Source organism: Chelonoidis abingdonii, chromosome 18, assembly GCF_003597395.2.
Source record: "Chelonoidis abingdonii isolate Lonesome George chromosome 18, CheloAbing_2.0, whole genome shotgun sequence".
Classification (NCBI taxonomy): Eukaryota; Metazoa; Chordata; order Testudines; family Testudinidae; genus Chelonoidis; species Chelonoidis abingdonii.
The window spans coordinates 16,376,017-16,664,374 of NC_133786.1; the positions used below are offsets into that span (position 1 = coordinate 16,376,017).

The 288,358-nt window shown below is 43.4% G+C and overlaps 4 protein-coding genes, 1 long non-coding RNA gene and 2 pseudogenes across 7 annotated transcripts in view; 4 read left to right on the forward strand and 3 right to left on the reverse strand.

Annotated features, from left to right (window-relative positions):
* Window positions 1-2,193: 2,193 nt before the first annotated feature.
* ZBTB16 (zinc finger and BTB domain containing 16) lies at window positions 2,194-179,364 on the reverse strand. Of its 3 annotated transcripts, none has more exons than XM_032796119.2 (7): window positions 179,202-179,364; window positions 175,068-176,386; window positions 95,528-95,625; window positions 71,510-71,596; window positions 21,599-21,769; window positions 12,039-12,206; window positions 2,194-8,639 (listed from the first exon to the last, which is right to left on the reverse strand). In XM_032796119.2, exons 2-7 carry the CDS (start codon window positions 176,312-176,314, stop codon window positions 8,410-8,412), a joined length of 2,001 nt encoding a protein of 666 aa, XP_032652010.1. In that variant the 5' UTR covers window positions 176,315-176,386; window positions 179,202-179,364; the 3' UTR covers window positions 2,194-8,409. The 3 variants fall into 3 exon arrangements, with proteins under 3 accessions (XP_032652010.1, XP_032652011.1, XP_074929567.1); XM_032796120.2 differs by lacking the exon at window positions 179,202-179,364 and adding an exon at window positions 177,826-177,977; XM_075073466.1 differs by lacking the exon at window positions 21,599-21,769 and having other exon boundaries at window positions 7,274-8,639; window positions 179,202-179,352.
* A 57,151-nt stretch (window positions 179,365-236,515) lies between these two features.
* On the forward strand, window positions 236,516-239,422 carry LOC116834158 (nicotinamide N-methyltransferase-like). The gene is made up of 3 exons (XM_032796072.2): window positions 236,516-236,681; window positions 238,201-238,408; window positions 238,968-239,422. The coding sequence occupies exons 1-3, from the start codon at window positions 236,516-236,518 to the stop codon at window positions 239,401-239,403; spliced, it is 810 nt and encodes a 269-aa protein (XP_032651963.2). The 3' UTR covers window positions 239,404-239,422.
* Window positions 239,423-246,994: 7,572 nt separating this feature from the next.
* On the forward strand, window positions 246,995-249,940 carry LOC116834157 (nicotinamide N-methyltransferase-like). The gene is made up of 3 exons (XM_032796071.2): window positions 246,995-247,163; window positions 248,610-248,817; window positions 249,508-249,940. Exons 1-3 carry the CDS (start codon window positions 246,995-246,997, stop codon window positions 249,938-249,940), a joined length of 810 nt encoding a protein of 269 aa, XP_032651962.1.
* A 7,093-nt stretch (window positions 249,941-257,033) lies between these two features.
* Window positions 257,034-258,584, reverse strand: LOC116834189 (nicotinamide N-methyltransferase-like; annotated as a pseudogene).
* A 1,883-nt stretch (window positions 258,585-260,467) lies between these two features.
* Window positions 260,468-263,979, forward strand: LOC116834181 (nicotinamide N-methyltransferase-like; annotated as a pseudogene).
* Window positions 263,980-268,068: 4,089 nt separating this feature from the next.
* LOC116834180 (nicotinamide N-methyltransferase-like) lies at window positions 268,069-276,027 on the forward strand. The gene is made up of 3 exons (XM_032796118.2): window positions 268,069-268,246; window positions 270,389-270,596; window positions 274,649-276,027. The coding sequence occupies exons 1-3, from the start codon at window positions 268,087-268,089 to the stop codon at window positions 275,073-275,075; spliced, it is 795 nt and encodes a 264-aa protein (XP_032652009.1). The 5' UTR covers window positions 268,069-268,086; the 3' UTR covers window positions 275,076-276,027.
* Window positions 276,028-279,554: 3,527 nt separating this feature from the next.
* Window positions 279,555-288,358, reverse strand: part of LOC142047906 (uncharacterized) — a 12,577-nt gene continuing 3,773 nt past the window's right edge. The window contains exons 2-3 of the long non-coding RNA XR_012657223.1: window positions 286,162-288,178; window positions 279,555-281,946 (exon numbers count right to left, since the gene is read on the reverse strand). This is a non-coding gene — a long non-coding RNA (uncharacterized LOC142047906). The remainder of the gene's footprint in view (window positions 281,947-286,161; window positions 288,179-288,358) is intronic.

A 288,358-nucleotide genomic window follows, 5' to 3' on the forward strand; every position in this document is an offset into this window, starting at 1 on the left:
TCCAGCCCGAGCTGTGCACAGCCACTGGCTGCTCAGCCGCTGAGGCTGTATCAATATGGTTTGAGGGATTTAATGAAGGGTACAAAGCTTTTTCATGCTCGCGCTGTCAGGGCCCCTTTTTATCCATTAGATCATATCTGGGTCAAAGAGCACATAAGGATGTGAAGCCCTCACTGTCACACAAAGCCTATTCAGCAGGGTCGCTATTCACTCACCTCTTCTCACCCATATCCATGGGGCACATGACCCACCCAGAGCACCTAAGCCTCTGCTTTGATGTCATTTGGCAGAAAACTGCTATTAAATGTTGTTTTAAAGATGGAAATCTTGCTGCCCTCCCATCTGTCAAGAGAAAGCTTAGAGGAGGCCTGCTCAGGCCGGGAGCGTGCATTGGAGATACACACTCAGCATGTTGCGCGGGGCAGCAGAGAAAGCTGAGCAATGGCTGGGGGGGGATTGCGAAAGAAAAACATTCCCCGCTCCCTCCCCCTATATAAGCAGGTGCTTGCCCTTTCAGAGAGATGAACAAGTTTGCTTTGCCCAACTTCTAGCACTAGTGAGACCACGAAGGGGCCACAATATCAGAGGCAACGAGGTATCAGCAGTGACAGCTCCCAGGGACATAGCCACTCAAACGAGAAGCAGCAATTCTAGCTCGTGGACCCAGGACGCAAGCTGTGTTAGGAGGGTAGGAGCCTTGTTTGTGATGAAACTCCCTGGCTTCCCCTGCACAACCCTGGCCTACAAAGCTGAGCTCCCAGGGACCAGATGAAGAAGGAATATCTATTTTGTAATGGCTCTTCACCTTCATTTGCAAGGGAGGAAGGACAGTATTTCTTGAGGTGCAGAAGTTTAGCAGGTTCTTATTCTCCTCCTCACCAACATTTCCCGCAATGCAGCCGGCCTTCCGTCGCGGAGACAGGACGGAACCACCCCACTGCCTTTGAGCCCTGTGGAAGGCTGATATGGAGCAAAAGGAGAGGGAAGTCAAGTCAGACTGTGAGCTTGTTGGGGCAGGAGCCATCAGTTATCTGTTTGGTCAGTGCCTGGCCCAATGGAAGCTGGAGCTGGTTGAGGCTTCTAGCTGCACATGATACATAAGTGATGATCAAGAACATTAGAGCAGAAGGCCTCTATTGTTTCAGTGCATTGCCAAGGGCCAGTGCACTATGCAATAAGCACGGCAGTGCTCCAATCTTAATTGCCATTATAATGTAACCGTCTAGTTACAGGGAAGGCATTTGATGAGAGAATAACCCGCCAACTCTGTTTTACTTTAAGATAAAACCATAGTGATTTCAATCACAATTTGATTCTCGTTGTGACCTGGATGGATGGTCAAGGTATCCCAGTCCCCTGTGGTTTGAACAGTAGCCTCCTCTGTGGTAAGCAATCTTATCTCCAACTGCGGGCCTGTTTCCATAGCAATGGGGACAAGACTTTCAACAGTGACCAGCGCTTTATGGTACCCATCTTGAAACACAAGGGCGAGTGCTCAGAACATTGGCAAAAATCAGGCCCTTTTAAAGGTCTCTCTCATTAGGCAGAAAAAAAAAGAAAAAAAAAGAAATGGAGGTTCCCAAAATCATTAGCAGCTCTGGAAAATCTGTGGCCTTATGCTGTGTGAGAGACTCAGTTTCTCCACCCATGAAATGGGAGGAAGAGATACGAAGTGGCCATGTGCACGGCAGTGCAGAGAGCATATTAGTGATGAGACCTAAGTATTATTTCTCTAATTGAGCTGTCTTGAAATGATTCATGGTGATTATTATGTTTGAAACACTTGTGTCAGGGAAGAGCGGTTGAGGTCAGTCACGTATTATCTCACAGCTATTTCAAGGCCGTCCCTCACCCCCAAACCACCAGAGAAAAGAAAGGGAACTGAAAACCATCCTCGTTTATTTTAGAAGCCACAGAGCCTGTTCAAATGGGAGCCAGCAGTAGTCCAGCTGCCAACTTCAGCTCTGTTTGAGGCTGACATCTGCTGGTATCAAGAAAAAAGCAAAAATCTCTCCGGTGCTCTCTGAAAGGTGAAGGCCATTTGTATGGAAATAGCATAAACCCTCCAATCCAGTCCCCTTATTTCAGTCCTGTTCAACGAGGATCAGGTAAGATTTTAGCTCATTCAACGGATTTCTCCTCTTCCTGGCCAGAGAAACATCTGAGCAAAGAATAGAAGGAAGGAGGCGGCAGGCAGAGACGACTGAATTAACTTTATTATTTTTTTTCCTAACTGCAGATTCAAGGTATACAACTGAACATTGCTATTTTTCTTATGAGACTTATAAATAAAAATACAAAAAATGTTCACTACAAAAAAATCTACTGTTAGTAGGATGTAAAAAATATTCTCTTTGCTATAGAAGGCACGAACTTCACTTAGTGACACATGGAGAGAAAAAAAACCTGCAGCAGTAAATTCTTTTTTTTTCTTTTTTTCTTTTCCTCTGTCAGAAACACTGAAGTTTTACAAAGAAATGCATCTGAATCTACACAGAACAAAGGCAGATGCGGAGAGCTGCAACTAGGAGACATCACAATTTGGGAATTTTTTTTTCCTTTTTAAATTTTTAGCTAACTGCATCTGTGGCTAGAGAATGGACTCACAAGCAGTGCTGCAAAAGAAATGAACAGAACAAGAAAACAAACAGAAGATTTGTACAAAAAATAGTAACCAATAATCTGAAAAAAAACAAACAAAAATTGGGCACCTTCTAAAATTAGGCTAACAGGAGGTGCTGAGGTAGACAGAACTATAACATCAATTAATTAAAAACACTATTTTTAATACAGAGCGATCAGACTGGCACTTGTGCTGTCACGACATAAAAGACAAGCAATGAAAACAAGCCTTCGTTTGCTTGGTCCAGCAGGGCAGTTGGTCCTCAGTGCTATAATATACATATATATAATTATATATATATGGATAGATGTCATGGAGCTTTACCACGGCTTCTTAGCCTTAAAAGATCATGCATACATAACACTATGTGAAACAAATACTATGATGCACACCAAAAGGTTGGTACTCAGCGTGGAAGGATGTCATGGGACCAGAGACTTCTCATCAGCCACATTCATTGGAATGATATTTCAAAACTAATTTGCCGCTTTTTTGTCAACCCTTTTTTCTGTCCTATGGATTAAAGCAGTCTTGGAATGACACCCACAGAAGCAGATGTCCCAATGAGGGGGATGGTGGGGGGAGGGACAAGGGGAGACCAATGAGACGTAAGTGGAGCGAAAAGTAATCAAGTCTTTTCATCTTGTCTGATGAGTTTTCACTCAACAAAAGTTCTTGTCTTTAAATTTAGAACCCCCCAGTGACCTGATTTTGAAATGTGTGTGTCTGGTAGGAAACAAACTTCAGTTTGCACAGTTCCAGGTGGTGCAGCCAAAAATTTGCCAACACCTGGGGGCAGGGGGAGAGAAGGGAGGAAGAGTCTTCCAATGGAAAATAAATTATGTTGGAAAATTAGTTGTTTGTTCCATTGTACCATGACATCCCCCCAGCCAGCAGTACCAATTTACTGCAAAAAGGTACCATATACTTGTGAGAAATTGCAGCAATTTTTTTTTCTTTTAAACGTGAAAAAACTGTTCTCAGGCACAAAGATTAAACAAGCCATTCTCCAGAGTTACATCCTGGATTGTACTAAATCAGCATCTGTTCTGCTTCCCATTCCCAACACAAAGCAGCAAAGATATTATCCATCCTCTGTGTGTGTGCGTGCGCACATACGTGTATGCTTTAATATATATGTATTGTATATATAATGCATAAAAAGGATCTTAATGGTGTGAATTGAGACACAACACTACTTTTATTCCCAAAACACCACCAGATACAGACAGGTATAATTTCAAAATGGATGACATGAACAGAGTAAGGTGTGCGCATATAGCCAGCTTTCTGCTTTGCATCTGGAGAAGTTTTGGAAGAACTGTTTAAGGAAGTTGCAATTCTAATTCACAAAGAGTACTATATACTATGCTAAGCTGTGCTCAAAATGTTAACTGACTATCTAAAACGGAAATTACTGACCTGGCCAACAGAGCAAAGAAGTGATGCTGCTCTGAAGATAAAACTGCACACAATATATTCCCCTGTTCCCCCTGCCCGCCCCGTAAGATTGTGCTCTCTAATGGAAGGGAGGAGCATGCAGCTAGATTCATCCTAAATTCCAGACCTGTTCATGTTTGCCTGAACTCCATGTGAAGTCTGTCACCCTGTCTACTTCTGTACATGTTGGTGCTCTGCCCCTGACGCATCCGAACTGCCTCCACATATCCTCTTACATTCAACAGCAAATAATATTTTTTAGATTGGCGGGTTGAGGAAGAATTTGCTTCTCTGCAGATAACAGTAAATATAAATGATGGCTGTTGAGGAGTAATGTAACTCCAAACAATAAAAAGAAATTATTGTTAAGTCACCAATACCTACAGTACTGCCTGTTCCCCATCTACCTCAAGCCTCTGTTAGCAGATGTAGGAAATCTGTATTTGATATGCATATTTGCATACGTTTCCTGCATGTGATTTTGAAGTTGCAATATTTTGATTTAGTACCATCCAAGACTGCAACACTGGATTACAACAATACTGCATGATTTAATACACAACCACACGCACAAAAAGCATACACACACACACACGCATACGCGCACACACACACACACACACAAATTCCTGTTCACATTACAAAAAGGGCAAGGTCCTGTGGAAACTGACACAGAGACTAACAAATATTACAAAAATATTACACTTTGTAAATATCAGTTCAACCCTTTCAGCTTGGTGAATGGGGGACGGGGTGGATGTGAAGAATGGATTCATTTTGTGGAATACCTTAAACATTTTTGACATCAGGTTTAGTTTTGAGACGAAGATTATCTCATGGCCATCGGTGGCTAACGCAAAATTGATGCGTTAGTGCATATTTATTTATCCAAGTTCTGCCCTAAGTGATTTTATACTCACATTTTTCACATTATAAACAAGACTCTACTGTTCTATTCACATATTCAAGTTTAACTCTTTCCTTTTCAAAGCACTAAATCTTTACTAAACTGTAAGTTACCCTGCTCCACTGTCAAATGAAGTTATTTCCCCCAGTTTTAAGGCCTTCAAATTTTTCCCGACAGTTGAGACAAGGTTGGGGGTAGGGTGGGCACAGCAGTATAACACCCCTCTTTTTTTCCCTTTACTTCCATCTACAAAACGCTCCCTAACTTTTTTTTTGTTTAATATAAATGCAGCTAAGTTACAAAATAATATACAATTGCAAGTAAAGCATGAGATGAAAATTGAAATGACAACACAAAGCGAACACAAATATTGCAAAATGTGCTTTCATAACTGCAAAATAAAAACAAAAACCCAACGTAAGAGGTAGCTTTCAGAATCAACGACCCCAGCTCTGTCAAGGCAGGCCGTTAAAAAAATACCAATTTTGGTAATGATAATGCACAAAAACCACTGTAAAATTACTTCTGCGGCTGTCGTGGCACTTTTGCACTCTCACCGAGCATGCGATTCTTACATCGCATGTCACCGATCTGCAGCATGGCCTTTTAAACAACCTATCCATTTAACAAAACAAAAACCTCCAACCCAACAATAAAAGCTCATGAGGTCACAAAAAACCGAGGTAATTTCAAGTAAAATGTGCTAAACAGAAATATCCAAATTAAAACAAAAACGAAAACCCCCAAAGCCAGACAAAGAAAAGCCGTCTTTTACCATTCACTCCTATATAGTTTCCTGGACAGAGGGCTGAACAAAAAAAATAATTGGTATGTTTCTGTTATGAAACGTGGAAAACAAAACTAAAACCAAACGCATCTCCCCATTCAGAGCAAAGCTCTTGCAGCCAGACGGGATGGTTTCTGAAGGACTCTTACTTAAAAAAGAAGAGCACTGTTGAATTGCAAGGCGTGGCATAAACGGAGAAGCAAAAGTAAGCTACTGAGCAGCATGATACATACAAAATCCATCACCTGAACTTGTGAATTACTCCCCAATCCTCAAATCTCTGACAAATTTAGGTCAAACTGACAGGTTAGCATTTAACCAGCCTGAGTCACTGTAACGCATTGCAAGCCAGGGGGATATATTGCATGTGTTTGCAGGAGAAGGGAATACGAGCTCACCCATCATTCCTTCAGACCCCTGACAATGCCCAGGCACCAGGGGGCAGTTTAAGAGCATCTTGAACTGTGACTCCCTCATCTGAAGACACACTTGTCCAACCGCTGCGATTTGACAAACAGGCTGAACGTTTTTGCCCTTTCCATCTGGTTCTAATTCCCTGCCCTAAAAATAAAATAAAATAAAAAATGCATAGAAAGGTCTTTGGTCAGGAGAGAGGGTTGCAGCCTAGAGACAATTTTTGCAGCCACGTTCTAAGCTCTTGAACAGACTGGGTTTAGCCCAAAATACCCAAGTAGCTTTTATTATAGTGGGACAATCACCAGCATCAGCGGACTTGGCCATAAGAAGAGTAGTAACATTGATCAAAATATCTAGGGCAACTTTCTGTGCATGAATGAGAGGCTCAACAGCTGTCAGTTTCTGATCATTACAAGTGGTAACGTAAGAAGAACTTTGCTAGCTGAGGAGTCTGACTGAGGGGGCACTCTGAAGGCATGCTCCATACTAAGTTGAGAAGCCACCCTACCTGTCCTATACAGCAGGATAATTACTATCTTCCTTCAAATTGAATTTTTATTCAAATTCATTTTCTCCAAAACCGTTTTTTGTTTTCAGATTTTATTAATACATTGAAAATGTTTTCAGGAAATTATCTGCCATCTGAAACACAGCAGCCCAGGGGCGAAGGGGGAAAGGGAGGGGGGAAACTGTAGCAAAGTTCAGGTTTATTTTACTTATGCTCAAGCGGGCGCAACATGGGCCAGGGGGACAGCTTTCCCTTGGCTGGATCTGAACTGAGATCCAGCTGTGGCCACCCATGCTCCAGATAGCAGTGCAGGGTGGCCCTGCAACCAGGGACTTGCCACGCACCCAGGAGGTAATGGGTGGGGTGCCCAATGGGGGAAACCCCGGCCAGAGTCCTGGTACTGCTGGCTGGGAGGGGAGGCCCCGGCACTTTCCGAGTGGGGGTGTGTGTGCAGCCTTGATGCCAGGGCATTTCACGGGGAATGGGGGCACTGGATGCCCACAGGGCTGCATGGTATCTCCCCGTGCAGCCTGGGATGCACCCTGCCCTGGCACATCCCAATACTTCCTCCCCTGGCTGCAGCGCCACAAACTTGCCTGTCGCTGGCTCTGCACTCCGAGACACAAAGCTGTGCCTATGGGCACTATAGCCCACCATCTTCTCCATCTGGGACAGATGCCGGCTCCAAAGGGGTTGTCTCCCTGGGCCCCCTCCTGAGGAAAATTCTGGTTGTGCCTTTAATTACGCCAAGCTGTGCCAGACTGACTAGTGATCCCAGCTGCCCAGCTGGAGTCACCGACGAGGCTGATCAGCATGTTCTGAAATTCAGGGTGTCTCAAGTCCGGCAAGCAAAAAAACCAAGGCTCCCCAAATCACTAGTTACTTGGGGAAATCTGGACTGCATTGTAACCTGCCACATTATTAGCACAACTAACTAACTGCAGATCATCCAGCCCGTCATGCTGCTCATCATCTGCCCTGGTATTTCTGGGTACCCCCAAAACAGGGTCGTTCGATCTGATTTGGGGGGAATCCTCTGAGGGGGATTTTAACAATAGGCATTACACTGCCACCTACTGGTGAGGCTGCACAAGAGGCAGCTGAATAAAGTTGGTGACTGACGGCATGTCTGACATTACAGCGGCTACAGCCACAGAAGGGGTTCTTCTGTTGCCGTAGTTAATCCATCTCTCCGACAGGCGGGTTGATGGAAGAATTCGGTCAGCCTAGCCACATCCACACCAGGGGCTAGGTCACCCTAACGACAACATTCAGGGTGCAAAATTTTTCACAGCCCTAAGCAATGTAGCTAGGATGCCTCGTTTTTAAATGTAGATGAGGCCTGAATAAACTAAACAAATGTGGCAAAAACAGGACAAAAAATTCAAACTCCAAAATCTCAGACCCCAAAGCTTGCGCTGGGACTGCCCCTTCCCCCCCCCCACAGTGACATTTCACCTGCTCTTTCCAAAGCCCTTGACATGCATTGTCACAAAACACGAGCAGATATTTGGCTATGGCTCGATTCTGATGAGTTTTCTCATCGACTGCACAGAGAACCCCCAAATTAAAAAGGGAATTACTCCCCCTCCCCCACACAAACACCTCACGAGCCAGGAACAAAAAAGGAGAACCCCTTTAGTAAACAACAACAGAATAAAAGGCCATGGATGATGCATTTTTTTTGCCCAGTCCTTCATGACTTCAATCTTGCCCCTCCATGTCCCTTAAACATAGCAAAGGTAGAGATAGGTCTTCTCTATCCTCCAGTCAGTGGGGATCTCCTCTGGCTTGTGGCCCTTCATGTGTTTCTGCATGGCAGACAGGCTGGGGCAGTACTCCAGGCAGATAGTGCACTGGTAGGGGGAAGCGCCGTTGTGGGTCCTGAGATGTTTGATCATGGCAGAGTAATCTCGGGACCTCTGGTGACACAGCTTGCATTCAAAAGGCTTTTCACCTGCAGGGGCAAGAGGGGGAGAGAGACAAAAGAAGGGTGAGGCGGCGACCATGCTGACTTGTCTGTGGTACTTATGCAGCTGCCCAGCCCTGCAATATCTGGGCGCCTCTTGGCCTTCAAGGTGTTCATCGTCACCATGTCCCTGTGAGGTGGCGACCCATTGTGCAGCCAGAGAACTGACGCACGAAGAGGTTAAATAACTTGCCCCAGGTCACAGACAGTTTGCTGTAAGGCAGAGAATCAAACCTGGGTCTCCCACATTTCAGGCTTGTGCCCTAAATGCTGGGCCCTCCTTTCTCATTGTGACCTGGGAATGTGGGGAGGGAAGGAAAGGTAAGCTAAGCTGATTTTCAGGGCATTAAGAGGCTGTTGCCTAGAGGACAGGACACTTGATTCGAGACTCAAGAGAGCAGGGTTTTAGTCCCAGGTCTTCCACTGGTTTGCTGCATGACTTTCCCTTCTCCATGCCTCAGCCCCCTTCTGTGTAGTGGGGATAACGATGTCCATCTCCTTTGTGAAGCACTTTGAGATCTTTGGGTGAAAAATTTTATATAACCTCTACTTGTTATATATTTTGTAGCGGTCTCACTGAATATTTTTAAACCAACCTGAGTGTGGTGGGCATTATGATCCAGTGCACTATTAGCCTGGGGAATCCATTGCCACAAGATATCATATTTAGCAGGATCAAAAAAAGATTGGGCCTTTAATTGAAAAAAAAAAATCAAGACTATGCAGAGTTACAACAGTGAAGACAGCAAAAGTTTTGGGAGAGCTAAACCCCCTGCCTGCTTCAGGGCATGAGCCCAACTCTGACTAATAGGAGTCAGGTGGAAACTTCCCCCAGGGGCAAGTTACCCATCACTGCAGTATATCTTGCACCTTCCTCTCAAGTAGCTGGAGCCGGACACTGTTGGGGACAGGATGCTGGCTAGATGGACCTGAGTCTGATCGAGTCTGGTAACTGCTATGTTCCCCGATGCTACCCAGAAGCTGGGTCCCTGATCTCTGCTCCCGCTCAGTTGCCTTTTTTTTGGGTTATTGAATCTCAGCAGAAGCCTTTGAAACATTTTGATAACATATGAGGCTGGAGCTGAGATTTCAGAGACTCGTTTCAATGCAGTAATTAACTGCCTGGCCTTTCTGATATTGATACTTGCTCTGTGCACAGACACAGCGAATAATGAAGTAATGAACAGCAAAAGTGATCTAAATATTGATCCATTATTTACAATAGTTACATGCTGACGCATGCAGTGATTCATTATCCCCAGCAACAAGCCTGGATTCTGAAGGAACTGCAGCAGCCTTACTACAGCAAGCACCCATGATGTGGGAAATAAAGTATTTAATGGACAAATAGGAGAAGAAAACACTCTAGTGCCTCCCAGACTTGCAGCTGCCCCCACACAACAGGGTAGCAATGAGCTACACAGGGAACCTGGACACCATGGTAGGCGTGACATGCACCAGAGAATGGCTGGGTGCTTCGGCTCCCACTTGGAGCTATCATTAGACCTAGTAATAGGGACCTCGTTTTAGCCACTCCTAGCACCTAGCCAGCATAGGGCAGAAGAGCCACATCCTTGTGTAGGAATGGAAGTGAGGATGGCTCTGCTGAAGATGGGGGTCTCTTCCAGTTGCATCTCCCTGCATCTTCCAGTGACTCGAGAGTTGGAGGCATTGTAAATCTATGGCTGGATTTCCAAGGTGCTGAACTCCTGCTTATGTGGGCAAGGGACTGGGACCCTGGGACTTTTATTGCAATAAAGCAGCTTGTGCATGTGAGCAGCAGGAGTTGGGGGATAAATGATCCCAAATGTCCTGCCAGGATCCTTCAAGCAAGAGCTGGGGAAAGCAGAGCAAGAACTGGAAGTGGAGTAGCTGTCCAGCCACAGTCACCACACGCTGCAATGACCGAGGAAAGGTCTGCAGTCCCTCTTCAACTCTTTTTGAGCCTGCCACGCAGAAGGCAGATGGTAGGTGGGCATGCACCATTTGATGGCTTGGGTATTTCAGCCAGGTCAGCTCCCGCATCTAGTAAAAGCAGGAAGAGGGAGCAGCACTGCTTAGCTTTCTATTATCTCTCCAGAGAGAGAGGAGTGCAATTGTTACTAATCGGCCCAATCATTTCAGTATGACCAGGAGCCTGGCCTATTCCTTCCCAGCCTGCTCATGATGCATGCAGGCGCCTTGCACAGCTTTCGTTTGGCTGGCAAAGGGGAAGGATTAATTTTGAAAAGGGGCTGGTGGCTTAGGGCGTGAGGGGATGGAGATGGGAGAGGCAGCCATGAAGTAAAAGTAAAGTGGAAAGTCTCAAGTGTATTTTCATTTGTCCCAACTTTATACTGCTCTCATGCCCAGGGCCGGTGCAACCATTTAGGCAGACTAGGTGGTTGCCTAGGGCATGGAGATTTGGAGGCACCAAAAAGCACCCCCCAATTTTTTTTTAAATGGTTGAGCAGCCCTGCTGCTAGGACAGACAAGGAGTCCCCTGGGTCAGGGCGCCGCCGCGGAGGCCGGCAGCCCAGGGTGTCCCCTGGGTCAGGGAGCCTCCACGGCAGCCGGCAGCCCGGGGTTTCCCTGGGCCAGGGCACCGCCACGGCAGCCAGCAGCCCAAGGGGTCCCCTGGGTGCCCGCGGGCGGTCTGCTGGTCCGCGGCTCGGATGGAGCTGCCGCAGTCGTACCTGCGGACGGTCGGCTGCTCATGTGGCTCCGGTGGTCTGCCCACAGGCACACCGGACTCTCTGCAGGTACCACTGCGGCAGCTCCAGCGGAGCCGTGGGACGAGCACACGGGGTGGCGAAATTGCCATCCGCCTAGGGCGCTCAAAACCCTAGCACCGGTCCTGCTCACGCCCCTCCACTGTCAAATGCCCAGGCAAGATGTAGTTCTTTCCACAGCACCTTTTATCCCAAAGAATCCTGAATTGATACCTAAACTAGACCCAGGCATCCCATCATCCTGTCCTGGGCTGGGGCCCCGCAGCTGTTTAACAGCGCACATGGCAGGACAGGAAGCGAAGATACTGTATTCGTCAAACTGCAGGAGGAGCTTAGGGAAATAGTGCAATTACCAGCCTAGAACTTGCTGAGGAATTAATGCCTCGAATCTTGGGCAGAAAACTGTGCTTAAATAACTGGTTTGAAAGCTGGGTGCTTTCAGCAGCATGACATCCCATCCCACCACTTGTGGGCAGCAGTTCAATACTGGCTCAAGGGAGGAATGCTCCCTAACAAACCCCTCACTGTGACCCTGGCTCTGTGACTTCCATCCAAGAGCTGAATCAGCCCAACCCTGTTTAGCTTGTGAAGTCCACGGTAGCGTGGCTGCAGGAGCGGCTCACTCACGTGCTGCTAAGGCAGCTGCAGATACAGATACGTGGCAGCAGGACGGTACCTGTGTGCACCCTGTAATGGGTCTCCAGCTGGTGCTTGAGACTGAATTTCTTGCCGCAGCCGTTGCACTCATACGGTTTCTCTCCAGTGTGGATACGCTTGTGGCCTTTCAACGTGCTCTCATCCCGGAAGCAGCTGCCACAGAATTCACACTCGTAGGGGTGGTCACCTGGAACAACACGAGCACACGGTTAGATACAATGGGGAATACAGCACAGCATTATGCAGACCCCACAGCCTGCACCAGCACAACCCTCTCCTCACCGCCTCACCTCTCGAAAAGCCATCTGCAAGATCTTAATTCCCCACCACCACCACCACAGAAGGTCAAGGGGAAGGAATAGATAGTGGTCACTTCACACATCCATGACATGCAGCTGGCTCTGTGGTGGAACACAATAGATCCCTAGCAATGTACAGCAATGCTGCACAGCACCTTCGGACTAGAAGTGAAGAAGAATCCTCCTCCCAAGTGGAAATTCAGGAGGAGTAAGCATCCAAGCTGCAATTTATCCAGAGCAGTGGAGTTACACACATTCTTTTCTAAGCTCAACACCCAGAAGCGATGGAGATACTCAGGATAAGAGGCCACCTAATGAAACTTCAGCACCACCTCCTGCTGTATGTTGTTATTATTTGGCATTCGTTTAGACTCTTTTTGTTCTGTTTGTCTAGTGCCTCGCTCCTGGAGTCCTGGTCCATGACGATGGCTCCTAAATCCAACAATAATACAAATAATAATACCACCACCATCCTAAGGTCCCAGGACCCCATAGTGCGGGGTGCTGCACAAACGCAGCAGGGAGAGACAGTTCTTGCCGGGGGCGGGGGAGGCGGAGAGTAATGATAATATCTGGCTGTTACTTAGGCTAACTATGGGAAGGATGATTTAATAGTTATTTACTGCCCCTGCTCTGGCTGACTGATTCTGTGCAGGTACTGTGGATTTAGGGGGCAGAGGAGGACCAGTTCAGGGAGCAGACCAACGGGCTGTCCAGTACAGCAGTCTTCCTCTAATCAAACCATGCCCTAACTCTTCCCCTCCCGTCCCCATGTCTGTTCCTCTCATTCCCCCACCCCCAGAAATGGCCTGTCCAACGGGAATGACAGAATGACAGCCATTCTTCCTACAGTTCAGCAGAGTGGGAAGGACCTGCTGCCCCACTGCACACAAGAGACCCTCGACCTCACTGATTGGGTTGGAGAGGTGCTAACAAGGCAACCTGCTTCACCATCTCAGCACAGCGGGGGCGGGGGAAGCTTCGCAGAGTGAACTGCTTCTGACTTGCTGCGGGGAATAGTGCCATGGCAGAGAAGGTAAAGGCTCTCATTCACATACAAGCTTGCGAAGAGGTTCAGCTGCTTCATCAGGCATTGTGCCCATCAGCAGAGAAGGGAAGCAAATTGGGGAGACAGCCCGCCTCACCTCAACAAGACTCACTGAGGCATAAGAATTCCAACAACAGAGAGGTGTAACTGAAGGCCCACCACTCCCCTGCAACAGAAGGGTTTGTGAGCTCATTTGTCTGCCAAAGAGAGGATCTTACACATACTTATATTGGGGAGCAATCACAAGCCACTTCTGTCTCGCTCTCCAGACAAATGCGATGCCACCCTGGGCCAGAAACTTTGGGAGCCAGAGAGGTGTTTAAATATTCCAGATTGAGTGGCTGATAAATGTACTTCAGTTTAGCACCAAACTCAGAATTATTTGAATGAAAGGTGAGGGCTCCAGCTACTCATTTATTACAGAAGTGAAGGGAAGGACAATAAAGATAGATTGATTGCCCAAGACTTTGTTCATGAATATTTAAATATCACTGATTTGTCTTGTCACTGTAATTACAATTTCTCTGTGCTGCATATCCTACAACCACAGTTTATGGTAAAGAATGGCCAACTGTATTTCACTTGTCCTACTGCAGATGTGCAGAGCTGCCAAGCGTGTAATGTTCCTCGCATTTCATACATTTTCTTCAGCTGCTGAAGGCTTAAGTCATCCACAATGACCTACGTTTTTTCATTATCCCCATGTCAAACTGCACTCGTGCTTGGGCATAAATTGTCCTTCTAGTTATATACTCAGATGCCTGTGCTTTCACTTCCTCTTTAAAATGATATTTCACTCTCTTTTCTCTTTAGACCCTCCAACAAAATCCGCCCCTCCCAAATGAAGACCTTCCTCACATAAATTCTGATTTTATATTAGCGTTTCCAAATCTTTCAGGCAGCACTAAATGGTTTTTTAAAGCATTGTGTATAACAACTCTGATATTTCACATTATTTTCTGATTGCAGGAGACTAGCAGAGAGCTCACAAGGTTCAAATGCATTTGATCCTTGAAAACCACTACGTACACACAGCTCACGAGAGTGGTTTGAGGCATGGATGGCAGTTTCCCCAGTGACAAGAAAGAAGGGAGAGGGTTTCCCTCTTTGGATGCTTTTTAAACTTTCATTTGTACACAAAAGCTGAGCCCAATCTGGTATAAATCGGGGTAGCTCCACTGAAGTCAAGCTGCATTTATTCTTTGTTCTATGTTGAGTCAGAGCGCTCACTGGTATCAGTGAACCTGGTTCTATCAAAGTCCGTCCATCAACTGAAAATCTGACAATTCCTGAATTCCTAACACGGAATCAATATGTTTAACTATGATCACCATCTCTATATGCACTGGCACTATGGCTATGGGTTCCGTATATGAATCTATCTAGTAATATAGACTCTTTCTGAAGGCGGAAGAACGGTACAACAATGGTAAATTTTGAAGTTAAAAAAATCCATTTATAAAGATGGGGCTCAGCTCTGAAAACATGCAGCCAGAACCTCTGTTGGTGGAAAACATACATAATTTGCAGATTTACACCAGCTGAGCATCTGACCCATGAGTTTTCTGTGACAGAAGTGGGAAGTATGGGGGGTATTTAAATTTCAGAATTACCATTTCAGTATTCCATTCAGCGCCTTGTTCAAAAATAAAAGACCCTGGAGTGCTGGATGTGTGAATAGAAACCAGGTGAATAATTCACATTAAGACCCAGCCACTGGCCTGAGTAGATTTGTTCCACCCCCACCACAGCTGTTTCTTCAGAGCGCCCTGGTACTTTAAATGAAGTGTTAAACTCAGGAGCTAGTTTGACAGGATCTTAGTGACTTTCATTATCAACCCGATCACATGTTCAAGGAGCTTAAATATGGAATCTTGAGAATCAGACCAAATGAAAGGAAGAAGGGAAATGTGCAGCACCTGGCCTGTAATTCTGACACAGGGAGTTGATCAGCCTTGTAGCATGCGCAGAACTGGCAGCAGAACTCAAAAAATCCAATTTGTGGCATGTTGATTAACTTCGTAGGGCCCCTTAATGAGCTTGACATTAAGTGCAGGACAAACGGGACTAATTACAGCCCCCTCTGGCCAGCCTTCTGCACCTGTGACCCTGGTTTTATAACGTTACCTGGTGCATTTGTTAGTCTACTGAACAACCAATCGCAAGGCCATAAAATGCCTTTTCTACACAGCTGAGAGTTTATTATATGATCAGCCGTGTAAATCAGGGATCCATCAATGCCAAGGACTCTGCTGGCCTGCACTGCCAAACACAGCTGCTGATACTAAACATGCAGCATTGGTGGCAAACGGGCTAGGAACAACGGAATATTAATGAGGCAAGCCACTGTGCGTGTGTGTACACATATATACACGAGAAGGAGAGAGAACACACACGTACACGCCAGGCTTATGGCAATTCAAGCATTAAATTATTTATTTTTTGCTCATCTTTAGAAAATAAGAGGTCTGATTTAAAGACAAAAAACCTCTGGGCCAGACACTCAGCTGGTGAAATTGGCATTGTGCTGTTGAAGTTGATGGAATTATGCTGATTGGCACCAGCTAAGGATCTTGCCTTCACCTTTTCCATCTGGAGTGATGAAGGGAGATTATAGGGACATTTTTAAAGGGAAAGAAGTTGGGTTTCCTGATGTTCACAATAGATGAAGAAAGGGAAGGCAAGCAGCAAAAGACACCAATGGCAAAAAGACACTGACATAATTCACACTGTATCTGGAAAATATTGTAAAAAAGAGTTCCTAATAAGAGATGTAACAGAAGCTGGAGGCAAAAGACCTCCTGCATCATTATTTCACAAGCATTAAACATCAAGATTGCAACCCATTGAGTAGGTGCTGTACATACACATTGTAAGAGAGTCCCTGTGCCAAAGAATTGACATTCAAAGTACCTTAGACAAAGGGTAGCAGAGAGAGTGTATTAATTATCTCCATTTTACAGGTAGGGAACTGAGGCACCAAGGGATTAGGTCACTTGCATATGACGACATGGGGAGCCTGAGGAGGAACTGGTAACAGAATGCAGGTCTCCTGAGTCCCAATCCAGAGCATTAACCAAAAAAACTCCACCATTCCTCCTCCATCATCTAGCCCTATTTTCCCATCTCAGTACAGGATTATTCACTGAAAAAGTAGGTCTGCCTCAATGGGACACTGCAGAGATGCTGCTAGATATAGTAAGGGTTGTGTCTATTTGGTTTTGTTTAATTTAGAGTGGGAACCCCACTTTCCTATTATTCTCTGTGGCACAGCCATCTATGTATCTCATGGAGGTTCCAAACCATTGCATGGATTTTCCCCAGCACTCCATGGTTTGGGTGCTAGGGATAAAGTAAGATTGGTATGCTGTTGCTTGATCTTCAACTTTTAAAAAGATGTGTGAACACACTCACATAAAAAGTGGCCACATTTTACATCAGAAGTACAATTTAAGCACAGAAGAGATTAATACATGATTAATAGATGTTTTAATCAATGGATAATTAATTATAGATGGTAAGTCCAACAAGTCAGCAGATTGCTTGCTATACCCACGTCTTATAACTGTCTAAACACTTTCTACTAACATGCTTATAACCATCTATAGGCTGTACTAATGTCTAACACGCTTATATCATCTACCAACCATCCTTTATTAACGTACTCCATTTAAATGTGACCAAAAACCTTATGCCAAGCTTTCCTACTGGTAAAAGAGATCATCTTCAGAGAGGTCTTTACTGCTAATCTCTCTTTCCCAAAGTGAATGTGCATCCCTGAGCACTATAAAATCAGGAAGAACCAAATGAAATTTCCTTGCATCCTTAATTTGTCCTCAACAAAAGCCAAAAGGTCATCAAGGAGACTCTGTGAGGGGGTGAGGGAGGGTTCCAGAGCCCAAGCTCTTGCCAGAGCCCAAATACCTATACTGCAATTTTATAGCCCCACAGCCCAAGCCACAGGCCAGCCATGGTGTTTTACTGCAGCGCAGGCATATCCAGAGTATTGATGGAGTAGTCAGGGAGCCGTTGCTGCCTCTCAGCATTTTTCCTCCTCGGGCCCATAACTGTGCTGACTTTGCTATGAGCAAGGCTTGGGATTTTGCAGGGGCCAACAGTTTTCAGGCTGACTGCGGGGCTGGGTTCTGCTAGACTTGCCACAGGGAGAGCTCTTTACTTCCACCTCGTGGAGAGTGGGTTGTGACAAGGATTTGTCATTCTTGTTTTTCTCATATTCACATCATCAAGACTGAGGGGCCACCCAGGGTTTGGCCGGGTTCATCTGTGGGTCTGGGAATCAGCTATGAGCAAAGCTAAGGTGGAGAATTTGGATAGGATATTGTCCACGTAGATATTTGAGTCTCCCCAAGACAACGAGTCTCAAGAACTTTATCCCCAACTTAGGTAGGGTCTCTGTCTGCTGCTCTGGGAAGCTCTGGTGCCAGGAGGGTTACATATTAGCAGAATGGCCAAGTTAATGGACCCAGATTAAATGAACAGGCTCAAAGGAGTGTGATTTGAGTAAGCTTTTCCTGAATGAGAACCCAAAGGGAACAGACTAGGTCAGCCTCTCTGGGATGTGGGAAATGGTAGATTCTGAGGCGAGCCCACCTCACACCATACACCAGCAGCACCAGTCTGCCAGGATTTGGTGTCACAGCCTAGGTCAGATGATGGACTCATTGAACTGACAGGAGGAGGCGGAAGTCCTGAGATGTGCCTGCAAGGTAGCTGCCTGCACTGGATTGGACAGAGCTGCCCAAAGACTCTTTCCTGGCACTGACTGGCATTTACTCTGTTCGTTTCTTCCTGTCACGATCCTGTCAGGAGGGTGACAATTAAAATAGGTGGAAACGGAAACCTTCCTGTTTGTGGGCAGCCTTGTTGTGAGCAGTATATCACGCACCACTCCCACCAACCCGCTCTTTCTTGTGGCTCCAAACTCCACAGGCATCTCAATGCTGGTAAGGAAACATGAGACCTTCAGGGAAATATCCTGAGCAGGGGACCATCATGCAATTACCCTGGTTAAATTAATCCCAAGAGGGGCTGACCAGCCACATCTCCCACTGATCTCAAGGGAGTGGTCAGTGCTCAGCACCTCGCAGGATTTGTCCCTGCATTTGCACACTGAGATTTTTTATTTTCTGATTTCTGAATATACTTTGCTGACTTTCCCAACTCTAAAACTTAGCTAAGCAGAAGGGTTTTGTCAGGAACCTCTTCATCCTGAGATGCACAAAGTACTCTCCACTCCCACTGGCATCAGGCCTGGGACTCTGCCCTTTCCACTCTGAAAACACACCTGGCCTGGCACATTAAGGAGACAATCTTCTCTCTCAACAGTGCCTGAATGAAAACACTGAACCACAATTCGCATTGGCCTGAGGCTGGCCACCCTGGGGAGAGGTGTGTGAAATCCCACTAAAACTCACCCCCTGCTGGCACCAGGAAATTTCATTTTCCAGCTGAGAGAGGAACATCCCCTGGCTAAAGCAAGAAATGCATCTGACCCCAGATCAATAGCAAGGAAGGAAAGGGAAATCTAGAGGCCAAATTCACCTGCTACCACACCCAGAAATGAAACTGCAAACAGATCAAGTAAAGAACAAAATTATTTACCTGGAAAATGATGGGAAGAAAACATTTTCCCCACACATCTGCAAACAATTCCCCCATTCCCAGACAAGGTCATTTCAATCCCCATGATTCAGAACAAGCCTGAAAACTACACATCAGCCACTATACCATATGGAGTGGTACAGTCCAGCTAATTAGTGAGCCCAAACATAAGTCACTGTTCTCCTGTGATTCATGACATAGTATTTTTACACATTCATGGAGCGGGTGAGGGTTAGTGCTTTGATCCTCACTGGGACACATGTGACAGGAAAGATCATAGCTCAGAGAAAACCTCCTTCCCTTTTACACCATGTTGTTCATCTCTTGCAAGAGAACAAGCCAAGCCATGAGCAACAATCAACCACCACCTGTTCCATATTTGCACATGAATGGTTTATGGTACAGCAAACTGCTCCAATAAATTGAAGGCAGTGTTGTCCATGAGAGACTGGGAATCAGGATGCTTTGGATTTATACCAAACTATGTTAATAGCTTGTTCTGTGGCCTGGGGTCAAGTTAATTCATTTCTCTGTGCCCCATTTTCCCCAGATGTAAAATGGGTGTAACAACACTTGACCCAGAGCTGGGAAGTGCTTTGAGGTGTTCCAATGAAAGGTCTTAACGCAAGCGCTAAGAACTTATTTGAAAAGGAGCTTTTGATTTACACCTCTGGGAATGCTGCCCTGTTTAAAGAGATGTCTACGACATTGCGTTCAGGTTTTCCACAAGGGGACAACAGTCACAGTGGGCAGGTGTCATCTTTAATGTGTTCCTGTCCAAAGTCTGGTGCAAACTACCTGGTGTATATATGCTGCTTGCTGGGTAGGGGCGAGGAGCTGCTGCAGCAGATTTTGAACAGGTATCCGTTTCCCACGTTTGGGTCTCAAAGACTGTCTGAATCCACCACACAGCCTACCCATGTCAGTGCTTTGACTGCCCCATTGCTCTTCCAAGCAACGAGAACTTGACTGGAACATTTCCCGATGTAGTTTAAATACCACGTACACATAGCAGAGGTCACTATAATCCCATTAAGGCAGGACACCAGGCCGATTACGTGCATCGAGTGCTTTAAGCTGATGAGGCACATTCACACCTCCACTATTAAGGTCACATGCCACGTTACACAGGAAAACAAACTTACTGCACACCGCTTAAAAAGCCCAGATGAGTTCTACTGAGGAATGACATTGGCTTTAATTTATATTTAAAGGAAATCAGAAAGAAAACCCAACCCCTGAACCTCCCCCGTTCTCTTTATCACTAAATTTCCACTAGAAATCCTTGATTAGAATTAGATTAGAACCCATCAAGTCTTGGAAGGGTTGTATCCACTACTATGAAAGACTGTACTTAACGGGGTGAGAGCCATGCCCCACGCTTGGTGTATCCAGCTAGGATTGTTTTGCTGGTGTCTTCCTCTACTCCTCCTCCTTCCTTCCTCAATTTGTTTCTTGCATCCTCTCTAGCAGTGCAGGTAGGCCCCCAGTATGCTCCGGTACGCCGTACCAGCAAGCTATAGCCAGTACAGCGTATTGCAATGACGCAGCAGCAGCCCCGCTGGAGAAGAGGGCTGCGGGACAGGGCTGGGAGCTTTGCTCCTTTCCCCACTGGGAGGGGCAGCAGTGGGGAAAAGAAGCAGAATGCTGGCGGCTCCTCGCCCCCCAGCCTTGCCTCCGGTGCAGCCCCCCTGCCCCAGGTAATATGAGATGGATGTGGGGAGGAGAAAAGGAGAGCAAGGGGGCCCTGGGGCAGTGAGAAGTCACATGGAGGGTCATGTGCCCCTCTAGCTGGTGCCCACCTGCCCCTGGTAAGACATGGATTTTACTTGCACCACTGGCTGTAACTTTCAGGATGTCCAGGCTACAGTAGTTCAGTGATAGTCCTGTGGCTCTGATGCTGTAGCGTACATACATCCTACGTTGACAGGAGGGGGTTTCCCATCGGTATAGCTAATCCATCTCTCAGAGGCGGTAGCTAGGTTGACAGAAGAATTCTTCCATTGCCCTAGCTGCATCTCCATTGGGAGTTAGTTGAGCTAACTATGTCAAAGAGGATGCAACATTTTTCACAGCCCTGCGCAACGTAACTGGGTCAACCAAATTTTTAAGTCTAGACCCAGTCCACAGCTCCTTGGGACAGGGATTGTCATTTAATAAGAATTTGCACCATGTCTAGCACAACAGGATCCTAATTCCTAACTGAGATCCTCAGGCACCATCCTATAATAATGACTGCCCAGCCATTACACTAATTTACCTAAGGGAGGAAACTGGGAAAGTTGATACTAAAGAGCAGCAAAACCAAACACCTAATGGAAAGTTATTAGGCTCACTAAGGGAAGTGACAGAACCCTCGCCGCTGGACACACGTAGGTCTACACAAGACAATGAACTGGGGAGGTACTGTAGCAAACAATCCCATAAGTGATCCACTAGAGGGGTCCTACTGGGGTTGTTCCACAGATCCCTATGCAATGGCTCATGAATGCAGGGTTCCCTGTCTTGAGGCCCAGGGCTTGCATTAAGCCCCACTCCCTATCCCCTCACAAGGACAAGCAGCCAGCTCATGGAGTGTCCCAGTGGCAGCTAGTCATTACCACAGTTTACCTGTATGTGAGCGCAGGTGCCGCTTGAGGGCGGTATGGCTGGGGAAGGTGCGGTTGCACTCGCTGCAGATGTAGCTACGCACTCCTGCATGCACTTCCATGTGCTGCTGCAGGGCAGTCTGCGTCTGGAACCGCTTTCCGCACAGCAGGCAGAAGACGGCCATGTCAGTACCTGAGGAGAAAGGGAGACATTCTCGTCAGCAACCTTTGCAGCAGATTCCTCCGACAACTGCCGCTTCTGCGGACAGGATGCCGGGCTAGATGGACCACTGCTCTGAAGAATTTTGACCATTCTTTCTTACTTGCAATTGTCCTGTCAAGGCAACATGCGCTCGAACGCAGCACCATTCAACTCAAGGAAACTGTCATAGGAAGAGACAGACCTGAGCGAGCCAGTAAAACAGACTAGTGAGAGAGCATCAACTCACAAGCACTTTGGCACAACCAAAGAGGAGTTACTGGCACTGATCGCGTCAGGTCAATGCTTCCTGAAGTGCTTGCCAGTCATATTGCATGTTAGCTCATAACCGCTCAATAGCCAAAGCTGTCTTTGTTTATTCCCTATAATGACTCTTCCATTCAGGAGAAGTAGATGAAACGGCTCAGGTGGATTGACAGAAAACTGGTGTGTTGGTTTAGTACTCTCAAATGGAAAACCCATCACTACCCAGTCCCCAAGAAAAACGTAGAACAGGTTAAAGGTCGATTTGAAACTCTCTCTATTTTTATTTCCCCGACACACACTCAGTGGAAACTAGACATCTACACTTGTATCGGGCACTGGAAACTTGTAGCACATGGTAAAGCAAATGGCAAGAATTTTCCGTTGCTGGGTTGCAGAACAATACATGGCAACATTTCCATTCTAGTCCTAGAGCAGTGTGGCCAAAAACAAAAGGGAGACTAACTCCTTCATATCTAAGCAGATACCCAACTGCACAGTGTAGCAACTATAAGATAGCTATCAAATGCAATATCAAGAATGTATTATGACAGTATCCCCTACCTGATTAAACTGGCTTAGAAGCAAATTAAAAAATAAAGGTTATGAATGTATATATGATGGCTTTCAGATTGAACCAGTTTCAGTTGGAAGAAAATAACTTTGTAATGTGCATATAGAATATGGAGCACAAAAAGTAATTTTGGGGAAAAAAATAAAAAGCACTTAACTATTCTGAAAGCGCCTCATTGGTGATCATGGATGAAGCCGGAAAAGTGCTTTTGGTTCATCTTTGTCTGACACTAACAACAACAAAATCTTTACACGAAGATAAAATCCTTCATACTAAAGAACTCGACCAGAGCTTCATGTGCTACAGAGGAATAGTAGCAGCTACCTAGAAGGCAGCTGGGGCAGTACAGTTAAGTGGAGGGGAAATTTTGGCCAAATCAGCACACCACTGCAAGCTCGGATTCTTTCCTCCTAAGCTGATGTAATAAGTCTTAGAACGTTCACCAGAAACCTTTTATGGAAACATATCCTCAGGATGATAAACGCAAATGGTGTTGTATATAGCAGTTTTTACATTGCAAAGTGATTTTCACAGGGCGGGTCAGTGAAATTGTCCTGATTTTATCGATGGAGGAGAGCAAGCAACATGCCCATGGTCACATGTCAGCAGCAGAGTCAGAAGTTGAACCCAGGACTCCTGTTCTATCCACTGGACCACACATTACGTAGAACAAATGCAGGCTTGGGGACCAGCGCAATTAGTTCAGGTGTTTTATAGTGCACTCGATACAGCGAGAAAGACTTCCATCTAAAGCCCAGCCCTGTAACTACAGGCTCTGCAATCTCTCACGTCAGACGCCTCCTTTCCCCCTAACTACAAAGTAGCTGTTTTTAATAGTTTTCTGCATTCCCTCTCAAACGACGATCATGCTTTAAACACTAGGCCTAAGCACCTCTATGAGATCTAAACAGGAAGTTCTCCCAAGACACTGAGTATCTCTGCCCCCTTAAACCCTGATATAAGTGGGACCTAGAAACAGTGCTAATGGGGATAGCTCAGAATTCTGCCCTAGACGCTAGAGGGTTGAATGTAATAGAATAACATCTCTGTTATTGCCTGGGATACTTAAGAGAAATACAAACCAAAACTTAATCCTATGAACCACACATAATTATAAAGTTGGCTGCACCCATAGAAGAAAAAAAAAACCCAGAAATTTATACACAGCCAGTAAAAATAAGACTTTTGTGTTATTAAACATTTTTTTTAGTTTATGCATAGCTGATTGTTCAGAACCTATGAGTCAGTGCAAATTGTATTATGCTGGAAGATTAAGCCAATAAATGCTACCTTAAAATGTGGGGACAATGGAGATAAAATTATCTAGAAAACTGTATTAGCAATTCATTAGCAGGAGCAAGATGTGCAAGGTAACCACTGAATGTGCATTGCTCTTAAAAATAAAAAAGTCCATTTTGCTTATTGTGCCAGAAATTAACTCTGCAGGAATACTGTTGCAAGGCAAGAAGCGACAGGCAAGCCTTCTTGGGCAAAAAAGCCACCATGGCTGCCTGTTAAAAAGTTAACCTGAGGGCTGGGTCAGTATACTAGAGCGTGCCTAGGCCAAAGCAGCAAATCTGTTCTGATTGCTGATACAGATGGCTGGGTAGAGGCAATCGAGATGGTAACAAAGCACCAGGTTTCCATGCCAGGCATCAGACAGGACTGGCTCTGCATGCTTAGAGGGAAGCTGCTGGCAAGGGAGGCCCAAGAAAGCAGGATATCTGAAAAGACTAAGCAGGATGCGCCATTGCTAGGACAGGAGCTGTTGTCCTTGACAGACTGTTCATAAAGCAGCTCACCCAAGTGGTAAGGGTTGTCTGTGGGTGTTAGAGTCAGGTCCCCAATCTCTTAGGAGACCAAGGTAGGTAGTAACTACAACTGCTGGCCAAGGAATGAGGGCAGCAGCGATTAATGCATTGTGAAACAGATACCAGACAGCTGTCCTGGTTTGTAAAACTGGGACAATATTAATGATAAATCAGACTGCACCATGCATGTTTCTAGCACCTTTCACCTGTGGATCGCAAAGTACTTAGCTAACATTCAATAGGCCACACCTCTGTGAGGGTGGCAGGAACGCTTATTTTGCAAATGGGGAAACTTGAGGCCCAGATATTCCCATATGACCACAGTCAAGATGTGAGTAATTGGCTGCGATGGAAACAAATAGTGAGTTCTGAATCCCAGTCCTTTGCTTCAATCACTAGGGAACACTCCCCCTCCCAGAGCCAGGAACAGAATCCAGGGGCCTCGTCTCCTGTTCCTTGTTCTAAACAGACACTGCGTTCAGTTAGTTGTTTAAAAAAAACATCTGAAGGAAATGAAAACTTCCAAGTTATATCACTAACAACAACATACAATTTTACCAATGGCCCCTGGCAACAGGAGCAGTGCACTGTACAGGCCTCTAAGCTCCACTTGGATGGCAGTGAAGGCAACAGAAATGCTAATTACTGGTGGAAAGCTGTGATTTCATTAAAGAGAAGTCATCCTGTGCTCACTTAAGGAAACTGTGCTTAAATCGAATGCATTTTTAAAAATCAAACTACAGGATGACAGGTAGAAGGAACTGTAGGGACATAAATTTAGCTGTTAACATTTTGGTGCTCGTTTATCCTCAGTTTCCCCTTTGAGCACCCAGCAAATACATGGAAATTACCTTGCACTGTACTGTCAACTCCCTTGGTTGTACTCAGAAATTTCTGGGGTCTCCCACTAGTGGTTGATTTTCAGCACCCTGGGAGAAATCCTGGCCCCACTGAAATCAATGGCAAAGTTTCTATTTAAAACAACAGCGTTGGGATTTCACCCCTTGTATTTAAATCCTAAATATTTTTTGGTCTATAATTTTTGGTAGGTCATCTGGTGTCCCCCTTGGTTGCAAACATGTTGTTCCCTAGAGTACGTGTGATTACTTTCTTAATTCTTTCCTACTGTATCACACAAGGAAACCTTAACTCAGAAATCTTTTACTGCTGTGGATTAAATTTAGGCAATTACTCCTCAACATGAAACGTAATTTTGCACAGGGGAAGGGGAATGTGTGCACACTGAATTGCCAGGCCTCAGGACATGGGGACCTCTCTTTCTGGAACATGCCTCTCGCCTCTGATCTCCATGGGGAGAGGGGGAAAAAGAATGGTTTCCTACTTGTTATCCATTGAGCTTGTCACAATGCCCCCCTCCCGCCCCCCCCTCCCATATCCCACTGATCCAAGAGAGACCTGGGACTCTTTAACAGTGCCTGCCTGTGCTCTGTGTGTTGCTAGCCTCAGATTCTCAGAGAAAGGCACTAAATTCGCCCTCAGAAAATACTTAAGATAAAAAAAGAAAGATGTTTAGTTTGAGGTGAAGCCAGGGGGCTGTCAAAAAGGCAGAGGAGATTTCAGTGAACCCAGGTGACTTTCTGGATCATGAATCACAACAAAATTGATATGTTTATACCTGTGCTGCTTCCATACCAATTAGATCTTTAAGAGAAATAACAGAGAGTGTGAGAGAGCTGAACACAGCTGGAGAAGATTTCAGGTGCAGCACCTTTCCCAACACAAGGCTCTTATTATCTTGAGCTATAAGCGTTTCTCTAATCAAAGGAGCAGAGCCTCTAAATATACAGTGTCTTTTTTGGTAACAGTAAAGAAGTTAGCACAGGCATTAGAGCGCCACAGAAGGTGTCGGCCGACCACTGAATAATCGTAAGATCATGGTTACATGACTCTGACCTTCCAATCATAGCTGGTGTCCTATCCAAACTCCCTACCGTAGGGCTGGTTCCCCTATTCATCAGTGAAACAGGTCCCCTCTGACAGCCTGCATTCATGCTCATAGGATACAGCCCTCATAAATATGAGTCATCACCACATTCATCAACAACAGTCACCACTTTCATTCAAGGATGGGCTGGATACGATATACAGGTGCACGCTGACTCACAGGGAGACAGGTTTTTGTCTGCATCTTAAGAGGATGTAAAAGCAGTCGAGGGAGGATAGTGGACATGCAGTTCCCCTTCCTACCATCTATATGTGGCAATATTGCCCTTAACTTCTGATTTAGAACCTTGATGAATTCTGTCCTCTCCCTCTTTCCAGCCATTCCGAATGAATTGCAGCAGGACATTTTGACATATTTTAATAGTTTTCTGCCATGTATTAATACGAAATAGTCTCTCTCTAACACACACTATACACATTTGGTAAGCTCTCCACATTAACAAAGTTACTTTCTTAATGCTAGGTTGTTAGAGATGGCCTTTCTTTCTAAGATTAAAAGTCTTCAAAGAACTTTACAGCTGTATAATCTTTAATGTGAGCTTGGGCAAGGAGAAGGTATGATATGATCTCATATTCATTAGTCAGGAGACCCGTGAATCTTCAAGAAAAAGGCTTCCTGTATTATAGATTAAATGAAGTGCAAATAGAATGATTACATTTTAAAACTCTAAATGCAAATGAATATGCCAAACTTCTGTGAGCACGTTCCAAGGAAGACAAGCTCACCACTGCTGCCTCCTGTATTTGTTCTGCAGTGAGCAGACACAAGTGCATTTCATTATACAGCACCTCCAGCTACAGTAAACAAATTTGTCAGCTCACTAGCTCATTAAGGTGCGTGCCCCAGTACATGTGGGATTTATTGGTACTCGTACAATAAAAGTAACATGAATAGATTTACTAATTTTGTCAATCACTTCAAGGGAGGAGGGGGAAAAAAATGTTCCAGGGAAAGGACTTTGGAAGCAGAGACTAAAACAAACAAAAGCATGAAACGAAACGTTCTTGGAACATTTGGACATTGTAAGTATTTTCAGCACAAAGGACTGATATGACAGTGTGCCTTTTTGGATCTCTGCCACAAGCTCAAGTTACAAGGTGGCACGTGTGTTTGTGTGTATTAAAGTCTCAGTTATTCTGCCTTTGACGGAGCATATGCAAGGCAGGCAAAGGCTACGTTTTGAATCCGATGAGGGAAGACTTTACGAAGCAAAGAATTAACACGCACAAAGTGACGCAACCATTCTACCACTCAACAGTAAGCAAAGCCCATTTCACCCTCTCCGTTGCTTTTTTCCCGGGGGACCGGTGAATGCCAATTGGGCCACTGACAAAACTCTCCCAAGTGTCCAAAAAAACCAAAACAAAATGGGTTGCACAAAGTAAATCCCGAGAGGTATGCAGCCTTCTGGTCTGTAACTTTCAAAATGACAGCAGGATTGGGTCAGAGGTCACTGGGTCTGAGGCCTTAAGTACCACAGCCAGCTGTGGAGTGGAGGCCCTGAGCCGGCAGGACGCCTGCCCATATAAATCTGCAATAAGCAGCACCCGCTGAGAGAGAGAACAATGGTCTCCAGCAGGGGTGGAAGGGAGGACAAAGCAGCCAGGCCAGTGCGCAGGCCCGTAACAAATCCTCGATGGCACCACAGGACCCTCATTTGTGAAACTAATTGGCCCCCGATTGAAAAATTGGACTAACTTCAACAGCAAGAGTGTTAGAGATGAGCTGCCTTTTGGAAGCAGGGAAAAAAAAAACCCACTCAACACTGCGTACGCTCAAGGATGCACCCACAAAATCAGGGAGGTTGTTTACACCTAAAGGGTACATTGGCTCACAACACATGGCTTGTTAAAGGGGAAATGCACCCACATTCCAAGTGTACCTGATGTCCGTAATTAAGCCATGAATTAAAATTAATTTATATCTGGGGGAAAGGAGACTGACGTGCATGCGCGCGCACACACGCACGGCACAGCATTCCCAGTGAGTGGGACTGTGTGGACTAGATGATCAAAGGAGGTTCCTTATATGCTGGTGGAGGGGTGACTTTCTGGAAAGAGATAGTGCTGGCAAAATATAGTTTTAAATTACACCCCCTTCCGCCTCTGAACTCCTCCACCTCTGTGTTGCGATTTTTAAAAGTTAACAGTAACGTCTCAGCTGCCTTTTAACAATACTGAAGTTGGGGGAGGCATTAATGAAAACAGTGAAAGGAGACTATAAATTAGGAACAGAGCAGCCTGAAAACAGAAGTAGGGAGAATTTTAAGTTCAGCATAAGGAAAGAAGTAGTGTTTCTAACTAGAAGGTCACTTAAGCAATGGAATAGTTTGCAGAGAGAGGTCAAGGAGGCTCCTCATCACTAGAGGTCTTCAAAGAGGCAGCTAGATATGACAATCCAAAGGGTTTAAGTGCAGAAGACAATCCAGCACTAAAGCAGAAAGACACAAGAGAAGACCCAGGAGGTCCTGTCCAGACCTACTGAATATAATTCTAACAGGCAGGAGGCACTCAATGTTTGGAGCAGGGGGAAAACAAACAACTTGTTTTCAGTCCTGAGGCAGAACTGAGACATTTTCAAATGGCTAAGGACAGTGCAATACTTAAGAGGGCTTGCGTGGCTCTGCGGGGCACTTTCCGCTGTCACTTGGCAAAAGTTTGTAAAATGAAGAGTTTTTAATAAGGAGGAAAGTTTGTTGAACCATCAGTAAATCAGGAGGATGCTTTCACAGGATTAGTGAATGAGGAGCTGGCAAAAATACAGACTCCTGTAAATACATTGCTGCGTCTTCTCAAACCCACCTGACTTTTGGATCAGAGTCTGAGCTTCAAGGCTTGGGCCATCTGATTTGATCATTTACTTATCATGCAAAAGTCTTCACTTTAGGGGTGATTAGCATTCTACTTTTGTATTACAGCAGGGCTGGAAGCCTCAGCAGAGATCAGGGCCCCATTGTGCTTGGAGATGTACATACATATACTGAGAGAGAGTCCTTGCCCCAAGTAGTTTACAGCATACCAAACACATAAGACAAAGGGTGGGAGAAAGGAAGCATTATTATTCCCGTTGTACAGGTGAGGCATGGAGAGGCAAACTGACTGGGCCACAGTGTGTGTCAGTCTGTGGCAGAGCAGAAATTGCACCCAGATCTCCAGAGTTCCATTCTTCCCCCCTGGTTCACCTTAACAAGTCTCGATACATCAAGCTCCACATTTCTTCATATTATTTCCTCCATATTATCTTCTCCATATTATTTCCATAGCATCAGCAGTGCGCGAAGGGCTTTAGACAAGGCCGACGAGGCTTCTGATGCAAGGAATTTACAATCCACAGAGACATAGGATGAGGGATGGGATAGAACAAAAGTAAGTGACGATGCAGTAATGGTTTGCACATCTCCCAACCCAGGTTCCTGCCCCACGTGGAATGATTTTTAGACTCTTAGGCCATGTCTACACTACGGGATAATATCGAATTAGCTAAAATCGGTTTTATGAAACTGATATTATAAATTCGATTTTATGCGGCCACACTAGGCACAGTAATTCGGCGTTGTGAATCCATGGTCCGGTCTAACGTGATCGGAACGGCATTGGTGGGTAGTTTCCGTAGCTATCCCAAATTCCCGCAGTCCCCCGCCCCTGGAATTCTGGTGAATCATATTGTCGCGGATGGTTCTGGGTATATGTCATCAGTCTTCCTCCTGGAAAACATCAGCTGAATCTTTCGCGCCTTTCCTTGATATGCCCTGGCAGACGCCAAGCACGGCATCTGGAGCCGTTCAGCTTTTTTTTTCCGCACGTATGTGACTGATGCGCAGAGAGAGAGCGAACTCCAGCGCTACACAGCACATTCACTGCTTGCATGTAGCGAGAGGTTACCATCGTTCAACGTCTACTGCCGGAGTAACTGCAATGAAAGACGGTTATCTCTCCCTCTGTAGTCCGCTGCTATCATGAGCCCTGGCTGAAATCGGCCGCGGGCGCAACCAAAAGCAAATTGGGATTGACTCCTCGAGTCAATCCTCCCTACTGGTTTCTAAAATAGAGTCATCCTGCCTAGAATAAACCAAGTGTATTGGAGACCATGTATCAGAGAGCACAGCTGCTCCGTGCAGATTCACAGGGTGTGCCCCTGCAACAACCCCACCCGTTGCTCCTCTTCCCCCAACGTTCCTGGGCTACGCGGCAGTGTCCTCCACATTTGTGCCATGAAGTAATCAAAATGCAGGTAAAACACACGATTACATAAAATGAGGGAGGCACCTCCCGGCGCGATGATGTCCAGGCAGACATAAGCGTGTGGGAAAGCCGCATGCTGCGCATACAGTCAGGCAGTACAGATCTTTCTTACACACAAAAGGGAGGGGGATGATGAAGTCCACCCCCAGTGCTATGAGGAAGATGTTACCAGCCGTCTGTCCATCTACTGGGAATAACTGGAGTCATTCTCATTTTACCAGGCGCCCCGGCCACCACCTAGAAGCCAGCCAGGAGCTCACGGTCTTGGATGAGATGATATCAGTCATATTCTACCGTCTATCACGGGGGGGGAGCGACGGAGCGGATACTGCTTCTCACTGCTGCAGCAATTCCAGCGCACAGACATTAGTAACTAAAGGTGACACGAAAGAACAAACTGATTTCTTCCTTTCTTCAGGCTGCTGGAGAGGGAAGAAACTGAGGCTTTCCCGAATCACGCGCACGTGTTGAACCAAGACATGGAGCCAGCGCAAGAATATGGCAAAACTTTCGAGACTGCTGATTGGGATAGCGGATCCGGCAGTCCCCTCCTCCTCCATGGTGCCATTTGATTTTGCTTCCGTACTTCTCTGCCAGCACTGTGAGCGGAGCTTTTTTCAACGCTTGGCATTTCGTCTCTGTCAACTGAGTCTGATACAAACGATATGTCTCCCACGAACAGGCAGAATCCAAGCATCTCCCGTACGGTCCATGCTGGAGCTCTTTTGGCATTTGGACGCGCACCCGTGCTGATCAGAGCTCCACGCTGGGCAAACAGGAAATGTAATTCAAAAGTTCGCGGGGTTTTTCCTGTTTACCTGCCCGCTGCATCCGAGTTCAGATTGCTGTACAGAGCGGTCAGTGGTGCACTGTGGGATACCGCCCGGAGGCCAAGAACGTTGATTTCCGTCCACACTAACTATAATCCGATATGTTAATATCGAATTTAGCGCTACTCCTCTCGTCGGGGAGGAGTACAGAAATCGATTTAAAGAGCCCTTTATATCGATATAAAGGGCGTTGAGTTGTGGACGGGTACAGCGTTAAATCTATTTAACGCTCTTTAAATCGATTTAAACACGTAGTGTAGACCAGGCCTTACATTCCTCTGACCTCCCTACTCCCCTGCCCGCCATTCTCTCTGTGGCCTGTTGGGTTGACAGCTATTTGAAGGGAGAGAACCACATTTTACAGGCCTCATGAAATCAATGTGTTTTCAGGAGAAGTGGGTGGAGGCCTGGTAGATTGGAGAAAGGGCTTCAGGGGTAGGGGTTATGTGGTGGAAGGAGCAGAGATCATAGTGATACAAGAGATAGAAATAAATAGCTTCCTCTCCCTCCATCCCTGCCCAACTGTGGCAGATGCTCAGGAGAGAGAAAGAGTGGATGAGTAAAGGCTAGCTGGCGTCCCTCCAAGGAATAACAAGCTTTCTGTAAGTAAAGCTGTGCAGAGGTGACACAGGGACTCGACCCAACTGATGGCAATTGCCAAGGGATATGTCTAGACTCCCAAGCCACCAGAGACTGCCAGCTCCAGTCCCTTCACCAGGCACACAGCAAGGTTGGTGTAATTTTATCCATGAGGCTGAGACCCATCTTAGCAATATGCCGCCGTCCCCTTGTGAACAAAATGTGAAGATGGCACACAGTGCTGGAACCCAGCCAGCACTCCGACAGGTCACATCAAGACAGCTCAGACACCTAAATAAGGGCCAGATTTTCAGAAGTGCTGATCACTCAGTAGCTCCCACCTTGGCACTTATGACCAGATTTCGAGAAGAGCTCAGAATGCAACGTACTGCCCTCTTTGGAAAAAACAGGCTACTTGCTTTGCTGCTTAACTGGGAGCTGAGCTCATTTGAAAATTTGGCCCCGATGACTGGAACATCTGGCCACAGACAGACAGTGAACTTGCTGAGCAGCACAAGCAGCAAAACACCAAAAGGCTGAGGAGGGAGGAAAACAAACCACGGACAAACAGAGCCAAGTTATTTAAAAAGCACCTATGCCCACAAACTACACTGAAGTCTCTGCCTGTCATTGTTAGAAAGCTAGAGGACAACAGGAGTTAGGAACCAAAATGCAACTGATGCACGTAAGTTGCCAGTGCTAATACGCACAGGAGAAAGACTGGTTCAGCAATACTCCCTCAACTGTAAAACAAGAACCATTGGGGACTGAGCCAGTGCACGAGGACAGAGAATGCTGTTTATACTTGCTTTTCAGACCCCAAACATATTGCTGGCGGTGTTCTCCCTGACCTCCTTGTCCGGGATGACTTCAAACACACATAAAACCAAAATCTCAAACAAAACGCAGTGCTATTGTTTCCAAGCCACTTACACATTTGAACGTTCCAGCGTTGAAAGAAAAATCACCCACAGATAAATAAACCACCACCACACAGACACATACAAATAAAAGAGGGAGACGAATTTATTCATTTCACTGACATTAATGGTGTTTCTCTCCTTTTTTCCAGGAAGATGATTACAAATTAAGCAGCATTTAAATGCTTTTTACTGTCAACAATTAAAAAGAGAGAATATGGAACAGAAAGTATAGTGGCCATTCATTTCCACGGTAACGGTGCTATCAGAGAACACCAAGGGGTCCTTCCTGTACTGTACACTGCACAATGGCAAAAAGTATACCATTAATTTTGTAGAACATTCAAAAGCAAATTAAAATATAAAAAGCTCTAGGCACAAAGATAGATACCAAGAGAGAGGGCAGAATAGGTCAAGCTTGTGGAATTAAAGTCTTAGCAACAGTAGAGATTTAAGCATAGCCTACACTACATTCAATAGCCATCTTCTCTTTTTTTTTTTTTTTTTTTTTTTTTTTTTTTTTTTTTTGAGAGAGAGAGAGAGACTATGTGCTGTTTTCTCAAAGCTTGCTGTAGTAAACAATTAATACAATGTGTATAAGTGATGAAGACTTCAAAGACAAGCTATAGCCTGCCATTTAGATTAGATTTTGGATGCAACAAACTGTTTGAAGAGGGAGGTATCCGATATGTGCAAGACGCTTAAATAACAGATTATTTGAAAGCTGATTTTTACTGGCTTGATACATAGTCAAGGGAGGAAAAAACTATAAACTAGTGGCCGTAAATGGAGAGATTTGCGGGGCGTAAAGTTAAAACTATTCTTTAAATCTCTGGTGATAGGTAAATGAAAAATGCTGCTTTTGGGAGAGTAATGACAAACTAGGTATTTTTCAAATACACTTACAAATATTTCTCCCTTTTCAGACTCCTGGTGAAAAACGTTCAATTTTTTACAAGGTTAGTGAAAACTAGTAATCCTCCCCCCTCCCTCTGAGTCTGCAGAGAATGGAATAAAAATAAGATTCGTTTGGATACAAGCACATGGGAGGATGCAGGATTAAAAAAAAAACAAACAGGAGCCACGTACATTTCTGTACCGTAAAGTTTAATATGCAGGAGGTACGTCAAAGAAATGAAAGAGACACGTCCCCTTTAAAAGGAAATATAATTTACAGTGTGCAGCCAGGCGGTCCATAGTTTCAATCTCGTTTACTATAGAGAAAACTCTGCTAGCTGTTCTCTATCCCACAAATCCGATTTAATCAGACAAGCCAGCCAGCGTGGCATGAAGTAAAAATGGATAATTAGTAAACAGAGAGCTACTTCAGTGCTTCATTGGCATTCGAGCCGGGCTAGTGTGTCGCATTTAAAATGCAGTCTGATGAAGTTTACAAAATCAAACCATTTGTTACTCCTATTGAAGAGGCTTCAGGCCACTTGCAATTAAATTGGAATTAGTGCTCAGAATGAGATACAGCAAATTCATACTAAAAAGGGATCTGACTTTGAGACATTTGACTTCAAGTCCCCTCCACCCCATGTGTGTGTTTTATAGAAGCACTTCTTCCTCACCCCTATCATAGCTCCCCTACCCCAATTCTCACCCTCCTTCTCCATTTGCCTGACGTGGGCCTTTAAATTGACACGGGGAACACAGCTGATACCAAAAGCAAGCCAGATGAAGTGTGCATCATTACCATGTCGGAATGGCTGGATCTACCACAGTACTTTGGACCCTCATTGGGTTTTCCTAACTGCATGGTTTAAAGTGATCAAAACGGCCAACTACAGCTACTCCAGTTGCAGAAGGGATGGATGGGAGAGGAAGGGTGGGAATAAGCAATGGTTCTGAGCGGATTATGGTTTTGGGAAGCGATATCATCTCTTTAGGGTCTCTGCCAAGCTCCCATCAACACCACAATTGCGTCGCCATTGTCTTCTGCAATCTGGCTGTCTCAGTACAACCCGTGACTATGCCTACTGCTTCCCCCAGCAGACCATGCAAGAAATGGGCACACGAGGGGAAGGGGTGTGAAATTTACACACCTGCCTAAAAGCAGAGAAGTGAAATGGTAGCATGAACCCTACTGGGAAAAATGAGCATTTTATGGGCGGGGAAGCACATTGGATTTTTAGGCCACATGGAGTCTCCTTGCTGATCAGGCACCATCTTTAGGGGAGGGATGTAGGAAGACAACATTACTATGAATACAGCAAAGCATGTTGTCTCCCAGGCTCAGCCGAAGTCAGGAATAAACAAGAAGATGCTCCCAACATTAGATCACTCGGAGATCAAGTATACCCTATAGCAAGAGAATGCCTGATGCATGCTGAGCCGGCCCCTTGCAGAGCAGGGTAAACATCTCCAGCTATACAATGTGTGGGGCTTTAATCATTGAGCGGCTTTTATCTCCTTATTAAATATTCATTCTTACATTTTTAAGCAGGTTTCACTCCATAGCCCTGGCACTACTGTAGGGGCCAGAGGACAGCACATGTATTCTCTCTCTCTTCTCCTCCGTTCCCCAGAAAAACCAGGCTCAGCCTCTCTTTGAAGGGGCTTCCTTGCTTTCAGGTTCACAAATTGCCTTAACTCCCTGCGTCTCCCAAGCAGCAGGAAGCTCCCAAGTGTGTGGATTGAAGGGTGCAAACAGCGTGGGAATATCGTGCTGTGCTTTGGATATCCTGATGCAATTTTTCTAGGGCAAATTACAGGCCATTTAACTCTCAATTGTCCTCTGCATGCAACTTCAAGTCTAAATTAATATTAGCAGTTTTTGTCTGTACTAGCTGCCAATGTTTCCTTTTTAAAAACACTCTGTTCACCTTTTTAAGAACCCTGCCTGTCCCAAACTCCAGCAAATCACTACATAGCATCAGAGTCCTTACTCAGCAATTTACAAGGATGAAAAACCAGAAACATTCTACGTATCAACATTTAAAAACCAAGGACACTAAGCCCAATAATACACAGTAAGCATGAGTGGCACTAAAATCCATACAAAGTCATGGGTGGGGCTGCTACTCAGCTACTAGACCGTATACCTTTAAACACTTCTTTGGCTGTAGAACATGTTCGGAGGGTTCTACACAAAGAAAAGGAGATTCTGGCCTATGCTAGGAGCATGCTGTTTGAAGAGTGACATTTAAAAAAAAGCTCACAGCAGTTTGAGACACTGTTACCAATATGTTATGTACATGGCTCTTGCCGAAAAACCGCAAAGCATTTTACCCATCTTCTAACAGAAGTATTGGAGCATACGCTTTTGTGGGTGAATACCCACTTCGTCAGACGCATGTGTCTGACATATGCACCCATGAAAGCTTATGCTCCAGTACTTCTGTTAGTCCATAAGGTGCCACAGGACTCTGTCGCTTTTTACAGATCCAGGCTACCCCTCTGATACCCATCTTCTGTAACGATCATTTGCCCCATTTTACAGATGGGGAAACTGAGGCACAAAGAGGCAAGGTGACTTGCCCAAGGTCAACAGCAACTTTGCTGGTAGAATTTGGAATAGAATCCACAGCTTTTGAGTCTTAGTCCTGTTTTCTACCACCACATTATGCCACCTCTTGTACATAGAGATTAACTTTTTCCTGCCACACTAATAACCTAAACATAGTGAAACTGATTAAACCATAACTCTCTCTCTCGATTTTTATATCTACACACATACATATACACACACACTCCCTTTGGGTCAGGAGCCTTGTACAACAAGTTTCAGTGTTCGTTCAGTTTGTATGTTTAAACAAACTTTATAAAACACGTGATTTCATAACAGAAATGCCAAATATGTACTCACTAAAGTAGGCAAAGAAGATAAAGATTCCAATATAATCCTGCTACGAAAATAGACAAGATGCCTGGTTCTGGCAATGCTAGATTTCAGAGTGGTTTAATTAATTTATTTTCATGTGGACTACTACTTTATAGAAAGCATCTCATGGACAACTCTGCTACTGTTTGCAACTGCACGACTTCCCAGTGGTTGCTTACACAGAGAAGAGATATTAGGAAAGGAAATGTATTTTTAGCAGTCTTAATGCAATGCAACAGCTGGAAACAAGTAGCAAGAGTCAGCACCATGTGTTCAGCCAGATGTCCATGGACTAGCAGTGGTCCACGGACCACAGTCTGGGAACCACTCAGCTACAAAATAGCCCTTATTTCACACTGAACCTGCAGCAGCTTATAGATGGTGAGAATGCTTATTGAGGGACAGATATTTTGCTTGAGGAGTCTACATAACAGATTCTCTTAGGTCTTAAAATGACCTAAGTTTAGGTTTCTCCTGGTCTTATGCTACCTCCAAGCTTATCTTGCCCCCACCCCCATTCTTATGATCACTTTTCAATGTCATAATAGTTGTAGTGCTCAGTAGGCTACTGGTAGTGGGCTTTTTATTTCTAGCTTGTCCATCTGATGCTGGCCTACAATGACCTGATCCAAAGCCTGCTAAAGCCAGGAGAAGTTTTTCCTGCCAACTTCAACGGACACTTGACTGGGCCCAAGTCATTACCATTTGACTGCAACCCAGTGTCCTAGATGAAATGATTTGCTGTGTCACAGCCCAGTGACTAAGGGGCAGATGAGTGTCGCCCATATTTAACAAAGCACTTACATACATCTTAAATCCCATCAAAATAAAGGGGAACCTCAGCACTTGCTGAAGTGCATTGCTGAATCAGGGCCTTGATCTGTAAAAATCTATTTGCATTGTATGTTCCGCTTGGTACCAAGGACTATCTGAGCACCTGAGACAACTCCAACTCTTAGAGGTTACCCTCCAAGAGACGCCTGAAGCAGCAAGGAGAGAGGTGTACTTCCACCGCCCATGCGCCGATTGTTCCATGGAAAAAATGTGGGTACTCAGCCCCCTACTCTGCATCTTCACACAGCATGGAGTTAAAAGCAATACAAAAGGGCCTTGGTGCATTTTCTACCCTGTTGCCATTACAGGAGAAATAAGTGTCTATCCAACAAAGAGCAGCAATAAAGCAAAAGGTGCCAAAACCAGTCGTAGCCATGTAGTGTATGCCTTTTGAAACAGTACCTGGGCTGTCTACTGGGATGATCATTCCCAGTCAGTGGCCCTTTAAAGCTGCTCCTGGGCATCATAGGGAAGATTGTCCTTTGCCCCAGAACTTCGGTAGATCTGCATTGCTAAGGCTAAGAAGATTAACCTGATTTCAATGTCTGTTTCTGCGATTCTGTGAACTATGATGAAGACGACAAGAACGAGATCTATTAGTTGGCAACACCAAAGTGAGCCCGAACGGAATATGTGAAAGAGACCTACACTAATTGCAGGTTTTCTGAAAACTCTTTTATTGAAAAAAACAAGAGAAAAAAAGTGCGTCATCCCAGCACTCAGCAAACCCATCCTTTTACAATTCTCCCCTCTCATGTCACTCCCGTGCAACACTTCTGCATGAAACAATGACCCTGTTGAGAGACGATTGCTGTTTTCCATTAATACTGTAGCAGTGCTGGAATGCTAAAAACACATTCTTTAAAAAAAGGATACTGTATTTGAAGAATCTTTCAAAGGCAACGCAACAGCATGGTTTTGGAGCTGCTGAAAAAACACAGGATTGTGCTGCACACGGAATAAGAGAACGACGCAGAGCACAGGGTTGAAAGTCAGGAATTCCTGAGTTCTAATTCTGCCTCAGCCACTGACTTGCTGTGGGATCGTGGACACACCACTTAGCCGGCCTGGTTCAGCTTCCCCACCCATAAAACGAGGATAAATAATACGTATCTATGATGTTGTGAGGAGGATGTCTGTACAATGCTTTGAACATTACAAAGCATGACCTAACTGCTAAGTAGTAGTCTATGTTAACATTTGGACAAACCATCCAAGTGCATTTCTTGTCATGTCTTACTTTATTGCAGTCTAACAGACGCAGAATTGAACTATGGACTTCTAAAAGTAATTGTAATGCACTGCTGCCGGTCTCAGTCACCTAGCCTCCAAGGACTGCAACGTGCTTTACAAACAGTGAGTCCAGCCTTCCAACGCAATTCACTCATTTGGGCACTATCTCCATTCGCAGAATAGGAAACCGAAGCAGAGAGCTCAAAGTTACTCGATGAAGGCCAGAGTACGAGCCTCCAACAGAGCCAGAGCTGGAATCCATATTTCAGTGGAGTGTGCCTGGACTAGAAAAACCATCCTTCAGTTCTCTCTTTGCAGATATATTTTGGTCTTGGTCATCAGTGAAAATGGAATTTTGTCCAGAAAAATGTATATAATATGTGACCAAGCAGAGAGACAGCTAATTTCCCCAGAGGGGGAAACCCAACCAAACAAAAAAACATGCTCAAAGAGATGGGAAAAGAACACACAATAAACCACCAAAGATACAATTTCTTATATGCTAGAATCACCATTCATCCAAAACCAGTTTCAAAGCCTGCCTCTGGATTCAAGGACTGAGCTTTCGTACTAATTAACATCTTTATAGAAGGGACATTCTCTCAAGGGGGCATTTGCTCGATTATTATTATTTACTCAGATACCACAACTTTCTTCTTAAGTTTAACGGACTACAGAAAATTATTTCTTAAAAAACAGCACAAGCCACCTCCTATTCGGCTGCTGATTTTCCTTCCTTTCGTGCCTGTTTAATGCTGTAGCTACTGGGGGAAAAGAGCCCTTCTCTGTAATGGAAACTTCCAGAGTGGAAACCTCTCTCTCTTTAAACAGTAGGTGCTTCGTTGTCTTTTTTCACCCAAATTAGGTGCAACTTCCCTACAGAAATATGAGCAGAGCTGGCTGGAAAACAGTCAAAATTTTGATAATGAAAAATAGAGAGGGGAGAATTGCTAGGATTTATTTTTTGTAGGGTGAAATTCTCCCCCCTACACCCAATGTTTTGACTAGTTCTTGTCAGAAGCAACCTCCATTAGAAACCAGTGAAGATGCCATTTGGGAGATTTGTATTCAAGAACATCATCAGGGTTCTTGTGTCTTTGGCTGGCCAGCACTGTGAATGCCGCAGCCGTGGTGCATGCACGTAACAGAGTCTCTGATTTTATTTTTAATCTCAATTGTCTTTTTCTACAGCACTGACTGAAGGAGAGAGCAGGATAAGGAGACATCAAACTCTTCCTCCTCCCCCTGCCCATGGCTGCACACGTGTGAAGCTATAACCAGATGCCCTAGCTGCTGGTAGGGTACGGCCCCCACTTGAAGGCTGAAATGGGTGAGTTAGACACAGCCAGGATAAAAACAGGACAGTTGGTAGACATGAGCACCTTAGAATCCACGTGGGAGACCAAATCCATTCTCAAATCTCAAGACTCCCAGCACAGAAAATAGAGGGGGGGGAGGAATGATGTCTTTGTTAGAAGACTTTACAGCATATATTCTGGAATCTGAATGGCTATTATTCAAGGGTGGGTACTTGGTTATGTCATTATGTTATACTAGGCAAGCAGTTGAACAAACATTCTTGTACTGGAAGTTTGCTTATGCCTGAGCTGATTAATTCCAAGGACCATCTGGACATTGGGAACAATGTGGTCCCATATCTGAATGACCGGGCACATTAGTCACACCCTCTTCACTCGACCTCTCAGTCCCTAATCTTCACACTTTCTCTCATTCTCTTTTAGTGAGGCAAAATGACCGGATCCGTTTCTCACCTCTCCTTTGGCTGGCGAAGTTCACAGGAGACAAAAGGCCCTGAGCCTCAGTGCATGTTGGTGCAGTAGTCAAAAACGACAGGCTGCATAAAAATGACATATGTGGCTTCCCTCCCACCTCCCATCCTCCACCTCAAAGTCTGGCTTCAAGATTCCCAGCAAAAATATTCCTTCTCATACAACCGGTGTACGGAGCCCAAGCAGCTGCTGTCCATCCTTCCACCTTCTCATACTGCAGGGAAGAGAAACCCACCCCAGAGGAGATATTTTACCACTACTCTCAGTCGCATCACACTGCTGAACTTGGGTGTTAAAAAATGCCTTGCTTCCTGTATTACTGGGTGTGTGTGTGTGTGTCTATTGTTGGTAATCGCTGCTCTGCTTGCTTTTAAACAGGACAAATGGAGTCGCAAGTGCTTGCAAAAATAGCCAGATCCAAATAGGAGGCTGCATATAATTTTATGGTTTCAGAAAACTTGATTGGCCCTTCCGGACAGAGCGTCTCCAATTTTAAATCCTTTGTTAGTCTGACACGCATTAGAAAGTCACTATTCCAAGTAGCTCTGCGCCCCTCTGCTGCCCTTCATCATCATCATCAGTTTACTTCTACTTTATTACACTTTTCGGTAATTGCTCAGTGAAGAATTATTACGAGGGAGCGGGAGAAAAATCAAGTGACTATTAGCAGCGGTAGCTTTATTGCAACAGGCACAGAACTCATTCATTTCATGTTTTGTAGAATACAAAAGCACTGAAACATTTTAATTTTAAATTCTTATCATTGAATTTACTGCTTTTCTCTCACAATGATTTGTGTTGCTTTTTAATTTTTACAGTCTCTACAGAAGCCAGATGCTACCGCCTAGGGCCAAAATAATAAAAACTCACTGCAGTCATGAGTTACAGAACAAAAAAGAAACGCACAGTTGACAGAAGTTAATATCTCAATTTAACAGTGCTGCTTTGCTAATGATCCTTTGATATTTGTTTATTTAGAAAGGTCTGATCTTGACCTTGAAGGCAAACTAAACCACAAAGTCTTTATGAGAAAGAAAAAAAGACTACTTATAGAATGGCTCTGTGTCAATCATTGAAACAGCTGGATTCAAGGTGAAAAATCACTAAGGAGGGTCCGGGTTCATACTCAAAGTGTTAATTTACGGATATGATTTTTGGGGAAAAAAATTACATTCCAAATAAGGATAGGGTGCATGTGTTTAGCAGCCTTGTGAGCTAGGTTAGGACATAAGACCTTAGGTTAGAAATGAGCTGCAATTTCTATTTGCCAATGAAAATAGAGATTTGGTTCAAAAACATTATTCCAGATAAGCATTAAACCACTTCTGTTGTTACTGCACATAGCGCTGCCTGCTTTTGAAGACAACAGCCTGTAAAAGATGGCCCAAGGGATATAAATGTTAGAGACTGATTTTGATGCCCAAAGCTGAAGGCTGCAAAGGATGGTCACTCTTCAGTCCCAAAGGGGTTGTCTGTAAGAACACTTTCCACTCAATAGAATAGCCACTGCAGGCCAGACTTTGCCCTCAGAAATGCTTGTAGCGCTAAAGCCAACCACACACTTGGAGCTGTACACACATGTCCAACAGCACAAAAGCATGCAAATCTTCTGTGCATGCATGCACCTGCTGTATCGGCCACCTTGGCGCTTTCTGAAAGCACAGTACATCTAAGCATAAGATAATCCACTGCACTATCTTCTATGTCAGAACAAGAGTCTACCCTCCAATCAACCTATTTGTTCTCTGTGATAATTGTACAATCTCTCAGGTTTTTGAACTGGTGCCCATCTCTGTATCTGAGCACCAGATTGCAAGAGGTCTTCATTAATGGGAAATCATATATATAGTGCCCAAAACACCCACCCAAAATATGCTAGGCACTTGATGCCATGTTTATTGGTGATAATATCAAAGGATGCCTTTTGGAAGAAGATGCAGAGCTAAGTGAACTATGCTGGACTGAAAAACCATGGAGCTTCCTAGCATTATAGTAAAGACTGGGAAACTGTTTTACAGTGTGGGTTTCCCTTATCAGATACTCAGAGAAACACGTGTGCACAGTATACAGGAGGGGCTTGGGGAAGGAATTCACCCACTTGTGTCATACTGCACGCTTCCACCACCAAAGTGAGTACCCAACTCCCCTTGTGGAAATCCTCTCTATAGATTATACTGTGCACACGTTGACAGGTCCAATTCTCAGTGTGAGTGGAACCCAAGCATCAGAGGATAGAACTGGACCCACTGGGATAAAATGGGGACAGGGAGATGTACTCTCTCCTCTCTGAGACACCTAAGACCTTGAGCTGGATGCGAGGTTCAGCCCGGCAGAAGGCTGGCAGTGTTTTCACTGCTGCCTTTGCTTCCATCACAGCTCCACTGGTAGGAGCTGCTCAAGGGTAGGTGCTGGATAAAAGCCTCCTAGCACACCTCCATCTCTGCTAGTGACACCTGCTTTCCTTGCTAAGATGTCCCACACTGCTACACACAACAAAATAAGAGGGACTGCTCTCCACTACCTCAACCCCAGCAGATCAGCTGATAGAGTTTAATCCTAGGTTAATCTAGGTCTGTAATTTGGAGGCAAGGAACTTATTTAATATGTATTTTCAATAGTATGCACATCTACACAAACCGTAAGAACAAGTTTCTCTTTCCAAGGAAACCAACAATCACACAAACCTTATGTTTTGAAATGAAAATAAGATCAAACGTTTTTATGGACCAGTTACATTTTACTGCACCTTCAACATTCGGTCGGGAAATCAGAGTTTCCCAAATTCCAAATGGCATGGAAAGTCTAAAAACCACACATTGCACCAAAGAGATTTATACATTTAAAGACGTTTGAGTGTCCAAATTCCATTTATAGGTTAGGTCAAATGCACTTATTTCAATAAATGACTTTTAGAAAAATTTAACTAGAGCCAGTCCCTCTCTCCCCCTCCCTTTGCTATTTTGTTTTAGGAAGCTTAGCAAAGGCTCATATCTACTCACGTTTTTACCAAGCAAAGGTCAAACAGTGAAAATGTTCAGAAGCCCAGGAATGCAGAAGCAGGGTTATGGGGGAAAAACCTTCACATCTTAGCATTGGCCCTAATTAAAAAAAATCTAGTCCCATTTAGTTTAGAACCACCAAAAGAATTGTAGCAACAGAAATACAATTTGCCTGTAGAGATTGGACTGTTCTTTTCTGGGCAATGATAAATGTCAGAAAGAGGTTTGTACTCTGGCACTGCTAACTAATGCAAACTCTGAACTGAGTCAGTTATAAAAGACCTCTTTAAAAGTTGACTAGAGAGTTTTCAACTGAAATAAATGTAGTTGAAGAGTCCCATCTGGTCAAGCAACTCAATAGGAAAAGCTTAGTGATATTACCCAATACACTCAAACTCATCTAAATTTAGATACATGTAAGACAGCAATGATATTTCAACTTAAAACAGGTATGAAAGATTGATTGATTGATGGATCATAGGTTTAAGAAGAAAGTTTTTATCTCAGAGGAAGGACAATTCTATGTGTGTCGTTCACTGAAACACAACGGTGGCGCAGAATTATTCCTGTTATTTGAGTACGGCAATTCTTTGTCCAATATTAATGCAGAAGCAATCGTCACACTATGCCTATCTAGGTCTGTGTGTCCACAACTTAACAGGATAGTGACGAATCTCTCCTCTAAAATCCTGTTCCCAGTCTAGATAAAACAAAATGTGAGGTGGGAACTAATGTAAACCAAAGCCATTATCACCTCTTATCAGATTCCAGATCTAGACTCTGGCTCAGTAAAGTGTGACTTGGTGCACACCCCACAGTTTAGTTACAGGCCCATTCATAAATTCAGCTTTCGCACTGTCAGGATGTGAAACTTTGCTAGTGATCCATACTGGTCTGGAATTACAAGTTGTTTATTCAATAACCAGCATTCTCCTCAATGGAATTTCTAGTTTTAAAACAAAATGTGCTCGTAGTTAAAGTATTAATATAAACACAAACTCTGCATGAAACTACTCAGGAAATAAATTTTTACCACTCACAAGTGGGAGAGAGAATATTTGTTTGTCTTATTTCTCAGGATCACCTACTCATACTTTCAGTTAAGGCAAGGAAGCAGGTTGTGGGAAAGTAATGTTGGCCTCACTTGGAAATTGCACGTTTCTAAACTGCTTTGGATCTGGTGTTTCTCCTAGGCAACATGTGGACATTGCTCCAGTTTCGTTGTTCTTAATCTCCTGGCAGTGGAGATAGGACAGTGTCCATGCTGATCCCATTCCATCTGTTAGCAGCGTTTGGTACTGCATGAGGTGTTGCTTGCCTATGAACCCTAGCTGGGGATGGGGAGAATGGTGTAGCATTTTAACAGCTATGCAACTTCTGGTGAAGTTCCCAAAGATGCTGATGGGCAATTGCTCATCAGTATATAGTGTCTCCCCTTCACATATGTTCTCACACAGTTCTATTCTCTCATTCCTCCTACTCAAAGCATTTGAGACATGCGTGTTGAGAGCAGCTGGCTTGGGCTGCAGTGTCATCAATATGACGGAGATCTAGGACTTTCTCCCCCCAGCTTCCCCCTGAACAAGCGACTGGAGAATTTGGGTTCACAAGTTTTTGGATTCTCAGCTAAGGACATCTCGATGGGGTCTGGTTTACAGGAGGTGTGTGTAGGGAGATAGGGATAGTGCGCAAAATCACTTTTGATAATCATGACTCTAGTCTCTAATGGAAAAATATGAAGATGGACATGTGCTTTTATGGAAGTGGCTTGAGTGTGGGTAAAATGGAAGGAAAAGTCCATCCTGGGTCATCCATGGCACCAGAACTGCTCATTTTTAATTTAGAGCAAGAGTCCTTTGATTTAAAACAAAATATCACAGCTGAAGGCTTGGAATTTATTTGGGTCTTGTGCTGGCGATCAGGTGAAGTCAAAGTATTATTCTTAAAATTACCACGTCTTTATAGCACTCAAAGAGCATAAAAGGTTATGCTTTCAAGAATGTCTGTGCTGAAATATAAAGGATCAGCATTCACATTGCATTCCCCATCAGTACCTGGCTCAAGCCAGAGAAAAGCCAATGATCCAACCAGTGGATCAAATTCCGTGATGAATCCTGGTCACATATCACTCGAGCCATGTTGCACATATGCTAAGAAGTAGTAGTGATGCTAATTGGACTGCACTTCCAAATTCTCCAAAAAATCCCAAGTATTTTATAACTTTAAGGCCTACAGAGCAACAAGAAATGGTTCAATAAATGTAATGCATGCCAACTGCATTATTAAAAAACAAAAAAAACCTCTTCCTTTTCAACTAATTATTGTAGGCAAGAACAGGATTTGATTCCCTGAACTACTTTGAGCTGAATAAGAGGAGAACCAGAAAAAAGTACACACAGAAAAAGGACTATAAAGACATCTAATCCATGCTTCTGCCAATGCACAATTGTTCCAGATGGTATAGTTCTCAAAAAGATTACCTTTGTCTGCTTCTGAATAACTCAAACAATGGAGTTCCATACCTTCCCTTGAGAGATTATTCTTTGGTAGAATGGGCATTTCTGCTAGGAAGTGCTCCTGGTAGTGAGCTAAGAAAACTTGGTTATGTATAGTTCAACTTGAAGGAGAGAGCAGTATATACGCAAGTATACAGAGAAAATAACCATCAATGTCTCTACTAGCCTCTACCTCCTGGCAAAAGTTATTTGGTCAAGCTACAACTATTTACATCTTTCAATATCTCACCACAAATTGGTCCTTCCAGCTTCAATTTCTGTTGCGCTTTCCGGTACAGAGATGCCCTGAACTGAACATCACTAGTATTTTAGGTTATATCAAAGTTTCATAAAGAGGAAACATCACTTCCCCTTCCACGGAACATGTATTCTTCCCTGCTCAACCAAAAGCAAACTGCTGTGTCATTTTGGGCCAACAAGTCACACTGGATGCACTCATCTAGTTAATTGCACACATTACGGCTTCCCAGGTATCTTCTTCCAGTTCAGTATTTCAGGTAGAACAGGTTGGGAAAAAAACATCTTCTGTGAAAAATTTCAAACAATTTTTTAAAAAATGTTTTATTGGACTGATATTTTCAGATTTTTGATGACAAAGTTTTTTCAGTTTTCAAGTTGTCAATTTTTTCAAAAAAATTTGTTTTCAATGAAAAAAACAACAAAACACAGTCCCAACAATTTCTGTTTAGTCAAAAGGATATTTTTTTAGTCAAAAATATCAACCAGCTCTTATGTCTAGTTATACTTTCCTCAGAGAGCTTTGAAAAATCACAGTCTGTTCTTCCTTGCTCATTTCTAACTTGTCTAGATTTCTTTGTATTCACTCCCTTTTAATGGGGTTTGGAACTCCTCCTTGATTTAATACTTTCAGCCAACTCCATGTGGTGTTAACCCTCCTATTTGAAGTTACATAAAACGAGGCTCAATTTCCAGGCCTTCGGCCCCTCACCGCACAATCAGCACGGTTTAATTCATTGCCATTTATTTGCAGTTCAGCAGCAGTCGGCATTCAGCACACATGACAGCAGTCATATCAGCGCTAGCTTCAAATTTTCCTTTCAAGAATGATTTTGTGAGACACGGTATTAAAGGCTTTACTCTAGTCAAGCTGCATTACATCGGCTGCATTCCTGACACATCAGGGAAGAGAGGAAGAGCCCTCACAGGGATGGTTTTGATGCTGCGCCAAAACAATCCATTTCATTTATTAGCACCTACCTTTAGCTTGTACGTTTGAGTTTCCCATTGAAAGTCAATGCTAATGCAAAGCACTGAAGTTGAACTAAGGTTTGTAATGCACTTTAAGGTCTTCAAATGAAAGGCGTTTATAACTGCAAAGCCTCACACAGTGCCTCTCTCACTGGGCTTCCACGTTAGTCCCATTCCAGTTGGAGATGCCCACCTAGTTTTGCCCCTTGTTCGCATGTCCCTATTGCAGCCACTTGAGCTAACCAAGTGGGTAGACAGGTCATGTAGCCAGGTGAATTCAATGCAACAACTTCCTGTTCATACCAGACACAAGAGCTGCCAGCGCAACACTTTCACCATCATCAATTTGCAGAATCAGAATATTTTCCTCATGTTCCAGTTGGGGGTGGGAGGGTCTTAGTTCTCCTTCTAAGTAGTCCAGTACACTAGGTTTAAGACACCACGAGAACAAATTACACATGGCCAGCCACATTAAATGAGACATTCTGACACATTTTCTTCCACATCTTACACATAATGAAACTGACAGCAAGAAATGAAAATTTAAAAACCTAATATTGCCACTTCTTTGTGGATTCAAAAACCAAACAAACCCTGCCCCTCAACATCCATTCAACAGAAATTGATTAACGTAGACAACAGGTATAGTTGGTTTTCCTTTTGTGCTCTTGGAAAATAACTCAGGACATCAGGACAGACAAGAGGAATATTGACAATGTGGCAAAGCTGATTTTTTAAGAACAGGTTATTCAAAACCTTTCACCCTTAATTGCTAAATCTTCTCCACTGTACCAAGCCACAAATCTACTATCAAGTGAAATGAAGTTACTGGAGAGCTACGTGCAGTCCCGTCACCTTATGCAATGACCGTTTTAGCACTCACGTTAAGAAGAAACTGGTACAGTATGTTTCGGGTTTGGCTGAGAGACCTCCAAAGGTGATTTGTTAGGTGGTACTCTTCTGTGTCTGTAGGGAGCGAATGCCCCAACATGGGTTTAGGGAAACTGTGTGGTTGACATTTGGCTAAGCTCCTGACCTCCACTGGGCATTAGTATTCCAAGCTCTGTCTCTTTGTATGGACGTACAGTGCCTAGCACACTGTAGGACCTAATGTAATACAAATGAAACAAACAAAAAAAAAACATGGATTTTTTTTTTTTTGGAAGAGTAGTGTGCAAACCTGGTAATCTGAACAAACTCCAATCTGTGTAATCTCATTCAGTCCATCACAAATTTCCTCTTGGTTTTCATTGGGTATAGAAGTTATTTCCTGCCCTAAACTGTGTCACTATGTGCTGTTAAACAACTGCTGCATCTCACCCCAGAGATAACAGCATATCAACATTGAGTCAAGCAATCCTTATATATAGTTCATCAACTTAATAAAGCACTTTGGGAGCCTTTGGGGAGAGAGTAATAATAACTTTTGTTTAAATCTATTATCTAGCTGCAATGAAGAAACACTGGGGGTGTCTGCTTTACACATCAGTAAATAAGGTTATGCTTTGAAAATTTAAAGCACATTAAATTTGTTAGTGCGAAAATACTGAGCAGACTAATAGTATCAAAATTACCAATAACTTTTAGACAGATTATTAATTCTTTCTTCCACTCCAACCCTTGTATTTTGAAGGGATTAAAAAAGACCTTTCAGAAAAATCATAAAGACATTAATTAGTAATGGAGGGAAAAATCTCTCTCTTTTTTTTTTTTTTTATTTAAAGTAGAGAGGCAAGAATCTGAGGACACAAAAGTAACTGTTAAGGTAAGTTAAACCTTGTCAAGATGAACTTTCCTGCTACTTTTAATTAAAAGTTCTTTAGAAAATAAAAAGGACACTATTCAGAAAAAGCTGAAAAAAAATTTCATTGACACCAACCCGTCCCCCTCCCCTTTTTCCCAAGGAAAAGAAAAAAGCTGGTTTTGTGTGTCTGCTCACCCAGCCCTCACTGTACAAAAGGAAGCGGATTTGCAGCAAGACACATGAGATGACCCTTTGACCCTAAACTGCTGAAAAGTCCTCAATGGCATAAATACCAGATAATCAATCACATACCAGGAGGGCTGGTCTCACTGCCCTTACCCCAGTGGCCGAGTTTATGAGAGATGCACTGTAAATGGACACCAGCTTCTTAAGGGAGGCCCCTTTCGGCATTCCAAGATCAAGCTGGAATATTTTACTGTGGACTGAGAGACCCTTGACCATCTAGTTTTACACATTTCATCGCTAATTTATAAAGGGCTTGCTGGGAACAGCTGTGTTTCAGGCACACTAGACAGTGTCTACCATCTAGTGACCACTGTGGCTTGCAGGGGAAATGTAAAGCTGTAGTTAACAGCCAACGGAGATTGTTAAAAATGAGTTGTTAAAGTCACTGAGGGCTTGGTTAACTGAAGGTGGATGGCGTAACAATCATGCACTCAAAATAAAACGCATACTTAGATGCTCACTAATATTTCAGGCTGCTAGTGCTCTGACTCCATGCCTTGGAAAGCTGAAATCAATGAACACTTTTTACCATCAGAGGAAAATGCAGTGTAATTACCGCTGGCAAACAAAATCAAGACATGGGCAGTTGTTCTCTTTGCTCGAGCAAATGCTATGGAATGATGACAAACTATTTAAATCCTCCAAGCAGGCTGGTGCATCACCACATGAAGTAAAATATAATAAAAAGAAGGTTAAAAAACCAACTAGTCTAAATCTTTCCAGACCACCAAAACTTTTGTTTGTTTGGAGTGTTTTTGTTTGTTTTTTGAACCCTAGGCAAGTTCTAACACCAACTGTACAGAAGTTGGTTCTCTTATCTGTGCTCTGACAGCCATCTCAAATCTAAATAGAAGAGAGTACTGCTAAATCTCTGAATGTTTCTAAGGTAACAATAGATTTTAAAGCTTTGCTCTGCAAAAAAAAAAAAAAAAAAAAAAAAAAAGTTTGCTGAGATACTAAACTAGTTCAGCTAAATGGGGAACCACTTGGCAACTAAATTTGATAATGCTTTTGTCTGAAGGTCAGAGGTTAAATATGTTCACACTAATCCCCTTCATCTAGAATTAAAGGACAAGAAAGATTTTTCTGTAGCTTAGCAAGAGGGGTTCTCTCATCAGAGTTTAAATAGTATTCGCACAGGAAAATTAAATGTAGACCGTTGGCCATTTAAGTACTGGTTCATGGATCTTGTATATTTTTATTTATTTGCTTATAAGCACGTCTGATCAGGTGAGCCTCAGTCTTGTTACAGTTCCTGACAACTTGATCTTTACAAACAAACTTGCTTTGAAGTTTATTAGCTTTTTTTAATTAAAATGTTTTTTTTAAAAATGGTTTAAAAGCCAGAGAGATTCCCAGTTTTAGGAATGTGTGTTCAGACTCAAATTTCAAGCAGTCACAGAACATTACTGTCAGACAAAGACGCTCTGTGTTAGATACTGAAGAACGAAAAAACTCGCAAAACCCAAGAAATTCTGAGTTAAAGGAAGAATAAAATTGTAACCTTACTTCACCCTGGTGTGAGTGCAGCACGTGATACTCAATAAAAGTGTGCTATGAACTCAGACACCTGCAATACCTAAGACTAATGACAAATGGCTGAAATTCCCAGTTCTCCCCTGCTGATCAACAGGAGACCAAAGATTTCCACTCCATAGCACCCTGCTAACATTGCTACAGTCACCCCTGGGTGGAGAATATTAAGCCAAACAGCGAGGTGAAGTAGAGGAGTAAATATTTCAAGTGTGGGGATATTATAGCCATGTGACTCCTGATGATCTTAATAGGATATGGCAGAGTGCAATTCTTTGAAAGTTTAACCCTTCATTCCTGGTTTGGGCAGTCTCTATGTACCGTAAGTTTTAGTATAGTTACATATTTCAGGCAACTTCAGCAGTTTATGCAACCATCTGAGTGGATGTAATCAGCCTGCTTAGTGTGGAAACACTGAAGGCCATTACATAAGGCCATATGTAATACGTTAAGTTACATACTTTTCCCAAATTGGTCCACTGTATTCAGCACAAGAATCAGGTTTCAGAAGTTAGGGGAATGACAAAGTGTGACTCTAATACAGGCAAGTTGTTAACATTATATCATCGGCTGTTGGTATGTAGCTTAAACCCCACTAGAAACCCAAGTTCAGGTGAGATAATCATTGCCTGTAAAATCACATGTTGGGAAAGAGAGATATATTTGGATTAGAGAAAATATGTTCCAAACCAATTAGGGGTGGGTTCTGGTGTGTTTTTTTTTTTTTTTTTAAATAACACACACTTTTTTTTGGTATCTTTCCCACAGTTAAAATGCCCAAAGCATCTTTCAGAAATGTGTATTTAATAGCAAAAATGCATCTGAATCAAATCAAGAACATGCACTCATTCTCAACCTGTTGAAAGCTTTAAGGACTGAATTTCACAGAGAGGGAAGGGAGAAAGAGAGGCTAACAGAAATGCTGATATCATTTGCTATGACACTGTTGGCCAGTGCCGGACATCACTAGAACATTTCTCTTTTATGTACTCATTTTGATCACTTAAAGGCATAGGGGTGTGTTAGGGCAGAAATGCTGGCCCCTCACAATTACAAGCTTCAAATTCTCTCCTTGGAAGTGTCATATCAATGTCTACATTTGCATTTCGTTTTGCTTTTTTGGGGATGTGTGGAGCTGATTAAAGGCTGACCGAGGTTTAATTTAGGATTCTTTGTGGCAGCTCAGTTTGTATGAATAATTAACGGATGAATCTACCCAAAACATATACGGTAACCAAACTGGGAAATGGGCTTTTCCCGTCAGATGCATCACATGACAGGCCTATGTTCGGTAGGAACACATGTACCATACAGCAGTCACAGAAAGCATGGTTGAGCTGAGACAACATGATGTTACTCCAAAATAAACCTGTTTAAACAGTAAGCTTTGCAGGGCAGGGACTCAGTATATGTCTGGACAGTGCCTACCACAACTGGGTCCCACTCTCAGATGGAGCTTTTAAGTACTACTGTAATTAATATAATTCAGGACAGAATTAAATTGAATGCATCCCTATGGAAACAAGTCACTAACATTAATAATTAGTGCTTCTATTTCTGCAAGTCCTTCACAAGAATCTTTCGCTATAAACAGATACAAATCCTTCAACTCTACAACATTAAGACAACACATACTATATTTAAAACTAAGATTGTGCTTGCTGGGACAGCCTCAGGAGGTGTAGGTCTTGTTTTAGGCATTTCATTTTTAAAACAAAGCCAAAATACACACCAAAACATTTGGGTTGTACATCATAGGGCTCTGATTACGTACTGATCCTTTCAAGAGAGGCTAGCTTTGGTACTTTCTGTTCTTCTGTAAACACATGAATGGCATAGTTCCAAGTACGTTATGAAGATTCTGTTACACTAAGCAACACTCAGACCTGACCTGTTTAAACGTAACGCTGAATACAGCAAGTCCATGATTTAAAGGTAGTTCCTGTGTCCGTACTTAGGCACTTAAGTAAATGGCATGATTTTCATAAGTGCTGAGCACTCACTGTCCTCAATATGAGATGCTGGATGCTTAGCCTTCAACAACAAACAACAACAACGCCACATATTTAGGTGCCTAAATATGCATTTAGGCTCCTGCTTTTTAAAACGTCAGGCCAGTTGCTTACGAAACAGGCTGTGTGTCTGAAACAAAATGTTCTAACAAAAAAGGGTCCCTTTAGTTCTGTTGCAGCCCCTCTGCCTATAGATGTTCACATAAAGCACACCAAGATTACAGGCTCACAAAGGTACATTTCAGTCAGGGAGTTCAAAAATGTCAATGAAAGAACTGCCATCCCATGCTCATTTTTATCTTTAAAGGCTGCCCGTTTGTTAAACTGTCATTGTGAATTATGCTCCCAAATTAAGGCGGCTTCCGATGGGAAGTTTAGCTGTCGCAGGCATCGTTTTTATAGAAATAAACGTTTATCCTCAAAAAAGCATCCCTTTGAAGAAGTCAGCTTACATATAAAGAGTGCTCGGGTGAAGGGAGAGGAAAAGGAGAAGACATTCTCTAGTAAAATAAGTATACTGTTATTTCTCTCACGTGCGCTGCTTTCGGTCCCTTCGATTGATAAACTTTGTTCAAAAATCTTTTGCTACCTCCTGCTGCAACTTTACGTTGCTAGCAAACAGATCAGTGCATAACTGTTGGAATCTGAGATTGCAGTGCGCAGCTCAGACTTGTGCAAAGCATTTTCACATGGAAAGTAATACTGGTGAACTTAGAGGGGGTTGTGTGTGCAAACAGACCATACATTTGCACAAGAACAATTCTGCAAAACTCAAAAGTGGAATGGAAAGAGCAGGGGGTGAGGGGAGGGGAATTACTCTGTAGGGTACAAATCTGCACAGCCAAGAGGTTTCCAAAGCATGATCTGTGTGTCACCAATGGTTTGCAGAACACTGCTTGATCACATTGTTTGGTCTCCTCTTTGCTCTCAGCTGTAGAATCCACTTACTGAATGCAAGGTCTGTGGTTAATAAAATATCACTCAGCCATGATCAGGTTGAGGCCTCTTGCTTTCTGTATGTACATAGAGCTGGCTTTTGTCTGGAAGTTTTTTTAGAAGAAAAATTGCCTGTTAAAAAATTAGTGGAAATTATTTTTTCAAAATCTTTTTTTTTTTTTAATGAAAAATATCAGTTTTCAACCTTTGTTTTTTCTTTCCTTCTCCTTTCCTCCTCTCTTTTCCATTGGGTTCCTAGTAGATGTTGGGTTTTAGGATATTTTCTGAAGGGAGGAAAAAGTTTCAGAAAAAAACAACCTATTGTAGTTTTTGTTTAACATGCTTATTATTATGAACCAGCTCTGCCTGCAAGAGACTGGCTGTTGGGCGTAGTAGGACCAGTACAATTGGCTCCAGCTGACTGCTTGAGGCAGAGGGTAAACTTTGGGTGATATTGTTTGTCATTTGAACTGAAGTGCTGGTAGAGGTCTCCTGCACAAACTCAGTTTGAAAGAGTCTCTATTCGGTGAGCAAGAAGAAACTTGGGTAGAGATCATGTCTGCTGTGCTATGAAATCCCTGCCTGAGCTGATAAAGCTCCTCTGCTGTGGTGATAGAGGCACTGAAGCAGAGAGACATGAAAGCTACTGAGCACTATATCCCCAGCGGTTCTTCTGAGATGGCTCAGGATTTGATGGCCACCATGAGATCCATGGTAACCCAAGCCACACTGTGGATCTGGTGTTTACATTTGATAATTACAGTCATGTCACAGCCATCCCAGTTGGGCTGCCTTTGGATGGTCTGACTTCCGATGTTGGTGGAACCGGATTGAGGCTCTGTCCAGTATTGTTCACAGGACAGACCATTCTATCATGACTAGGTTTGCAAACTAACTGCTTTATCCTTGAGATAGTATCTGACTTTTGATGCTACGTAATATATTTTAATGCACTACAGGGGAATTTAGGATAGCATATTTTATTTTTAAAATTTTAAGTCAATAAAGTCACACTAAAGAAAGCGAAAATGAATTAATATTGCTTCCCTAAAAGGACTTTTCTGTGCGAGAAACTGTGGGCATTGCCAGAGGGATATTATCTGATTGCTAATAGTAGATGGTCCAATATGCATAAGCAAGCTGGGCAGTAGCTGAGAACTCCTAGACAAGCTGATTTAGAAAGGTCCTTCCCACCTCCAATTTCTAGGATTCTGTACGTTTTTGCCATGAGCAAACGGCAGTTTTCACCAGTGAAAAATGCTACAAGCAACATTTCATAAGTTTTTCACAATAGAGACTGTCCAGTTTAAGGTAAATTAAGTGAAGGACTGACGACTTTGTGCACTGAAATACTTTATGAACATTCGGAAATCCAACCGTCAGTTTGGCAGCAAAAATTTCAGACACTGGATGCTCTGTTGATTCTCCTCAGCTCATGAGAAGTTATTTTCTGCCTATTCTAGTGTATGTTTTGTAGGAGGGAGTGTGGAAGTACAACTCAATATTACACACACCCGTGTGCATGTACAAAGGCACAAACACATACACAACTACCTATTTATTCCCCGTCCCCCCAAGAAACCACAAAAGCAACTTCACAATTACCTGTTCTTATTTTTAGAGATCCCTGTTTTACTGAAATGGAACAAATCCCAGGATGAATCCTCTGTGCCAAATGTAAAAGGTTTCTCTTTTCTTTTCTCTAACCTGGTAAACAACTCCTGGGCAATATGTATGATTCAAGACATCAGGAAAGATGTCCTTTGTACCTTCACAAGAGGTGCTTAAAATTTCCTTATTGATGGTGGCATCCCACCTGATACCAGATGTGTGGTTCATCTGCTAGAGATTACCAATTCTTTCTAACCCCAGGCTCCCACAATGGGAAGTCAGTTTTTTCCTCACTCTAATTCATTGTGATCCACATACAACTTCTACTTAGAAACCAACACCAGGATCAAATCATTTAGGCCCTGGATGCGGCAAACTAGGCTGGGATGATTTAGTTGGGATTGGTCCTGATTTGAGCAGGGGATTGGACTAGATGACTTCCTGAAGTCTCTTCCAACCCTAATCTTCTATGATTCTATGAAAATTCTTTACTCTCGTGTGGAAGTGCTGGAAGGATCAGGATCTTGGTGTATTAAACTAGCACAGCAGCAATATTTTCAATGTTGTCTACCGCCAAGTGTTTAAAGATGAGTCAGGCCCCAAATCTTCATAAGATTGGCTTACAAATCATTACACTTCAAAAACAACAATGTTGAGGTTCTTATTTGACTGATGGCTTTTGCATGTTTAGTCTTCATGCTTTCCAGATTTTTTTTCTGCAGCCCTATGGGGTGGAAATATACTTTGTTGCTTGCCCCTATCCTTCTTTTTAATGATAACTGGGATTCTGGTGTATCCACAGGACTCCAGCTTTTTGGACTTTTAGAAAATTCCCAGATTTTCAAGATTTGCAGTAGAATTGCAAGAGTTGGCAACACTATTTTAAACTTTCTTCATTGGCACACAAAAAATGAGAAGAACATGGTTGTTACCTTTGTACAAAACCTGAGACTTTTTTTTTATCATCATCATCATCCAATTGATCCACTCAGGCCACAATGTTATCTTTACCATCATTATTATTAAGTCCCCACAATGACACTTACAAAATTAGTAATAATAATAAATTAGGACTAGTTAAAACAGTAAAGGATTTTCATGAAAAATTTCATGGGAAAAATTGTCACTTTGTCAACATTTCTACCAGCTCCAATAGTTCTTAACTCTGCCGTTCCTGCTTTGCAGGCTTCCTAGTGTCTGCAGCTGTGTCAGAACGTTGCAGCACTTCCACAGACTCACGGAAGTGTAGGACTAGGAGGGACCTCGAGAGGTCTTCTAGTCCAGTCCCCTGCAGCCATGGCAGGATTACGTATTATCTAGACCATCCCTGACAGGTGTTTGTCCAACCTGCTCTTAAAAATCTCCAATAATGGAGATTCCTCAACCTCCCTAGGCAATTTATTCCAGTGGTTAACCATCTAACAATTAGGAAGTTTTCTTAACATCCAACCTAAACTGCCTTTGCTACAGTTTAAGCCCATTGCCTCTTGTCCTATCCTCAGAGGTTAAGAACAACAATTTGGTGAAAACCAAAACACAAAAGTTACTTAACTCTTCTGTCACTTCCACTTTGCAACTTGGAAAACAAATAAGCAAAGAATGCCCTGCCTGGAAAGGCCAAAAAGAAATGGAGTAAGGCTTTTCTCAACCAAAGCCAAAAGCAAAAATCTAGAGTGTGGCTCATTGCAGCCTCGTAGAAGAGGGAGGCACGTCTTGATTCGCCTCTTAGCTCTTTGGAAATCCTGCTTTCATTGCAGAACCCAGGTTCTACCTTCCCCAAGCATCACCATCCCTCTTATGATGAGTGAGGTGAATTAAATAATTTTCCACAGCTGGCTCAATTCTGCTACCAGCATTCACTCATGACAGGCATCAGTGCTCCAGCCAAAAAAAGATGGCTGATCTCTTTTCCTGTTGACCGCTGGGCTGGTCCTATACATCATCACACCCCCATGCCTGATGGAAGAACGATTAAGGAACATTGCTGTTGAACTCAGGGGTTCATATGGAATAGAACAGACATCTGATTGAGGGAAGAATTCTGTCCAGTGGTTTGAATTGCTCCTAAATTCATGGAAAGTTTTCTGTTCTTACTGAAAAGCAAAAAACAGTGTTTATTGTTCCCTTGACCATATTTCCATCTGAAATTGGAGCAATTACAGGGCAGACGTGCCAATTCCTCACGCAGCCAGGCAAAGTGCACCAAAGCCTTCAAGTACAATCTCAAAAGTAACTGTTTCTGCTGTAACTAGCACAGTTTAATGATGATCGAAACAGTGAAATAGGAAAGTCCTATTCTAATTCAATCAGCCTGTGGTTAACAGGGGAGAAACTGATGTGCAGCATATTTAAATATCAGAAAAGTTGCTACCAGAACAACCTGGTGACAAAAGAGCTTGGTGTATAGACTCGAAGGGCTGGATATTTGCCTCCCGTACCAACACAAATCAAAAGGAATTCCACTGAAGTCTATGAAGTTTACACCACAGTCGGGGAGCCAGAATGAGACCCCAAAAGCCTACCTCTGTTACTGCTCATAGTCAACATACATATGCCTGGTTACCATATCCACCTACATTCTATTCTGCACCTGCTGAGCCTTCCCTCCTTCCCTTTTTTGTTCATGTAACTAAAATAACTACTGGAAAGATAATTACCCTGAAACATACTTAATGCTACAGTACATTATCTCTATCTGTGGAGAAGAATGTTATCTGATAGTATTTTTCCTCATATGCTTAATCAAGCTGTTATCTTAAAACTCTCCAGAGTACTGTGAAACAGTAATAGAAGTCATAGGCAGTCTGGGAAGATTTTATATTTGTTTTGTTGAGGAAAACGTGCTGACTCTTTGCTTTACATGTGTAATGGTGCTATTCTATAGAGTTTTACTTCCAGTGGGCTAACTGATGCTGAGAACATATGGATCAGCCCAAACCATAAAGTGATCTTTGAAGTTCCTGATATATTTTATAATATGAAGTCTCTCTCTTCATTTTTGCACACACTTGCATTTTCAGGGGACTGATCTAAAACCTACTGAAGTCAATGGGTAGATGGAATGACTCCCATTGGGTTCACTAGGCTTTGGATCAAGCCTTGAAAGAGGAAAAACCAAGATGAGTCAAGAAAGGTAATTCACGCTTCCAACTGGTGTGGACTAAAGCTGGGAAATGGAAGGTGGCTTTTGGTAATATCACAGGACCCACCTCAGAAACCTAGGAAAAGTAGACAAGAAAATTTATCATCCAGAGCTTTCCAGCCTCACTTTGCAGATCTCACAGAGCTTCAGAGAAGCATTCAAAGGGTTGGGTGCTTAACTGAATATCTCAAGGTTTCTCACCTCCCTTCCATTCCATCCCCAAGCCTCCTTCCATAGGTGCCGGGGAGGGGGGGGGGGTTAAGGGCCTTTCATTGCCCCTCTATTTTTCAGATGAGGGACCATGCATCCAACTTTAAGAACCTGAACTCATAGGGGACACATAAATGATGGGTAGAGAACCGCCTCTGGCCCCTGACCAGAGCTGGGTGGTGTAAGGTAGAGCCCTTTCCCTGCTGCCATGATTGGGCCAAATCTGTTGTCATCTGGCACAGAGGGTCACAATGCCAGTTGCCTCCCCACACAATTTAGCTGTCCTTCCAGCATCCCGACTCCTTCCTTTAAAATAACCAGACCAATCTGCCACTGAACAGCCCTTGAGATGGGTCAGCTGTCAAACAGGTTTTAAACAGAAGCTACCGTAGACTTGCTCCTGTATAAGAATAGAATGAATAACTTCAGAGAAAAACTGCCCAACAGAACCAGTTCATCTCATTGACAGAAGAGCCAATAGATAACTGATAGTGTGCCATGCAACAGCGAGGATAAATATCTCTGCACAAAATACACTGATAGTACAGTTGATTTGGACAGGTGTTAAGATGAAGACCCGGCAGGAAGGACCGTAACATCCCATTCACCCCCAACAGCTTGTCTGTTTGGGTTTTTTTTTTAATTTTTTAAAAACTGAGATGCTCAGCTTTATGATTTGTAATCCTAACTCATTTAGACAGCTTCCATCTATCAAGATGTCGACTGAATAGACCGTGAATGGGTATACCTGAAGGAAGGCAAAAGGGGTTTCTCTTTTTTCACAGGAGAACACAGCTTTATATTACTTTGCTATATTTACCCTTCTAACCCCTCAATAGCTAGATGCAGAGGTGGTTGGGAATTTTCTGGCAAAATGGGGGTTTTTTGAGTCAGAAAGTGGAGATTTGATTAAACTGAACTTGTTTGTAGAAAAGCATCAGTTTTGATGAATCTCCTAATTTGAACTTTTTTTTTTTTTAAAGTTATTAAACTGTCAGAAGGTCCTGTTTTGATATTTCTAAAACAAAAAGGATTTGGTTTCAAACAACTTAATTTTTTTACATAAAATTTAAAAAACGTCCTAAATCAAAATGCACCTCCTCCGATTTTTGGTTCTTCTAAATTTGAGATCTTAATTTTTTGTCCTGATTCAGGATAGGAAAAATTGTGTCATCTCAAAAGCTCTTATTGGACCAAACAAGCAAACCATTTCTGGCCCAGCTCTTGTTTGATGTCAGTTTACGGCATCAGCAAAAAATTTTCATGCAAACACATACACGCTTCCTCCCTAGAATTCTGCCAGTGCTTTTCAGGGCTCAACTGCAGCTCCCTCTCATATTCCAGAGATTAGGCTTTGTCCTGGTACTAATGGGTATATGAAATTTAAAGCAACAAAGGAATTTTTTAAAAGGCTAATTTTATCTTAAGATTTTTAGTGCAACGTATCATTAGGTCTAAAAAACATGGATGTTAGGTTTCAATTGTTTTCACCCATCAGATTTATTTTGATTGCTGCAAAATAGCTCAACAAATGTTAAAAAAAAAAAAAAACAACCAAAAACAAACCCACAACAACCCACCAACAAGCCTGATTTTGAGATTAACCTTTAATGGAGGGGGATAGAGGGGAAAAAAAACCCACAAATATCAAGATTAAGTTCAAATTTCCTGGGCTCATGGAGCAAAATTGTACATGACACCGAGAAAACAAGGGCAAAGTTATAAATAAATGGGAGCCCATTTACCATTTGACCCCCAAATCAGTATTTAGGAGTCTAAATAGCACCTTGATTTGTCAGGAACACTGTGCACCCAGCAGCTTCTATGGACTTCAGGGGGAACTGGCTTGTGCTCAGCACTTTTGAAAAACAAAAACAGGCCACTTACATAGGTACCTAAAAACGGACTTAGAAGCCTAACTTTAGGACCCCAGCTCCAAAAAGGCTTGGACAAAATCCGCATGCATACCAAGAAGATGGGCGGCCATTCCCACTCCTTGTGCTATTCCATCCTGTATAAAACGGACACTCAAACACTAGAGCAGGGGTTCCCAACGCGGTGCCCACGGGGGCATCTAAATGCACCCGCGTCCTGGCCAGCAGTCGAACATCTGCTGAAATGCCGCCGTATTTCGGTGGCATTTTGGCATATGCTCGACTGCCGCCATGGTCCTTCGTCTGGCGCCTGCCAGACGAAAAGGTTGGGGACCACTGCACTAGAGCCTTCTGCAGCTTACCAGTAACTGGCTACAACACATATACCTTTCCCGAATACATTGTAAGGATCTCCAGAGTGAAAGCCATATGCATTGTCAACTTCTCCTTTCCCCATTTGTGCGCATGTAGGATCTACCCCCCCTTCTACCGCCACTTACCACAGTACTGTTTTGAATTTCTAAAATAATGTGACAAGTTAATGATGGCACAATTATCTAAATGTTTAACAGACATGTTATCTAAGTGAATCAGATTGAGATTCCATCCCGCTAACAATAAACATCAATGGCAGAGCAGAAAGTGATAGGCAAATTATCGCAAACCCTGCAATTTCAATGCTATTAAATTTGGAGGAATAACAGCCCTGAGGCCTGTAAACTCTGAATAAAATAGATCCTTGTGTTTGTCCAACTATTAAATCAAAATGCTACCAACATCCCGTGAACACCACCAAAGTGATTTATAGCTTTTCTAGTTTCACTTACACATTGGTTTTATTAAATCCATTCTACTGTGTGTGCACTGATGTTTGGATGTCATAAAGGAGTTTTTTTTCTAGCTAAAGGATGTAATGGGGCAGCAATCAAAGATCAGTAGTCAGGTTTATATAAAGAGAGGGCAGGTTTAAAGCAGACAACAACTTCCTCTTAGAAGGGACGGAGTAAGTGCATTCACTGTTAGGACCAGTGACATTTAATGTCTTCATCGGTGCTCTGACTTGGGCCAGGTGAACGGCAAGGTTGCAAAATTTATAGGCCAAATCATTTTGGTAAAATTATAAAGGTAAAATATCGAAAGAACCTAAGTGACTGACGCTTCAGAGTCATTTTTAAGTGTGATTTTAGCACCTACGAGGCTAACTCCCATTGATTTTCAATGAGACTTAGGCTCTTGAGTGTTTCATTCACTTTTCACAATGAGACTTGGGCTTTAAGGCTGGATGCTTTTGAAAATTTTACCCTTCATCTAAAGCACAGAAGACTATGGGTCTATCTATATCTGAACTGTGAGGTATGATTCCCAGCTTGCCTGCATATACCTGTGCTCGCTCTGCTCAAGGTAGCACCTAAAAATAGCTCTGTTGGGCTAGATGCCTGAGCACATGTCCATTTTATACAGGATGGAATAGCACAAGGAGTGGGAATGGCCGCCCATCTTCTTGGTATGCATGCGGATTTTGTCCAAGCCTTTTTGGAGCTGGGGTCCTAAAGTTAGGCTTCTAAGTCCGTTTTTAGGTACCTATGTAAGTGGCCTGTTTTTGTTTTTCAAAAGTGCTGAGCACAAGCCAGTTCCCCCTGAAGTCCATAGAAGCTGCTGGGTGCTCAGTGTTCCTGACAAATCAAGGTGCTATTTAGACTCCTAAATACTGATTTGGGGGTCAAATGGTAAATGGGCTCCCATTTATTTATAACTTTGCCCTTGTTTTCTCGGTGTCATGTACAATTTTGCTCCATTAGCCCAGGAAATTTGAACTTAATCTTGATATTTGTGGGTTTTTTCCCCCTCTAACCCCCTCCATAAAAGGGGGTCAGGTGGGACTGTACGTGGGGTGGCCGTCCATGCCACCATGGACACAGCGCTATCTTTAGCCACTAGCTCCAAGCATCCAGCTCAGAGGTAGATATACTCTGTGAGGAAGTTCACAGAGTCCTAACCAGTTTAGGGCCACGAGAAGCATAATAGCTGATGAAACTCAGTGTTGACAAATGCGAGGTAATGCATTCTGGAAAGAATCATTTCAATTACTCATACACCTTACCAGGTTTTAAATTAAATGTAACTACTCTGGGAAAGAGATCTGGTTGTCACTGTGGACAGCTCCATGAAAATCACGCCTCCTTTCAAGTGGCAGTTGAGAAAGCATGCAAAATCTTAAGATGCATGAGGAATACATGGAAAGTATAACACCATTGTAGAAATCAGGCGGCTGTCCTCACCTGGAATGCTGTGTTCAGGTCTCTGCACCCTTTCTGAAAAAGGATATAGCAAAAATAGAAGGGGGCAGAGGATTAAAGTGATTAGAGTCATGGAAAGATTTCTGTATGAGTTACTGAAAATATTGGCATTTAGTTTAGAGGAAATGAATGACATGGAACATGGCAGAACTACACACAATACAGAAGGCAGATCCAAGCAGGTGTTCTGTTCTGTTCATCTCCAACCTGCAAGCAACCATTCCACTGAATGGAACTGAGCTGAGGCATGAAGTTATGCCTGGGAACGGTGGGTGGACCCTTGCCACGCAGGAACAGGACAGAGAGAACTCCCACACATTGTGCCTGTTTTCTTGGCCGTTCTTCACTGAACCAGCCATATGTTGCAGTATTGTTGTAGCCATGCAGAAAGACAAGGTGGTTGAGGTACTACCTGAAAGCTCTGTGTAGCTTAAAAGCTTGTATTTCACTCACAAAGTTGGTCCAATAAAAGATATTACCTCATCCACCCTTGTGTCTCAAACTGTTCATTTCATTTTTTTAAGTGAATTTCTCCCTTCCCATCCTCCCTCTTTCACTGGGACAATATGATCGTTCATCATTGTGAAAGGGTTCTCATTAGAAGTTCAAATGCAGGTTTCCTCTTAGTTCAGTTCTTGCCACTATGGACAGAATACACTCTGGGCGGCCAGTAATGAGGAGCAGCCCTGGCCCATATCGAATATGCCATAAGAATGAAGTGCCTTGCTGAGGCTTCTTACACCTGACAGGGAACAGTAGCGCTGACCCCACAAATCAAAAAGTGGGCTGCTTGCCATGGTGGAGGTGAGGGCATATGCTATGAAAATAAATTCTATATTTGGCATAAAACATGCCTCTGTAATATCAGTGTGAAATTAGGTCAAAAGTAATCCTATGCTAGCATACTGACAGTCCAAACATATGCACATGACACTGGTTACACAGCACTTCTGAATCTGAAGATTTCTCACGTTAAACATCTTGGCACATTCATGGAAATACTATACAATTCACCTCTGATATTTATAAAAGTGAACAGCTATTATATTTTAGAGTCAGCAGCTCACATGAACCCACAGAATGAGTTCCCATACCCCTACGCATGGGAATATGTGTGCAGTTTTTATTTTTGTTTTAATTTTTAGAAAAATGCTGCCTAGTTTTCTACACTTTCCCAGAGGCATGGCACTATGGTTCCACTGCTCTGAAGACAAGCCAAAACAGTTGCTGCTTTTTCTGTTACTGTAGGATTCAGGCCAAGTAAACTGAACACCCAGAAAGAACTTTTCAGTCCTGAATCAACTGAGCTATGCAGAACATACACAAGTCTCTATACGTATGGTGGAAAACATTAAAGAAAGAAAAAATTCTCACTGTATCCAAAACAGAAATTTCATTTTTCTATCATAAAACTGAGAGGGTCAGTTTCAAAGTAGTCAACATAGTCTTAAATTTAAGACAAGTTAGGATGCAGCATGATAACCTCTCTCTAGGAAGCAGGGAGCAATGTGAATGTACGTTAGATAAGGTGGCTTTCCCATGTTTTTAAATTGTTCCATCCCAGAGCTGTCTACACACTTAAATGGAAATTTAAGAGATTCCTTTCTTATCTATACCCTTTGTAAAATCATCTTCTTCTGATCTAGGAAAAATGTTATGCATCATCAATACTTTGTACACTTCGTTAAAAGATGTAAAAAGTAACTGTTGTATAGTTGACTCAGTCTGTGGCCCTTCTCAAAAAATTGCATTCGTGAACAAGTCAGGTCAGCCAACCCTGGACACTGCCTCTTTTTCTCATTTCTCTCTAGAAAGAATCATAGCAGCATGCTTGCAATGATCTGCCAGAGCAGCTTCAAGAAGTAATATAAACTTGTTGCACCTCTGCAAAAGGAAGGTCTTTCACCACGCTTGTCAAACAACCAGCTGACAAGGACAAAGGAGGGATATAAGAAATCTTTTCTGCAAGAGAGAGTTATTTGCAAATCAAGTTTCTTTAATACAGCCTCTATAATTAATGTTTTTGTACCAGAGGCAGCACTATTTAAGAGCTGCTCAACAACAGGAAGCTATCAATTTCTTGGTGAGTGTGGGTTCCTTTTGCCATAAAGCCCATTTCTGATGTGTAACTGAGAAGCACATGTTTACATCTTGAGGAGGTGATGATAAACCTGTTTAATTTGGGTCCCTGTGACCCAGGAGTCCTATTTTTGTTCCACCAAGCTAAGTTTTCATGTCACCATTTCACAGTTTTGGCATAAGCGTAGCTCTCTTTGGCAGTCTTGAACATTCCAGTCCCAAGGCTTTAAATCAAATACACTTAATCGGCTCACATTTTTCAAGGTTATTAGTGAAACCTAGCAGCTGCCCTGTTTTAACTTTATTTTCATGGGACATGTTGAGCTTCAGTTATCATTAAATGCCTTCTTAAGAACACACATTCCTAATGCTGCACCTTCTCGTCAGATGTCATGAACAATCTGATTTTCAAAAGGTGCTGACCAGCCATAGAGTCCCATTTATTTCACTGGGAGTGCAGAGTGCTCAACAGTTCTAAAAACAAAACAAAAAAATATTAAGCCATGAACTGGTTGCTACAAGACCTTTAATCAAGTACTAGTGTAAGTTTATTTCTTCGACTCCCTAATCTCCCTTCTATCTGAGAAAGTTTTGGATCCATCCAAGCTATCCTAGGCAGAGCGAGAGGAGAGGCTCATATTTTAGCCCAACAGAACTGTCATTTCAAGCCACAACTCTATCCCATCAGTTAGCTGAGCAGGTTAAGGATACAGACAAAAACGTGACATGTTCGACCAGGATTCCAGATTATACACGGCACAATTCTAGCACAGAAACACAGGAATCATCAGATCAGATCAAAGGCATGGTTTGTCTAGTCCAGCATCCTGCCTAACAGTGGTCAGTATCAGCTGCTTTAAAGGAAGGTGCAAGAAATCCCACAAACCACACTAAATTTCTTTCCATTCCCTGTCCGTTGGAGCCTAGTTTATGCCCGGATTCCCATGGAACTGGCAAACTACGTTTGCATGTGAAAACTGGTTATATCAAATTCTACCTACAATTACAATATGATGTTTGGGGTTTGAGGAGAATATTTGAATAGATTATTAACATACGCCTTCTGTCCTATCCAGAAGCAATCTTCATCGTCCCCAAACTAGCAGCCACCACCAAACTCGTGGAGTAGGTACAAATTTTCAGGTGTTGCTAAATGAAAAGTCAACTCTGTACAGCATGCAATGGTCAGATACGCCATACATTACTATTAAATATTTATGCTGTAGTCATTTCCAATAACCAAGCAGGTCAAGATCTCATTGCGTCAGGTGCTGTACAAACATGTAGTAACAGCACTGAATATAAAGTACTGTCAGTATTTAATTCCTCCTGCTTTGGTAGCCCATACATTCCAAATTCTCCCCCACCCTCTTCCTAATCCAGTATATACAGTTGTTTAAACAATATTATTTGTAAAAAACAATCCTAATTAGTTTGACTTTGAATAAGGAGGGTAATTATTTGAAAATTTATTAACTGCTGCTTGGCCAGTGAAGTTTCCAGATCAAATGACACAGTGAACCTACTCCTGTTCAGTGATGCAGCAATTTATATTACTGATTGGTCTTTAAAACCTCTGGCACAAAACCGGTTGTGTTTTCCAAGCCAACATAGTGTCCAGGTGTCAAATTTCAACCTCTGAGTATAAATTAAGACATTAATGGTATTTATCAGTTTCAGTAATAAAAGACTTGCTTGTACTATATTAGGAACAGCTTAATTTAGTACAAAAAGAAGTCAGCTCCTTCCCCACACATTGCTTTTAGTTATACTTTAGAGAACTGGGTAAAGACTCTGAACTATAAATGAAATACATGCTCCCATTGAAGCTGCCTAGCTGTTAACTCTTCAATGCTCTTTAACAGAAGCATGCTAGAAACTACAGCGTTTGCACTATGCATTCGTCTCAATATACAACGCACAAGGAGTTCCCCGCATTTACCTATTATTGTACCCAAACAAAACACGAACCTGCAAAAGCACAACAAAAAAAGGCAACATGATAAAAACCGTTTGCTCTTTGGTAGAGCTACCACCATTTTAACCACCACTAAATTATTTTGATAGGAAATAAATGGTCAAGTTAGCTTATGTATGAATCGGAAATACCATACTCTACATCCCCTTCCTTTGTGCTGAGCAATGCATGCAACAAAGCCTTAACCACACATGGCATGTATCACTGCATGCCACCACTGTTTGTTTTGATAGATTCTTTTGGTGTATTGTGCATTTACAAACCAAACTGAACTGGAAGGGAATTAAGACAACACTGCCATATACATATTACTGTTTGTTCATTTAGCGTACCCTTCAATGGTTCAAAAAATGACTCAATATGCATAAGTTGTTCTTTCCTTGCCTTTGCTTGAACGTCGTGTGCTAGTTAGAATCACTGCGTACTCAGCTTGTGCTTTGAGACAGCAGATGGATTCTGGTTTTGAATATACAAATTTGCCAGAGCCATCAAAGCTTCATATTAAAACAGGCAATTTATTAACAATAAAAACTAAAGCACTCTGACAAACAAAAAAAGAGTTCAGAGTTATTAATACAGTTTCACCGAGAGGCAGGCTCAGTATACCTTGCAATAAAAGTACCAAGTATCTGTTGGTAGCAACAAGAGTTCAGGGCATATAGCCAAACAAGTCAATGGCTGAACTTCCAGATCACTAAGCAATCACCACCTACAGCCACGCACAGCTCCCAGAAATGCCTGCATCTCATCATGTTCCCCCATCTCCACTAGGAGTCATCATTCAACGGCAGGCTGTAATTTTGTCTTGCAGCCACTCTGTTTCCAAATGTTTCAGAGCAAAAAGCAAAAGAAACAACTCCAAGGGACTCATCTCCCACATCAGCCACCGATCAAGCCTGCTGTCAATCTGGTAGGAAAAGGAAGTATAGACGCAAGAGGGAGATACAGTGGCTGGCCACTGTGAGGAAAGGAAAGGGAAGAGAAAAGCCAATAGCTTTTTGACTCACTCTGGGTTTATAAGCCTGTATGTGTGGGGAACAGCACCTCAGCAAAGAGTCCCACATGACTCACTCACACGGGGGAAAGAATTAGGAGCTCCCATCTAGGAGCCACTCAGAGCAGCTTTCATCTCAAGGACCACTGCACTCAAAGGCACAAAGAGCCCCAGCTTTGCTCGTCAGATCTTCAGCCACAGACCAAGCCCTCTAAGAACCTGGTTCTCTCTCTTTTGGATATATTCTTAAGTCAGACATCAAAGAGTCTCTCTTCTGCAATGCAGGACTAGGCACTCTGTCTATGGTGACGATCCAGTCAACACCTTGACATCAACTACACGTGTCCTATGCCAATGAAACATGACCTCTATAGTGTCAAGATAAAGGACAATTAATTATTCACACACATAGGATGAAAAAGGGCACCGATATGTCAATTAAGAGTGAGAATCTTCTTAAGTGCCTAAATGATTTAGGAGCATAAGTCCCACTGACTTGGAGTCAGACTCCTAAAACACTTTTGAAAATAGCACATAAGTATTTTTGAAAAAACTTTACTCCTCTTATTATGGAGATGGTCAGATTTCCTCCAAATCTTCTTGCTGAATATTTCATCTGAATTTTGGATTTATAATCATGATAAAACACAGTGAACCAACCACTGAAAGGAAAAAAATCTCAACAAACTGGTCAACGTCCAATTTCAACAAAAACAGAAATAAATTTTTTGTTAAACAGAGAGAGCGACCAGTGACTAAGAAATGTAACTGAGCAACAGCATTTATTTCAACCCCTGTATTCGAAGCCCTGACATGATAAGGGCATTACTAGCCATCACGCAACAGGAAAAAATAATGGTGTCTTTTCTCATGAGTTACTGCAACACCCTCAACACCTCTTGGTTTGTTTTTTTGCTAGCAAGTGAGAAAGTTCTGCAAGACAAATGTTGACGCAGTTAATAAGTGCTTCCTGTCAGTTTCCACTTCTCTGGTGGTGGTAACGCCTCTCAGCAGCACAAGCCCAGACAAGCCCTAAATGAGAATGTCTCCATCCTTTGTTAGGGACAACGTAGGTGAGATAACAACCTTTTATTGGACCAACTTTGGTTTTGAAAGAGACAAGCTTCACAGAGCTCTTCTCCAGCTACTGTGACACTTTGAGTACCTTTCCCAGACCTGGAGAAGAGCTCTGTGTAAGCATATAGCTGGTATACATGACCCTATAATGGATTTATCAACATGTTCTTCATGGAATAGGACAACAGCTCTGAGGCAGGATATGCTATCATGTAAAAGACTGAAAGCTCCCCAACTCAGCTTCTGTAATGTAAGAGGTTTTAACTCCCTGGCAACAACATCCCGAGACTCCTTCTCTTAGATTCCAATCAAACCATCTTAGATTTTTGAAAACCTTGCACCGAGTAACATTTTGACAGATCATTTCATGTCCAGCGTGTGTAGCCACCAACACTTTTCTACACTAAAGGTTTCAGGTCACAGCTGATAATACAATCTGATCTTTCAGAACACATTTAGCTTAGCAGAGAGACAGGAAATATTAGTCCTTCAGTAGATTTTTCTATTTCGTCTAAAAAACCCTCTGAGCTTTCTGCTTTCAACTGCTGTACGTGGAATTTAGTACAAGCAGAAAGAGGTTTCAAAGTGAGGAATGGAGAGGGAAAAAAACATTTAGCCTTGGAAAATTCATTTTTGTAGATTTTGTATGAAATAGGAGGTCTCACTGCAAGTCTCAGCCAAATCCCACAAGTCAGACAGCTGGTTCTTCTCCTAAGTGTTTCCCAGAATGGCCATGATGATGAAAATGCAGGTGCAATGTCATACTACACAAATATTCAGAAATATTCAGCAGAACCATACTGTCCCCCCACCATCAGAGGGCAATGAGAAAAGAAACGTTGGGTAAGAACTCCTAAAGAACTGTCAGTGGCTTATATAAACTGGAGATGCTAGAAAGCCCCATATAGTCAATCCACTTCCCTGCCTTAGCCAATGTTTGATTGTCCCGTGGAGCATGATGTCTAGTGTTTCATTCGGCTTAGTTTTAAATCTTCTCAGGTAACAAGACTTCAGCTAAATGCCTTGTTATCAAACTGACTTTAGTTAAAGGAAGCCAAAATAATTAAGAGCAATTGTTCGTTAAAACCTTGTCCTTTCAACGCCTCACCTCTTTAGAGCCAAACAGGACCCTAGGAGCAGAAACGAAATCCAAAGCAGAGAGGGCTATGCCTAGAAAGCAAAGCTCTGCATGCAAGGGGAAGACAACACTCAGACAACAGGAGTTATCAGAAGGGAGTGAAACCACTTGCTGGTAATAGATAGAGGCAATCCCACACACCCCCACTGCCCTGCTCTGACCTGGGTAACTAAACAAAAAGAAGCAGCCTGTATTGTCCTGGAAAAACATTTCTCAGTGTTCCAGAACAGTATCTGAATGATACACAAGACACTTGGACAATATTTCCCAATAGGGACCAAGAGTAAACTTGTAGTTCCTCTGTTGAGCCATTTAACAGAAGATAGTTAGGACATTTCATCTCCACCTCCTGACTAGCGGAACCAGGGCAGACCTAGCTCCTGTTTATTCTTTGGTTTGGCAGAACTCAATTGTTTTTCATAATATTGATAGATAATAGCAATGTTTATTTTAAATATTTAGCCTATTTAAATTTCAACAATTTTGGGAAATTATGGGGGATCAGACAATTATTTAATGACAGTAGACATTGAGATTCAAACAATTAAAGCTTTACAGGCCTGCTGTTTTAGCCGAAGTGTAAATACCTGCTTTAGGCAGCATTTGTTACATGTTTTGTACACATTCAAGCGGAACTCGAGTAAGTTCTCAGCAAGATTTCTTACTTTGCCTATTTCTAAATTTTGATTACCACCAAGGGATTTTTTTTTTTTGCTGGTTTGTGCATGTGCAGTGAAATCAACATTTACAGAAAAAAAAGCCAATCCTTCCAATCCTATATATTCTGTACAGTCTTCTACAGAAAAAGTTTGAGCATCCTTAAGAAACAGGGCTCCTTGTCCCTCCCCTTTGCAAGGATCACCTGTTAGAAACTGAATGGGAAAAGATAAAGGGTGGAGGGGGGATGTTCACCCTCTCCCCCCAAGAAAACACTCTCTTCTCTTGGTAGAAAGAACTGTGATTTTGGCTTTTGATAGAAGAGGGCTTTTGGGAATAGTTCTGAAAGTTAAGAAAAATTGTTTGACAAGGAAAAATCTTGCTGTATCAACCTCTGGGTGAACCTGGGGAGGGAGGGTATCATCTGCTATCTCCAATTGGCGCTAACGGACAGGTGAACATCACACAAATTATATCATTTATTCCTCTGTCTGGGTCTATCCAGGATTCCTGGAAAGCTTTGCTTGCTCAACCAGGTGGCGTTGTGCAAATCAACTACGTTTTTTGAGGATGTGTTTAAAAAAAAAACCAAAAAAAAAACCAAGTCAACATACCGGTGTGTGTCTGTCTGTGGGTCTCCAGAGCATCTTCTTTAGAGAACTGTGTACCACACTGATCACAGACAAACGCTTTGGCACCCGCTAGAGAGGAAAGAAAAATAAAGAAAGAGCATATTATGAAGATACCCAGGCACAATATATGGCTTCAGATGATCCAATGGAAATACAATCTGTCAGAGAAAATATTCCAACAGGGACATTTAAGGTACAGTAGGAAGGAAAGACAGACACAGACGACTTTAAGGTAAGAGTCTCTGTGCCAAGTAAAACAGTGTCAGACTCTTCAGAACACTGCAATTAATGGGGATTTTGTTGTAATAAGCCAAACCAGAATAAGTTGAACAAGTCTATATCCAACATTGCTAACAAAAGCAGTATCTGAATCAGTATTTGATAATGCAATACCAATTATCCATGCACTAGGACAGGAAAGAGCAACTCTCTCTGTCACCATTTTGTGCTATCATTGTGAAAGTGATACAAACTAGGGTAATTCCCAAAAAGGGAAGAAGTGTTCGCTTTAGGCCAGGAAATCCATTTCAGTAGAAGGATCAAATATTTTATACCTAGTAAGAAAACCCACAGATCCCAATTTAACCAGGAGCAGTGGGTCTTCTGCAGCTCCAAAAGAATAAACTCAGCAAAAGAAAACATATGGTTGTAGTAGCTCAGAAAAACAGCTTCATAATAAAATACACTATTAATATTACATTGCTCTTTAAAACTAACGAGCTGCTTTCCAACAAATTAGATATTTGTTTAAAAAATCATTAGACATCAGTGACTTTCACCAGAGTTGTAACTGATCTAGTTTTTATTGGTTTTCCTGCACTCTCTGCCAATTGTAGCAGTTATTACCAGTATCTAAAGAAGAGAGGAAAGAAAGAACGCAGCACCATCTGATAAGAAATGTGACAGAAACAACACAATTTAGTGAAAGGCACAGATATTTCTCTGACTATTAGAGAGATGTGGTATTTGTGGGAATTCTTAGAAAATTGCTATCAACATGCACTGCATATAATGGGTCAGAGGCTCTAGTTATAATGAGAAAAAAAACAGGATGTCTAACAGCAGATAAGTAACTTACAGATAAAAATAGATTAACAATATACACAATCTTCTAAGCACATGCTGCCAGGACAAAGCTGTGAACGCATTTGTTAGATTTTGAAGTTTGATTTATCTGCTGTAAGAAAACTAAACAATGATTAGAGTATGACAAGGTAACCTTCAAGCTGGTTGATGCGGGGAAAAAAAGCCAGCTACCTCACTTGTTTATACCTTAGCTACATAGCTTCCCCTGCTACATTTGAAAGCGTTCCCATCATGAGACACCAAAATGCTATGTGGCTTATTTCCAGGAATTCAGATGGCATTTCTCATCCTCATCCTGTCCCTCCAAATTGAATACAAAGAAAAGTACTTCACTGCCCCCCTCAAAAATACAGGGCTTTAGAGAAAGCTGCAGACAGAACAGGTACAGAAAGACAGAGGTGCCATGAGATCCATTAAAGAGAGAATTCCTTTGCCTTTAAATTGTCTTAGTAACGGCTGGCTCACGGGCAGAAATATTTGGCAGCAGTGAAATTAAAAGTGATAAATTTTCTCGCCAAGCTTTGATCGATAATAGAGGTCTCATCTGTTAATCAATAAGACAGTCTGCCTGTTTACTGTGCATATGTTGTTCTCTGCTGCCTTCGGTATGATGTCAAGTTTGCATTCAAAACAACTCAACTGTGCATAAACCACATGGCTGTTCCCTTTAAAAAAAAAGAAAAGAAAAAAAAAAAAAAGGCACTCCAGTGACATCATATAGCCAGTTACACATTTAGAAAGTCATTAACGGGCACTTGCTCCTTTCAGGTATATGCAATTTTTTTTAAGTGTATATATTTTTATTCAGGCAGATTATTTCTTAAGAGCTTCTTTATGGGATAAGACTTGAATACAATATGGATGTGGCCAACTTGACTTCCAGCCAAGCTTACGCTACCCTAGTTCAAAGAGAAAGGAGATAAAGAGAACAAGCAAGGATAGGATGCCAGCTGCCCCTTTTCTCCACTAACAAAGTACTGCTTTAATAACAAAACATAGCTCTCTTACCAACATAATTAGAAAGGTCAGTTCTATTACAGTCTGTCATGCAGAGATTACTCAGAGAATGTTTTGTTCCTGGATCAATGATCCAAAAGGCCAGTACAGTTCCTATTGGTACTGCATATGCACTGAACGGCCAAAGGCTGACATCTCTGAGACTTAGGGTAAACCAGTCTGATTGCAGACAAATGCCAGTTCATTCAAGCCATTTACTTTTTTCTAAAATAGGAAAAAAAACCAAACAAACGCATGTAGTCCACATTTAACCCCAAGCATATGCTAATTTTTGGCAGGTTTTGGGTTTTTTTTTTTTTTTTTTTTTTTTCTTCTTTTTAAAGAAGATGCACTTTTGGGTTCCTGCACATCAAATACAGCATGTCTGAAATGACTCACTTCTGTACTTGCTCTGCTGTTCTGGCTGGCCGCATTGCATTAGAAGCAGCAATATATGACAGGAGGAAGAATGCTAACAAGTTTGGGGCAGTCTGGGACAACTTCCTGCCATATCTAGAAAATGGATAAAATGATACATGCACTAAGCAGAAAAACAGTTTGAGTGGATGGCGTGCCAAAAATGAAAACATGCATGCAGACGTACAGTAGGGCCTTAACAGCCTGATTCTCAGAGGGGCTCAAAACCCCAGACAGTCAATCAACTCAATGGTAGTTCAGGAATGCTCAGCAACTCTGAAAAATCAGGCCATTAATTTGATCAGATACAATAGTTTGCCCTAGCTTACAAATACAGACATGCACTGCTAGCAATGCAGCCCTGCCTTCCAGCTTCAATCAAGTACTGTATCAGTTTAATACCGGCTACCTCCATTGGAGGCTTATATCCTGAACTCGAAGGGAAGGACATACTCTTGGGTCTAATAGACCCTTTCAGTCTCTCATTTCCCTGTAGCCTATGATATACAGAACACCTTGTTAGGTTTCTGTGCTGTTCTTTATTAAAATAAAAGAAGCTTTGATAAGCAATTGCACTGTACTGTCCAGGTTTAAATTAACACAGCCCAGTTCTATAAACTCCTGGGAAAGCAATGGGTGAACAATGGATAGGCCACGGTATCCTGAGATATGAAGCCACTGAACAACGTGCAATGAAAAGGAAATTTTGGCCAAAGCCTGTAGTAAGAAGCGTGTATTAACTTGCACCTAGAATACAGATTTGTTTGGTTAATAATGGCCAAAAAATTTCAAAGCCACTTTACATGACTCATGTCAATGGGCGTTAAGCTCCCGAGTTACATAGGCACTTCGGGGAAATTTTGTACATGATGTACAGTAAACAATCACTGGGGGCAACAAAACTACTCAGATGTGTCAAACTCCTTCAAGCCCCCAATGGGAGGCACTACCCTGGAAGTTACATCAACCCGATACAGCAGCAAGTTTCACCAATGTACCACATCAGCTAAGGCAGCACAGTAAATAGGTCATCACTTAAACACCTTCAGGTCGTTTTCCGCTTGTTCTAGACACCATTAAAACCTTCATGTTCACTGCTTATGGCTGTGAACCTGCTGTATTTGCAGCATTCCCTGACCCAAACGTAGCAGTGTTGTGTCTTTTGCCCATGTGGAAGATGAAGTTTCCTGATTGGGTAGGTCCTCCTTTAGTCTCAAGATGTTTATCAAGGTCAGGAGCAGGTGGGTCAGGACACTTTATGTACCAAAGAAATCTGACTGGGGACTGATCGCTACAATGCCGTGTGACCAGGACACAAACAAACGCACAAGGCTGTGATGCTACCAAGCCTGACTGCAGAATCTTCTTGGGCTGGAGAAGCAAACAAGCCCACCACCACCACCCATCTTCAAAAGAGATGATAACCATGAAGACAAGATGGGAGACAGACAACACTAGAAAAATCTTATTCATTTTTCCAAGCTCAATAGGTAGTTTTTGCAAAGCAACAGAAAAATGCTCCCCCTCTGGGAGAAGTTGGCTCATGTACTTGGGCATGCCTGGAGAATGGCTACTGCTAACCCTCATGTGCCACCCAAAAACCCACAAACAAAAATTGTGAGATGCAACTGGAATGAGAAAGGAGTGGGGGAAAATCTCAAAGACTAATATTATAAATGCAAAACAAAAAAATAAAGAGCTTGCCAGCATCTAATGGAGGGTTTGAAAAATTCCTTGAGATTTTAAAATAAACATCTTGAATGTTCTGATGAGATATGCATGCTTGGTTACATAAGGAAGTACAGAGTGTACCAAAACAGCATACCCCAAAACAGCATAAGCTGTCAGAACAATAAGTACAGACATAGGGCATTTTACAACAGGCTATGCCGTACAGTTTTATTTACAGTACCTCTTATCAGTCAGGGAACAGTACACTGCCTGCCAATTTCAAAAGGCCAGTACTGTGTGTTCTTTCACTCAAGTAGATGTGTACTCCAGGCAGGGAATTTTTTTTTTTAACCAACAAAACAAAAATTGATACAGAGCCAGAATTCCTGTAATGTACACATGATTGGGCGGGGGAAAGAGGGCAGAGAGGAGAAGAGAATGCAGTGATTGAGCATGTAAATAGTTCAAGGTTAATTTTAATATGTGAGTCACCAGGAAAAATGTCATCCAGCATCTGCGCTTATTATAACAGAGTTTAGAAAAAAATGGAGATGTTTATTACAGAGAGCTCTGGAGATCCCATGCTTAAGAGCAATACATCAAAAAGGTTCTGGTGTTACTGAAGAAAACAACTATAGAAACTATTAGTCCATTAAAATGTAAATATTATTTGGGGTATTTTTAGTAAGGAGTTTGCATTGCCTACAGTATTATCTCTCTCTCTCTTCAGATGATCTACCCAACAGGACGGAACTTAGCATGCTGCTAAGGGTCAGCTGTGATGGAGAACATGCTTTGTAAGTGGCACAGATTCTCAGAGGCTTACATTTATATTTGTACAAGTACATTTATAGCCCCTGCCTAATAAAGGTCCATGCTGCAAAGGACTGGCATAAACATACAACAGAGCGGCTGCTTTTTCCATTCAGCAGGATTCTGCCTAGTCACTGCTGTCCTCTAGACTGGCTGCAAACCTCCATACTCCTCATCCCTCTCATTCAGCATTATTCTGCCACCCTGAATGTACCAAACAGCTATAGCCCTTTCTCCACAGCCCCAGAGATATTAACTGTACCTCCCAAAAAACAACCCACTGTGGTCACCACCGCTCACAAAGAACAAGAGATACGAGTCAGCTTCTGCTGGCTTTTGGAGAAGAAGGAGTGGTGGCAGTGGAGATAAATAATCCAAGCATAAATGTGGATGAAAATTAAGAACTGCTTCTTTTGAGTGATGCTTCCAAACTCAACAGTAAAGTGAAGCCTGCTTCAGCACGTGAACTCCATTATCTCATAAAACCTGAACACGAAAAACCCTTGCGCCTTAGGACTGCTGGCATTAAGGGTAGGGAGTCTGGTAGCCAAGAAAGAAGCTGAGCACCAAGTACCACCTAGCAAGGTATCAGCACATAAGCCTCCTTGTAATTGGCCAGCATCACTTTTTGGCCATGGAAGAATGAGACTTAGTAGCCAACAGAGGAAACATCTGTGTCCATATACTGCACCTACCTGTTATTCTCTTGGTCAAAATTAAGGAAGATTCTCATTTGGGACATGGGGTTACTTTAAACATTGAGAAAATGAAGACTAAGCATGAATCCTTGACTGAACCAACTAGAGTCTGTATTGCATTAGCATCTAGACATCCACGTGAAGCATCTCGGCCCCACTGTGCAAGGTACATACAGAGGGAAAAGATGGTAGAAGGGAAGATGCCTCACAGAACATTGAATATTTGTTTATTAGTAGCGCTTTATGACAGTCAATAGTTTCCTTCAAATGTGCCTTGGTGTGTGTGTGTCTCTCTCTCTCACACACACACACTTTTTTCAGGCAAAACATCCCAACACTTTTCAGAACCTGTCGGTCTTACTTTGGGTTTGTACAATGCCTGCCCAATGGACCCCTGCATCTCTTTAGGCGCTACCAGAACAGACAGACTGAACAGCCAGGTTCAGAAGTTTTACAGGAGTAGGGTGACCAGATGTCCCAATTTTATAGGGACAGCCCCGATTTTTGGGTCTCTCTTATATAGGCTTCTATTACCCCCCACCGCCATCCCAATTTTTCACACTTGCTGTCTGGTCATCCTATACAGGAGCAGCTCCCCGAAACTACATCTCTGATAAAGCTGTGACTCTTCTGACAAGGCTGCAAAAGGTAGTTATAAAAGGAACCACTATAATTATTGTGGATGAGGGAGAAAAGAGTTCATTCTCACATGGCTAAGAAGATCAAACTGGAATTGCTGAACATGTTTGAAATGGAGCATATTAAAAATACTTGGCCAAGGAGTGCCAAATTGTAAACTGCATTCTAGCTCATCTGGGCAAACTCCAACAGGAACCTGGCAGCCAGGGATTTTCTAGCACCAGTTGAATGTGTTCAAACCTAGACAGTTCCAACAGCGTAGCAAGACCACATTAAAGCCATTACAGTAGAAGTAGGCAAGGCAGCGAGGAATAGTAAGCCTGAGCCAGAACAATCAAATGGAAGCTAGACTGGCAGCTTTTGATATTCTTAGGGTGACAAAGAAGAGGCACATAGGAAAACCACAGGCTTAAGACAGAGCTGACATGGACTCACAGCTGACTGGCTTATTACAAACTGGCTTCTTCCAAGACATAGAATTCCAAGAGAAATTTAGAGGGTGGATTATCAAAAAAACCACCAAAATGTGTCCCAAACACAGTCATTTCTTAATATTCATGTAGAAAATCTCACTTTTCTCTGGGAACCAGGTCTAATGATTTGTCGACTAACTACCAAATTACTGGGGAAATGAGGCAGACCCTCTCCCGACAAGTGAGAGAACATAAGTCTACACTTAATTTTACTGGTATAGCTATACAAAAGAAGAAAGAAAAAAAAACAAACATGGTCCCCGGGTCTTTTGCTCTCTGGATGTTACCAAGGTGACACAAGAATAACATATCCAAGCTCCTTATCTCATCTGGGGTGCTGATCTGTAGAATGGTGGTGAGTTTGTGGCAGCTTTTCTTTCCGCCTCCTGGAATTGAGACCAAAAACTTCCAAAGGCCTCAAACCACTGTAACATGGCTTCAAGCCTTGAGGCAGTTTCCTTCTTCTATTTGCAAGAAGGTTTTATGCTCTTCCAGGCTTTACTGGTTCTAGTTGGACAGGTTTACCTCCCAAGGGAGCTGGGCTCATGGGGACAGGCCCACTCTTGTAATCACGCTGCATGGTGACTTCTTCAGTCTTATGGGGCTGCATAGGAAACCAGATCCCCAAACTAGTACCTAGAGTTTTCTGTTTGCTAAACTCACTGTTGGTGCATGATGCTACTGCAGATAGGAGAAAAGCTACAGAGGCACACAACTAGCCCCTCTCCAATTACTGATTACCAGGCAGTCTGACCCTTTGCATTCCTCCTACAATATAAACTTATTGATATCCTCCTCCATCTATTGCTCTCCCTGCCCACACCACCACCAGGATGCAGGCAAAGAGGTGTATCAGTTTGGACTGGGATATTCACCGAATTCACAAAACTTCTGGGCAGAGCCAGGAGTAACACACCAATCTCACTGACTGTTCAGTTAATCTGTGCTAGAATTCTTCAAATAGGCTTTATCCAGTTTGATTTTGGACTCTCCATCTTGAACTGAGATCTGGAAATTGCATGCATCAATGTGAAGGAATGATTATGAAAGATAAAATGCAAAAATAACCAACAAAACTGGTCTCTCAAATCTTCTAGATGATTTTGTGGGTTCCTGTGCAATACAACTGGATGCTACTCAGGCGTTCAACTCCTCCTTGCCTCTACAGCCAGTATCGATGGGGTAGGTGCCTATGTAACCCACTTGCCTTCACAACGTAAATGGACATTTGACAGTTTCCCAGCCTGTCTGCCCGACCCCAGTCCTTGTTCCTTTCCTTCCACAGGAGAAGTGGTTACCTTAGGGTATGTCTATATTACCCGCAGGATCGGCGGGCAGCAATCGATCCAGTGGGGGTCGATTTACCGTGTCTACTCTAGATGGGATAAATCGACCTCTGAGCGCTCTCCCGTTGACTCCGGTACTCCACCAGAGCGAGAGACAGAGGCGGAGTTGAGGGGGGAGCGTCAGAAGTCAACTCACCTCAGTGAAGACATCGCAGTGAGGAGATCTAAATACACTGACTTCAGCTACTTTATTCACATAGCTGAAGATGAGTAACTTAGATTGATCCCCAGTGTAGACCAGGCCTTAGAGAGACTCACTAAAAGAGTTGGTTACGAATACAGGGCCAGGCCCTTAGCTTGTGTGACTCCACTGAATTCAACAGAGCTTTGCCAACAGAGCTCAGATCTGGCTATTGTACCTGCCAGAAGCCACAGATAAAGATGAAAATGCCCTTGATGATTTTTGCTTAATAAACCAAAAGGCACCCAAGAATTTCACTCACTAAGCCCTCACTATTTTTAATTCATTTAAAAGAAAGAACAGAATCCTTCAGACTCCCCTGGGCATTTACACTGCAAAAATGCAGAGACAATTGATCAACTGCCAGCTGTCTGGTTCAACTCTGACTTTGGAATAAAGCAAGCAGCAAGCCTTACCATTTGACTACATCTTCTGTAAAATATCCCGAGTCTCAAAGAAGCAGCTTAAAGGTCCTGGTTAAGTGATACCACTAGGACAGCACAACGTCTTCAGAAAACTTGAGCTGATCTGAAAACAGAGCTTTTCTATTTTTAGTCACTATCAACCTAATAATACTTCCGAACACTCATTCAGTTTAATTACTTTATTGAGGACAAGAAATAGGCTCTCCAGTTTTAACACTTCTGATGTTAGGAAGTAGTAAAATGTTCTAACTGGTTAAAAATGACACCCGTTGGCTTGCCTTTGGTGTTTCTGAAACCTTAATTGTGGCTTGGGCAGTGGATCTAAAGATCCTTGGCTGTTTCATAGCTTTGATTTCTACCTCCCCCCCTTTCACCATAATTGAGGTGTTGCATTACAAATATGGCAGTGGCATTTTCAAAGTAAAAATATATATTCTGAGAAGCTTACAAGACAGAATTTTTCCCCCACTGCGCTTAATGGCTGTGCTTAGCTTTTTTTATTGTTTTGTTTTGTTTGGGCAGGAGAACGGTCCGGGTGTGTAACTGTTTACTGTATTATATCCTGAACATTAAAATATACCTGACATCTAGAATGACATTCAAATTGGGGTTTGAAAACAGAAGTGTTTGAGATGTAATAGAGGACCTGAAAATTGTGGGTATGGAAATGCTCTGCTGGTAACTGACTCTCACGCCTCTTTGCTACTTGGCAGCACAAAGCATCCAGAGGTGTATTTCCAATATACATCATGAAGATGAAACCGACTGTTCTTACCTCAAACACCGTGTTTTAAGCGATCTTCCACCTCCCTCCCTGCTTCTACTAGATTTCATTTAGAGCCATAAATGTTATCAAGACGACAGACTGAGCACATCTTTTCAAATAGGGTTTTGTAAAAGGACCCTTTTGCCTTTAAATGCTGCAAGTCCACTCCTCTGCTTAGGTGTTCAGCTACCTTCATAAACCTGCCTTTCCTATAAAGGCAGACAAGTAATGCCTCATTAACCTTCCCAACTAATTTTACAGTTTACTAAAACACTGTTTTCCTGCACCCATTTAACCATTCCTGACTGTGATAAACTTTTATGGGGATGGCAGAGAGGAGAAAGACAGAAGACAGGCTATGACTGGAGAAGAGATTAACAGACAACGACATGCTTCCGCATTAAAGGGTTGCAATTTTTATCCACAGGAACTGGATGACAGGCACAACCTTAGAGAACAGTAGTGGCAGGAGCAGTGTCTTTGTGTCAAAGGGCTACCAGAGGTGGTCTTGTCTACAGGAATCTCTCTGCAACAGGATTCCTTGATGCTCTGACAATTACAAGGCATATTCCACCCTGACTCGCTGGTGCATGAAGGGCGTAAGCCACAGATGAATCTGACCAGGACTTTCCCTGCTAGCCTTGTGTTGAAGGAATGGAATTCTCTCCAGATTTCTCACCTTCCTGGTGTTACTTTAATTCAGCCCAGCCCCACAGCTCATCTCAGAGCCCAGGAAAAGCCCCTCTAATTCACCAAAAACCTCCGCCTGGTGGAGAGAGATTTTCCAACAGGATTGCATGAAGTCTTGCTTATGGTACTCATTTAAGACCTTTGACCTGAAAACTGAAACTGCATATAGGTACCATCCTCGCCCTATTCCACCAGGATCAGGTGCGACAACACCCAACGCAGGGCTCGCATGCAGCCACTAAGTGCTTTATTACTGCCATATAAACAGGAAAAAAAAAATAAAGCTACCATACATGTTAAGGGCACTCTAACAAGATCACCAAAGCAGTCCAGATTTCTTGGACTTCTGTTTCCTCTCAACGCATTGTATCCAGTATGCTTGTGAGATTCCAAAGTAGGCTTTACACCAGAGCTTTCCTTATTTGAACACTACCAAAACCACATTTGTTGGTTACAAGCCTGCCTCAAAAACATCAGGCCATTGTTCTTCACTGGTTCTCTTCACAGACCTGGTGTAAATTTTCAGTGAATTGCACAGGGTGTTTTCTAAGTCTTCCGACTCCCATTAAAAGAGAGTCAATAGAAAAAAACCTACACAGCTATAGAAATAGGCTCCTGTGGTTTCTTAAGAAACAGCCACCAATGACTATCTGTAAGCAGAATGGGGAACCTCTTCTGACAGGGGAAAGCTGCAGTCTTGGCTGGGCTGCTTGGGAAATGACAGCTGTTAGACCCACTTCCTTTCATCATGTCCTGAAGGCCCAGAAAACCCTCGACCCCCTGTTTTGAACACTAAACTTGACTGCCACATAGGTGTTCCATTTTAATCCTAAAGTGTGGCACATTATGTACCTGAGTCTGAGCAAGCATTTCGAGAGTGCATTCATTCAAAACATTTAGCCCATTTACTTTAAAATAAAAGGAGGCGATAACACTTCCCTGGCATTGTGTCTAGTGCAAGGAGGTTGAAAGGAATCTGAATGACTACGTGAATACTGGATTCCCTTCCAGCTGTATTTCCACAAATCATCAGTGAGCATTTCATGTATAATAAATATATTCCCAGGCCCTTCTAAAACACAAGAGATTAATATATAACCTCCATTTTTTGAAATGCTGCACATGACAAGAATGTGGAGGGGAAATATAGATTTTTTTTTTAAAATTGCAAAGTAAATTTATGCGTTGTCATTGCTTTACTACCTAATTAATTCAGTAATTTCAAAAACAATTGTATTTATGTTCCATTTACCGCATCAAAAGTACAAAGGAAAAAAAACACTGATGCTAAAATAATACCTCAAGGCATCTATTTTTAATCAGTTAAAAAAAAACTGGTTTCTATACAATCTCTCTTGGGCAGAACACCAACTCTAAGAGAGAGAAAACAGCCAAGCCCTCTGTGAGGGCCTTCCTGGCTGCCGAAAACAGAGCTTGTCAAAAAACACACACACACACACACACACACACACACACACCACAAATCCATAATGGCCTGAGGCTCCTCTCCAATCTATTTTCTGCTCAGCTGGTTTTAAATGAAGTTATTATGAGTCATTAAAACACCCGCAAGCCTGTGGAAGTCAGCCAATTACAATTTTAAATTTAGCCTGTTCTCTACCCCAATCTCTTGTTTTCTTCTTTTGCCCACATAAAGCCGCTGTGGTTTTTTTATTATTATTTTTTCCCTTTTCCCCTATTTCACCCAAAGTAGAAGAGACACTTATAAAAATGTCTTGTATTTTATGTCAAAAATACATCCCAGGGCCAAAAGAAGGAAACCAAGAATAGTTTCTGTGATCGGGAAATGCAAAAGGTTTTTTTGGGGGTGAGGTGGAGGTTAGTATTAAAAAAGGATTCAGTGAATATAAAAAAAATTACAAAGCATAGGTTTTAAAAGGTAAAGACAGACTTCTAAATTGAGCATGAATGTCAGGGTAAGTCACCAAATATGATGAGCTCATTTCGTTTTTAAATCTGGAAGGTAATGGTCTGTGCTGTGCTGTGCTATTAGAGTAAAGGAACAATTTTCAGCTTTCATGTAAACCTCATTGTACAATTGCCTGGGATATAAAAGCAGCCCCCACTCACCCCAAGTCGAGCTTGTTGAATACCGTTTCCTGCATAATCATAGTGGTTTATGCTGCTTAAAGCAGGTTTATAAACATCTACTGTTATCTTTGGGACAATCTGGCTGACTAGCACACGCATTTCAAATCAGCCTGAATGTTCTTATTTGCTCTCAGAAGGAGAAAAAAGATCACTGGGGAAGAAAAATAGCACCCAGGTTCAATGGTAGAGCACCACATCCATGAGGAAATTTTGGCCATGTAGATTAAAAAACCCTGTGGCTTCTGACTCACACCCAGCCCACCCTCTATTCAAAACCTACAGAGTCCTCTTTCTGCAAGAGATAGATTCCAAGACGCGCTACAAATAGCCTTGTACAGTGGTGGTGCTTTTGGTTCTGCACAATTAGACCTGTAGCAAGTTGTTATAGATGTTTAGACAATTGTTAAAGCCTCCTGAATGGCTTTCATAAAGGGCATCCGGATAACCACCTTCACATGCTGCGAGGTTGACGGGGGGACTAGAGCACGTTTCCTGGACACTGCCAGTTCTCCCACATTACCCCAGCAATGGCACAGTGCACAACCTAAATTTCTGACAGCATCTCAAATTTAGGGGTGCATTTGACATTTTTATTCCACAGTCCATTTCATAATGTCCTAGCATGGACCAACTCCCTTGGCCAAAGGCCAGGCAACCTCCCCTACATGAAGCGAAGGCCCCTTTACAAGAGAAAACTCTTTGCACTTATCTATCTACCCAATTCCCATCTATCAATTGATTTTTAAATCCACAGACCACCAGGAATGTCTGTGAAAACCTAGTGTGGTCTAGGACTATGGGTAGAGAGCCACCAGCCAGGTTTTGTAGTTGTCTAAAGGACAAATGCTCAGAATCAGAAACTTTGGCATTCCTCAAGAGGGACCCTCTCAAGATGGCCTTTATGGTTTCTCCATTCTCAGCTTCCAGTATAGGGTTAAATATATAAACCCAGCAAAAATTTTGTCATTGGCTGCCATCCCCTTCCAGGCTACTGAGATGCAACACATTGACTTGACTCTAATCTCTGCACTGATGAAGTAGTAACTCCTGATTTACACCAGCATGAGAGAAGAATCACTTATGTTCGCTCAATAAGACTTTGGGTGTTGTGGACTAGAGTTGGAGCTCCCCGAAGAAACATTCCTTTGGGAATTCCTGATTTCTGAGGGGCTGCCAACTCCCCTTTCCTATTTCCCCTCACAAAGCTGAAAATTGATGGCTGGGTGGAGGAGAGATAGCTCTTTCGGGAGACACATGGCTAAAAATATTTTTCCAAATGGTTCTTGACACCTAGTCAGTAAATGGCAGCAAAACGTATACAGCTATAATCTCACATAGCCAGTGCATCTGAATAGACCTTGAACAATTTCAGCAGCTTTTTACACTTGCTGATTTTAGAAGAATTCTGACAAGATGTTCATCCACAAACTTAATCTGATTGAAGCGAGTTATTCCCAAAACAGGAAAGTGAGTTTTGTTTTTAATGCAACGCGTAAGTGGAGCTTTTAAGAGGTGACCCCTTTTGCTACAAATCATGCCAAACAATAAGCATCACAAGCGCTAGGTCAAAGGAAGAACTATCAGCATTCCAAATCACATTCTAATAGGTCAAACTGGGATGGAGGAAGAGGGAAGAAGTGCATCTAAATGTTTGGGCTTGTTCCTTAAAACATTCAGGTCCATGAAGGATTCAGCATTCAGAGGCGGGCTGTGCAGGTGTGATGCAAGAATCTTGTCATCAGCCAGGGTGCAACTGAAACTGAGAAAGGCACGAAGGTCAGGCTGCAAATTCTGTCCATCCAACTTTTCCCTTGTGCCTAGTTACTGAAGCATTTCTGTGCCACATTGCACCAGACTCTGAGTCACCTACCTGCAAGCAGGGCAAAGGTCAGCACAGAGCGATGGAGTGGCTGCTCCCAAGTTCCTGGGTTTTGGTTGGCTTGTGTTCTGCCCCGAATGCCATTTTAGAGATGTAGTCCCCTGGAGTTTAGCATGCCTGGGTGTCACCCACAACATGGCTTCTGCCTCCTAACATCCCTACCCGTCATGGTCGGACAGCAAGAAAAAACAAGTTAAGAGCTTCTGTAAAGTCTGGAGCATTCCACCATTTTGACCATTTGTTGTCCTGCCTCTAAAAAAGTGCTCCCGTCAGCCATTTAAAAGAAGTAAGCCCCACATGAAGGGGAAAGCTTAGCATTCAGAGAAAAGGAATACATGAGACGGAAAGCATTTGACTAAGCACTAACCACGTCATATCATCAACTTCATTAGCCTGTTCCTCCCCCCATAGCAGCTTATGAATTTGTGGGACTATTTTGGGACTAAAAATAATTTTGCTTTAGCGAAAAATAGAGGTTATTACGCAATTTCCACTTTTCTCTCCACCCTTCAAGTAATGTTCTATCTGATAGCCTCCTCTCAGAAGGGAAAAATGACAAATCCAATCCAAAATTCAACAGCCTGTGTTCTGTTCAGAAAGCACACAGTGTACTGTACAGCCCATAAAACTCCAAACAGCCTCCAGACACTTCTGCAATCGTCCTCCATCAAAACACTTTGTCTTGCATACAAAAATAAGATACAGTGCTGAACAGAATACAAAATCAGCCCATTACAGTACACGGAGGCTGCTACTTAGCAACAAGGGGGCTTTAAAGCTGTGATACTCTACAGGAAACAAAATCTGTCAAGCCTGTTGGGCAAATGATAAACATTAGCAGTATTAAAAAGCACAAAAGCCATGTAAATGGATTGCACGCAACATGGGGAGGAATTTAAAGAACCCATCTCGGGGTGAGGGGGAGGATGGTTTGATCATCAGCGTCACCCCAAATCTGGACGCCGAGTCTGGAGTATGTTTATGTCCTTTTCAGGAGGGAGGAAGGGGAGATTACAGAATGTTTTCTGATACCGCAGCCTATAGTGAACTTTCAGAACTTTCCCATCTTGCATGCATGATGAGAAACCGGAGAGAAAATGGGTTACAGTGTGATGATCACATATATTTAGCAGTATTAATGTAGACAGATGTGCATAAGATTTATTTGCTACAGAGCACACTATGGTGTAATGGGTCCCGGCATTACACTCTATGCATAATGCTTAGCAGAACACCTTGAATAACAAAAAGCATCCAAAAGAGGGGGAGGAGTAGTGATGGCTGCAAAATAAATGTATTTCATCAGGTAAAGGGGAAAAATACCCTGGCTCTGGATCAGCAGCAGGGACTAGGACTCCAGCCAAAACAGGAGCTAAAAAGAAAACCATATTCTTCCAGTCTCAGCTTAGACTCTTGAGGCAGAAAAGGAAGGCAGGGAGGGATTGGGGGAAATGAAATGTATTTTTCATCAGCCAGTGTATAATTTATAAACAGCATTAAACAGTTTGTTTTCTTTTTTTCCTCTCTCCTGTGTATGAGGGTTGGACAGCATTCAAGCCTGCATTAATTTCTGCTTTGGGTACAGTGTGTTCTTGGATGCACATCTGCGAATGATCATAAACTCTCTGGAATGCTGGCAGAACATCCAGACCTGCCGGCAAGCCGATGACATCACTCTGGGAATAAATTTGGGATGCCAGCCAAAATTCAAAAAAGGAGGGGGGAAAGGGTAGAGGAAGGGTGAACAATCTCCAAAGAATCTCAGCGCTGCCCTTTCTTCTTAACTTTGCATTGATGCGCACCCTGACTTCAGCAAACAATAATCTTTTTAAAAACCAGCGGAGTGGGAGGCAGCTTAATTCCAAGATGAACTATCTGCTCCATCTCAGATACTTCTGTAGCTCAACACTTAATAAGGAGAAGATAAGCGTGGAACATGAAGAGGGAGAAAAGTTTACATTTATTAGAGACAGGTAGCAAGTGAATTAACCACAGCTTTAGATCTTGGCTAGATAAAACCAGCCCACTAGGATACACAACGATTGTGGGACATGCTAGCAGAGAGGGGGAGGGCATGGGGGTTGGTGACTGCACAAGACAGCAGATGAAAGGAGATGGCTAGTGAACCGTGGGCATCTTCGCTCCACGCATTTTGCCACTGGTTGTGTTGCAGCCTTTCTGTAGCTAGGCCCCAGATTTCAGCTGTCAGGGTGCTCCTTTACTTTTGTCACATCAGCAGCTGAAGTCAGAAAGCCCGCATCACCTCGCCTTCCTGTCATGCAGATTATACATCAGGCGGAAGGAAGGAAGAGGCAACTTCTCGGCTTTGCAGAATCCTACGAGTGCTCAAGCAGTAGCAACCTGGGAGAAGAGGACCCCAAAATCTCATTCCAACTCCACACCACCCAGTTGCGCGTTGCAGGGACTGACGTCCCCTCATCTGCAAGGACTCTAACCCCCTGTCTGTCCCTAATGCCAATTCAACCATTCCCCACACCATAGCCAGGTCAACGTTTTTCTTACTGGCTAAAAACGCTGGACTCAGATTTTGGCTGCCCTTAAAAACAGGGGTGCAAGGTAAAAATTACCCCCTCTCCTCCAGGGGGGAAGAATCCCTGTGCTCTTTAAAGATGAGAGGCCATGGAATTTTAGTTCTGACTGTGACACTATATGCCACAAATGGGATTTAGTTCAGTAGGGCCAGGCTGTGGGCAGACTTGTCTTCCCCTCATGGAAATCAACAGACATCTGAGGCTTGCTCAGAGGTGAATGTCGGCTGCAGCTTAGCAGTCACTTCTAGCCACATAGCCCCAGACTGGCCATCTTTGTCTCCTCATCACAACTGTGTCATTAGCAGCAATCTGGCTGGAAATGTGACTCTCCACTACCCTGGGCCACATCACAGACAACAACCTGCTAAGCAGCACAATGGAATTAAGTCAACAAACAACACGGCCATGCTTAGGGCATTATGGTAAGATTGAGAATCTGCCAGCGAGGGGTTACAAAAACTTGAACAAACATCTGAGCATTCAAAACAATAATTAAAAACAAGGAATCACACCTTTGCAAGTGTTCCTTGGCATTGCCTATTTGGGACTGCATAGTGAATTAGAAAGTGTGTAGTTTTTTTCTCTCACACACAACACACACTTTACAATGAGTGCCTCCTGAAGCAATCCCTCATTTTAGTACATTGATAACTTTTTGAAACATTCCCCTTCTGAACTCACTAAGTCCATAACTGGTCTTTACATGGAGAAGTGTTTTGTCTGCGGGGGGGAGAAGAGGGGGAAGGAAATAGGGGTTCTGTTTGTACTCTCCTCATCTCCAATTCTGGACTGGGGGAGGGGAACCACTCTCATATATACAAAAGTTACAAGCACCAATAGCTGAAGCTGGAAGTATGGAATTTGCCATGGCCATCCTTCTCTGTAACAACTAGGCCTTGGTGTGGTTTGAAGAAAAAACTGAAGTCTACATTGAAGCCCAATGTTGGCGACTTGCTAACTGCAACGTGAGCATGCAGAGGTGTTTTGGATCAAGGCTATACACATTCATTTAAAAAAAAAAAAAGAGAGACACATATGTGCAGCTAGCATTTGTTGGTTCAGAGAACTCAAACTCTGCTCATTAAGTCAATGGAGCATGTAAACTGTATGTTACAAATAGCTTGAGGTTTTTCCTTTCCCGCCTCCTGCCCTCCTTTTCTTTTCCTGGGAGGAAAAGGATTTAAACTTCAACATTGCTTAAGACCCACCTCTAATTAAGACAGCAACCTTAACTCAACTCCATGGAACACATGTAAGGCTTTTCACTACTTTGCCCTTCATTAAATGTAAACCTAAATAAACTACATTTCTACCAGAATACCCTTAACACAGTATTAACAATAGGGTTTGCCCTGCAGTTTTGTAACCATCATAATTATGTTATACATACGTGCAATACTCATGCACGCACTATTCCATGAGAAACGCACCCCTAAATGGAGGGTGGCACTTTCCCAGACCATGTCCCCACTCGCTCGCTCTCTCTGCTTTTCACAATGTCACAACAGCCCCCATACATGTAAGTATTGTAGCGCTATTTGCCTGTTTTGCCACGTTCTGCAATACACCAATAGCATGCTATGGCCTATCCACTCATATAGGAATATAGGAGCCAAAGTCCCAAAGAGCTCTCAGGTCAGAAGAAAACCATATGCAAAGGGAGGAGGGACAGGGACAAAACTAGCATTAAAAAACAGAACAGTATCAAGCCATCCCCTGCACCCATTCTTGGCCACAAGTAGCAGGTGTCATAGCAGAGGTGGGTTTTGATATGGCAAGGACAATGGCTTTTAGACAGTTCTGGGATCCTCTAGGCTTAACTGCACAGCATAGGGGCTAGAATTCCCCCTGGTGTTTCATGGATGGAGCCATAACTAAGCCCAAGCACTTTTTAAAATTTATTTTTAGGAAGGCATTCCATGAGCCTATTAATAAGAGTAGGAAAATGGAATATATGACCCAACCTCAGAGACAAGACTGCGGCAAAAGACTGAAGAAAATGGATAGCTGGATTGAAAAGAAAGAAAAAGGTGACGACGTTAGACACAGCAGCCTTCATTTCTAATTCAAGTGTTTTCTTCTCCTTATATAAAAGTGATGACATGGGTCAAACACGTTCAAAACTGCCAACTCCAAGTGTTCAAAAATCATGTGATTTGCTTAAAAATCATGAGAAAAAAAACAACAACAACAACAACAACAGTTGGGTTCTGTTTGCCTTCTGGCGTTGGAATATTTAGGGATCACAGTTTCCAGCTTTTCTCCACAAATATGAGGGCTAGAAAACTTAAAAATAAACAAAGCCGAGCTTGTCAAGCAATCTAATTTCAGCAGCTGGAGCTTTAAGAAAGACCATCAAATATTGCAGGACTTGTGAAAACATCGGGAGAGGTGGCAACAATGCAAATTCACCCCCTTGCTCTTTCCTCGTTAAATAAAACAGGTAGAAACTGAACCAAGCACCAGAGAGTGAAGGCCAGATACTGGAGCTATGTCTATTTATAACAGCTGAGGATCTGGCCCCCCAGTCTCTCAGCTTCCCAGAAAGTTCTAGAAGTGGGAGAAAGAGAGGAAAAACTTTCTGCCTCAGGGCATTTCTCCTTTCCCATTGACTGGAAACCCCCCACAAAAAGATTTCCCCCAGCACATCATCGAAACGAACAGCGAGTTATGTGAAATAACATACAGTTCAATGCATGTTGTCTAAAATAAGCACTGATTTAGTGCTCATCCTTCCCCAAGCCCCACCCGCCATTACAGTGCAATATGACCTCGATAGGAGTCACAGAACCGGGACAGGCCAGAACAATCTCGTTAGTTAATTCATTAAGTTTATTGTTCGTTAATTAAACTTCTCTTTATCATCAGGTATCCCTCAAACATTTGATTAGTTGAACACATTCAAACAGAAATGAAAAAACTTCAATTAAACTGAACATTTACTACCCCCATAATCTAAGGCCTTTTGAGGAGCAGGGGGACCCCAAGTTGTAAGGGTCTCTTACAGGGCAAAATTCCAATTAAACAAATTGTCAGTTTGGACAGTGAAAATTGATTTAGGAGATTAATTTTAGTCTGCTAGTCATTGAAAATATGAACTCATGTTGTGGATCCAATGCAACCTCATTTCATGGGGGTCGGGGTGGGGGGGAAAAAGGAAAATACGAGGCGCAAAGGTCTCATGTTTTAATAAATAACAGTGCTGGAATTTAATGTGGCTGTTTTCAAGCGTTCAAACCGCTCCTTCTGCCTCCCTCCCCACTCCGATTTCATCCAACCCCAGACAGATTAGAAAAAAAATTAATCTTGTATGATGACAAACTTGGCTCAACGTTCACTGTACATACTGTACCCACAAGGCTGGCAGCCAGCCAGCAACTGGCACGAGGCCAAAACGACAACAACAAACACAGGCAGCGCAAGCCAAAAAAGGAAGGGGGAGGGAGGAGGAGAAGGAGGGGGAAGGGAATACACAGCTGAGACGCTAAGTGCAGTCCATGTGGCCTGCCACAATGCCAGGCATTAACCAGGGCCTCAGAGGCGGCAAGCGACGCACCCTCCCCGGACAGTGTATATTCATCACCAGGCAGCTGGCAACATTGCCTAGAGCACTGCAAGTGCGACCGGGATTCGCTCCGTTGGCCTCAGGGAATCTACACCTGATTGTAACACCGGTCAGAATCCGGCCCAATTAAAATGGCATCAAGTCAGAGGATCCAATCCTGCAAATACTTACTGCTGAGGGCAAGTTGCCTACTCCTGAGAATAAGGACCATGCTGAGTTAAGTGAGTGCAGGATCAGGCCTTGAAGGCAGAAATAAAATGGGGCCATTTTCTTTTCACTGATTTTTATCTAGTATTTTTTAGAACAAAATCGGTAACCAGACTCTCTTTATAAAGCCAGTCACAGCTGACTCTCCGATATAAATGAAGGGACACTAGCCTGGGTACAGGAAACACAGAAGAAAGAAGCAGCGTTAAAAATCCAACAGCAATAACTCTAAGAGGTGGAGTGTCAAGGAAATACAGCTAAACAGCAGCTGGATTCATGTCCATTTGGAAAGCTCAACTCCTGCTTGTGGGAGGATCCAGGCCTGGCAGAGAGCCTAACACACTGACTACTATCACCACCACGCACCAGAGTCAGCCTTGGGTGACAAGAGAGGTTGGAGCGGAGGAACAGTGAACAGATCTTCGCTCGGTCTCCTCAGTGCTTAGCACATTACCGCAATACCATTCAATATTTGTGCCAGGTTACTGTGCAGGGGGGTTCTGTGGTGCATTGGTATTCCAGAGACCATTCATGCACTTGACACCGAGTGTTGAGGAGAGGCCCATAAGTAAAAGGGGCAGAGGTGCTAGAGGAAGGGAGCAAGGTGAATTGTCAGAGATCTAGGAAGAAACCTGCTTAGCAGCTGCATGATTCCTGGCTCCAGTCTCTGTCATCTATCTCCCAACAGCACCACGCCCTCAATCCATGCCCTTCTCAGGGGAGGTACTAAGTTGCACCCAACACCTCCTCACAGGACAGCTGGAAGTTCAGCTAACTTAGGGCCAGGCTCTCAAAGCTGGGACTCAGAGGTGTGAGCTCTTACTGGGTCAGCAGAATTTCTTTCAGAGACTAGAACAGTCCCAAACAACCCTCCAGACTTGGGTGGCTTGGATACAATGGAACCAGATCATCCCTCATTTTCACAGCGGGAAAATCCAGCCCTCCTCAACCAACCATTCTCACCATGTGCACAGTGAATCCTCTTGTGGAGTCTAGCTGCCCGCCCTTCATCAACACAGAGCAATGGGGAAAGCCAAGCGCAACACGGCTTAGCTCTGTGCAAACCCCTACATGACCAGACCTGTGAGGGTACCTCACACAGGACCTGCTTCCCCTATTCCAGCCACATGCCTCCCCCATAAGCAATGGCTGCCAATTATGCCATGTTGCTGGATAGTTCTGTGCTATGGAGAAGAGACGCTTGGAGACAATTCTGAGATCTTCTCAAACTCAGTTCACTGGTGACTTATACCAGCTTTGAAATCATGCCCAAGTGCTTGCTGTCTTACTCCCCATGTGCCATGCAGCCCTCTTCCCTCTCTGAGTCTAATTTCTCATGAATCAAGATTAAAAGAAATATATCAGTCAATACCCAGGACCAAGCACACACTGCAGAAAAAAACCCTGAGGAATAAGAGAGACACATTGCGTGCTCATCCTCCACAGAAAACAATTTGTGAAGCATTTGAAAAAACTGATTGTATTTACTGTGCACCATCTCTTTATTGGTGGCTTATCCCACTTATGTTTGCATGTCTGTGGTCAGATGATTGTGTTTTTTCTAGGCCTGTCAGGACCTCTAGAGTCCATGTGCTGCTGGTGTATATTAGAGGAGATTTAGTGAGCCATGATAAACCATCCAGGGATCATCTGCTAGGAGATGTGTGTGCTTCGGTGCCCACGAATAGCAGAAGCAGCTCTCAGTGCTTAATGAACAAGGACGGTGGCAGCACTTCCCCGAGATGCAGGAACATGAGTTAGAGAATTATCCTGTATCTGGTCTCTCATACTTGTTACCATTCACTATTAAAGCACTGGTGGGGATAACACCACTTAGCATTTTATGGAGGTAGGTGAGTAAGTGTTAATTATCACCATTTTACAGGTGGGGAAACTGACCATTTCTTCTGTGTTTGTACAGTGCCTAGCACAATGAGGGCCTGGTCAATGACTAGGGCTCCTAGGCTCTAAGATAAAACAAACAAACAGAAGGTGCACTGACTTGCCAAGGCCACATAGGGAGGACATAGCAGAGGAAGGATTAGAACTCACAGCCTTCTCATTCCCCACCCTGTGCTTATTCCTACAGACCATGTGGCAGAAAGTTCTACAATGATGCTAGCATCCTTCCAAAATTACTCCAAATGTGCAGCCTTGTAAACTCATGTGGACCCTTAGGGTGTGTCGACACTGCAAAAAATACCCAGAGCAGCATCTCAAAGCCCAGTTACTTGCATTACACGACTAAAAATAGCAATATAGGTGTTCACACTCTGGCAAAGACCCTCTCCCTCATTGGGTTTCAGAGCCCAGGCTCCAGCCTGAGCAGCAATGTCTACACTGCTATTTTTAGCTCCCTATCACAAGCCCTGTGAGCTTGAGTCAGTTGACACAGGCTCAGACTCACTGCTGCAGGGATGGGCTTTTTAGTAGCGTTGCAGTTATGTCTATCTTGCACACTAAGCCTAGGTCTGCAGGACCTGGCTGGTGGACTCGGTGTTTCCAAGCCTGCACTTGTGCGTCTGTAAACTTGGCTTTACGATTGCTGGAGCCAGGTCTCAGAGCTGTACTAATATATCCATACCGCACTACAGAGACCTTCTGACTCAGGACTGCAACTTGACCTGCGTCCAGACCTGCAAAATGACAGCTTGGACCCGAATCACAGTGGGACGTGGGCTCTGACCCAACTCCCTAGCAGTATTGCAGGGCCTCAGTCCTGAGTGTTTGCTGACCCGACTCAGACTAATGTGTGTGTGTGGATGGAAGTGTGGGGCTTGAGTGCAAATCTGAGTGCGTGCCCAGGCTTAGTGAGCAGTGTGAACATACCCTAAGTGATTTACCCTTGAATGAATGCGACATGGATTTGTACATACACTTTACCTTTGAGCAAATGGATCCAGTGGCTGCTTGCATTTTTTTTTTTAAATACAAAAACTAATTGCATACGGGGTTGTATGCCCAATAGGAATTTCAAACTAAATTAACTTGCAAAACACAACGTCTTCTCACTAGTTTAGCATACCAACCTTTCTATATCCATTTAATTAAAGGGCTTGCATAATTTGAACCCAATAGTTAGATTCATTAGACGGAGTGCCTAATTCTGCAACAGTTTTGCTAATGAAACTGTAGTGGGTGCCTGTAAGTGGCAAATACAGTATTCACACACACACGGAGGAAAACCACTCCAATATGATGGCCGAAGTGGATGGAGGCAATCGAATAGCACTCAGTCATGTAGTAGTCCAAGTTTGTTATGCCAGACTGCTGAGGACCTGCAAATATTTCCCCAGTTAAAGAGCTGAAAACAAAAAAAAAAAGGGAATATATTCATAATTTACCATTCTAAAATGGTTAAAATACCCACCCCCACCCTACACACATGCACAGTCTTAAAGTTTGTCTGGGACTTTCAATGAATTTGGGTTAGTATGACAGAAGCAGCATTCGTCTCATGGAGCATCAATGTCTCTAAACCTACCTGAGTGAGCCAGTAAGTGCATTCGGAGCCGCAAGCTATCCAAGAATCGTTTCCCACACAACTCACATCCATAAGTCTTCATACCACTGTGCAGCTTCCTAAGGAAAAACAGAGACGGATTAGTCCTCTTGCTTGTTTGGGGGGGAAGGGAAAAAGTTTTTATTTAAAATGTTAACACTGAGACCTTTTGAATATTTCATGAAATCTACACATTACCCATGAATTTTCTCATTAGCTCGGCAGGAACGCAAATCACAGACACTTCTTCTATATAAATCTAGACAGCCGTAGGGACACAAGTAAAAATGAGACTTCTGCTGGCCAGCAGCAATGAGGAGGCTCACCCAGAATATTCAAAGATCGAGGCCTACTCAGCTACAGAGGCTGCTAGAAGGGAAGTCATTTCTTGGGTGTCCTTTGAGCAAAGGGAAAAAAGAGAGCTGCTTTAACTGGGGAGCATGTGAGAAGTCTGCTTGAATCTTCTCCCCAAAGCCTGATTTGGTGAAGTTCAGAAAGTTTCAGGTCTTGCATGTTAGGAAGAAGGATCCTGTAGGATCCTTGCCCTAACTCAGGGGTCGCCAACACGGTGACCGCAGGCACTATGGCGCCTGAAGGGGCATCTAAATGCGCCCACGTCCTGGCCGGAGGTCGAGCATCCGCCGAAATGCCACCAAAATTCAGCAGCATTTCGGCGGCGATGCCTCTCGATGACGCCGCTTGATGACGTTGCTTGTCAGTGGCAAGCGGCATCATCGAGAGGTGGCACCACCAAAATGCCGCCAAAATTCAGTGGCATTTCGGCGGATGCTGACGGCCACCATGGTCTTTCGTCTGGCACCCACCAGACGAAAAGGTTGGGGACCACTGCCCTAACCGGTTTGTTTACAAAGCACCTATCCTACCTGCCTTTGTCCAGAAACAGAAACTCTGCAAGCAAACCCCAGCGACACCATGCAGTAATTAAAGCTTAATGAGAAAGATTACTCTTGTGAAATTTCGAGAGAGACTTCAAGTCCCTTTGGTAATAAAGGGATCAGAACTCTTAGTAGGATTGCCAACTTTCTAATCGCACAAAGCCGAACACCCTTGCCTCATCCCCTACCCCACCCCTTCCCCAAGGCCCTGTTCCTTCTCTGAGACTCTGCTCACTCCATCCCTCCTCCCCCCTGCCCTCATTCACTTGCTTATTTTTACCAGGCTGGGGCAGGGGTTGGGGTGCAGAAGAGAGCTAATGGGACCAGAAATGAGGGGTTCAGCATGTATGGGGGGGGCTTCCGGGCTGGGGCAGGAGATTTGGGTGTGGGGGGAAGGGGTCCAGGTTGGAGTGCGAGCTCTGAGGTGGGGCAGAGGATGACAGGCTTGGGGTGCAGGAGGGGGCTCAGAACTGAGGCAGGGGGTTATGGCACGAGGATGGGGGCGTGAGGACAGGCTCCGTACTGCACTTACTTTAGGGAGCTCCTGGAAGTAGTAACATGTCCCTCGGCTCCTAGGCATAGGGGCAGCCAGGCAGCTTTGTGGTGTGTGCACCGCCCTTACCCACAGGCACCTCCCCCACAGTTCCCATTGGCAGTGATTCCTGGCCAATGGGAGCTGCGGAGCCAGTGCTCAGGGAAGCGCTGGGGCAGTTCATGGAGGCCCTATGGCCGCCCTTATGCCTAGGGCCTGCAGAGACATGTCACTGCTTCCTGGGAGCTGTGTGGAGCCAAGTGGGGAGCCTTCCAACCCCATGCCACCTGGACTTTTAATGCCAGGGTCGCTTTTCGACTGGGTGTTCTGGTTGAAAACTGGACACCTGGCAACCCTGAAGAGATTAAAAGCTAGAGATGCGCCCATCCCTACAAATACTTCAAGAAGATCATCAGTGCTATCCTTTCCATTGAGGGGAAAACGTTATGATACGTACATCGATTATGTGTGTTCATGCATCTCACACCAACTGGAACAAGGGCAGCAACAGACTAGCACTAGCTGAAGCAGCAGAGCTCAGAAGCAGATTAGAACAGTGGTCACTCTGGAAAACAAACAGCAGGAACTCCATTGCCCTAATACTGCTCGCTACGGCAGTAGCGGAGTCCATGTTGGGGGACAAGAGATAGGCTGCAAGGTCCCTGCTGAGAAATGCCACCCAGATGTTGCTGGATGTTTGGAGTGCTGATGAAGTGGAACCACAACTCACTCTTCCAGCTAAATACTGAGCACTAAGGACACTCCACAAATCTCCAGGCTAAGTACCAAAGGGAAAGAGGAGGATGGAAAGAATAAAATCATCAAACCTCTCTCACTAATGCTTCTCCCAAGAGCAGTACAGATGGGACAGAATCCTTGGTCCCAAGATGGGCATCCTTAACTCCTATTATCTCAGTAGGAGCAAAGAGAGGGTGCTACGTCTGTTGCAAGTTCACCCCCGAAAGAGAACAAAGCTATGTCTGTTCCCAGAATGAAGCAGCAGATGCACGATGCAGAGTTTCTTTTTAGTATTTTTACCATTCAAATTTGCTTAAATGTAGTCAACAGGTTTAATGACAAGTGGCACTAAACAAGGCTCTCCTTCACTCCTTGCTCAGAATCTGAATAGAAAGGTGGGCATTACAGGGGAAAAAGTAGGGAATATTTAGGGCACTAAAATCCTTACATATATTTCACTTAATTGGATTCCCCCTGTTGAGCTCAGATTGAAGAGTCTGGGGAAATGGGTAGTGCATCAAGGCAGAGAAGAAAGCACGATCCAGCTCAGAACCCAAACCATTCCTTGCTGGAAGGACGTTCATTCTTCTTCATAAAGCAACGACCCCATTCAAGAGCAATTCAATAGGTCCCAGTGCATTCTACTAGATTAAGTAATATTTACAGGGCCGCTCAGAGGATTCAGGAGGCCTGGGGCAAAGCAATTTCAGGGGCCCCTTCCATGAAAAAAGTTGCAATATTATAGAATACTATATTCTCATGGGGGCCCCGTGTGGCCTGGGGCAAATTGCCCCACTTGTCTCCCCCTCTGGGCGGCCCTGAATATTTAGCGGACACTGCTTGTGAAGATCTGGACAGCAGCGTTGCCCAAGCCAGAAAAAAATTAAGTAATCATTAAAATGCAAGTGATATGTCAAAGGCACATGCTCCCTGGCAGCACACGAATGCACTAAACTCAGAAGTCTATGGACAATCATGACCCTGAGAAGAGACTCTAAGTATCCTAGCAAACAGGAGCCTTCTTTCCACTCCTCATCTCATGCTGCTATAGCCACAGAATTCTTTCAAGCGCAGTTTTCTGTTGTTCACTCACCCCCAATCCATCTGTTCCTCCACCCTCTTGTAAGGCCAATTATTGCTCAAATCCAAAGTCTCACGCACATTGACATTGCAAGGCAAAGTTCCAAAGTTAACTCACGATCATCTACTGTTGAGCCAATTAAACTCAGAAACATTAAACAGAAAACATGGTAAATGAACTCTTTTCTATGTCTACTTCAGAGTGTCAATGATAAATGTATTGCTTAGAAGCAACCCGTGCTTTGTAGTTGACACAAGCATTGAAAAACTACCAAGCCAAGTTTGCTACATTTTCCTAAGAGAGATGCACACCAATTTATTGTAATCTTTTCATACAGATGGAAGTAGAAAAGTCTAACAAAAACACATGCAGGTTTCAAAATGAGATCCTATAAAAAAAGTTTTTGCTGATGTTTTCATCAGCCTTCTAATCACATCCACTATTTATCATCACTTTGTTACAAGACAAACATGTTTTACTGCATTGGTGCCAAATATAAACTACAAACTCTAGATAATATTTAGTCTTGCCACGAGTGCAAGGGATTGGACTAGATGATCTCTCGAGGTTCCTTTCAGTCCTTGGATTCTATGAAACAGTTCTGTGCAGAACTGGGCAGGGTATACGTATCCCTGAAAGCAGGGATCCATTGACACTTTTCTTAGCCATCCAGCATCAGAAGACCCTTAAACTAATGGCTGGACCCTAGTACCAAGCCACAAATTATGGACAATTAGGAGTCTGGTGGCACCTTAAAGATTAACAGATTTATTTGGGCCTAAGCTTTCGTGGGTAAAATACCATTTCTTCAGCTTATGCCCAAATAAATCTGTTAATCTCTAAAGTGCCACCAGACTCCTCACTGTTTTTGTGGATACAGACTAACGTGGCTACCCCTCTGATACTTCATTATGGACAACGGTTATCTTTACTGAGGATGAAGTTCAACTTTCCTCCAGTCATCCTTTGGCTAAATCTTCCAGCACACTTTAAACTAAAAGTAAACTGAAGTTAATTTTGTGCTGGTGAAAGAGTAACTGATCACCATTTCTAGAGACAAGAATCCCATGTCTACCAACAGAACTGACATGCCAGAGGCACCTGCCATGCAAGCTGCCCTCCCCAATATGCAGCTTAACCTGGGCAGACCGGAAGATGATACTGTAAGTTCAGAGACTCAATTCAGCCCTCAGCCTTTATGTTAAAAACTTCCAGGGACTGGAAAGAGAGCCATCAACTCATTAGGTTAAATGTTATAGGAATGGCTTTTTGGTTTTTGCCATATTCACCAATCTGAATTCAGAAGCCCTAATGGAGGAAGATTCCATACCCTATTACCAGTTTCCTTGGCAACTGGCAACCATTGAAACAGCTTGTGCCATTACAATTAAGTTGAACAGCAAGTAAAAATAAAGCTGTGACCAGTTAGCCTCTCTTGATTCTGATGAGAGGCTGATAATGGAGCAAACCCATTATAAATTATCTTTGTGATGGGGACAATGTAATGTGTAAAAATATGGCTTTGTCGAGAGGTGTTAATTCTTGATCAAATAATGTTTGGTTCTGCTGGTATTTGAGCCTGGATACTAAAGGACTCTTTAGAGAAGTTCTCTTTAGAACAGGATCAACAGGAAAATAAACTAATTAGCCAATTTACTTTTGAGTGAAAAATATTTAAAATAGTTCCCCTTTAAGGAATTTAGCACCCTGTATCAGTACATTGTTTTGTCCCAAATGATCTTGAGAATAAACACAAACTCTTCAAACTTCTCAACATTAAAAACATACTAAAATCATGTGCATTGGCTGCATTTGACGATCTTCATTTTAGAATGAATAGTCATTTTTTTGGGAGGCTGTTCTAGTTGACAAGTTTTTTGAACTAGGCTCACAAACGTTCTTCTCCATAGAAGTCAATGAAGAACGGCCCTTTTCCCAGATGTCTACCATCTTTTATTCCAATTGGGACTGAATTCACAGGAGCCTCTTAGTTAGGTGGCCCTTTTTCAAAATGGCCATTGTTTCCAAAGAGCATAAAGCAAGCTGCGCTCAGGGAAGATAGTGGCCCCAGACTGCATCAGGTTTTAAAGGTTGAGACAACACATCTTCAGACCATTAGCAATATCACAAAGTAACCTTCTTCTTTAGTGTTCATTTATACAAACTTTAGTCATTTAAACAAAAATTGCCAGATAAACGTTAAGTTAAACTGGTGCGACAATAAGGATTTATCATTAATTTCCAGGTAAAAAACATTTTACAGGGATGTGGTGATTATCAACCATGTTTTTCATGTCTGGAAAAGCACAAGTAAGGCACCAAAACAACTAACTCCATTCTGTCGTGGTAAGAGGAGAAATAAAATGAGAAAAAAAAAATCTAGTGTGTCTCTTTAAAAATCAGTAATCTAATCTGAGACCATAAAACACTGTTAGGCACTAATCTTTGCTGTATGATTACTGCACGGTGTTACTACCAGGCAATTTTAAGGACAATGACTAACCCCGGCTGCTGGGGAGGGAAGGCACATGAATCCCAGCCTTCCCTACAACCCATATACAGATGGCGACAAACCACGAAACCTCCAAGTACGGGCAATTCCACATGGCAAACAAACCATTACTACAAACTGCCACCCCTCCTCCAGACCCTCCCCTTATCTAGAGCTCCAAAGTGTCTCCCAGACGCACATGCGCCAATTGTATCCTGCCATTTCTCGTGCCCCACAGCTGTATGAGACTCTACCCAAACCCCTCACACGGCGGGTGGTAAGAAGGCACAGTAGACACACACACAGTGCAAATGCTGCTTTCAGGGGAATGCCTAAAGATAGCCTGTGCTCAGACTGTAAGGAGCTTGAAACAAAAACATTGTGTCCAATTTAGATCTCTCCCAAGGAGAGAGAAACCCTGAAAACACAAACACACATTCTTGCACTCATCTTGTCATTACTCGGTCAAGCAGCACTCCAATGTTATAATATCCTTTTGAATCCCATGGTCCTTACTGCCATTCACATAAACCCACCACCTCCATTATTGTCTTTCAGAGGCACAATGGTTAACTCATCTTGGAGTCAATGGCCAAACTCCCATTGATTTCAGTCCCAACAAGTCTTGCTGCTGCCTTTCCTAACAGAGCTCTGGATTGGGATATGGAGAGTTGGGTTCAATTCCCAGCTCTGCCATAGGATTGTTGGGTGACATTGAGAAAATCACTTCCTCTGTAACTCAGTTTCCCCATCTGTAAAATGGGGATAATGGTACTGACCTCCTTTGTACATGCTTTGAGATCTGCAGGTGAAAAACACTATGTAAGAGCTAGGTATTATACCATAGTGGATACACAAGTCTTTAACACACAAGCTAGGGCATCTTTACTGCAGAACGAAGGGGAATATTTGTCAAGTTGCCAACAATCCACTTATCTTAAAGAAACCGAAAACCAAAAAAACCACCTTTGTTTTTTGGCCAACAAAAACTTTTCCTCTCTGATTTCTAGACTGAAATGTCAAGATAAATGGAGCAAAACACATGGTGCCTTGACAGAAAACAAAAGTATTAACCTGACCAGAGATACCAAGAGTTAAGCCAGGCCCATTGGGAGCAAGGCTGGTTGGGCCAATGTGTGGGACAAGGTGGTGCGTGTATATGGGGAATATGGATATATCGGTAGAGAGAAAAGCAGTGGATACACGTCATGAGCATCTGGAGCCTGCAAGCCAGCCATACCCCCTTCCTACCCACTAAAAGATGCGAAACACACCATCAGGTTTTTCTCTTCTTTTTTTTTGGTACAAATTTGTATTACACAGAGCTATTTGACAAGATGTTAATGCTCTGCTGGTATTGCCACATATTATGCTTGCTAGCAATAGAGCTTATTGCTCCATGATTAGTCAATTATTAATTAATAAACATTTCCAAAGGCGTTTACAGCACAATTTACTTGTTTAATACAGCATTTGATGCTCTTCATAAAGTAAATATATCAATAAAAGGCAAGAAATTTCAATCAGATTTAAAACAATAAAGCACAAACAATAACTAGACAAGTTAAGGAGAGGAAATACAGGTGTTCATTGGATAAACTTCTTTTAACCCTTTCCCCACCACAGAACCAGGTGCATGGCTTAGATCCATTTGTGTTGATGCATTGTAAGGATGTGGTGAATAAGGCATGCCAGGAGGGCATTTTTACTACACTGAACAGTATCCTACCCTCAAGTGATAAATGATGTGTTTGATCGCGATTTCTGTACAGGGACCAGAACACAGTGTTCCTGAGGTTTTAAAGACAGTTTGGACAACAGCAAACGAAAAATACTTGAATGTGAGGAATCCCGAGACTGCCAGAAAAGCAGATGCTTGCAGCCACGTTGCCTTCTGCTGGAGCCCTGTCAAAGCTCCAGCTAACATGGATGGGCCAAGTCAAGATCTCTCAGTAAACATCAAGGTGATGCAGGGAGTGTGCTGGGGTAGAGGGCCCCCTCCTCTTAGAGTCAGCACTGAACCAATGCCACAGCACAGTACTGGGGGACACCTGTTATATGTATAAAGGCCCCTCTTGAGTCAGGATGTTACCAAACTGGCTTCCAACCAGAATATTGGGGTTACCACCTTCTACCTACTTTAAAGCCCACTGAGTTTCCATTAGCAGCAGTCTTTTTCACTTCCTGCCTTAATCAACCGCTGCTGCCTTCCCCCTTTGAGGGGGCTTGGACTTCACGCTCTATGGACGTGTCCCTTTCGCAAAGGGCCGGACCCTCCAAGATACTGCCTACCCTCGCTCCCAGTGCAATCAGTGGGAAATGAAAGAGCTCAGGGCTTTACCCGAGGGGACCCCACTGACTAGACTGGAGCTAAGTTTACACATCTTGGGATCTACCCCAGAATCTATCACATTCTTTGGGTGGAATGGTGCTATATAAAGTTAGACTTGGAGAAACGGGGGCAGGGAGGGTGAACTAAAAAAAAACAAAACAAAAAACGTTGTTTCCTGCATTACACAATCGTATTAAAAAACACACCAGTTCCATTGTATGTACACAGTCTGCAAGTCGGGCTGGACGTTAGTCAGGCTCTGGAGTAGAGCAATTCCTTCTGGTTCTTGTAACGGTAAGGACAGACAATAGCATTTGAAGCTAACCACAATCCCAGTAAAGTGCTTGCAGATAAGATTTTTCCCTCCCTGCCCTCCGATCCTCTCCCACCAGAAAACGTGTTAGAACAGGGTGTCAGAAACGACAAAAGAACACATTAATCTTACGAGTGCAACAGCTTACATAGAAATCTACATGGCAATCAAACTTCAGCTTTCATATTTCCGGCCGTTACGTAACCTGCACGTTGTTTTAAAATGCTCGAGTTCTCGCTAAGTAATTTATTTGAAATATCTTTATCGACAAATTTCACCTGAGCACAAAAGTTTTCTCATTTGGTGTCTACTTATAGGACGATCTTATCGTGCACAATCTTATACAGTCTCTTTCAACAAGGTCTTAAAAGCGCTTTATCTTCTAGGTTCCTGGTAGCAAAATATGATTGAAATGTTCTATTTATGCTCACCGGATTAAGGAGATGTTGCAAAACTGCACGAAAACCTGGCAGATGTAAGCAAGGCATTACAGCCGCTCAGGCTGTTAAGATCTGAGAGAGGAGATCAATACATGTTTCTGCACTTTTACTGAAGTTGTACCTTTAAATGGAGGGGGGAGGGTGTTAAGAACATTAAAATAGATCTCTCCTCACCGATATTGTCCAAATTCGGGTACAGAAAGATAGACTGAACTTTATGACGACAGCTTGATGCTGAAATTAAATTCCAACTATTCTGTTTGTCCTGAGATGTCCTTATAAACAAATTAAACTAAACAAAAGGATATTCTGGGATTAAAACGAACAGCAATCTGGAAAGGTCTTTCTTTCCATACAATCACGCCAGGCTTTTCGATATAGTATCGCTAGTCAATACTTACAGCATGCAAAGTTACTTTACTGTGCAACTTTAAATGAGCACGTCTCAAAGTATACAATTTTCTGCTGCAACTGCTGGAGAAACAAAGGCCACATGATAAATTCCTGCTAAAATCCTAGATTTAGGACACTATAATGGCTCAAAATCCAACTCTTTTGATTTGGAAGAGATTGTGCTACAATGCAAGAGTATGCGTCAGCCTTGGAATGTGTCCAGAGGCATAACAAGTGGTGGTGTACAATTAAATTTCCTCTTGGAAATAGGGTTTGCTGCAAAGGAGTGAAGAACAGAGCGACATGGATGAGGATTCCTCCCCCCGCCCCAAAACTCCGTTACATGATCTACTCCAGGATTAAAGCTTCCATTTCCCTCCCTCTTTACCAGCAGGAAGAGGGAGCTAAAGATCTGACCTCAATTCTGTCATATGGATGTAATACCTACAACAGGGTTAAGTTGGTTGAAAGAGGCCTTAAGAAGTAGCTGGAACAGACATCATGTGCTCAGCGTATGGCCAGCCAGAGAGAGTCTGGTCTGGTGACATAACAGTTCTAACCTGGCTTTTCATTGGTGGGGCATGCTGTGCCTTCCCTGGTCTCCTGCTAGAGAATTCTGGGGATGACGTTGCTATGAAAACTTAAAGAAGCTTCTTTCTTCCAGTTCTTTGTAAATGTTTGTTTTCCTGCCTCACCACTGGATTCAATTATTAGTGCTTGAAATATTATAGCCCTCAGAGTTCATCCAAGTCCCAGAGGAACTACATTTCTGAGAACCTCTAAGACAAGAGAACGTCATGGCCTTTCCAGTCTTCCAACATTCCCCACCCTCTGTCCATGGCCTGCTGGGGACAATCTCTTTTTCTGTGTCCAGGGGTAACCATTTTATTAGTTCAATACCTTCCAAAGCCGTCTAATGCATTTCAAACTGTGTCAGTGCCACGGTCTGGGTTTTAACTCCCAACAGCAGGACACCCTGCTGAAGATTAGTAGACCAGAAATATCGTGCTACTCCGGCCAATACAATCCATTTACAGGGGCTGCAAGGTAGCTTTTCCTTTAGCACAGAGAGAAGGGGAAATTTACCAAGTCTGTCCCAAATACAAGTGGGTCACTTGCTGACCATGACAACTACATACACCCCACCAACAGAGCATCTATGTAACCTCAGTCACACTAAACACTGTAAAAGCAGCAAAGAATCCTGTGGCACCTTATAGACTAACAGACGTTTTGGAGTATGAGCTTGCGTGGGTGAATACCCACTTCATCAGATGCATGTAGTGGAAATTTCCAGGGGCAGCAAAAGAACTTCAGGACCAGACTTCAAAGAGAAACTGCTAAGTTCAGTTCATCTTGCAAATTGACACCATCAGCTCAAGGATTAAACAAAGACTGTGATGGCTTGCCAACCTACAAAACAGTTTCTCCTCCCTTGGTTTTCAACACCTTAACTGCTACAACAGGGTTCATCCTCCCTATTGGAAACTAACCTCATTATCCTAGCTTGCCTGCATATATATACCTGCCCCTGGAAATTACCACTACATGCATCTGACGAAGTGGGTATTCACCCACAAAAGCTCATGCTCCAAAACGTTTGTTAGTCTATAAGGTGCCACAGGATTCTTTGCTGCTTTTACAGATCCAGATTAACACAGCTACCCCTCTGATACTTGACACTAAACACTATGCACCAGGCTGCTTGCGGGGGAGGATCAAACCAAGTAAATAAAGTGAAGTTGTTGAGAAGACCTCACCATCAGAAGGCACCTGCCCTCGTGGGAGCACATTCCAAAAAGGTTTTTGTTTTTTTTTAAGTGTGGTTTTCCCTTTAATTATGGTTTACTAAAAATGCATATTTAAATATCAAACCAGCTTGGAGCTAAAGTTTACAGGTCATCAGATATTACTGAAGAATGTTTTGGCTTTGGAAATAAAAGCCAGGAAGCGTACACTACCTTGAGGAGTAGCTATAGATCATTCAAAGCAAACTTGCTGAAGGAAGAGCCCTTCCCTAAGTAAGAACCACAAAGACAGGTTTGCCAACAAGTTCCCTATACTTAAAAAAAAATGCAGCAATATTCCTTTCCAAACAGGCATTGGAAAGAACAAACAAACAAAAGCTGGAATGGAAGTAGGCCCCTTACAAGCTGTAAGTAATTAAAAAGGCCTGTAAATGCCCTGCAAAAAGCACTTCAAAGAGACAGTAATTCCAGCAATGGCTAGTCAAGGGCGTGTGGTGTAAAAATTATGAGTTTTCCCAACAGGGTGCTTTGTGTGAAAAGGACAGGATTGGTAGCAAGCGATTCTGAACCACTCAGGAGATTTTTATGTTCACTTGCGTACAATGGGCATGTGCAGGCATTTATCAATATGTACTTTATCCACGTGTACACAGGAACAGTGTGTGGAAAGGGGAAATAAACTACCAAAGGCTTTGCTCATTACGGGCTTTGTTCCAACTCTGTGGCAGTGAATTCACCATTCCTAGGCTCCAGACTAATCCACAAGCTAGCCCATATAGTCAGGACTAGTTACATACTGACTACTGCGGTAGCTAGGTGGGAGATTTCCAAAAGCTCCTGGGATTTAGGAAGCACAAATCTTACTGTAAACTTACATAAGTGACACAAAATACGTGATCAACTACCATGCCCATTTTTTCATTAGTTATTTCATACAATCTGTTTGCATTATGGCCTTACTGATTTTTTGTTTTCCTAAAGTTCCTACAGGAGCCTTTTTTTTTTTTTTTATTACTCAGCCTTAACTCTGTTATTTCCCAGTCACACAACAGCTAATCCTTTATCCTCCCAATAATTTCTCTCTCTCTCCCTCTAAAAGGGGAGATGGCATGTGTGTACAGTCCTAATATGTAAAAATCATAAACAGCAAGCAGCTCAAGTCTGCCATAAACAAACCCCTATTCTGTTCAGTTTACAGACCCACTCTAACTCTGCCTGCTTAAAAACATACATAAAAATGTCTTTTACTATTTTTAAATGTAATGAGTTTTCATTCCCTATCTCCACTTAACTCCCCTTCTTTAAACGGGGAAGACAACCGCCTGCCTCCTAACAGAAGTGATAAACTAAACCTAGGGTTAGCTTTCCAAACTGATTGCAACTTTGTGGGAAGCCCTCTCCACTCCCCACCCCAAACCTGCCTTCCCCCTACCATTCAAAACAAGATGTATGGATTTTGGACATTTGATTACTTTTAAGTATATATTTTTCCCTCAAATAGACTGAATACAATGGTTAGGAAATTTGACAGAAAGCTATTCTGAGCCATTTATTGCCTTAATACGCACCTTTGTCCAACAGGCAGTTTTGACAAGAGCGATAAATTCCAAATTTATGTCAACAGAGCATATGTTGAACACCTCATTTCTGAGCTAAAGCGGCGTGCTGCCCCATAAATCACAGTTCTGTTTGAAATGAAAGTAGATTACAGGCCTGTGTTATTGAGCAGTTAGAGCTATAGTCATATAAATCAGAACTTTTAACTCTAGGCGATCCGTTGTGCAATTAACTAAAGGGTACTTTGTCATTTCAAGTCTTGTGCACAGACTTGGCAGGGCACACAGCTACTCGGGAAAGGCAAAAAAGTTATTGGCTACTAACAGCTTTAACACTGCAGAGTTCTGCTAAATACCAGTTGAACCAGTTAATTCTATGAATCACCATGCTAATAGAAAACCCAAACATTTGCTACACAAATTTGATGTTGCGGATACCCAACCATGCAAGCCCTTTGCTCTAGAAAAGCCTCCGTCTCTCTCTCTCTCTCTCTCTCTCTCACACACACACACACGATAGACGTATAAACTATCATTTTTCTTTGAGTATAGAACCCCTGGTGCATGTCTCATTTTATGTTCTATACAGTGCCCAGAAACATTATTTGAGCTCGAATAATAAATAAGGATAACTTGACATTCACAACAAGATTAACCACTCACTTCCACTATTGGAGAACAGACAAAAAAAAAAAAAAAAAAAAAAGGTGCATTGTAAGGATCCCTCACTACAGCATCTCTCGTCAAATGGAGGTATTTAGGGGCTAATGGAGAAGTATCTTCTCTGTTATTTAGATATCAGTTGGTGTAGCAATGGCGTCTGACATTCTGAAATGGAAGAGTTTTATTGTGTTCAGCACTAGCTTTTCCACCATGCCAACTGCCAATGCAGTCACATCACCAGCCAGGTAAGTAGTAGAAATGATTTTCCTACCTGTCTGCTTCATAGTGTTAGTGAAACACCTGTTTCAACACTGCCAGCATCCAATGGGTACCAGCCAAGAACTTTGAAGGGCAATGCCAAGACTGGCTAATCAAACCTGAACTCTGAAGAATGATCCTGTTTAAGTTTTTGCCTCCATTCCCCCCCCCCCCTTCCAAACTGGTCATGCCTAACAAAAAAAAAGTATTGACAACTGTCCAGCTAAGGCACGTGAATTTATTTATCTGGAAACCTTGACAACATCCCTGGCATTCACAGATGTTGACTTCTCAAGATTCAATGTTCGTCTAGCATGGTAGTAGAGTTGCATTACTCTAGTTGGCTTTCACTGTGATAGAGGACAAACTTGCACAGAAGCTCAGTGTAACTAAACAATCTCAACATGCACCACATAGGAATGCTACTTCCTATAGCTATAAAAAGGGATTTCCAGATACACCAAAAAATTGGTACACTCCAAAAATTACAACAGAAGGGGAGATTTTCAAATTCTCAGCTCCCAATGAAAGTCAATGGAAGCAGGGCACCAATCTGCCTTTAAGAGTTACTCAACACCCAGCAGATTTAATTTGTGATGCAAGCCAAAGAAGCACCCAGTACCATCTATTCACTTGTTTCTCTCCTAAGAAGCCACAAACCCTGGAATCCAGTATTTGACTTTGGTCAAAACCAAAGTAAGCTGGGTCAAGACAACTTTTTCTAGGGACATCTACATCTGGGGTAGTTCCATGAATGGGGACAAGTAAAAAGCACTGGAGAAGGGTGGTGTCAAACATGTTTGGCATAAACCAAAAGAAACCTGACATGATAATGCACGTGCCTTGTCACTTTCATGAATATCTTGTTCATCCCGGAGATTTCCTTTCTGGGCAATTGCCAACTGGTAACAGCAGCAGGTCTTTATCGCTCTTTCCTCATTGCACGTGAACAATGAAGTAATTTCCATTAATTTACAGACCATGGTTTTCCTTTATAGGCTGGACCCATCATCAGTAGAGATCTTACTGTTTAGACTGCTGGAAAATCATTTCTCACTGAATAATTTACTCATCCAGAGCCAGACGAGTGACTTTTACTAAAACAAAAAATATATAGTTAAGGAACAGAAAAAAGCACCCCTAGAATGGCTGATATCCAGATCAATCATTCCTGACATCGCACGCTCAACCAGGCCAAAGGGAAGGGATAGAATTGGCCAGAACGCCACACCAAAGTGCTGCATTTTCTGAGAAAAGGGCACAAACATTAATCCTGATCATTCAAGTGTCAAATTTCGTGTGCAGTGCCTTCCACATACACCACCTCAATAGACATCACTCTGGCTCTCTTTGCTCAGAGAGCAGAGACTACCCTTTGACAGAAAAGAACTTCATTTGCCTTCCATAAGGCACAACTGAATTCATACACAAAATTGTCACTTTGCAAGCCTTTAGGCCCTTCCCACATGAGCTGCAAATATTTGGAAGTGTCATTGATTAAGAAATTTTCAAGTCTAGTCATAATTTAGTAGCCCTCTGAACATTCAAGTTATAATACTTTACAGAAAGCATACACTTCTTTGCTGGCACGGACAGACAGAGATGGAATGCGGAAGAAACAATTTTTTTCCACCTTCTCCAAAAGTCACCTAATTGAAATGAAATACAGTAAACTGCAGCTTGTTAGTGGATGTATCCATGCTCAAAATTAATAACTAATATGGGGCCCATTCAGGTAAGCGTGGGAATTTGTAGGTGTTTTATGACTCAAACCAATGTTCTGATATTTGCTATCATTTGAAGACGCATGGAGAAGATGGCTTCTCACGGAAGTTCTAAATTTCCTTAGCAGGCACTGATTACTTAATGATTAAAAATTGACCAGTATTGAGTGAAACCTAAAATCATTCCACTAAAGGAAATAAGGAGACATCAGTAAATTACAGACTTCCACAGAAACCAGGATGCTTTGCGGAAGCATAGATCTTTAGAAGGTTTTTCCACCTTACAGGTGGGTGTGCCTCACTGGACTACAGGTACTTTCTCTTAGCAGCCAAGGGATCACAGAGAGACTTTACGTTCTAAATTTAAACTGGCCACAGGCTTGAAAAAGAACTGCAGAGCTCAATTTGTTTAGCTTATTAAAAAGAAGATTGAGAGGTGACTTGATTATAATCTCTTCATGGGGAGAAAATACCGGGTACTAAAAGGCTCTTTAGCCTAGCACAGAAAGACAGAACAAGCAGCAACGGCTGGAAGCTAAAGCCAGAAAAATTCATATTAGAAATACAGCACTTTTTGGGGGTGGTTCTCCCCGCCCCCGCCCCCCGACAGCAAAGGTGATTAACCATTGGAACAAACAACCAAGGGGACTGGTGGATTCTCCATCTCTTGAATTTTTCAAAGCAAGACTGGATGCACCCTCCCGGAAGATATATGTGGTAGAGAAATACAAGCTACTGGATGCAGTGCAGGTGTAGCTGGGTAAAATCCTGTATCTTGTGTCATACAGACCAGTTAATAATCTAATGGTCCCTTCTGCCTTTATAATCTATGAATCTTGGTAGCTTCACTGAAACAGTCAAGAAGAGATTGATGCACCCTAAAGTCTTGCATCAAAATACCCTCCACTTACTTTAATGTTATTTACCCAGTGCCTCAAATTTTCCTCTTAACCAATTTCAAATCTAACTATCCAAATCCCCAGTCAGTTGTTGTCACTTCCTTTTTCTTATTAATAGCCCTGAAAACTCAACCTAGAATCTGAGCCAAGCTAAGTTCTATCTGACTCCCGAATCAACAAGTTTCTGCAATAGGATCATAGTTAAGTTGGTTTCGCCAACAGAAAAGAATTTCACAATCCTAGAGCTGTACTGGCTCTGGAGTTCCAGGAGGAGTAAAACATTTATTTCAGTTACTAATCTGGAGTCAGTAGGCTCATCTCTGAATTTACACAGGAAGCAGACCTATTGATTAACAAGGTGCGAATTTTACCAAGTCACGTTCCAGAGTAAAACTGTATTTGAAGACATTATAAGCAATAATCCCACAATGCCGGCTTGCCAAACAGCTCTGTATTTCAACTTTACCTTTGTTCCATCCTCTCCTTTGATGAACAAGGTGGGTATAAACTCTGGGAGGTGGGACAAAGTTGGCTGGTGCCCAAAGTTCATAAAGGATATTTGGGAAATAGTTATCAACTTTTACAAAAACTATTTAATACTTAAAAAGAGCAGTATTAAACCCCTTAGGGTCTTCTGTATGCGGAAATGGTGTGAAACGAGTGCTAACCAGGTGTGCCTCCTTACTATCAGGGCACCAAGACTGGAATGTGAAATGAAAAGTGGTTTGAGAGAAAAAGATCTATAAAGTGAGTCAAGAGCTTTACAGCTCAAAAGAACTCTTCATTAATCACACGTGTCCATTTAGTTATTGTTAAATGAAAACAGAAGTCAACAACAAACAAAATATATACCTCCATGGTGGGCAACAGAATGCAAGGGAAGTAAGAGATGGCTTTTCTTTCCCATGTTATAGCAGTTCCATTTCTATGGTGTTCGGTATATTTCAATATCATGGATTCCTCAAGTCTCAAAAGAAATATCAGTGTCTATTTTCTGCAGCAGGGCAACTTGAATTCACAGCCCACAATTACTGCTATTACAATCTCATGCCAACGACAAAAGCAATGATGTTAGTTCCAGATCTATGTAACACATCCAACAAAGAAGCCAAGTCCTTTCTCTGATGGTGCAAAAAAGAGCAGTTGGGAATACTACCCAAAAGCAAGGGACCAAATGGAATGGGCTATTTCCCCTCCACACATCCTCTGTTCGGGAACTGAATTCATTCAGTAAAAGCAAAGATACTAATTTTTCTGACTACCCCTGTATTGAAACAAACAAGCATCTATTTCTCAGGTATTTCTAAGGCCCCTATGCTTCCAGTGACATATGCAGCCATGTGCATTTAAATAAAAAATCCATGTTCCTTTCACATGGCATTTTCAGCCTCTGTTTCCATGAGCAGAGCCAGTAGATCACAGCATTGGTGATCCCGGTTCACACAACCTGAATGGGAAAACAAGACAATATGGTAAAAAACACAGATACATGGGGTTCTCACAAAGTGCATTCTTGGAGCAGAAGGGAGGTTGGTTACTATTAGGTGGGATTTTCTAAACCCTTAGGGAGGGAATTTCTATATCCAAGTCCCATTCATTTTAAATTAGGTAGCTGTGAAAAATCTCACCCCAAATCCTATGACAAAGACCTCCAACGACTTAACACACAACTCAACCTTGAGTTTAAAAAAATCCTAAAACAACCAGCAGATTCCCATGATTTATGGGAACAAAAAGGACATTAAATGAAACAGAAAGACATCATCAAAAACTCACAAAAAAGAATCCTCTTGTTTCATTTTCATAAAGACAGTAAGTAAAATTTTCCAAAAGTCCTTACAAGACTTAGAAATCTGAACCTAGTTTTTGAAAACTGATTTGGGCACTTAGGCCCAAATTTTAGCCATTTTTGAAAATGTGACTTAGGTACTTCTGATTATTTTACCCAGTATATAAACAGCCTGTGGAACTCATTACCACAAGATATCACTGTCACTGAGGTGAAGAGCTCAGGAGGATTCAAACAAGAATTAGGTACAGAACTCCACAGACACATTAGATAGAAAAATATATATTTTTACAAAGCAACATAGAATTTTAGGATTCAGGTCACCAGCTATGGCAGGGGTTAGACGGAAACTGCTCTTTGAGTAAGTTATACAATAGCTGTCTACTAAAGGATTTTCTTTCATCTTCTTTTAACGTAGCAAGTTCTAACTTTAGTCAGAGACAAGGTACTAGACAAGTGGACCACCAGTCTAAATTCAGCATGGCAATTACAGTTTTCCTACCAGCTAAGAAAAATACCCAAAAGAGTTCGGTATAAAGCCCCTAGTATGCCAGATACTGGATCAAGAATATCTTCAGAACACTGCCTGTTCCCCCAGAACTGTATGGGGAAACACTGATAGGGTTTGATTCTGCTATTCTGTGTGTTTTGTTTCTTGTTTTTAAACACATGAACAAAAACATACAAAACATTCCTGAGTTGCATCAATCACTCCTTGAGCCAGAAAGACATTTCTTATTCAATTTCTAACACACTAGCCATTTTTTCTCATTTTTCCTGCTGTTAAATTTGAAGACTGAAGGGGGAGGGGGGCAAGGAAAACTGACCCAGAACATGCCTCCAGAGTGAAAAATATATGGCTCTGTTCTGCTGTAATGCAACTGAAAGTTGGAAACCAAAAGCTTTCCAAGGTTTGCAAATCATTCTTTTCCCTGTACCTATTTTGGCAGCCAACAAAAACACAAGGGGGAAATCATAAGGCAGACAAAACTAAGATCTCAGAGTCCTCACAAGTTAAATACAAAGGGAAAAAATGCATTAACATTAACAATTTTGCATAGACCCAAAAAAGCCACAAAATGAAATCTGATGTCCCACAAATTCCGCAATGTGCTTATCTGTGTCCCCTTGCTTGAGCAGCACAGCACTTATGGATCCAAGCCCCACAGACCATGCTGTACTAAGTGTTACTGGTAAAATATTTACTTTATCTAAATATTGTAGGTTAAATGAAATAAATATTTTGCGAGGGTTATAGGGCCCTCCAAGGACCATGTGTGATGCAAGAGCTGGTATAACTTGAGCGAAAGTGGTTATAATGGAATCTTAATAGATTTGCAAGCAAATCTTTCCTGGAAGGAAGGAATGTGAGTATCCAAACCCCACAGACGATACTACCGTGGGTTCTAGCTTCTTCTCACTGACCAATTCCCTAGTTTCTCCAATTGCTGAGCACAACTGCTTAGTGACTCTAATGAGAGATGATTTTGTAGTTCTGAACCCCTAGACTTACAGATCATTGTGGAAGCAAGTTAGGGTACTGAGAGGTTCATGATAAAACAACTACAGCTGCCTCAGAGAGACTGCAGGGTCTTGTGCAAACTCACAATGCCCTTAGAGCAGGCTTGTTACTGAAGGAAAGTGCCTGCCGTTATCTAGAACCAGATAGTTCAGAGTCAGTGGACCAGGGCCGCCCAGAGGATTCAGGGGGCCTGGGGCAAAGTGAGGGAGCTGTGGCGCTTGCACTCATCTTGCGGTGGTCCGGGTCTTCAGCGGCATTTTGCCAGTGGGGGACCCTTCCGCGTCGTTGGTAGCACTGAAGGGCCCCCTGCTGCCGAAGACCCAGACTGCTGCCAGACTAGGGCTTGCGGGCCCCCGTGGAGCCTGTGGCAAATTGCCCCACTTGCCCCCCCCCCCCCGGCATCCCTGCAGTGGACCCACAAGTCAAGACTGCCAAAGTGGTTTCTGAATCTCTCACACCCAGTACACTGGGCTATAGGTAAACTATCTTCCTAGCACCACCTCCCCCAACACACCCTTCAATAAGAAGCACTCTGCTCAGCCTACTCACCTGGAGAGACCGGTGCAGCGCAGCTGTCACCACTGGAAGATATTTAGGATGAGATTTCTCAAAGCCGCCTAAGGAATTTGGAAACAATTCCCAGTAAAAATTAGCACCTTAATCCTGAAGGTGCTGGCTCCGACATCCAGTAGCAGCAGAACAGGAGTTCCTGTGTGGAAGCCAGCTACCATTCTAAGTGCAACTGTGTTGATGCCATAAAGCTTGGACAGTGACCCCATCTTTCAAAGGAGACAGATGCAAACCAACATTCTGTGTTTAAAGAGACGAGGATCAGACTGAACCCTCAGGTCACCGAGTCCATTCCCCTGCATCCCAGTGTTTGTACTTCAGATGAACTGCCGCAAGCATACTTGAAACAAGCCAAGTGCAGCCATAAGCAGCAACAAGCTTCCAAGGCTTGAGGGATAATTGAGGGAGGTCAGTTAGTCTGAAGTGATGTCTACGTCTCTGCCAGAGCCACTACTCTAAGCACCAATTGAACTGTGATGCCCCCAGATCATGGGAAATAAGAAAGGTAGCAAGATATTGAGGTTGTATGCTAATGAGGACCATTTTCCAACACAACAGGCAGCTGATAAAGTTCCAAGGACATAAAAAGCACAAGCATTTGCAGTGGAAGTTTTTGTGCAGATGTAAAAATAAAATAAATAAATAAAGGAGGGGGGAAGGGGGGTGTATTGTGATTTTTGAGAGAGATCTGGAAGGTTACCAGCCTTACGAGTCGCAGCACTATAAAAAGATTCAGACACTAAGTATTTCCTTTCCTATAAAATATTCATTGCACTATGTGAGAGCCAAGTAGCAGAAACCTCAAGCATTTCTAACTTTGTACTGCAGTAATAACAGAGTTTTATAGGAACCTTCTGATTTTATTTATATCGGGCTATAAATATGTTGTTCCATCCGATACAGAAACGTGGGCATGTACGTACCCTTTTCAGGCTATACAGCATACAGACAAAATGTAAGTCAAGCAAGTGGAATTGGTTTGCTTTAGCATTTTAAACTGAAGCTGACAAAATAATCTGCAAAAGAAAATCATGGCTTTTGGAAAAGGCTCATTTGGAAAAGGCCTAATTATCACTTAGAATGTTTTGTGAGAGTTCAACAGATAAACAGTAACTCCCTTAGGTTAAGCTCACTTATCCCAATAAAACAAATCAACTGTCAGTTCAGATCTTGGATCAAGAGAATATTTGAGAACACCTATTCTGCTTACAGGACCTGGGGAGCAGCAGCAGGAGCAGCTTAAGGAGAGATGCCAAAGTAAAAAGAGAGATTTTTGTATCTTTTTGCTGAATAGTGCTATTTCACTTTCCAGTTTTTTACTCATTATTGCTTATAAAACAGATTTAAAGAGGAGAGAGATTACACGCAGAACATATTACACACAAAGTATTGCGGTGCACCTTTACACGGTTATAGCCGTTTTCTGCTTATGTCTCCTTTAAATTTCTAAAGGCTCTACCTAGCTACCATTTTGTGAGGCAGATGTGATGCAGCATTTTAAAAGGAGCCACACACAGTGTGCTCCCCTCACCCATGAAAGTTTGACTCTTAATCTCACTGTTCTCTTACTACCCTTAACCTAAATTAAAAATAGCTCAGACTGAAAGGATATGGATGCGTCTCATGGATACAATCATGTTGTTTCTATGGAAAGTTTACTTCTGGGCTTTTGTAGCCATTAGAACTGGTGATGCCTTAACAGTTCTCTCAGTAGAAACGCAAATAACCAGGTGCTCAGGTGAGCAGCACATGTTTATACACACAATATCTCTATCTTCATGGCAGGATTTGTCTGATTCACACTCATACATTTCAATTTCAGATAAATCAAATTCGTGGATTTTTGAGGTATGTACGTGAACATTTTGGTTTTGACACTGACTGGCCTGCTTTGGTTAATTTGCCTGAATTTTACATGCTCTGAGCAATGGTTTATTCCACTTAGTTTGCCAAGAGCCACGATCTGAATGAATTATATGGAAAGGCAGGCAGGCAGGCAGACATGTCACAGCTTCTTACAGTAGATGCTCTCTAACTTTCCAAGCCAGCTGCAGTTCCAAGCCATCTTTGGGTGAGGTCATTAAGAGATACTTGATTTTCACACACACACCTTTCTTGCCTGAGTAAATCAATATGAAAATCAATTCATCCACTGATATACTTTATCAAGATACATGTGGCTATGCCACATCTTGTTTACAGTGCAGATCTTGTGGAAACCCAAGATCACTAGACAGAAAGTCTACAAAAAGGGTTATATATTGGCTGCAAATAGAAGAGTGAATGGAACAGGGAGGAGAGAGAGAAAAGGAGCCTGGGGATGCAACAATTATTGCGCTGGGAAGGTTTAGTATTGCCTTGGCTCGCCAAGCTTGTTTAAATGTGAAACTGTTAGGTTTGGAATTAGAGAGTATTTTCCTCAGACCACTCCAAAAACAAGTGGGGGGCGGGGAAATGGTTTCATTGGTATATAACCTGGGGAATGCAAAGCATTTCAGAGAGAGAAGAAAGAAAGAATCAAGAGCACAAAAAAGAGAAGGCAGGATAAAGAGGATGTTTCTAGTTCGTGGAAAGGAGAATATCAGTGCACACACCTCAGATAAATCTTTCTATCTGAGAAGGGACATTTATTTTCTTACGCGATTTACTTACAACACATGGTGACAAACTGAGCCTTCTTGAACAGATCGGACTATGCATCAAATATACCTGGTAATTGCACAGTCACTTCTGCCCTCTCACCTCTAAACATAGCCAATTAAAATAGCACAAAAAGAGTGATAACTGGGTTGGGACTCAGCTGTTAAAAAAAAAAAAAAGCTAGCAAATGCATATGGAAGTAAGGATTTTGCTGCTGATTTCTAAACTTGATATTTTAAAGGGTAAAAAATAGCCATCAGACCACAGCACTAACATTTTGAGACTAATGGTTGTGTGAGATTTATATTTGCAACTTAAAATAAATGCTATGATTTCTCTTCTGCACTTATGATACACTCACATTTGCCAAACAATACCCTTCCCTTTACAAATCTTCAAAAAGATCAGTTATTCTGTCCCACCCACACCAACCGCCCTAAAGCGCCTAGGTTCCACTCTCAGAAAATAGTACCGACCACTGTCATGCCCATAAAGCACGGGCAGATGCTCCAATTGATGGACATCTGCAGGTAGTACATACAGGCCACAATTTCCACCCCGATTCACTAAATCCACTTCCTGAGAAATTGCATGTGTTCAGACTGTAATATCACCCAAAGAAAAAGGACAACATGGTAAAAGCAGATAGGGCTGCATAGATTTTTTTTTTTCAATTTATTCAAATGCCTCGGATTCAGGTCAGCTTTCTTTGTTCAATATTCATTATTGTTCACATGCCTTGAAATAAAAATTTTGAGCACTTTGAGGAACGTATTAAAGGGAACCAGACACTTTTTCTGTAGTTTCTTGCAAAGCTGAAATTAAATTGTTTTGTAGCTGTGCAGTCAGCAACATCTGAGTCAATCGCAAGACATTTACCCACATGCACACAACTTTGCGGTAGTGGAATACAACAAAAGCTCTGCAAAAATCAGGACCCTGGCTCTATTCTACATCAGTCTCAATAGGCCCAGCACTTAAACAGCTCAGCATATGAACTTTGAGCTAAGGAGACAATTTTCAGAGTTTGGATGGCAGTGTCAAAAACTGAGCAAGTCGGAGATACCAGAAGAAAAATACCCCTTTTCCTGAAAGCATTTTACACATTAAATATCTGGAAACTCACAAGTGGCTGCACAATGCAAGCTATGAGTTAATATAAAGATACCAGATACCCATTTGGGAGGAGATGGGATAGTCAATTCAACTGCACAAGATATTTTGGGGTTTTGGCAAGTCTGGACTAGGGGTTGCTCATACCATCACCTAAAAGTTTAGATGGCCACCTTCATGCCTGCTTCCTTTTTCCTGTACCCAAATTTCAAAACATTTCTTGAAAGCAGCACCAGCCGCTGGCATCGTGGCCAAAAATGCCACTTCTACCCTGCTCAAAATCAGAAGGTTGAAACACCATCCTGCAGCGGTACCATTACTATCACACCAACATTTATTTTACTGAGATAACGATTCCTGCTCTGAGGGTTCGTTTGCATAAAACCTTTGCTAAAAATCTGACACTGGATCCCTAGCCTAGATTCCATTTCACTCAACTGTAGCAGAGAGCGTTAGGCACAGAAAGCCACGCTGGTGATCACGACAGGATTATTCTTCCTCCTCCTACCGAGAGAGCATACGTTTTGTGGTGATCAAGCAATGTGGCTTTCTGTGCCTAACGCTCTTGGCTACAGTTGAGTGAAATGGAATCTAGGCTAGGGATCCACCTTGCCCTTGCCCACAGCCCCAGCAGAACATAGCCAGGCAAAACAGAGGGATTGTTTTATGGTCTGCAAATAAAAATATGTTATTTCCTTAGAGTATGGGCATGTTTAAATGGTAGCTTTCTTCTCATTGCAGTTATGAGTTCCTTATAACCACTAACATCTTATTTCATTTCGTAGAATATCAGGGGTGGAAGACACCTCAGGAGGTCAACTAGTCCAACCCCTGCTCAAAGCAGGACCAATCCCCAGGCAGATTTTTACTCCAGATCTCTAAATAGCCCCCTCAAGGATTGAACTCACAACCCTGCGTTTATCAGGCCAATGCTCAAACCACTGAGCTATCCCCAATTGGTCTGTGGAATTACATAGTGAAGTAAGTCCTCAGACACCCACTGAAAAGTCTGATCTGCATGGATCGATAACCCCCCCTAAGGATTTTCCATGACAAAGTTTGTGTTTTAGTCAGTCGTTGTTTTCTTTTCATGTTTCAGCCCAAGAACCCTTCAATCTACTCCACACCCACACAGGATCAGAAGCCTGCGGGGGCTCTTTGGGGTACAAGGTCCTGCTAGTGTGGCTTAAAGACTTCCTCTGTATTACAAATACCAATCATGGAACAGCATTATTAGGTGCCACATACGCGCACAGTAAGGGACAGCTCATGCCCTACAGACTTTATCATCTCCCCAGCCAGAACAGCAGAAGATCTGCAGAGAAAAGTAGACAGGGGAAGCCATTTGCCCAAGGTCACACAGCAAATCAGCGGCAGAGCTGGGGACATAACTTGAGTCTCCAGAGCTTCAGTCCAGCCCTCTACCGACTCAACAATACTGTGCCATACGGGCTGCAGAAAATCTCCTACACTCCATATTTCAGGTAAGATAGCACCTTCGTGTTACCTTATCAGATTACAAAAGAAGCCTCCTCAACTTCCCTAGCTTGGGGTTTGTTCCTCAAGGTACGTTAGTCAGAAATACAATGCAAATAAGCCACTTTGAAGTCTGAATATTAGGGAACTCACAGGCCCTGAAACAGCACCAATTTGGCTTTAAAGGCTTTTCTACTCCAGTACTGAATTTTCCTGGCTATTTGCAATATTCATTTTGAAAACTTAGTTTGCCAATATCAATTATTTGTCTTGCTACCTATCTGCTGAATGGGCCCATGACCAGGGGTGGCTCCAGGCTCCAGCACGCCAAGCGCGTGCTTAGGGCGGCAAGCCGCAGGGGGCTCTCTGCCAGCGCCGCAAGGGCAGGCAGGCAGGCTGCCTTCGGCGGCTTGCCTGCGGAGGGTCCGCTGGTCCCGCAGCTTCGGCAGACCTCCCGCAGGTGTGCCTGCCTGTCGTGCTTGGGGCGGCAAAATCCCCAGAGCCACCCCTGCTCATGACATCCTGAAGTTCCAGCTGCTAGAAATCAGGCACTAAAAAAGTTAATGTAGAGGTATCACAGCTTGCCAAGATGTTTTCTTCACTGAAACCCCTGGGCTATGGAAGTGGGGATTTCAGCAATGCTTACGTGCTAATGCATTTTATCAGCAGCTCGAGGTGCAAGCAGCAATGGGTTAATGTATTCTGATTCATACAGCTCTACTTAGAATAACCAGCACAAATTCAGGAGTCCAGAAACATCATCTATATTCTTTGGGCCTCTAAGGACACTAATGTATTCAAAACTAAAAGAATATATAGTGTTTGCTTTCATGGGTTACATTGACCCCGCAGGGCTGAGCTTATCATAGCACTTGCTTTGACTAGTAAATTGAGCAAACATGACATGGATGTCATAGGTGTCAGAGGAACCAGAGGAACTTATTTTAAAAAATAAAACAACAAAAAACAAAGTGACCTGAAAAGCAGAATGTATCTGCTGAGGCCATGAAGCGATTATTCATATGTTTTGATGCCTAATTCAGAAATAATAAGTGGTTCATGGATTCCAAGTTTAAAAATATATTCATCATCTGGTTTCCTTAGCAGCATGTAGTCCATTGGTGCATTAACACATTCCACAAATTGCGAGCTGAGTGCTGGGTCTGTCTATTTATTAGTTCAGTCATAAGTGATGGGAGTGCAGGAACTCGTACAGTTCCTTAAAAGTGTTAAACAAAGCAAAGCAGCGAAGTACCTATTTACTAATTCTACCAGCCTGGAAATAGATTAGGTTTTCACAAGACTCAAGCCCTGAGTTTTGCACCAAGCACAGACCACCTAGCAAAGGTATATTTCTACTAGACACCACGGCATCAGCATACAAACAAAATCATTCACAAGGATGTTGGAAGAGCTGTTGGGAGTAATTGTGGATATTAAAAATATTCCAATGCAGCAGAAAATGCAACCTCAATACTTGAGCTTCGAGGTTAAATTTGCTCTTTTTTTTTTTTTTTAAAGTTTGAAAAAAATCCTCAAAATGAAGTCTTAAAGTTTGAAAATGTTCAATGTTTTCACTGATAAGATCTTGCTAATCCAAAAAGCTCTCAGAGAACTCTGAGAAGGCCAAGCAGGTAGTGGCTGCTTCTTTAAATTGAGCCCTTTAAAGGCAACAAAAAAAAAAAAACAACTGAGGTCTTTGGGGACATGTGAGAAAAACTGATGAAAAATATGGCGCTAACTTTTGCAGAAGCCCCAGTTATTCTTCCTTAAACCAACTTCAATCAACTGTATTCAGACCCAGCACCTCTTACCTGCAAGAAGATTCCAGTTAAACAGGCAGAAAGCAATACATCTAACACCACCTCGAAATCAAAGAAGTTTGCCAGTCTCCCTGGGTGAAGCACATTGGGCCAGATCCTCAAGTGAGTAAGCTGGCAAAATCCTGAAGCAATGACTTCAATAGAGCTATTAACACCAGCCAATTGGCACAGCAGGTATTTGGCCCATGAATGCCGGATAAGGGTCTTATTTTCTGAGTCAGCTGTGAAACCGTAAGGGGTCTTTTCTACTCTCTACGATACCGAGAGTCTTAAGACGCTACAGAAGAGTCGGTGTTTGCTCCAGTGACCTGGCTAAAACTTCCATTTGAGACTGCAGAATCCTGATCCCGCATCATTCGGTCTGGCATCCATTTTCAAAACCAGAAAATTGTTCTTTAGGCCCCTTCCAGATGCACAAAGGGATAGAAATATTATATATGGATACACACAACACGTTGGTTGACAAGGTGTAAAAAGCTTGCATGGAGAGGGTTAACAATTCCCAGGGCCTGGTCACATGGCTTCTAATATGCATTGCGAGACATCTTCTCATGCTCTGGCCATGGAAGTGGGGAGGGCAGGCTGCAGAAGAAAGGGCTAGGGGGTACTTGAGAAAGCCATGGAAGCAACACAACACATATTAAATGAAGATAGAAGGGGCAAAACAAGTTAAGAAAATAAAGAATCCACAAAAATGGGATGCAGGAAGAAGAGCTAGGAAGCTGACAATAATATACTGGAATACGGTCTCGCACTTAAGTCACTGGCTTTCTGGCTGGTTCAGACAAGCACAGTACCTGAAACGCAGCATAAAGGTCTTATATTCTCAGACAGTCTCTATTCCCCCTCTGCTCTCCTCCAGTCATTATTATTTGTATTTTAATAGTGCCTAGTGTTTCCAGCTGAGGCTGGGACCTCATGGCGCAAGGCATGCTGTACTAACACATCAGGAGAGACAAACTCTGCTCCAAAAAGCTGATGATCTAAACAGAGGAAACAGACAGTAAAGCGAGTTGCTCAGGGACTCTGGGGCAGAGCCAGAAAATCGAACCCTAGGTCTCTCGAGTCTGAGTACGAAGCACAAGCCCTTAGGTAGAGCTTGGCAGAAATAAGGACAGACGAGACCACCTGGGTCAGCCCATTACCCATCTCTGCCCTGAGCTCCCTTGCTCTCCTCCTTTATCAGTGGCTCTTCAATAAGCGATAAACGTCCTCCACAGAACAGCAAGGTGGGGTTGTTAATGGACGCCAGTAACCGGGCCCTACTGTGACTATGCACAGCTGCATTCTCGTAATGGGCTTTGTACCCTCCCTTCCTCCTTTCCTTAACCCAGGAGGAAAAAGTTAGGGCACAGCCATAGCTAAAGCCCATCCCACCACAGACTCCTTTCGCTATACGACCTGAGCAGCCGTAAACCTATTGAACACATACACAGACACCCCTCCCACCCCCACCCAGATCTCCCTGGATTCCAGGCTGTGCATTGCCAGGACCCTGATCTTGCATTTTATTTTGTTATGGACCTTAATTTACTGCTGAAATGATTCCTATTTCCACATTGTTAATCTGTTATGGTGATTTGTCACCTTACTCCAAGCTCATTTTTGGTCACTTGTACAGCATCAAATAAATCCATCAAAAGCTCAGAAGCTCTGTCATGTTGGAGGGACATGTGTTTTCCCAGCCACTCATCTCGTGATAAAGATTTTCGTTTTTCGCCCCCTACTCCTTACACATTGTTTATAATTATTTTCTATCCCCTGGTTCCCTCCCCCAGTTGCAGTCAGGTGCATAAAACTTTAAAACGGTATCCAAATGCATTCAGAAATTAGGAGCAAATGGTTTCTTCAAATGCCTGGCCCAGATCCTAAGGATTTTATACGGTAATCAAATATGCAATAGATTCAACAAACTAATTTCTAGAACACACCTGGGGTCCTCTGATAACGTCAGTTGTGTCTATACAGCGCAAGGATTAAAATTTCATAGAGTCATGATTTCATCAGTCACTAAACTACAAAGGATTAATTAACAGCAAGGGAAGAGCTCATGGGTTGAAAATACAGTCTTAAGGAAAATCTCTCTCTCAGTTCTCCAGATGTCAGCACATATATGAATAAAGTACTTTGATGAAAACATTTCTTTATTATTAGAGATTCCAAAATATTGTTTCTGTAGCTAGAAATAAAATGTGTCTAGTTCCAAATTCCTCTAAATAATCTCTGGTAAATCTAAAAATGCATTTGAATTTGCGTATCGTCCCTCCTTCCAAATATACGATAGGAAAACCTCCTTACCTGCCCCCACCCCCCAATAGCTTTGAGAGCTCTTGTGAACACAACATTAAGCGTTTCCCCCAAAGGGCAGCTTCCAAACAAATCTAGTGAGAGAATCATATACAGAACTTCAGGTCAGCTTGATAAAGAGCATTTGAAATAAGGACATAAGAAGCTCGTGCCGACACAGAGAATGGGGGGAAAAAGCCATCCAAAATAAGCAAGACCATTTGGAAACCAAAAGTCACTACTGTGGTATTAGGTAGAGCAATTTCGATTTACTGCTTCAGGGGCACATCATCTTCCACAGGCTTGGAACCCAAATTGGTCTAGTGCCCTTTGACTCCCCACAACAGCTAGACAGGCAATGAAAAGCAGGTGGCAGAGCCTGCCCGCCCCTCCCCAAAATAGCCCCTGAGATAGCATTTGAAACATGGCCTGGACTGGTCTGGGATTCAACCTACAATCCAGATCTCAGAGTATTGTGGCAATTGGTGGCCCTTGTATGGGGGGGAGAGAGGGGAGGGAGAAAGGAGTCTCCAGATATTAGAGACATGGAATATGCCAAGCTGAAGAACGAGAGGGGGAGGAGATGACAGACTAGAGGTGGGGAGAGGAAGGGAGAACTGTTTTGCTACAGACAGGTACAGAGAAGCATGGCCCAAGTCTCATAGCATATCCATCAAAGCTTCCAAACAGCATATTGGTACATTGAAGATTTCCATATTGTAAAAAGAACAGAAGCTGTAAAGCACTGTCAGCGATGTCACCCTGAGTCCTGCCTACAATTATTTAACGTCAGACATGTCTGGTTATACCCCAGTGGGCAGAGTTTTATCTTTCTCTAGCGCGCGCACACCGGAAACATCACCGCTTTCAGTGAACCAGAATGATCTAACTTCTTAAAAAATGCATTAGCTCCCCCTCCGCCCTTGCTCTGCTGGACCCAGAGGCGTTTATAGGCCTCAAGAAGGTTCCTGCTGCACAGCTCACATGGCCCAGTTTCACTTGATAAGTCAATTTAGTTCACAGGTACTAAAATTACTAACCAGTGCCCAAGGACTACTAACAGTACATCACAGATTATACTGAAGAGGATGACAAGCCACATGATTCAAGTATCAACAACAAGTTTTTCCATGCCACTGCTTCTCCCAATTTCTTAATCTAGGACTTGGGCTGGGGGGAGCGAAGAGGGTCAGGAGGCTCCGATTTAGTTGCTTTCCTCTGAATAAAAGAGAAGGCGTCTCTTCCCACTGGTGCCACCAACATCCTTACCATACCAAAACGAGTTAAGAAAGATGATTTCCTGGGTTTATGACACACCAAACTCAGGGTTTAGATTTAAATAGTAGAGTCATCAAGATTCCAGAAGCAACGTATTTACAATGATTAAAAGCAATGTATTTATAATTATTGTCTCAAATTTGTTAAGTGGCAAAAGCACTGACGCACAGCACCTTTAACTACCAGCTCCATATTACACAACAAGTTAGTCAAGTGCTCTCCTTAAGAAGGATTATTTTAGGTCATGCTCTCTTTTGCACATTGCAAGAATCTGGTCATCTGGTGCACTGTGCACATGCTGATGTGCACACAAATTCAGGTCAGGTTTTCTTTACTTATTTTTAAAATCGAGGAAAGTGAATACACCTCTCAACCCAGAGTTTGGGAGAAAAAGGCTTTACTTTGTCATAACCATTAGGAACTCTTCCCAGCCTGCACGGAGAAGCCAAGAAGCCCACCTTCCACAATGCCAAGCCTCAGGCTAACACAGCAAGTGTCTTTTGGCCGAGTCTTCCAGCTCTAAAATAAGATGCATTTAACCAGTGAAAAAAGCAATAGGATTCTGAAGTAATGCCATCTGAAGAACATTCTAGTCAACCCCATGGCTTCTCTCTGTGCCACCCCGGGAAACAAGAACAAACTCAGCTATTTCATTAAGCAGTAAAGAAATTAGTAGAAACTAGTAAGGAAGGAGTTGAGTTGGGCAAAGACAACTAACAATCAGAGTACTCTGGTGTAAGGCCCCAGTTCAGCAAAGCACTTAAACACGTGCTTAAGTCCCACTGACTAACGCTAAGCGCCCTCAAACGTTTTGCTGCATCAGTACCACAAAGGAGCATCTTAGATGCTAGGCCAAAATCTATCCTTGGCATACAGAGCTATGGATGCTAGAGGGGATGGAATTGCCTCACCAGTGATTATCCTGTTCACCTGGCCAGAAGGGTTTTTGAAAAGTATATGCAAGGTTTGCATCTTTGAAAAGCAGTTCATTGCAGGAGGCTGAAGAGAACATGAAAGGAAATACTATCCCCTTTCCTTGAATCGCTGGTGAGTGATTTACTCTGAAGCCTTATTGAGCCAGGCTTCCCATGAAAATGTGTCTTTTTCCTTCCCAAACTCAGGACCGAGAGCAGGAAGAGAGAAAATTGCCTCTTTGAATAAAAATAGATAACCATGTACTTTTCGTTATTGAACCATTTGGTTGTCATGCTGGGCAGAGAGGCAACGCATAATACTTTACTTTGTGCAAAATATGCTAAGCATAGGGTTTAAACCTCTACAGTAAACATGTACACACCAGCACTGGAAATAAGCAATCATTTACATTTTTGTACAGCAAGTGGGCATCAGCACCCTCTCCCCGCCCCGTTTCTTCCCTGGGAAGATAAATTAGCAAGCTGTCAGCAGAGGACAGCCAAAGCAGTTGTGTTTCTGTAAAGGGGCAGTGGAAGTGTCTTTGATTAATGAAACCTTAATACTTGGCTGTTACACAGCCTTTCTTCAGACAGCCCCAGGAAGATAGATCCCTTCAGACGGACTTAAAATATCACGATTTCCAAGGATCCCAGAGAAAGATTTCTCACAAGTGCAGTTTGTTTTCACTCTTGGAGGAATTAATTTTTCTCTCTCTCCTACTTTTCACATTACACTTCAGGCTTCTTTACAGAAAAAAGAGAAGGAATGCAACACAGTTCCTTCCTAAGGGCAAGAATGCTGTTGTCATCTCACTAAAAGCCATGCCTGCTGATGTGCTGAGAGTTTGCTTCAAGTCTTGACAATGCATCAAAGAAATAGTTTTGGAGGTTAAGATAACAGGCAGAAAAAAAACCCTAAAGAAAAACTCACCTTTAGGAGTCTGGTTCAGAGACTGACCAACACACTTAATGCATTTCATGAGGCTTTCCTTGTGCTATCATACACAATGACTCATTCATTCAGAAACTGGATGAAGAAAGACACTGAAAATTGTACTCTTCAGGTAACAGTCTGGGTTTTGGGAAGAAAGTAAATTTGATGTGTTTGTTAGGTCATCTCTGGCGCTCAAAAGAAGTACAGAAGGGCGTTAACAGGGCTTTCATTTATACCATGGAACATGCTTATAAAGAACTCTCACCTAGTGCAACTCCGTCCCCAGGGTCGAGCAGAAGCAGAGTCCCAAATTGTTTCAATGCACCGCAAAGCGCAATTCCTGTTCTAGTGAACCCTCCAATCAGAGGAACATTGTTCCAAGTAATTTCATTGTGTAAGAGATCCCAGAGTTTACACTTTATATAAAATAAAAATAAAAGCATTCTTATCTTCTTTAGACAGAACACTTCAAATAGATAGAGAACCTCATTGAATTTATAAGCAATAAAACCCCATTTTTCCCCTTAACGATACCATCAACAATTTGAAAATAAAACATCAGCTGGCTTCATCTTTGCTAAAAAATATGGGCACTTTATCTTGGGCTAATTTTGACTGGAAAAAAGCTGACCCTACAAATGAAAAAAAAGAAGGGAAGGTGTCAAACTATCATCTTACAGGATGTTCTGTTCCCAGTAATCAAGAAAGCCTGTACCACCCTTCCCCAGCCCCTGTGACTACACTTGGACCAACACCATTCCCTCAGAAATTCAAAGGGCCAATAAAACTAATTATTTCCAATGAGAAGCTGGGAGAGGAATGTTGTATACTTTGTCAACCTAGCAAATTAATGGTTCTGAACTACACTGGATCAGTGACAGCCCATGATGCCCAAAGCAAGGAGGTGGCAGCAAGTGGTGCTTAAATGCCTAAAGCCAGAGTCTGCAGCCATCAGGCGACAGAGCCAAATTGAAGTGTTGGGTTGCAGATGGCTCCTGGGTTCTTGACAACATGCTTCAAACTGACATCGAGAGCTTGACTGAAGGTCAAGCACTGGGCAGCTGAAGTAACGGCAATAATGTTATCCTGGCATTGTGTGGCATGTACATTAGCTAGTAACAGCGATGTTAGTGTATGTAGGAGGTTGTGATCTCTGCATTAATACTGAAAACACTATTTTAGCACAGGGCTCATCACTACAGAACCTGCTTGTTTTTTATAAGCACAGGCCATTTTAAAGTGAAGTAATAATTTGAGGACCTAGAAGTGTCACCAACAGCATGAAACAACCCCGTGGGTGCCACTGTAATACTTGTTATTTAAAAACAAAAAAGAATGATTCCAGTTGACAAACTCATGTGTTTCCATGGTCATCCCCTGGCTGACATTAATAGATGAGGGGCCTGATCCAAAGTCACTGAAGTCAGTGAGAACGTTCCTACTAAGGCCAATGAGCTCTGAATCAAGCTCAGGGAAAGGAAAACCCAAACATGGATTTTCACCAACTATATGACCAGGAGCCACTTTTATTTACAAGGGTAGGGGCAGAGGGCAGCCATCCAACCAACTCCAATTTCCTCAGCGATCTCCTCCAAATAATCTGAAAATGAGGAATATGGGCCAAAATTTTCAGCAACAGGAACTTCAAGTTACGTAGGAGCCTAACTGGCCTGCCTTTAAATAGCGACGAGTACCCACAGAGGTCATCAGGAGCTGCTGGGCACTGAGCACTCTTCAAATACCAGCAACTATTTAGGAGCCTAATTTTAGGTTCTTATCAGGGGTAGCTCCAGGCATCAGCATGCCAAGCGTGTGCCTGGGGGGGCAAGCCACAGGGGGTGCTCTGCCAGTCGCCGCGAGGCAGCAGGCAGGTTGCCTTCAGCAGCATGCTTGCAGAGGGTCCGCTGGTCCCGCAGCTTCAGCGGACGTCCCGCAGACGTGCTGCTGAATCCGCAGGACCTCCTGTGGGCAAGCCGCTGAAGGCAGCGTGCCTCCCGTGCTTGGGGAGGCAAGATACCTAGAGCCGCCCCTGGTTCTTATTTCTGAAAATCTGGGCCATGCATGTTGAAGGCACTGGGCGCTAGCAGATTCCATTCCACAAAGTTCCCCTTTCTTCAAACAAGTCTTTGGAATAGAAAGAAACAAAAAAATGCTCGTTACCAACGCTACAAAAGTTGCTCTGAAAAGAAAAAAAAAAAAAGGCACATACATAAGGTGGGGAGGAGAAAAAGTAGATGTGATTTATGTGACTGGCACTGGTAATGCGGGGGAAAGATAGGACTTCAGGCTAAGTCCATTAGAAAGTCATCTGATAAAGTGAAGTGAAGTGAAGCTTTTCAATTTTAGGGAAAGACTGTCAAGGCAGGAGGTGTCAAAATTGCTTGTGTAAACTAACTCCCAGAGGAGTTTTCAAAATTACATGGTACACGGTGGTCTCTGTATCTCATTCATAATGTTTGATTTGGCTTCAGTTCTAAAACCACAAAAACATCTGTACAGAAGGAAGCAACAGATTCAGTGAAGTCATTCTGCAAACTTAACATATTTAGAGGAATCGCATGAAAGAACAATACAGTTAATGTTACTGCTGGAAGAACACTGTGGTTAGTGGCTGGAGCCAGTTCCTTTCACTTGCACACCAACGGGTAGAAGGGGTGGGCAGCAGAGACGAGCACTTATGGAATATGCCCTATTATAAGGCCTGGCTTTAATTTTAAGCCTGATGCTTAAATACCAGCGGCCTTGCCTTCAACTCACTGAAAACTGCAGTGCAATTAGTTTCACTCAACTTAAACCATACCCAGTTTAAAAAAAACAACAAAAAAAAAGTATAGACACACACGTGCGCATGAAAGAAAAAAAAACTATTTCCACAACTTCTCCCCCTGTGAAAGGCTTCAACCAAAAGTACATCCATACCTAATAGAAAAAACAATGATTCCTAACAAGTCCTTCCATTTTGTGACCTTCTTGAAAGCAGTTTCCTCACGATTAATTAATTTATGAATAGTTTCACCCACCCCCACCTCCCCCCTCAACAGACACAACAGGTTCCATGCAAATTCTGGAGCTTTTAAATTATACTGTTAATGAAAGCAAATAAAGGCAGTTAAAAGGCAATTTGCTCAATTGGTGTTAATATTTAAGCACAGCATGCGTAAAAACAAGATCACAGAATTCAGTTTTTCCTAAAGAAAACTTTTAGCTCTAACTTTTCTGCAGAAAAGATAAAACGCATTAAGCATTTTTTTTGCGTGTTTTTCCTCCCCCTTTTAAATCCCTCTCAGCACTAGGTAATGAGGCTTTTTATTAAGTAAATTTTTCACATTAGCCTCATCAGTTTCTATCACATAGAAATTCCAGTCTATAAAATGAAATCAGCTTAATCATGGTTAGATTAGATCCTGCATCCTGGAGGCAAACAAAATTGTTTACCTCTTCCTAGCCTGGACTCAGTCAGTTACACTCAGGGTTAGAAGACTTTGGTTATTAAAAAGGTTCTGTTTCACCACTTTCGCACTGTGTCGCATTTTACTGCCCAATTTTCCCTATTTCAGACTTTAGCAGGGAAGCCTGTAAATTAGCATTTCAGTGCTAGAAATTCATTTACCTTTCTGCCCCTCCCACCCACCTGGCACATCCCACTGTAATCTAGGAAGGCTCCAGAATTTCCCTTTCTGATCAGCACTGCACATCTCCATTGCATATTGTGCTTTTATTCAGAGTACAGCACTTCCATTTCTTCCACTTCCCCAGGTACCTAAGGGTGGGCAGCCCCACTGTGCCTTCACTGTTTTTTACTCCATGCATTTCTCTTCCTAAAGGAGTTTCCCACCCCCTACAGAAACTAAAAAACCCTTCTTCCAGCCCCACCTCTGAAAAAAATGCACCACTGATGCCTCATTTTTCTATGTACTGATTTTAACCTTCCACTCCCAAGGCATGCAAAGACCGCTTTGCAGTTTGCCTCCTACCCATTACAACAACATTGGTTGAAAACTCTTAAGTCCATCATTTTTTATACCTCACTTTCCCAAGCCACGCAAGGGCCAACAAGTTACGGTGCCAAGAAACCTTTCCAGCAAGAACTGATCCTGTGCTGCCTTATCGAGCAATCGATTTGCGGGAGGGATGAAACACCAGCGTCATCTCAGCAGGGTGCAGGTCCCGAAACCTAGAGGTTACGAGTTACAAGAGTTACCTGTTTTGCTACCCATTCGAGTAGAAAGCCATCCAGCCTTTCTGGAACTGGAGACAGAGTCTGGACACCAGCCCTTATCCGGCCTACAATATGTCCTTCAACAAACGAGAGATTTTCTCTGCTCTGAAATATACACCAAAATCTGAAAGACACATTAGTTTTTAAGCCTCGTCCACTGAAAGTACCATCAACTAAAAAGTCATTCAGCTATGTGAACTAAAAGAACCCTTGCAAATCCATACACAGGGCTGCCAATCTGCTGGTTGTATTTTATGCTGTGCTTTTGCCATATTGGGTTGTAATGAACTAGAGACTCTTACTTAAATTCAAGAGATCCAAAACCTATATAAAAAGGAAGACAACAAGTTCCTCAGAGCTATGATGCACTCCCCATATATACGTCTAGGTACTTATATGGCCCTCCAACACGCCAGTTTCAGAGCTTCTCATGAACAACGAACCTGATACTGTCAGCATCCCTCTGAGGTAGGGCAGCATTGTGATAGCCATTTGTAAAACAGGGAAACTAAGGCACAAAAAAGTGGCATGACCGGCACAAGTTTACAAGGCAAGTTCGCAGTAGAGTCATGAATAGAACCCAAGAACCTTGACTTCCTGCTGTAACTTACTAGACAACATTTCTTCTCCAGTTTTGCTTGCTGCTTTATTTAGTAATGAAGAATAATATTTATAAAATGAACCAGACTGGTTTCTTTTGCTGCCATCAACAGTCAATAACCTTAACCCCACCCAAAGCTTTGGAAGGCACTTTGTTAAGCAAAGGAAGCAAGAGCAGTTGGCCAGATTGTTTTACATTAGCATAATGCTGCTCCTGAAGACTCAAGCTGTAATGTGGGAGTCAGCCAACACAAAAACAAGCTAAGAAGCATGCAGCCAAGAAAGTAACAAACACTCTCTTCAGATATGTATGAGAATTTATAGTCATCAGGATCCAAGAGAAATTAAATTAATAATGCTAACTCATGTTAATAGCATGAAGATCAGAATGTAATTTCCCACCCAAAGCCATTTGGGGACTAATCCCAGTTTTGTTGTTTTAACTCAAGACGCATAGCTGCCCCTCTTCCCCTGCCATTCACCTTCTTCCCCCGCCTCCTACACACACAGTGGACAACGCTGCTCATGTTTGTCCTGTATGTCGAGAACACCAAAGAAAATCCATTTGGGGAGGTCGTTTTCCCTCCTTCAACCATTTCCACTCGATTAACGGGAACTACGGAAGAAAGGATGTTTATGTTAGCCTCATTTCCAGGCCTTCACCCATCCTGAGGGAATACATTCCTGACTAAAGCAATGGCACAAGGTATGCAAACCATCTGGGCACAAGGAGCACACAAGACTAGCGTGTGCTGAGGAACAGAGCCCCTTTGGACAAGGAGTCGCCTGTAGGGCACATTAAGTTGTACAAAAGCGGGGTTTCCAAAAATGCCAACATAATAAACCTCCTTGGAGAAGTGCTGAGAGGAAGAGAGAGGGAGACGGGAAGTGGCATGAAGGGAGGGAAAAATATACAAAGAAATGTACCTTCAGAAGGAAAAAGATGAGGAAGTCATGTAGACAGAGGGATACGAATCGCCTCATGAGGCACATCAATTTGCATACGTACACACTCCAGAACAGAGAACACCCGGAAGTGTGGGATCAGTTATTTTACCCTGTAAAGGGGGTGTCTATATCTATTTATACCCCCTTTATTTATATAGCGAGACCCCCAAATAGTTACATTTACACAACGTTGCTATAGTTACTCAAATGACTTAGCATTCCATCTACAAAACATCCCAGTCACAGCACGTCATTACAGCCACATGTAAAATGAATACATACACATGCAAGGAATGCTGCAGATACCTGGGTAAGCAAGCTCTTACACAAAGGAAAAGACAAGCAAAAATACATGTCAATCGAAGCTACGGAAAGACCATACAACTTAAATAACCTATAGCGTATTCCATGTTATTACTATTTTCTACACATGCATACCCACTCCTGCAAGATTACTTCTGTTCTGGTATACTGTCTGTCCTTTCTAGTCAGAATAATTTGACCACTAACTACACAAATCCCCTCCTCCTCTCCTCCACAAGTCTAACCCTATGAGGTCATTTACTCAGACACTGGGATTCAGGATTTTACAAGACATCTCTGAACCAATGCTCTGCAAGGCATCTCTCATAGGCATTAGGTAGGAGCAGGTTTTGTTCTCAACTGTCTACTTTGTGAAAGACTCAAGTCGGGGACTCAGATTCCTGTGACTAGATACTGATACCGCAACTTCATTTCCAAAAACAGACTCTCAGAAGCTGAACAAGAATTCCCTTTCTCCCACCATGCACACTTAAAAAGAAATAAGCCACTGCACGACAGTCCTCTGAAGCTCTAAAACAACCAACACACACAAAACCCCATGACACAAACAAAAAACTCCAGCGGATTTGTAGTAAAATTTTCTATGTTAGTTTGAGAGGGGAAAAAAACAAACAAACAAACAAAACAACCAGCAAAAAGTTTTGATCAGTTTCTGTGAAAACATTCTAAGATCCTCACAAAACCGTGATCTGGTGCAAAGGTTATATATTCAAAGTGAACAAATTATTAGCAATCTCAAATTTCTTGATTTCCTTGTGCAAAATATAAACTTGTGTTTGCCAGTGAAGAAAATATAAGCAATCAGATCTTAATATTTAAAAAGGCAATTACATAACTTATAAAGTGCTAGTTTTCAGGTTCCTAAAATGCAATTACAAGGCCATAAAGCATGCCAATATTTGCCTATTATGTTTTTTTTTTAAATTTCAAGTTTTAAAAGTTAAAAAAATAATAAAGAGGTGGTTCTCAAGACAGAAGCTGCCACTGAAAAAGAACTTGATTTCTAATGGTTGGAAATATTTTGTACACTCTGCTGCTCCCTGTGTACCCCTTTGTCAGGTCCAAGGTCTTCAAGCTAAAGCGTGCACCAAAAGACCATCTGTAGCTACCGTCTTTACAGAGAAGTTTAAATAGAAGGATGAATGAACACAGGAATTAATGAATGATAAAGCCGTATGGCCTCAAGCAGCCTCCCACACTTGCATGTAGTATTCAAACCCTCCCAGCCTTCTGCTACAATGAGAGGTTTCTAAGCTACAAAAAAAAAAAAAAAAAAAAAGGCAAATTTTTAAAACAAAACCAGCAACTTGTCACAAAGTTCTCACAAGATTACCCTGCTCAAGTTATTTGGAAAAGGCACATTTTGATCTAGAATGAGAAGAATTAAAAAAAAAAAAAAAAAAACAAAAAAAAAAACCAACCCTGGTGATTTTTCCCAGAGCCAGCTGCAAATATGAAGCACCATCAGCAGACAGAAATCCAAAAGGCTCTCTTTTGAGTTTTAGTCATCAATAATAATGTATTCGTTTTATTTCAGAACAAGTATTTCAAAGAAAAATGTAGGGCAGAACTCGCACACCCCCAAAAAACTGACTTTACTAATAGGTTTGTGTCTGCAAGAAATGTGTCCACAAGGAAGGCAGGCCCTGAAAGAAGAAATTTGAATAACTTCAGAAAGCAAAAATCATAACTGCAACACATTACATATTAGCTGTGTACACATACCTACCAGAAGTCTTTCCTAGAAAGTGTTTTAAAGAATATCCCTCTTTCCCATCCCCTTCATTTCAAGGCTAGACAATGAGGACTTCAGGGAAAAGTGCTAACTTACGAACCAAAAAAAGAACAGGAGTACTTGTGACACCTTAGAGACTAACAAAATTATTTACCAAAGGCACCACTTTAATCATCATGGAAGAAAAATGTGGAATGAATTAAGCAATCGATTCAGTTCTTTGGAGCACAATATGCTGTGAAGTGTCAGCTGGCAAGTCACTTGGGTTTCATGCCAGGGTCCAGCACTGAATGACTCTCTCTAAGTCACAAAGGTTTTAACTTCTGCTCAAATATTCTATTTACCAAGAGCAAGAAGAGCCTCCTTGAGGGAACATCAATAAAGTGAATTAACAGAGGGATTTATTCAAAATATGAGTTGTGTTTGGATACTTACAATTGCTGAGCTACAGTAAGTGGCTAAGATACCTCCTGCCTCACAGCATCTGCATTAGCGGGGCTGGGTGGATTATGGTTATGGTTAAGCAGACATTACCCTTCCCCCCCCCACTTTTTCAATGTCCATTTGGTGCAGATTAAACATGTCCATTAAAAGCTAACAAACCTTAAAAGGCCCTAATGGGTATTTTAAGCGAGAGGTCGTGTGGAGGGTGTGCACCATGCTCAGAACTGCATCGATTACAAAAGCAGCACCATAAAGAGTGTGGAGCTTGGAGACTTTATCCAGGAGCACAGCAGTAACTGGTGATTCACAGTTGGAGATTGCGTTTACTCTGCTCTGTGAATGTTAACAGCACAAAGATGCTGCTTCCCTTCCTTGCCACAAGCACTTTGAAGAATAGTTAAAAGAAAGAGTTACACTGTTTCTCAGTGTTACAAAATAATAATAAATAATAAATAATAAGAATCGAGAGCCCAATTATACTCTCACGTGAAGTAGTGTAACCCCAATGGGTTCACTGAGGTTACTCCCGATTTTGGTGTGAGAGGAGAAGCGGGGTCCAAGTGTCTGATTTTCCACTCACATACATCAGTGTAATGACTGACCTCACATAGTGCTACACTGGTGTAAAACGTGATATAAAGGACTAGAGAGTCAGGCAAAAAAATCTTGTGCTTTTCAGACCCTTACATCCAGACGGTATCCACCATGAATGATGCAAAACTACTTACTCTGGCACGAGTCTTGTAAGAAATGATAATGCCCTAGGTGCTGACTCTCTGGGTGTTCTTGGGCTCAAGCACCCACTGGAAAAAAAAATAAATAGTGGGTGCTCAGCAACCACCTGGCCGCTCCACCCTATATCTGCACAGGGGAGGAGAGTTGGAAAGGAGCATCCCCCGGCAAAAACTAAAGTCAGCGTCTGTGGATGCTACAACACCGTGGGGTGGGTGGGAAAGATTAGAAAGTGGAAGACATAGAAGGAATCCCGCATCATTTGCCAAGAGCAAAAAATACAAGCCCAAAATTGTCACACTAAATTGAGGATCAAAATCTTAAAGTCTTTTAGATTATTCACTCACTTTACTCTTCAAGGAGCTAGTGACGGATTCATTCTCTCTCTAAAATGATCCTTTGCAGCTAAAGGTTAATACGTACATGAAAAAGCATTATGCAATATTAGAATGCTACTTTTATTTTAAAAGTCATCATGTGTAAAGCATTAGTGTTTTTGAAATTGCATTCTTGAGTTAATTAAATAGACAATCTTTCACACATAAAAAGTGAAAGGAAGCAATTAAAAGCTAAACGAAGAAAAGCTGCCTTTTCAGAGCTGTGCATTACCCCATCACTTAATTTTAACTTCTCATGAACACAAGCATCTCAATAGTGCCACTGTCCAAATGTGGCATTTTCAGCACACTTGGTGTCCGTTTGAGCAGTATTTGTTTTCCTTCTGTTTGCCTACGGGACTTAGTAGAACAACAAGAAAATTCTCACTTGGGCAGCGTTTCACTAACAAGGAAGACATGGAGGTTTGTAGCTTTAGAATTACTAACCAGCAACAAAAAACTCCATGAAGGGAGTCCCACAGAAGTTAAGCATGGCAAGACAAGTGGAACTTCGGCCTCCACCCCCAGCTCGCCCCCTGGTATGGTGGTACGCCCTCAGGATCAGTACAGGAGGTCACCCACAGATCTCAAACCACAGCAATGCCTGGGCAGAGCTTGAGTGTTCCAGGCAGGAGCAGCAGTCTGCATTAGACTCTGAATCCCTTTTCCTTATGTGTTTGGGCCTGCGTTGACTCCAAAATGGCTCTGACCCAGACAAGTACAAAAGGTATTCCCACAAAAGCAAAGAAGGGGAAGGTGCATGCATGTGTTTGTTTTGGGACAAGAGGGAAAAGTAAGCTTCCATGTGCCATGGGAATTGGGTCTTTCTGGCCCAGCTATGTTATCTAGGTTCTCCAGCCCAGAAGGCTGCCATCCATGCTCTTTCGTGTCCATTCCCTTGAAGGCATTGTCCTGTTTAGGCCCCAGCTTAGGAAAAGCTGCTGTTAGGATCCAATCCTCTTCCCACTGCCCATATGGACAGAAGGAGGGGCTGCTGGAGGATCCAGGAATGGAGTCATGCCTGAGATCTGAAGTCCCATCATGACACAGATGTACCCAGCAGCAACAGGTGTAACAAAACGAGGCAGATCTATCGGCCTACAAAAAACATACAGCCAGTAGTTCCAGTTTCTGACTCCTCTCGAGCCAGGTGAAAGCTGACAGCCCACCTGCTTGATGTCTGTCCCCAGCCAGGTGAGACCGGCTGGGTACTGTAGCCCAAGGCCTGGTCTAACAGTAGAAGAGCAACCTGCTCACAAATGAGAAACCCGAACTGAAGGGCCTAGGAAAGCCATAGTGCAACCAGTTCAGACTCCTCCTTCTCTGCCCTGGGAAACTGGAGGATGCACCTTCCTATTTCAAGACAGGATGGGTCTTGACTACCTCAGACACTTGTGTTGTTTTGGTAGTTTGGAAAGACTCTTCCATAATGGTTTCTCCCTGCCCCTGCAGCATGTCCACATGTGTCCTTCCCCTACCAAGGCACCACCACCCCTGTCATGGGCGCAGGGCTATCTGCCCCTCCATCTCCTTTGCTGTCTGAGTGCACTGCCTCAGGCCTCCTGCCTATACCTCTCCAAGGGCTGAATTCCTGGAATTGGTACCTCGCAGGGGATTAGGCTGTATTTCACTGGTAAAGGACCATGGCTTCACAACAGCCCCATTTGCTACACAACCCCAGTTCATTCCCACAGCTGATCCATTCCTGGCACAGAAAAAGGAAAGGTGGGAAGTGATAAAAAAAGAGCATATGATCATGTGATTAATGCACATATAGTAGAGGGATGAATTCAGATTTCAAGGGGAACCTTCATTTTGGCATTTCCTAACAAGAGAGCTTGACTTTACAATCTTAACATTCTTATACATTGCATCCAAACATGTAAGTTACATTTTACTATTCATGAGTCTATTGAGAAGAGAATGGGTCTTAAAAAAAAATACCAGCTAGAATGATGACCATTTTAAAAAGGACTTCTTCATTCCTTAGCATGTTTTAAAAAAATAGATAAAGTGGAATTTCCCCATGACAAATGACAGTTGAGAGTTTTTCATACATGGAAGTTGTTTGCCTTTAAGTCTCACAGTTTAGCTAAATTCTTCTAGGCTTAAATATTGGCGCTGCTCCAGTTTTAATTATTAGAGGGAGCAGCAGAGAAAGGAGAGAAAAATACTAATATTCCAGACTCATGCGTTTCACAAAGGAGGGTCTGAGATATCTGACTGGAAGGTAACAGAGGGCGACCGTTGTGTACCTCAATAGTAAGGCTAGAAACAAAACCTTGAAGGAAATAAAAGTGATGTTTCCGAATGTTATATCCAGTGAGGAATGGCCAGCAGCCAGGAATTCTGCTTTTCAGGATTTTGGATTGCTATTATAGTGATGAATTTACTGAGGAATCTAACTCCAGCTACAGAAGCACGAGCAGTTGTTCACTTAAAGAGAAAGACAACAACTATATGTAGGAGAAACAAAGACAGCAATTTTTTCTTTTATTGTTTAAATAATTGCTCATTGCTACACTACCTAAGTGTAATTTTTTCCCAGTGAAAATACACCATCATGCAATTGCATAGTTCTCACTTCATCCTTTGTGCTACAAAAGTTCTGTACTATCACAAACTAAGAGAGTGTGTGTGCGTGTGTGTGTGTGTATATACACACTATCATTTCAGCACTACCTATTGTCTTACCAATACAAAAAAGTACTTTTAAATCAGAACACACTGTTTTAATAGGGTGACCAGACAGCAAATGTGAAAAACCGGGATGGGGTGGGATAATGCAAGCCTATATAAGAAAAAGACCCAAAAAATCAGGACTGTCACTATAAAATCAGGATATCTGGTCACCCTATGTGTTAATAAGCTCAGTATATGAGACAACACAAGCAGCTGATGACACCTCTTCTTTCTGACCGTAATCAAGTTTAGTTCCACGCTCAAGGAGGAACACCTCTCTCAGGGTCTGACCAAAGCCTATTGAAATCAGTGTAAAGACTCCCAGTGACCTTACTTGGCTTTGGATTAGGCCCTCAATAAGCTTTCCATCTTGTCTCACTATTTTTTGTTTTAAAAGGTTACTTGCTGAGAGCTACTTCAGAATATGAAGACAGACATTTCACCATCCCATCACAGCCGCATCTGTAACCTCCTGTTTTCTGCTGAGGCCTCAGGAACACAAAGGATTTAGGATGGGTTAAACGTTACCTTTATTTCTCATCAGCTCTCCAAAGAATCTGATAAGCACTGAAAAAAACATCCTATGGATGGTAGACACAGACTGAGGCTAATATCAACAGGGACTGTAGAGACAATCACAAATGAGTTCTACTTCCCTCACAAAATGGGTTCAGCTCTAATTTGCATTACATGAAGTTACCAAACAACCAAGCAGAAACTTCCATACTCAAAGATGCCTTAAAAAAACAAACAAACAAAAAAAAACACAGCCATCACAAGAAGTTTTGCTCTTTTGGAACATGAATTCTGTCCTCTACAATACCACCAGCTGACCGTACTTCCAGAACAGATTATGTCAGCTGATCTTTAAAGACTCTTGCCCCATCACCACTTCCCCAATACGGATACAAAGAGTACAAATTCCAAGTTCCCACCATTGTATCAATGTCTCATATCCTGTATCTCAACTTCCTCTCATCAGTTTTGCTATCAAGACCACTCCCTTGAATCACAACATACCATTGCATTCACATTGGGTCTTATGTCTGATGCTCATTCAGTGACTGTTACATTAATTGACTGGGTGGGATTCTGCTGTTATACACAGTTTCTGGAGCAGCAACTATTCCATCTTACAAAAGGTGCTTTTTTAATGCCTTAATCAGGAAACAGGATTTTGAGGCTTACATCGTCTTTTTAAAAGAGCCCACCAATACAGTCTTCACTAAATCGATCTGTAAACCAGTGTTAGGGGAAATCGTGTACTGGGAATCGGGTTGAAATACTCATTTCTAATGATTCCAAAACCACAACACAACCTGGATTTTAAAATTCCAGAATATTCAACTCCCATCGCAAAAAATCCAAACTTCACTAGTTCGTGATGGCAATCTATCTAGCAGCTCCCTCTTTCCTGGATATTAATGCAATTAAAAAGTCTCACACACAAATCTGCTTTATACAAAGGCATTCACTTGCTAACAAGGGTGTGAAAACTAGCATCAGTTATCTTAATGCAATAAAAACCTGACCTTCAGTTTAGGAAAGAGGTAAAGTTCACTATTGATTGGACCCACCATAATCTGTTTATAATTACTATTATCTCTGACTTAATCTTGTAAGAGGTCAACGGTTTTAGAAAAATCTTGCAAGTCATGTTATTTGCCTCCCAACTTCATATCTGGGTCAAACAGTCAATTACTTTCAATTGCTAATTTTAGATTTCAAAAATAAAATGAGTAATTCAATTTGATTTCACCTTCTGATCCTGAGATTAAATTGCAGACAAGCAAGTAGCTGCCAAATGTCATTGACTTAATTTCAGTACATCATTAGAGAAAGCTACACAGTACCCACTCAAACATTTCATCATGTGACATAATGCGAATTACTTTCTAGCCCCCAATACACCAGTGGACAGTCATCTCTCTATGTCCAACCCTATCATTCTGAGGCACTCTTATGCCACAAGTATCATCCTACACTGTACAAGAATCAAAAGAACTAAATAGGTACCAGCCGTTACGAACAGAACAGCACGACCAAGATTTTTAAACATGACTGCATCAAGTTAACCTCCTCTGGGCATAGTTAGGCAACTGAGTAAGTTTTGAGCCTCACTAAAGTCATTGAGTGTTGGTGGGCGCTCAGCACTTCTGGAAATCTATTCAATTGCCTAAATATGCTCTTAACAGCCTAATTTTAGGTATCCCTAGTTGAAATCTTGACCTAAGAGGGTGGAATGCGCCATCCACAAAATTCATTTTTAAGTAGCATTTGCCAGTCAAAAGTTAAATAGAAAAATGCTTTTGGGGGCTCATGGAAACAAGAAAGATAGTCTCACTGGAGATCACCCAGTGCTGCCACTGCATCTGCACTACTCGTGGGCACTTCCCAGGCCGTGACACATGGACTGCTTACCCAGGAAGGGCACCTCTCTCTGGCTGCACAGGATTCACTTGGGTTTCCACTATTCAGCAAGGGCTCTCAAGACCTTCCGGCATCTGCTCCTGCTGAGAGAGAACAGCCCAAGCACAGAAAGAGACCTCTTACCAGCCCAGGGCCACTCAGAAGGAGAGTCTGACAGCTTGTGCCTCCTCATAGCTGACAGAGCCTCAAGTCTGGTTTGAATAGTACGGTGGACTGAGGGAGTGAGGGCATAGTCTCACTTTCCAATACCACTTCCAGAAGTGAGACATAAAAGAACTACCTGTCCCTGGCCACTTATTGTCCCAACCTAACCTGCCAGAGGACAGAGCCCAGTCTGTGCAGAGCTTCACCATTCTCAGTCTTCTCCACATTACCTGCTACCCCTCATGCATGTTGTCTTGAGACTCGGATTTCAAAAACTGACCTGTACAAGCATTGCAGACCCTCAGAATTCCACTAAATGCCAAAAGTTAAGGAGTTCAGAACCACATAAAATGAGTTAAGGGGGAAAAAAATAGAAGTTAGAGAGCGTGTAGCCATACACAATCTTACTCAGTCTTAAAATAATCATGAAATTCTCACATGCTTGTATCTATTAGAACTGATTGGGAAAAGATTCCACTCTCCACAAAAAGTTTTCATAAAAAAAAACAAAAACAAAACAAAACACACACCTCCTGAATATTGCAAGTTCCCTCCCTTCCTCCTCTCCTGCAGTTTTTGGTAACCAAAACCCCCTCTAATTCCCATTTTAGTACAAAAACCTGAGAAACCCCTATCAAAATGGATGTTTCTCATGGAAGTGTCCATTTAGACAAAAGAAAAATAGCTTTTTTGAAAAATCAAAAAACATTTATAATTAAAATTTTTGATCTATAGTATACAACACCCCCTTCTCCCTCCCACATGTATTTTTCTCCTATACATGACCTCATGTTCATATAGCCTTCACCCTCATCTTCCCTCCTATTCCCCTGGACTGTTGATGCTCTCTGGTATTATCTTAAATAATGCAGGTACTTCGGTATCTACATAACTATATTCACATAAGAAACATTACACAAGTTGCTTAAATGTTTTCAGGATTGAGGCACCTTTGTTAGGATCAACCCAAAGCCCTCTGAAGTCAGTGGGAGTCTTTCCACTAATTCTGATGACCATTGGATAAGGTCCTAAGATCAGTTCTTGAAAAAGCAACTATGTTCAGCTGTATGCACAGAGTAGTTCTGTTACTTTGACAGAACAAGTCACAGTATACCAAGTAAAGCACAGGCCTAAATGTATGCAGGATCAGGGCCTTTAGCTGTAAGCTATTTGAGGCAGGAAATCTGCCTTTGTTCTGTAAGGAGGAAGACAGGTCTTTGGCACTGTGCCAAGAATAACAGATCTCCTCCTACACCCAGAAGTGAGTTAATGATTAAGTTATTCTAGTAATTGACAAGTTACAAGATATCCATTTTATCAAATAAAATGTAATGCAATTCTCAGGTATTTATGGAACCTCCCTTCCCCCCCCCCCCTCTAAATGAATATTTAAAAATAAGACAGAGGCTCCCAGACTTATTTTTAAAAGATGACAAGGGAGAAACTATGAAGATGCAGCTCGGTCTCTCATTTGCCTAGCCCAGAGGTCGGCAACCTTTCAGAAGTGCTGCGCCGAGTCTTCATTTATTCACTCTAATTTAAGGTTTCGAGTGCCAGTAATACATTTTAACCTTTTTAGAAGGTCTCTTTCTATAAGTCTATAATATATAACTAAACTATTGTTTTATGTAAAATAAATAAGGTTTTTAAAATGTTTAAGAAGCTTCATTTAAAATTAAATTTAAATGCAGAGCCCCCCAGACCAGTGCCCAGGACCTGGGCAGTGTGAGTGCCACTGAAAATTAGCTTGTGTGCCGCCTTTGGCGCATGTGCCATAGGTTGCCTACCCCTGGGCTAGCCTATCCTTCATCCAGCTTGACTGTACAGTAGAATCAAATATAAATCAATCACTCACAATATTTTACCGTTTCCATTTTTTGGACAAAGGAAGACTCTGTCACTGCTGTTAAGACAGCAGTGTTCAAAGAGCACAATACCATACTTAGAAAAACAAAAAATCAGTAGCTGTTGTTGCACCCTTTCCTGTAAGCTCATGACTTCGGTTTAGGAGAATACAAGCTTCTGAAATGTAGCCTTAACAAACAGAACATTGCTCAACTGTTCTAGAGGCAGGTGTCATAAACAAGCAGGCACATGGCAAACATATTGATTTCCTGAACCTTATCGCACAGCAACCAGTGCTCAGTTACCAGGCTACTTTAATATGTAATTTACTGCAAGAAGAGGGAACTAGACTAAGGATGTCTGAAACATTTACTGTAGAATCAACGGGAAGAGTGACTGCATACAGGCTTGTTGTTGTATATTGTAAGCAAATATTAAGGCAGATACTGCAGTTGTTGCTTCTAGCAATCATTAGTATTTTCAAACTGTTAAAAATATCTTCTCTGCAATGAACTGTTTACACAGATGCTATTAATCTTCTGCAACTGTTTACACTATGAAAATATAGTCTCAGCTGCCTGAGTTCTCCATCTCCTTAATTTAAATTCAAATGCTTAATTTCTGTTAAAACAGAGCCCATGGAAATTACCTCCATCTATTTCTTGTGCTAAACTGGCCCCCTGTCATTCAAAAGCCCACCTGGATTTGAAATTAAATAAAACAACTGGAAGAGTGGGGAACGATGCTGCATTTGAAACCCTTCTCTGGCCTGTCCCAGGCCCTGTCTCTACTGAACAGTTGTGAAAAAGGAGATTTAAAAGTTTTTGGATGTATGTATCCTCACAGTAGCAAGTCAAAGTCACTGCTATCCTAGATTATTGTGTGTTACGTATATAGCAAGTTAAGTAACATCAGCGGAACACATCAATATTAGAGGAGGTGGATTCCAAAATTTTGTGCTCAACCTATAGATTCTACAGCCCTGAAAGCCTCCCCCACCCCCACAAAAGAGAATGCGGATTATTAAGGACTCAGGTACTTGTTAAAATTGTTTACTAGACTAACACATCACAAGCAGTACAAGTTTTAAGAAGTCTGAGTCATTTCACCACGGTGTAAAAGTCATCACCATCCACACCGTATTCTCCCAGAATTAAAAAGGAAATATGGAGCAATTTGTCAAGTTATCAAAATAAAGCCCAAGAATGCTGCTGCAGCAAAAGGCCAGCCAGAGATAACATTACAGAAGTACTTGTGTAATGCTGCTGTTGTTGAAACCTTCACTTTAGGAAATCACTAGAGTTCAGTATCAGAAGTGTGCAGGCAAGGATCTGTAGGGTATGATAAATCTAAGTTTAATGGAAGAATTAACATGTTTCAACAGAGCAAGGCCCTTTATGGGACAACAGAGCTAAAACACTGAAGTGTGAGGGTCTATAACCCCCCACCCTTTTGTAGAAAGCTTTGTAATCCTCCATATAGAGCCTGATTTTTTCGCTGCCTAGAAGAGTTGCTGTCACTGTCATGGATACGCCATCGGGGTACTGGTTGAAATGGAATATAAACAGTACGTCGGTGCTGGTCCCTGCCATTGATACGGGCATCTGAATTCTAACATAATATAATATGGTAACAAGTAATCCTTCAGCTTTATTAGTTTATAGGTTCAAATATTCAGGTCCTAGATTTTAGCTAAACTTAATAAAGGCCAAATAATTATTAAGTAAAAGCCATGGTTTTAGTTCTCAAATAGACTTGCTTAGCAACATATCAGGCACTAGGTGTGGAGAAACTAAATATAAGGAAATGGAGTATGAAACACTGACTAAAGAGGAACTAGAAGGGGGGATAAGGGCTGCCCTCGAGTGCCAGCTCTGCTTTATGCAGTATATGCAATATAATAGGTAATGCTTGCTTAAGGGAAACTCGAAGGAGGGGTTATTAAAATAACCAGCTCAATCACTGCCAGAACACGTGAAATACGTTCAACTAGCTTGCTAATATGGACTATTTTAATGACTTTTGCTATACGTATTTGCAATCAAGGGGTCATAAGACAGTCAGTATAATTGCAAAAGAAACAATAACTGGAAATACCCCAAACTGAACTTACAGTAAATAACCTGCTGATTTGCAAAATCCCAAACTGTACTTACAGTAAGTAACCTGCTGATTTGCAAAATTGTATTACCAAAAATGGTAGTGTAATCTTTATGACGTTTTGCTGTTTTAACCTTTATATGCTTGGTAAAATTTGTAAGGGGGAGAGCAGCTTATCCCTTGCATGGGATTTTCGCTCTCTCTCCCTGTGTGCACATTTGTATTCTTGTTATAACAATAAAGGTGCCTCGGGCCGTCTGATCCAAAATCAACTGGATGGTGGTCTTTTCCCCCCACAAAACTATATTTGGCAATAAGTAACAGTCAACATGGATTTGTCAAGACGAAATCATGTCAAATCAACCTGATAGCTTTCTTTGACAGGGTAACAAGCCTTGTGGATGGGGGGTCGGGGGTGAAAGTGGTAGATGTAAAACTTTTGATACTGTCTCACATGACCTTCTCATAAACAAACTAGGGAAATACAACCTAGATGGAGTTACTATAAGGCGGATGCATAACTGATTGGAAAACCATTCCCAGAGAGTGGTTATCAGTGGTTCACAGTCAAGCTGGAAGGGCATACGAGAGGGGTCCTGCAGGAATCAGTTCTGGGTCTGGTTCTGTTCAATATCTTCATCAGTGATTTAGATAATGGTATGGAGAGTACAATTCTAAAGTTTGTGGACAATACCAAGCCGGGAGGGGTTGCAAGTGCTTTGGAGGGTAGGATTATAATTCTAAATGGTTTGATGTAAATAGGATGAAATTCAATAAGAACAGATACAAAAATTCTCCACTTAGGAAGAAACAATCAGTAGTACGTACACTAAATGGAAAATGACTGCCTAGGAAGGAGTACTGTGGAAAGGGATCTGGGGGTCATAGTGGACCACAAGCTAAATGACTCAGTGTAACACTGTTGCAAAAAAAGCAAATGTCATTCTGGGATATATTAGCAGGCATGTTGTAAGCAAGACACAAGAAGTAATTCTTCCACTCTACTCTGCATTGATTAGGCCTCAACTGGAATATTGTGTCCCATTCTGGGCAACACATTTCAGCAAAGATGCGGACAAATTGGAGGAAGTCCAGAAAAGAGCAACAAAAATGCTTAAAGGTTTAGAAAATATGGCCTATGAGGGAAAACTGGAAAAATAGGGTTTGTTTAGATTGGAGAAGAGCAGACTGGTGGGGTAGGGGGCAGGTACATGGATAACAGTTTTCAAGTACATAAAAGATTGTTACAAGGAGGATGGAGAAAAATTATTCCTAACTTCCAAGGATAGAAGCAGCAGCAATGGGCTTGAATTGCAGCAAGGGATGTTTAGGTTGGACATTTAAAAAAAAAAAATTCCTATCAGGGTGGTTAAGCACTGGTATAAATTGCCTAGGGAGGTTGTGGAATCTCCGTCATTGGAAATTTTTAAGACGAGGTTAGACAAACACCTTGTCAGGGATTGTCTAGAAGATAATACTTAGTCGTGCCACGAGTGCAGGGGACTGGAATAGAAGACCTCTCAAGGTCCCTTCCAGTGCTTTGATTTTACACCTACTGGGAAATTAAGCATAGAAATGTAGGGCTAGAAGGGACCTCAAGAAATCATTAAGTCCAGCCCCTTGCATCGAAGGCAGGACCAACTAAACTTAGACCATCCCTGACAGGAATTTGGCCAACCTGTTCTTAAAAATCTCTAGTGATGGGGATTCTACAACCTCCCTTGGAAACTTGATCCAGAGTTTAGCTACCGGTAGAGTTAGACATTTCTCCTAATATCTAACCTAAATCCCCATTGCTTCAGATTAAACCCATTGCTTCTATTTAGTTTTACCAGAAGCTGTAGTGCATTAGAAGTAACATTTTGCAATGCAAAAAACAGTCTATGGACTCTACTGGCTTTTCCATGAATCCCCACAAAGTCAGTATTTTAAAACTGAGATTGCACTTTAATTCGAAAAATAGATACTGTGTTATCTTTTACTTACTTATTAAAAATAAAATGGTCTGCAATGTTTATGCATAAAGCCCAGTAAATTTTATCAGCAATCTGCCTCTGAAATCTGGAAATAAATTAAAAGTGTTCAGAGAGATGCACATAAGACATAAGTAAAATGGAGGTAATTTTACATTCCCTTGAGAATATTTTAGAGCATAACATTACAGTATTCTTTAGTTGTTCAAGCCATTAAGAGTTTACATTTTCATCATGCAAAGTTTTTAAAAAATCCTGTTTATACAGTGTCTAAGTAGATCTTCTGGAATTTACAAGATAAATACTTGTAATTTGATTCTTATCTTCTCCAAATCCAATTCTAAGCCAATTCTGTGTAAAGGACACTAATTATAGCCTACAGGGAAAAAAAGGTAACCTATCAGTGAGAATACACTGGAAGCATTTAAAAGGGTATGGGACAGTGAAAAGTTACATAGATTTCAGATCTGCTCTTGTAAGAACAATAATTTGTTAAGTGAAAATTATTCTGTGCCTACTAACGTTCATTTTGTAATCTTATCAATGCTGCACTGAACATACTCTAGTCAATTGTCCGTACCATTTGCTATCGTTTTGTGTAAGCCTGCTGATCTTTTTAAGACTGCCCAATCTTTCTGAGACCAAGGCTAAGAAAAGAAAATCTGGGTAATCAGATCTTTATGCTAAAGAATGATTGTTTTCCTCCTATGCACACCCTACACACACCCTTCTTAAATAAAAGAAAAAAAGTAGTTAGTTATTTCAAGTGAGTAACATTTCAATTTCAAATGAAAATAGCATTCAGACACATTATTCTAGCAATATTTATAACATGGACCAAATATAGCATATAGGTCAGAAGGGACTCTACCATCGAATTGCTCAGGTGATGTCAGCTTTGCTGCGTGCTTCTCTGATGGCAAGTATAACTGTACCATGCAAATGGTGCAAACACTTATCTTTAGGCTTGGCAGGATTAGTTTTCTATTGGTATAAGTGCTAAACTTTGATTTCCTCAGACATAAACCAATGACCTATTGTTTCCACTGATGACCAAAATTTACAGTAGGCAAAATAAGATAAATATTGCTTGAGAACTTACTAGAGTTTAAGAATATTTATTTTGTCTGTTTTACAAATGTGATGTTGGCAATATTTTTTAACAATTACAAAGCTAACTTTCTGGAACCTGAACATCTATGGTCAATGTTTACTGAATTAAATAACTTGACACACCATAATTTCCCATAACTGTGAAAATTTAAAAATCAATAAAAATTGGAGGGAGGGGAATGCTTAACTCATTATTTTGCATAACTGAAAAGAAAAAAACATGAAAAAGTGCTTAAAACATCAATATGTCAATTATAAAAAATAAAAATTAAAGTCTGCCAAGTCTACCTGCCTTCACTAAACCAGAGCAAAACGACAGTTTTATGGTTAAGTCACAGGACAACGACTCTAGAGAGCAAGATTCAGCTCCTGGCTCTACCAGAGATTCCTTCTGCAACCTTAGGCAAGACACGTAAAGTAACCTCTTCAAAAGCTCTGCATGCCTTCAGAGCCCAAGTCCTAATTTCAAAAGCATCCAACTCCCATTGAAAGTAAATAGGGCTGAAGGGAAAAATTTCCCTTAATTTCTTTACTTCAGTTCCCCCAACAGTAAGATAGCATTAAATATCCTTCCAGTCTCTGCAACCATTGTTCTGGATAGATGACCAGCTCTTTGAAGTAGGGATGATTTCTCAGATGTATTTACAGCATGTGGTACAGTGAGGCTCTGATCTCAAATGAGGCATCTATGTGCAATTAAAGTACAGATAATCAGCAGCCCAAATTGGTAGCTTATTTTGGGGAAAGTGGCATTCTGTGTCATTCGTATGAGTATCTCTGAGTGCTGCGTGACATCAAAATTGGTGACAGCAGGTCCACCTACTGTGCAAGGCTAAGACTGAACTGCATTTCCAAAGCCATGGGCATCTTTGCTTTGAGGGTCTGCCGATCTCAGCATTCACACTCCATCTGTAATTATTGTTCTCTTTGCACAAAAGGCCAGCAAAAGCAAAATGAGAACTCTAAGTATCAGAATCAAGGCTGAGCAGTCCAGAATGAGCTGTTTCCATGAGTGACCACAGCCACCGCAGACATGGCAACCGAGAAAGGCTAAAGATCAGCAGTCAGAAGGTACAGGTTACAGGAACATGAACTAGATGGGTTGCAATCAGCAAATAGGTGGTGCTTTAATAGCGTGCGTACTGAATTTTTCCTTTTGCCGTAATTCATTCAGGGACACAAAATGGGCCCTGTGCACTAGCCTTTCCTAGTCACCATCATCTAACGTCAACATCTTTTTCCCTTCCAAAGCAACAGCATCAGAGGAGTCTACAAATGCCGTTAAGTCCCCATCCAAGCACAGGTTTATATTAAAATCAATACAAAATAGCCTGTGTCGTCAGCAGCTTCTGCCTTCCTCTACCTAGAACAGAGCCTATGTTCAAGAGAACAAGTTTTTAGGCCTTTCAAGAGCAAACCTTCTATCAAGAGAACCCAAAAATTCAATAAAAGTAAGACAGACTTCATTTAACTAGCATCTGTTAAGAAAAAAAAAAAAAAAAACCTGGGCCAACATGGCAGGGCAGGGCAATGGGTTCTGCTCACTCGCTGAAAGCTTTAAACTTAAAGCACTGAGTTTATTTAAAGTGGGGTTACACAAAGAGTTGTGGGTCCAAGCTAACAACTTCTGTCATAAGAAAATTTTCTATGGCCAAGATACTATGGTCTGGAAAGGGAGTAGAGACTATATGGCCAGTTCAGTGAAATGCTGATGTGAGAGTCCTCAAGATAATAAGTAACATACTGATTGGTTGGGTGGATGGCAGTATAGCTTCTCTGTCTAAGTTAATCATTTCCTCACATGTGTTAAGTTCTGTTATGGCAGAACTTAGGAACCCCAGTCAAGGATCAAAACCATTGTACAGACATATGAAGGGGATGAAGTCTGCCCCTGAGAATTTACAATAAAAACCTCACAGACCATTTCAGTATATGGATGGCTTTAAGCACATATGTGAACTCAGCCAGACACATTCCATGCTTCACTTTAAACCTGTGTGTTTACAGGATGAGAGTCTACTTGAAAAATATGTGCGGAACACTTGAAATCCAATTTGTACTCCATCCTCTCTCCCCAGACACTCCAAAACACAACTAACAACACTGGAGGGAATTTCCAAAAGCACAAGTGATTTAGGAACACAAACCCCACCTGCACTCCTAAGTCATGCTGGCACATTGAAAGTCTGTGGGTAAGTACACTTGCTATTAACCTGCCAGACTGGTAAGTGACCACAGTTAAAGCCAGCACAGGAATGGGAATACAATGTAAATGTGGGTAATTTGACACAGTAGCGATACGATTTGAAATAGACCAACATTTTTTGAAGGAAGAAAATATTTTGCTGAGCTGGACTCACTCTGTGTCCAAAGAATTAAGCAACTGTCATTTGATATCAGACTGAAATATGTCTATTTCCCATGCGATATGGGTCATTTTCTATTGGAGGAAAGATTCTCTCTCATACACACTTCAAATCAATAGGCAGAGATCTCATGAGAAAAAAAAAAAAAAAAAAAGAGACAAGAGCACCAGTAAAATACCACTACCAGCATATTTACCAGAGGCCATAGGAAGAAACTCATTAAAATGCAATACTGGATTAAGACATCTGCAAACAGAACTTTTCCCCTTTCAAATGGAATGATAGATAAATAAGAGATCTCTCTTGGTTTCAGTTGATTGTAGCATTTGTAGGTCAGTCACAAGCTTATTGTTAATTTGTTAAAAGGCAAACCAAATTAGATACCTTGCACTTAATCCATTAGATAATTTAACAAAATGAAAAGTTTATCAATAGGAATATTTAAATTAGATCAACTCTACAACCATAATACAAAAAAAAAAGAACACACCCCTCAGAACTATTGTTCCTCAAAAAAATTTAATGTTTTTCTGCAGCTTAAAAACACATTTCCCACCCTTTCTCAAAGAAAATACCACAATTTTGCTCACTACATTTAACAAATGGACCATTTTTAATTTGGGCCAATAAAGCAAGCCAGTTTGAGAAGAGTCTGAGCAGCGACCATCGCACAGCATTATTTGAACATTATGGCACCTATAAAATAATAAAAATCCTGCCCCACCACGCTGCTGAGCCAGGATGCGGGAAAAGATCCAGGAAGAATCAAAGGGATTTGACAATCTAAACAGTGTTTTGTTTAACAAGTGCTGAGGGTTGTAACTTTACGCACCTCAGTTTTGCTCAGCCCCATGCAATTCTTTACAGAAGGGCTGTCAGGACTAAAAGCAAACAGAAGGCTTTTAAAGCAACTATGAACAACAACAAACAACAACAACATTGTGAGGCTGCACTAACTGGAATCAATAAAAGCAGAAAAATTCACTCCTCCCACAGAGAGCCCAAACAATGACATGGCATGTATAGAACTCTATGGAGTAGGATGGAAGTTATCCTTAAAAACAGAAGAATGGCCATACTGGATCAGACTAATGGTTCCTCTAGCCAAGTATCCTGTCTCTGACTGTGGCCAGTATCAGAGCTTCAGGGGAGTGTATAAAACAGGACAGCTGGAGTGATCCACCCAGTCTTCCCCTCCCGGCTTCCGGCAGTCAGAGATTTAGGGACACCCAGACCACGGGGTTCATCCCTGACCATCTCGGCTAATAGCTGTTGATGGACCTATCCTCCATGAACTTATCTAATTGTTTTTTGAGCCCAGTTATACTTTTGGCCATCACAACATCCTATGGCAACGAGTTGCACAGGTTCTTTATGTTTGTATTAAAACCTGCTACCTATTAATTTTGTCAGGTAAATCTTTTGTTTTTCGTTTTGGGGGGGAAGGGCAAACAACACTTCTCTACTCACTTTTTCCATATTATTCATGATTTTCTAGACCTATCATATCCTGCGTTATTCTTCTGGCCAGCAAGCAGCACAGTCTCACTGTGGTTGCTAGTCGCTTAACCCTACTATCCCCTGCGAAAGGAAAATCAAGAAAGTCTGGGACAGTGGCACCTAGCAGAAAGGACACTGGACAGGGACTCAGGCAATCTGGTTCTACTCCTGGTTATGCCAACCTAACCTCTGGTGTAGACATGGCTAGGTCACTGGAAGAATGCTTTTGTGGACCTAGCTACTACCACTCAAGGGGTGGATTACCTATTGCAACGGAAAAACCCCTTTCATCACTGTAGGAAGCACCTATGCTCCAGCAACACAGCTATGGCTCCATAGCTGTGTCATCTTAGTGCTGGTCGTGTAGACGTGGCGTAAGTGAAGTTAAGGCAGAGAGGGGATCGGGGTAGGGTGACCAGACAGCAAGTGTGAAAAAAAATCAGGAGAGCAGGGCAGGGGGGTAATAGGAGTCTATACAAGAAAAAGACTGTCTATAAAATCAGGACATCTGGTCTCCCTAAATGGAGGAGAAGGAAGAAAGGCACAAGAAAACAACAAATAATTATTTTAACATTTACAGTGGGAGGGAACAGTTTTGTTTTAAAACAAACAGTCTAGCCTTAATCCTCCAGGTCAGATAGTCAGCTGGTGAAATTCAGCATAGCATTGCTGAACTCAATGGAGATATGCCAATTCATACCAGGCAAGGATCTGGCCCTCTCTCGCTCTCAATCTCTGAGATCCAAATGTGGGGAACAAAAAAAAACAAAAAACAACACCACAAAGTTTTATATTGCATCCCTAATACCAAATCTCAGAGAATATTGTCCAGCAGTAGTAGGAGGGTTGTTTAAAAAAAAGGAATGCATGCAAACAAACATTCTTGATTACTCCAGTTCCACGATTCAGCAATTCCAGACGGAGTAATTCCTCACCAATAAAAGTGTGATAAATCTCACATATTTATGAACAAAAATTGTGAATTCAGGCCTTGATTGACTTTTGAGAACTATGGTGTGTAGACTTTTTTTTTTTTTTAAATAGCTATATTTTTTTTTCCTGTACAAAAAAGAGAAAAAAAAATCAACTTAAACAATGAAAATCTCTCTCAAAGCAAAATATAGAAAGCAGCTTGAGAATGAGGGAAGAATTAACCCAGTGTACTTAAAGAAAAAAACCCTATATGCAATATACACCCAGCCATGAACCATAAATTAGCTTAAAGAGACGGCAGAAGATGTCTAAACAAACATAAAACCTTCCGAAGGCCTCACACTATTGCCCTTCCCCCCCACCCCCGTCAAGCCTGGCTGCAATTTACAATAAGTCCCTTTAGTCCACTGTAATGCCCCCAACCTCTGTACGCTGTGCTCTCAAGCCCCATGAAGGCCTGACTGAGCAAACACAGTACCCTTTCAATATGGCCTCTTGGGGCTCCGGCTTCACTTGGCCAATGAAAGGGACTACTGTAAATAAAAGAGACCTGCTTGACCTGCCCATTGTCATCTTCCCAGACCCCTGCGTCCACCCTACTGTAACAGAGCCGGCTCTTCACAAAGACCCTGCTGATGTCTTCTCTGCCTCAGAGGGGTACACCCACTGGGACTGAGTTTCAGATGGGGGGGCGTGGGAGAAAAAGAGAGAAGCGTCAAGGTTTTAAAACTTGCTGAGCAGGAGGTGGTATCTTTAAAATACAGAGCCTCCGTTTATAGCCCAGCTACACGAGCTTTAAAAGCACTCCAGTTCACAGCCAAGCACCCACGGCTCTTGTTTGCATGGTCGAGCTCTGCTACACATCATCCATATGTAGTTCTGACTGGTCTCCAATTTCGGTATATTTTGCCACCCAGTTATTTGTATGTAACATGCTTTCAGCACAACCCATCAGACATGGAAATTGTCTCTCAAAAAGACTAGTCTGCCACGTACCCTGTCCAAACAGAGAAAACAAACAAAACCAACAGAGGCGCACAGTGCATCCACAAGCGCGGCTAAAGCAGCTAAGGAAGTTCAGGCAATTTAAAATAAAGTAGTTGCAGAGGCAAATGCAGAAAAGCAATCTCAGAAACGACAACAAGACAGCGGATTTTTTTTTTTTGTATAAAAACACGTGCACGCATGTGCGCACACACACAGAGTATTTTCAGTCATTATACATCCAGTCCAGGAAAGATTCAGTTCCCTGTTGCCTGCAGGATGCTGCTCACAGCGAAGTCAGCCAAGACACTGAACCAAAACTCTGAGCTACTAAGATCCTTAACATTTACTAGACTGACAGGATAAGGTTTTATTGTTCCACATGAAGACCTTTCAAACTGAAGGTAATTAGCAGGGAGACACACACTTGGTTCAAAATAAACACTCCTCTACTGCCACCTTTAAAGGAAAAAAAGACTCTGATTCTAAGAAACAGAATGCTGTCCTGGTATGAACTGCCACAGCCAAATGCACCTTTTGAAAGAAGGTTCTGCAGAAGAAGCTGTGGGTAACAGTTTCCACAGCTTGAAACCCTGGACAAAAACTGAATACATAACCCACATAGAAGCCACCATTACTTACATTACAGCGGCTCAGTTTGTGCCAATCGAGCACAGGTCTGATGAGATCTTTCCATCATCAGCCCCTGCCCTGCTTAGAGGGGCTTCATACCTTTGGATGTAGTAACTAGTTCTCAGTTGAAATTTGTCCTATAGAGTCTTCATTTAACACCATTTGTTTCCCTTCTATTCTTAGAGAAAGATCTTTATTTTAAAAAAGAAGATATTTCTTGGGTTTTGGTTGAATTGTGTTCCAAAGGCAAATTTATTTACGAAGTGAAGGGTTGCTAGACACAATCTTGATTTATCTCAGAGCAAGAAGGCAGGGACAGGGAGCAGTCTAAAAAAACAATGAGCCAATTATCCATAGAAAAATAAAAGTACTAGACACTTGTTCCCAGCCCACCCAGACTTGTGAAACATACCAATCCCTAACTGTGCAATGAAGAGCTCAGGAGAGTGCGAGAACAAGTTCAAATTTGGGAAGAGAGGGTTGCAGGTAAAGTAATATCTGGGATTTAAAACTACTTTTTTAAAAAATGCAACTTTTCCAACCCTTTGTACAGATGAATACTTGTGGGTTTACAACATTTTGTGCTAGTTACAGTGTTTACTTCACATGCAATCAGTTGCCCATGAAGAGGTTCTTAGCATTTTCATTAGGTGGACTCTACGCACCAAAAAGCTGAATACACTGAGAACTGGAAAGAATTTGTATCTTATTTGGTAGCTGATGTGGCAGATTAAACGTGGCCCTTCCCAATATAGCCTAGCTAGTAAATTCAGATTTACAATGACAACTAGTATTTTCTGCACTGTTCTCGCCCCCACCCGCCTGCATCCCCAGGGTGTGTCTACTCTGGAATTAAAGACATAAAGAAGATATTTTCACACAGCACACTAAAAATAGAGCTATAGCCATGGCCAGAATATGCATCTATGGTCTTGGAAGGGATTGTTCTCAGGACAACTAGCTCCTCCTTCCGCCATGGCCACCCCTCTCTTTTTAGCATGCTACCTTGATCACAGCTCTCACAGGTATGACTCCTCAATCTGGAAATTACACTGTCCAGCTCCAGTATAGACCTACCCTCAGTCTTAAACCAGTGTTAGGAAGAGCCACAACAAAGGTAAATCCAACTGGATGGGACACTCTCCCCTACTGTTTGAGCCAAGGGCAGAACTCTCTCCGGCACCTAAGTCTGCATGAGGCCCTCTGAGCCAATTCCTGGGGGTTCCAGTCCATGCGGTAAGAGGACCAGGCTGCTGCACTGAGGGGTGTGTTCTCAACCTTTACTAGAAGGAGGAAGGATCACCATTGCTGCACATGGCAGGGCACTGTTGCAGACAGACTAAGTAATAGATACTGGAGCCACATTTACATCGATCTAGTGCCTCAAAATCCCCCTCACTAGACATTCAGAGAAGAGCAAGCACCATGCAAGCCAGCTGGCATGGGAGCCACTGAACAGCTGCAGTGCCAAGGAGAGAATTGCAGCCTGCACTCAGAACTTCACAGAGACTATGTGCTTTGGGGCCGGGCGTGTCTTGTTTGGTGTTTGTGCAGTGCCCAGCACCACAGAAGTTGGTCCATGACAACATAAACTAAACAACATTTACAGCTAGGCAAGTGAGACTCATATTCTGGCTCTTGCGTTACATTGTAGCATCTCAATTCTCACCTCTGTGGCCTCACCTTGTTCCTGACAAAACAGCACCAGCCCAGAGTCCACAATTACCTCTTCATGCTCACTCACTCTGCCTTGGTTTGACCTTATGGGACGCCAGCGTTTCATGCTACAGTTTCTCACTGTGGCAGATCTGCTGGGTGTCCCCAAAAGGCTCGACATCAAGGCCCACGGCCTCACCATCCGCAGCGTGAATCATCTCTGTGGCGAGCAGCAGCATACTTCTTTCAAGGCTCTCTGGCCACAGGAAGTGAGGTACAGGTCTGCTACAATTGCGACTGGAGGGAAGCGTATACCCAGCAGAATTCTGGCTCTTAATATTAGTATGTTGCTGTAATGCCTTCCACCTGGAAAGATCTTTATGCACTTTGCAGCGCATATCAACACATGCTCGGGAATTGCTTCACCTGCTTTGGAAGTGCAGCCACCTCTGTGATGGAATGTGGCAGCTGTTTAAACAGCCCCCAGCTTAAGACAGAGAATGAATAAACACTGGATCCAGTTGAAACCGCAGGTGGATTATAGGGAAGCAAAATAAACCTGACACCTGAATCAACTCCTTTATTAATCGGGAGCATTGCTCTAATATAGGGGTCTTTAACTGGCCAGGAGCAGACAGGACCTCAAGCTTTACATACACTAGGCCAGACCCTCAGCTCGTGTAAAACAGCATCACTCCATTGGCTACAGTGGCTTACAGCAGTTGAGGATCTGGTCCACTTTCCTTAAGGATCTGTAACCCAAAGGTCTGTTTTACAAAAGAGTCAGTTTTTATCTTTTTCTGATTTCCACCACTAACTGGACAGATGCCTTTGCAATAAGGGGGCGGTGGGAGAACCATCACCACACAAGATTTGCACATACACAATCTGGCATGGAGGTCACAAATAGCTGTTACAACACACACACACACACACACAAGCCCAGAAAGCCAGTGCCAAGCTCAGGACACTCAGCCCTGACCACATGGGTAGTCTGCTTATAAATGTTTGTTGGGGGAAGTATGGGCGGGGGGGGAGCAAATTCCTCTACTTGCTCTGGCTCAAGGCTGCTTATTGGAGTTCATCAGTTCCATTTCCAGGCTAGCCAATCAAATGGAATGAGAGTGGGAGGGTGGAGGGAGACAATTTGCTCCTTGTGCTTGGCCTGGTTTACCTGATGGTTGTGACAAAGCAAGTAAACAAGGGGTCTGATACATTAATACCTGTGACTGCACAATAAGAAATTGTGTGTGCTGTTTTATGAGCCCTCTGCACAAACGCATCACTATCAGGAAGCACATCACTCACTCGAGGCTCCTTCTAATTAGAAGGCTGCTTTCCGCCCAAAGTTGAAAGAAGATTTTGCTCAGCTACTCTGGGATGCAGGTCCCTGCGCCTAGACGGCTTTTGTTCACCAATGCCTACAGACTAGGAGTTAATTTTTTTAGTGCATCCTAATGAAAGTGCCATGGCAGCATAAAAGAAAGGAGGAGGGTCCGATTCTGGGCATTTGTATTCTAGTGTACCGTGGGTGCTGGCAAGCTCCTTTTGCGCCCATGAGCCTGCTAGGACAACAATTAAAATGAGGCGCAAAAGATGAGCTTGTCAACTGTGTCTGGTATTCCTGGCCAGAGTCCAAACTCTCACTGAAGCCAACAAGAGTTTTGGGAGTCAGTCCCTGAGACAAGATGCCTACATACAAAGACACAAACCTACGTTAACACACAACACCCCTTCTCTCACCCCCCCAGCTCCCATGCACCTCCAAACCCTCTCATCTAACGGTCCCCGTCGCCATCTTCCCCCATTCCTGGCAGGGCCACCCAGAGGATTCAGGGGGCCTGAGGTCTTCGACAAAGGGGGACCCCTGCTGAATTGCCGCCAAAGACCCGGCACTTTGGCGGCGGTTTCCCGGGTGGAAGGACCCCCCGCTGTGGGTCTTCGGGGCACTTCGGCGGTGGGTCCCAGAGTGGAAGGACCCCTGCTGCCGAATTGCCACCAAAGACCCAGAGCGGAAAAAGCTCCGGGAGCCCAGGCCCCACCAGAGTTTCCCAGGGCCCCCAGAGCGAGTAAAGGACCCTGCTCCAGGGGCACCGAAAAACTTTCATGGGGGCCCCACCGGGGCAAATTGCCCCACTTGCCCCCCCCCCCCCCCGGCAGTCCTGATTCCTGGTGTCATACTTTTACTTGACAGGGACAGCCCCTCAGTGGACTTCCCCCAAATTCCACCCCTCTCCCTTCACCTTTACAAGTGTCACTTCTCTGATTAATCTTTCAACACGACCGGTCTCAGCAACGTCTCACATCTCAACCACTGGCTTCTGATCAGATCTGTCTGCATTAGACAGTAAGCGCTTCAGAGCCAAAGACTTTCCATAGCATTCTCCACAGCAATTTATGGGACCACATCAATGATAAGAGCATCTGTCCCTCCCCACCAACGTTCAGTGGCTTTTCAGGCCATATGGGTATCACTTTACTTGGCTAGTTCTCAGTTCCTCATACTCCATTCCTCCCGCCCCCACCACCACCCACATACACCCCATGCCTGCCCCACAGTACCTGTGAACTGTGATGCACACACCAACCCATCCCTGCATTAGTTTCCAAGGAGGCTGCAGTGGCTTTTACCACTTTAAATAATGCATTTACCAGTCCTAATTAATTCAAGAAAAGGATGATACACATTTCTTGGTTGCTTTAAGTTACATCTGGTTAGACACAGAAAGGCGCAGCGCTAGCTAAAGGGTCAGATAAGCTAAAAATCAATAGAAGCAACTGCCTCTGAATGCTTTAAATCAGAAACCCCCATTCCAAACTCTCCCGAGAGCTAGAGTAAATAGAGGAGCCCATGGAGGAAGACCTGAGTATGTCTCAACACCATTATGATGGGAATCCCAGTCTGACCACCCAGACCCATGACTCCTCTCAGCTAACATGCACCTGAGCAAAAGCAGAAAGGGGTGGGAGACAGAGGGGGTGCAGTGAGATCACTCTGTGCTTCGCACTCTGCTTTGTATACCAAGCACTTTAAGCAACGGCACCCAAATTTTGTCTAGCTAATAGCTGCACTGGCAATCAAGAGTGCAAGCCACACACAAATTGTGGCCAGACTGCAGCCTCCTGCATCTTTAAATAGAGAGTTGTTGTGAGTTCAACTCAGGCTTATGGGTCATGGCACGCCAAGATGTGAATGGTCCAATTCTCCCCTTCATTACACCAGTTTAAGACTAGAGTTATTGAAACACACAAATAGTTTTCTGCAAAACACTTAAACGAGACAAAAAAAAACCCCACCGCTTTAGAAGAGTTTTTTGACAATACAAAAACAAATATTTCCTTTTACTTTCATTTTCCCATCCTCTCCCCTGCTCCACCTTGGTTTTTTTGAAGTGGGGGGAACAGGGGGGAAAAGGAAAAAGAGAAGTGGGAAACTCAAAACTAAAAATTGTTTTTATTTAAACTGTGAAAATACTTGACTTTTTCACTTGAAAAACTGGGAGATCTTTACCAAGATGAAAATTTTCATTTTGGTGAAAAAAATTCATTTTCCATGGGGGGATTAAAGTTTTGATGAAAACTATTCAATCCGTTTTATTGCATGCCAATGATTTCAGTGGAGTTACACCACTGTCATGGAGAAGACAATCAAAATTCCACATGGGCCAGCATTCCCAATGAAATAGTGCCTGACTGCATTTAGACCCGTTGCCCATTCTTTGGTCAACCCTGATTTCAAAGCTAAGTTGTTGTTTTTTGTTTGTTTGTTTGTCTGTCTTTTTTTTAAAAAAACAAAAACAAAACAAAACACTGAGTATTGCTGACTGAATTTTTCTGAGCTGCAATTTCCACCTAGCACCCAAAAACTGGCCTTTTTTCAAAGCATTTTTCCACAGAGTTGTCAGCGCCATTGAAATTTTTTCATTTTTTCCCCCTCATTTAAAAAACAAAACACAAAAAACAAAAAAGTGTTTCAACGAAAATATGGAAAAAAATGGGCAAAGGTTTAAAAAACGGTTCAAGTTCTAAAGCCTTCAAAACAAACGACTTCAAACCTTCGTGACATTTCCCCCCCCTCCGTTGCCTAGAATCCAGAGCGCCAGTAACCTCCCTCCTCATCTCTGGACTCAGCAATGCGGCTTCAGTCTGACTGAAGCCAAAAGAGTTTTATGCAACTGTCAAGTGTCATTGGTCAGCACTGACAATATATATATACACACACACACACACACACACACACACACAGTCAGGGTGTAAAATGATTTCTTTTTAAAAAAGGATCCACGCTAATGCCCATGATGTGTGGTGTTATCATTGTTTCCTACAGCCAGCCGCAAGTGTGTAGACGCAGAGCGACGCAGGGCCATGGAAATGCATTTCAAAATAGTTTTCTAGGCAAGTGCAGAGGGGCTGGTTCTTTTGTTGAGGTTAGCAGTTACAAGAGAGCTGGGGAAGGAGGACTGGCAAATAGACAATGAACCGATATTACACAATGCCTCTGCCTTATCTCTCCTACGCAAAGGCAGTTTGTATGTGTTGCGTAGCACACTACAACCACAGCCCCTACCCAGCAATAGATAAGATATCCGTCACTGGTGTTAGCTACCTAACCCAGCTTAGCAGCAGACTCCTGCAGCTCAAGCAAGTCCCTGGCAGCTAACTTGAATTTAAACAATTCAGGAACTCTTAAAAAAAAGATAAAAATCACATTAGCCAATGTGAGTCTCTTCCTTTGCTACTGATAGCAGATATTTCTACTGATCTAGTACAGAGAGCTGAAAAACGGAGTTGGATCTGGTCCAAGGAAGGGGAATATGGACAGTGGTTTGCAGCATGAGATCTTTAACCACACCAGAGGCTCATCAGGTCTCACTCCTCTGTCCCTTTCACACATTGCCATTCACGTGTGAGCCCAAGCAGCTGCTGCTTCAACAGTTATTAAAAATAAATGTCATGGAAGCACAAGAAGACCTGCAGAGATCAGGATGCCATTGTGCTAGGTGCTATATGAATAAATAGCAAGAGTCCCTGTCCCAGCCACCTTCCAGGCTAAATAGACGAGGTCGAGAAAGGAAGTAAATTATTCCCCTTCAACCATTGGGAAATGGAGGCACAAAGCAATCAAGTGACATGCCCAAGGTCACACAAGGAACTGATCGCACAGCTGGGAACTGAACACAGCTCTCAGGAGCCCTAATTCAGTATCTCAATCTCAAGACCATCCTTCCACCTTAGGATGACAGTGAAGGCACTGACAGTAAACCCCTATGCCAAGTAGCGTTACTGCTCAGGAGTTGTGTGGCAACAACAGGTGCCAGTTCGCCAGCAACCCAAGTGAGCACTCTGGTCCACATTTTGCAACCCAGGTGGCTTTGTGAGGTAGCTGGAGTGTCTAATTTAGGGTGGCACTCAACATGCACAAACATTTTCATGCCTGACCAGAGGAAATTCTAGCACTCATAACACTTGTGTATTGGTTTGGTTGACTAGGAACTAGGTCTCTTCTAGATATGAGTATTAAAGCCCAGCAGCAATAAAAACCTGATGCTCAGCACCTTTGCTTTCACTCTGTAGTTTTCAGGAAGAGGATTGTTATGGGTAACAATTCTGGATTCCCAGGGGCCACACTTCCCAGCACTCGGGACTTAATCTAGAATGGGGTGCCCAAAGAAACCAACCAGAAACCTTAGCCCTGTAAAATGAGGAGAACACCACATGTAGTTCAGAGATCTGCAAACTGAGTTGTCAGCCTGAAAACCTGGTGCATGCATTTCCAAAAAGAGTGACTTATGAAGAAAGCATAAACTTGTGCTGTGGTTAAATCTAATATCTCTGATACTTATAGTTCACAGGCTTGGCTTGGCTGCTCCCAAATTAGCAAAACCTGGCCTTAAATACCATATAAAAAAAAAAGACACATAGTAAGCACTTTGCTTTTATTTATATCAATGATTTCAATGAGAATGACTCATGCTTCCTCCTTAACACTCCTCACCATGCATTATTTATAGCAAACCATATTAGAAAAGAGAGGGCGAAAGAGGGAACAGTGTGCAGAATATGGGCCATTGCAAATACAGATGTCCAAAAGCTCAGGTGATACTTGTCGGCATAAGCATAAGAAAAACTCCCTGCAACCGCAGGAGTGGTTTTGGGAACAAAGTACAGAACTTGGAATTAAAATTCAAAGGATACCAATCCAATTACACAATGTACATTTGAGAGCATGAAGTTTGTGTGTATGGGTTCTCATACACCTTTAAGAGTGTAACCCAGATATTTTTGTGCAATTTTAAAACCTAGAGGGTAAAATCCTGGCCCTGCTGAAGTCAATGGCAAAATTCCTATCGATTTCAGTCGGGCCAGAACTGCATATTTTCATTTAGTGCCTAGCAAATTTTTAAGGTAACTATGGCTGACAGAACCCTAGAACCTGGATGCAAGAGACACATATCGTTCGTATAGACCTCTCTGCAACGGAGTTTAGCATAAAAGAAAAAAGTTGTGCAAGTTGCCCTACAGGACTAGAACTCGGAGCACAGAAGCCTTTTAACCCACGTTACACAGGTTGCCAGGCCTAATGCAGTGTGTATAATGTCACACACACACACTTGTGCTGCTATTTGCTGTCTCCAGCTTGTCTCAAGAAGTGGACTTTGTGGCATTTCCCATTTACTTCATAGTAAAATAAATGCTCAGGGAGATACCACTGTTCTTTAAATAGCACTCTCAAAGGTGTGCAAACATGAGGGCACAGATATCAAGGGCCCATTCCTATAGGAACTCTGGTACCTAACTTTAGCACTTTATTTGTTCTGTTTCAGACCTTACTGGGCAAGTAATGGAAACAGATTGTGGGGCACGAGGAATAGCACCATTCATTCAATTTCTGATTCCCTTATAGGTCAAACAAGCAGGAGCTCTGCTGATCACACCTTTGTGTTTTATGAAGTCCTATAGAGAGAGATATTTATATCTGCAAATTTTTTTTTATTGAAGACAATTACATGCAAGCCACCCCAAAAAATACACAAAAAACAAACAAACCTTTCTACCTCACCACTCCTTTCTTATCAATACCGACAAAAAGGCCAACATAAAACTTTGGCAACTGTGGAAGTTAATACAAGGGTTGGCAGGAAAAAAAAAAAAAAAAACTTTAACTGTTTTTCTTTTTTTTTTTTTAGTACAACCATTGTTTAATAAGGTACCTGCTTTCTGCCATCAGGTGCTTTGTACATCTTTGTATCACCCTTAAATAGCTTATCCTCCCCGCCTGCCTCCGCCTCTTCCCCAGCAGTTTATCTTTGTATGTTGGAGAAACTGGTGTTTAGCTATATACGAGGAACAGATTACTTGATAAAACAGACCACAGGGTTATCAGTTGAACTGATATATACAGATAAACAGCAAATCTCCTATGCTAACATAGGTATGAATGCAATGCATCTTATATTTACCCTCAATAGATACATTTAAGCCAAACTTGCATTTTATCACTTGTTTTAAACAGAAATATTTTTCAGAAGTATAAATTTCACACACATTTGGTTAACCAAATGTGCCAAAACCCAACTACATTAGAAGGGGCAGTAAAAACTCAACTAAAATAGTGGGACAAATTATGGTTGAATAGCTTTAAAAAAAAATCAGTTAACATTATATTGAAAATGACATGGATTACACTACACTCCATCCACAATACAAAGGCTGGACCCAAAAGACAAGACAGTGAGCTTGAGTCTACAACCCTGCTCACAAAAATAGTTGTACTGAAGCCCATACTACTGATTCCTAGCCAGTCCTCAAATACCATGATAATGGGTACCTTAAAAATGCCCTAAGAGAGAGAACTACTATCCAGTCTGGATAAAGATGTTGAATGTTTCATAATTATTCTTAGCATAAAAGAACTGACTCCATTATTGAACTGAAACTGCTTCATATACAAAGGGAAACGTAGAAGTTCAAAAGTTGGAACATTTGTATAGAAGTATCCTATCCCTGTGGTGATCATTTGTATTTTTACCCATATAACATACTTTGTTTCCTCCTGTGTGTGTTTATATATGTAGACATACATCCCTCTTTATATTTGTTGTTTCAATTAGTTGTAAAACTATTGTACTTGGTGTCTGAGTTTATTTTACAACTGTTAACCTTTTCATAAATAAAAACAAATACATTTCTGACAAGAAAACAAGTCTTTCTTTTGTATTTCATCATCTAACTAAACTCAGACAGTTAAAAAGGAATCACTGGATCCTAAATGATTGCCTTAGTTAAAAAGGCCTAGGTTGGATTGTTTTCTCTCTAAAACAGAAAAACTTTTTAGTCAACTATAAAAAAAAAATACCATGCAGCGTCAACAATTTTGTCTGTATTTATTCAAAGTCAGTAACAAAAATAGTAGTTCTCTGCTAAAATAAAACTGCAATGTTCTGTCAGCACTCTTGTGTGCAAGTTCCCTATTACTCGGCTGTGTGGTTTATTCGAACTATGCGACACCTACCTGCAAAGCGTTTTAAAGCTCTTTTTTAAAAAACAAAACAAAACAAAAAAAAAAACACAAGTGCCCACAAGGCACTGGAGAACAGGTTAGTGAGGGAAAGCTTCAGATAATATACTCTTGCTTTCCCTAGTATTCTAATTTCTAGCTTTGTGGCTGCTGTGCAGGAGAAATAGTTGCATTGTTTTAAAAATGTAAGTTTGTCTGATTATAAGGATTTTTTTTAAAAGACCCTACACAGCTTCAAACTATTGCAGTGATGACTGAAAAACAAGTTGTTCAGTCTTACAATCAATGTGCATACACACTAGTAGGGTCTTTTGTGCTTTATTAGAAGAGAAGGAAATGTTGGAGGAGTTGGGACAGGCATTCAAAGCCAACCTTAGATCTTTTGACGGTGACTTGCATGCAAAGGTGAGGGAGTGACCAATGCCAAACGAAGAATTAAACCTACCATAAAGCACTTAGCTGCCTCACACCAGACCAGGAGAAAAAAATTGTAAGAAGAATGACACAATCCAGGACTACCCAGAATGAAAGAATGAATGGAATAGGCTAATTTACACAGGAAGTGAGCACTTACCAGACCCTTCATCCTAACACACAAAACCCTCTGCCATATCTGGAAGCAATTACATCCAGTTAACATGATCTGCCTGCCACTAAAATTAACTGCAAAATAGAAATATTTTTCACTTTTGGAACAGGAGATGCCATGGCCCCGTGTTTGGCTGCCGGGAAATATTTAGTAATTACTCATTTAAAGTCTCTCTTGAAGCTGTCAAGGGTGGGGTGGGGGGGAAGAAGAGTAGGAGTAAAATTGTTGCTAATTATGAACTAAAAGGAAAATGCAGATCACTTTACTATATACAAGGAACACATTATACACACACAGTGAACAGTGTAACTAATGGAGTGTGTATCAAACACACGCAGATAAGGTTGCTCATATAGTCAAAAGTTTAAGGTTTCCAAAGTTATTGTAGGGCATTCTGCCACATTTCCAAGCGAGGAGGAAAAATACATTTATGATATCACCCACGAAATACCACACAATCTCTGCAGCCCATTTTCCCATACAATCAATGAGTTGTCTTTCACCAAATATTAGTTTACTGTTCAAGTTAAGAGCTATAAATATGCAGTAAATCTTACTGACCTTTTCCTAAAGGCAATGAAACAAGAACACTTTGGAAAACAAAATGCCTTCCTAACTGGATGATATTTGGTTTAAAACCCAGGGCTCTGATTCTGAAGTCAGCAGAGCTCTGCACAGACACAGGGATTGCCCAGATGAAGCAACTGACAGGGATCATGAGCAAGCAAGCAAGCAAACAAACAAACAATTTTGGAAAGGTGAAAGGGCTGTCTAGGCATTTATAACATCCTCATCCATTAATGTGGAGTCATCTTTGTTGTACCTTCAGATTTTGGCTTAAACAAGGTAAAAGAAAAAATTAGTAAGAGCATAGCAAAAAAAAAAAAAAAACCACCAAAAATTATTTTTCCAATCAAAATATTTGTATTTACTCTACTGAGACACTTTATTGTAACAGTACCATTTAGAGACTAATTAGTCTCTACGAACTTTTTTGTTGAGAAAAAATTGACTACTTTGCTGGCAGCATTACATAGGTTATAGTCTCTCACACACACACCCAAGCATATCTGTATCTTAAAAGACAAAGGGATTTAATTTTGCAATGAAAGAACAATGGTATTTCTCTGGGAAAACTACAAAAACCTCCTACCAGGAATTGGGGAAATATTGCTGTTCCCGGCAAGATGAATTTTAGATTTCTGCTTTCAAGAGGCATCCATCTCCCACATCACTAAAGAAAGCAGAGAGCGATGCCTGATTGATTGAACAAAATAGTACACTTAAAAAGAACTCTTCCCTCTTCACGCTATGTTCTCTGTATGGAAATGGTTAAGTCTCTCCCCACACACACACTGAATAAATCAAAAGTTCAAGGCTGCAACATACCACAATGTATTCCCTCTTTACATATGACAAGAGCCAGAGAAAGCCTGAAATCCCAAGCATCCTGAACGGGGTCTCCGCTGGCGCTCACAGGTTACATGATCAGGGTCAGAGCTGTGGACCTTAACTGCAACATTCATTTCCTGAAGGGGGCAAGTTCTCTTACCCATAAAGCTAATAAGAACTTCCTCGCATGGCAAGCTCAAACTGACAGAGCTACTAGTCACTGACGACGCAGTAGGAGAATGCTGGTTTCTATTAACATGTTATGATGCCAGGTGCCACTAATAAGGTCCATCAGCAAGGAACAAGAGCCTGCTAAGTTGTCTTTCAAACTCTGGAAATAATCAGGGTCCGAGTTTAGGGGGCGGGGGAGATGAGAGGAAGGGGAATTGTTTTGATTCAGATTGCTGCAGAGTTTACCGACACGTATTGCTGATTGCTTAAAATAAAAAAAAATTACACAAACAGAAGAAAACCACAACTACTGTATCAGGCTACCAAATTAACACTAATAACATCTCACAAAGCACTTGGGATCTGATTTATCACATTTATTACTTAAATGGTATACTGCATCTGTTTCTCGCTGTGACATGTTGCACGGTGCCAGTGGATCTAACGGCATTAATATTACAATAGTCAGCTAATCCACTCAAAAGATAAATGGAGATGAGCCTGGCAAAGAGTGAGCAAAAAAGCAGCTATACTTCCCTATCCAGCTGCTTAAGATACGCTACACTCTTCCTGTCGCAGCTCCATAGTCAGAAAAAAAAAAAAAAAAATCAACAAGTTTAGTGGCATTAAAATTGCATGTACATTTGTAGCCAGTATTGTGATTTTTCCCCCTTACAAAAGCATTGTAGAGTATTATTAATTATTGTACTGTGGTGGCACCCAGGAACCCCATGATAGACCAGCGTCCCATGGTGCTGGGTGCAGTACAAACACAGAACAGACAGTCCCTGTCCCAAAGAGCTTCCAATCTATTTCATCATTAAACACATTGGGGTGAGTCTATCCCCGCCATGACTGCAAAACTCAATGAGTTGTACAAAAGGTAAGCTGGGCTACTGCGTATTGTTAGAAATACAGATTCACTGACTATTTATATATGTGATATCCCAAAACTTCTATAAAAATTTAAACTAAGGTTGCTTCACTCCAAATGACTTCCCCAAAATTCGCAGCATCTGTAGAAACTGCACCCCAAAATGAGCTTTGGCAAAGGGAGCATGCATATAAAAAGAAATAGGTTGTGCACTGTAGCTACATCTCCTGCACCATATTCTGGGATGCCAGAACGGATTTGGGATTCCACGCTACAACTGGACACAGATCACAGAGGAGGTGACCAGTCAATTGCCCTGGCACATTCCCACTCTCACTCATGGTACCACTGGCATTAAACAGTAGTTGCTAGTCAGTAAGTGATTTGAAGGGACAACAGGCCTTAAGTGCCTCAAGTCAGGTATCCAAAACCAGTGAATAATTTTGAAAATTTGGATTTAAGCATTTTACGTGGGGAATAGAACTCATGAATCCAGACTCTGCAGTGGTCTGTCCCAACCACTAAGTAACTCTGTCCCAGTCATGGAACCATTAATTTATATAGTTGGTGTAAAATATGGCACAGATTGCCATTCAGTCCTTGCTTGTTAAAGAGAACTGCCTTGCATCCAAGGATCTCCACATTATACAATGCTGTGCACAAAATACAGCCAAATTGTATATTAAAGTAGCTCTCAAGATCCCAGTCAGGATCAAGGAGCTGTTTCTTTGGGCACCAAATAAGCAAGCCCTGACCCTCTAAATATTTACACCAGAGTAGTCCCATTGAACCCAATGCAACTACTGATGGGTGTAAGGGTTAAGCACATTCTTAAGTGTTTGCAAAACTGTGGACACAGAGAGAGAAACAGTCCCTGAACTGAAAAGCATACAATCCAACAACAACATAGGATGGGTGGAAGAGAATACCTTACAAGTAATTAAGTTTATGGATCTTATCTTGCACCTGTAGTTTGTTCCACTGTTTAAAGAAATCCAATTTTAAATAAAATTAAAAACCACCGTAAGTATCAGCACGTTTAAATATTTTGACTTCATGATAGAAAAACTGACGTTCAATTTAGTATAATAGCTATTTTCAAAGTTCAGGAGTGATTTTTCCAATACAAAAAGGTTGTTGGAATATAGCTTTTTTCCTGCAATTAGAAGCTGCAATCAATACCAACATTAGATTAAGTTTGAACTTCACTGGACCTAGAAGGAAATCTTTTATTTAAAAAGAGAATAAAGTTGCAAACTCAATACACAATTAGTCAGAATCATAAGCTCAGTAAAGAAAATATGGACTTTAAAACAGCCTAGATGTTCTAGGCAAAAATTCAGCTGGGACTCCAAATCTTCAACAGATCATTGTGATGATTCTGCTTCCAAAAGGACATAATTAACTGTTCTTTATTAATAAATTATATTATAAAATGGCATCATAAGATGACAACTCTGTCAAGAAAGGAAAGATGGTTGTGTCACTATGCCACTAGATATGAACTAAATCCAGATATCCTGGGTCTCAAAGTATGTCTGACTCTCTGTATGACCTCAGACAAGTCACAATGTCAGTGCTTCGGTTTCCCTTGGGTAAAAGTGGAACTAACAATATTTCCTTTCTCCCACCCTCTCTCTGACGTGTTTAGACTGTAAGCTCCTCAGCATGGGGACCATCCCTTATTAGATGCTTGGATCTAGGCTGGGGCCTCAAAACACTATCATAGTACAGATACATAGTGACTAGCCAAAAGGAATTATATTTTTGCCCACTTTATCCACTTGCACATCCTTATACTAACAAAAAGTTGTAGGAAACACATAATTGAGAGGAAAAAATAAATCTATTTCAGCTGAACACTACAGATTGTGGGGACCTATTGATTCCTTGATATGTTCTTGATAATACTATGGTAAACCAGTGGCACTTCTACTGTGGTTTTGACACAACTATGGTCTACTGTAGGCATCTGCATCCTTCAAAAAAAAAAAAAAATAGTTCTACCCACACAGAAGTTATTGTTTCCAAATGTAATTGTCCCAGCCTTGCATATTCAATTGTTTCCTTCACTGCCTTAAAGACCATCAGTCTTGGCTCACAAACATAGCATGGGCAAATGGAAATATTCAGTACCCAAGTCAGTGCAGACGACCTCTCTATGTTTGAGCTGAGGTTCTGTATACCCAATCTGCAGAAAGGGTGGGAAGAAACCAAAGAAGCCATTGACATTTAGTTGTAGCTTACATCTGGGCTAAAAATGAACCTGCTGGTACGTCACAAAGTTCACTTCAAGTTTAAAACATAAAAAATGTACAGCTGCTGCAAAGCAGCTTGGCAACTAAACAACCACACTGCAGCAACTTCAGCATGGCCAAGACATTCTAAACATTTTTATCAAGGCTCAGATTGGTCATCCTAGAAAAGAGACGACTGAAGGGGGATACGATGGAGGTCTATAAAATCATTAATGGTGTGGAGAAAGTGAAGAGGGAAGTGATACAGCCCCTTCACATAACACAAGAAGTAGGCATCACCCAATGAAATGAATAGGCTGCAGGTTTAAAAACAAACGAAGCCAAGTCTTTCTTTATACAACCGCAGTCAACCTGTGGAACTTGTTGCCGGGGATAATGTGAAGGTCAAAAGTGTAACTGGGTTCAAAAAACAATTAGATACATTCATGGAGCACAGGCCCATCAATGGCTATTAGCCAAGATGGTCAGGGATGCAACCCCAAGCTGTGTGTCCCCCCAAGACTCCAATTGCCAGAAGCTAGAAGCCTGGAAGACAAGGAATGGATCCCTCAATTGCCTGGTTCCGTTTATTCCCTCTGAACCATCTGGCCACTGTTGGAAGATAAGATACTGGGCTAAATGGACCATAGGTCTGACCCAGTGTGGCCGTTCTTATCAGTTTAAAAGTTGACTTACATGGATTCAGCTTGCATTGGTAAATTCGCTGACAAGCGAAAGACACACAAACCAAGTTTGAATCAAGTTAAAAGTGTCCACACAGGGTTTGGCATTGGTTAAACTCAATCTGTTTAAAAAAATACACTTAAACTAGTGCAAAATTTGTGAATAGGTCAGAACTATGACCTTATTACAGTATAAAAAAATATTGAAGCGCATTATAAGTAGCAAATCATTTAAACAAAAGTTACATTTGCAGCTACAGAAACAAGTACATCTCATGATGCAGAAACCTGGCTTAAAATGTTTGTCCTCTCATTCAAAACATTTAGTCATTCACAATGAGTCTCCTAATCATGGGTGTGACTTACGGAGGTTCTAACCTCCCAATGAGACTCAGCAACGATGGAAGATTATTGATCAACAATGGGAACTCTAGAGCCGATTCAGCATTGAAGTTCTCAATTTAATCTCTGCCAAGCTGACCTCTCAGAGAGAGTTTCTAAAATAGTTTCTGTGGTACGTGCAGGAGCATCAATTGTTATTCTTTGTACTTTAGAAAGGAGAAAGGAAGACATTTAAGAACATGGCAGATAGCCATGTTCAAATTCTCTCCAGCCATGCACTGCAGCTGCTTTTCAATGACATTTAGTCTGCATCACTTTATAGTAAGCACATCAGCCCAGATCCTTAAGTGGTGTAAGTCAGTATAGCCCTAGCTCCAATTTACACCAGCTCAGGCCCTGGCCCAATATGTATTAAAAAAACAAACCAAAAAAAAAAAACAACACACACACACACACACACAAACTCTAATGGATTTTATTCATGTTCTAGAATGACAGTGCAGGAAGTTGCTTTTTACATACCATCAGAGTAAACAAAAAGGAAATCTGTTTTGCCAATGGGGATTGCTGGCATGCTACTATCACCTATTTGTTTAAATAGAGCTGGCATAACAATGTGCACACAGTCACAAACTACACTAAGATGCCATCTGAAGAGTCGGACAAGCCCATGTGAGGGTGGAAATCCCAGAGTTAATGCTGCCAGGCTGTATTTAAAATGTAACAAGCTGAGCAGGCAATTGATGTTCTGAGGCTCTTCATGAGCTAAAGATAATCCTCAATCATTTATGGATGGCACAACAAGAGTTCAGAGCAGAGTGGTTTTTCTACAACACACACAGGTGAGGAAACGAACAGCCAGAGTCTCGTGTGTATGTTATGTACATTAAAACTAATTAAATGTGTTGGTTCGTTCAAATACTGGAAGACGCTCAATCTGAATACTTCAGAGAGGCTCCTAGAAATTCTAGCATCATCCATGATTTGAATTCTACTAACAGGAGGTCAGATTGTCATGTACTTTTGTCACCCTCACAGAACAGAGGGGCCGCAACATGGCGCTCACACACACACAGAAATGCTGACATGTCAGTAGAAATATACGAATATCTGCACGAGGATTGAGCAGCCCTTCGCAAGCCTGTTCATTCAGTTCCTACTCCTGTGATATTAGCACATCCAAATGCAGGAACAAGTTAGGGTTCCTGCTCTTACAGCTTAAGACAGTAAAATCAGAGCCCTGACCCCACAAGCTGATGCTCACTTGCAGACCTTACACCCACAACGAGCCCTACCAGCCAACAGAGGACTGTGCAAGTACAGGGGTCCTTCTGTCTGTGCAAATCAGCCTGCATGATCGGCTCCAACAGACCCATTAAAGGTTGTATTCTGATCTCCTTTACAGTAGGTGTAAACCTAGAGAAATGCTACTGACAATGTAAAAAAAAAAACAAAAACAAAAAACAAAAAAAAACCAACCAACCAACCCACGGAGTCCGGTGGCACCTTAAAGACCAACAGATTTATTTAGGCATAAGCTTTCATGGGTAAAAACCATTTCTTCAGATACCCACGAAAGCTTATGCCTAAATAAATCCATTAGTCTTTAAGGTGCAACCAGACTCCTTGTTGTTTTTGTGGATACAGATTACCACAGCTACCCGCTGATATTTGGCACTGACAGTATAGTTACTCTGGACGTTCTCTTGGTTCAAACTCTGATCACTATGACACCAAAGTTATCATCTGACACTTGTTTGAGAAGCAAGAAGGTAAGTATTTCATATGCAGTCACTCAATGGGGAGTAGCGTCATGAGATTGTTAATTTTACACTCTATATCAATCCGGCAGGCAGAGAGAAAACTCCCAGAGTCCCTGGAGCACGATGTGAGAATCCAACATGCCTCAACCCAATGTTAAAAAAAAAAAACCACCCCACAATTACAGCACATACCTAGCCCTGGCATCTGAATGCATGTTAGGACATGGAGCAAGAAAAGGACAGACTGCTGCCTGAGCTGAGTGCCATTCTCTTTTCAACCCAAAGAAGGAAGTGCACATCTTATGGAACAGGTAAGAAGATACAGATTCTTTGATATTTGGGTTGTGGGCTCAAATCTGGCCGGGTAGTGACCATAACTCATTATCTTGGTTAAGTAAAGTTGGTGTGGCTCAGAGTAGTTCTCCACAGAAAAGGGTCTCCATCATAATCCTCTCCCCAGACACCTCCCCACCCATTTCGTTTGCAACTTGTTAATGCTTTACCCAGTTGAGAACGCAGTAAATTCACACATGTGCAGAGGGCCAGCAAGAGGTCTATGCACCACTAAGGTCCCACTTCTTGATGTCTTGAGCAGAAACTGAAGAGTGATGCATAGGCTTCATGAGAGCCCTACGCACAGGAGTGAATTACCCCAGATGGAATTCACTTTCCTCTACTGGGGTCAAACCAGCCAGCACTAAATTCAACTAAACAAAAATATAAAACAAGCTGATTGTGACACGAACCATCAAATGTCAGGAAAGATGTGCTGCCACATCAAGACTAAATGAGGACAGAGGACTTACCTGTGTTGTTCCACCGTCTCATTGTCTGGCAGTTCTGCCCCACAAACACTGCACTGTTCACCGATGGCTCGGTTTTCAGTTTTCATGCCAGCTGCCAATTCACCCAGCTTACTGAATAGCTCCCTTTGAATAAAGCCTTGAGGCAGAAGCCCCCCATAAGCGCTGAAGTCCATGGACACGGCAAGAGCTGGCTGCATGTGAAGAGCTGATGTCATGGAGGATGGCATGCTGAGCATCGAGTCAGTTTTGTGATTTGGTAGCACTGAATATATACTCAGGTGTTTCTCACTTTGAGAAATCGAGTGCTCCGGTCCGACTGACACTCCTTGGCCCAACTCGAGGGGCTGCTCTGGATTCTCATCCCGGGCATAATGAAGTTCACGGGCACTTGTGATAACACTGCTACGCGTGGGAGTACCAGGGCCTTCCTTGCTTTTGTCATCTGACTTGTCCCCTCCAGAAGTGCTGGACTCTGCCGTCCGTGGGCTTTCATGGCTAGACGCCTCCTCCACTTGCATCACTTCTGTTTTTACTTCAGAGAGACTGGGGTGGCGGCTGCTCGTGGAGTGCAAGTCCTCGGAGGCGTTCTGCTGTAGAGACCCTTGCAATAACGACTGCCCAATGGTCATCAAACTATCCACAGCAGCCTTCGTGGGGCTCATCGCAGAGAGTCCAAATGAAGTCGAGACAGATGGGCTCTGTTCCACCATTGCCCCCGTTAAACTCTGACTGGCCATGTTGCCATAACTACTCTCTTCACTGGAATGCTTGGAGATGAATAGGTTTTTGATGTACCTAGATTTCCTATCCTCCTCCTCTTCAGTGCCACCATCCGTCATGTTGACTTCTGTATCATTTTCATCAGAAGCCTGAATGGTCTCCAGGATCTTCAGACACTGTTCTTCCAGATATTCTATTTCTAGGATCTCGGCTGCGTAAAGAAGATCATCCAAGTCTTCAACTTTAGCCTGGAGGGTGGCCGTGTAAGCGTATTCCAGTATCTGCTGAAAAGTCTTTGGTGAAAGAAAGTCCAGGGTATAATGCTGACTGTTGCGGTGGAACAGGATTTCAAACATTTTACTAGTGCAAGCCAACACTGTCCTGTGAGCATGGAACTCCTGATTGTCCACCATGATGACCACATCGCACAGAGTCCCTGCAAGGCGCATTTGGTTGGCTTTCTGCAGGAGCCCCGTGGGGTGGCTGGGGTTCTGGAGCTGTATCAGACCCATTTTAGTCAAATCCATAGTGCACCTGAGATTTAGTCATTAGGGTGTCTTTCTCTGCTCAATCTGGGACTAGCTTTAGGTGCCGGTTGTCTGTGAAAACAAAACAGAGAAGGGAGAAGTGGGGGAATAAAGGGGGAAAAGAAGTTTTAGTTTAGGATTCTGGTAGCAAGTTGAATACAAAGTTTCTACTACTAAGTTTTGAAGCCTGGAAACTGTGGCAGTAAAAGCTCCAAAAACATCACAAACCAACTTCCCTTTACAAGCGCTGAAAGGCACTGAGGGGACATGGAGAGGGTTGCTGGGTTCCAAGCTGCAGCACTCCTTGGCCTTGCACAGGCAAGCTTACCTGGTCGATAAACCGGGTCACCTTCCAGTACCTTTGTGGCATACAGACAATGAAACCCGAGGAAATAGGGGGGACCTCTTGTTGTTGGAAGCTGAAGGAGGGAGTGTCCAGGCATCTCCCCAGCTCCCCAAAGAAATCAGTCACCCTCCTTAAACCCGCAAACCTTGTTGTGCCTGGTACAATCCCCACTGCCTGTGAGCCCCAACCCCCCAACAAAGAGAGTCCTGCCCACACCTGGTACCCGCAGGGCCTCTCCCCTAAATACACTCACACACCCTCACACAAGGGCCCACCCCGCTGCCCCTTCATGCCCCCAGGAACGGGGCGGAGGGGGATCTGTGCTCCTCTAAGCCCCACCCCGCTGCCCCCTCGTGCCCCCCGGGAAAGGGGGGGAATCTGTGCTCCTCTGAGCCCCACCCCGCTGCCCCCTCGTGCCCCCCGGGAAAGGGGGGGTCTGTGCCCTGGGGACTCGCTTCCTCTCACAGCCTAGCGGCTCGCCCCCTTCCCCGCACGCTTGGTGCCCGGCCACCCAGGGGCGTGAAGCAGGAGGGGTCCCGCTGGGCGGACGCTCCGCTTCGCCCCTGGACCCCGGGCCGACCGCAGAGCTGCGAGCAGGGACGGGGGAGCTGCTCGAGGGGGACCCCGAGGAACCCCTCAGATCGGCCCCCTCCTGGAGCCACACACCCCCCCACTCGGCTCCCCTCCTCCATGTCTGACCCCCTCAACCCAGCTCCGGAGACACCCCCAGGCTCAGCCTTCGGGCGAGACCCCCAAACCCTCCAAAAGGGGACTCCAAGCCCCGGCTCCCGCCCGTGATCCCTGCCCCAAACCCAGCCTCGGGGGGCTCCGAGCCTGGGGCCCCAGCTGCCCCCCACACCTCGGCGAGGGCAGGAACATGGTGGATCGGGGAAGGGATGGGAAAGCAGTCAAGCTTCGCCCCCAACCCGGCGCTACGGCTGGGGCTTCAGCATCAGCATCAGAGCCGCCGCTGTCCGCCCTTCCATAGCCCTGGGGAGAGGCACCTCGCCGAGAACAAAGCTTTCAGGGGCGAGCTGGAAGGGTTAATGAGTGAACTATTAAAATCCTTTATCAGCTCCGCACTGGGGCTGCTCAGACCAAGTTTCAGCAGCGTGTCTTCGTCCTCCCCCCTCTCCCGCCGCAAGCACCCCCAGAGAACACCTACCCCCTCCGGGACCCACACATCCACCAACACAAATCACGCGGAAACCAGCCGCATCTGTTTTAGTTATTGGGCAGAGGAGAGAGCCCAGCTCCACACTTTGGAGCCAATGAAAATCACAGCTTCTATCGCACAAGATAATCACCAGTCCCCCCCCGCCCCTGCTCGGGTCGCTTTCAACAAACTTCAGCCACCACCATCGAATAAATAAATAAAATAACCCGACGGCGTTTGAAATCCTCCCTCACTCCGAACCCACCGCCTGCGCTGAATGGTCAAACCGCGGAACAAGCGCCAACTTCCTCGCGCAGAGGAAGAAAGGGGAACATTGGAAGATGGGATGCAAAATACTGTAATTCTCGCAATAGCTGCTTCCACACTCACGACTCTCGGGGAACTGGGGGGGGGGGTATTTGTCTCAGCTAAACAGCACTTGACCAGAAATAATCCAGATCAAACGCAGAGCGGCCTGAATTACATGCAGCAACACCACCATGGACCGAGCCGGTCCGTGGAGCTGTCACGCAGGCCCGGGGAGCAAAGCAAGCTCGATTGTGGGGTGTAACACTCCGGCTTGGCTCTTTATCCTGCTCGCTCCCAACTTGGCCAGCGACCGCCAGGGATAGAGATTTGCACCCGGCGAAGGAAGTTTTGAGCTGGACAATTAAAAGACAGACCCCGCTGTATTTACAAGGCATAACATATTCATCAGGTGCAAAGGTTGGAAGTAACCCAGCCGGGGGGATTTTTTATTTTTAGACTGCACAAAGGCGTTTTCCTTACAACACCGGGCACCAAACATTTTCTGTTTGAAATTGCATCTTTCCAAGCAAACGAGGCTGAAGAGACAGAAAAGCAAAGTGCCGGCTCGATCCCAACCTTCCCGACACACTATTTGCAAAACTAAAATAATAATAAAAAAGAGGCAAATCGCTTCCCCAACCCTCCCGTTAACCCTCCCCAGCCCTGAAACGAGCTTTTTCGCTCTGAAACCATCACAGGGCTCCACCTCCCCACGCACCGAATAAATAAGGAGGGAAGTCACATTTTTCTCCTGCGAACCCTTCAGAATACATATGAGCCAGAACATCACAACAATTGCTTCTCATCTTCCTGCCAGCTCCCCCCGCAACCCAAAGCGTCCCCAGTCCTCCCTCCTCCCTTGCAAGCACCCCACTCCCTCAGTGTCCAGTTAACCATCACCCGCCCAATTTCCCCCAGGGAGAGCCGCCTAGGTGCAGAAATGACAGGCGAGACAATTTATCTCCTTGCATCCCTCTCCCCGTGCATCCATGCATGAGCAAACACAACCCCCCTCCCCGCGCCACCTCCTCTCCAGAGCTCCCAGCAAGTTCCTACAACCACCCCCGGGCACTCACTGTCTAGTGCATGGCAGGAGGCTCCCGGCAGCCGGGCGGGCTTGGCGGTGGAACTGTTGCTTGTTATTAAAGCAGCAGCATAATCCGGCAGTTCGCAGTACCCGCTCTCATCCTCTCCAACTCCTCTCTGCTTTAAGGTTAGCAAATCAACACCGCGCTGACTGACGTGCCGGCTTGCGCCCCGCGTCAGGGCCGCTCCCACCCCAGCGAAGCCCGGCCCGGGCACCATCTTTACTGCTGGCACGGGGCTTGTGCCCACACCGTCGTCCCACACCCTGCTCCCGCCCCCCACCCATAGGCGCAGAGCCTGCCCTCCGCAGGCACCCACCTCGGAGCCCAGCTGATCTTTGCCTGCTCCCCTAACTGCTGAGGTCTCTGCTGGGAGCCTCCACCCTGCCAGGGGGGCTGGGGGAGAGCCTGCAGGGGAAAACTTTCTGGACATCCCCCCTGGGGGAGCTCCGCATGTCTCGGGGTTATTCAGGGGCCCCGCCAGAAAGGCTGTTCCAACGAGTGAAACTTTCACCTGCTTGGGCTTCCTCTCGGGGAGCTGGAGTTGGAACAGAAGCGGGTGCCATCCTCCCGTTTCTGCAACACCGCGGGGTTGGGGTTTTGGGCTAACCTGTTCATACTTGAGGGACTACTTCGGAAAGGAGATGAAATAGTGACTAGCCCTTGCCCCCCAAATCCCACACGCCCCCCTCAAACTTGATCTCCTCGGTCAGCAGTGTTGATTGGGTGGGGGGAGGGGGAGGGTTGATTTTCGGGTCTCCCTGGAATCCTGTGTTAGGATTTAGTCCGCGAATCGTGCAATGCAGCTGTTGCTTTCCAAGGCTGGAGCGAACTGTTCTCACGCGGATTGCGGAGACAGGACGCTCCTGGTTTACCGTATTCTGTGCGTTTACTGCACCTTGCAGAGTTAATGAGAAGCGTTTTGTTAGGCTTGGCACCAGTTCACCATACTGAGGCGAAGGAAACCGGGCTCAGAGTGGGAAGCCACAGAAAGTGCCGGGTCCTTGTCCTCGGGAATCGCATAGGGGCGATCCGTGTGGAAGGACCAAAACCGAGCTCTGTGCCGGCCGGATTAGGAGAACGCAGATAGAACCGCTTCCCCTGAGTATTCCTCCTTCGCCAGTCTCTTGAACCGCCCCTCCCAAGCCAGCAGCGTTAGGGACAAGGGGTCCAATCGTCTCCGGACAGCTGTCTTGCCCAGAGCTGGGGAGATGCAAGTGGGGCGGGGGGTGTCATCGTAGCGCTGCTAGGGAGGTCGTTTCTCGGTTTGCTCCGCCGGGCAGATCGGTCCCCAAGTCCCGGGCAGAGGCGTGCCAGCCAGCGGGAGATGCTGGCAGCGATATGGGCGGGGGGCGCTTTGGCTCGGCTCCTGCCCCATCCCGAAGGAAGTCACCGAAAAGTTGCATGGGGGAGGGAGGAAGGGAGCGGGGGTTGCTTCTGCCGCTTGGCTTTGGAGATTGGCAGGAGGAGATGGGGAGGGAAGGGGGAAGCGGATCCCGAGGGCTGCTGGACAGCGCTTGGCTCCGCTGGCCTCTGCCAACAACAAACATGGAGGAGCAAGAGGCTGCCTTTGGGAATCAATGAACCGGAGCCAATGCCTCCAATCCGGCTTTAGAGCAGCTCAGAGGGCGCACCTGCTGCACCCTCCCGCCAGCGCCTGTGCTGGAGGAGCGGGGGGTCCCGGAGCAGCGTGCGGACAGGTGCCCTGCGAAGCGCAGGGCTCCCAGAACAAGTGTCTCCCGAGCGGTGGATGAGGGCAGGCAGGATGGCTTTAGGACAGGGTGCACAGACGCGAGAGAGACCCGTTCACACACCCCAGCGCATTGCACGAAGCGTGGCTCGGAGGCCGGGCTCTGGAGGGGTTGTTTGGACACACCAGAGCCCCCACCCGCTCACTTTTAATCCTGCCAGTGGGTATGTCACCTGGCGGCTGCTGAATGTTGATCTCCGGCCGCAAACGCAGCTCCTAGGCTGGACACCTGCCACACTGTCTCCTCTCCACTCGCACGCCTGACAGCCAACTCCTCCCTGCTCCTCGCATCCAGCCCCACCTCACCCAGCAGCGGAAATCAAACTACAGGTCTTTGCAAACCAACTCCCGCTGCCTTGTTAAGTTCGTGAGCCAAGAAGCCATAACACAATCGTAAGGAGCCAGCTTTAAATTAACCGTCGCCTTAATTAATGCGAGCACAGCGCTCACTCACTGCAAGGCACTGAGTAGCACCAACTTTAATGCACAGGATTCGAGATTGCGTTTTCTCTTTCTCACACACACACACACCCCTACCTCCGCACCTAGTAACACACCCTAAAGCTGGAGATGCGGTGGGAGCAGCAGTGACTGGGTTAAACCCCCAGTGTGTTAATAATGAAATCATTAATTCGAAAAGGTGCTTAACAAGCAGGCGGATATAATTGACTGCACTACAGACAAGTTTAAAAACATACATTTTAAACTTGCTGAACTTCTAATGTCATTCAGTCCTCGGCGGCTTGCCTTGCCTCACAATGACTTTAACTAGCTGCAGACTCATACCAGGAAGGAGCCTGTCTTCCCAAACGGAGAAATACACAGTTAACCCCCGATCCTAATCTTCAATTAATCTTCAAATCAGAGAAGGCCACTTGAAACAACAGAAAGCCAGAATAGTCCCCAAGATTTCTTATGCAAGAAATCTCCCTTGCTTAATAAACTCTGCGCTTTGAAAGCCCAGCCCCTTGCTAGCAAGTGGTAAAGGGAGATTGAAGCCTGAATTTGAGAGAAGGAGAGGGTAAGAAAGACAAACCCATGGACTTGGTGCCAAATTTTGTCTGGAAACTGTTTCTGTTAGAGTTTAATGTCGGCTCGATATGGGTTATTTTGCCCAGATAAAGAGACTAACCCCAAACAAGCAGCATTTATAGAAAAGGCAGGTTCTTGTGACACAAGAATAGCAGTAAAGGGTCCTGTGGCACCTTGCAAACTAACACACGTATTGGAGCATGAGCTTTCGCGAGCCAAGTCAGGGACAAAGATTTCCTATCACAGCCTCTAAAAAAGAAAGGATTTAAAAAAGCCAGAGAGATGGACAGACTGTGGGTTACTCCAAACTTCCTGTTTACAAAGCTACTCTTGGAGTGAAGATACTGGAATGGTGCAATTCATAAACTCCAACTTACTTATGTGCCAAAGTTCAACACATTTTAAAAGCCAGGTCTCCTATAACAGGAGAAAGTGAATGAAATAAGTGAGATAAGTTAGGTTTCCGGGGGACATCAAAATATTAAGCTGTAATGGGAATGCTATAAAGACTTTTCCTTCTCCTTTTGTATGATGCAAATAGTGTAGGACTCGATATTGTCGGCTAAAATAGCAAATAAGAACGGTATTAGTACAAAGATACCCTGAGGGGTAAAGCAGTGGGAATGTAATCTAAAGAGAATGTTATAGAGAAGTGTGTTTATAATTATAATGGGATTTAATGTACTTTGGGACCAGATGATAGCAGTCATTTAACAAGAACAGCCTAATAACAGAGGCCCCATAATGAAGGAGACAGCACAGAGGGTTATTAGGTAAGTATTACAGTGTGGCATTCACAGTACATAGTTCAAGATAAGGCATCAACTAAACCCCATTTTTTTCAGGGGTTATAACTCTGCCATTTTAATTGGCAGCAAGCTGAAATTTGGCATGCAGGCTGCCAGCCCAATACATATTCCCCCCTTTTCAATTGCTTAAATCCGCAGAGCTGTTGTGTGTTTTTGTTTTGCTTTGTTTTTTTTTTTTAATAAAAAAGTGAACTAGAAGAAAATACTGTGGAGGGAGGGGGAACGTTTCAGGTGTTTGTTTATCCTACTCTAACTTTTAAGATGCTTGATTTCAGAACTGAAATTTTGCAGACAGCTAGGCGTACATTTTTAGTGTAGCTTGCATGAAATTAAGCTGCATGAGTCCCATTAGCAATAATGGAACTCCCAAGGCTAAATTCTCAGGCAGCACGCTGAAGATTACCCCCTCTTCCCCCCAGTCCTTTCTGGGAACTGGTGCATTTCACTTTTCTTTAAAAAAAATAAAGTAAAAGCTATTGAGTTGTTTAACTTCAAGAGACTTAATACCTATTGCTATTTTTCAAAAGATATTGGATTGATGACCCTAAAACTGAAGTCCTCATTCATCCACAGAATTGGTACAGCTCAGGCAACAGTGCACTTAAATACTCCCGCAGTTTCAAACTGTGCCTTAATAGTTATATTATAGTTGCTCTCAGAGTCCCCAGTCAGAATCAAGCCCCCATTGCGCTATGTGCTGTACAAATACAAATTAAAACATGGTCCTTGCTGCAGAGCTCTGATCCTGCAAACACATATGCACATGCATAAACTTCACTCATCTGACTAGTTCCCCTAACTGCAATAGCAGAAGTTATGTAACAAAAACAATGAGGAATCCAGTGGCACCTTCGGCCTGGTCTACCCCCGGGGGTAGCGTAGCTGAAGTCAACGTATCTTAGATCAACTTACCTCCCATCCTCACAGTGCGGGATCGACTCCACTTCTGCCTCTCACCCTGGTGGAGTTCCGGAGTCGACAGCAGAGCGTTCAGGGATCAATTTATCGCATCTAGATGAGACGCAATAAATCGATCCCCGATAGATCAATCGCTACCTGCTGATCTGGCGGGTGGTGTGGATGTACCCTTAAAGACTAACAGATTTATTTGAGCATAAGCTTTTGGGATAAAAAACCCACTTCTTCAGACTAACACGGCTACCCCCTGATACTTGAGTTATGTAATATTATTCATGCGCATTATTATTTTCATCATTTGAATTGCACAGTAGAGCCTAGGAACCCCAGTCAGGACCCCATGGTGCTAGGCACTGCATAAACACACAACAAGATGGTACCTGACCAAGAACATACAATCGAATAAGTAATTGTTAGCTCTGCCCCTAAGAAGTTAGCCTGCATATTCCCAGGGAGGGGCCTTGCCACCTAGGGGTGAGAAGGGAGTTCTGACTACATGGTCCATTCAGTGCCAAGTTTCTCTGCTGAGGCTGTTAATAAAGGTACCAAGTATGTGGATGATTTCTATGGTGGGGGACACCTTTCCTGTAGGAACCTGACTGAGACCCTCTTTCCACATGGACTCCCAACAAACTCAAAGTCTAAAATCACCTCCCAAGGCACACACTTCTTCCCATTGTTATATCACGGACACTGTACATGGATGCACTTCAAGACATTTTTTTTTCTCAAAGAAGTTAACAGTTATGTCTGTCTTTTGCAGATAAAAGGCATGAACAGATAGAACAGGATAGAAAATTCCAGTGAAACTTTTATTTTCCCATCAGAATATGTCAAATATTTCATGGAGACAATTTGATTCTAACGAAGTTCCATTGGAACCCCTCCTGGTTTCATACCAGGCTACTGAGAAGCCATGTGGATGAATTATCTGATGAACTGCCTTGGAGCTGGGAATCCCAGGGTTTTCAGGGTCCATGGGGCCACCCCCTTACATAGAATCTCACATTTTTGCTTTCATTCCACACTGGAACAAAACCAATTTTCAGAAGGTCACCCCCACTTCCCCCAAACTAGAACGATCTCTCTCTTCACAGCTCTGGTTAGGAGACCTTGGCTGAGCCACTGGCATTAGGAAAGTCGCTTCACCTTCTTTTCCCCCTCCCTTTGTCTTGTCTACTTAAACTTCAAACACTTTGGGGCACTGATTGTCTCTTACCATACCTGTGTCAGCAGCTAGCACAATGGGGCCCTGATCTGTAGTGGGGCCTTTAGTCTGTATTCCAGTGGGGCCAATAGGTCAGGTCTGTGCATTACATTCTTTTGCAGGCTCCATTCAGCTAAAATTCGATTTCCACAGTTGCCATATCTGAAGAGGTCTTTGGAATGGGTGAGCTTAGTAGCAGAGTCCGATCCTGACCCAAACCTTAGTCTCTCTCACATCCACATCTATCATCTCTGCCTGTTTCTCCACAGTCCCTTTTCTAATGTTCATCCACCCACAACCCTCTCCCTGCCACTACTGCCATGAACCATCGCAGAAAGGGTTACTGTATTTCACTGCACGTATTTTGGTCTCTGGGTGTACACACATGATGTAAAGAAGTCACTTATTGCCTGAAGCCATGAACCGTAGAAAAAATTTGAACCAATATTTACCATTACATTAGCTTTGTTGTAACAGCCTGGTCAAGAACATCTGTTGCTTAACAATAGCAGGAGCAAGGGAGTCCTCCTCAGAAAACACTCACGCCACTAGGAAGTCTGCCTCTCTACTTCCTTCAGAACGTACATCCTCCTCCACACACATACACTGAGTTCAGACACTATCAGTGACCATAAAGGAAGTGAAAGGCAGAGCAATTATGAGAGGCATGAAATAGGAAGATGAAAAAAAAAACACCACCACCTTGCTTGTGATCTTCTAAATGTCAGTCCCTTGTCTTTCAGTGAGACCATATATACAGTATGCACAGGAAATGTTAAGAGCAAATTCAGCTATGAGGAACCCTCCCCCTGCCTCCCACCTCCTGTCTTCTTGATTTAGATAAAATAAAACTTTGTTTTCTCCTCCAAATCAAGTCAAATACAAGACTTGGAAGTTTTGACACCATAAGCAAAAGAGACCATCTACATGGTAGCTGGGTGCCTCGAGACCAACAGAAAAATGGAGTTTAAGTGACAGTTACTTGTGCAGTGTCACAGAGACACACACCAGTATGCCGAGTGTCTTTGTAACAGCAGAGCTCCCACAACCTGCTCCGTGCAAAGTTTTCCTGCACTAAACTAAACACCAGCAGCCCTGGGATTCTCTTCTTATAATACAGAAGTCTTAAAGGGACAGTTCATTACAGCTTGCTACAGTAAGACTTAGCCAGGTAGGACTGGAGAAACTGAAGGTCTACTTACCAAAGCTCCAGTCCATCACTCACATCAGCTCAGTCAGAGGTATGGGGGTAAAGGAGATAACCCCAAACATCTCAGCTGGATTGAATCCAGCAACAGCAACCTGTGCCTGCACCTGACAATAATGTGTTTCTACCTGTTGTGGATAAGCCATATACAAGACCACTGGGCCCTGCAAATATCATCTCAATCCCCAAGTCTTTAATTATCAGTCACAGAGATGCTAGATATTCTAGCAATGGGTACCAATTTAAAAGCTTAGTCATCAGGCTTTGGGGCTGCCTACCCACAAAGCAAGAGCTATCCTTGGGTTTTGGGACTCTCTCTCTGCAAAGGAGTTATCCCCTACATTCCATGAGTTGCCTTTTTTCCTTCCACTGTGCCCCACCCCTGAAAAATCCATTGCACGCTGACCCCTCTCTCCCATCTCCAATTTACTTATTTTTTAAAACAATCCTCATCTTATCAAGTAACATGTTTATTAGAAAAGAACCGGCACATGAAACGAAGCTGGGCTGGGTTTGTCATGTTAAATAGCAGTCATGCCCAAGTGGCTCTCCATGTGCCATTACTCCAAGTAATTGAAGCAATTTCTTCCTCTGCCATGAGCTTAAGTTGTAAATCTCTCAGCCAGATACAAAGGCAATGATGTGCTGCCTGTTGTGATTATTATTAACCTTTACTATTAAACTTGCAAGACTTCCAGGATTTCACTGGAAGATCTTCACAGCAATGTAGCATTAAGAAAAAATTTCTTCCTAGAGACCCACTTGTGGATACCCAGGGAACATTTCAATACTACCTCTTGTGTTACCAGTGCAATGGAAAGAGTTATTCTCTGAGCTACATGATGACTGAAGTTGGAGGGGACATTATCAATTTGTTTAGGGGTAGCAGTGCAGTAAGTATTTTATAGACACACAAAGGGAAGGTCTCTGAACTAACTGCCAACCATAGCACTCCATATATCCCTGAAGGATAGAAATATCAATAGCAAGGCAAAGGGATTGTTTAGGTTGCTCCAAAAGGGGTCTAACCAGGTGTAGCAGGGTGGAATGAGGAAAAGATAAAAGAATCCCCCGAAGAGGAAATTAAATTGTGAAATAGTCTCCCAATTAAGGAGTGGAAAAGCCACCATGCAAGATACTTGAACTAAACTGTAAAAAGCAGGAGAGAATGTATTTCCAGAAGCTGGCAGCATAGTCCTGCACTTGCTAGTGAATTAACTAGATGACCCAGAAGCTCTTTTCCATCCCCAACTTTCCTTGTTTAGCTGATAACCTTCAGACATTGCAAAGGCCTAGAACTGGGTGTCTGACTAGTGATGTTCAACACTCATGACCAGACACAGTGAGGGGTTATGGAAATGCTGGTCTTTAAGGGTGGTAAACTCTATAGTACACCAAACCAGAAACTACAAAGGAGTGAGTCACCCGCTTCTTAAGAGGCAAACGACAGGACTCTGCTCTGCTAAAGGGCAAAGCAAAAATCTAGAACATAGCTCACTTTAAGCCAAGGTCCCCAAAGGAGCAAGTGAACCTCCAGTTTGACATTTCTACCTCCTCCTAAGTATCTTGACCTCGATTGTTGGACTCAGCCCCACAGCACCATCCTTCTCATATGAGTAGGTGGAAACAATTAATTCCCTCCCACTGGCCCAGCCCTGTTACCCTCCAAATCCCTGCACTCAGGGCAGGCAGCTATGTTCCTTTCACTAGCCAGAATTAACCACTTCTTTGCTAGCCTCCAAAAAGATTCTATGCACTGTCACATACAGTATCTCTTCTTCCAGCCCTTTGTCAGTATTATACAGACTTGCTCTACTCTGTTAAACGGCTAGTGCTTTCCACCCTAGAGGTGGCTGCATCTTAGTGGTGAGTGAAAAGATGCCTGTATAGCAGTTTGTTATACTTAAAAGTGGGATGAAAGATGCTATATTGATGGAAGTTAGTAAAGCTCCTTTCTTTTTTTTTTAATATAGGGATAAGTGACCTGATAGGAAAAAGCTGAATCAGTTTCACTGTAAAACCTAGGCTGGATAGGGGGCTGGGAGAGAGCAGGAATTCTATAAATGAGGACCAACAGTTTGTCCTTACAATCATGGAGGCTTTCACCTAGCATGGAGAGCTGTTTGTTTGTTGCTGCTGAGGGACTATGGGATAGTGGTTTAAAATGTTATCAGCTTTAGGGAAAGAAGAGAGGCTATTTTGAGTTAAATACTAAAATTTAAGGCTTTTGGCATAATTTTTAAATGATGGTCTAATAAAAAAATCAATCACAAAACTATGACCAGACCAGACCTTTTTTATAATTTGCCTTTATAGTTCTAGGCCCTGCTTCTGCAAACTTATCACCAAGGGCTTAGAACTCTTACCATCACAGATGTCATATTGTTGGCATTTGTGCAAAGTTCTTACGGCACATGTGCAAGGTTTGCTCTGAGATTTGAGCATAATTCACTGCTCCAAGTTCACATATAAAACAAGGTGACAGCTCATGAAACGATGATTAAATGTGTTAGATTTTGTTTTAAAAACAACCACCACCCCAAAGCTGTTTTTGGAAGAAAATAAAAATTTTACAGGAACCCCATAAGGCTGCTAAATGTGCATCTACAGAATGTTAAACTTCATGTGAAATCCATGGATTAGTCTGAGTTTCCATCTGAGCTGTTCAGATACTGGACCCAGGCAGATCATAGCTGCATGCTGGAGTTGGGGAATGATCAAGAGTCTCTTTAGTATGACATTGGCTCATAATACCAGAGAGTAACAGGGAGATAAGAGCTGCTTTTGGAGAATTTCAGGCTAGGATAAGAAGTCGTTGGTTCCCACACATTTCTGTTGGTTTCCTGCATTTCTGCAGATTATCTGTAATTACTATCTGTATTAAAATAAGTAGCACCCTTTGTTACAGCAATACAATTTTAATTGAGCTAATATAATCATGGAGGAGTTCTCCACTATTGCTCCAGGGAAAGGTGCGTATTAAAATTGAATGGATGTGTACATACCCTGGTCCTTCCTCCCTGCATTCCCCTTTGGCTTTTTACATCACTTTTAATGTTAGGACCCCGTTCCGAAAAAAAAAAATTAATCACACAAAAGGAACAGGGCAACACTTGTGAAGAAAGTTATATGCATGCTTAAGTGTTTGCAGAATCAGGCTCTTACACTCCAATTCTAATCGGGGGGGGGGGAACACACTCACGTACACGAGGAGTAACTTCACACGCCTCGAGTCCAGCGAGACTCTATGCTATTATCCAGATGCAAGAGCATTTGTAGGATCAAGGCCTGGGACTCTTTGGAGTTAGGAACACAATGACCAAGATGTTCAAAAGTGACTCATGATTTTGGGGGCTCAGTCGGGCACAGCTGGAAGTAGCCTGATTCTCAGAAGCAAGGAGGCTCAATGCTTTCTGAAAAGTCAACCCCCCTAAGGTGTCTCAAATCAGACCCCAAACAATAGACACCCAAATGCACTAAGCCCTAGGTCTTCAAAAGATATTTAGGTGCCTAACTCCCATTGATTTCAGTAGGAATTGGGTGTCTAAATACCTCTGGGGATCTGGGCCTAGGTCACTTTTGTAAATCTCAGCTCTTTGCATCTGTGTTGCAGAAGGAGGGGAAAGGCTGCATGCGCAACGGTATTAATAAGGCAATAAAAACACATGGAAATATAACACATTCAAAGAAGAGGTTAGAACTATCCTGGCCCTTGGAATGTCAGCTTTCCATGATCAAATGGATCAAAAAAGCTACAAGCATGTGATAAACTAGTATTTGCATGATAATTTCTTGGGTTTGCAGATTTTGATGCCTTCTCTCTATTCCTTCCTCCTTTGTCCAGGTTATATACTCCGAGAGGACTGTAAGACAATAAGGCTAATTAGTGGCTTCTGACCCTAAGCCTGCAAACACTATGAGGATCATTGTGAGTTGTGACTCAGGCCTGTGACAGCAAAGGCCAGCCTGCCCACATTCCATGACTAAATCCCCCAGCACAAAAGGGAATGTATCTACAGTGACTCAGCTAAGGAGAGCAAACTTTATAATGCTGCAAAATGGGCAGCCGGGCTTTGAACTGTCGCATTTATATTTTTCCACCAACAATCCAGGGTCTAGTTTGTAATTAAATAAAAAAAAAAGGTCTCTGCCAAGCAGTGTATGAGCTAATCATTTGTACAGTACCTATTTTTAGAATTACTCTTTGTACGCGTTCAAGATAGCTGAAGCCAGAAGCAGCAATGTGTAACTCTTGAAGTCTTAATAAGCAGGGGGGTCGCCCTGTTTTAATTTACTGTGCAATTATTTTTCCTCTTTTTCCCTTTTCTTAGCCGAAAATATTTGACATCTTGCATGGAATGGGGAGGAAAACGCGATTAGCTTTTAAATGCCAGACCTAACTGCATGGTACAGAGGGGCTGTGCATACACTCAGTACAGCTCATCCTGAAATAACTTTTAAGTAGAATAGAATCAATTAGGGACTCAACAAAAGAAGTTCATAGACAGCCCAGGTTTTCCTCAAGTGTAACTGCCCTCCAGTCATTGTGCTCATCATGTCGAAGATTGATTTTAGGGTTTCCCCCTTTGGTTTTAAATGTCTCTTTACAATCAATTTAGGGCTGGGGAAAAGTGGTGGTCTGACAGCTCCAGGAGACCAACGGTGCCTCTTTATCCCAAACAGGTCAAGCCCAGGATTCTGACCTACCCCTCCAAGTACCAATCCCTCATTCCCCTCCAGAATAGTGAAGCCTGTCCTGAAGAGACCAACTCTGAAGGCAAAGGGGCTGTGTTCTCCCTCCTTTCAGTCTGTGGCCACAAAAGGAGACCAGTCAACAAGGAGCACCTGTCCATGAGGAACCAAACTAAGCCTAACTCCTTTCAAACTGGTGACCAACCAGCTAACTGCAGGCCAGGATTTAAACTGGTCACCTAACTAACACAGGAACTTCTCTGGCGACCTGTAACACAGTATCTGTGATCGCCCAGCCTTCAGGGGTTAACAGTTTCAAAAGCACCTGAGCTCCAGATCCTCCTAGGTTTGAAGGCTCCTAACTTCCACTGAGTTCAATAGGAGTTTAGAAGTCTCAATACTTTTGAAGATTTGAGCCTTAGGCACATTTGAAAATTTTACACCAAGTGTCTTGCCCAAGGTCCCAAAGGAAATCGGTGGAAAAGAATTGAGTTCAGGGCTCTAGGCTAGCACTCTAACCACTAGACCATCCTCTCTCCCCAAGGAAGTCAAAGTTTATCATCTTATTTCCAACTCCCTGAGTCATCCAATCTCCTTTCCAAATATCAGCCATTCTTTTCCTTGTCACGGCCAAGAATAGTCCACTTTTGTGGAACACTTGTGTTTGTTTACTGCAGCTTCACATGCGATGCACACACAGCTGGGGAAATTTGTTCTATCAGAATGGGCTCCTATTTGCTTGATTTCTTGCAAAAGAGAAGTCTAGGTGACTGAGTCACACATAACAAAAACCTGGGCAGCATATAAAGTGTTTCCATCAGCACATGCAGCTGTGTTTTAATCAAAGGATTTTCTCCCCCAAAGATTATTCTGAAAACCTACACACAGGACACAGAACTCCAAAGCTCCAAACAGAGTCTGAATAAGAGTTTACATCCTAACATTACAGTTTGGATTCAGAGTTAGATATTAACTGATTTTATTTTCTTAATAATTGCCAGAAGATACAACAAACCCTTGGTATCTTATCTATTTAGAAATTCCTAAGTGACTGAAACCTTAGATAAAGTTTGTAAATCAAGACAATCTGCAAACTACCCTATTTTTTAAAGAGCTATTTCTGAATCCCTTTTGAAGGCTGGAAGAAATTGGGGCATTCCAAATCAGTCACAACATATTTGTCTGTGTACTTAGCAGCAGAATTTTGCAAGTGGGTCAGCATTTGCGGTGGAGGGAACATGTTGAAGGAACTTACTCCTCAAAATGCCCTTGGAAATTTGACTTTCATGCAGGAGGGAAAGTTAGTGAGTTGCATGTTTGGCATCCAAGTCAATTCAATGGTGGAATGGCTGGACTGGAGTGGGGAAGGGATGGAGGGAAAACATTCTTGCAGAGCTTTCCTGGATAAGAACTAGTTTCTGAGGGCCACATTTTCAAAGATATTTAGACATCTAGTGGTGCAGATATTTCAATAGGCCTTAGGCACCTCTGTGCTTTTTTGGGGGGAGGGAATCGCACGAGACGTCTCACTAAATTTTTAGGCCCTAAATACCTTTGAAAATCTAGGCCTCAGAAATTAGTTCTTATTCAGGAAAACTCTGTGCAACAATGTTTCCTTCCATTCATTCCCCATTCCAGTCATCTCAATATAAATCTTACCTTCGATAATCTGACCCTGAGTAGCTTGCCTGGCTCTTGTAGCCCAAGCATCTTTAGTGCTGTAGATGTCCTATATGCTAATTTTGTCAGAAGTCGACCAAAACTCCACTCTCCTTCACTGTTTGACAGAGCTTCTTCAATCACAGGCTCCTTGTTACAAGGGTTTTGTGACATCAAAACCTAACCATGTAAAAGAATAGGATATAACCAGTTTAACATCAACTCTACCCCCTGGCATGAAGGAAATGGCCCAGATGGGAAGGGAGCAACCTCTTCTTTAAAATAAAAATGACCTCACTTGTTCCACGTGATTAGTGATTGAGTGGGGACTCAATTTTAGGAAGCCAAACTTGAGAAACCACTAGAGACATCAAAGACACGAAAGCTCATTCTCCAATACGTCTGTTAGTCTATAAGGTGCCCCAGGCGTCTTTGCTGCTTTTACAGATCCAGACTAACACGGCTACCCCTCTGATACTTGACACTAGAGACATAATGTTCAGAGGATGAGTGCAAAAAAAGAACAAAATTTGCTAGTCACTTCTGAAAATTTAGACCAACATTTCTGATAAGCATGAAACAGAGGAAGGGCAAATTCTGAAGAGACTAAAAGCAGACTGGGATTTAGTGAAAGGGGTACATAGTCTCTGGAAGATTTCCTCAGCTTTAAAGCCCCGCTTTAAATTAACCACCTCTCACTGGTGTGGAAAGGCTACTGCATAATACTGTGCTCAACACCATGTCATCCCGGCACACATCTGAACGTATCAAAAGAACGGTAGAATTCAAGTGCTGGTTTGGTAAGCTCTGTCCATCCACCTCGGAGGCCGAGTACAATCCCAAAGCCAAAGCTCTTTGTTAGCTGCTCCTTTAGGAACTCTGCTCATTATGAGAGCTTAAAGCAGGAGGGACAGAGCAATGTGCGGAGAATAATTGGTTGCAGACAGGCTGCCTGTGTTGATGTGGGCAACAGAACACACAATCAGAATGAGCCTGGAGATGCAGAGAATGAGAGAGGCAGATCCAGCAAAGATCAGATGGAATCTAGCTGGGATGAATTGAGATGAGGTGGGGAGGGAAGAGCAGCTCTTACATTCATAGGCCGCGAAGGAGGAAGCCAGGCAGAAGGCCTTTTCTGAAGAAAGAATTGCAACCGGTATCATGAGGGACAGACTGAGCCGAGCATAAAAAGAGTTTAAAAATGACCAGCTGGGGCTGGGTTTAGAAAGCGTAACCCTGACTCCAAATGAGGTGGCAATAGGGAGCCACATGGCTCAAGGGCTTGCCAACGAGTTATGTGGTAGGAGGCCAGGATCCCCGTGAATAAAAGTTTTCCACATCTGACTGGTTTCCAATGGCCGGCGTGGAACAAGTTGGTGATTAGATTGTAAACTCTTTGGAGCAGACATGTTTCAGGGCCAAGCACAATGGAGGCCCCATCCCTGACTGGGGCTTCTAATTTCAGCCCAGTTCTTAATGGATAGGTATCTGCATCACAGCTGGTACCCTCAGGATAACTCGGTCGAGATGCCAAGGAAGGAATAAGGCATGCATAGTGGCCCACTGGCAAGGTATTGGGGGACGTTCTCCTTACTGCTCACTATGCTGTATTTGTTTGGTAGATAAACAGAGGATTTCAGTCTCAAGGGCTGTCCAGCCAGCATCTTTTCACCCCATTAAGCACATGAAAGAGTTTTAACTTTGGGGAGCAGGGAAAAAGGCAGCCTGACAACAGCCTTAGGGGCCTGCAAAGTCGCATTCTGAAGAATCAGCTTATAGCAAAGCTCAAGTTCAACTACAGGTGAGAAACACTGGGGCTGGTGTACATTCAGCATAGCTCAATTGGCACAAATAGGGCCAGATCATCAACCAGCATCAACTGACACGACTGTATCGACGTCAGCAGTACCTACGCCATCAGCACTACCTCAGGCTCTGGTCTTCTGCTTCCATCATCTTTAAAGTGACTAAATACAAAGTCTAAGAATAAATACCGGCTTCTCCTTAGAGGGGAAGTTCACTTTATTTACTTCTTACTTAAAAAGTCACATTAAAAGGGTTCACTGTTATTCCCCTTCTCTGGCTTCCCAAGCCCTGCTCTCCTCCTCCTCCTCAAAGCCAATAGCCTGGCTTGTGCTAGAAGCCAAATCAAGCGCAGAACAAAGAATCATGAGAAATATTTGATGCTCCCCTTGCATTCTGCAGTGAAAACTCACTCAAGACAACTAGGGCCTCTATCTCAGCAACTCCTGCTGACCTCTTGTGGTTGCTGATGACAACCACAACAACTGAGCCAGCTCATGCACTGATAGCAAGAGTCCAGTGTGTATTTTTTGCTCTTCAGTGCATTTGTATTCATTCCTTGGGCACCTGCAGCTTCCATCGGGATAGAGTGCAGGGGTGCGCTCACACCTAGAGGTCAGGAAATGAAAATGCACTAAGCCAGCTTTAAGCCACAGCCCAGAATAATGATAATTAATAGTGCAAGAACACACCAGTGGTTTAGTTGTTAAACATTGAAATGGGAAGGGGAAGCCACAGAAAAGTTTCCAAGTTAACCAGAGTACGTACTAGGTCATAATATATTCAGCAAATGATAACACAAGCCTCAGAAAGAATATACACCTAAGCAGAGGAAATCCATCTAGGATAATATTTTGAAGAGCACCTAACGAGAGGTAAAGTTAAATCCCACAAAAACAATGGGGAGTCTGGTGGCACCTTAAAGACTAACAGATTTGCTTATGCCCAAATAAATCTGTTAGCCTTTAAGGTGCCACCAGACTAGTTGTTTTTATGGATACAGAGTAGCACGGCTACCGCTCTGATGCTAAACCCCACTGACTCTCAAGGAGTTATAGCTCAGAAGTGCCTGAATCACTCTGTAAAACAGGGCTTAGACTCCTAAGGCTCAGCTCCTCCAATGGATTTAGGTGCCCAACCCCTTTAGGTGAGTTGATTTCAATGTGAGTCAGGTACCTAAATACCTTGCAGGATCTGAGCCTTGGTGCTTTTGAAAGTTGTACCCAGCCCTACTGTTACTTTACATGGTTACAAGAGGCCTGCCAGAAATGCTTTGTGGGGGCTGACTAATCCCCACCAACAAATACAAGACAGTTGTAGTAGGTTATACCTGTCTGGTGTCCCCTTGGAGAGAGGGTGGGTGTCACTCTTGTCTCAAAGTCCAGAGCACAGGCCTCCAGCATGGGCCGTTCAAGTCATCGGACCCCCTCACAGGGCAGGTAAAATAGCCCACAAAGGGCAGATTCCAAGGCCTTCAGGAGAGACAAGCAAAAGAGAAGAGAACTGGCCCCTCTCCCTTCCAAAGATGCCAGGCCGGTCCAGGCTCCCAGGGGGCTCCCCTGGCTAGGGAGCATCAGCCTTATGTCCCTTAAAGTGCCACCTGCTCCCATTTCAACTGGGAGGCTCCCTTATAAGGACTCACCCCTCTCCAGGCTAGATGGGATTCACAGGTGTGCCAGGTTGGAGCTATTTGTGCCCTTCCTGTCTGGGGTGGTGGATCTGCCTTGCCCAATAATAAATGAATTGAATAAACTCCCCTGCAGTATGGAGGTAAGTCGATTGCCTAGGGTCAGCTAGCCAATGAGTGGAAGAGCCCCAGGATTAACACTCAGTTGCCCAGACTCCCAATAAGTTCATTGGTCTGATTTGTAGACCACAGCCTTTCCCAGCACCCAGCAGTCATGTAGCTTAAGCACATTCCTTAAAATACAGTTTTCCAGCAGGGGGCAGGAGATGATCATTTCAGGCTTCCCTTCCTCAAGGGACCTGTACTGGGCTGACCAGCCCTTCCCTCCAAACGCTGCATTTGATCAGATCTGAGGGGGGCTGGGTTTGCAGTCTGACCATCCATTCTTCTAGCCCTGGGCCTGCACACTTCAACACAGGGCCATAAGCTACCATCAGCCATATACGGAATGCCCTTGTGAAGTTCGCTGCACAGAGCCGGGTTGGGAAAGGACCCCATAATTTCTACCTTACGCATCGCTTTCAAACACCTGGCTCTTAGTCTGAGAAGTTCTAAAAGTGCCACACGCTACTGACTAACAGCACTGTTTCTGTCCAGACTGGAGTCCTCCTCAATGCTGCTATCTAGGAGATTTTTGGTTACAGAGCTAAATGTGGATAAAGTGCCAGGCCCAGTGCAGTGACATTAATTTCTAGCCTCTATGCCTAGTTACAAAAATCGTCTTCAGCTCATCTTGAGCCTATGTGTAATGTTCCTGAAAAGTAGCTCCTGTGTGTGTGTGTGTATATATTTTGTTCTTGCTTAATGGGCAGCAGGTTTAAAACAAATAAAAGGAAGTTCTTCTTCACACAGTGCACAGTCAACCTGTGGAACTCCTTGCCTGAGGAGGTTGTGAAGGCTAGGACTATAAGAGGGTTAAAAGAGAACTCGATACATTCATGGAGGTTAAGTCCATTAATGGCTATTAGCCAGGACAGGTAAGGAAGGTGTCCCTAGCCTCTGTTTGGCAAAGGGTGATGGACAGCAGGAAAGGGATCACTTGATCATTACCTGTTTACTCCCTCTGGGACACTTGGATAGTCTGTAGACAGGATATTGGGCTGGATGGACCTTTGGTCTGATCCAGTATGGCCGTTCTTATGTTCTTATCACTGCCATCTTTTCAGCTGGTTGCTGCACCACCACGTCCTCAAGTTGCGCATGAGGCCACAAAACTGTTAATCGCTTTAGGATGCGGAAGAGGTTTCATTGCATAAAAATAGAGAGGCAGAGAATTCCCAATTTCTGAGGTCAATGCTAAAGAAAACGGAAGTTCAGCAAGGAAATAAGGCTCAGATTTTCAACAGGGAGGGTAGTTGGCCATAGGAACAGAGTACCAAGGGATGCAGTGCATTCATCATTGCCTGGCATCTTTAAATCAAGATGGGATGTTTTTCCAAAAGATACATTCTAGTCCACCCACAAGCTGTGGGGCTGGATGCAGGAATCACTGTGTGAGGTTCTATGTCTGTGTTATGCAGGAGGTCACACTAAATGAGCACACTGGTCTCCTCTGACCTTAAAAATTAATGAATCTAAGAACAAACACTTGCCCATCACACCCCTTGCTCTTTTCTTTTAGTGTTTTGTGGGCTGCTTATTCTCACTCCCCAAGATACCTGATCACCCCGAATGTCCCACTTTGTGGGTGGTGGGTAACCTTTAGTAAAGAACCAAAAGGGAAATAAGTTTCAGAAATAAGAAGTAAAGAGATCAGCAAGAGAAAGCAAAATATCCATAGGAGAGCACTGGCCTCTCCATGTCTATGGCCTGAAATATCATTTTAACAACAGGAGCCCCAGCTTACACACACATACTTATATAAGAATGAAATGGAAACATGATTGTTCCTGTTCACTGGAATAAGAGGTGAACATGCTCTGTATATCTAAGGTATGCCTAGAATGCTCATCGCCATATTATCTAATTTCAGCATGCCTTATCTCCTTGGGTGGTGATCTAATCAGATGCAATAGCTGAACATGACTGGGGCTAGTTGCAACTTGTACAAGAGGCCTCCAAATAAAACCCGGGTGTCACAGAAGTTGGGCTGGTGAATTCAGTAGAAGATCATTCTTTCTTTCAGTCACTGCTGAAACCAATGGTCCAGGCTGGTAAAGGTAGTGGGGGTGTGGGCTGCCAGATATGCCATTTTTCAGATGAAATAGGAAACTGATGCTCTGAGTGGTTGTGGTCACGTAAAGATGCCATGATACCTTCTGCAGGAATAGAGCAGTTAGCCATAATATTCCAATTCAGGTCATGTATCTCAAGTTTATTAGCCCCACAGTGTTCAGTCCTCTTGGATGAACAGTACTATATCCACATAAGGAGTTATTGTTAAACATTGCTGTTGGGTGCCACAATTGCTCGGTCCATGCCAGATGGCATCAGCCCTGTTCCACTCACTCACAGTAGTGCCTCCTGTCCTGGGAATCTGTGATGGGAACATATTTAATTACTGATAGCTGTGTGATCCATGTCCTTCCACTGACATCAGTGGGAATTGGGGCAGGTTCTGTCATAGAGGGGGAGTTACAGCAACTGCAGGTTAAATGTTATCCAGGCGGTAGGAGAGAATTGCCCAGCTCCCAAATGAGTTGAACTCTTAGCAAGAGAAGACACCTTCAGCAGTTATTATTGGGTGGAAGTTCTATGGCCCATGCTATACAGGAGGTCAGACTATATGATCACAGTGGTCTCTTCTGGCCTGGGACTCTGAATCAATGATAAGTCTCCGCATGGAATTTCTCTAGTGTCTCTGGGATCTTGGATGGTGCCCCCACTCCTAACAAAGTGGGGCATTTACATTAGGAACATCCTGAGAAGTATGGAAACGAACTCAGTTCAAAACCGAAGTGTGTACCTCCCAACGCAAGGCTGTTTGCTGGGGTTACCTGGGACTGCAAGCCATCCTATTTTTCTTGCCAGTCCTGGAGGGCCCCATCACTGAAACTGGCATATCTGGGAGTGACATGGTACCATGGGCAGGAGGGACACTGATTCCACCAGTCTGTGATGATGTCCTTTCCTGGATCAGTATCTTCTGAATATCTAGGAGAGAGAAGACTACAGCATGAGGGATCAATGAGATCATCATAGATGCTGACAGATAATGGTTATTGAGGTGGTCACCATTTCCAGTAAATCTGGCAATACTGAAGACAGAGAAACATCCAATTTAATCTTCAATGATTATCATAACTTAAATTTCACTTTATCAGCATCCTCCTTCACGTGTTGTTTTTCCTTCTAAGAGTGCATCAAATCCCCAGACTGACAGTCCTGGAGAATAGCCACAGAATAGGTGCATCAGGGTACTCAGATCACCCCCCTGTGGGTGTGTCACACCCCAGACCAGGAAGAAGCACCTATAATGGCAAGAGAGAATGTTAATCTCCAAGAGCCTTTTAAACCCTAGCCTTTCTGATGCGACTGCCAACAAGAGGATCAACCGTGATGGCAGTTTTTGTGACATTGACACTAAGAACTGAACTGAGATGCCAAGCTTTTTCCCCAAAGGCCACTGAATAGCTGTCAGATTGTAAGTCTTTTATTCTCTACTGCCTGGGTCACAGCTGAGCCAGTGACCTAGAGGTGAAAAGCTCTCTGTTCCATTAACAAGGCACTGAGCCAGCTGTTGCCTCTTGGATGTTTGAGTGAAGAAGGCTCAGAACTTTACAGATCCTATCATTACAGAGCGTGAATATCGTCATCCAAAGTGCTTCAATACCAGGGCCACAATTCCTTTGGCTGGGACAAAGGTTGGATTGTTACAAGTCAGAACTGCATGTTATGAACATTCTCACCCATAGCAAAGTCCCATTCAAAGGTAGTTTTGCACATGCACTTGCCCTTCAAAGTGTGTTTGTGGGCCACAAACCCAGGGTCATTCGAAATTGCAATTTAAAGCAATAGATGTATATGTTTAAACCAGACTGTGAGAAATAAATTCTGCCTCCAGAGCCCTGAACATGTATGAAGCAAGAGATGCAAAACTGCCAAGGAGGTAAAAAATATATGATGGGAAGGGGATGAAGGAAAGGGGAACAAAAGACATTGATTACAAAATCAAACACTTCTTTTTCACGATCATCTCTCTCTCCCTCCCTCTCCTAACCCCCCACCACTTGATTTCTGCCAGTGAGCTGACCAAATCCATTTCCTCATCAAAATAGGAAGAGCTTTCACTGATCTCCGAGAAAACACAAAAAGAAGAATGGGGGTGATAGGGAGAAATCATTCCCAAGCCAGTTGCAAAGAAGCATTTGAACTTTAGTAAATCTCCAGCTCTGCCTTCCAATCTTCTGCATCTTGGGACCTGGAGCCTCCTGGTTTGTTTCTCTTAAACAGCTTCCTAGCAAGAGGGAGGAGAAATAAATGGACGAAGGAAAAGAGATGAGTGAGAGCATTGCCTGCTGCAAATATTGACATAGCTATTATAGGCATGTATAAAACCCCCATTTGTGTTATGCAAGTGTTATATTCTTTGAATACTTCTGTCTGGAGGAGTTCTTTATTTCGCTATAGAAGAAAAATGTTTTCATATTCTCTCCTGCCATTCAGACCTGCAACCCAGCGAGCCCTTTTGCCCTCGAGAGCCATAACATTATTTGTTAACATTTTTATGATGCCAAATGGTCTGTGCTAGAACGGATGCCATTCTTTAGCTGGGAAACCATATGGCATGCCGAGTAATAAATAAGGTATTGTGATAGTTAATGAACCTAATTGCTAGCAAAGACTTTAATACAAAGAATGTGCTGCTGAGAATTTAGCACCACATTAGAGATGCAGCAGAGCTCCTCTGACTTCTGAGGCTTAATTTAAGTTCTATATTGCAAACTCCAGAAAATAATTCCAAACCCTCCTGCTGGAAAAGCAACCTGCTGGTAGACTGTGATTATACTGAATTACTAAAATCGCAATCAATTTTATACCCACAGTTAACCCTTGCTAGGGAGTTGCTCAATGATTTCATATTAAGCCACTTAAAGATACATTGGGTCCAAATGGGTGCAAGCATCACTGTCATCAGCGTAAACATTTATTTTCCTTAGACATCTCCCTATGCTGGGAGAATCCTCTTTAAAGATCTCTCCAGGCCTGAGCCAGCCTGACTAGAGGCTGAACGATGAGAGGTCTTCAAGTAAAAGGACCAATTCTTAACTGTTGCTGCTATTTTTTTCCATAACTCAATGTTATTAACTAGCAGCAATCAAACTGCAGCACCCAAATAACCCCCCATGGCATAAAAATCAAACACTGAGCAGCTGACCAAGTTTTTATGAAACATTTTCTTACTTTAAAGGAGTAGTGCAAGCAATATTACAAGTGGAGAATGTCTCGGCCTGTTGCAGCCCCGAAGAGCGGAAGAGCTCCTCCTCTCACAAGTGCTGCTGAAATTCATAGCGTCACGACGGGCTACGTTTTTTAAACACAGCAGCTAAGTTGCAGCCACAGCCACTCACATGTGACTCTGTCATGCCTGCAAATGGGCATCTGTGCACCTGGGCACAGCGCACGCAATTACCTGCTCTGCCTGTCAGCAGTGGGATTTTACAGAGCTATGTGCAGATGCTGTGCGTGACAACACTGATTCACAGCCTACTGAAGTCAATTAAAGACAAGAATATCCAAGGTTATAATAGTTAAGATTTAAAAAGATAAACCAACAAGACTTTTGGAATGGGTATAAAACCCTCCAGCTTTAGGGCATTACCCAGTTGCTACCTGATAGGGGTTAGGGAGAGACTTTTCCCTGGAGACCGGTTCTCCCATAACTGCAGGGTTCCTTGCACCTTCTTCAGAAGCAGCTGCTGGTCAGAGGATGGATGAATCCTGACCTCATCCAGTTAGCAAACTGCCACATTCTCACTGATGTCAGCAGATCCAGACTCATGCGTCCAATCAAATCACTTATTTTACACACAACAAGCTGCTCTTGAATTTTTTTTAAGACTCTCCTCCCACCTGCATGGGCCATCCACAGAACACCCAAGCAGCAAACCCTAATGAGACAAGACAAAGGAGATTTTTTTCCCTTTCATTTTGACTCCTAACAGTGACGTGATCTGTCTGGGCTGCATGATGCCAGTGTTTAAATGGGTCATGCCCTCGCCTTAAGCCATAGGTGAGGGATAAGGTGGCTGGCCCTGAGCTCTGGTGTGGCTGCCATCTCTCTGGCTCTGAGTATAGCCTCATTGTTCCTGGCTGCTGTAATTTCAGAGGAACCTGTACCACGTACATGGGTGCTGAGACCCAGGTGGCCAGACCAAGTCATTAGAAACTCATTCACATGGTGCCAGGAACCCCACTTTAAATCTCCATATCTCAGGAAAAGATGGACAGTCACTGACTTTACGTTCACTGAGGAATTGTATCTCACCTTGGAATAAGGACATCAGATAGCATTCGCCTTACTGGCTCTTTCTTGCTTCATGAGGTCCGCTCCCCCTTTTACTGCTGCAAACCACTGGGTTGCCAGCTCCTAATGGGCAAACTTCACCACCTCTGCTTCTCCAGACAAGGCGATGAAGGCTGGTTTCCCCTTCTATCTCCTTTCACATGCAGGCGATGGAGTCTCGAGGGCAGTAGCTGGCATACCTCTTTGTTTCCCTCCAGGGAGCCAGAACACAAGAGGAGAGTCACTCTGAGCACTCCCATGCTTCTGGCTCCCCCAGTGCTCCTGTTGTGGACTCTGAGCCATGTCCCTGCTTCTGTCCCCTGTGTGCACTCCCCCCAGTTAGAGGATGCACCCAGCTGGCCTGAAGCAAGGAGGTCAGCACTAGTCTCCCCCAGCCCTGTTCTGTTTAAACAGTCAGGTAGTTGACCGTGGCAGATCCCTCCCTTGACCATTTGCAGACATGACTGTAACCTGTGTTACCTAACCTGTGCACAGCTCCCCGGGCTCTTTGCTCAGGAGTGCCCACATCAGACAGTGGCATCCAGGACAAACTAGACAAGGGATGTTATGCCATCATTGGCCATGCAATATGATGTACACTTGCCTGGGGGAGGAAGTTGGCACCTGTGTGGGTGGGTGAATGGGCATGGGACAGCAAAGGACAGAGGGGTGCTCGCTCTTATGTGTGGCCAGAGCAGACTAGAGGTTTTGTATGTATTTGTTCTCTCAAGGAAAACTCCCAGGGATGGACACGGCCCTGAAAGGTGTCATTGTCTGCTGCTTGCTAGGGATATCCGTCAGGACCTGGCCCTGTTAAGCACAGCACTAGCAGCTTCAAGGTGAAGACCTGTGAGTTTCCCTTTATGGGCAACTGACTGGCAGGCTTCATTCCACTTCCAGGAGCATCCCATGTCTGTTGGCCTCACCATAAGCAGCCCGGGTTGAGTCTGTGAGATGTTATCATTAAGGGCCATCTTCCATCGATGTTCCTGCAGCTGAGGCATGACGTTATTTGATTCCTTTGGGATGCATTGCCAAAACCCATCATTGGCATCACCTGGGAACCTTTGGCAAAATCTGCTGAGTTTGGGATCCATCTTTAGCCTGCACGTGATGGACAGAGTTCCTTGTGAACACATCTATTTCTGTAAGACCTGAGCTGCGATTAAATTGTCCAGCACACTCCACTCTAATCTCAATATCTGTCTCATCTCTGGGGCACATTGCATATTAGGAGAGAAGGGGAAACCACAATTCATTATTCCTTTCAATCACTCCCAGAAGCAATAACATCTGTAAAAGCTGGAACTTCTGTGAGTGAATGAAAGAAATTTAAGAAGGGAGAGCAATGAAAATATTTCCTTGGTGTATGTGGCACCCATGAAAATGAGTAAGAGCAGCTGTCATTGCCTCAAGGTATAATCAGACAATAAGAGCTTGGGCTGATGACTTTTTCTGTAGGGGTTTGTTATGGCTAACATCACCATAGTATTTAGTGTGCCACATACATTAAGGGATTTATCCATGAGGGAGGAAAGTATTATTACTAGAGATTGTTGAAATGTTTCTGATGAAAAAAAATTTGCAGAAAAATGAGGCTTCATCAAAATGTTTTGTGAAAAAAAATCTTTTCAAACAATAAAATCTGAAAATATTTTGATTTTTGGCAGCTGAAAATATTTTTCAGTTTGAAATTTTTGAAACTGTCAATTACATTTTTTTCCCTGTGAAAAGTTTGATTTCCTGACCTGCTGTAATTACCCCCTAGTACACAGAAAGATTAAGGGCTAGACTGGAGCCTTTATTCATGAGCAATCTCACTGATATCATTGGGACTATTTGTGTGCGTGACTGCTCACCAGCATGAATAATGGTTGCAAAATCTCACCCTAAGTTACTTGCCCAAGTTCACATAGACTGTGACAGAACATGGCATTGACTGCAGAGAACAGGCCCAATACCCTAAGCACATCTTAACCCCGCCCAATACAACCTAGCTCGCTCTGGATTTCCAAAGTTTGGATGTTTTATGGTATTGAGTGGGATATCCAGCTGCAGAATTTGGGCTACTGTGGAAGCACAGAGAAGCTTCTCTGGCTTCTGGGCAGTTCTGCACTTTTCAGCCTTGTTGTTCCTATTCAACGCTGGATTCTGAATAGCTATAAAGAACTAAGAATTCAGAGGTGAATTGGAGTTTCTGGGTTCAAGTCTCAGGTGTACCACAGACTCCCTTTATGACCCTGGGCAAGTCATTGCCCCTTGCGGTGCCTCAGTTTCCCCTTCTGTAAAAGTAACAATAACAGAGACCTACCTTACAAGGCAGGCTGCGAAGCTCAATTCACAAATGCTTGTGGAGTGCACAGACAGGTCAGACAGTGACGAGTGCTATTGAAATCCAAAACAACAGACATGAGCTTAAACCAAGGATTCAAGATCTCCCAGAAGTTCCAATGTTTGCTACTCAGGCCCAAATCAGCAAAGTCTGGACAAGCTGCACCCCCGTGTTTGGAAGTTTCTCGGCTGCACTGACCTGACACTGATCTCCTGATCTCCATCCTGTGCATCTTTCCTATTGCTGAGCAAACAGTATCCTAGGAATAATACCCAGGTTTTGCTGTTCTAGTCAATTAGTAAACAGCTAGCTGGAATGTATAGCTCGTGCTGGTTCTTCACATTTTTAAATATTTCTGGGAAGAATTCACTTTGATGACTGCCTCTGCGGCGTTTGTCACTTTGGAGCACTTCTTACATCACTCTCTGCAGACCAAGCTATGCCGAGAGAAAAGGATGCTGCTTTGGAAAAGCAGACATGCTGTAACTCCTTGGCCACCAGGTACATACAAGAGAGGTCCAAGTCTCCAAGACCTGCCTCTTGTGCTTCCTTTTAGCTCCCTTTCAAAGCAGCTGTGAAATATGGCCGTTCTGACTTGGTAGCATTATGTACCACTTTGTACTGGAAAGGATTATACAAGAGCCAGTGGAAAGGACAATCAAGCTCTGTCATTTTTCCATGGATGATATAATCATAACACACAACAGGTACCATGTAGCTGTGTTGGGGACCCCTGCTCTGAGTCTTGCATAAAAATCAGCTTGGCTTATTCAAGTTTGGTTTTCCTCATGTCAAAGGGCAGGTTAGAAAAGGGATTTTTTTATTTTTTTTTTTTAGTTTTTCATTACACCCACCAGTGCTTATTGATGTGGTCAATAGCTCCCTGCACTTCTACCTAACCTTGATTACTCCTCAGTGGCATCACGGCTAGGCCCTCTGCACTTTAAAGGGTCTCAGAGAAGAGCACTAAACCTCAGGGGTGGATGGCACAGGAGAGCTGATATCCAACACTGGGAATTTAGCAGCTTGGGATGGGTTAGTCCTTAGCATGGAGCAGGGATTCAGGAGACCCGGCCTCTATTCCTTACTCTACCATTGTCATACTTTGTTGTTTTGGGCAAATCACTTCCCTATAAAATAAACAATCGTGCTAACTTCCTCTTCCTCTCAGGGCTTCCAGGGAGCTTCTTTAATGCATGTTTGCAAAGGACTTTGGGATCTGGGGGAAAAGTGCAAACTCATATATAATTTTTATTTATGCCACCACCTTAGCGTAACTGAAACAGATTTGGTGCATGTGCTAATTATACAAAGTATTATCGCTGAGATGGAAGGTGGCTGGGGCCAGCCCTGGCAGTGGCGTCAAATGAGGAAAGTGCCAAGATAAAGAGTCACATAGTGTGGATTTAATACTGTACATAAATACGCTTTACAAGCGCAGGAAGGCTTTGTACTAAGAGGAAACCATTGGAATATTTTATAGTGATGCAGATCGAGTGAAAAGACTGTGAATAAATAAAAGGGAAGATAATTATTTGATGGAATTCTCTTAGGATATGCCACAGCAGGGAATACTTACGGAGAATACATATTACTAGAGAGACACAGCTATTCAATTTTCTTCTGTGACAATTTATAGGTTAGTTTGATGCTTGGAGGAGAGGAATAGATGGGGTTTGGGGCACTGGTCTCATTATTAACGTTGGGTTCCTCTTTCTACCTTGCTTGTTGCAGTTCCCTGCACTCAGGGAGTTTCAGTCCCAGAGAAAAGGGAAGAGACTGAGTCTAATAAATGTCTTTTAGAAATTATGACTGAAGCACTACAGTAAAAAGATGGCATCGTTTATCTCTCAGCCATCTGGGTGGGATCGTTTGGCCTGGGAGCAGCAGCCTGCTCCCAGGAAGTTTTATATCTTGAGCACTTCATTCCCGCTACACTCCCCCACCACCAATTTCAAATGTGTGGTCTAGTTAACATCTCCCCCATACTCCACAGTGCAGGCACTGAGCCCACAATTTGCTAGAATGGCCTCTGATTTCGGGTGCCTCCATTTTTTGGGTGCTATCTCTGAGACATTGCTTGGGCCTCATTTCTGGAGGTGACGAGAACCCACAACTGTGACTGAAGTCATTGGGTGCTGTGATTGTTCAGCATCTCTCCAATTCAGGTGACAAAATGAAGGCATCTGAGATCAGAAGCTGCTTTTGAAAAATGAGACTTACTTCATTTAAAAAGGAATGGTTTTAGAGGTGTGGCTTTCAGCACAGAGTCCAATTCTGTCAAAGAGAAAAGAGACAAGGAGATACAATAGTTGTTGGGAAGGTTTTTGCTTGCACATCTTCAGGACTGAGGTGGTGGAAACCAGAGCTCCTCTCTCAGCAGAAGAGGCCTCATCCATCTTTCTCCTGGCCATTGGGAGGCCACCAGGAAGAAAGATGGGGCAGCTGTCTCCAGCTGGAGAAAGAGGGAAGATGAAAAAGTGTGGAAGTCGTGTTGATCTGCTGAAGTTGATTTTATTTCACAAGAACTGCAATCTAGCAAAACATCACAATCTGAAGCAGCTTTACAGAGCTTGTACAAACATATGACAGATCCTATGGACCAATACACAGGCACTGCCAGGCCAGATCAGATCAATGGCCCTTATAGATTGGTATCATGTATCTGGCAGTGGCTAGTACCTCATGTTTCAGGGAAAGTCTATAACCCCATAATGAACAATTCTGCAGGAACAGACTCCTAGGGAAAATCCTTTCCTAACACAGAATCACAGCTGGAAAAGGCTTGCAGGTGCCATGCTGTCTGTTCCTTACTGGGGACAATGTAGGTTTGTTCCCTGCTATGCATTTTCTATTGCTGTATCCGTAGACTCAGACTTAACTAAGGAGTCACAAACGGGTCCTCCATAATAAGAATCTATGGTATAAACTGATGCATCTATTAACAGTAATTCCCCCTCCCATAAAGCCTGTTAGCCAAGTATCTCAAAGCACTTCACAAGTCCTAATTATTTAAGCTTCATATTGACCCACATCACCCTGGGGGTGTATCATTCACCCCATTTTACAAACAGAGAAATGAAGGTACACAGAGGCCAAGTGACTTGCCCAAAGTCACAGAGCTTCTCAGAGGCAGGTCTGAAAATAGAACCCCAGAGTCCTGCCTTCCAGTTCCACTACTCTGTCCAGTCAATGCTCCCCTGGGCCCGTAGATTTGAAACTATAAAAGAAATGTTTTTAATGATCAATTAAATAATTCAAGTGACATGACTTTATCTTATTAGCCAACCTGTTTAATAACCAGTTGCAGCTTTAAACAAAACACAGTACCTTGCTCATAAAATCTAAAAGTTAGATGGAACTAGTTGCAATATTCATTACCAATCAGTTGTTATAAACATATTGATCCAGAAAGGCTCGAGCACCACACAATAGATCTCTCTATAAATGTTTGTCATAATTGGTAGGCATGTAATTAACAAAACACAACCATTCTCCTTTTTACTTTCTGAATTGAATCCTTATTTCAGCATAACCCCCCCAAACTCTCATTTGGCTCATTATATATTTTGCTGGCTCATATATATACTAAATATATTAATATATATTTAAATCATATGATTTAAAGCCCCTAATCTTGTCAGGGGGAGACCTAATATACCTCAAAGAACTAATGTGGCCAAAAAGTTTCCAAACATGTTTAATGAATGTAACAGTAACACAGCAGGTGTTCATTAACCTTTCCCCTCCTGGTCTAGTCAAAAATTGAGACAATAATACCTGCAGTATAACTAGGGTGGGAAAATCTTAGCCAAAGCTGGAAAACACAATATTACCATTCTGAAGGATCCTATAAAAACAACATACACAAAATCGAAACCACGCAGATATGGAGTCACTAAGTAACAATGATTTGTTCCACAGCTTTTTTTAAATAAGTGCTGTTTCTATATAGTTTCTTTTGTTCCATTATTTTTGGCAATTCTGCTGCTTCTCATCCCACCTCTTTCATGCACAACTTCACTTTTCACTCCCTATGATGCTGGAGGGCTCAGTAAGGGCTCCGGATTGGGAGAGAGGAACATATACTGGTTCTGGAAAGCAATTCAATAATTCTCTTTCAGGGGAGATTTTAGTGCATAGGTCTCTCTCCCGTTGTGGGGCAACTCTCACTGGAAGTTCTGAGGTCTTGGTCAGAATTAAGACCACAATCCCACCAACACTTGGCCACGTGTTTAACTTGTGAGCACATGCAGAAGTGTTTGCAGGACTGGTGCCTCGTTAAGATTCCCCAGATACTATCTTCAATTCTGGGCACCGTGGGACCCAGACAATAGAGGATAACCAGAGAACACCCTGCTTGGAGTGGAAGGCTAGTCCAGTGCTTAGGCTGCTGTGAGAGGTTCATTTCTGTGGTACATCCTTGTGACCCCTCACAATACAACTCACCCAGACACCGGTCTCTGCTGGTAGGTCACTGTCCTGTGTGAGATCCAATGTAGCAGTGCATTATCCTGCTGGTCAAAGCATGATTTAGTCCTTCGCCTTCTGGGACGTTCAGGTCCAAAAGAAATCATGGGGAAAAAAAAACAAACACAGCTCAAAACAGTGTCATCCAATGAACTTTCAGCAGGGCTCTGATATTCAGGACTTATCTTCAAATAACTAGCACTTTAGCTGGTCTCCCTGGGTCTGGTCATGACAGTGAATGTAAGCGGCGAGCTACCTCAGTCTCTGGGCTGCAACTCACCTCAGAAGCAGCAGAACACTGCTTTCCTTTGTGGTCAGCCCTGACCTAGGTGAGGTCCAGTTAACTCCCCCCCTCTGCACCTGACACCTGCCACAGTCTAGCTGTCCAGTCCATGGACTCTCATTAACCCTCTCCTTGCCACTCCAGGGCCTGTCTGCCCCACTCCCACCACTAGACTGGGGTTTGAGAGAGCTGAATTCAATTCCACGCTCCGTCACAGACTTCCTTGGTCAAGCCAGTTAGTCTGCCTATACCTCAGTTTCCCACTTGTAAAATGAGGTGAATAGCACTGCCCTGCCTCACAGGGGGGTTAGGAGGTTAAATCCACTAAAAACTGTGAGGTGCTCAGGTATTGTGGCAACGGGGTCCAGATAAGGCCCAAAGGACTGATTTGGGAGCAAAGATGAAAAGCTCTACATTTGGAATCCATCTTTCTTGTCCACATGAAGACTACGGAGAGGAAGACACAGCTATTTGCTACTGCACAAAGGGTGTAAACCATCAAAGTAGAGGACCTGCCAAGAGTGCAACAAAGGGGTAAACACTAGGATGACAGTATGGAACTCAGCAGAGGTTTAATATCAAGGAAGTGTTTCCTAAGAGTTAGACTGTGGAATAGACCCACAAGGGTGGGGTAGGGCAGGGAGTGGGAGCCACATTACTTGGATTGTTTGAAAACTAGACTGGGCAAAGCCTGAAGGGAGAACAGCCTGTAGGGAACACACCTGCCCAAGTTGGAGGTTCGAGTCAACAGGGTTTAATTGGCCTTTCCCATCTCTTGATGCATTGATGCCAAGGAAGTGAGTTAAGGAAAAAGTCTCAGTCTTGGCTCTGATGGGTTTAAGGCAGGCCTTGAAGCGATAATTTAACTGCATGTAAGTCTTCACGGGAGCACATGGATCTCTGCTGTTGCAGAACTGGAAAGGGAGTTATGCCAAGAGAAACAGAAGCATGAGCCCTGAAACCCCTGAAGAAAGGTCAGGTGGAGAGGTGTCTTCAACCCAATCCGGCTTTAAATGGCTATTGACTTGTTCGTAAACCAAATTCGCTTATGAACCTTTTTAACCTGTGAGCATGTGAGGTTTATCTGGTCAGTAGGGAGAAGGGCTGGGTGCTTTGCTGGTGTAAGTTGGCATTGCCCCACTGAAGCTAATGGAGCCAGCCTGATTTACGCCACCTGAGGATCTTGCTCTGGGTCTTGCCACAGAGTAGATGCCATTAGGTCTAAATGTACAGGAGGCTAAGAAAGTGTTGGTTCTTTTACCCAGGAAAGGCAGAGTGACTGTTTATATGGCAGCTATGGAGCCTAATGTCATTAGAGAAGACACTCATTTTATTTTAAACACCTGCCACTGCTTCAAAAGTCCCGAGTGAAGGCAACACTGAAGGCAGGTGGTCTTTAAGGTTAGCTCCAACTGCAAAATCAAGGGCACAATAGGGACCCTCTGTCCCCCCTCTCAGTCACAGGCACCCATCGCAGGAGCTTGTATCCATTACTGTCGTTAACTGATTCCCCTCTAATTCCTATGAATTAGTGGGACCCAGGAGGCTAGCGTAGCCCACCTGTTCTCATCACCTGCATCCCCGCTCCTGACTGACTTTGACATTTGAAGACTTGGTAGCAAATAGAGGCGCTGGCAAATGATATCATAAAACATTTGATACCATGATATCTGCCAGTTCGCATCTCAGCCTTGATTCCCCTCCTCGAGTAAGTAAATCCAGGGCACCAAACTGCACGCAATGGCAGGCCTTTCCTTCCATCTGTTTCTGCTCCCCTTAGCTCCCTTGGGGGGTGGGAGCGAGGGAAGGGGAGCGTCAGACCTGAGCGAAAGCACAGAGATGGCCAAAACCAGCTAACGCATTTTTAAACACAAGCTATTTCCCTTGTCTAGACCTGCCCAGAGAGGCAGCTTTTAAAAGCGCAATAGGGTGCAGATTTTCAAAGGCACAAAAAACACCACACTCTCCATGATGTTCAATAGGCCCTGGGGAGCTAACTGCCCTTTGTGCCTTTGAAGTCCAACCCACCGATATTCAGAACCCACGGATCATTCCCTGCCCGTTTTAACGTAGGGAAACTTTGAGCCTTAACACGAACTTCTGCGCAGCATTCACAATACACGATGCTGTGTTTTAATCCCATTGCTGACATTTTGGCCACGTGGCTGGTCTAAGCAAATGGGTCTTAAGTGTGTTTTGTGAAATAAAAATACATTTGGCTGGATGAGGAGGAGGGGAGTGATTTTTAAAATCCATTGTGTCCTCCTAATGTGATGAAATTACCATGTAGTGAGTGAGTGACTGAAAACAGCAATTAATCTGCTGCACCTTTCTTGCAATCCTTTGATTAAACAGGCTAGCATCTCAGCAGTTTTAAACACTGCTGCGCCGTTTTATTTCTCTGCTAGCCTCTGCCTCCTTTCTTCCTCTCTGAAGCTCAGAACCACAAACATGTGCATCCCCCTACATGCAAACAACGCCCCTTCTACATGTGGACACACAAGTTGTATAAAAGTGAAGTAACTCCACAACTCAACCAAACACAGTGGACCTGATTTTCATCCCAGATCAGTATTTTTCACATGAGTACAGCTCTATTGACTTCAGTGTGCTTATTCCTAATTTATACCAGAGTAACCAAGAGCAAAATCAGACTCATTTCCACACACCTTCTTCCCAGTGACTCAGAATTTAAAAAAAGCAAAGAAACAAAAGCTGTAAATATTTTCTGTTATTAATAATAAAAACCACCACCACTGCCTTCTGGGAGTCCATCAGATTAGGTTAGCTAAACCGAGGCAACTGAACAATAGAAGCCAAATTCTCAGCTGACGTAAATTGACATTGCTCCCTTGGCTTCAATGAATCGATGCCAATTTCCACTAGCTGTTGGCCCTTAAAACAGCCGTTTTACCAATGTTTCTAAATCCATGGATTGCTGTCAAGATCCCCTGGCTTTTTATTCAAGTGCTTCCCCGGACATCTGACCAAAGGCTAATGTCGCTGCTGGTAATAGAAGCATTTCTCTGCTCTGCAGTTAGCAGAAAAGCAGCAATATATGAATACACTTGAAAGCACTTGACAAGTCATGTTTCTGACCACTGCACCAATCTAACAGCTCTGTCTGGAGATCAGGCTGCTGTGCAGATTTGTACTGACTAATTGTGTTCCTAGAGAAGCAAGGACAAACCCTGGTAAACAAAGCAGCAGGCATGTTGAAACTTCTTAGCGAGGTTGTGTCATGTAACATTATATAAAAGGCAACGGTACAGCTAGCTCTGGCTCATCAAGAGGCTGGATAAATATTTGTTTATACCTCCACACGCTGGAGCAGGGAGTGAATAATGCTCTCCCACTGCGCCAGATGAGCCACGACCCTGAGACCTCCTATGACAGAAGAAGGTCTACAATGCAACTTGTCTTTACAAAATATGCCCTTGAGAGAATATCTACACGGAAATTTTTAGCCCCACATCCTGAACCTGAGTCAGCTGTCCCAGGCCAACTGCAGTCACATGCCACAAGGCTTTCATCCCTGTGTAGATATACCCTTTTGTGGCCCTGCCACCAGAGGGGTGCAGAGAGTCCCACTGTGTAAGTGTGGGTTACAGTAGGAACAAAGATTTTTCCAGAGCAGAGTATTGCTTCATTACAGCTTGTATCCTGATTTCAGCAGCAACCCATACCTGATGCTTCGTGGGAAGGGTAAATCCTTGGCCTGTTGAGTATTGCAGCAAACTCCTTCATGAGCCCTGCAGCGATGAGATGGAGAGAAAGATCTGATTATCCCCAATTCCTCAAGCACATCTACAGCTCTCATTATCCGTCATAAACCCCCCGTATCGCTGACGCTAACCTGACATGGGTACCTCTGTGCTGGCCTATGACACCATTCCAGGATCTCGCCTTTTGGGTCAGATCATCAGCAGGTTTTGATCAGTTACGGAGCAGATTTATTATTATTAGCTCTTTGTATCACACTGATGCCTAGTGGCTGCAGAGGACATCAGAGCCCCACCGTCCTGAGCGCTGCACACCCAAATAGCGAGAGAACTTACAGCCAAAGAGTAGCAGGGGAAACAGAAGCACAGAGAAATTAAGTGCCCTGCCCAAGATTACACAGAAGATCAGTGGCAGAGCTGGGAACAGACAGCAGCTCTCTTAGGGCTTGTCTACATGGGAGGGGTTAAACCAGAGTTCAGTGTTGGAGCCACAAGACCACACTGCTTCTCCTTGGTCTGTCTAGCTATGTTTTTAAAGGTTGCCCGTCCGCATGTTATTTACACCAGCTGGGACTTGGAATGGTGATTGTATTCATGCATGCAGCACAGCCAAGCTTTCTGGAGTTTCCCCTCTGACCCGTAACCTCATCAGTCCTAGTGCAACTGTATGAATTCCCTGACAGGCACCTCAGTGTGCATCGCCCAGGTGTAACTACATTTGAAATACTGATATATAGTCAACATTCATAACTTCAGATACAAAAATGATACATGAACACAAAGAGGACAATAGTATTCAGCAAATTATAACTTTTCCACTGACACTTCACATGACCCATCTTGTACAAAATGCATCATAATTCTGCCATAATCATATCACAATAATATCCCTGTGAAGAATATGGAGTGCAGTATCCCAGTGGGGATTTTTGTTTCTTTACGGTGGAGAGAGAAGGCCTGAAATTATTATTTTTTTAAATTTGATTTTTCTGTTTTTGTCTTTATACTAGAAATTCAGATCTTGCCTACCCTGACTAAGAACAAATGGAGAATGAGCAGGTTTAGGACATTAGACACACCAAGGCAGAAGCAACTTGATTTGACGTGGTATAGATTTTTGTTCAGATTATATAAAATTTATTGGGTCCTATTCTCAATTACTCTCGTCATTTCCTTGGTGTGGGGATGAAATAGAGAAGATGGGGGTGGGCAAAAGTAGCTTCAACCTACAGTTGTTTCTCTGTGGCTGGTCTAAGACTTTAGCACAAACTCCCACAGGAGCGAAGGACCATCACAAACTTGACCACCTTCCACTTCTGCATCATCAGGCTTTCCTTATCCTTTTCAAAGAAGCATACAAGAGAACACATCAGAGCTGCTGGAAAATCTTTCATCAAACATTTTTCCAACAGAAAATGGCTTTTTGACTAAATGGGTTTTTTTCAGAAAATGTTCTGGTTTTGTAGACAAGTTTGGGGGTTTCAGTTGCCAAAAACTGGGTGGTGGGAGGTGTAGGGGGAATACAGCTTTTCCTAAAAAGCTGAAAATTTTCAGCAGAAATGAAAAAAAATCCTTCCCTATCCCATTCTAGCACACACCCATAAAGATGACTTGTAAAGATGAAAATTAACAAACATCTGATGTCTCCCCTCTAGACATGGTCTTGTATTGCCAATAGATCAACCGTTTTAACTCCCCAAATGGCAATGCAGCTTTCCACCAGTGCTTATTGAAGGGTGCCCTGGAGTTCTTGAGAAGCCCCTGAGAAGCTGTTTGAAAGTTTCACTTGTGAAATTAAATGCACTGTATCCTTTAAAAATCATCTCAATAGATATATTCTTTTAGGCGGGGGGAAAGGGGACTCAACAAAAGATATTTTTCCAAAAAAAATTTATTAATGGAAATATTTGCTTTTAAGAAACATTATCTACACTTTTTGTGCAAATAAAAGGAAAGGGCTCTTGAATCTTAATCCATTTAGGAAAATTTAAAATACAGAAAGGAGACATTTTCTACCACCAAACTTAGCAAATACCTCATTTCTCTTTCCACTTAGTTTGCACCATTCAATTGCCTTCTACAGAGCCTTGCACCTCTGCACAGTAAATTGCATTTAGCAGGGGATAAAGTGGCATTTCATCTGTATTAGTCTTTCCTTCGAGTTCCTATTATATGTTGGTAATAAGTGCTATCTAAATCAAAAGCATCATTGTTATTGGTGCAGATATTTCTTTGCACTTTAATATTTTACCTTCTGCAAAGATATTTTTAAGTCTCTGCTCTATAATAAAACTCTACAAGATCAAGCTGGGTTTCACCTTTGACCTATGGGAAATCCTTCCCTATGACCAACATGAAAAGACCTGATGACACTGGGCTATAGGAAAGCCACTGCCTCACAATAGACAAAAGGGCTTGATTGCTCCACTACCTGGATTGCTCCACTACCGCTTCTTTTGGGTTTTTTAGCCAGCTTTTAATTTAAGCTGGAAAAAAAAAATCGATGATTTGCCACATGGTGACTTCCCAGTGTCATCTTTCTCTCTGATCTCTCTCTATCCCTCCCTCTCTATGTCAGCGACAGAGCGAGAGTCATGAATGGCATGATATTCACAGATGCTGAGTACTCACAGATCTCCTTGAAGTTAATGGGGGCTGTAGATACGTAGTGCCTCTGAAAATCAAGCTGCTTTAAGCTGCTCCTTCTGAATCCAGGGGGTGGGGTGATGGCGTTATGCATCAATTCGATGTGACTAAGATGAGATGCCGCACAGAGCTCTGATCCCTTAGCCTATGGGGGGGCGGGTTGTGTGAGGTCCCCCCCCCTTTAATGACAGACTTAATGCATTATCCTGTAATACTAACCAGAGAAATAAGTTCCATTCAACACAGTGTAAATATCAAAATGCTGTTTCTATCAAGCAGAGAAGCACTTAGGAGGAGAAGACAATGGAGCCCTAATCATACACTTTGGTTGAACTAAAAGTATTGGGGAAAATGGCAATCAGCAGATGCCTACAGCTGAGATCTGAATAGAGCTGGTGAAGCAGAGAGTTACAGGGAGAGCTTTCGAGGAAGCAGGAGCTGCAGAAGGGATGGTTCTGCATAGAGGTGGGAGAAGGTCAGTTCCATAACACCACCAGGCTGGCACACAGTCAGGTAATGGTGACACACTGTGTTGGATTTGGAGCCAAGATGGAGAGGTCCCCCATGGCCCACTGAGTTTTTGCAGCCACAAATGCCATTGGGCCCCTCTGGTCTTTTGCAAATTCATTTTTATCCCCAATCTGCTTTGTGCAATTTCATGCAAATAGACTATCCTGACAGAAACGCTGGAGCTGCTCTGTGGGACAAGACCAAAAAAATGAGCCTAAGCCTCATAGCTGATTCCAATCTCTCCCAAAGCGAAGTGGTGTTTTCATCTGATATTTCAGTCCAGTCCATTAAGCATGAAGCTCTTTGGATCTGGGTACCTTCAAGGGTACTTGGACCTGAGGTTTTGCTCAGACCTCTCCCTACAACATGATACAGACTCAGGGAGTTATGATTCCTGGGGTCTATTCCTAATTATTACACATGCTCACTGTGACACCTTGGCCAAACCACTTTGCCTCTCTGTAAAACGGGGACACTATATACTTACGTCACAGCTAAGGTTTAATGTTCAACTAATTCATGTTGTAAGGTGCATTGAGATCCAGGACTGAAAGGGGCTAGGAACCAAACACCAGGTGCAGCCTAGAAACCGGACATTTCAATTGTAGGTGGAATTCTTCCACAGTGCCCCCGGCCGGATGTGTGAGTCTTTCCTGCATTGAGCATCTCCTTCCAGACCCGTGCAAGACATTATCCTATGCTCCAGTGCAGGAGAGATTATGCCTCTTGGGCCTTCTGACCTCATTTCCTAGTGAGTGCAGCAGTGATGGAAATACCTCTTGGAATCCCACAAGAGGATTGCAATCAAAGAGGTCGCTCAGAAAACCTCACTGCTGGTCTGATCTATTGTGCTGCGTTAATATCTTACCAGACTGAAGGCATTAATGAGAAGACTCTGGAAACCAAACGGCAGCCCATGCAGCATCACGGCAGATTTGCATTGCACTCTCCACATACTGTAATGTCTCATGCTAACACAGCAACTTTTTCCCTGCCTCAAGTGAAGGTTCTGTCTTGTGTATAGACAGTAAGGCTCCACCACGTGTGAATGGCGTTGCACTGATACCCAAGGGAACTAGGTGTAACTCATGGAAATCAAGGCTATTCATGCCCACCGCACTGTTTGCTTTGACAGCATGCACCTACATCACAATCTCAGCATAGCTCTTGCTGGAGGAGCATCGCTGCTCAGTTGTGGGGCTCATGCCACAGTCATGGGACCTACGTTGCCCTGTGCCGAGAATAGGGATGCCTGAGGCCTTTGCTGAATCTCTGTGCTTCCTGCTGTAATAGGGCAGAGAAAGGGAACTGTGATGGTAATGGGAAAATGAGCTTAGGACCTATGGATCACTGAGCCCATTAACTCCACCGACTGGAGCCATGACCAGAGAGAGAAGGGCTTGTTGCACTCTGCTTCCTGGCAGCAGTAGCTCCATTACCCGCTGCTGTGTGACCCAGGCCTGACACAGCCTGTGCAGAATTAGCTAGTGTCTCACGGAAACCCATCTGTCTCTGAAATCCTCCCCCTAGCAGCATCATGCTACCATTACCCTCCGGTGTTGGATCTGATGCAGTGTCCGGTCTTGCATGGGACCGGCCCAAGGAGGTCGCATTCTGGAATCCTGCTCCAGCAGTGTGCACAAGGGCAAGGGAAGGCAGTTTCCCCTGGTCCTTTACAGCAGCAGAGGAAGTGGCTGAACAGTTCATCAGTTCAGCGTGCAAATGGAGGCTTCCTTTTCACTCCCAGGACACGAGCATCTGTCCATCCACAGGGTGAAACAGGTGGTCTTCAACCTTCACTGTCTGAGCTAGGCCTGCTACCCAGAGCACATTGTCCTTTCAGGAGGACAGTAGGCGTTGCAGTGCAGGGCTGGAATGGAAACAGCCAGCATTCAGTTCTTCACTGTGTCACATGGAATCCTGCCCTTCTGTATAGTTTCAAAAGCACGGTGCACTTTAGCCTTTGGAATGCTGGTATTTTGCAGTGTTACCTAGCTGAACATTTACAGGGAACCACAGAGAGAAAGATGTGGTCAACTGGTCTGAGCACAGGACTGAGAGCCAGGAGGCACCCGAATGCCAGCCATACGGTTGACTCTCTCTGTGGTTCTGGACAGGTCACTCAGAGAGAGAGAGATTATAGTCAGGTGACTTGCCACAATACAGGAAATCAGTGGCAGAACTGGCATTAAACTCAGGTGCTCTTTGGCTCCCAGTTCTTTGCTCAGGCAACACCTGGCTCTCTGTCCCCCTGCCTACAGAGTCTCCTGGAAATTAAGCCACACACTTCTAGCAGCTCCCCATCTCTTAGGGGCATTTCCTCTACCTGGAGCAAAGTCGCAGCCTGTGACTGCCCCATTCTCAGTAATAGGGGGTCCATACTCTGAGCAATGCTCCATGAAGCTGGGCCTAAAGCACTGCACAAATGCTGAAGGGGGAGTTGGAAGAACCTATTCAGTATGTCTGAAATGGAGTTTGCCTAATGCCCATCTCTGATGGAGTTACCCCTTCCCCCTGGAGCTGCCTTTGAAGCTAGTCCCCCGTCGGGAGCAGTCCTGCAGAGCCTCAGCCTGTTCTCGTCCCTGGGGATCGGGAGATGGGGGGAGTGAACTTGCTAGCTCCAAGTCAATTTCAAAGAGAATGTAATTGGAACCAGGAGGGGGGAGAATAAGGGGTTCATTGGGGAACACCCAGTGCACAAGCATTAGCAGGGCTAAGTTAGTGATCACCCTGTCCAGTGGGAAGAGACCGACTGAAGCCCAAACCACAATATAAATTTCAGTTTTAATATTTTAACTCTGCTGCTGGCATTTCTACTTCAGTGAGAACGGATCCCATGCAGCACTGGAGGTGTGGACAGAGGTTGCATCTTGACCTGCTCTGCAGCGTTTCAATGGTATGTCCATGAATCCAACAGGAGTTTGAAAGTTCCCACTTTGGGGAGGCTGTAGGGTGCAGCACATCATCATTGTCATCATCATCACAGTGCTCATTCTGTCCAGTGCACGATGAAGGCCTCATGGTGGGGCCCTAGGGCATCCCCTTCCAGAGCAGACACGGCCATGGAGAGCAGGCTCCCCACATCTGCTGAAGGTGGTGCCTACTTGTGTCCTTGCTGAAGTCCAGAGTAGGTGCAAAGAGCAGTGCTTGCAGCCGGAGGGGCACGTGGCCATGCAAAGTGCCTCCCTGCTTTATGCAGAGGATAAGCCGGAGCACCCCAAAAATGGCATAAGTGGGTGATTCCCCACCGTCCTCTGCCAGAAAGCTGCACCTAATTCACAGAGAAAGGCAGTTGCCATTAGCCAGCTGGCATGAATTCTGGCTCTCGGTACAGTGACATCTTCACCAGCCCCACCATGACCAGTGCTCTAGCTCCACCTAGTGAGACCATCGTGGCAGCTCCTGAGCGGTCCAAAAACGCACATGCAGCCAGGCAGGCACTGTCACCTCCCCCTGGATTTGTGCAAGGTATGGAGGGTTGAGGGGACGGAACTCTGCTTTACATCCACTTGCAGGGAAAGCTGAAGATGCATGAACCTTTCCACTGTGGGGCAGATGTAAGGTCCCTTGCTAGGAGGGAAGTGCTTGGAGTCCCACAGAGCAGATACCCCACAGTATCAGGGCATGCCTCCCCCATTAGGGAGTACCTTCTCTGGCCTTGTCCGTGCTGGGGTTTCAGGCATTGGTGCAAAGCCCCCAGTGTGGACACAATTTGGTTTCATACCAGATTAAGTTGCAACAGTGCAAATCTTGTATACAATAATGGTTTGTGTCAGTGGAGCTGTGCTAGTGGCTGAAATTCCAGTGTAGACAAGGCCTAAGCGTAAGAGAGGAGGTTCAAGTCTACAACTTAATCTATGGTCTCTCTTCTGAGAGACTGGTGCTGGTAAGTCTCATGGCAAGGTAGCAGTCCTTCTGGGAATTGCATTGAGATGGCCACCTCATCTCACCTTCATTTTGTTCCTTTTTCTCAGGGTGCATCTATTTCAGGGACTTCTATAACTCAGAGCAGAGCTAGACAACAATGAATAAAAATATCCATGTATTGTGGCCAGGTTCTGTTGCACACTGTTGGGAGCATTATCCTGGCTCTTCCAGTACCAAATATTGAGTAGCAGTTTTCCTAATGCAGAGGAGGTCTTCAGTGCCTGCTTTGGATACTACTTACTGCCAGTATGGAAATAGACTATGTTTGGGAGATTCTATTCCCCTTTTCACCAGTGGATCAGTGTGGGAAAAGCTCACACGGTTTTTATTTGTGCTTTATTGGGCCGGGGGGCTATTCCCAGCCCTGCCACTGACCTGCTAAGAGACTTGAGGAAGTCACTTCCCCTCTTTGTGCCTTCATTTCCGCATCAACAAGATAAAGATGCTGGCAGTATTGGCCTCCAGACCCCTGGGTGTTGCGGGGCTTATTTAATGAATGTTTATGAAGTGCAGAGTTCCACTGACAAATAATGTTTGGTATGAGAGTCACTGTAATCATCTGAGTCCGTTTGAATAGGAGCTCAAAGCTGCCGTGCTCTTCGCACTAAAAAGACGGCAACCTAATTCTAAGTTTCACCTTTCAGGTTTGCAACTTTTATTTTTTAGCATCCCTTTTTTGGTAGCTGGTTCTTACCAGCAGGACTCACCCCACATGCTGTCTGTAAAGTGGGTTTATTGAGCAAAGCCACCTTAGGATCTAACATAGGAATGATCAGTATGGCTATAACATAGCAGCTCATCTAACCATCATTGCCAATGACAGCTCTTTAAAAAAAAATAAAGGCCAATGACACATATTTCGAGTTTGTAATGAACCTAGAATAGTTGGATCATTTTGGTGCCTGCTGTAATTGCTCATAGGATGAAATATTTGAGACCAGTTCATCAGTTGCTATGATTCTCCTTAACATGATCCTTTACTTCCCCTTAGTGGTGAGAAAAGAGAAAGCAGGATGAAAGCTGGATAGGATGCATCAACAAGCAGCTAACCTGCTTCCCCATCCTCATCTAATTCAGTGTAATCATCTTTCTATGTGCCTACAGGTGGCAAGAAAGTCACATGCAGTGCCAATGCCTGCAGTGGTCAGCACTAGGAAGGCCTGATCCCAGTGTAATGAGCCTTCACAGCAGATCAAGATTTCCTTATGAAGCAGGACAAAGGGGTTATAAGGCCAAGCGCTGGGCTAGGTGTTAGGATTCTGGGTGTCTAATCCCAGTTCTTCCCCTGCCTCCTTGTGTGATTTTGGGACAAGCCACCTCCCTTCTGTGTCTCACTTTACTCATGTTTGTTGTTGTGATCAGGGCAGTGAAAACCCTGCACATCCATTCATGGGGACTGGACACCAGTGCTTAATTTATCTGGGCTATGTCATTGGCTTGTCTATCCTTGTCTGAGACACAAACCCAGGTTCTGTGTGGCTCTTTGTTGGGGAAAACTATCACTATCGTGCTTTGGTTATCTGGTGTCCACTCACAACTGGTCTGTAACAAAAAACAACCTATAGAACAAAAAGTACTGATGGAAAGAGCTGCACAGTGGAAGCAATTTGAAGTGCCTAACTACTACAACTTTTATAGGTCTTAGATAACCTATGTACAAAGCTACATACTCTCGAGTGTCAAGTAATAGCACATTATCAGTGAACTATCTACACTTCTACAGATCTCTCTTTAGGAGAGTACTTTGCAGTAAAAAATCTGGCTCAGTGTGGCAGTGCTTCAGACTTACTTCACTGCACAGGGCTGCTTTGAGGATTCATTAGCTAGTATTTGTTACAGTGCTTTGAAGAAGAGAAGCCCTTTATAAGTGCTATTAGCCGCTGAGATCTGACCCTCCCTCCTCTTTCTGCATAGTATCCACTTGAAATGGAATACCGTACCGCCAGCAAGCCCAGGATCAGCTCTTGCCTCTGCTACTGACTTGCTATGTGAGCTTGCCCAAGTCTCTTCCCTTCTGTATGCATCAGCCCAGCCCAGCCCAGCCCAGCCACTAAATCAGGGATAGTGCATGGACCTCTCTTTGTAAAGCACCTTAAATTATATGGAGAAGAGCACAAGAGAAAAGTCTTTTTATTATGATTTGCAGAGATGGTCAAACAATTTTCCACTACAGTCTTTTCTTGGTGAAAAAATGGCTTTTCCATCAAAAAAAAAATGGAATTTTTTGAGAAAGCTGTCATATTTTGTTGAAAAGTTTTAGGTTTTCATGGGAAAAGTGAAAACTGCATTTTTTTTTTTAGTTTCAAACTGAAAACGTTCAGTTGCTAAAAAAAATCCCCAGCGAAAACCTGAAAAATTTCAAAGAAAATTTTAATGAAAATTTTAGTTGAGATTTTCTCATGGGAATGATCATTTCCCAACTTGCTCTAATTACATGGCAAATTCCATTTCAGCCTTCTTGCAGAAAAAAGCATGGGAGTACTTTATTAATTGACTCAACTTCATTCAAATTCCCTCTTGCCATTAATTTATTGAATGGACTTGCTTGGATCTGTTTAATAAGTCAATAAGAATGCACTTTTTAATACTGTTTAGAGAGCTGATGGATTGTAAATACCAGCTCTACAAAAAAAATCACATTGTTTTGTTTTATTACTATCAGTTACTGAGAAATCACAGGCATATAATTGTAATCCTAGGGATTGTCTTTAATTACAGTAACTTGGCTGGGGCTTGGGGGGAGCTGCATGGCACAGGAATCTGGTAATGGGATTAAAGTATTTTGCATTATGCCAAAACTAAAACTAACAGACATGCAATAAAAAGCATGAGCTGGGGCACCAGTCATAGACAGAATGCAGAGGAACAGACAGGAAAAAAAAATCACTTAACACCTTCTAACAGAAAACTGTAACTTTTGTCTTTACTCTGTATCAGTTACCCAGAGACAGAGAATGGGTGCAAGTGAAATATCACAAGTAACAGATAAGTCACCACTTCATGAAGAGACTGTATTTTCTGTGCTTCTGCTGGAGGAAAGAGAAAGGCGCCTAATAAATACTCATACAACCATGGCACAGGGAGGTGCAAGAGATCGTCTAAATCTCATCTAGTCCAACCCCTGAGGGCCAGTGCAGGCTTATTCTGTATATGGTATAGAGGGGGTGGATATAGGAGAGATATTTAGGTTTTGATTTTCACAATGAAGTTAAGTATCAGAGGGGTAGCCGTGTTAGTCTGGATCTGTAAAAAGCAACTAAGAGTCCTGTGGCACCTTATACGCTAACAAATATACTGGAGCATGAGCTTTCGTATGCATGCATCTGATGAAGTGGGTATTCACCCACGAAAACTCATGCGCCAATTTGTTAGTCTATAAGGTGCCACAGGACTCCTTGTTGCTTTTTACAGTGGAGTTAGACTGCTCTGAAAAGCTCAACCTTACCTTATAGGATATTGGGAAAATTTTAAGCAACTGTGTGCAATATCCTAAATGACCTGATTTACGGCTTATTCTAGGTGACCTTAGCAGTAGAAGTGCACTAAGAAGCCAGACAGTTCCTACATCTAAATTCAGCTACTTAATTTTTAGAAGAGTTTGTTTCTCGCTCCCTGGAGTTGTTCCTCTACAATACTTCAGACTTGCTCATACTCTGCACTTGTTTTGTTTATGCCTATTTATTGGCTCATAATCAATAGCTCTGCAATATTTTGGTAAGAAAACCAACCTGAAACATCAATAACTAAGCAGCAACAGGAGGAATACTTCTCTCTTTTCATACTGTGTCATCATCACCACCACCACCTGTACTGGTGCCCTGTGACAGGGTGCTCCACTCACCGTTAGGACAGCACCTCCTCCTGGTCATTCTGGGGAATAGCTTGCAAGGTCAATGTCCCTTCCCATGGTTGCACACTGTCTCTCCCCCTCTCTCTGGGTCTGCAGCCCTTTTCTTGCACCACGAGGTGATGCTGCCTCTTCATGACTTGGCCCTTAGGCTAGGCCACCAAATGGTTTCCCCTTCCAGCACTGGAAAGTCTCTTCCCACAAAACAGGCTCCAGCATTCTTCCTATTCACTTCCCCGTAGTGCCACTCCCTCAGTGACTGGCAGGGGAACCCAGGCCTGCTTGCCTGCCTGCCCACTACGCCAGGCCAGCAGTCAAGGTCTGTTCCCTCCTGGACTTTACTGCCTTTCCCTGAGCCCTGTCCTACCTTCCTGGCTTCTCCTCTTTGGGTCTACCAGCCCAAACACACCTTCCTTCTCCCACGGAGTAACTATCACCTTTCCCAGCTGTCCCTTTTTCCTGCCAATTTCCTATCTTCAGAGTAATAGCTGAGCTCATTCCTCCTCAGTTGGGCTCCCTCATTCAATCAGGGGATTGCTTATCCACCTGATTGCTCTTCACTGTGGCCTGTTGAATTAATTAGCCCCATTCTCACTCTGCATTGACCCTTTCTGGGCCAGCATGGGGTGATCACCCCATAACATAAACCCATTTAGTTTAGATGGGTAAAATTTTCAAAAGTGCCTAAGTGATCTAGAAGCCTGAGTCCCACTGAGCATCAATCAAGTTTCATGAGTCACAGATTTTATGGCCAGAAGGGATGACTATGAACATCTAGTTTGACCACCAGCATCACACAGTCCATAGAATTTCACCCAGTCACTCCTACAGTGGAAGAATTATTCCACTCTCCTACATAAGTGAAATATTACAGAGCCCAACAGCTTTGGCTGAACTAAAGTAGTTCAGGAGGTTATCAGTTACTGATTTATGTTTCGAGAAAGATTCAATTCTTCTGGCTAAAGTCTAAGAGAAGTCTGGCAACAACAAGCTGATCATGCAGCATTTTAGCTTGACCCTTAGCCTGTCAAGGGACCTCTGTGACATGTGGATCAATTCACCCAATTGCACAATCCCCAAAAATGTATGGCTACAAACATCCAATCAAGAACCACCACAGGGCAACATCTGACAAAACCAACTCCACAACCAAAAGTTGCAAAGTAACAATTTATCTTTTCGATTGTCATTTTTTGGAGGGGTAAAAATACACTATTTCTTATTTCTTAAAAAAAGGGAAATTTCAAAGAAAACAAACTGTTTTCACTAAATCTGTATACTGCAACCAAACAGCATTTCTGACAATATTTTTTTTCATTTTAAGAAACATTTGGTAAACCTTAATTGTAACCCTCTGTAAAGTGGTTTGTGTTTGTTCTTATCACTATTATTATTAGGCAAATTCCCCCCAAGCTCTCCTGAAGGAATGGATATATGAGCCTATCACTAAAAGACCCAAATTCATTAGTATCCTCCACCCCATTCAGTTATTTGACTGTATTTACTGATATCTATTTTTAATAAGGAAATGTAAAGCACTTTTTAATACTGTTTACAAAACTGTTACATAACAAATGCCAGGCATACCAAATTACATTGTATTGGTCTATTACCACCAATCGCTCTGTGCTCAGACATGTTGTAATCCTAGGTATTGTCCTTATTCACAGTCATCTGTAAATGGGTTTGGGTGGCTCTGGGGACTGATAACGGGATTAGTGTATTTTGCATATATAGACTGAATAAAACTATAAGTACAATAAAAAGCATGTTCTGGGGTACTGAGGAGTTGGTCACGAATACGAATGGACTTTATGCAGAAGGATTACACTTCCAAAAAATTTGCTAATTGAAAACACTCAATTATTTGTCATTGTTCTGTATTAGTTGCTGTATCAATGATATTAGATTGTAAAATCTTTGGGGCAGGGACTGTGTATTATGCTGTTTCTATATAGCACCTAACACAATGGGACCCCATTCTCCATTGGCTCTTAGGCACTGCTATAATATCATCAGTCAATCATAAATGATGACAAAGCCAGACATTTCTGAGGAAGAAAGTAAATTCAAGTAAAATAGAACAAGAAAAGGAAAAAAGTGCCAACTCCAGGCAGAGACTGGATTTTGTGTGCTTTTTGGAAAGAAGGTAAAAGTGCAATATAAAAATTCAGAGACCCATGCAATATGGACATGAGAAAGCCATGTAAAATCTCATCTAGTGAAACCCCAGGAGGCTGAGCAGGATGCTTTTCTGAGAGACATTGGCCGGGTCCCCTACCATGTTTTTGGACAGTATATATTTAGCCTGATGTTTTCAGAGCCATGTAGGAGATAAAGACACAAGAACAAGGCAACTGTGAATTGTAAATTGGGTCCAGATGTGCAGCTCAGCGATACCCTGGTGAAGATCCTTAGCAAAGACAGCCCAGGCCCAAGATCCAATGGGATTCTTGTGTCCATGAACAGGATGCTCATTTGCTAGATATCTTCCATGCAGCCTCACACTGTTGCAATCCCTACTGCTTACAGCAGTTTAGTGAAGAGACCTTGCAGAGTCCCTGACATATATCAATGAGGGGTTCGTTCATATTAATGCTGCAGCGTGGTGTTTGAGAGTCTACGTGCTGCTAAAGTTGATCTTTACATGATTTTCCTTTCTCTCTTCACCCACTAGTGCACTGAAGGCTGTGACAGGACCCTGGCCAAATCCTCAAACCCTCCCACTTGTGCCCTATGGAAGGGCAGAGGCTGGCATAATGCTATTAACTATTCATAGACCTTTATATAAGCTTCCAGTTTGGGATTCCTGTAGGGACCTATAATCTGCCCTGAAGCTGTGAAAAGCAAACAGGATTTTTAAAGAAAGGTTTTAAAACAACAGCAAGTTGTACTTCAGAAGTTAAAGACTGTAGGGGCTGAGTTCCACAGCTGCACTCTTCTTGTAGGGACATGAAAGTGTTAAAAGGCAGAGTTCAGATAGTGCATCACCAGGGGCAGCTCACTGTGGGCAGGAGACCCAGGGAAACCAGCACATTGTCTGTGCACACTCAGAGCGAGCACCATGGCTGAGTTCACCAGAGGAGGTGATTACCTAGCAGAGTTTAATCCAAAGGCCTCTGTCCAACATTATTAATTTGGGGAAGGCACCTGGGGAGAAGAATATCTTAACTTTGTCTTGAAACATTATTGTAAAACCTTCACTTCAGGTATGGCCTCTTGGTGGGATTAGGGATTTATCCCTGGCTTGTGTATCAGTTTCTGTGACATGCCACAGAGAACAGGACAAGAGGCAATGGGTTCAAACTATAGCACGGTAGATTTAGATGAAATCTCAGGAAAACTTCCAACAGTAGGACAATGGAATAGCTGCCTCAGGAGATTGTGAAAGCTCCTTCCGTGGAGGTTCCCAAAAGGAGGCTGGATAGTCGTCTTCCTTCGATGGTTTAGACACAACAAATTCTGCACTTTGTATTCCTGGGGAAATTCTGTGCCAAAAAAAAATGGAAAATTCTATTTTATTTTTCAAAATAATGCAATATAATCACACCAGGTTCAATTACTTTGGTAATTTATTTAAGCTACAATACAGAAAAAAAAAGTCACAATAACTATTCAGAATTTCCTAAACACATGAAAGTTAAGTTACAAATGCTTGGTAAACAATACCGTCCATTCCAGTTATAATCCTGGCTGGCTACTTTGGGAAGTGCTTGGTTCTGACTCTCTGGACATTTTTTGGATTGACTGACAAACGTTTATTTGCCCTCAAATTCTTTTTTTTCAGATGGATAAATAAAATATCTCCTGAGCTGTAATCTAACCCCATGGTGACACAGGAAAAAGGGAGAGAGCACATAGATCTCCCTAGCTGACCGTCATTTATAAAAGGGCAGCCAGTGTGTCCCTCGGCCTGAGCTGCTTCCTGCAGCCCCCATTGGCCTGGAGCAGCGAATCGCATCCAGTGGGAGTCGTGATCATCCGAACCTGCAGGTGCAGCAGGTAAACAAACTGGCCAGGCCTGCCAGGGTCTTCCCTGAACAAGCGGCGGCCCTAGTTTGAGAACCGCTGCTTTATACCACTCTGGCAATGTAAAGGAACCTTAAAACTTTTACACCTGCTTTATGCTCTTGGGAGAATGGACCAATAATAGGAACCTTAAGAACTGCACAGGCAGGCTGCTGCATTTCTGCTCTGCCTCAAGGGACAGAGCCTGCTGCCTCATGCCTATCTGCAAACAAACCAAAGCCCTACCCCTCCATACCAGTGATAAGGACAGAGTCTCTCTCCCTTGTTCCCATGCGAGCCCACTTGCCTGGTGGGGATTAAGATCTTCCCACGCATCCAAGCACCAACACCCCAGCCCTCCCATCCCACAGTGATTTAAGTCTCTGCCAGCTGCTCCAGGGACTCAGACAGACATGCCCTGGCTGCTGGATTTCTTTGCTTCCCCATTTTTCTGTGAGGGAGCAAAGAAATATGCTGACAATATGAATTCTGCACCTGTGCAGTGGGGCAGAATTTCTCCAGACGTAATCTTGGCAGGGGGTTGGACTAGATGACCCCTGTGATCCCTTCTAACTCTATGATTTCTATGAGAAAGCAGGTTATTGTAGTGGTACCTTTTGGCCTGGGTTGTGGTGAAGTATCCTGTAATATGCATTAGTTATTTGGTTTTCGTGGTCACTCCTTTCTGACGTACAACAAACATGCTAGGGCAGTTCATCAAGTCTCACCTTGCGGCATGGGGGGCTGAGGACTCTTCAGCAAGTGTTTCTAGCTAAAAAGCCCATGAAATAGGCTAACTGTTATTGTTCAGCCTTTGGAAGTACCACAGCTCCTCAGAAAGCTTTCCCCATCCTCCCCTTTCTGCAAGCATCCATGCAGCACAGCCTTGGGCTGAGACTCAGGACGCCTGAGTTCTGTTCTCAAGCCTGCCACTGACCTTCCCTTTGACCGTGGGCAAGTCCCATCACCACCCTGTGCCTCATTTGTAAAACAGGGATAATGACATTAGTGTTCCGGTCCAAAGCGTTTGGATCTGTATAAATGTAAAGCACTAGACAGAAAAATTAATTATTGATTATTATAGAGCAAATTTCCCTTTAGCCTCCTCCTGTGAGCAGAAATGAGTTCTTGTAATCAATGTGTTCAAAATCACCCCTGCAGTTAAATGATTGAATATACTTGCTTGCATCCCTTATTACAAAGTAGGTGTGATGCAAATTTCAATTCTGTTTACAAAGTGTTCGGATTGCAAGAATCAGCTATATTGCATCATACTACATTTTTTCTATTACTAACAATGATTGCAACCCTATAGACACATGGTGTAATCCTAGGGATTGTCCTTAAATACAGTAACTTGTAAGGGGGAATTGCATGGCTTAGGGGACTGGTAATGGAATTGGAGCATCTTGCATTATGGAAACACTAAAGCTGAACAGAAATGTATGTGCAATAAAAAGCACATACTACAGTATCTGCCCACAATGGAAAAGGACAGAATGTAGGAGTCTAATGGCAGAAAATCACTAACTCCTGCTAATTGGAAACAAATATTCGTCTTTGCTCTGTATCAATTAATTTATATATTCCAGAGGAAGAGTTTGTGACGACACAAGGTGAGGGTCAGTGTTGAATCAGGTCCATGGTGTGAAGTCCTGTAACAGCCTATTCAGTAATTGTTACTGAGGACACCTCTGCCTGATGTACGATAGTATTCTTACATCTACGAAAAGAGCACTCATTCCGTATACATCTTCCATAGTGTCACCATGTGGAGGCATCCCTCTTTGAGCTCCAAGTTCTCTTTTGTTTAGCTATCAGCTCAGCTTTTGCACTCGACCATGATTACCACCATCTCGGGATTGAGGAACCTAGGCTATACAACTCATTGGGCATGCCAGAGATGAGCCTGGGCCTTTGTCTCCCGCTACTGGGTCCCTAAGGAAGGGTGTGAGTATGCTAGTTTAAGTAGCTTTTGTAAAGGGATGGTACCCCCAGAGTCTATAGAACTGTGCTATTTCTTTGTGGCTCTGATAACTCTTTCCTTTATTTTAATAAAAATCTCTAAAGCCTGACTTTGTGCTCTGTGTGCATGTCCTTGCCACATACTCCGAGGGTCCGTACAAAGCACTGAATTTCTACATTCTTTAATTTTGTACCAGTTGCGGCTTGGGATTCCTCTAGAGACCTGTTACCTGCCTGGTAGTTGTGAAAAGTAAACAAGATTAAAATAAAGGTTTAAGACAATAGCAAGAGGTATGCCTAAGGGTAAAGGCCGTAGGGCTGAGTTCTACCAGTTGCTCTCAGCTTGCAGGCACATGAAAGCGTTAAAAAGCTGAATGATGCAATTTTTAACACTGTTTACAAATCTGTTGGATTGCAAATGCCAGCTCTATTGCATCACCTTGTATTTTTTATTACTAACAATTACTTCAACCCCATAGACACACTGTGTAATCATGGGGATTGTCTTTAAGGACAATAATTGGTAAGAGGAGATTGCAGGCTCTGGGGACTAGTAATGGAATTAGAGCGTCTTGCATTATGGAGACATTAAAAATGAATAGCGATAATAAGTGCAATAAAAAGTACCTGTGGGGTATTAATCCTGAATGAAAGGGCTGAATGCAGGAGACTAGACAGGAGAAAATCACTAACATCTGGTAACTGAAATATTAATATTTGTCTTTCCGCTGGATCAATTGCTTTACACATTGCAGAGGAATAGTTTACACGAGGACATAAGGTGAAGGTCAATGGTGAATTTGGTCCATGGTGTGAAGCCCTATAAATAATCTGAGCACACCTCTGCCTGAGGTACAACAGTATGCCTACTGAGTACTCGTGCCATATGCTAGCTCTTTGCAGTGTCTACACAGGTGCAGAGCAACTGTAAATCGGGTCCAAATGTGCAGCTCCCCAATACCCTTGTGAAGATCCTTACCAGAAGCAGCTCTGCCTGAGGTCCAATGGGATTCTTTTGTCAATGAATGGCATGCTCATTCAGTAGATATCTTCCACTCAGTGTCTCACTCCCTACTGCTAATGCCAGTTTAGTGAGGATGCCTTGCAGAGTTTCTGACAATGCACTGAGGGGTTGATCCGCACTAATGCTGCAGCATGGGGTATGATAGTGTACATGCTGCTGCTGATCTTTATGTGACCCTCCTTTTTCTCTTCACCCACACACTTACAGCCCTGAAGGTTGACACAGGACCATGACCTAATCTCAGACCCTTCCCATTGTACAGGTTCCCACTTGTGAGCTGTGGAAAGGTAGAGGCTGGCCCAGTGCTCTTAACTATTCACTGAACTCTGTATCGGCTGCAACAGCTTGGGAGTTTTTAAGGGACCTGTAACCAGCCCTTTAGTTGTGAAGAGCAAACGAGAGTAAAATGGTTTAAGACAAGGGCAAGTTGTACACCTGAAGGTAAACACCATGGGGACAAGTTCCATAGCTGCTCTCAGGTTGCAGAGAGGTAAATGTGTTAAAAAGCAGAGTGATGCAATTTTAATACTGTTTACAAAGATATTGGATTAGAAATGCCAGCTATCTTGCATCACACTGTATTTTTTATTACTAACAGTTACTGCAACCCCTAAGGATTGTCCTTAAGAACTGTTACTTGTAATGGGGGATTGCACGGTTCCAAGGACTGGTCATGGAATTAGAGCATCTTGTATTACAGAAAAACTAAAATTGAATAGAAATAAAAAGTATATGCTGAGAGGGTGAATGCTGGGTGAAAAGGGACTGAATGCAGGAAACTACTCAGGAAAAAAATCACTAACAGCTGCTAACTGGAAACATTAATATTTGTCTATACTCTGTGTTAATTACTTTATATATTGCAGAGGAAGAGTTTATAAGATGACACAAGGTGAAGTCAGTGGTGAATCAGGTCCATGCTGTGAAGCCCTAGTAACTAATCTATGTTGAGGACACCTCTACCTGATGTACAAAAGTGTGCTTAGTTCTGCAAAAAGAGTACTCATGCCATATATATCTTCCACGCTGTCTCTACATAGGTTCAGGGAAACTGTAAATTGGGTCCAAATATGCAGCTCAGCAATACCCTCGTGAAGATCCTTACCAAAGACATCTCTGCCTGAGATCCAACAGGGTTCTTTAGTCGATGAACAGGATGCTCATTCAGTATATATCTTACATGCAGTGTCTGACACTGTCACAATCCCTTCTGCTAACACTACTTAATGAAGACATCTTGGAGAGTTTCTGACATGTCAACCATGATTCACACTAATGCTGCAGCATGATATGTATATGACTTTCTCTCTTCACCCACACACTTAGAGCACCTAAGTCTGTAACAGGACTCCAACATAATCGCAGAACCCTTCCCCTGTGCATGTGCTTGTCAGCTCTGGAAGGGCTGAGGTTGGCACACCGCTATTAACTGTTCACAGAACTCTGCATTAGCTGCAGCTTGGGATTCCTTTATGGACCGGTAACCAGCCCTGCAGTTGGGAAAAGCAAACAGGATTTTAAAAAAAGGGTTTTAAACAACAGCAAGATGCATATCTAAAGTTAAAAACCGTAGGGGCTGAGTTCCACAGCTACTCTCATCTTGCAGGTATACAAATGTGTTAAAAGGCAGAGTGATGCAATTAATACTGTTTACAGAAGTTTTGGAGGGAAAATGCCAGCTATATTGCATCACTTTGTATTTTTTATTACTAACATTTGCTGCAAGCCCATAAACACACAGTGTAAACCCAAGGATGTTGTTAAATACAGTAATATGTTAAAGAGGACTGCATGGCTCAGGGGACTGGTCATGGAATCACAGCATTGTGCAGTATGGAAACAAAAACTGAACAGAAATATAAGTGCAATAAAAAGTACCTGCTGAGGTATAAATCCTGAATGGAAAGGACTGAATGTAGGAGGCTAGACAGGAGCAAATAACTAATACTTGCTAATTGGAAACATTAATATATGCCTGCTCTGTCTCAATTTATTGAGACATTGCAGAGGAAGACTTTATAAGGTGCCACAAGGTGAAGGTCAGGGTTTGAATCTGGTCTGTGGTGTGAAGCTCTGTAACATCCTAGTAAATAATCATTATTGAGAACACCTGTTTGAGGTACTGTAGTACGCATACTCCTGTAAAAAGAGTACTTGTTCCGTATATATCTTCCATGCAGTGTCTACACAGGTGCAGGGAAATTAAATCAGGTCCAAAGGCTGGCATGGCACTAATAACTATTCACACAACTCTGTATCAGATAGAGCTTGGGATTCCTTTAGGGACCTGTAACCAGCCCTGTGGTTGTGAAAAGGAAATGGGATTTAGAAGAAGGTTTTAAACACCAACAAGCTGTACGTCTGAGGGGAAGTACGGTAGGGCTGCATTCCATAGCTGCTTGCAGGGATATACAAGTGTTAAAAAGCAGAATGATGCAATTATTAACACTGGTTTACAAAGCTTTCAATTGCAAATACCATTTATGTTGCATCACATTGTATTTTTTTTTTATTACTAGTAATTACTGCAACCCCAGGGACACAAAGGGCATGTCTACACAGGGATAAAAGACCTATGTCACAGTTGTGGCTGGCCTACCTCAGCTGACTCAGGCTTGCGGGGTATGGGCTAAAGGGCTAAAATCACTGCATAGACATTTGGGCTTCAGTTGAACCCTGAGCTTTGGAATCCTCCTCCTTTGCATGGTCCTAGATCTCCAAGCCAAGTCTGAGCACTTACACAGTGATTTTTCAGCCCCAAAGCCCAAGTCCCACAAATCTGAGTCCGCTGCAGGTTTTGTATCCTTCTGTAGACACAGCCATTGTGTAATCCTATAGATAGTTCTTAAGTACAGTAACTTGTAACTGGGAGATGCAGGGCTCAGGGGACTGGGAATGGAATTAAAGCATCTTACAACTATGGAAAAACTAAAACTGTATTGCATTTATATATCTATTCAAAGTACATTCTGGGGGATGAATGATGAATGAAACAGGACTGAATGCAAAGGACTAGAGAGGAGAAAATAACACCTGCTAATTGGAAACATTAATGTCGGTCTTTGCTCTATATTAATTATTTATATATTGCAGAGGAAGAGTTTATACAATGGCACAAGGTACAGGTCAGTGGTGAATCAGATCCCTGATGTGAAGCCCTAGTAACTAATTGATGTTGAGAACACTCATGAGAATACTCAAGTATTCTTACTTCCTCAAAGAGAGCACCCAAGCCTGTAACAGGACTCTAATCTAACCGCAGAACCCTTCCCCTGTACGTGTGATTGTCAGCTCTGGAAGGGCTGAGATTGGCACAGCGCTATTAACTGTTCACAGAACTCTGCATCAGCTGCAGCTTGGGATTCCTTTAGGGACCTGTACCAGCCCTGGATTCGAACAAAGCAAATGGGATAAAAATAAGGTTTAAAACAATAACAAGCTGTACATCTATAATTAAAAACAGTAGGGCTGAATTCCCCAGCTGATCTCAGCTTGCTGGGCTATGAAATTGTTAGAAGGCAGAGTGATGCCATCTGTAATACTGTCTATTAAGCCATTGCAATACAAATGACAGCTATATCATTATTACCAATTACTGCAGCCCCATAGACACAGAGCATAATCCTAATTATTGTTTTTAAGTACAGTAACTTGTAGTTTGGGATTGCATGGTTTAGGGGACTGGTTACAACATCTTGCAATATGAAAAAAATTAATAGAAATATAGGTGCAATAAAAAGTACGTGCTAGGGTATGAATCCTGAATGAAACAGGACTGAAATCAGGAGCCTAGATAGGAGGAAACCACTGGAAACATAAATCTTTGCTCTGTATTAATTATTTTATATATTGCAGTGGAAGAGTGTATATGATGACACAAGACAGTCAGTGGTGAATCAGGTCCTAGTAAACAATCTTTATGGAGGACACCTCTGCCTGATGTATAAGATGTGACAAAGTTCCTCCTCTACCTTGGTGGGTCCTGTGCTTATTGGTGGATTTTGCTAGCCTCAGAAATCTTCCTGTGTTGGATCAGGAGTTGGGAGGTTTTGGAGGGAGCCCAGGCCCACCCTCTACTCCAGGTTCCAGCCCAGGGCCCTGTGGATCGCAGCTGTCTATAGTGCCTCCTGTAACAGCTGCATGACAGCTACAACTCCCTGGGCTACTTCCCCATGGCCTCCTCCAAACACCTTCTTTATCCTCACCACAGGCCCTTCTCCCTGGTCTGATATGATGTCACTCTAGTCCTCGCTCAGCACCCTCTCGTCTTGCACCTCTGGTCTAGTCCTCACATGCACACCACAAACTGAAGTGAGCTCCTTTTTTAAACCCAGGTGCCCTGATTAGCCCGCTTTAATTGATTCTAGCAACTCCTTGACTGGCCGCAGATGCTCTAATCAGTCTGTCTGCCTTAATTGTTTCCAGAAAATTCCTGATTGTTCTGGAACCTTCCCTGTTACCTTACCCAGGGAAAGGGGACTTACTTAACCTGGGGCTAATATATCTGCCTTCTATCACTCTCCTGTAGACATCCTGTCACAAAGAGTATTCTTATTTCCACAAAAAGAGAACTCCTTGCACATATATCTTTTATGCAATATATACAGGTCCCAGGTAATTGTAAATCAGGGCCAAATGTGCAGATCAGCAATACTCCTATGAAGGTTCTTACCAGAGACTGTTCTACCTGAGATCCAGCAGGATTTTTTAGTTGACAAACAGGTTGTTCATTCGGTAGATATCTCATGCTGCCACAATCCCTGCTGCTTACACCGGCTTAGTGAAGACACACTGTATGTTTCTGACACACTGTATGTCAGTGAGAGGTTGATTCATATTAATTCATATTAATGCTGCAGCAGGAGGTATGATCATCTATGTGCTGCTAAAGTTGATCTTCACGTGACTCTCCTTTCTCTCTTCACCCACACACTAGAGCACTGAAGTTGGTGACAGACCCTCACCTAATCTCAGGACCCTCCCACTGTGCACGTACCCAACTTGAGAGCTCTGGAAGGGGTGAGGCTGGCATGGTGATATGAGCTATTCACAGAATGCTGTATCTGTGGCAGCTTGGGATTCCTTTAGGGCCCTGAAACCTGCTCAGTAGTTGTGAAAAGCAAATGGTATTAAAAAGGTATAAAAGAACAGAAATCAGTACATCCAAAGGTAAATACAATTGGACTGCGACCCATGGTTGCTTTCAGGTTTCAGGCCCAAGAAAGCGTTAAAAGGCAGAGTGATGCAATTTTTCAACACTGTTTACAAAGCTTCTGGAAAGAGTTAAAAGGCCGAGTTCAGATTCTGGGCTATTAGGATCCACTGACTGTGCACAGAATCCTAGGGAAAATCAACACATTGTATGTGCAGATTCGGAGTGAGCATCATGACTGAGTTCACCGGAGGCGACGTTTACCAGGCAGAATTTGACCCAAAGGCCTTTCTGGAATATTTTAAGTTTGGGGACACCTGGAGAGATGACTTTCTTATCTTCATCCTGAAACAATACTGTAAAACCTTCACTTCAGGTATGACCTGGAGGTGGGATTTGGGACTCATCCCTGGCTTGTCTATCTCTGTCTGTGACATCAGAAACCAGGTTATTATCATGGCTGCTTTTGGCCTGGGTTGTGGTGAAGTATCCTGTAATATGCATTAGTTATTTGGTTTCCATGGTCACTCCTATCTGATGTGCAACGAACATGCTAGGGCAGTTCATTAAGTCTCACCTTGCGGCACAGGGGGGCTGAGGACCCTTCAGCGAGTGTTTCTAGCTAAAAAGCCCATTAAATAGGCTAAATGTTATTGTTCAGCCTTTGGAAGTACCACAGGTCCTCAGGAAGCTTTCCCCATCCTCCCCTTTCTGCAGGCATCCATGCAGTATGGCCTTGGACTGAGACTCAGGACACCTGAGTTCTGTTCTCAAGCCTGCCACTGACCTTCCCTTTGACCCTGGGCAAGTCCCATCACTGCTCTGTGCCTCATTTGTAAAACAGGGATAACAACATTAGTGTTCCGGTCCAAAGTGCTTGGAGCTGTATAAACGTAAAGCACTAGACAGAAAAGTTAGTTATTATTAATTATTGTCTAGCACATTTCCCAATAGCCTTCTCCTGGGAGTAGAAATTAGCTTTTTTATGAAGAGCTCCAATTCTGTTCAAAAGTCACCCCTGCAGTTAAATTATTAAATACACTTGCTTGCATCCCTTATTATGAAGTAGATGTGATGCAAATTTTAATACCATTTACAAAGCTGTTGGATTGCAGATGCCAGCTATAATGCATCACATTGTACATTTTCTATTTCTAACAATTACTGCAACCCCAGAGACACATGGTGTAAGCCTTGGGATTGTCTTTAAGTACAAAGCAACTTCTAAATTTGGTATTGCACAGCTCAGGGGACTGGTAATAGAATTTGCATTACAGAAAAACTAAAACTGAATAGAAATGTAAGTGCAATAAAAAGCACATACTAAGTATCAAACCAGAATGAAATGGAACTGAATGCCGGAGACTAGACAGAAGAAAATTACTAACACCTGCTAATTGGAAACATTAATATGTCTTTGCTCTGTATCAATTAATTTATACGTTGCAGAGGAAGAGTTTATGTGACGACACAAGGTAAAAGCCAGTGTTGAATCAGGTCCATGGTGTGAAGTCCTATAACAGCCTAGTCATTAATTCTTATTGAGGACACCTCTGCCTAATGTACAATAGTATTCTTACACCTACAAAAAGAGCACTCATTCCGTATACATCTTCCATCCAGCATCAACATTGTCATCTTCTCTACTGCTGTCTGGGTTAGTTTAGATTTGCAGGAGAGTATACGATGTTAATTTGCATGTCAAGAAGCATTGAGGACTTGCAGTCAAAGCTTGGTAACACTGAAGTCACTAGGCATTTGGCCATTACCTTTAATAGAGGCAAGATTTAGCTCTAGATGAATTAAAACTAAATCAACTAAGCATAATGGAGACAAAGTTGCATTTAGTCTGGTTAAGATGCAATGAGCTCCAGAAATTCTGTATTCTGAACCAGGTGTGGTGAAAGGGGACACCCTGATTGATATTGGCAGTGGCCCCAATATCCACCAGCTCCTCTCCGCCTGCGAGTCCTTTAAGGAGATCATCGCTTCAGACTATACATACCGGAACCACTGGGAACTGGAGAAATGGCTGAAGAATGAGCCAGGAGCATTTGACTGGACTCCAGTGGTGGAATACGTGTGTGAGCTAGAAGGAAACAGGTACAGGGGCTGGGAAAAACAGATTGCCTAAATCTCTTGTGTATTACTTAGTCTGTCTATGCAGCATCATCTACTTATGCTGATTAGCAATATAATCAGTGGTGAATACAGGCAGAAGTTTTGGGGAGAAAATAGAAAGCTGGAAGAATGTGGTTTTCAGTCATGATAGAGTCTGCATAGGGTCCCCAGTGGGTCTCAGTATCAGAGACAGCTTTCAACTGGTAAATTGTTCCTGAAGTAAATTCACCTGTTTTCTGATTTTCTTGCAAAACCACAATTCAATCAGGGGGGGCACTGAAAAAGTAGCCAGAGTTCATGACCCTGTTTGAAAACTTTTGATGAATTCTGAGCAATATGTGGTGGCTTTCCAGCATATCTTAAAACTGACCCAGGGAAAAGGGAACTAACAATAAAGTTAACACAAGGTCCTACAAATAGACATCATTCTAGCAAACAATGTTTTCCTCCTAATATTCACACCTATATCATAGAAAGACACTGAAATTGCAAATAACCCTTTGGAGTTCATCTTGTATTGTATATGTGTATGTCTCTGTAGGGAGAAGGCAGCTGAGAAAGAGGCAAAATTAAGGAAAACCATCAAACAGGTTCTAAAATGTGATGTCCACAAAAGCAACCCCATGGATCCAATTGTCCTGCCTCCAGCTGACTGCCTCATTTCATCACTGTGCTTGGAAGCTGCTTGCAAAGATCTGAACACTTACCGCAATGCTTTGAAGAATATCAACTCTCTGTTAAAGCCAGGAGGGCACTTGGTGCTGAGTGGAGATTTGGGCTGCAGTTTCTTCATGGTTGGACCCAAACGTTTCTCGTGTTTGGTCCTGGAAGAGGAATTTCTGAGGGACGTCCTCAGTGAAACTGGATTCATCATTCAGGAGTTTGAGGTTCTCTTCAGGGGTGATGATATCATCGATGACAGCTCTGATTTCTCTGGGATGTACTTCATTCTCGCTCGCAAAGAGGAAGCAATATAAATCCTTTGGGGAGTAGGGGTAAAGCAAACTTTCCCTGAAGGAACAGAGCTAATATTACTAATAAACATAACAATGAAATGAATGCAGTATTTTCTCCATAAATGTTAGATACATTAACCCTTTGTTGTGAAATACACAATGCCCATGACAAATGAAGGAGAATATAAGCATCTAAATTGCTGCTGCAGGATGCACTTAACTGAGGAAATGCTTCCCTGCAGGATGAGTTCCGACAGACAATTTTGGTTGCTATTTTTTTTAATTTATTGCAATTTTTGAACAATTTTTACCCAAGTTCTGCTTTAGTTCTTGACATTTTCCAAAGAAAAGCTCCACTGAGCTACATACTGAGAGGAACGGTTTTGTTTCTGCAAACATACTTAGCACCTTATATTAGTTTGATGGGTGCTCTTCTTGTGTTAGTGAAATGTCATGTTACTTCTTGAAATCTTCTGTTTTACGTTATGAAAAATGTGTATTTTTTGTGCAAAAAACTGGCCTCATTAAATATTGCCAGTGAGGATACTGAGGTGGATTTGCTGTAGTCGCACCCTATCCAATGTGCATGGCTTTCCATTGTTTTAATGAACATGGGTTCATAGGCTCTAACCTTAATTTCTTGTCTCCTAGTTCAGGTTTCTCCAGAAATGTAATTTTAAATAGAATTAGACAACATGGGCTTGGTCTTCTGGGCCAGCCAGTCTGTGTTCAGGCAGCACCCAACTGAAGTGAAGAAACGAACGTGTCTTTGTGCCTCCTTCTCTTCTCCCACCCGTTTACCTCCTGATCCTTTAACTGATGGGCAGCCAGGTCAGCCCTTTGCAAAAGTTAGAGCAGCTGCAGGGCAACTCTAAATTGCACAGGCTAGTAAGAGCATGCAAAGGACTGTTCTAGTAGCCAGGGATACTGGAACCCAAAGATAGTCTGGTCGTTACCCCCACCATGGGCCAGTCTCTGCCACATGTATCATCCACACTATTTTACCAGCAAAGCACAATGCAGCTGTAATATTACATATAATTCTGTAATGTTCTATGGGCCTGGGCCATATGTTGTTGGATTTTACCAAGGTTTTATGCTCCCCAGTTTCTCGCGGCTGCTCTCACAAAGTGGGAGGTCATTGGCTGGACTGGTCAGATAGGTCAGAATTCCAGATAAGAATCTGGATGGACTGCAGGTCTAGGGCTGGGAGGAGCATTCAGAGCTTCAGGCCCAAGCACCTGGTCATGTCAGATCTCCTCAGAGATGTGCCTGAGCTGCCAAACACCATTCTAGGTCTTAACCACGTGACTGAAAGTCAGTTCCCTTCTCTGTGCCTGAGCGGAGGTGTGCAAAGTGCTGGTGGCGGGGCTGGGCTCAGAGCAAGAGTTCCTTTGGTAGGGGCTGGAGGCACACCAACGTGCAGGTTCAACGGGATGTTTGATGAACTGAAACCTCCAATGGCAACCACCACAGCCAGTTGCCTTTCAGATCTCACCCTTCCCCAACCCCCCCAAACAAAAAAGCCCTGAGAACTTGCTTATGTCCACCAACCTTATGTGAGTCCGGGCTGAGGTTCTGTGAAGGCAGCCGCTCTTCCAGCCTTAGTTCATCAAGAGGGAACGTGGTGGGGGAGAATATTTCACTTGGCTCCCGCTGTGAGGTGCTGTGTTTGTAAAGCCCCATGCCCTCCTCTGGCTGGAGAGGCTGGAAGAGGACACAGCTGTACCAGTAGGACACACAGTGTGTCCAGCCTGCTCTAGCATAACAGAGAGTCGTGTAACTCTATGAGTTTAAAGGCCCACCGAATCCACTCTTCTGACCTCCTGCGTACCACAGGCCACCAACGCCATCCAGTGCCCACACACTAAACCCAACGTCTGAAATGACACCAGAGACTAGGGGGGACAGAGGTGCACAGCCCATGCACCCTATGAAATGACTGGGCTATTTCATTCCTGAGAAAGGGCTGATTGGGCCTGATGCTGCAGCTTGACACGAGTATGCTGCTGAAGCTGAATTAGGCCTCTGCACCCACACACCGGCGCACTGGTGTCTGTGACAGGGACCTAGCCATCTCTCACTGTGCACGTGTGGTGGAAGGAGCATAGGGTAAGCAGATAGCAAGTATGAAAAATTGGAACAGGAGGGTATGGGGTAATAGGAGCCTATATAAGAAAAAGCCCCAAATATCAGGACTGTCCCTATAAAATCGGGACATCTGGTCACCCTAAAGGAGCACGGCTGGAAGCCCTAGCACAGCAGTTCTCAAACTGCATTGCTCTGCGACCCCCTTCTGACAACAAAAATTATTGCGTGACCCTGGGATGGGGGACAGAAGCCTGAGCCCCGGCTTCAGCCCTGGTAGGGGGACTTGGGCTCCAGCTTCAGACCCAGACTCCAGCAAGTTTAATGCCAGCCCTGGCCACCCCATTAAAATTGGGTCATGGGGTCCCGATCCACAGTATGAGAACCGCTGCCCTATCATGTTGCTAGAGTTCATTGACAGAACACGCAGGTTGTATCTAATCTTGTTTTAAGTCATTTGACCTGCTACCTTGAAATCTAATGTGATTTTTTTTTTTAAAAAAAAAGGCAGAAAAAACAAAAAGAGCAAAATGCCAATCTGAACAACTGAGATCAATAGCCTCTGCATCTCTGCTACTGGCAGGGCCATGAACCTTTTAAGAGGCAGAGTCCTGATGCTGGGTTAGTGCAGACAAAGTTCAGATTCCTGGCTCTGACTGTGGGTGGGAGGTCACAGGGAGAACCAGAGCAGAATCTAAGCTGTCACTACTCATAACACCAACTGAGCTAAGATTGCTAAGAAACTTTAAAGTCTTAGGGGCAAAGCCCTGGGCCACTGAAATCAGTGGAAGTTTGGCTATTGCCTGGAATGGAAGCAGAGTATGATTTTAACTGAAGAAAAAAAATGCATTGGAAAAACAGCCCAGTGTACTTGAGATGCAGCTGCATTTAGCCTGGTTAGGATGTGATGAGCTTGAAGAATTCCCCAGTCTGAACCAGGAGGTGTAAAAAACACCTTAGTGAATGTCGGCAGTGGCCCCATCATTTACCAGCTCCTAGGCCCTTGCAAGATATTCAAGGAGATCACTGCTTCAGACTACAGGGACCGGAATTGCCAGGAACTGCAGAACTGACTGAAGAATGAGCTGGAGTCGGACTCTGGGGTTGAACTGTGTGCATGAACTGGACAAGACAGTTACTGGGCTGGAAGAAGTTTGTTATTTAAATCCCCTGAGTACTGCAAAGCTGTTTTTCCACAATGCCAGCAACTCTTAGTGATCAAATGCAAATTTATCAACAAAGAGATCCTCAGGGAAAAACTTGGCTGTGGACAGGCCAGATGAGTTTGAGCAGTACGGAATGCAGGCAGAAATTTCAAGGGAAAAAAAGGGGAGTGAGATTGAGGGGAAGTACATGGGGGGAGGAGTTCAGAGTCTCTTTAATGTCCCCATTGGGGCTCAGCAGCAAAGTCCTGTGGAGGGGGGAAGCTGTAGGCAGAGAATGGCAGCGTATCCAAACTGAAATATTGACAGGGAAAGCATTAAGCTGAGATGCTAAAGCAACCTTACCTAGTTCAAAATATTGTTACAAATCCCTGCTAAAAAGTTTGCAAGGGTTCAGGATGCATCAACAACTTTGGGATGTGTTTTGAGCAAAATCTGGCATTAAAGTTAGGGCTTATTTTCACTTGGAGATTTGTCATTTGTTAAAACCTGATCCACAAAACAAAAATAAAAAAGGTCCCCCAAAGACCCTGAAAATAGACATCACTCCAGTAAGCAATTTGTTCTCTAATATTCACACCTGTATCATGCTGCAAAGGAATAAAAAGACATTGAATTTTCAGTTAACCAGGTTGTTCCATATTTTGCTTTTTCTTTTAGGGAAAACTGGGCTGAGAAGCAGAATCATCAAACAGGTTCTAAAATGTGATCTCCACAAAGCAACTCCTTGGATACAGTCATCTTGCTTCCACCTGACAGCCTGGTCTCATCACTGTGCTTGGAAGCTGCTTGCAAAGACCTGAGCATTTATTAAGTTGCTCTGAAGAACATTAGCTCCCTGTAAACACCAGAAAGGCAGTTGGTGCTGAGCAGAGCTTTGGGCTGTAGTTTCTACATGGTTGATCCAAAAAGGTTCTCTTCTTTGGTTTTAAGAGAGGAATTCCTGAGGAAAGCCCTCAGTGCAACTGGCTGCATCATTTAGCAGTTTAATGTTCTCTTCAGGGATGATAAAATCAGGGAGGGCACCTGTGATTTCTCTGGAATTTACTTCATTGTTGTTCACCAAGAGAAAGCAATATAAATCCCTTAAAGAATAAGTGGGGGAGAAGGTTATCTACAAAGGGATATAATATGACTTGCACTGCTTCATTGTCACGGTCTTTAGTATTTTCATAGAATCATAGAATATAAGGCTGGAAGGGACCACAGCAGATCATCTAGTCCAGTCCCCTGCACTGAGGAAGGACTAAGGACTATCTAGGCCATCCCTGACATCCCTGTTCTCAAAAAACTTCAGTGACAGATTCCACATCCAGCCTAGGTAATTTGTTCCAGTGCTTAACTACCTTACAGTTAGGAAGTTTTTCCTAACATCTAGCCTAAATTGCATCAGGAGAGATTTAATCCCATTGCTTCTTGTCCTGCCCTCAGTGGATAAGGAGAAAAATGGATCACTCTCTTCTTTATAACAACCTTTTACGTACTTGAAGACTGTCATGTCCCCCCCACACTCAGTCTTCTCTTCTCCAGATTGAACAAACCCAATTGTGTCAGTCGTCTATGGACCTTTAATTCTTTTTGTTGCTCTCCTCTGGACTTTCTCCTGTTTGTCCCCATCTTGCTGAAGGTGTGATGCCCATAACTGGACACAAGTACTCCAGTTGAGGCCTTATCATTTCAGAGTAGAAGTCAATGTTAATTGTTAATGTTAATTTGATTCTTTGCTTTGAAACACATATTCCAGAAGTGTTTTGATTTGGGTGAAATTCATCCTGTGCAGAAGAACAGCCCCAAACCTTAGACGGACACGATGTGATGCTTATATCCTCTTCACAGGAGCGATCTCCCCTCTTCACAGGAGTGAATTCTGTCATTGTTTCCACATTCTCTGCAGGCCTTTGTCCTGAAAAACCATAGTAAGACAGTTCAAGGCGTGGCATAAGGCAGTGATTCTTGTGTCCGTATGTGCCTTATGGCCCAGCAATGGTCCCTATACAGACACACACCCATAGAGTATATTTGTGCACCTGGCAGGAATCGCATAGAGGTAAGAAGGTTGCTCCCGTCTAGAATGTGAAGGAACAGCAATGGTTTTTGCATCATCTGATGCATGAGCGAGTCTGAACAGAGACCGAATTTAGCAATATATAAACAATACTCTGGATAAAGCACTTTGCAATCTTGGGGTGAAAGGTATTGAGTTAGTACAAAGCACTATCCGTATTGTGTGTATAATAATGAAGATAATAGATTAAGATGATATCCTAAAATCTGTCAATACTAAAAAAAATATTTAAGTATCGTCTACTACTGTAGAAATGGGACAATGTCTCGATGGAACAGACACTGAGTTTTTCTCTTGGTTTCAGCCAGTGTTTCTTGCGGTGGTAGCTCTTGCTAGAATCTGTGTGCTGGATCCAGGGTCTCCTCAGTTTGTGAAGGCCAAAGTGGGGAGATCAGGAATATTACTGGCTGGAGACAGTCAGCTCTGGGGCAATGTAGTGGGCGGACTGCCCCACTCCCTGTGAGAATGGGCTATGGCAGGCCAAGGTGCCTGTGAAGCCCGGAAGCCAATCAGAAAAAGGCTTATGGGGAGCCAATCAGGGCCCAGATTGGAGGGAACCAATCAGGGCCAGGCTCACCCATATATAAAGGCTGCCCAGAGCAGAAGCAGTTGTCTGTCTCAGGCCTTTAACAGGGGAAGGTTAGTCTCCAAGGGGGAGACTAGCACCGCGGGCAGCGCAGTGCTGGGCAGGCTCAGGGAGGCTAGAAGGCTCTAGCCCATAGCCGCCAGGCTGCAGGCCCTGAAGGGAAGGGCCTAGCAGGTGCAAGGGGCCATAGGGGAAGCGGCTCAGGGAAACAGACAGAGGAGAGGAAAGAAAAAGGACAGCGAGGCTGACGCCAGAGGGTCCCTGGGCTGGGACCCAGAGTAGAGGGCGGGCCTGGTCCCCGCCCCCGCTTCCTCCTTGCAGTACATCTAGCCATTAGCTGTAGGGAGCGGCCATTATAGACTACGCCCAATCCCTGACAAGAGGGATTAGACATTGAGGTGTGTGGTTGCACATGGTGGCTGGAGTGGAGGACTGCTGATCACTGATCCCCGGAAGGGGGTCCAGATGGACTAAGGGACACTGCCGGAGGGCAGTGGCCTCGAAGAGGATGCCGCTGAGCAGGGAGCAACGTGGGTCCAGCGACAGCAGTGGAGAGCAGAGGGCAGAGCAACGGACGGGACACCACCAGGAGGGGGCGCTCTACTGGAATTGAGCTAATTCCCGAAATCACCAGCAGGAGGTGCTGTGGGTGGTGAGTCCCAACTCGTTTACAGGCAGGTTGACACTTACTAATCCAGAAGCTATTAGTGCGGCCTTAGTTTAAGGAAACAACCTTCAGCGATGACGGTCTTGTTATTGATCAGCCTGCACAGTGATCCACACCTATGTCACTGGGAGACTGGGTTGCGGCCAGCTGCTTCGCATAGAGCCACTCCTTGAGACCTCTCGGAAACTGAAACTTGTGCAGAATTCCAGAATCTGCTAAGTGGAGTGACATCACATCACGCCAGTGGCTCCCAAGGTGTTCCTTATAAAGCTCTAGTGGCCTGGAGACCCTTGCTGTAAAGAGGAGGAGCCTGCACAGAGGGCATTATCCATGAGGGGTCCTTGGGTTTGACATTCACTCCGTTGTCTGGTGCATCGGATTCCAGCTCCAGGACCAGGGCTGTAACCAGGGTGAGGTGAGCAGAGAAGCCACCCAGGATGCAAAGCCCTGGGGGAGAAAAAATGAGGAGTGCATGGAGGGGCCACCCAGGCTCACATGCCCCCTCCCAGATTTCTGCCTTCCATTTATCACAGAGATTTTAAGACAGGAGCCTGTGTATTAGAAGCTGATGGGAGCCGGCCATCCTGCCTCTACGCATTGCCGCCATGGGTCACAAATATGCAAGCTCACCCTGACCGCTAAAATGCCTAGTTACAGCTCTGTATTAGCGCCCTGAAGTCTGTGACAGGACCTTGCCCTAATCTCAGAGCCCTCTCACTATGCAAGTGTCTGCTTTTCAGCTCTAGAAGGGCAGAGGCTGGCATAATGCTATTAACTATTCACAGAACTCTATATCAGCTTCCAGCTTGGGATTCCATTAGGGACCTATAATCTGCCCAGGAGTTGTGAAAAGCAAATGGGATTAAGAAAAAAAGTTTTTAAGCAACACCAAGTTGTACATCTAACATTAAAGAGTGTAGGGGCTGAGCTCCACAGCTGCACTCTTTTTGCAGGCACATGATAGTGTTAAAAGGCAGAGATCAGATGTGTCATCAAGGACAGCTCACTGTGGACAGGGGACCTTGGGAAAACCAGCACAGTTTATGTGCAGACTCAGAGCGAGCACCATGGCTGAGTTCACCGGAGGAGATGATTACCAGGCAGAGTTTGATCCAAAGGCCTATCTCGGATATTACAAATTTGGGGAAGGCACCTGCGGAGAAGAATATCTTAACTTTGTCTTGAAACATTATTGTAAAACCTTCACTTCAGGTATGGCCTGTTGGTGGGATTTGGGACTCATCCCTGGCTTGTCTATCCTTGTCTGCTGTGACACTGGAACAGCTTCCTCACCCCTGTCCATGCCCCATGCAGGAGCTGAGGATGGGAGCAAAGCTGTGTCTCTGGGAGGGGTGAACCTGAAAAGGTTAAGGGGGATGAGGCTGAGAGCTGCAGCTGGGAACCCAGACATGCGCCAGGAACCTGCTAGGGGGCCAGAAGCAGAGCCTGGGTGTGGGTCGGCCAGACAGAACCCCACATACGGGGCTGGGAGCAGAGCCCTGCATAAAACCTGAGGGTGCTGCAGCACCTCCTGCACCCCTGATTCCTGCAACTTTGCTTGTCTGTGACATAAGAAATCAGGTTATTGTCGTGGCACATTTTGGTCTGGGTTGTGGTGAAGTATCCTGTAATATGCATTAGTTATTTGGTTTCCATGGTCACTCCTATCTGATGTGCAATGAACATGCTTGGGCAGTTCATCAAATCTCACCTTGCGGCACAGGGGGGCTGAGGACCCTTCAGCGAGTGTTTCTAGTTAAAAAAGCCCATTAAATAGGCTAAATGTTATTGTTCAGCCTTTGGAAGTACCACAGATCCTCAGGAAGCTTTCCCTATCCTCCCCTGTCTGCAAGCATCCATGCAACACGGCCTTGGACTGAGACTCACGAGACTTGAGTTCTGTTCTCAAGCCTGCCACTGACCTTCCCTTTGACCCTGGGCAAGTCACATCACTGCTCTGTGCCTCATTTGTAAAACAAGGATAACAACATTAGTGTTCCGGTCCAAAGTGCTTGGAGCTGTATAAATGTAAAGGACTAGACAGAAAAGTTAGTTATTGTTAATTATTGTCTAGCATATTTCCCCATAGCCTTCTCCTGGGAGTAGAAATTCATTTTTTTTTATGAAGAGCTCCAATTCTGTTCAAAAGTCACCCCTGCAGTTAAATTTTGGAATATACTTGCTTGCATCCCTTATTATGTGTTGCAAACTTAAATTCTATTTACAAAGCTGTTGGATTGGAAGAACCAGAGATATTGCATCATACTGTATTTTTCTAGTATTAACTTAATTAATTTTTCTAGTATTAACTGTAAACACACTGGTAAATGTGTAATCCTGGGGATTGTCCTTAAATTCGGTAACTTGTAAGGGGGAATTGCTTGGCTCAGAGGACTGGTAATAGAATTAGAGCATCTTATATTACAGAAAAACTGAATAGGAATGTAAGTGCAATAATCTGTATGTCAAAAAGCATTGAGGACTTGCAGCCAAAGCTTGGTAACACTGAAGTCACTAGGTGTTTGGACATTGCATTTAATGGAAGCAAGATTAACTCTAGATGTATTAAAACTAAATCAACTAAGCATAATGGAGATCAAGTTGCGTTTAGTCTGGTTCTGGAGCTCATTGCACCTTGAATTCTGTATTCTGAACCAGGTGTGGTGACAGGGGACTCCCTGATTGATATTGGCAGTGGCCCCACCATCCACCAGCTCCTCTCTGCCTGCGAGTCCTTTAAGGAGATCATCGTTTCAGACTACACATACCGGAACCACCAGGAACTGGAGAAATGGTTGAAGAATGAGCCAGAAGCGTTTGACTGGACTCCAGTGGTGAAATACGTGTGTGAGCTAGAGGGAAACAGGTACAGAGGCTGGAAAAAGCAGATTGCCTAAACCCCTGGTATATTGCTCAGTCTGTTTATCCAGCATCATCTACCTATACTGATCATTTGGAAGCTGCAACATAATCAGTGGTGAATACAGGTAGAAATTTTGGGGAGAAAATAAAGAGCAGGGGGGCTGTGGTTTTCAGTTATGGTAGGAGCCTGTATAAGGTCCCCATGAGGTCTCAGTATACGAGACCTTGGAGAGAGCTATCCACTGATATTGTCACTCTTCCAGTTTGAAACGCAGAGGGAAATGTGGCTGATGTAAATTCACCTGGTTGTAGATTTTTTTAAATGCTAAATTCAGACAGCGGGCAGGGGAGGGGAGAGAAAGTCCACTGAAAAAGTTTTTCTTCTAAGACTCCAAAATTCAGACAGAGGGTCCATTGAAAAAGTAGCCAGAGTTCATGACCCTGTTTGAAAACTTTGATTAATTCTGAGCAACATGTGTTAGCAAGGACTTAATGTTGCTTGGCATTCCAGCATATCTTAAAGCATGACCCGTGGAAAGAGAACTAAAGATAAAGTTAACACAAGGTCCTACAAACAGACATGACTCTAGGGAATTATGTTTTCCTTCTAATACGCACACCTATATCATAGAAAGACACTGAAATTGCAGATAACCCTTTGGAGTTCATCTTGTATATGTGTATGTCTCTATAGGGGAAAGGAGGCTGAGAAAGAAGCAAAATTAAGGAAAACCATCAAACAGGTTCTAAAATGTGATGTCCACCAAAGCAACCCCATGGATCCAATCGTCCTGCCTCCAGCTGACTGCCTGGTCTCATCACTGTGCTTGGAATCTGCTTGCAAAGATCTGACCGCTTATCGCATTGCTCTGAAGAACATCAGCTCCCTGTTAAAGCCAGGAGGGCACTTGGTGCTGAGTGGAGTTTTGGGCTGCAGTTTCTACATGGTTGGCCCCAAAAGGTTCTCGTGTTTGGTCCTGGGAGAGGAATTTCTTAGAGAAGCCCTCAGTGACACTGGCTTCATCATTCAGGAGTTTGAGGTTCGCGGCAGGGATGATAATATTGATGACAGCTGTGATTTTTCTGGAAAGTTCTTTATTCTCGCTCACAAAGAAGAAGCAATATAAATCCTTTGGGGAGTACGGGTAAAGGAAACCCTCCCTGAAGGAAGTGAGATAATATTACCAATAAACATAACAATGAAAGCAATGCAGTATTTTCTCCATCAACATTAAATACATTAACCCTTTGTTGTGAAATACACAATGCCAGTGACAAATTGTTACTGGCTAAGTACCGATCAAACAGAGCTAGAAATCTTGTTCAGTATTTTATTTTTTGTTCTTCTCTTTCTTGGATGCCTTAAAAATAGAACTAACTCATAGGTGTCCTTGTTAGGCATGAGGCTAACACAAGTCACACTTTTTAAGACCCTCAGATGCCCACACTGAACATGTTGTTTGGTTGTGAGCAGACTGCCAGCTGTTCCAGAGACTGGGCTCCCACAAAACTCGGCCAGGACATCTCAGTCTCAACCCACAGCTACTCTTGCTGCTCCAGTGCTCCTCACCCAGAGCAATGCTGCCCATACACCTCCGTCATACCAAGTGCGGCATTCATCACACAAGTGCCTCAGCTCCACCAATTATATCCCCTTAACAGTTTTTCCTCAACGTGGGTTTTGAAGCCCATGGTCCATCAGGGAAAATCTTGACACATTCCCCCTCCCCCTCGCCCCAAAATTCACTTCACAGGATGTCTCAGGACATGCCTTCTGCTTTCTGAACATTAGGAGGCACCAGTGTACAGAGCTGATCTGAAAGCAGCGTTTATAGGTAGACAGACAGACCTGGACAGTCTGTTTCTTTATTGGGTTTTTTTAAGACTGAGAGCTCTTCAGAGCAACGATTGTGCCTTCCTATGTGTCTGTGCAATGCCTAGCCCACTTGGCTGCCTCTGTAATATCAGTACAGATACTAACACTGCAAATGCTGTGTACCTATTGTCGGAGAAAAACTCAGTTCTCACTTTTTGGTTGGGTGCAGCAAAATCAAATACTTTATTATTCTCAAGTAATTGCATAGAGTAGGGAGTGCGCTAGGACACGGGGTTTCCCCAGTCCTAGGCAGGTCTCTCTACAGGTAAACAATTCCAGCAGCATTTATACTTTTTGTTACATACAATAATAAGCAACAGCTGCATTTTGTTTATAGATAGGCCATCCTGATATCTTATTTTTCTCACTTCTATTTAGACACCAGTCTACATTCCTTATATCGACACAAGATCGCAATAACTTCTCACACAGTTCTTTCGCACTCACCTCAAACAATCCTCGCTTCTACAAATCTCGCGTTAGCAGGGTTACAGCTAGCCTGACTCTTGCTAACACAGACTGTCATGCATTAAGATCCCCTACAAATCCTTGTCAGTTCTGTCTCTACTTCCACAGAGATCGTTGAGTTTTTTTTGCTTTGGCTTTTGTTCAGTGCCTTTCAGCTTGTATATTACTATAGCAGATCAGGCAAACCTAACCTGGTAATCCAGCATGTGATGCAGCTGCAGGTCTTTTTGTCTTTGTCTTTTCCAAGGAAAGCACATTCATGGCACCACAGCCAGCTTGGACACCTTCCCTCTGGCTCCCAACATGCTACTATTAACAGTCTCTCAGGGGCAGAGCAACCTGGGTGGTTCACAGATAAGGAAGTTCCTGAGTAAGCCTCTCAGGTCCACCTTGGAAAAGAACCTGTGTGTGTGTGGGGGGGGGTGTTGATTGGGCCAGACCACACCCAGTCTGGTGCCTCAGTTCCCATCCTTCTTAGCCCCCTGAGGCACTCACACAGCCACGACGACAGGTGATTCATTTAATCCCCCACTCATCGATTCCTGCTTTATTGAACCAGAAACAAAAAGACAACAACCAGTTCACCTGGCTCAGAGCTAAGCATAATCTGTTTTGTTGTCATCTTTGCAATTTAACCATGAGTGTCACAATATCTGGGGGTTTACCATAAAGCCCCACCTGCTGAAGTCACCTGATAATGTGAGAGTCGCAGCTGTTCGTTTTTTGGAGAGGTGTGGGGAGGTGGGGCAAGTTAGTTTCTAGCCTCATTGGTTTTGGGGGGAACCCTGAAAAACACGACCTGAGTTGTACGCAAACAGGCTCAGCCAGCAAAGAAAAAGGACCCAGCATATATAATTGTTATTATTTTAAAGTCCCTTGATTTTTAAGCCTGTTCGATGTGTTTTGAGGCCTTGTGGTGTTCCATGCTTGGGTTGGCCATACTGCTTTCCTTTGTTGTTAGGGTTTCCCAAGATAGTCCTGCTACCCTTGCCCAGCAAGTCTCCCCTGAAGCCATTCACCTAGTTGAGTGTTTGTAAACTTTCCCACCTGGTTCCCTTTCCCCAGCGCTCTCAGAAACAGAGTGTGGGCAGCCCCTTTTGCAGCACAGCTTGGCTGGAAAGGAGCCTCTCTATGTAGAAGGAGCATTGGGCAAAATTCTCTGCTAGTGGTGTAACTCCACCAAGGTCACCGGAGCCCTCGAGGGCCTTTGGGTCATGTCCGAAGAGGCACTGCTTCCATTTCCAGCCTTGACCAGGTCAGCATCCCAGCTGCACAGGAGGGAAGGGTGTGAAGGGAAATATGTTGTTTGTCGAAACACAGAAGCCAAGGGACGCAGGGCCAGCCCTAGAACAAATGGTGCCCCAGGTAAGCAGTGTCCTCAGCGCCCTCTTTCCGCCCCCACACACACTTGTTAAACTTTTGAATAGCTTACAGCACCCTGAGCTTGGCACCCTCCCAATCCCGGCACCTGAGTCACCTGCCCCTAACTCTGGCTCTGAATGTATGTACTCCTGTCAGATTGTCACCCGCACCCCTGACCCAGATCCCTGCCTTCTGAAGTGTCCTCAGAGCATCAGGCGAACCTGTTTATCTCAGAAGGTAACACGAGGATGAGTCGGAGGTTAAACAAACTAACTGCAAATTACTCAAGAGAGTCAGGCAAGGGAAAGTGGCTTAGTGGCACGTAGTCCTAGTCCACTTTCTCTGAGGTAAGATGAGGGGTTAAGTACCATGCACAAGAGCAATAAAACTGTTTAGATACAAGAGATGTCAGGGCAGTGCTTCGACAAACAACATATTTCCCTTCACCCCTTCCCTCCTGTGCAGCTGGGATGCTGACCTGGTCAAGGCTGAAATGGAAGCAGTGCCTCTTCGGACATGACCCAAAGGCCCTCGAGGGCTCCGGTGACCTTGGTGGAGTTACACCACTAGCAGAGAATTTTGCCCAATGCTCCTTCTACAGAGAGGCTCCTTTCCAGCCAAGCTGTGCTGCAAAAGGGGCTGCCCACACTCTCTGTTTCTGAGAGCGCTGGGGAAAGGGAACCAGGTGGGAAAGTTTACACACTAACTAGGTGAATGGCTTAGGGGAGACTTGCTGGGAAGGGTAGCAGGACTATCTTGGGAAACCCTAACAACAAAGGAAAGCAGTATGGCCAACCCCAAGCATGGAACACCACAAGGCCTCAAAACACATGACAGGCTTAAAAATCAAGGGATTTTAAAATAATAACAATTATATATGCTGGGTCCTTTTTCTTTGCTGGCTGAGCCTGTTGCGTACACTCAGGTCATGTTTTTCAGGGTTCCCCTCCAAAACCATGAGGGCTAGAAACTTACTTGCCTCCCCTCCCCACACCTCTCCAAAAAACGAAAGCTGAGATTCTCACATCATCAGATGACTTCAGGTGGGGCTTTAGGTAAACCCTAGATATTGTGACACTCATGTTTAAATTGCAAAGATGACAACAAAACAGATTATGCTTAGCTGAGCCATGTGAACTGGTTGTTGTCTTTTTGTTTCTGGTTCAATAAAGCAGGAATCGAGAGTGGGGGATTAAATTGAATCACCTGTCGTCGTGGCTGTGTGAGTGCCTCAGGGGGCTAAGAAGGAGGGGAACTGAGGCACAGCATTGCCCCCAGACTGGGGTGGGTCTGGTGCCCAATCACCACCCCCCTCCGCCCTCCACACAGGTTCTTTTCCAAGGTGAACCTGAGAGGCTCCCTCAGGAACTTCCTTATCTGTGAACCACCCAGGTTGCTCTGCCCCTGAGAGACTGTTAATAGTAGCATGTTGGGAGCCAGAGGGAAGGTGTCCAAGCTGGCTGTGGTGCCTTGAATGTGCTTTCCTTGGAAAAGACAAAGACAAAAAGACCTGCAGCTGAATCTCGTGTATAGGCAGTATAGCTCCGGGTGATGAGCACTGGAGTAGCAAGAGTAGCTGTGGGTTGAGACTGAGATGTCCTGACCGAGTTTTGTGGGACCCCAGTTCCTGGACCAGCTGGCAGTCTGCTCACAGCCAAACAACATGTTCAATGTGGACCTCTGAGGGTCTTAAAAAGTATGAACTGTGTTAGCCTCATGTCTAACAAGGACACCTATGGGTTAGTTCTATTTTTAAGGTACCCAAGAAAGAAAAGAACAAAAAATGAAATACTGAACAAGATTTCTAGCTCTGATTGATTGGTACTTAGCCAGTAACAATTTACAAAACTAGCTTGCATATTATACTGGCTGTAAAAGAATTTCTGACATGATTGAAAGCAAACTAGTCAGGATTCAAGCAGGTGGAATTAATATTGAGCTGTTTATTTGATTAATTTTTTAAAAAAAGCAAATTACATCCTAGAAAACTAAATAACCCCCCAACAAACAACTAACTTTAACCCATCTCCTCCCCAAATGCCTGGGATTAAAGGTGGACTTTGCAGTGTCCTAGAGCTGGGATCTGACACACCAGACATGGGAGAGAATTCCAAAACAAAGGACCTCAAGTTCTCTGGGCTTTTTTTGGTGGGCGAGGGGAAGGGACTAGGAGGAAAGCTGAAAGGCAGCTGGCTGTGGTGGTTGCCATTGGAGGTTTCAGTTCATCAAACATCCCGTTGAACCTGCACGTTGGTTTGCCTCCAGCCCCTACCAAAGGAACTCTTGCTCTGAGCCCAGCCCCGCCACCAGCACTTTGCACACCTCCGCTCAGGCACAGAGAAGGGAACTGACTTTCAGTCACGTGGTTAAGACCTTGAATTGTGTTTGGCAGCTCAGGCACATCTCTGAGGAGATCTGACATGACCAGGTGCTTGGGCCTGAAGCTCTGAATGCTTCTTCCAGCCCTAGACCTGCAGTCCATCCAGATTCTTATCTGGAATTCTGACCTATCTGATCAGTCCAGCCAATGACCTCCCACTTTGTGAGAGCAGCCGCGAGAAACTGGGGAGCATAAAACCTTGGTAAAATCCAACAACATATGGCCCAGGCCCATAGAACATTACAGAATTATATGTAATATTACAGCTGCATTGTGCTTTGCTGGTAAAATAGTGTGGATGATACATGTGGCAGAGACTGGCCCATGGTGGGGGTAACGACCAGACTATCTTTGGGTTCCAGTATCCCTGGCTACTAGAACAGTCCTTTGCATGCTCTTACTAGCCTGTGCAATTTAGAGTTGCCCTGCAGCTGCTCTAACTTTTGCAAAGGGCTGACCTGGCTGCCCATCAGTTAAAGGATCAGGAGGTAAACGGGTGGGAGAAGAGAAGAAGGCACAAAGACACGTTCATCTCCTCACTTCAGTTGGGTGCTGCCTGAACACAGACTGGCTGGCCCAGATGACCAAGCCCATGTTGTCTAATTCTATTTAAAATTACATTTCAGCAGAAACCTGAACTAGGGGACAAGAAATTAAGATTAGAGCCCATGAGCCCATGCTCGTTAAAGCAATGGAAATCCATGCACATTGGATAGGGTTCGAATAGAGCAAATCCTCCTCAGTATCCTCACTGGCAATATTTAAGAAGGCTGGTTTTTTTCACAGGAATAAAGAAAAATTTTTCATAATGCATGTTACTACAGCTGGGTGTGTCCCTGCCTGTGTGCTGGTGACAGTGCAAGACCGGGAGCATGTCTACAGCTTGTCACAGCAGCACAGAGTGAGTGGGAGTCCAGGCTGGTGAGTTGGGAGGCTCAGTTGTACACATGTTCCAGATGGCACCCCGGGGGAACACATCACACCTCTCACCATGTGGCTCATAGGAACTTTACTTTGGTAAATGTGAAGAACCGAAGTAGAACTTGGGTAAAAATTGTTCAAAAATTGCAATAATTTTTAAAAATAGCAACCAAAAATTTTCTCTTGGAACTCTCGTCCTGCAGGGAAGCGTTTCCTCAGTTAAGTTCATCCTGCAGCAGCAATTTAGCTGCTTATATTCTCCTGCATTTGTCATGGGCATTGTGTATTTCACAGCAAAGGGTTAATGTATTTAACATTGATAGACAAAATACTGCATTGATTTCATTGTTATGTTTATTAGTAAGGTCAAGCACTTAGGGATTAATAATAAGAATTTTCGATATACATTGGGAACGCATCAGTTGAAAACAACAGAGGAGGAGAAGGACGTTGGGGTATTGGTTGATCGCAGGATGACTATGAGCCGCCAGTGCGATATGGCCGTTAAAAAAGCAAATGCGGTTTCAGGGTGCATCAGGCGAGGTATTTCCAGCAAAGATAAGGAGGTGTTAGTACCGTTGTATAAGGCGCTGGTGAGACCTCACCTGGAATACTGTGTGCAGTTCCGGTCTCCCATGTTTAAAAAGGATGAATTCAAACTGGAACAGGTTCAAGACGGCTACTACCTAGGGCTAGAATGATTGAGGAATGGCAAAACCTGCCTTATGGAAAGGAGACTCAAAGAGCTTGGCTTGTTTAGCCTAACAAAAAGAAGACTCCAGGGGGATATGCTTGCTCTAGATAAATATATCAGGTGGGATTAACGTTAGGGAAGAGGACGGGCTACTAGAAGATGCTGAGGATAGGAAAACCTGGCTTATTGAAAGGAGACTCAAAGACTTGGCTTTTTAGCCTAACCAAAAAGACTCAAGGGGGATATGCTTGCTCCTATATAAAATAATCAAGGGGATTAACGTTAGGGGCATGGGTCACTTGCTGGTGGATTCTCTGCTTGAGGTCTTCAAACCACAATTTGAAGACTTCAATAACTCGGACATAGGTTAGGGGTTTTTATAGAAGTGAATGGGTAGGGTTCTGTGGCCTGCTTTGTGCAGGAGGTCAGACTAGATGATCATATTGGTTCCTTCTGACCTATGAGTCTCTCTCACTTCCTTCGGGGAGGGTTTTCCTTTACCTGTACTCCCCAAGGGATTTATATTGCTTCCTCTTTGCGAGCGAGAATGAAGAACTTCCCAGAGAAATCAGAGCTGTCATCAATATTATCATTCCTGATGAGAACCTCAGACTCTTGAATGATGAAGCCAGTTTCACTGAGGACTTCCCTCAGAAATTCCTCTCTCAGGACCAAACATGAGAACCTTTTAGGGCCAACCATGTAACAACTGCAGCCCAAATCTCCACTCAGCACCAAGTGCCCTCCTGACTTTAACAGGGAGCTGATGTTCTTCAGAGCAATGCGATAAGCGGTCAGATCTTTGCAAGCAGATTCCAAGCACAGTGATGAGACCAGGCAGTCAGCTGGAGGCAGGACGATTGGATCCATGGGGTTGCTTTGGTGGACATCACGTTTTAGAACCTGTTTGATGGTTTTCCTTAATTTTGCCTCTTTCTCAGCCTCCCTTCCCCTATAGAAACATACTCGTATACAATACAAGATGAACCTCAAATGGGTATCTGTAATTTCAGTGTCTTCCTATGATATAAGTGTGTGTATTAGAAGGAAAATATTGTTCACTAGAGTCATGTCTGTTTGTAGGACCTTGTGTTAACTTTATCTTTAGTTCCCTTTCCACGGGTCATGCTTTAAGATATGCTGGAATGCCAAGCAACATTAAGTCCTTGCTAACACATTTTACTCAGAATTCATCCAACTTTTTCAAACAGGGGCATGAACTCTGGATACTTTTTCAGTAGACTCTCTGTCTGAATTTTGGATTTTTAAAAAATCTGCAGCCAGATGAATTTATCCTTGCCTCTGCATTTCAGACTGGAAAAATGCCAATATCAGATAGCTCTCTCCAAGATCTTTGATGCTGAGACCTCTTGGGAACTCTACACAAACTCCAACCATGACTGAACACCACATTCCCCCTGCTCTTTATTTTCTCCCCAAAATTTCTGCCTGTATACACCACTGATTATGTTCCAGATGATCAGTACAAGTAGAGATGATGCATAGACAGACTGAGCAATATTCCAGGGATTGAGGCAATTTGCTTTTCCCAGCCCCTGTACCTGTTTCTCTCTAGCTCACACATGTATTTCACCACTAGAGTCCAGTCAAACGCTCCTGGCTAATTCTTCAGCCATTTCTCCAATTCCCAGTGGTTCCGGTATGTATAGTTTGAAGCGATGATCTCCTTAAAGGACTCACAGGCAGAGAGGAGCTAGTGGATGGTGGGGCCACTGCCAATATCAATCAGGGTGTCCCCTGTCACCACACCTGGTTCAGAATACAGAATTCCTGGAGCTCATTGCACCTTAACCAGACTAAATGCAGCTTCATCTCAATTATACTTAGTTGATTTCTTTTTAATACACCTAGCGTTAATCTTGCTTCCATTGAAGGCAATGTCCAAACACCTAGTGACTTCAGTGTTACCAAGTTTGGCTGCAAGTCCTCAATGCTTCTTGACATTCAATTTAACATCAGATACCCTTTTTATTTCTCTTTCATTTCTATTCAGTTTTAGTTTTTTGTAATGTAAGATCCTATAAGTCTATTACCAGTCCCCTGAGCCATTCAATTCCCCCTTACAAATTACTGAGTTTAAGGACAATCCCCAGGATTACACATGTATCTATATGGTTGCAGTAATAGTTACTACTAGAAAAATACAGTATGATGCAATATGTATGGCTCTTTGAAATCAGAATTTAAATTTCCATCACATCTACTTCGTAATAAGAGACGCAAGCAAGTATATTCAATCATTTAAATGCTCTATCCTGGTCTGTGCCATAACTGCTGTCATAGTTATTGTATATGTTTTTTTTCAGACTTGGTGGTTCATCCAGATGGGGCAGATAGGCTGTGTCTATTATGCCCGGAGCAGATTATCAAGAGATGAGCGTTCTTTCTGACGTGTGTGTCAAAATCATAATGCAGCCCCCACCAGACCTTCCAGATGTGTGACCTTTGAAATGAGAGTCAAGCAGCTGGCTGGATCAAGTGACACTTTGTCACATGAACCAGAAAAGGTGGGGGACCGTCAGGCAGCTGGCTGGGTTGAGTGGTGTTTTGCTACTCGATGCTACATGAGCCACGAGATGCGGGGCATATTGGGCTCTGCCCAGAATACATGTAACTGTGTAACCAGGTCATCACAACATCCCCTCCGCTGCCATGTACTGCTTGTTCCTGGTTTGATTGTGGTGCATATGGATATCTTGCAGCAGTGCCACCATCATAGGCTATGGTGGCATCAGAACCTACAAGCAGAGACATGTTGGGACGAACGGTACCCGTCCGGTAGCCAGAGAGGGGCGTGAGATGATGCAGTTCCCTCTCTGCTGAAGGCCAGGGCTCAGAGAGGAGCCGGAGTCTGCAGGAAAGGCCATGGAATCCCACTTTGTGCTTCTCTTCGGAGAAGCAAGCGCGAGTAAGAGAAAAATCAGCCCAGGGAGAAAAGGGTTGAAGGTTCATAAACGGTTGGAGACACACTGGAGCTGGGGGCTGTGATGCTGTATGGAATATGGGTGACCATTTATGGTATTATTAACACCAATGTTATAAAATTGGGATGAATCATGCTAGATATGCTGTGTAAGGTATCAGTGAACATGTTTTGATTTTCCAAGTCTGATAACCTTGTTTATATGTTTGTATCACCTTTGTATTGTGACCAATAGATATATAGGGTATATCTGTATTTCCAGACTTGTGCTGTGTTTCTGGGTGACACCCTTAGCCAGTCTGGCGACAGCACTGCCTAGCCTGTTCGATGGTCCATCAAGGATCATCGGCTGTACAATTGACCCATTGAGAGAAGGCAGCGGATACACCTTATGAGTCAGCAAGGTATGTAGTAACTGGAGTAACTTTTCTACAAACAAAGCTCAAAACAAAGTATTGAAAGATCCATCCAAGCTGTGGATGTGTTCCAGAGGGACTTCTAAGCCAGCAAACTCACCAATACTCCTAAGAACATGATATACGGACTTGGAAGTCTCTGAATCTATTTGAGTGCTTTATCATTTAACTCTCTATAATAAACCTTTAGTTTTTGACACTAAAGGATTGGTTGGCAGCACGGTATTTTGGGTAGGCTCCAAACTAATATTGCCTTGGTAATGTGGCTGACTCTATGGGGTCAGAAGGACGTTTGGTATATGTGAGCAGAGTTGTTAAATAACTTCTCACTGTACTGGACCTAGGTGCTAATTGGGAGCCAGAGAACTGGAATGCAGTAAGGCGGCTGGGGGGGATTTCTATTTTTTGAACTTCTTGATAACCAGTGTGGGAGATCAGAAGCACAGTCTGTGACTGGCTGGTGAGTTTAACTTCATTGTTAACCACTAGTCTGGGGAGTCTCTGCTCTCCCTTCTGCAGCCTGCCCTGACCTTGGCATTTTCAGTGAGGGCACCCCGGGTCACAGGAGCATGTGAGGGAGTTGTGGAGAAAGCCGGTAATCTGATAATTGGACAAAAGAAGGTGGAGCTATGGCTGGGAAGAGCAGAGGAACCCCATATTAACCCAGATCCGGAACAGCCAGGCAGTTGGACGTTTGCAAACTCAAAAAGAAAATGGACCAGAGCTGCCCTAAGAAAGAAGCTTTTGAAAAACGTTTTGATCCAAAAGAGTGTTTGATAATTTATTGTTCCTTTGACTCCACAAATAGTGAAAAAAATGATATTTTGGTGTTTCTTCTGATAAACTTCTTTAAGACCTTCATTTTGGATGAATCGGGTGTGTTTTGTGCCCTTCTGTTTGCACAAAGGCAGTTTTATAGTGGGATGCGTGTTGCTGTAAACATGATTGTGTAGGTCTGTATTTCTTTTAGTGGAGGAGATTTTCCCTAATTATATTTCTACCCCTACTTTATGGCATGATGGGTCACAGTTGGTCATCCTCATTACAAAAGCCTGCCACAATAGGTGCACTGAGAGTAGTATTGTGCTCTAGCATAATAACTCTTGTGTGTGCAATGACAACACTGGGCTGTGCTAATGACTAAATGAGTCTCCCAAAGTCAACAGGAGAGTCTGAGATGAAGCATAAAATGGAGCCCACTACGGCTGAAGAATCAACAGTGGAGAAGGTGCACCTAGATCGTGGCAGCATGGAAGAAGGGAGAGGGAGCACAGGGTCCTTTAGTGTGCTGTGGTTGGCAACATCATTGGTGACAGCGGGTATGGAACAGACCAGGACAGAGCAAATCCTCCTTGACTAGTTTTTGCCTCAAGTACAGTCTCTCTACAAGATTAATCAGCTCTTCATCCCATGCAGTGGAGCTCTGTGCCATTCCCCAACAAGCCCTGGTCCCAGTATTGCGATGACGAACGGCTGGTGATAGATCAGAAGTCAGCATGTGCCATTGAGCCAGGAGTTGGTAGTCAAGGAGCTCCCCAGCTGTCCCTGAAAGAGGGACTTTCTCCCAAGCTGTTCATGTATCTAGGCTTGTGGGCCTGTAGAATGTTCTTTGGGCTGTGTGGGTATTGCTAACTCCAAGCCAAGTGAGCTTAAATAACAGATTTTAAAAAATAACACATCTTGGTGCCTTCTGGATTTTAAGCTTTTCAAGTTGTTATTTTTTTAAAGCTTTCTCCACAACTCTTCACACTAGAAACTAGCTTTTATTGAATTTATTTATTCAAATGAAAGATGAGATGAGATCTCCCAGTGCCAGCTTTAAAAAAGACACGGACGAATCAGAGAGGGCCCAGGGGAGAGGAACAAACAAAGAGAGAAGGCTTAAAAATCTGACTTACAGGCAGGATTGTCAGAATTCAATTTTTTTTCATAATTTTAATGTATAAGAAAAATGTTTATTTTTAAGTTTCTTTATTTTGATTGATTTAAATTTTCATATTTGTGGGAAATTATATGACATTCAGGTGGGAGGAGTCCTACAACAATTATTTAATGACAATAGACACTGAGATTTAAAAGCTAAAGTTTCATAACCTTTAAAAGACCAATTTTCAATATCACATGTCAAAATATTACAGCTAAATACCCTTAAATCCAAGTCAACGAAGTTCTGGAGCAGGATTTCTCTTACTTTGTCTAGCTGTATATTTCAGATATTATCAATGGAAATGCTTTTTAGTCAGTTTGTGTATGTGTGGTGAAATCAACCTTTACTGACGTTTACTGATACAAATCAAATCCTTTTCAACCTACTTGTGATGCAACCTCATCTTACCATCCCCTTCATAAACTTATCAAGCTCAGTCTTGAAACTAGTAAAGGGTCCTTCGCTGCATTTTACCTCTCCTACAACCGGCCTTTTGAAAACCCTTTATAAACCCAGAGGGGAAATTGTCCAGCTTTCACCCTCGGCCCCCCAAACCTCCTCCACTCCCATCCTCTGCTGCTGTATGTGCTGATACACAGGTATTTTGCTTTGGTGTTAAAGGCAACACCCTGATTCGTATTGGCGATGCTCCCACCATTTTTGAACTGCTCTCTGCCTGTGAGTCCTTCAGGGAGATCATTGTCACAAACCATATGGATCTGAACTTCCAGGAAGTGCAGAAATGGCTAAAGAAAGAGCCAGGAGAATTTGACTGGACTCCGATGGTGAAATACGTGTGTGAGCTGGAAGGGGATAGGTACGGGAGGGAGACCTAGTTCTGTTAAATCCCTTTTAATTTGTGGCTCTTCCTTCCCTGGGGTGTTTTTTTCCTAATAATCATTATGTATTATGGTGGTGTTAAATAAGTATAAAAAGAAAGAAATGGATTGAAGGAAAGGAAAAAATTTAAGAGAAATCTGGAACCAGGACTCCCCTCCAGTGACCCCAGCAAGGGATTCCTATGAATTCAGCAGACTCAGGGCTTGAACTTGCAATGCTTACAAGAGGATGGTTTACTCCTACAAGCGTAAATTTCCCCACTCCAGAAAGGTCAACACAAGGGCCATGCCTTCAAAATGGGCCATAAGTGCCAGATGTTCCAAACATCTGAGCACATAGGGTGCTGAGCTCCTTAGATTATTGGCCACACTTTATATAATCTTCCATTTATATGAATGGGCTGCAAAGAGTGAATAAATGGTAAGTACATGTTTTAATAAGGGCTTAGTCTATTGCTCAAAATTGTTACACAGTCCAACAGATCAATGGATAGCTTACAGCAATTCACACCATTTTCTACAGATTTGCTAATAACCAAACATTTACGACGCATAGTATTTTTGTCTGTAAGATGCCTGTGTTATTTATTAACCATTATAAAACCATTATAAATGGGAGCTTCATATAAAGTGTGACCAACTCTGGCTAAATGGGAGCTGAACTCTTATGAAAATCGGCCTTAAGCAGGTGAATTCCATTCCACCACTGAGCCCATGGCAGATATATTTACTGTGTGAAATGGTCCGAGATATGAAGGGCTCTTTGGCTCAACAGTAGAACATTTATCTTCAGTGTTATATTTATCTTTCCAGGAAAAAGTGAGCTGAGAAGGAAGAGAAATTACGAAGAACCATTAAGTAGGTTCTGGAATGTGATGTCACCAAATTCAACCCTGTGACCTTAGCAGGGGGCAGAGACGCAGACTGCTTGCTCTTGTGCTATTGTTTGGGAACAAGTTGCAAAGACCTAAGTACCTACTGTGCTGCCCTGAAAAATGTCAGCTACCTGTTAAAGCCAGGGGGTCAATTGCTGGTGGTGACCACAATGAAGTGTCCCTGCCTCTTTCTGGAGAAGGAGTTTCTGGAGGAAGCAGTGAAGGAGGCTGGTTATGATATTTTGAAGTTTGAGGTGACTCCCATATGCTATCCAAGTAGTTTGTTAGAGCATGACGGGATCTCTTACCTAGTTACTTCCAAAGGGAAAGGCAAAGAAGATTAAAGAGAAAATACATCAGTCCAAGGCAAGTAAAGAGGCAGAATAGATTACCTGTAGATGCTGGTAAAACTGAAGATCAATGTGTGCTATGGAGCTTTAATGACCTCTAAGCACCTTGGAGAACTTGTTGTTTGTTTAGAATGCACTAGCCTGAATCCCTTGTTCTGCCACTAAAGCTGCCCTCATCCCTGTCCTTTCGCATACAGAGATGCCAGCTATGTTTTGCCTAGGTCAATGTTGCAGCTGTGCAGTCAATAATAATTACATAATGAATCATATAAAGTCTCTCTCACTGATAACGGACTGGAGCCTGCTCCCAATAGTCAGTGGCAAAACTCCTATTGCAGAACTGGGCCCAATCAGTTCTGGGTTTGGATTTATTGATGGATGAGGTTTAGAAAGAGGATAAAAACACATCTACAGATCCAACCACCGCAGACCTTTAAGAACAGAGGTTCTGCCCCTGAGCTGACTCTACGTTCAAATTTCACAAATAGCTACATTTGATAATGGGTTGAGCTACTCCTTTCTAACCCAAATTTTGCAATTCACAACCATGTCATGTGTTTAGCTTTGTGCTTTTCTATGCCATCTGCATTAGACTGTGAATTGCTTGGGGCAGGCATCATGACTCCTTGGGAGTCTTGTCTCCCAGCACTGAGAACAAGGCTCACACTGTACACATTGTCATCAATAACGGCAACAACCTCGCTGTGATTTCAGCATTGATCAGGTTGAACTGATTGGCTGGGGCTTGACAGCTGCATTGGCCCATGGGTTTGGATGAATGATTTGTTTTGGTGAATAATTGTAATCTCCATCCAGTCCGTGCTTGCCTAATAAAGGTCTGTTTCCCATATGCAATAATCTATGTTTCCAGGTCTTCTTATTACCTTTTCAGAAGGAGATTTACAGGTTACTATATCTGGATTAAAACTATATCACTATGTCTACACCGGGATAAAAAACCTGAGTCTGGCCCAGGTCAGCTGACCAGGGCTCATGGGGATTGAATTCAAGGGCTGAAAAATTGCTGCATAGACATTTCTGCTTGGACTGGAGGCCGAGCTCTGGAACCAGACCAGCCACAGCCATGCCGCAGCTCTTTTACCCCTGTGTAAACATACCCGGAGTCAGTCCTCTCTTCTCTTTAGGGGACACAAGTGAAAGGCTCTAAATTCTCTCCTGAAAACCCTCTAAAGCAGAGGCTCAGTGCTGAATGTAAAAGGCAAGTTGAGTGAAATACCACTACAATTTTTCTCTCCCCAAAAGGGGAAAAATCACAACCAATGTACACCTCTCACCACTGCAGAATACATCCAAAACAGGTGAAAAGATGTTGCAGATACCATTACTGCGCATTTGGCAGATGCATTCTTGGGGATCCATCACACATCACCAAAAATGATAACAGCGGCTCAGTGAGAGCCTGTAGCTTGCTCACGTGCCCTGCTCCAATGCCCCTGAAGTTTCCCCTTAAACACCAACTCAGATATATTTCATTCCCCCTCTCTTCCATCAACAAACACTTTTCTGCTTCCTGTGAGTTCTGCAAGAATCTATCTAAGTGTGAAGAATGAAACCCCCCATGGTTGCATGAAGAATGCAATTTGCATGTGCAATAATTGGTTAAAAGTGTCAACAGGAAGGGCTACTGGTATCCAGCAGGATCAGAGGGCAAGGCACAGATCCATTGTGTAAGATGTAATGTCCAGATAAGTTTATCCTCCCGTTAAGCTAGCAGACGTAGGCAGGAGATAGTGAATAGAGATGGCCAAACATATGACATTTCAGAGGGACCTGAGACTTTTTAAGTTTTTCTCAAATAACTAGCAGGAGTGAAAGACCAAGCCCAGACTAGCCAGTAGCTTGAGCTACTTTGCAAGTAGCCTGGAAAAAACAGATTCTGCTTTGCCTTATTTAGAGCAGTGACGAGAACTTCTCCCACCCCTCTACTGATTGCCCTAACTAGCAGGCTATTAGCTATTAGGTGGTGAATTTCTGCTGTGTTGTGCTCTGCATTGTCTGCACCAATGCTGCATTACAGCTGGAGCTATTTTAACTGAAACATGATTGCAGACCTGGATTTATCTTTTATCAAAGGAGATTTTCTTAGTTACTTTTCACCCCTGGTGGTAGAATGGGATGGGTCAGTGGTTCTTGTTAACAGAGCCTATCAGCACAGCTGCATTGAGTGTAACATTGTCCTCCAGAGAAATGACCAGTAACTCCAGTTTGTGCAGTGACAGCACTGGACCGTGCCCACGAGTCAGGTGGGTTATCCATAGTCAGTGGGGGAGTAAGAAGGGGAGCATAAAAATGGGTCTGCTCAAAGTCCAAGGAGCAACACTGGAGGAGATGGAACAGTACCGGGCCATGGCAGCATGACAGGATAAAGAAGAGAGAAATGGTGAGCACGCATGCAGGGTTTTTCAGGGCAAAGGGTGCAGGCATCAGAGAAAGCATGGGAGATGGTGCTCACCGCACAAATCAGGACAGTGTAAATTATCCCATCTCACCCAGTGCCTAGATTACAGTCTCTCTAGCGGTATGATCAGCTCCTCATACCATGCAATCCTCCATCCAGCCCTAGTCCCAGAATTGCACGGATGAGTTGATGATATTAAAGAAGCCAGCATGGGCCATCAAGCCAGAAGTTGCCCGTCACGTAGTTTCCGTGGTGCCACTCGCAGCAGATGTTTGTCCCAGGCTGTTCATGCTCCAGGGCTTGTGACCACCTGGAAGATACTTGAAGTTTCAGCTGTAAACAAAAATGCCAAATACTGCAAAATTCACAATTAACATGATAAGATGATGCAACACTGCTGCTTTATTTGTTCCCTCACCTTGGAGCCAGGGTACTTCTATGTGCAATGTTGGATGGAAGGTGAGCCATAGTCACGCCCTGTTTCTTGGCAGTACACCATCTGTGTACAGCCACTGGGCACTACAGTCAAGGGCTGCCTATCCATAACCAGCAACACGGCATGTAAGGTGACTCTTCCTACTTCACCGTCCCAGACCTTGAAGTTCTCATTTGAATGGGGCTCAAGCAAGCCTAAGTGACAGTTTTTAGCCTGTTACATCACATCTATTCAGACTGTTGTATCCATTGCTCATTGTCACAATAGACCTTTCACATGATGATCTCAAAGCATTTTACCGACATCCTTGCGTGAGGGGAATGCTGTATACAGGGTCCCTCGTTGAATTTTACCTCTCATGGGAAATGGCCTTCTTGAAACGCTTAAGAAATGTAGAGGAGAAATCCTTAAGCTTACTAAACTCAGCCTCTATCCATCCAATTTTATCATCCATCCCCTGCTGCTGTATGTCCCGAGAAGTTGGGATTGTTTATTCCAGATCAGACGATAATAAAGGGGACACCCTGATTGATATCTGCACCAGCCCCACCATATACCAGCAAAACCTTCCAGGAGATCATTACCACAGACTAAATGGACCAGAACCGCCAGGAGATGCAGAAATGGCTGCAGAATGAGCTGGGAGCATTTGACTGAGCTCCGGACCAGACCAGATCCAACCAGACCAGATCATCTGAACTCAGGACCAGATCATCATCCCATGGCTAGTGTAGACATAGCCTCAGAGTAGGGTGACATATGTCCCATTTTGGCTGGGACAGTCCCTTTTTTAAGCCCTGTCCCAACCGTCCCCACTTTTTTTGGCATTTGTCCCATTTGTTCTTGCCAGCTGAGCATCAGCGTAGCTGAGCATCAGCTGGCAAGAGCAAATGGGACAAATGCCCAGTTGGCCAAAACAGTGTGCTGCAACCACTCATGGGACACGGAGAAATGTGGGGTGGAGGTGAGAGAGCGGCAACGCCAACCCTGAGAAGGAGGGAGGGAAGGCTCAGGAGAGCAGCTTGGGCTGGGCCAGCCCCACGCGTGTGGGTGGCAGGGGGCTTCAGGCTGGCCCCAAACAGGGGAACCTCAGGCTGGCCCCACCCGGTGTCCCGTTTTCCCTTTGGGAAAATATGGTGACCCTACCTCAGACACATTCTTCCCCGTATATTCTTTTCTGCCGCTGCTTCTTTCGATTCTGTGGACTGAGAAAATCTTGCAGAACCTGTGGGTTCTTTCAGCCGAAAAATTTCTTAGTCTGAAGTGAAAGTGAAATTTGCAAGTACAAGGAGGGGTTAAAGTATCAACAGGAAGAGCTATCAGTCTCCATTGGGAACAAATACAGAGCAGAGGTTGTTTGTGCAAGATGGAATCTCCAGCTAGTTTCACAGGGGGAGAAGCTTATCAGAAAGATTTTGACCCTGCTGTGTATTTGAAGACCTACTATTCCTTCCGTTCCAGTCATTGCCAAGGGAATGAAATTCTGGAATTAAACCTGAGAAGCCTGTTTAAGATATTCACTTCAGGTGAATACAGTGTCCTGCAGGCATAGTGCACTGGGGCTGAGACTTTCTCAGCTTTTCCCTTGTCCTGTGATCTCATGCTCGTTTAATAATGCTATTTGTGACAGGATACAACAAGGCTCTATAAGGGTAGTAAGGCTTTTGGGACAGGAGTCTTGTCTTCATACTCATAGCATGTCTGGTGCATGCACACAATAAATAATTTTGAAAGGGTTTCCAATTGTAATTAGCAGCCGTAGAGGCCATGATGGCTCAGCATGATCTGGGGTTTTGTACGTCACACACACTAATCTCTAGAGCTACATACGCACACTAAGCTACTGAAAGTGTTTCAGAGTATGTCAGCCCCTTTGTTTTCTAAGTGTTGCAGCTAGTTTCAGCTACTTGATTTTCCCCTTTAAAATCCATACGTCAGTGGCAATATCAATTCTGGAGAGGTTGAGGCTGGAATAATGGGAGGTGCCATGGGTCAGGATTGAGGGGTATTGGCAGAGCTGCGACTGGAGGAGACCTAGACTAGAGAAAGGTAGGGACTGTGAGTCAGGATTGAAGAGCATCTGCAGAGCGGTGTATAGTGAAGCTCGAGATTAGAATCACAAGCGTATTGTGGTATAGGATTGAGCTGCATTAGCAGAGCTGTGTGCGGTAGAGGACAGGAGGTGAAGAGCGAGTGGAAGCTGCGGCTCAAGAATGAGATGCAGTGGCAGAATTGAGGGTGAGGCCCAAGGCTGGAATGGCAGAGTCAGGATGGGAGACCCAGAGTAGGGAGCCATCTGTGTCATCAACCCCCGACTTTCATGAGAATTAAAATCACTGAGTTGGATGGACTGGAAATTGCAACTAGTAAAAGGAGCAGGTGACCTGGTTCCCTGCATCCTACTATGATCAATGTTGCAATCTGGAATGGTCCTTACTGTTGCACAAGCTGTTAAATCCTTTAATATCACAGGAATTTAAAAAAAATCCCTCCTCTTCATAAATTAATCTGATTTCTTTCCTGCTATATGTTACGAAAAATAACAGCTGGATTCTAAACCTGGAAATGGATTAGGGGTTACTGATGTTATGACAAACCTTGGACAACTTCTCCACAGCAATTTATAGCATATGATTGGGCTCACAGCTAAGCAGTTTATAACTAAGCTATTCTGGGTTACCCTTCCCACTGCTGGTTCCCTACTCTGGTTTTCTAGTTGTTTAATCTAATCTAGCAACATTTTTAAAGCATGTTCAGGATCATGGTCTCAGAACAGCTATGATAATGAGTGCCATAGAATGATTATTGCGATAGTAGAGAGATCGGGACCCTGTTTGTGCTCAGCGCTGTACAAGCACATAAGAAATCCTTATCCTAGAGAGCTCTGAGACTCAAGTCCTTATTCTTGGTTCCTTATTCATGGTTCCGAGATCCTTATTCAAAGGCCGAAATGGTTTAAAAATATATTGATCAATGCGATTGAACTGATACAAATGTAAAAGATAATGATCTGATTATTCGATTACTTACGAAGTAAGGAAGTGGGTTTTGATGGGCTGAACATGACAAAATTAGGCTTGGGTCACCCCAAGTGACACATCCCTGTCACTGTTAGACTATTCTGAAGGAACTGAGGTGCACCGCGGCTGACCTGAAGTTTTGTTACATTTGATGAAATTTCTAAAAATCATTAGTCTTACATTGACATATTTTTAAATAATTGTGGAGGTTAAATACACAACTGGGAACAAGGGATAGGAAGCTAGTACCACAAACAAGGAATTGGGAATAAGGAGCAACTTCAGCCTCGGCAGAGAATTTATAATCTAAATAGACTAGATGTACAAAGGCAGGATTGTTATTCCCACTTAACATATGAAGGACTGAGGCTCAGAGAGATTAGGTGATGCACCAAAGTCACACAGCGAGTCTGTGGCAGATTTCATTAGTCCTAGGCAAAGGCCCTAACCAGCACACACCTCGTTAGGTAATGAGGCTGTTGCTGGAGTAATGCTCCATCCTACATACCATTCACATGAGGCGTCAAAGAAGCAGATAAAAAAAAAACACCCCCACCCCAAACCCCAATCAGTAGTGAGTACAACTTCTCTGACTTATGGGTCATGCAACGCGCCAATGTAACTTCGTTCCCTGACGTTCCAAACCAGGTGGGGTGAAAGGTGACACCCTGATTGACATTGGCAGTGGCCCCACCATTTATCAGCTCCTCTCCGCCTGTGAGAACTTTAAGGAGATCATCGCTTCGGACTATACAGACCGGAACCGCCAGGAACTGGAGAAATGGCTGAAGAATGAGCCAGGAGCGTTCGACTGGACTCCAGTGGTGAAATATGTGTGTGAGCTCGAAGGAGACAGGTAAGGGAGGGAGACCTGGCTACTGATGATCCAGCGAGAGAAAACATGTCTTGTCACTGAAATGAACCCCTGCAGGGGAGGGGACCTCTTACTAGAGTATAATGTAAAAACACAATGACAAACTGACTAGGACACCCAACAGGCTGACATATGACAGACACAGGGAGGCTCAAGAAATGGGAATCTACTGGAAGCTCTCGCTCATGGATCCAACTGCCATGTATGAAAGCTGCCAGCTGAACCCTGTAGGTCATGTGTCACTATTATTATTAGTTATAATTATTATGATATTATCTTAATTACCATAGTACCCACAAGCCAGTTGCTAGAACTACTGGTGCCACAGAACCCCCTGGCCTGAAGTGGTTTCCATCATATGCAGAGTTTACAGTTTGGCTCAATGGCTCTCAGCACCCCCACTATACAAATTGTTCCAGCACCCCTGCGCTGTCGTAATACAAATAATAAATAATAATACATTGCCTGAAGTGAAGCAGCGAATAAGTGTTTCAGGATCAGGGCCTAGGGCTTATCTCTGTGTTGTGTAAAAATGTTGACTAGCATAGTGCTGCAAACAGAACAACTGTCACACATTCCCTGTAGCTGCTATCAGGAAAGCCTCCCATACTCCTCATAAAGCGCTGAAGCCTGCATGCTTCTCAAACTTAAGTAACTTTTTTCAATTTTTTTTACACTAATTGCAGCTGATTGGAAAACAAACAAAAAATCATGGACATCTTTGTATAACTTCCCCCATCATTTTCCATCAAACTTTGGTTTGGACATTTTTCTGACCAGTTCTGCACATTTTCCCAGATGACTAGTTTTTTGGGTGCATTAAATGAGATGCTGTAAAAGAAGCCTAAATCTAGCACTTTCCAAGTGAAAATCAGGCTCCCTTTAAGGTAGCTCAAGTTGGACACCCAAAAAGAGGCTCCCGAAATCACTAGTCACTTTTGAAAATTTAGAGCAAACATTTTCTTTGTGCATAGATTTTGTCATTTTTCCTTTCATGATTGGAGGCTTTAATAATAATTCTCAGGACACAATTTCATGTTGAAATCTCTCTATTTCAAAAGGATCCACCTTACGGAGACTTTTCTAGGTAACATGATGCATTACACACATAGGTGCTGGAAGTAAGGAGGCTGGGGACGCTGCAGTACCCCCTGGCTTGAAGTTGATTGCATTATATACAGGGTTTACAAATTAGGTTCAGTGGCTGTCAGCATCCCCACTATAAAAATTGTTCCAGCACCCCTGCATCGCCAGGGATCAGGATCCCCTTGGGTTAGGTGCTGTACAAATATCCAGCAAAAAGGTCCCTGCCCCAGAGAGCTTACAATCTAAATTTGACACTATTGTACTGAAATAAGTATTCTAACATGTACTAATAATTTGCAGTTCTCAGTCACCTTCCATGTCATAAGAACGGTCATACCAGCTCAGACCAAAGGCCCATCTAGCCTATATCCTGTCTTCTGACAGTGGCCAATGCCAGATTCTTCAACGGGAATGAACAGAACAGGGCAATTATCAAGTGATCCATCCCCTGTCGTCCAGTCCCAGCATCTGGCAGACAGAAGCTTAGGGACACTCAGAGGATAAGATTGTGTCCCTAACCGTCTTGGCCAATAACCATTGATGGACCCATCCTCCATGAACTTATCTAACGCTATTTGAACCCAGCTATACTTTTGGCCTTCACAATATCCCCTGGCAATGAGTTCCAGAGGTTGACTGTGAGTTTTAAAAACATTAGTGAATTTAGCTTCATAACAACTCTGGAACGTGAAATACCATGGTAATGGGCATAGCATAAATACCTTGGCAGACAGATAAGGGGGCAAGGTAGGTGAGGTAATTTTTTTTGTTGGAGTAAGTTATTGGATGGAAGTTAGTACAATAAAAGAGATTATCTCACCCACCTTGTGACTCTAATATCATGTGACCAACATGGATACAACTACACTGCATAGACAGATAAGGAAGCATTTTAATCTCCGTTTTAAAGATGGGGACACTAAGGTGCAGAGAGGGGAAGCGACATGCCCAACATCACACAAGAAGTCAGTGGCAGAGTAAGAACTAGAACACAGGTCTTTGCTTTGACTACATGGCCATTGCTCCCACCATAGATGGAAAGGACTCAGTGTGTGTCTTTCAAAAGCATATGTGGAGGGATCTGAAACCTGAATCCAAAGTCATATTGAAATGAACAACCAGGTCAGAGACCTTTACTTAAATTCCCCAGTTCTGGTAAGCAGGTTTCTGTACACATCACCTTTGCTGCGCCATGTCAGAGTTTCTCCTTACTTGGTAATTTCCAGATTTGTAGTTCTGGGCATTACCCCTCCCAGGACATTCATTCAATGGAGTGCAAGTAGTTACTGCCAACTGTGTGAGTGCAGTTGAACAAACACTGATCCCACTCCTGCTTCTCTCAATTCGTCCTTTTTCTACTCTGGTTGAATATGGTTCAGTCATTGCAGCCTGCGGCTTGGCCAAGGCAGGGAATGAAGATGTCTCGCTTTTTAGTTTCCTGTGAGGTTATGGTTTAAACAGGAAATTGAAACCTGAAAAACAACACAAACTATTTCCCAATAGCATGTAATGTCTGTAAAATTCCACTCTGGGCCAGCAGGGGCCTCTCATGGGACCTTGTTGAGAGCTTGTCTAGAATAAAAAGTTCTAGTTAGCCTGGAGAGCAAGGTCCTTGGAACAGGGGCCCGTGTCTTGACATGGGTCTGCAAATGGCCATAGTGTGAATGAGGTAACAGAACTGACCAGTAATAAAACAACAGCTGTATCTAGATAGAGCAGCTGTCTCTGTGTATGGCAGCAATGGCGTTTCAGTCTGATGTGGGGCTTTGTGTTGCAGAGACTTGCTATCGAATCTCTCTCCAGAGCTAAACATCCACATAAATATTGCCAAGTACATCAGCCCTTATATTTTCAAAGGGCAGTGAATAGTTTTAGCTACTTGATTTTAATTGAAATCCACACCAGTGGCAGTCTCAGTTTAGGAGAGGTGCCAGGCTGGAAGAGCAAGGAGTGCTGTAGGTTAGGACTGAGGGGCCTCAGCAGAGCCATGTATCTGTGTGTAGGGGGAGCAGGACTGGCATAGCAAAGGTCAGGGAATACAGGTTTGGACAGAAGTGCATTGGCAAAGCTGGAGGGGTGGGGAGAGCCCATGACTGGAACAGCAAGGGGGCTGTTCAAGCAGAGCTGTTGAAGGATGCAGCTCAGGACTGGAATGATGGAGGGTTGGGGGAAGAAGTGCTGCAGATTAGAGGCATGAGACACTATTTATCTGGAAACTCATACAGCCCCCATCGCCACAGTATCTGAGAGACACTCTATTTTTATTAATGCATTGACTCTTAACACCCTTGTGACATTACCCCCATTATCCAGAGAGGGAACTGAGGCACAGAGTGACTGTGACTTATTCAAAGCCACACAGAAGGATCTGTGGCAGAGCACAGAACTGACTGCAGGTTTCCAGGGTTCTGGGTTAGCATGCTAAACACTGGAGCCTCCTCCTTCCCTCCATAGATCAGAAGCGCATAAGGTATTATGCAAAGAGAAAATGCTGAGCTGTCCAAAGTTCTGCATGCTCCTGGATCAGTAGGAATGGCAAGTCACACCAATATCCTTTCTTGCTACTGCTGCATTGCTCTGCAGTTTGCCAATTGTGAAATGCCTAACATCCAGGGAAAGTTTCCTCCTAACTCCAGCTAGTCAGGGGTTCACTTATGCCCTGAAGCAGGAGGGTTTATAGCCCTTCAGGTCTTGGTCAGGGTTAATCCCTACTGTAATGTAACTGGCTATTATCCATGTAAATATCAGATCCTTTTGTCTAATTCTTGGCCTCAGCGGTGTCTTGTGACAATGAGCTCCACTGGTTAGTTGCATGCTGTGTGGAAAAAGTCTCTCCTCTTATTAGTTTTAAATGTGCTGCCTTTCGAGTCCGCTGAACATCCCCTTGCTGAGATCTGATGGACAGACTGAAAATCATGCGATAGTATACAATATAACATTTCTTGCAGGGAAAAGTGGGCTGAGAAGGAAGATAAGTTGAGAAAGAAAGTCAAGCAGGTTCTGAAATGCGATGTGTCCAAATCCAACATCTTGGCCCCTGTGTCTCTGCCCCAGGCCGACTGCCTGCTCTCCACACTGTGCTTGGAAGCTGCGTGCAAAGACCTGAACAGTTATCGTGCAGCACTGAAGAACATCAGTTCTCTGTTAAAGCCAGGAGGCCACTTGGTGATGGTGATAGTCCTGAAAGAAACCTACTACATGGTAGGCCAGCGCAGGTTCTCCTGCCTCTACCTGGAGCAGGAGTCGGTGGAGGAAGCCCTGAGAGAGGCCGGCTATGACATACAGTGTGTTGAGGTGACCCCAAACCATTCCAAAAGCACATTTTCAGATTTTGAGGCTGTGTTGAGTCTGGTTGCGTGCAAGCGACCTGCTTAGTCCTGCTGAAAATGAGCAGGAAAGATCCTTGGCACAAGGGAAAGGGCAGGGCTGGCCTTAGGGAAAAAAGCGCCTGGGTCAAACTTGTACTTTGGCTATGTGAGGGGCAAGGAGTTGTAGGGGGCAGGGAGCACAGGGAGCTGGGGTGGGGGCTTCTCAAAGCCAAACCTGCATGTGATTTTGCATTGGCATCTGCATTAATCAAAGAATATAGAATTGAGAGATGGGACATGTGACCCAAGGACCCCTTGACACCAAGCGGCAGATGGCCCCTGAGTACATAGATGTAGAGGGATCTCCTGGGTTCGTCAAAAGGGGTCATGTAAGGTCTCTAATGAAAGTCTGTGTCACACTGATCGTCATAATCATTGCAAGATGTATGTATGGAAAACATGTCAATAGTTATGGATATATACTAAAACTTATGTTCCTTCGGACTGTGAGTTAAGGCAGGCCACTAGGTGATCCAACATACCTTTGTCATGCAAGACAGAGACGCATATTTCACTCTGGCTCATCATGTGCAAACTGAGCATTGTGTGGCTCCCAAAGGACATCCATTTACAGTCAGAGCAAAATTCTAATTAATTGATTGCAGGGGCTTCAGGAAAAAATAAGCCAGCAGGGGTTATCTTGTTTAGGCATAAGGCAATGAGCTTTTGAAACTATATCTGGGGTGCAGATGAACCTCCAGTCATTCCTTTAGTCTGTGAGGACTGCCAGCAGGATTGATTTGATGAGAAGTAATCTCAGCTAAACTGGTTGAAAATGCTGAGAAAAGGATGTGGGGTAAGCTCTCTCATAGGAAATATTTGAATGCCTTGTTGGGTAAGTGTCAGCTCGAGAAAGCACGTTATGATTTTGTTTTGTGTGTAACCACTGCTTTGCAATATCCTCACTTGCTGTCCTTGTATCTCTGTTTTGTAATAAACCTATTCGTGTTTTCACTCTATGTATATATTGAAGTGTGCTGAGCTGAGTGGTGATCCTCAGTTGAATTTTGCAAGCTGGTATGTGTTTTTCCTTTAGGGAATAGCAGCTCTGAGAGTTCTGTGACTATTCAGTGGAACATGGGCTGGGCGTGCCAGAGGCCATTCTGAGAACTCAGGGGGAAGATATGTGCCTATCGGTAATCTGTACCGAGAAAGCGAGGCCTACGAAGGGCAGGAAGGCAGTGCTTGTGCTGCCCAAGACTAGTGGTTTCACGTTGCGGGCACAGACAAGACTTCCTCACACTGAGGGCAGGCAGTGGCAAGAGTTCCTGAAGGAAGTGTCACAATACAAGCAGCAGCTATCCCATTCCTCCAGCCCCCTCTGCCTATCCCAGGCTGCTCTCTTGAGTACAGTTTCCCAAGCGGTGTCCAGTCCAGGTTTAAATGTCTCAAGTAATGGAGTTCACAGCTAGAGCCAGGCAAAAAAAATTGGCCAAAATTGTTTTTGGTGAAAAATACAGATTTGGTGATATCAAAAATGTCACAAATTTGTGTTGGTTTCACTGAACTGTTTTGACTGAAAAAAACAAAGTATCTGCTGTTTTGACTTATTCCAACCCTGGAATACTTTCAGAATGAAAAGTTTTAATGACTTTTCATTTCAAAATGTCCTTCAATTTACTTTAAAAATACAGAAATATAAAAACAAAACTCAAAATCTAGAGAAAACACAATTTCCTGTAGAACTAAATATTCCATTTGACCCAAAATGAATTTTCTTTTACTTTTTGATTCACCAAAAATTCAGCAAAATATTTTTTTTCAGGTCGACCCAAACAAGTGTTTTAAAAAAATATTTCAGCATGGCCAGAGAACCCCAAAATTCATTATTTGGAACTGGGATTCCAACAAAAGTTGGCAGCCAATTCCAACCGTTTGAGCCAAGCCTTGAATGGAACCGGTTGGCTATTTCCGTTGGTGGCAACAGGTGAACTTAGACAAGCTACCTAGCAAGGGGGTGGCTGAGCTGTAGTGCTCTGCAATGCCATGAGGGAGAGACTTAGATTTGGTTTGAGCGGATGTGGAAAGCATTTCAGGGCATAGCAAAAAGCACTGGTCTGGGGATGTCCAAGGTGAGGATCAACAGAAAGCAGATCATCTGGGTTCAAAAGCACTGCCTAATCCAGGCTCCAAGCTTCATCGGACGTTTATTAATTCATCCTGAACAAATACTTCTATAACCCAGAGGGGGAGGCACGTGACTCCCTGCAGCTTCTCATTGTCTTTACAGAGCTCTCATCCAAGGACAGTGCTTGCTCCACCCTGCTTAGTTTATGAAACCTAAGGAGGTCACAGTCTATCACAGCTCAGCTACACTCGGTGCTGACAGAGTGTGGGTGCGGGGGGTGCCTCAAGGGCGTCACAAACCGAACCAAAAACTGAAACCAACCTGGGGATGCGCTTTAAGCACTGCTGCTTGCAGATGACAGAACTGCCAACCCCACGCATTCTTTTCATGCCGCTTTAAGCCCCGGCTGCAAGTCAGAGCAGTTGTTGACACCAGAGATGCGAATAGCTTGAGAAAAGCTCTCCTTGTCCATCCAATCAAAAGCAGATTGTTCTTTCCAAGTTACAAATGCTAACTTGTGGGGGGGAAAAACACCTCACCCTCTTGCGTAACACTCTCAAAGTGGTGTCACCCAGTCTGGTGGAATCTGGAGAGAAACGACGGCTTTGTTTAGAATTAGTTGGACCAGGTCCACTGGGCTGGCTATGGCTGTGCCCACACATGGCTCCCATTAACTGGGCTGGGAGTGCATTACAGGAAAGATGATTAGCCTGAAGGGAAACTGCTGTATTCAAAACAACCTATGCCTCACATTCTCCATCTGTGCAGAACTGTAGCCAGTAGGTTCAGGGATTGGGCAAAGGAGCATTAGTGCTGGGGAGATGAGCCAGAGAGGCAGCTCTGGGGTATTTACTGGAGTTCTCTATCTATGGAAAAGGTACGTTACGTGAGCAGAACTCAGATCTTTCCCCATATATAGATCCTTTCCTTCCTGCCTAAGAACTTAGAAAACAGTCCTAGAAACACTCTGTGCTAGGGCTCGCAGCCAGGATGCCCTTGGCTTTGGACATTTGCTTGCTGGTAACTGTACTGAGATCCATCAAATGATTTCACAGAGGGTACCACCAGACAGCAGCAGCTTTTGGTTACTCTTGACCTGAGGCAGACAGAATCATACCAGGGAAATGCTCCGCAGTCCACTACTGATCCCCAGAGCCAGCCAGTTGCCCACAAGGGGGCTTTTTCATTAGGTTAAACAGGCTTGTAAGGCAAGGAGCAGCCCCAAACAGTACCAAGGGTCTGTGAAAATATTACACACATACCTCCAGCCTGTGTAAATACCCTTTCAAAAGCTTGCCTGGGGGAGGCCCCTCCCAGACACACACACCAGCACCCAAATTCTCTTCCACATACTGTAATTCACAATGGTCTGAAAAGAAAGGACTGGGAATGGGGAGATTCTTAGGTGCAATATTTTCAATGGAGTCAGGCCATTCCCACCACACAGACTAGGGCCCCTAGTTTCTAATTACCGTAACTCATGCTTCATGAAAGAAAGACAAATACACACACTTCCCAGAGCATAGGAAAGAGTGATTGCAACAGAGATACAGTTTCCCCATCTGAATGTTTACCAAGCAGCAGGGGCTCCATTAGAGCACAGAGGTTTTCTGCCCTCTGAAAGAAAAATATTGTGGAGTGAAAGATTTTGAGATGCCCTGAAAAGAAAATGGATCTGAGGCTGAAGACTTGACCTCAGTAGATTTTTCCATTGATGGCAGGAGCAGGGAGAGCTTTACTGGACCCTGAGGGATCCCAGGTTCTGTACTTCGGCTCTGTAAATCCTAGAACATGAGAGCACCACTAAGAAGGGGTCTCTTGGTTAGACAAGTCACCTTGCATATTGATTAAAAATAAAGATTTTTGTATGGAAAAAGTCAACCATCTTCTAACTGACTATGGACGCTACAAACATGTGGCAAATGCTTGTTTCTGGCTCTTTTGAATGTGAAGATACCATAGGTATAGGCATAGCAACACCTTGTAACGGCAGCTGGAGAAGCAGCTGCAATATTCCATTGCGTGCAGTCACTTTAATCTGAACGGTTTTTGCCCTGGGCCTCTGTCTTTGGCAGCCATGCAAGAAGAGCTGGAGTAAAAGATAGCTGCATCAAGCTGATGTTGCCAAAAAAGTGTTTATTTATTTTTTATAAAATAACACTAGTTATAAATTTTTTATAAAATCACACTAGTTCATGTGGGTCGTCCACCCTTAATCCTCCCATAGCTGTTGCCTTTCTTAGATGGAGCCCTGCCTCTAGCTCCCTCCTGACTCGGGTATTTCCAGGCTGAACAGTTCCCGGACTTCATTGCGTTATCTCCAGCAAATGACAATCTAACTAAGCAAGCCTGTTTTGCTTCTGCTGCCAAGACTGATAACCGTGTAACTTCCCACAGTTATAAATTAGCACACAGCTCTTTCTAAACAAGCACATTTATTCTTACGATAAAAGTATTACACAACAAACATTAAAAACATGAAAAGAACCTACATGTACGCTAATAAGCTTGCCAGAGATCACCTCCTCCCTCCTCGCCACAAGGGCTCCAGTTGATATCAGTCCTTCCAACCCTGCCCTAAAGAGTGGGACCCTCCGTGAGCCAGAAGCCTTGTCCCTTTGCTGGATCAGAATGAAGGCTTCTCTGCATCAGTTTAAACTCAGGGTATTTATTCAAGAATCCTTTCTTTGTCTGTTGGGTCCCTGGAAAATCCAGCTGGAAGAAACGTGAATAGGTAATCAGCCAGACAATGGATTTGACAGGGCAAAGCTTCAAAGGGGCTGATAACTGGAGGAAATATATTAGCATACCCCCTCCTCCTAGAGAAGTTGCACACAATCTCACAATAGCACATAAGCAATTGCATTTTTAATACAATGCACTCCAAAATGTATTAAGCTTAAGGTTTGTCCAGGAAATTGTCACCTGTCACACCACAGTCGTGGCCCTCTCCAACTGTGCTGACAGTACCTCAGTCCAGTCCAATAGCCCCCCCTGACACTCCAACTCCTGGATGAACTCTGTGATGGTGGTTGGGATATAAATAAGCAGTGATTAGGATGAGACCTACCAGACTCAGCCACCTGTGAACTATGAACCCAGTTCATCTCCCATTGAAGCCAGTGGCAAGACTCCTATCAGACTCCAAATCCAAAATCTAATGAAACTAAGTCCCTGATTCAGTAAAGTGCTTAAACATGTGCTCAAGTCCCATTGAAGTTAATGGAGCTTAAACACATTCCTGAATCAGGGTCTAAGAGTGGATTTGAATTCATCTCTCCAGAGGTATCAGGCTTGTGCATTCAACCCTAATACCACCTACCTCCCCATTCTGTACCTTTACAAAGGAGGAAGCATAGTAAAAGAGCATCTGTCCAATGGCAGAGCAGGAAACAAATACAGGAGCTGTCGCTTACCATTTACGTCAGCATTGTTGTAAAAACTGGGCCTATAAATTTACCTGAGTTGTGAGCTCATTTGTGGGACAGTGGATAAAAGTTTAAGAAATGTTCCAATAACCTGTAACAATGAATGTTAATCGGAAAAGGTACAAAAAGAAAACAAAGACTGAATTAGTCCAAATGAAAAAGGCCTCCTGATAGAACTCAAGGACTGTGTTAGCATCATGTCTGGTAAACAAGGGGTGTAGGGCCAGAAATCAATGAACCCAATCTGGTGTGTTGGAAAATAGGCCTAATTGATGGACAAAACAAATGAGAGGATGGGTATTATACCTATTAGCTCCTTTTGGGGTCTTTAAAAACAGACTTTTGAGGGAAAATCAGGGATGGAGAGATGTGAATGCTAGCTGACTGGAAGATGAGAAAAGGGGAAGGTGAGAGCGTCACCATCTTGGCTGCCATCTCCACGGTCTTCTGGGATATAGTGTGACTCCATTGTGCCTTTTCTGTCCTAATCCCAAGAGATGTCGTGACCAGACCAGGCCAAAGAGGGGGATCTCAGATGACCTCACCATGCCCACGAGATCTGGCTAACTCCGGAGCACTCCCTGGGACGCGAAACTAGTGCCTCACGTAGGAGTATGTGCCCTTTCCTTTCCCGCACCTTTGTTATTTTCTTTCCCATCCCTCTCCTTTTCCCTTCTGTCTAATAATAATATGGCTTAGCTGGCCAAGACCATATATTTTGCAACACTTTTCCTTTTGTTTCTGTATCTTTAAAAAAGTTTAAAAGGATCTTCAGTGGTGTGTTGGCCATGGTATTAAACAGGCTGAGGTCTCTGTACACCAAACCCTGAACCTTGTTTAACACTGGGTAGTTTCATGGTTACATTAACACCTTTGATTCTTTGGCCCTGTATATTAATGCAATATGGAACAAACTTGTAGGGAGACACTTGTATACAAATCCTTTTTTATTGTCACTTGTTACAATATATTTGCGTACCAATAGAGAAAAACATGTTAATCTGGTTAATTCAAAAGCGCAAAGCAATTAATTATGGAGAAACACTTCTAAAAAGGACAGGCTGGTGCTTATGCATGACACAGCTTCTGGCTGGCAGTGTCAGTGGTGCCAAGAACTCCCATTTTGGGCTTTTTGCACCCAACTGACTCTTTGAGTAAGTAGGAGGCTCGCACTTGGATACATGGTTATTGCCCAACACCGGTGAGTTTTTTGAAGGTGACGCTGGCTTCTATCACTTGGTGCTTTTTGACACTACCACTATGACAATTACAATGATGAGAAAAATTACTCCTACGACAATCCCGATGATATTCAGTATGCGGGCAGTGCGGGAAGCTTGGGACGCTCGCTCCATGTCACCCGTCCCAGCTGCATTCTCTACCTGGAAGGGAAGCACAGCCCACCCCATCCATCAAAACAGTTATTTAAATTCCAGGTTCACAAAACCCCATCCCAAGGGCTCCCATCCAACGCGCCGTGTGATGTCATTATACACAAGGACATAGAAATTACAAAGAAACAATCAAAAAGCAGCTGCATGTCTTCCTCTCATCTACTACATGTCATCTGATTAACTGTCACATGACCAACATAGCTTAAAACGCATAAGAACAGCCATACTAGGTCAGACCAATGGTCCATCTAGCCTAGTATCCTGTCTTCTGACAGTGCCAGGTGCTTCAGTAGGAATGAACAGAACAGGGTAATTATCGAGTGATCCATCCCCTGTCGTCCACTCCCAGCTTTTGGCAGTCAGAGGTTTAGGGACATCCAGAGCATGGGGTTGCATTCCTGACCATCTTGGCTGCTAACCACTGATGGACCTGTCCTGCATGAATTTATCTAGTCTTTTTTTAACCCAGTTGTACTTTTGGTGTTTTACAACATCCCTTGGCAAGTAGTTTCACAGGTTAATTGTGTGTTGTGTGAAGAAGTACTTCCTCATATTTGTTTTAAACTTGCTGCCTATTAATTTCATTGGGTGACCCCTGGTTCTTGTGTTATGCGTTAAGGGGTTAGTACCACTTCACTATTCACTTTCTCCACAACCTTCATGATTTTGTAGACCTCTGTTACGTCCCCCCTTAGTCGTCCATTTTCTAAGTTTAACAGTCCCAGTCTTTTTAATCTCTCCTCAGATGGAAGCTGTTCCAGACCCCTAATTCTAATACATATATATTTTGAGATGAGACAACCAGAACTGCACACAGTATTCAAGGTGTGGGCGTATCACAAATGTATATACCTGCATTATGATATTTTCTGTCTCATCTATCCCTAGCCTAGCGGTTCCTAACATTGTTAGCTTTTTCGACTGCCACTGCAATTGAGCAGATGTTTTCAGCAAACTAACCGCGATGTCTCCAAGATCTTTCCTCCCACGTTGCACTTTTCCACCAGTCAGAAATCCCACCATTAGCTGTTTTAGCCTTTGGACATACCCATTCAAAGAGATGGGCTTTCCAGCATGCCTTGAGGTTCAACAAATTCTGGGGGAATCCATCTATCCTAGGTACTTATCTGTCCCCATCACAATTGTAACTGAGCCCATCACAGTCACTAGTGAATTTATCCTCACAGCACCCCGGTGAGGTAGGGGAGAGCGGCTATGCCCATTTTACAGGTGGGAAAGTAAGTCACAGGGTGGCTAGCTTCCTTTCCATCAGACCATCACGGGAGGAGGCTGAGCACTCAAGAGGAAAGGAGGTTAGGTTTCTGGATAGAGGTCAGTGACATGCAGGATGAGAGCTGGTCAAAGCATGGATGGAAAACATTAAAAAATATTCATCAAAATTCTGTGATTTTTTTGGGAGGTCCTTTTATTTTTAATCAGCTCTCTTCAGGATCTTTCTGTCACACCCTGTTTGCTGCATCACAGTATGGTAGAGGAGGAAGGAATAATACAAAGCAGGAAATTCAATCATTCAGTCACCAGAAGAAAATAAAAGGTTAAGAGATTCTGGGTTTTTTATAAGTAAATTTGACAGGCCTCAAGACTAAAGCTCTGATCCTGCAAAGACTTACTGCATGCGCGTAGCTTTACACATCAGAGTAACCCCATGGACATTAGTAGAACTACTTATGTTCATAGTGTTAAACCTGTGCAGAATTGGGGCTTAACACCCTTGCTTCACAGAACAAGCATTCCTGGATACTGCTGGGGAAGTACAATCAGTATACGATTTATTCCACAAATTTTACTCCTCTGGTCTGTGACTGGCCTGCAAACAGACTGGCTGTTATTTCATTACTGGAAGTTACTGGGTGGATAATTTTGTGAATAACTTGTGGTGGCTTGCTCATCTGTAGGCAGCTCATTGAATGTTTGCGGTATTCGGAATGTGATCTATCGGTTTTCTAAAGAATTCAGAGCTTTTAAGGCCAGAAGGAATCACTCTGATCATTTAGTCCGAGCTCTTGTATAACATAGGCCAGAGAATTTCACCCTGTCATTCCTGCTGCGGAGGAAATTGCTCTTCTCAGTACACAGGTGAACACTATTGAGACCGATAACTTGTGGCAGAACTAGAGCATGTCTCTTAGGAAGATGCGCAATGTCTATTTAAAGACTCCTAAGATAGTGAATTTAGCACTTTCTTTGGTAAGTTGTTCCAATGTTTAATTACCCTCACCGCTAAAAGACTGAGTATTATTTCCTATTTGAATATTTCTAGCTGCAGCTTCCAGTCACTGGACCTTGTTCTGTCTCTTTCTGCTAGCCTAAAGATAGCAAGAAGATATCTGACATGAAGGCTGTGTAAGTACTCAGGGCAGATTTTAAAAAAGTTAGGATTTCAGTGGGAGTAAGTTGTCTAGGTGCTTCTGAAAATCCCACTAGGTGATTATCTGAATCTTTAGGTGCCTAAATATGTTTGTAAATCTGGCTTTTAGCAACAGTTAACGTATCACCTTGCTACAACAAATGCTATGGAGTCATCGCCAGTTTCATGAGCTATGTACATATTTATTCCTTCTTCTGAAAATCAACATATGCAAAAGGAACTTTTGTTTCCATCACTGGAATTAAATAAGGAGTAAGTACTCTCCACTGCAGAAACCCTAAACATCCATGAAGGAGGAAGAAACCCAGGCATACAGAGAAACTGATTCTCCTGGGAAAGTGACCTTAGATTAGATATCAGGGAAAGGTCTTCTAAAGGCTCTTATTACCTGGAAAAGAATGTGAGATCAAACTCAGCAAAATATCTTTAGCACAGCTATAATGGCAGCTGGTAAGGCCAAGGACGAGCCATGAGAAAAGAGCGAAAAATGAAGGTGACTGGAAATATTGCCCCTCACCTTCCTGACTTCTAACCTTTCAAATGCCTTTAACCCTCTTCCCCTCCTGTTCCCTCCCCAAATTCCATAGCCATCTGGCTTGTGTTCTTCCCCATGGGAAGGACTTCTCTCTGATGAGATTACCTTACTCCCTAGTCTGGTGGGAGAGGCTGCTGCCAGTTTAAACCATGTTTTCTAGCGGGAAGAAGCAGATCTGGCTAGGTACCTGTCACATGCCCCCTCTCCACTTGGCCAGTCACCAAACCTCTCACGGACTGGGCACATGTTGGCATTGAAACCCAGCCACGCACTTGGTCTTTGCTTGAAGAGATTGCAAGGCTAATTAAAGTGGAGGCATACTTCTCACCAGAGTATCGGTAGTGGCCATGCTCTCATCCCTGTGTATTTACTTCATCGATCAACAAGTCTCTTAGGGCAATGACAGCTTCAACATGTCATTTGGTTATTGCTCAGGAGAAAATACACATCAGCTGGGTATCTCAATAAAATGGAGAAAAAAACAACCTTTCACAGACAAAGGTTTCAAGTAGAGGAATTTTCCTACTCAGTACATCAGCTCACTGACGGATTTGCCTATAAAATTCCATATCTTTGAGAGCTGGGGAAAAAACAGTACAAATGATTTGTATAGATGAAAAATGCAATTCCTAATGAATCCTCACGAAGGAAGCTGTGATGTCAGGGACTGATGTCCTCTGTTTACGCACAGAATTGTCCCAGCACATATTCATAACTGTGGATCTATCTACATGGTTAGTTGTGTGATGTGAATACACAGAAAGAGGATTAAGAATGCATTGGTCACAAGGACACCCATGGCAGAATTTGATCTCTCCAGGGCAAAGGTCCTCAGCTACTGTCCCAAGGAGGCAAAAATCCCCATCCTGAAGCTAATGGTCAGAACACTGGACACAGAAGTCAGTGCTGTGTCTCTCCACTCACAAGGCACACAAACAGCCCACACTCAGTGCTCACATGCATATCCTTCATTTACACCCAACACCACCACCAAAGCAACAGTTCAAGAGATATGTCCCTTTCCAGTCAATTCAACTTTGGAAGCAACAATTCCCACAACTTGCTTAAAGCAGCCCTAGAAAACTGCTAAAGGAAAATTGCACTGTTCCCTATAACTTCTGGGAATAAAATCCAAAAGTTTAAACACCTTTGCATTGAAAATTAGGGTTAGCTTCTCCAACTCTCTCTGTAACACACATTTTAAGACCATATTTGTACATCAAAGTTTGGAAATATATCAACGAAAAAATAAATACACTTAAATAAATGCCAAACTTACTCTGAGAGAATAGATGAGAGCAGCTATTCCAAGAGGAAGGCAGCAACACAACAAATTGAAGATCGACAAGGCAAGGTAAGAAGGGACATTTCTTTGAGTTGTCTCCATCGTCAGAAGCTTCCTGTTCAAATACTCTATTGCTGAAGCTAGGAAGGCTTTGAAGAATAGTATCACTGCTTCCTCTGTTAAATCTTGCAGTAGGGGAAGGGGGAGTAACCAAGGGAAATATACTGCTGAGTGAAGCATGCACTTGCGTGCACGGTTTACAGACTCCTTTCCCAATTCCACCCCATCAACTACTGGTTGAGTTTGTAACCAAGCTACATATCTCTTTCAAATTAAATTTGTGATGAATCTAGTAGGATTTTCAGACTAGAATCCTGTATGAGGGTAGGGGGTGCGACTGCACTGCTAATAAACTCTTGAGAGTGTAAAACAGAACCCTGTTCTTGAGGAGTGGGCAATTCAGCTTCCAGCTGTCTTATGATATAAAAAGTAGAGCTGCTCAGAAAAACTTCAGCTGAGTCACTCTCCATCAGAGATGCCAGTGCCATCAAAATGGAACCGCTTCTCGAAATGCAAGGGGGGAGGGAGAAGTTGTCCCATTTCAACATTTGTAGAACAAAATATTTTTAGCTTCCATTTCAATATTTTTTGTTGTTTTGTATTATAAGATAGATTATAATATACATTGAAAAAGCCAAAAATTTTCTTTTGTGGAGAATTTCAAAGTTGGAATGAAAGCCAAAATGGCAACACCGCAAAACCCCTTTGCAAAATGGAATTTCCGTCCTCCTCACAGACTTAATAGCAAGTTATCTACCGGGGCTTTTTCTACAGTTTTTTTTTTCTGGTTTACACCATCCATCATGACCTGTGGTTTGAGCATTTCTTTTTCTTTTGGGGGCAGGCACTTGGCAACCAGTGGGAAGAATTGGTTTCAAGCAGCCATGAGTTATTGTTTATATTACAGTAGCATCTACAGGCTTCAACTGAGATCAGGGTCCACAGTGCTCCATGCTGCACAGACACACGCTGAGAGGCAGCCCACCTTCTCCAAAGAGCTTCCAATCTCAAAAGACAAAACAAAGGGAGGGAAGAAAGGAAATATTATTGTTCCTCTTTTACAGAGGGGAAGCTGAGGTGGAGAGAGATTAAGTGACTTGACCAGAAAATCTGTGGCAAAGCAGATGCCGAATACAGATCTCCTGAGTCCCTGTCTAGTGCCCTACCCATAAAACTGCTATTCCTCGCCCACTTAGTCATCATCTCACCTCCTCCTTCAATTCCCTCTGCTATTTCCTATGCCCCTGAGGAGGAACGGAAGAGTTCCTCAACCACTTAACAGCAGGAAGGGAAAGGCAGTCAAGATAAGAACATCGTGTCTTGCTCATGCACCAGTATATGATTATGTTGAATTGTAGAGGCTCAACATTAAGATGCAGATGCTACCATGAGATGTCAAGAGATTGGAACTGTACTTTATGGGGGCTCCCGCTGACTGCATGTGACAGCAAACTGGCTCACCCTCAGGCTGGCAGGGGTGAAGTTTTGCACCTGTGGAGGTCAACCTGGCTGTTGTGTTTATTGTGCTGCTGAGATGAATGTATATTTATATTAGGGAGGCAATGAGAGTCAAACTGCTCTTCCTCCCAGCTGACCCACGGACTCCCACTGGCCTAGCTAGGGAAAAAAACATGCCTAACTGTGACATGGGGTGCGAGCCTCAGCGGAACTGCTACTGCATTATGGCACATGTCCAAATGAGGCTGACAAGTCCCATTGTCTTTTGGAAAGCAACAACAAATCCTACAAACGCGCCACCACACCAGCATGCTCCTTACACTTCCTCAAGCCCTCAGAGAATTTATTACATGACCTAACACTGCACTGGTTGGCTGCCCTCCAATCACACTCTGATATGGATTTCAGGGCATGCATATCCAGTGCAAGTGATCTTTGATCCCAGCTCTTTGCATAAAAGCACACACAAGTGAGCATTGTCTTAAATGCCACTCTGAGGCCACGTCTAGACTACGCGCCGTATTGGCGCGTTAAAATCGATTGCTCGGGGATCGATATATCGCGTCTGATCTAGACGGGATATATCGATCCCTGAGCGCTCTTATATCGATTCCGGAACTCCACCAAAACCAACGGAGTTCCGGAATCGACATGGCGAGCCGCGGACATCGAT

What these genes read in the sequence shown, in the direction of transcription:
- ZBTB16 (XM_032796119.2), bottom strand. Translation starts at nt 176,314, where the DNA reads ATGGATTTGACTAAAATGGGTCTGATACAGCTCCAGAACCCCAGCCAC. An exon ending in GAGACGGTGGAACAACACAG is followed by an intron (nt 95,626 to 175,067) that starts GTAAGTCCTCTG and finishes GTTTTTCCTTAG; the next exon opens with GAAGCTGCACAGTGGTATGA. An exon ending in GCACCTGCGCTCACATACAG is followed by an intron (nt 12,207 to 21,598) that starts GTAAACTGTGGT and finishes GTGTTGTTCCAG; the next exon opens with GTGACCACCCCTACGAGTGT.
- LOC116834158 (XM_032796072.2), top strand. Translation starts at nt 236,516, where the DNA reads ATGTGCAGATTCGGAGTGAGCATCATGACTGAGTTCACCGGAGGCGAC. An exon ending in CTGTAAAACCTTCACTTCAG is followed by an intron (nt 236,682 to 238,200) that starts GTATGACCTGGA and finishes ATTCTGAACCAG; the next exon opens with GTGTGGTGAAAGGGGACACC. An exon ending in TGTGAGCTAGAAGGAAACAG is followed by an intron (nt 238,409 to 238,967) that starts GTACAGGGGCTG and finishes ATGTCTCTGTAG; the next exon opens with GGAGAAGGCAGCTGAGAAAG.
- LOC116834157 (XM_032796071.2), top strand. Translation starts at nt 246,995, where the DNA reads ATGTGCAGACTCAGAGCGAGCACCATGGCTGAGTTCACCGGAGGAGAT. An exon ending in TTGTAAAACCTTCACTTCAG is followed by an intron (nt 247,164 to 248,609) that starts GTATGGCCTGTT and finishes ATTCTGAACCAG; the next exon opens with GTGTGGTGACAGGGGACTCC. An exon ending in TGTGAGCTAGAGGGAAACAG is followed by an intron (nt 248,818 to 249,507) that starts GTACAGAGGCTG and finishes ATGTCTCTATAG; the next exon opens with GGGAAAGGAGGCTGAGAAAG.
- LOC116834180 (XM_032796118.2), top strand. Translation starts at nt 268,087, where the DNA reads ATGGAATCTCCAGCTAGTTTCACAGGGGGAGAAGCTTATCAGAAAGAT. An exon ending in GTTTAAGATATTCACTTCAG is followed by an intron (nt 268,247 to 270,388) that starts GTGAATACAGTG and finishes GTTCCAAACCAG; the next exon opens with GTGGGGTGAAAGGTGACACC. An exon ending in TGTGAGCTCGAAGGAGACAG is followed by an intron (nt 270,597 to 274,648) that starts GTAAGGGAGGGA and finishes CATTTCTTGCAG; the next exon opens with GGAAAAGTGGGCTGAGAAGG.